Genomic DNA, 241005 nt, shown 5'->3' with positions numbered 1-241005 from the left:
AAAGTGGGAGGAGAACATTGCGTTCTCGGTGTTGTTTGTGGAGCGACCCTGATTAAGTGCTGTTGCACACGCTTTCCCGCTGTCTTGCTGGGAGACATCCCCAGAGCACATGCACGGTCCGCAAGTCAGGTAGGTAAGCCTCAACTGCCTCCGTTGCAATCTCGGCTCCAGTGTCCAGTGGAGGGGTGGAGGTCCACCTGGAGAGAAATGTGTGAGTGGGCCCACAGGATTCACGCAGCCTTTAGGTGCCAGGTGTGCCCATCGCAGTCCAGACTGTGAAAAGGAGCGGGCCTATAACAGGTAAGCACAGGTAATGTGAGAGGGTGGGGTGCAGCCGGTTTTCTATATAGTTGGGAAGGCCGCAGGCAGGTGGTGTGACTAGAATCAGTCTAGCAAACAAAACAGGTGATGGACCGAATGTGGATCAATGTCACACATTCATCCCAGTCAAAAGATCTGGGCCCAAATCCATCGTTTTTTTTCACTCCACACCACCCTGGGTTAGACAATGGCGATATGCAAATCAGCTCTGACCCTGTGCCCCATGGGAACAGTCCAGTCCGAACTACAAAAGCCATGTCCTTCCCAGAACAAAATCAAGCATCCGAGGACCGGACCGGTTTCGAGGTAACACCTCTCATCAGCCCGGCTAGCTTGACTCCAGTGGTGTGGAGTGCCTGGGACCCACGTCTGAGCATCCCCAGCGCACTTATGGCGGTATTGCAAACAAAACAGGTGATGGACCGAATGTGGATCAATGTCACACATTCATTCCAGTCAAAAGATCTGGGCCCAAATCCATCGTTTTTTTGCACTCCACACCACCCTGGGTTAGACAATGGCGATATGCAAATCAGCTCTGACCCTGTGCCCCATGGGAACAGTCCAGTCCGAACTACAAAAGCCATGTCCTTCCCAGAACGGAATCAAGCATCCGAGGACCGGACCGGTTTCGAGGTAACACCTCTCATCAGCCCGGCTAGCTTGACTCCAGTGGTGTGGAGTGCCTGGGACCCACGTCTGAGCATCCCCAGCGCACTTATGGCGGTATTGCAAACAAAACAGGTGATGGACCGAATGTGGATCAATGTCACACATTCATCCCAGTCCAAAGATCTGGGCCCAAATCTATTGTTTTTTTGCACTCCACACCACCCTGGGTTAGACATGTCAGGTTCCTGCATCACCGCGCCTGCCCAATCGTTAGGAAACTACATCTCCCATGATCCTTGTAGGGGGGAAGTATAAGGGTGGTGTTCACAGGAAAAGAGTTGCTCGTAATTTTGTGTCCTTTCTTTGTGTTTTTCGTGTTGCTGGGAGAAGACGGCATCTATCGAGCTGCTGCCGCGTTGGGAAGCGAGAGCGCTGATCAAGCTTCGCTCGGCGTTAAGGTACTGTAACAAAGGATCTGCTGGGAGCCCTGTTCACGGGCGCTTGCCGGCATTATAGGGATTGCAACTTTGTTTCCTTGTCGAAGTAACGCACCGCCTTGTGCGTGTCACTTTCAAACCCGGCTCCTCTGGGTTATCTGTTCCCGGAGCTTGGCGGCGGCTGCTGCAAGTTACCGCGGAAAGCTTAATTCGAATGGTATTTTCTTGTCCTGCATTCCGGAGTAGAGTGGAGTTACATTCTACCTACTGCCGGTTAGAAATATCTTCATTTCCTGCAATGTCCGGAGTAGAGTGGTAATCCACTACCTACTGCCGGCTAGTCGTTTTGTTTGTCTGATCAGATTCTAATAGCGGAGCGTGGTGGTGGTCGCAACCACACGTTGCCGTTATATGGTTTAAAGACTTTTGTTTATGCAGAAGTGTACACCAACGTATCGCATCTTTTTGGCTTAAAGATATTCTATGCGAATTTAAGGGACATTACAGTGCTTGATGGAGTGACAACGTGGGGGATTATACCACAAACTCTTTTAGAATAAATCCGGATGATAGACTTGTGAATTATCTCAAAGACTAATTTAGAGGAACAAGTCATTTTACCCGGGGCGTCTATTAATAAGGTTCACTGTTTCTAGATCTTAAACCTGTGTGTTATATGTTATGATAACCATTGTGTTTCCTTTCAGGAAGCTGAACCGATATATCATTTAAACTTGTTGGAGGAATGTGTACAGCCCCTCAAGGTATTCAGAAGTTTGAGAGAGTATTATTGAGAGTAGCCTTTACATTTGATTGGTGTTATAAAACGTATGCTCTGTCGTTTCAGATCCCTTGTCCCTGCTGACCCCTTCCCGTCCCCGGTCTCTTTTCATTATTTATCCCTCGCCTGATGGTTCGAACCCCCTGTGTACTCCTTCAGGGTGTTGGTAACATCAGGAGGTGGACCCCTTTGTTCATCGATCGGATCCCGTGGAGCAGGCCCTGACAGAATTACGAGCCCACGATATATGCTCCACCTGATACGATTGTTGAACAAACATGGCTACCCTAGAGGAAGTGTTGCAAGCGCTAGTATTAGTTCAACAAGAGTTGGTGGCCTCTAGAGCAGAGGCTACGGCTTCTAGAGCAGAGGCTACCGCCTTAAGAGAAAGAGTGGATAGGTTAGCTGGCAACCCTTTTGATGCTGCTACACTTAATCCCCGTATCCAAGTAACGGTACCTCCTCCTATACCGTTGGCAAGTCCTGAGAGGTACTCGGGGGATTCGTCCAAGACGCAGATATTTCTTACACAGATCATGATGCATTTTTCTTGCAAACCTGCGTCCTTTCCCAACCACCATTCAAGAGTAGCGTTCGCCATATCTTACATGATAGGGGATGCAGCAAGTTGGGCTGTCCCACTGGTAAGGAGAGATGATGCTATTCTTTCAGACTGGGGGGCCTTCAGGACCGAGTTTGAGAGGGTGTTTGATAGACGGGCCACCACATTCAGGGCTGACAGGGAATTGATGGAGTTAAGACAGGGACGTAATGAATTGATTACATACTTAACGTCCTTTAACAGATTGGTGGCAGAGTCTTCCTGGCCTGAAGAGAAACAGATGTCCATTTATTATCAAGGGCTGCGGGATGGGATGAAAGATGTCATAGCGCAAATAGATCCCCAACCTACTACCTGTGCCGGTATGATTAACCTTTCCTTACGACTCGATGGTAGAATGTCAGAGAGATCAGGGGACAGGAGAAAATGGGACAGAGGTTCCCCTAGGCCGGAGTATTTCAGCAAGAAGGGGCCATCATCAATAGGGGAAAGCCATGAACCTATGGAGATAGGAGCAGTGAGAGCACCTTTAACTAGAGAAGAAAAGGAAACCCGTAGAACCCAGGGGCTGTGCATGTATTGCGGAAGGAAAGGACATTACGTGAGAGAATGTCCCTCCAAGCCAAAGAATACAGGGAGTTGGGTTAAGAAAAGGTAAGCCATATCTAGCACCGAGTCATACGACAAAGATAATGAAGGAAGGGGTGATCAGACTCCCTTAAAGCTTCCTTCTCTGGTTTGTGAGGTTCTTCGGGATTCAGTATCCCACATCGTGTTGTCCATGTGTCTGGTGAGTCAGCTAGGGGGCCATCAAGTTCTGGTGATGATTGACTCTGGGGCCACGGGCAATTTCATAGACAGCGGACTGGTAACATCTTTGAACTTGAGACGCATACCCCGGATGCACCCAGAAGAAGTGTGGGCGGTGGATGGGAAACCCTTAAAATCTGGGATGATCACTGAACAAACAGAAGAAGTGTTGTTGGTGATAGACTTGCCCGAAGGGGAACATCAGGACAGGTTAACCCTCAACATAATCGAGGCTCCACAATATGAGGTGATTCTGGGTATGCCCTGGCTTTCCTATCATAACCCTGATATTGATTGGAAAGAGAAGAAATTGAGGTTTCCTTCACCTGTATGTCAGGAACATATGTCAGCACATCCGGTTACTCAGGCTAGAGAGCTGTCTATTCCTTTTCAGGTGGCTACTGCGGCCGAAAAGGAGGTATCATTACCTAGTGCATATCAGTCGTTTGCGGATGTATTTAGCGAACAGTTGGCTAATGAACTACCACCTCATCGTTCATACGACTGTTGCATTGATATGGTGGAAGGAGCCCTGATGCCCTCTTGTCGTGTGTATGCTTTATCTGTGCCCGAAACTACTCACCTCAAAGAGTATCTAACTCATTATCAAGCTATAGGCTTCATCCGCCCTTCCAAGTCCCCTGCAGCCTCTCCTTTATTTTTCATAGCGAAAGCTAATGGTGAATTGAGGGCTTGTGTTGATTACAGAATGCTGAACAAAAACACTGTCCGTAACAGGTACCCTCTTCCCCTTATTCCGGTGCTGCTAGATCAAGTAAGGAAGGCCTGCATTTACACAAAGTTAGATCTTCGGGGGGCTTATCACCTTGTGCGAATGAGGAAGGGCGATGAATGGAAGACGGCCTTTAAAACATGCTACGGGTTGTTTGAATATACTGTTATGCCTTTTGGATTGTGTAACGCCCCGGCCGCTTTCCAATACTTCCTGAATGATGTTTTGAGGGATCTGGTAGACATCAGTGTGGTTGTTTACATTGATGATATCTTGATATATTCTTGTAATGTAGGGATTCACCACGACCATGTGACACAGGTCTTACAGAGATTGAGAGAGAACAATCTGTTTTGCAAGCTTAGTATATGCGAGTTTGGAGTAACCACTGTGGAGTTCCTGGGGGTCATGCTATGTCCAGAGGGGTTGCAAATGGCAGAGAGAAAGGTGCAAGCAGTTCAATCCTGGCCCACACCGAAAACAGTGAAAGAAGTCCAATGTTTCCTGGGTTTTGCGAACTATTACAGGAGGCTTATTGATGGCTTTTCGCGCATTGCTGCACCTCTTTCTCGATTACTAAGAAAAGGGGTGGTGTACGGTTGGTCGCAAGAAGCAGAGCATGCTTTCACTCATCTCAAGAGGGCGTTTGTCACCGCGCCCATATTGGCACATCCACAACCTGAATTGCCGTATGTTGTAGAGGCTGATGCCTCGGATGAGGCAGTAGGGGCTATTTTGTCTCAGAGACATGTACAAACAGGTCAACTCCATCCGGTAGCGTACCTCTCCAAAAAACTGAGCCAAGCCGAGAAAAACTACACTATAGCAGAAAAAGAACTACTTGCTATTAAAAAGGCTTTCCAGGAATGGCGACAGTATCTATGGGGGGCCATACATCCAGTGACTGTGTTCTCGGACCACCGTAATCTGCAATTCATGCGAACGGCTAGACATCTGTCACAGAGACAGATGCGGTGGATGCTGTTTTTTGCGGAGTACAATTTTCTGATAACCTTCCGTCCAGGTGCCGAAAACAAGAAGGCGGATACTTTGTCACGCTTGGGTGATACTTTGGAGGTAAAGACCGATCCTCCAATGGATGCCATAATTGAACCTAGTAAAGTAATCTGTGTTCTCAATGCGGATGTCTTCCTAGAGACAATCAAGGGACAAAAGACCGGGGCTGCCTGGAGGTCATGGAGTAGCAAAGACACCAGACGATCCCTCGTCCGTGGTTTGCCCTTCGTAGAAAACAAATGATTCTTGCCTACCATGGAAAGCAGGAAAAAGGCTTTCGAGTGGTGTCACTCTTCGCCAATGTCAGGTCATCAAGGCATAAAGAAATCAGTGCTCTTGGTCCAAAGGCAGTTCTGGTGGGATACCTTGTCCAGAGATGTGACACTTTGGGTGGGTCAGTGTGAGGAGTGTGCACGGGCAAAGACATTGCAGAGTCAGAGCAAGGGGAAACTTATGCCATTACCCACTCCGAAGAAGCCATGGCAGAGTATCAGTATGGACTTTATCACAGGGTTGCCTTCTGATCATGGACATACAGCTGTGCTAGTGGTGGTAGACAGCCTTACGAAAATGGGACATTTTATACCATGCAGGAACCTCCCCACGGCGGGTCAAACAGCACAGCTGCTTTTGTCTAATGTCTTCCGTTTTCATGGGATTCCTGAAGTCATCATTTCAGACAGGGGACCTCAGTTCATCGCGAGCTTTTGGAAGTCATGGTGTTTGGCGTTGAAGATCAAAGCCTCTTTGTCAACCAGTTTCCATCCCCAGACGGATGGTCAGACTGAACGGCTCAATCAGACATTGAAAAAGTACCTACGATGCTATGCTACTGAGGCTCATGATTCTTGGGTGTCCCTGTTGTGGCTAGCTGAATTTGCATATAATAATGCGTGGCACAGTTCTTTGGGGGTGTCCCCTTTCTATGCCAACTACGGATTCGATGCCCGGGCATTGCCTATCACCATTCCTGGAGAAGTGGGTAATCAACCTTCGGTGTTGGGTTCGGTCCAACGTTTGCATGCGGTCCAAAAGAAAGTGTCCAGACATTTGGTTCAGGCCAAACAAGAGTACAAGAAATGGGCTGATAGGCATCGAGGTGTGGGTCCTGTTTACCAGGTGGGGGACAGGGTGTGGTTGTCCACCAAGAACATCAGGTTCAAACTCCGTTCGGTTTTCCATCCTAAATATATTGGTCCGTACGTTGTCTTGAAACAGGTGAACCCAGTGGCGTATAAACTGAAACTTCCAGCCTCGCTTCGAATCCACCTGGTATTTCACTGTAGTTTGTTGAAACCGGCTTTGTCTGCTCGACGGAGGGCTCCTCCTCCTGTGCTGTGCGACGATGGTCTGGAGTATGTTGTGCGCTGCATAAAAGACTCTAAACGTCGCAGAGGCACATTGTGGTACTTGGTGTCCTGGAAGGGATACTCGGCTGAGGACGACTCTTGGGAGCCATCTACGAATGTGCATGCTCCTGTTGCTGTCAGATCATTTCATCGAAGATATCCTGCCAAGCCTGGGCCTAGGAGGCGCTAGGAGAGAGGGCATACTGTCAGGTTCCTGCATCACCGCGCCTGCCCAATCGTTAGGAAACTACATCTCCCATGATCCTTGTAGGGGGGAAGTATAAGGGTGGTGTTCACAGGAAAAGAGTTGCTCGTAATTTTGTGTCCTTTCTTTGTGTTTTTCGTGTTGCTGGGAGAAGACGGCATCTATCGAGCTGCTGCCGCGTTGGGAAGCGAGAGCGCTGATCAAGCTTCGCTCGGCGTTAAGGTACTGTAACAAAGGATCCACTGGGAGCCCTGTTCACGGGCGCTTGCCGGCATTATAGGGATTGCAACTTTGTTTCCTTGTCGAAGTAACGCACCGCCTTGTGCGTGTCACTTTCAAACCCGGCTCCTCTGGGTTATCTGTTCCCGGAGCTTGGCGGCGGCTGCTGCAAGTTACCGCGGAAAGCTTAATTCGAATGGTATTTTCTTGTCCTGCATTCCGGAGTAGAGTGGAGTTACATTCTACCTACTGCCGGTTAGAAATATCTTCATTTCCTGCAATGTCCGGAGTAGAGTGGTAATCCACTACCTACTGCCGGCTAGTCGTTTTGTTTGTCTGATCAGATTCTAATAGCGGAGCGTGGTGGTGGTCGCAACCACATGTTGCCGTTATATGGTTTAAAGACTTTTGTTTATGCAGAAGTGTACACCAACGTATCACATCTTTTTGGCTTAAAGATATTCTATGCGAATTTAAGGGACATTACAGTGCTTGATGGAGTGACAACGTGGGGGATTATACCACAAACTCTTTTAGAATAAATCCGGATGATAGACTTTTGAATTATCTCAAAGACTAATTTAGAGGAACAAGTCATTTTACCCGGGGGGGTCTATTAATAAGGTTCACTGTTTCTAGATCTTAAACCTGTGTGTTATATGTTATGATAACCATTGTGTTTCCTTTCAGGAAGCTGAACCGATATATCATTTAAACTTGTTGGAGGAATGTGTACAGCCCCTCAAGGTATTCAGAAGTTTGAGAGAGTATTATTGAGAGTAGCCTTTACATTTGATTGGTGTTATAAAACGTATGCTCTGTCGTTTCAGATCACTTGTCCCTGCTGACCCCTTCCCGTCCCCGGCCTCTTTTCATTATTTATCCCTCGCCTGATGGTTCGAACCCCCTGTGTACTCATTCAGGGTGTTGGTAACATCAGGAGGTGGACCCCTTTGTTCATCGATCGGATCCCGTGGAGCAGGCCCTGACAAGACAATGACGATATGCAAATCAGCTCTGACCCTGTGCCCCATGGGAACAGTCCAGTCCGAACTACAAAAGCCATGTCCTTCCCAGAACGGAATCAAGCATCCGAGGACCGGACCGGTTTCGAGGTAACACCTCTCATCAGCCCGGCTAGCTTGACTCCAGTGGTGTGGAGTGCCTGGGACCCATGTCTGAGCATCCCCAGCGCACTCATGGCGGTATTGCAAACAAAACAGGTGATGGACCGAATGTGGATCAATGTCACACATTCATCCCAGTCAAAAGATCTGGGCCCAAATCCATAGTTTTTTTGCACTCCACACCACCATGGGTTAGACAATGGCGATATGCAAATCAGCTCTGACCCTGTGCCCCATGGGAACAGTCCAGTCCGAACTACAAAAGCCATGTCCTTCCCAGAACGGAATCAAGCATCCGAGGACCGGACCGGTTTCGAGGTAACACCTCTCATCAGCCCGGCTAGCTTGATTCCAGTGGTGTGGAGTGCCTGGGACCCACGTCTGAGCATCCCCAGCGCACTTATGGCGGTATTGCAAACAAAACAGGTGATGGACCGAATGTGGATCAATGTCACACATTCATCCCAGTCAAAAGATCTGGGCCCAAATCCATCGTTTTTTTGCACTCCACACCACCCTGGGTTAGACAATGGCGATATGCAAATCAGCTCTGACCCTGTGCCCCATGGGAACAGTCCAGTCCGAACTACAAAAGCCATGTCCTTCCCAGAACGGAATCAAGCATCCGAGGACCGGACCGGTTTCGAGGTTACACCTCTCATCAGCCCGGCTAGCTTGACTCCAGTGGTGTGGAGTGCCTGGGACCCACGTCTGAGCATCCCCAGCGCACTTATGGCGGTATTGCAAACAAAACAGGTGATGGACCGAATGTGGATCAATGTCACACATTCATCCCAGTCAAAAGATCTGGGCCCAAATCCATTGTTTTTTTGCACTCCACATCACCCTGGGTTAGACAATGGCGATATGCAAATCAGCTCTGACCCTGTGCCCCATGGGAACAGTCCAGTCCGAACTACAAAATCCATGTCCTTCCCAGAACGGAATCAAGCATCCGAGGACCGGACCGGCTTCAAGGTAACACCTCTCATCAGCCCGGCTAGCTTGACTCCAGTGGTGTGGAGTGCCTGGGACCCACGTCTGAGCATCCCCAGCACACTTATGGCGGTATTGCAAACAAAACAGGTGATGGACCGAATGTGGATCAATGTCACACATTCATCCCAGTCAAAAGATCTGGGCCCAAATCCATCGTTTTTTTGCACTCCACACCACCCTGGGTTAGACAATGGCGATATGCAAATCAGCTCTGACCCTGTGCCCCATGGGAACAGTCCAGTCCGAACTACAAAAGCCATGTCCTTCCCAGAACGGAATCAAGCATCCGAGGACCGGACCGGTTTCGAGGTAACACCTCTCATCAGCCCGGCTAGCTTGACTCCAGTGGTGTGGAGTGCCTGGGACCCACGTCTGAGCATCCCCAGCGCACTTATGGCGGTATTGCAAACAAAACATGTGATGGACCGAATGTGGATCAATGTCACACATTCATCCCAGTCAAAAGATCTGTGCCCAAATCCATCGTTTTTTTGCACTCCACACCACCCTGGGTTAGACAATGGCGATATGCAAATCAGCTCTGACCCTGTGCCCCATGGGAACAGTCCAGTCCGAACTACAAAAGCCATGTCCTTCCCAGAACGGAATCAAGCATCCGAGGACCGGACCGGTTTCGAGGTAACACCTCTCATCAGCCCGGCTAGCTTGACTCCAGTGGTGTGGAGTGCCTGGGACCCACGTCTGAGCATCCCCAGCGCACTTATGGCGGTATTGCAAACAAAACATGTGATGGACCGAATGTGGATCAATGTCACACATTCATCCCAGTCAAAAGATCTGGGCCCAAATCCATCGTTTTTTTGCACTCCACACCACCCTGGGTTAGACAATGGCGATATGCAAATCAGCTCTGACCCTGTGCCCCATGGGAACAGTCCAGTCCGAACTACAAAAGCCATGTCCTTCCCAGAACGGAATCAAGCATCCGAGGACCGGACCGGTTTCGAGGTAACACCTCTCATCAGCCCGGCTAGCTTGACTCCAGTGGTGTGGAGTGCCTGGGACCCACGTCTGAGCATCCCCAGCGCACTTATGGCGGTATTGCAAACAAAACATGTGATGGACCGAATGTGGATCAATGTCACACATTCATCCCAGTCAAAAGATCTGGGCCCAAATCCATCGTTTTTTTGCACTCCACCCCACCCTGGGTTAGACAATGGCGATATGCAAATCAGCTCTGACCCTGTGCCCCATGAGAACAGTCCAGTCCGAACTACAAAAGCCATGTCCTTCCCAGAACGGAATCAAGCATCCGAGGACCGGACCGGTTTCGAGGTAACACCTCTCATCAGCCCGGCTAGCTTGACTCCAGTGGTGTGGAGTGCCTGGGACCCACGTCTGAGCATCCCCAGCGCACTTATGGCGGTATTGCAAACAAAACAGGTGATGGACCGAATGTGGATCAATGTCACACATTCATCCCAGTCAAAAGATCCGGGCCGAAATCCATCGTTTTTTTGCACTCCTGCGCAATGTGATCAAGTCCAGAGTGCACTGAGATCTGGGGTGCGTTCCTGACCTGCTACCCTTCTGGTTGCTGCCTGCATAACGCTAAACTGCACAGAAATGCTCTACTCAGTACTTGATGTCAAACACTGCATGCAATCTATGTAAGTCACCCCTAGACCAGGCCTTATAGCCCAAAGGCAGAGTGCATTGTATTACCTGTGTGGGCATATCTCCATGATCAGATATTCCCTGTGATGTCTATGCCAATTCTTAGACATTGCAAGTGAACAGGGAAGCCATCCTAAGTATATGTATAGCACTGGCGATTACGATATCCCCAGCTACATGATGGCTTCACTGGAACCAACGGTGTTTGGAATCAAACATCTCATATTAATAACCCCACACTGAACCCAGTGATGGATTTATTAATACATGCACCAAAAGGATACTTTAGAGGTGCCCCCCTAAACCCTACTGGTCTTCTAGTGTGCTGGCTGACTAGTACAGCCTAGCCGGCCACCACAGATGTGCTTCTGACCCCCTCAGAGGTGACAATCTTGCTCTCAGAGGTCAGGAACAATGCCTGCTCTGGCAGAAGGTGTTTACACCTCTTCCAGCAGGATGGCTAGTAACTCCGCACACCACGGTCAGAGGCTTCAAAGCCTCTGCTGTCTTTGATATGGGACCCTGGCATCTCCCAGATCTGGGAGATGCCACACCCTCCCATGAGGCCCATTTGGAATCCAGACAGATGGGAAATTCGTTATGTGAGGAGGCGTGGAGCACACCCATGTCAGACACACTCCTAACCTAATGTGAGCTGCCTGATGTGCCCCATTGTCAGAAAATTCTCCCATATTAGTGATGGCAGAATTAGGAACATTGGGTAAGGGTTAAGCCCACATCCAACAGGAAGTGGTCATATAGGAGGTGTAGTGACCCCTAGGGTAAGTATCCCCTTCTCTACTACTCTACACTCCCCTAAAACCCCAAAATTTAGTATTTAGTAGGCCCTCTGACACCAGGACTTTAAATTCACCAGACTAAAGAAGGAGAGGACAACGAAGATCCGATCAACGCGGTAACTAAAGATTGCTGTGGACGTTTGGCACCAAACCATGCCTGCCCTTTCCAGACCAGTCGATTGCAAAGACACGACTCGTCCTGTAGCTGTGCATTCTCCAAAAGCCTCAGAGGGTTGCCAGTACTTCAAATAGTAGCCAGCATCTCCCTTGAAGTGTAGGAGCCACTCCCCTACACCCTGCAGGCGCAGACTGCAACATCTATTTCACAGAAGCTGCTGACCACCAGGTCCACTGATGCAGTCACTGCTGAGGAGAAGGTCAGCATACTCAAAGAGGTCAGATCCAACTCCCCACCAAGTTTGGAGATGCCAGTACCCCTAGGAGCCTCACTGCACCAATACCAGAGGTACAGGACCCTTGCCCTGACCAAAGCTTGTTTAGAGTCTAATCCGGATTTTAACAGCCAAAGACAGACCAGTCAATGAGGGACATGAGCACCGCAGAGGCCAGCACCAAGAGTGTACCAGCTGTCCTGTTTTATCCACCTTAGCAGGTCCAGACTAAGAACTGTGACCGCCTATGATGCAAAAAGGGCAAGCCGACGGAAACCTTCTGCATCTGAACTTCCAGGCCCAGGTTCACAAGCACCGACTGCTCCCCCTTGCTCCCAATTCCCTCACAAACCAAGCCCTCCATTGGGGGTTCTTGGGCTTGTCCCCAAGTCCCTCTTTGCAACCTATTTCTAGTGGGGCCCCCTCTTTGCCTTCAGTGTTTTGCTCGAGGCTACTGTTAGAACTGGGGATCTCTAGTTGGCAGAGGTAAGTACCTTTGTCCAAATAGGGACCCTTGCTTCTAGTCAGGGGTAGGGGGATACACTACTAAAATAACCCCTGCTCACCCTCTTGGTATCTTGGCATGAGCAGACAGGCTTATTTCAGAGGCAGTGTGTAAAGCATTAGTGAAAACATACAGTAATACAGTGACAACACTACAGATGGAAACCATACAGGTTGTATTATAAACATAAGTATTTTTATATAGACTACACCCAAGACCAAAACAACAAAAATCCACAATACCGAACTTAAACTATGCTGAAAAATAGGTTATTCACTTAAATGCAGTCTCTAGCAACAAATAACTCAACCTGGAGTTTTTACAACGTTGTGACAGAAGATATCCAAAAGTACGGCGCCGAACGCGAGAGGCGCGGCTTCAGGTCCAGAGTCAAACAGACCCCCAAAGAACAGTACTTTGGAAAAGTGATGAAAACAAAGACAGCTCACGGCAACGGGGAGGTGCAGCTTTGTTGCCGCAGCGTGGCCTCGGTTCCTTACGACCACAAGGGAGGTGTAGACTTGGTTCCTTACTGCAGCGCAGGGAAGGTGAGGCGACGGTTCCGTACTGCGTCCGGGAGCTGACGTCACGATGGCGCCCAGACCACGGTTCCTTACGATGTTGTGATGTTGATGGATTCTTGGTCACCAACGTCGAGGATTGGCTCGGCGATGTCGATGTCGGCTTCACAGGAGCAGGCGAAGGGCCAATGGCACAAGTCGGAACAGCGCTCACAGCTTCGGGCAGGTTACGGCTTCATTCGCTGGCATCGATGTGGCATGGCGGTCGACGTCAGGTCTACTTTGCAAGCCTGAAGCAGTGCTCATGGCTTTGGTACAGAATACGGCATCGCTCACCAGCTAAAACCGCAGTTCTAGATGTAGGCAAACAGAACGGGTGAAGTGTTATATCCCTGAGACTTCAGGCAGGAAGCAAGCTCAATTTCAAGCCCTTAAAGATCTTCCTAAAGATGATGAAAGCACACTCAGTCCATTTTTCCTTTCTTTGGTAATAAAGTAACCCCTGCAGGCCAACCCCAACAACACACAACCTAGGGGTAGTCTCCTCCTTCAGTTTCCTGGTTCTACTCCTCAGCAAAGGTTTGTATTAATTCCCTGAAGTGATCTAAGGTTATGGGGTCTGGGTCCCCCAATCACAGGCGGCGGAGTGGGCGGAACAGGCGGAGCGGGCGGAGGCTGTGCTGTAGGGAGCCGTAGCAGATTCGGAAGCGACGGAGCAGCCAGAGCGAAGCTCGTGGTCAGTATTAAGACGGTGATCACGGGCTGGGTAACCACAAGGCGGCGGCGGCGTGTAGCGGTGGAGAAGAGGCGGCAGTACAAGATGCCTCCAAAGCAGACCAACGTCGGGAAAACTACTAAGAAAAAGTAAAAGGCAATTGAGAATATCAGTCCCGGCCCCGGCCTCGATGAACAAAAAAGCCTTGGTAATGCTCAACCCGAAGTGTGTGTTAAAGGAAAGCAGAGAATGCAGGAATTAACAAGGGAAGTTCCGAAGGAAATCAGACTGCCGGCAGCAAGGACCTGGTTGGCTGCAGCTAATTTGAGCATTGTGGATATGTTCAGTCGTGTTGGTAAAGAGAAGGAGACTAAAACCCAAGGAGGGGAGCTGGATATCGATCTGGCTACTGAGTCTGAGCCGGAGAAGCGTGGTGAGGCTGAACGCCAGGAAACTGGGGTAAGATCTAATATGACTGATGACTCTGACTGTATGGCCGAAAGAATAACTCAGGACCAAAATTCCTCTCTAGTCTCGGGCACCCACTACATGATAGGGAGTAGTGAGCCAGTTCAGGGGCCGTGAAGACAGGAGGTGATGATGATGGTCTTCTAGCTAAAAAAGGTATGAGCGGCATGGGGTTTAATCATGAAAGAGTACAGCCAGGAACTGCGCAACCAAGCATTATCCCCCAGACCAATATTAATATGAGTCAGGGGCAAGAAAGGGAGGAGGAGAAGACACCAAGTGAGGTTTTCGTCTCAGTACCAGAAGAAGCAGACTGGTCGGAGGATGAAGAGGAACAAAGCTCTGATATCGATGGAAGTAACCCAGAGACAGAGAGTGACCCAGAGGGCAGTCAGGCTACTACTGCGGTTAAGACGTTGGTACCTTCAAAGAAACATTTGGAAATGGCCTGGGACCATTCGCCATCCACCCTGTTACAAGGTAACTCAATTCGAGAAAATAACTTTGAGGATTCTCAAGAAGGTACTCAGCGATCAATGCTGGAGGCAATCCATCAGGAGATTATCGCGCATCGGGAAGAGACCAGGCAGGATAGTCTGAAAGCACAAGCAGCCATGAGGAAAATGAAGAGTGTGGTTAGGAAGTTGTCCAAGGCCACCGTGAATGTCGGGATAAAGTCTCAAACTTAGAGGAAAGAGTGGTTGCCACCGAGAATGAGGTCACACAAGCCGTTGCCAAGGTGGAATCATTTGGAGCCCAAGCACAAGATGTCCAGTGGAAGCTGGAAGACCTGGAGAATAGGCTGAGGAGAAATATTCTTAGAGTCCTTGGCATCCCGGAAGGTAGGGAAGGTAACGGCGTCTAAGCCTATATAATAAACCTATTTGAGAAAGCTTTCCCGGAACTGGATAGTTGGAACTGGGCCCTAGAAATTCAGAGGGTACATCGGACACCATTTAAGGTACGCCAGAACAGGAAAGAAGGCGATAAGCCTAGAGCAATTTTGCGTTTTTTCGGGAACTTTATGCTGAGACAAGCGTTGGCTGAGAAAGCAAGACCAGATGCCAGGAGAACAGGAGAGGGGGTTACCTTTTTTGTTAGACCTGACTTCTGTCATTCCACGGTGGAGCGACGATGGAGGCTACAACAGTTAATTAGACCCTTCCAAGACAAAAAAATTCAGGTTTACCTCATAAATCCGGCTCAGCTGAAAGTAATCTATTTGGGCAAAACAATGTACTTTTCCTCAGAGGTTAAAGCCCAAGAGTTCCTTGATTCTGTATAACTGTATTACTAAGGGACTATAAGTGAAAGAGAGGCATTTCAATTATATGTTTCTGTAATTGGGGCGTTAGTGCGGTGGAGGAAGTGTTTGCAAGGAAGAAATCTCAGGTTAAGCATGGGTCTGAGAGGAGTGTTGAGCTTAGTTATGGTGAAATAAGTAGAAAATGGATATAAATCACGTAATTATTAGGGTTTTTTCTTCTATGGGCTTCTGTGGGTTTCTGAGTTATACACAAGTAAGCTGGTTTATTGAGTCTATTTGCTGTGTTGCACCCATCAAATGCACAGACTTTGTCTAGGCGCCTTGCCGGGGAGAGTGCGGGGGGGGGGGGCCAAGAAGGTGGGCGGGGAAGTGAAGGGGGGGAGGATGGGATGGAGGGTGGTGGGTGAGGGGGGAGAAAACAAAAAATTGAAGAGAGTTCGTACTGGTAACGCTATCATAAATGTAAGAGTACATTTGAAACAATGGTTATGTTTTCATCATGGATGTACTAGCTACATGGATAGGTTGATGAGCTGGCAATATTTAAAATTCAGGTATGCCTAAGTTAAGGATTGGATCTCTTAACATAGGAGGATTAAATGATTGGAAAAAGAGGGGGAAGTTTGAACCATATCTTAATGTGGTGAGCTCAGATATAATATGTCTACAAGAGACCCACCTACCCTGGAAGAAAAAACATTGGTTAAACTTTAAAGGTTATGAACTGTTGTCATGCTCATCCCAGACCTCCATGATAAGAGGGGTGGCCATTATTGGCAAAGTTGGGCTAGAGGGGGTCAAAAAGTGTGAGGCAGATCCATTAGGCAGATGGGCCATATGTGAAATGAATTCGGGTATAACTATCTGCTCGGTATATGGGTCTAACACAGATGAGCCTGAGGTATTTAGTTGCATTGAAAAAGAATTAATTGACTGTCCAACCCCCATAGTATTATGTGAGGATTTTAACATCTCAGCTAATTTCTCGGAGATAGCACCTACATAGGTAGGAAGCCGAGGGTGTTTAGAGCGATAACATCAATGATGCAATCACACGGTTTAGTGGATGTGTGGGGAAATTTAGTGATAGGTGACCCAGGGTTTACCTATTTTTCATATCCCTTCAATAAATACTCGAAATTGGATTATTTCATGATCTCGACCACTCAGTTGAACAGTGTTCAAATAAACAAGCTTCCTAAAATTCTGTCAGATCACAATCCTCTAGTCTTAACCATGGATATTAATAAAACATATAAGGCCCCTAGACCGTGGATATTTGATAAAAAACTATTGGCAGATATGGATTATATTAAACATATGAAAATATGGTCCCAGGCCTTTTTTGATGCCAATAGGTACAGTGCATCTAGGGGACTGGTTTGGGACAGCTTTAAGGCAGGACTAAGAGGAGAGACCACAAGTTATACTACTCGGGTTTGGAAAAAGATCAACATGGAAAAGGAAGTATTGATGGGAAAGTTGAGTGAGCAGAGACACAACACAGACAAGATATAATTCTAGGGGCTCAATCTACCGAGAGTCTAAAAAAGTAAATTCCGTAAAAGCAGAGATCCAGAAGCAGTTAGCTACAAAGGCGGTAGCAAATTACCAATCGCATAGATCAAGGCTCTATGGAACAGGGGAGCAAGCAGGAAGAGCACTGGCATTACGAATCAGGCAGGTGGCCTCTAAGAACACAGTGACACAAATTGAATATGAGGGCCAAACATTTGACAAATCAGGTGAAATTTTAGAGGCCTTCAGGAAATTTTATCAAGAACTGTATCAGGAGGAGGCGGGTGCAGAGGTTCCTAATACAAGTTGGCTAGACATGGGTAGCAAGCTAAAACAGGCTCACATTGATTTTTTGGAACAAGACATCACTATGTCGGAGTTATTGGAAGCCCTGCAGGATCTGGCAAGTGGAAAGGCTGCGGGCCCGGACGCTATACCGCTTGAGCTGTATAAAAGTTTAAGAGATGAAACAACACTGATGCTGTTAGATTTGTTCAAGGGGGTCATGAATACAGGCATAATACCCGAGTCCTGGCAAGAAACGAACAAAGTGATCTTTCACAGAAAAGGTAAACCAAAGACTAACCCTGGTTCCTACAGACCAATATCTTTGATTAATAGTGATAACAAGTTGTATGCAAAAATCATGGCCGTACGCATGGGGAGGATCATTGCGTCCTTGGTTTCCCCCTGGCAGCATGGGTTTATCCCAGGTAGGGGTACCACCGATCACATTAGGAGAGCTATTACCCTATTTGACATCGGCACTGCTAGGGGGGAGGGGGTCGCAATGATCCTCCTCGATGCTGAGAAGGCATTTGCCCGTGTCAGATGGGGCTTTCTCTGGAAGGTCCTGGAGGCAAGGGGGTTCGGTCCAAGATTTTGCCAAGCTATCAAGGCCTTGTATTCATCACCTATGGCAAGAATCCAATTAATGGGAGAAAGATCGGGTAAGATCAACATAACAAGGGGTACGAGACAGGGCTGTCCATGCTCACCAATCCTGTTTGCGCTTTATATAGACCCTTTAATTATACAAATAATGAATAGTGTGGCCATTAAACCAGTAGTTACTAATGGGTATCAGACCAAACTTCTCGCATACGCGGATGACTTAGCAGTTATCACCAAAGACCCAGAGTCAGCTTTGAGGGAAGTAGTTAATATAACCGGTCGGTTTGGAGATGTGTCGGGCTACCGATTAAATGTGGACAAAACACAAGTACTATGTTCCAAAAAAATAGCCAAGTTGGATGTCAGATATGTGGACTCTGTAGTTTATTTGGGAATAGTAATAAATGCAGAACCTGGTAAAATAATTAATGATAACTACACACCACTCATGCATTCAATGGAAACAAATTTAAAAAGAATGGACTCTCTCCAGCTGTCGTTAATTGGAAGGGCTAACGTCATAAAAATGACAATGTTTCCCAAGGTTCTTTATAAACTTAGGTCAATCCCATTCAAAATAGATGAGAAGATTATTAAGCAGATTGAGGCCATATTTATGAAATTCCTGTGGCAGTATGGCAAAACAAGGCAATCAAATAGATATATGTCATTACCACAAGGAAGAGGAGGGTTGGGACTCCCAGATTTAAAGAGCTATCATTTTGCATGTCTCCTTACAGATATGGCAATCCTATTCCATCCAGTGGGTCCAGGGGGCCCAACCCTCAGGCAGGCGGGGATACCATCAATTTTTCAGCTACTATTGGGTAGTGAAGCAGTAGGGGTCTTATTGAGGAGAACCCAGAGGAGCTATTATAAGAAATTTGGGTATAGGACGCTTGAAGATGTGTGGTTTACGTGGGTAGCTGTTAAAAAAAACCCTAGATATACCCAGTTTTCATCATAGCACACCACTCTGGAATTCAACACTTTTTCCAAACCTTAGTAGGGAAGGATCATGGCGTCACTGGGAGAGTCAGGGCATTGTCACTTTGGGGCAAATAATGATTAGGGATGAGTGTAGAACACTGGAAGAACTTACGCAGCAGTATTCACTACAAGGTTTTCAAGAGTTTAAATACCTGCAGCTTGTCAATAGAATTAAATCGATAAGGCCACGTATCATTTTGACAAGGAGATGTTATTGGAGTATTTGAAGCTGGGAGGTCACAGAATTAAGGATATATATAAAATATTTAGTGAAGCATCAATATGTGATATGGGTAAAATGGAATCTGTCTGGTCCGTAAAATTGGGGGATCCGGAAGTTGATCTTGATAAGGCTCTAGCTATGGATAAAAGATTTCTGCGTTCCTCGAATCTCAGGGCCCAACACTACAAAACTTTATTCAATCTATACTACACGCCGGCAAAACTATTCTCTTGGGGGAAAGCGGCAGATAGCAATTGTCCCAGATGTGAAAAAGGTCCAGCTGATATTATACACATGTTCTATGGCTGTGAAAAATTAAAAAGTATTAAAACTGAAATAGAGCGGTTTTTAGAGGGGCTGCTAGATGTCAAAATTAATCTATCCCCAACCTTGATAATAACTGGATGCGATGTTAAACTAAATATGCGCACGGAGGCCGAAGCTTTAGTTTTTATCTTTGTAGCAATTTTTAGGATTTTAATTAGTGCAGCCTGGAAGGATACAGAAGTAGCTACGTTTCAAATGTGGATGTGTAGAATGTTGGGTATTCATAATATCGAGGAAGCACTATATGAATTAAAGGGAGCCAAGACAAGGGAAATGGGTATGCGACTTTGGGCCCCAGTAGCTGCATGGAGAGCAGCAAGAGTTTAAAATGGTATTGTAGCTAATCAATCTGCCTATTAATTATTTTATGGATGGTATATTTGTATTTATGTATTTATGATGGGAAAGAATTGTTTTTTTTACTATGTATTTGTAATTTACTTGTATGAACTCTCAATAAAATATTTATGAAAAAAAAAAAGGGAAGGTGAGGCGACGGTTCCATACTGCAACGGGGAGCTGACATCACGATGGCGCCCAGACCACGGTTCCTTACGATGTTGTGATGTCGATGGATTCTTGGTCACCAACGTCGAGGATTGGCTCGGCGATGACGATGTCGGCTTCACAGGAGCAGGCGTAGGGCCAATGGCACAAGTCGGAACAGCGCTCACAGCTTCGGGCAGGTTACGGCTTCATTCGCTGGCATCGATGTGGCATGGCGGTCGACGTCAGGTCTATTTTGCAAGCCTGAAGCAGTGCTCATGGCTTTGGTACAGAATACGGCATCGCTCACCAGCTAAAACCGCAGTTCTAGATGTAGGCAAACAGAACGGGTGAAGTGTTATATCCCTGAGACTTCAGGCAGGAAGCAAGCTCGATTTCAAGCCCTTAAAGATCTTCCTAAAGATGATGAAAGCACACTCAGTCCATTTTTCCTTTCTTTGGCAATAAAGTAACCCCTGCAGGCCAACCCCAACAACACACAACCTAGGGGTAGTCTCCTCCTTCAGTTTCCTGGTTCTTCTCCTCAGCAAAGGTTTGTATTAATTCCCTGAAGTGATCTCAGGTTATGGGGTCTGGGTCCCCCTTTTTAGAGACACAAATCATTTGTCTCTGAAGGCAGAGAGTATCTGTACCTAGTCCAAACCAGTTCTGGGTGCGTTCTGCCAGTGCATAACTTCTTCCTTTCTCAGTGAGGGCCAGGGTCCACAGGAGGTGGAGCCAGCATTGTGGAAGGCAGGCACAGCCCTATTAAGGCCCAGGTGCTACTCCTTCCACCACTCCCAATGCAGATAGGTCTATTCAGCCTAGTGCTGACTCACCCTGTATCCTGGAGCCACCCCATCCCCTGTCACTCAAAAGCCAGACATGCAATCCACAACCTAGCAGAGGCAGGCTGGATGGTTAGGCAAGAAAATACCTACTTTCTAAAAGTGGTATTTTCAAACACAGAATGTCAAAACCAACTTAACTAATAGACGTATTTTAGCATTCTGAGTTCAGGTATCCTAAATTCGTTTTCTACCATGTTCCCTGGGTCAGTTAGGATTATAAGAAGTTATAATCAACCTGCCCATTCAGGCCTATGGGAGCAGGTAGCCTTGCAAAAGTGAAAAACGAAAATGGCTGTAATTCACTATCAGGACATGCCACACACATCTGGGCATATCCTACCTCTTAATAACAATGAATGAACCCTGCCCGCAGGCCTACTTTAGGGGTGACTAACATGCAGAAAAGGGAAGGTTTGGGGACTGGTAAATGGGTGCACTTACCAAGTCGACATGGCAGTACCAGACTGCACACAGGTTCTGCAATGGCAGGCCAGAGCCATAGTTTACAAACTGCTCTGGTGGGTGGCACAATCAGTGCTGCAAGCCCACCAGCAGCATTTGATTTACGGCCCCTATGAGCCAGTCGTGCAGTCACTAATCCATTACATCATTTTACAATGGAGAGCACTTGCACTTTGGCACTGATTAGCAGTGGCAACGTGCCCAAAGCATCTAGACCACCAAAACACATCAAAAACACAGGAGGCAACAGCAAAAAATGGGAAGGAGACCCACGCTAATGGTGCCAGGTCTAACAGCTACCAACCCATCCAGCACCTCTGCACTCTGCTGGTGGAATTTAGGACCTTGCCCCTCAGCACCTCATGACCCAAAGCAGATCCTTGTTATCCTATTGCGAATCCTGTATGCAGTAAATCTTTCTTTTCCCATAGGAAAGCATAACACACTATTTACTCACTTTGCTAAAATCATGTCTGTAGGAAATGTCACATAAGAGAGTGAGGATGACAAGTTGTAGGAATCGCAGGGTCTGAAGGAACACAGACTCAGGATTTAAAACATACCACAGGGGTTTGCTTTACTAAAAAGAAAGTATTTCTACCAAAACTAACCCTTTTACCAACATTAGGAACATGAAAGGCTGGGGGGGAAATAACGTTCTAATGTATACCGTGTACTTTCAATTCAGCTCCTCGTGGCAGTTCATATGTATATTATGATTGTAACTTATCAAATGCAAGCAACAAAAGGATCTCTGTGACAAAAGCAGAAACCCACTGAGCTAGCCACATAAAATGCAGTTTGGTGATCTATCTGGTACAAGTGCTTTGCAGCACACGCAATAACCCTCTGCGCTACCTCATGATGAGTGAAAGCTGCCACTGACGAGACAAAAGGCTGCTCTTGCTCCAGGATTGCTGTGCAGATGAATACATCTATCACACCAGAACCAAACTGATCAGAAAGAATTGTGTCTAGTTTTCCAGATCCATCCTGTGCTTATCCTGGTTTGCTCTCCCAATCGCTAGCAGCCACTGCTTGCTGTGTTACTGAAGGGCTGAGCTCCTATATAAGGCGTAGAAGAATGAATGAATAAATGATGAGCTTAGAATAGACGCTCTCATAGCAAAGTATTAAGACACCCTTGCGGCTTTACTTATGTGAACTGAATAATCCTGATCCCGTTCTTAGAGATATGGATGCGGTCGGAGCTTTGGAATGCCGCGTGGGTTTCTGAAATCTTCAAAGTGTTGAGTTTATAGGAACGTGGGGCTTCATTTACAAGCCCCGTGCACCACATGTCACTTTTAATGACGCTCCGGCGGTGCACATTGCAGAGCCATATCTACAAGGCCACGTAAAGTCACCCTGCATGGCTTTTCATGGCTGTGTAGATATGGAGTGAGGCAACGCAGCGCATGTTGTTATGTTGCCTCACTCTGTAATGGAGAGGCGTGCCATGGGCATTGGGGGGGTGTTCTCATTTAACACCCATGGCGTATGACACATTCACAGGTTTACAACATTCTGTAAACTGGGACTGCGTCAAATCCCTGCGTAAGGGTTGTTTTTGTGAAGGAAGTTGTCCCTTCCCCTAGAAAACAACTTGATTTCAATGCAGGCACCCGTGCGCCGTGGTGCAAGGGTGCTTATGTTGGCGCTGGCCACCATTTTGTGCACCAGCGCAGTGGAAGAGGTCAAGAATGCACCGTATGCCATAGGGATGACTCATTCCTGTCCTTTTATTCCGACGTAGGGTAGCACAGCAAGAAGGCTTGCAGCACTGTCCTACGCCAAACATTAGTAACTGAGCCGATTAGAGCTATATTTAGAGTTTTACGGACAAGTTATTCCATCAGAATTAGTTTGCCCTCTTTTTAGAGTCAGGTGGGCCAAGATGGCTCCGCCACAGCAAAGCTTACACCAACAGCCCAATGACGCAGGAGTAGTCGGATAGGGACATTGGGTCACCTGCCCTATTTAGTATAAACAACCTGATGTCTTTGGTGTCTGGTGTTTACAGCCAGAAAAGATATAATGGTGCCCAGATCCTGGAGTTAGTTTTTTGTTTTTCAGAAACAAACTCCCATCTGGGATGGCAGCTGGACACATATTTGTTGCACCTTCAGAGTTACAGATGTTCTTCTGGAGAGATAGAGTTGACTGTAGTCCATAAGGATGGCAGATGTAAGGCCCTCTGCCACCCTCACATACAGCGGCCGGCCTGTCATAATGTAAATCAGACAATCAGACTGTGCCAAGGTCCATGGATTGATTCTTCCAGGGTTTAACTTCCTACTGTTTGCATCTGATCTTTGCTGCTGATTTTAAGTTGTGCTTCATCTCAATTGGCTGAAAGGCCAACTGGACCCTAACTGTAAGAGTAGATCTGCACTTTGTGCACAAAGGTTAAGCCTGTCAATAAGGGTTTGACTAAATATATCTCTGTTTGGGATGAGAATCATGCTTTCCTCTGCCAGGCTTTTGATGCCCAGGCATGAGGTTGCACCTACTCTGAGAGAGGATCCGAAGGAGCCAAAGCCCAGGGGGTGATTTGTTTTTAATGCTCAGAGTTGTCCACAGACCTGCCCACAAGTCTGCCACAGATCCTCAAGAGGGCCTTTCCCTACCATCTCTGGTAATACCTAGGTAGTCATTTACTCCTGAATACTGGCCTTACCCTTCATTCTGGTCACAGTTATAAACACACTGGATGCCGCATGCCTGGTCCTCCATGTGCCACAGCTGAGTATTCGCCCAGACTGTGCTTACATTTGATCTACTGATTTTGTCCTTTTTTTTGTTTTAGCTGAACAGTTTCCTCCAGAAGGTGCATTTTTGGACTGCTGCTGGAGATGAAATCTATTTTGATGACAAAGGAGAAATACCAGCAAAGTATGACATTATGAACTGGATTTATAATAGCAGAGCACTTTATATGGAGCCCTATTTAATTGGACATTTGGATCTCTCTGCTCCATCAGGGCAACAACTTCTCCTCAACCAGAGCGCCATCCGGTGGCATTTCGACGGTCACCATGAGAACCAGGTCAGTGGAATATGATTGCGATCTTCATTTTGTGGCTTTCAGTGGCATCTTTATATGACCTGCTTTGGTGCCATATTAGCCAGAGCACCATGAGTAACACTATCACACTTTTAAACTTGCAAAGTGCGCAATAAGCGGAGGAGCACCTAAGCGTATTCCGCACCGGTGCAAAGTGTTTTGTAAGTGAGGGAGTCAACATCTGTGCACTTCTAGACACATTTCTGCAGGTGCTAAGTGAGACGCTGGTTAGCACACAATCCAAGTTAACTCTTGGTAGGCACCGAGGATGCTGGTTAATAAAGCTGAACATGAGGAGCACACACAGGTGGTTAAAGTGACGTTGAAACAAGGGAGCAGTCACAGTCACACACATCTAAGTGTATTCTGCACAGGTCTTAAGGATGTTGTTTAATTCAATGAAGCTGTAGAGATATTTTATCGCATTAGAGATAAACATTGCTAATAGCATGTTATCTCTGCAATAATATCCGGCGATAGGCAGCGATAAAAAAAAAATGCGCTAAGCATATTTAGCGATAAATATCGCTATTTGTTGCTAATATGCCCCATTGTCATTTACAATGCCAATGGCTCAAACTCGTGTAAATGTGAGACCTATTGCATTACAACTGCTTGTCCTTGTTGAAACCAGCTGACTGCATTACCAGCCCCAGACATATTTAAGGCCTTTCCACAGGATTTTGCAAATCTGAGGCGGGACAGACCTACTCAAAGGGCAGGGAGGATAGCGGTAATCTTTAAACGGCACATCCTGTGAATGTTTTCAGAAGTAGAGATTGTGGACTGTGAGGAGGCTTTCTTCTCATTTTCTTTATCTAGCAAGTGTACTTTAGCAGGATTTTTGAATTACCTCCTGTCCGGCTCAGCCTCACATTTCTCAACTGCATTAGCGGATATTTTACCGGCCTATGCACTACGCTATTCTAATTTTTTCAATTTTGGTGACATCCCGAGGATGCTGCATGGCAATTAGTTGTGTCTCTTATTGAAGACCTTGAAATATAGCAATTTACTCAGTTAGTCCAAGCCCCCACTCATAAACTCATCCATATTTTAGATCCCATTTTTGCTAATTCCACTAGTGAAAGTTTGGCCCCTCTTAAGCCGGTGGACTGGTCAGACCATTTCCCCTTCCTTTCCAGATTTCCATGTTTGTTTTGGCTCTCACTCCATCTGGAGACCGGTGCCATAAAACCCTGAAATAGTCTATGGTCTCTCATGCCGCATTTACGGCGGCTCTGAGCGCTAGTCGCCCTGCACCCAGAGATTGTGCTAACTTGAATGAATGAAAATGTACTTGGTATAGCGCATGGCTACCCTAAGGCATCCCAGCGCTTGACCCAGGTAACATCACCATCACTCATCGGAAAAGAAAGGTTTTTAGTTGTTTCCGGAACATGAGATGGTTCGGTAGGAGTCAGATGCTCTCAGGAAGATTATTCCAGAAATTGGCCGCTTGCAAAGAAAACCGCCGACCCCCCCATACGGGATCTTTTGATCCTAGAGACTGTCTGAAGATTGTGTTCACTAGACCTGAGAGTTCTGTAGGGTCGGTATGGACAGAAGAGAGGGTAAAGAATATCTGGACCGTTGTTTGTGATGGATTTGTGAATCATACACATGGCCTTGAAACCTATCCTCTCCTGAATCGGTAGCCAGTGAAGAGCACGCAGAGCAGGCTTAACCGAGCTGTGCCTAGGGACTTTGACCAGCAGTCGAGCAGCACAGTTCTGGACTGACTGCAGAATTTTGATAGTGCCTATCGGGGCGCCGAGATAGAGTGCATTGGAGTAATCCAATCGGGAGATGATCAAAGACTGGACCAGGAGCCGTCTGGAATCGGGAGGAAGGAGGTTAATAACCTTCCTTAATGTCCTAATCAGGCCAAAGCATGTTGCGGCTACCTTCTTTGCCTGCACTTGAAAGCCGAGGGAGGGGTCAAGCCAGACTCCCAAACTCTTGATTTGTTTCTTTGGGGTCAGAGGGGGACCCAGGCAACTCGGCCACCATGGATTAAGGTTCAGAGGAACCTTGTAACCCATGATCATGATCTCGGTTTTAGTCCCATTTAGTTTAAAAAATGAGGCTTCCATCCATTCACAGACCTTAGTGAGACAGGGGGACAGATTGTTTGGTCCAGAGGTACCGTCTTCAGACCTCGTAAGTGAGACCACCAGCTGGGTGTCATCGGCGTAGGTGACCAGTTTTATTCCCCAGGGAAGAACCACCTCGGCCAAGGGCCTCATATAGATATTAAATAAGGTGGGGCTTAATGAGGATCCCTGGGGAACACTGTAGTGAAGGGGGAACTGTCTTGAAGTGTGCTCCCCTTCAAAGACAGAGAATATTCTTTCTGCTAGGAAAGATTGAAGCCATTTAAGAGCAACACCGGAGATGCCAGCATCGCCGAGGCGGCTGATCAACAGGGAGTGGTTGACCGTATCGAAGGCTGCGCTGAGGTCCAAAAGGACCACGGCAGCGCAGCCTCCGGCATCTACAATCTTCCTCGCTTCCTCCACTACCACCAACAGGGCGGTCTCAGTGCCCTGTTTTGTTCTGAATCCAGTTTGAGTTGGGTGAAGTACTGCCTCGTTCTCAATAAAGGCGGATAAAGCAAGATTAACATTTTTTTCTGTGATTTTACTCATCCCTGGCAACAGGGAGATAGGGCGGTAATTTGACCAGTCCTCAGGATCAAGATTGGAATTTTTTAATAGAGCTTTGACTCTGGCCTGTTTCCACAGTGGGGGAACCACTCCAGTGGAAAGGGAGGAGTTGATTACGTCCCTCATAATTGGTACTACCACCTCAGAGCACAATTTCTATAATTGGTACTACCACCTCAGAGACTTGTTTTAGGGCAGAGGGCGGGGCAATGTCCGAAGGAGAGCCTGATTTCAAATTCTGCAGAAGTTTTTCTACTGTGGAATGTTCTATCAGGGGCAGAGCATCCAGAGTAGGTGAAGGGATCAATCGAGTAGTGGCCTCAATGGGGTGTCCAAGATCATTTGTATCTTCCTTCACAGTGAAGGAGGAGTAGATGGTAGCAACCTTTGAGCTAAAAAAATTGGCTTGCTCCTCGCACCGTTTTAGGGGATCGGCCACTTCATTCAGGGGACTAGGCGGAGTTACCAGAGACTTAGAGATTTTGTACATTTCCCTGGGGGAGTTAGCGGCTTTAGATATCTCAAGCTGATAAAAAGAGGCTTGGGCTGATTTAAGTTGGGTCTTGTAGGTTCTAAGAGTAGCTCTGTATCCCGCTTTATCCTCCAGCTGAAGTTCTTTCTCCACTGCCTCTCTAGCCTCTTACAGTTCCGTTTAAGACATTTCAGTTCTGCAGTATACCAGGGCATTTTATTGGAGCCTCCACGGTGCAATATTTGGCATTTAGGGAGGGTGAGATCAAGTCAACTCACAGGTTGAAACCTGGACTAGTGATGCTCTGGGTTGCAATGCGCCCATAAACAATTGCAGTGGCACCTACTCTACGCCTTCAGCAGGTTGGTTCAATGATGAACTGTTGGCTGTAAAGAAGTCCTGTAAACTCGTTGAATGCCTTTGGCACACTTGACAATGCTAAATATATCTCAAGTCCCTAAAACATGTCATAGAGCAATTAGGCATACGTGCAATTAGTACCACGCTCAGAAGATTGTGCTTGCTCAAGATTTCCTCACAAGAGCTTTTTCCCTATCTCTTTTGGAGCGTGTTTCTGCCTCCATTATTCCGTCTGCAGATAATGGCAACCAAATTGCGCAATATTTCTCATAGAAGGATTTATTCTTCCTTCCCGAAGAAGAATGGGGAGGTTCTGATTTGTAACACATGGTTTGTTCCATCTAATTCGATGGATGCCCTCCGTACTATAAATACTTTGTCACTGGAAGAGCTAGGTGCTCTGTTATTTAAGGTGAAATCTGGTTACATTGGATCCTGCCCCGCCTGCGATGTTGGAGCATGGTGTGGAGGCCGCTTTCCATTGGATCCTGCCCCGCCTGCGATGCTGGAGCGTGTCATGGAGGCCGCTCTCCATTGGATCCGGCCCGCCTACAATGCTGGAGTGTGTCTTGGAGGCCGCTCTCCATTGGATACTGCCTGCCTGCGATGCTGGAGGATGGTGTGGAGGCCGTTCTCCACTGGATCCTGCCCCGCCTGTGATGCTGGAGCGTGGTATGGAGGCCGTCCCCATTGGATCCTGCCCCGCCTGCAATGCTGGATTGTGTCATGGAGGCCATTTTCCCTTGGACCCTGCTCCACCTGTTATGCTGGTGCAGGTGTGGAGGCTGTTCTCCATTGGATCCTACCCCGCCTGCAGTGCTGTCGCGGGGTCTGGAGGCCGTTCTTCATTGGCTCCTGCCTCACCTGCGATGCTGGAGTGGGGTATGGAGGCCGTTCGCCATTGGATCCTGCCCCGCCTGCGATGCTGGAGCGGGGTCTGGAGGCCGTTCTTCATTGGCTCCTGCCTCGCCTGCGATGCTGGAGCGTGGTATGGAGGCCGTTCTCCATTGGATCCTGCCCCACCTGTGATGCTAGAACGGGGTGTGGAGGCCGTTCTCCATTGGATCCTGCCCCACCTGCAATGCTTGAGCTGGGTATGGAGGCTGTTCTCCATTGGATCCTGCCCCGCCTGCGATGCTGGAGCGGGGTGTGGAAGCCGTTCTCAATTGGATCCTGCCCTGCCTGCAATGCTGGAGCGGGGTATGGAGGCCATTCCCCGTTGGACTCTGCCCTACCTGCGATGCTGGAGCGTGGTGTGGAGGCTGTTCTCCATTGGATCCTGCCCCACCTGCAATGCTGGAGCGGGGTATGGAGTGTGGTACTGAAAATTCTGGACCCTGCTATTGTGTGGTACTGAAGCTCTGCACTCGTGTCATAAATATCATCGTACCATGACGATTTTGGTATTGGCAGACCGGTAATGATTGGGATACTATACATAAACATTTGCATCATGATCGAGTGACAAAATCACCCTTAAATCGTAATTTTCGACTTGAACCCTCAGGTTCCATTTTGTGAGCGGCAGCCCTTTTGTGGTTGCCCTTACATAGTCAATTGACTAAAGCCGAATTTGATCTGAAAGGACACGTACACCTCTGCTGACTCCTCTGTGACCTGGACGAGCTGATTCCACTGCCTCAAGCCGAACCTTTTCAGGCAGTTCCTTTCCCAGTGGCCGAATGAGATTAGTATCAAGGCACGACATGTCATAAACCGTTCATCGCATACAAGCCATGTTTAATCTCACACACACCTGTCCCTGTTTCTTCTTTATGACCTGTTTTACAAGGAGGAGGTGCCCGTTTTTATTAGGGGTCCGTCGATATCTGATGAAAGTTCTGGGCCTTGCCGGGTAATCTTTCATGAACTGGACAAACTGAAATGTGGGCTTGTCATCATGACTCTGCTTTTTCTTTATAGTAGAAATATTTGTATTACCAACTGTAAAACAAGGAATTCTTGCCTGAAGCCTATTATTTAGTATAAAAAGAGAAAGCTGGTTCTGTAAAAACGAGCAGTCTCCTGAGAACATACATGTCGTTGTACTTCTTGGATACCGGTTACTGGATGCAGCCAATAAACCCGATCTTTGACTTCACCTAGAAGACTCTGTGTTTCTGTGGTCCGAAACAGGAAGGACTCGAGGTCTTTGGGTGTTCTCCCTGGCACCGCTGGGTCCATAAAAACCTGGTACCTCAGTTGGCGCCCAACGTGGGGCGGTATCAAGCGGTACCGGTCCAAGCCAGAGGTTCGTGAGGAGCTTCGTGTGAAAATTCCAGAGGACGGCCAGCCACTTCAGCGACCCCTGTATGTCGACGTGGTTCTGAAGGTATTTGCTGCGAGGTTCCCCGCGTCCCGCCGGCTACGAAGGACTGCTGCCCTGACTATCGCCCTGTTTTGGACCCGTGATGATTTGGTAGAGCGAAACGATAGACGAGTCTTCTGGTGACGCCATCGATCATCGATACTTCAGTTAAGTACAAGTGGAGCGTCTCCCAGTCCTTAGTTTGGTTCTTAGTTTGGTATCCTTTGGGATATGCTTTGATTTGGAACTTGCAAGCGCCAAAGCCAAAGGACTCGAGTATTCACAAGACTATCATATTCGATAATCCTTTGAAGTTTGAAGCTAGACTAGAGAGCGAAGATGCCAGGTCTTAGCAGACTTGGAAATTTGTTTTGTCTTGGTTGTAGTAGGGACTCCCGATTGGAGGACTCGTGTCCGGTTCCTCCGATTAGAACCCTACATATGAGCTCTATGTGAAGCATGGCGTAGGCCCTATCACATATAACGAAGTATGGGTCCGATACACCAGAAAGGATGGTGTTCTAAAATATCCCCAATATGGTAGTTTCGACACAGAGATTTTAGATAATTTAGAAGTAAAACTTTTCAAGAAGAAAGCCCGGCCGGCGTTGTTTGACTCCTTTCACCTATGGTGCAAAGAAGCCAAACAGAAAGAAATGAAATTAGCAAAGAAAAATAAACAAGGTATGTCAATGGTGCAAGCTGCCGTTGCATTCAGGGATAATGAGGAAGAGCAAGAGAATGAACAAACGCTTAGAAGTAGGAAGTTAGCGTTAGACAAATGCTACCCAGTTTTGCCACGTAAAGGACAAGGATCAAAAGAGAAACTTGATAAAGATCCTTTGATGTCTCATTTACTGAGTTCACCACCTACTTATGTGCAGAGTGCTACAGCACCCCAACAACCTTCCATTGTTGGTCCACAGGTTCTCCCACAATCGCCAGCTCCTCTTCAGCTGGTTCCTACTCCTCCGGCACAGCCCTCTTAAGGGCCGCCGCCTTTGCTACCTACTCCTTCTGTTTTTCCTACGACTTCGCCTACTGCTCCAACTGCTTATCCTAATACTTCCTCTGCTACTGCCTCAACCTCTGCTTTACATCAGCCTGTCTTTCCTGGCGTATATGCCTTTCCGTCAGTTTCTCCTTCTGTTCGACAGAGAGTGGCAAACACTGTTACTGGCCTTTTCTCATCTTTCTTTGGGTCGCCTAATACGACCCCTAACACAGAACGAAGACAGTTGCGGAGTCAGCTGCCTGACTATCAGGAGAGAGAATTATTGGATGAGTTAGCACGTAAATGGGTTGTCAATACTGCAAGACATGATGAAGAATCTATCATAGAAGTCTTCCGTCAATAGGAAGCATCGAAACAGAGATATGTTTTTGAACAAATGTGTGTACTTCTCCGCGAAGATCTGAAGGGAAAATGATCCGGAACACGATCTGTCCGAGTTGTACCGTGTGCGGTTCAAGTTCGCGGAGGGCATGATCGTGGGCACCGATGTTGAACAAGCGGTTGCGACATTATTATCCTATAGGAGTAGAGGGGGCACTTCCCGATCACTATCTGAATGTGACGCACCAGGTAGGAAATAGGCGCAACAGTATCCCATGAGAGAGGTTCCTCCAGTTTGGGTAGAAGGTGCTGTTCCAGCCATTCCGCCGCATTTTCAGCGTGTGTGGGTACATGTTCCTTGGAAGAGATCTGAAGTTTTGGCTCTCAAACAGACATTGCCTGATCCCCGTAAAAATCCTGCAGGGTATTATAAGGAGTTATCACAGACTGCAAGCTCCTGCATCATGAATTTAGCCGATATAGACATGTTGTTTGGAAATGTTGTTCCACAGCCTTTATGGGGAAAGATTCGTCATGTGGATCATGATCAAGAGCTAGGCGACACATGGGTTAATATTGCTGCTGCTGATTCTAGACAAGTTGGTGGTGCTAAACCTGAGCCCTTAGTAGCAGAACTCCCTGGTAGGATTATTGCGTATATGAAGACTTTAATGCCCGAATCTCGTGTGAATTGGGACAAGTTGTCTGCATGCAAACAGAAGAAAGATGAGACTGTGTCTGACTTTTTCACGTGGTTTGAAGAGACCTTCATCGATCATAGTGGTCAGGATATGGCTACTGAGGGTGGCCAGAGGTTGTTTGTTGACAAATCTGTACATAATTTGCTGCCTGAATTATGTAATAAGTTGAAGGATTCTGAGAGTGCTTGGGCTGTTTCCACGTCAGCACAGATTTTAGCTACGGCCCATTACTATGAAAATAGGTGCAAAGATGAGCTAGAGAAAGCGGATAAAGGACTAAGGAATTGAAAACTAAAGTCCTTCTGCAGCAAGCTTATCCACCTCGTACTACTAGTCAGCGCGACTATCAGCAACCCCAGCAGTATTCGAGAAACTCGCAGAGAAACGAGTCTTCTCAAACACGTCTACCGTATGGACCGAATCAGTGTGCGTATTGCAAGGAAGACGGTCATTTCAAGAGTAGTTGTCCGGTTTTGTTACAGCGCATGAATGGTGCATCTGGTGCGAGAGGTCGAGGCGTTCAACAAGCTCCTAGAGGTAGGAGCCATGGAAATTTCCCCCAGAACGCTCGTTCCTTCCCGCCTCAGAATTCCATGAATAATTTTGACCAGCAGAATAACGCGTTTGTTTTCTAGGACAGCTCAGTACTATGCTGATGACTACTATGCGGAAAACGAGAATATGGAGGGTAATGATTGCTAGAACAGCCATGGACAAAGAGAGGGAGTTGTTTCAGTTCCATTAGATCAGAATGGACCTTATGTTGAGGTGATTACATCAGGTGTGTCAGAGCCTTTTCTGTTGGATACTGGTGCTACAAAGAGTTCTATAATGCACTCAAAACTCGCTGGCGCACCTTTGTCTGGCGAAATGAACGTTTCAGTAGGTTTTTCTGGCGCCCCGGTTAGGAACCCGATCTCTAGTCCTATGTCCCTTTCTGTTGGGCCATGTGAATTAGAAGCACCCCTCATTCTTACAACAGGTTGTGGTGAAAACTTGTTAGGATTGGATCTGTTGAAAAGATTATATGCAACTTTGTACTGTTCTCCTTCGGGAGTACAACTTACACTGGGTAAGAAAGTGGTTTCTCCAATGTACCTGTCAAGGGAAAAGTTTCCAACAGAATTGTCTTCTCTTCCAGATATACTTTGGGCTACTGGCTCTAATGATGTGGGTCTCTTGGAAATAGCGCCATATGTCATAACATTGAAAACTAATGTTAGAATGCCACGCATTCTCCAATACAAGATCTCTAGTGAAGGTGAAAAGGCTTTGTTAGCAATCATTTATGATCTCATTGAAAAAGATGTCATTGAAGAGACAACAGGCAACATTTGCAATAGTCCTGTTCTGCCGGTTCTGAAGCGTACTGATCCTTCCCAGCCACCTGTGTACAGATTTGTGATTGATCTTAGAGAGGTCAATAAGATTGTTGTGCCACAATTTCCAGTCGTTCCTGATATCACTGCCCTATTGACTATGATTCCAGCTTCAGCCACTTGGTTCTCAGTGATTGACTTGAAGAATGCTTTCTTCAGCATCCCGATTGCCGAGGAGAGCAGAGATATTTTTGGCTTCAGTTTAGGAGGCCGAAGTTTCCGCTTCAAACGCGCTCCTCAGGGCTACTGTGAAAGTCCATCTATATTCAGTCAGGCTTTGAAATCACAGCTTGACACGATTGTCTTACCCGATGGCGCTACTCTTATTCAGTACGTCGATGATTTGCTAATAGCTGCAGATACTGAGGACATTTGTAAGGAAGCCACATTGTCGTTGTTGCGTCATTTGTGTGAGTTGCACCACAAAGTCTCTATTTCAAAGTTGCAATATTGTTGACAGGAAGTGACCTACTTAGGTCACCTCCTATCGAAGGAGGGAAGGAAACTGACCCCAGAAAGAATTCAGGCAATTGCAAAATTGAGTGTCCCAAGGACACAGAGAGAAGTGCGTGCTTTCTTGGACATTACATCATATTGCAGGCAATGGATACCGAATTTTTCCTTGTTGGCCAAACCTTTGGTGGCATTAACTTGTAAAAATACACCGAAACCCATTCCGTAGTCTGAAGAGTGTCAGAAAAGTTTTTCCGAATTGCATGATGCATTGTGTTTGGCTCCTGTGTTGGGTACCCCCGACTACAGTAAGCCTTTTACATTATATGTCCATGAGAAAGATGGTTGTGCATTATCAGTTCTGACACAGTCTTTTGGGGACAAACAACGTCCATGCGCGTACTTTTCGGCGACTCTAGATCCGGTAGCTAAGGCGTTGCCAAGTTGCTTAAGAGCCACTGCAGCAGCAGCTGTTTGTATTCGACAGTCTGCTGGATTAGTAATGAATAATATGTTAATTGTCATGGTCCCACACGCAGTAGACATTTTGCTAAACAGAACAAGGACACAGCACTTAACTAGTGCTCGATTGTCAAGTTATGAGCTGACACTGTTAGCGAGTCATGTACACATAAAGAGGTGCGATACGCTGAACCCTGCCACGTTATTGCCCATTTCAGTAGAGACAGATGAGGTCGAAGAGCATGACTGCTGTTTTAGGACAGAAGAAGAGACAAAAGGGAGAATAGATCTTAGGGACACTCCTTTTCCTGAATGTGATGGTACTTTATGGGTTGATGGTTCGTGTTTCAAGTTGCCGGATGGTGATATGACTGCGGCGTATGCTGTGACAACTTTGCATACTATTGTCGAAGCTGCACGTATCCCCCACAATTCAGCGCAAGCAGCAGAGTTGATTGCACTTACAAGAGCATGTGTTTTGGCGAAAGGACAACAAGTGAATGTGTACACGGACAGCCAATACGCCTTTGGCGTGGCTCATAGTTTTGGACGAGTGTGGAAAGAACGTGGATTCCTGACGTCGCATGGTGCTAAGATCCAGCATGGTCAGTTAGTGAATGAGCTTCTCGAGTCACTGACCTTGCCATTACAGGTTGCGATTGTGAAATGCAGTGCACACAAAAAGGTGACGGATCATGTTGGTCGTGGAAATGCGTTTGCGGACGAAGTTGCAAAAGAAACTGCAAGGAATGTAATGAGCCGAATGTATGTTGCAGGCCCTGCAAGATGGATTGGTGACGTTGGTATGTGTGAAGATACGATTGAGAGTGTGAAGTCCATCCAAGCTGAAGCCACAGAGAAAGAGGTGAATGAATGGAGAGAAAGTAAGGGTAAACTGGATGCGAATGGTTGTTGGGTTGAATTGTCAGAGGACCAGAGATGGTTGTTAACCGACGCGTATGTGCTTGCAGTGGTGACGATGGCTCATGGAATGGCTCATATCAGCGTGAAAGGGTTTTGTAAGATGTTGGCTCCAGTATGGCAAAATGGTGGAATCCCTAAGTGTGCAGAGAATGTGGTCAAAAACTGTAAGGTGTGCCTGAAATACAATCCTGGTAGGGAAACCCCAACTTCAGCTGGTCATTTTGCGCCTCCAACGTATCCGTTCAAGGTTTTCCAGCTAGATTTCATCCACATGGAAAGGTGCAACTGTTGCGTGCTTATCTAGGATCCTGATCGATACTGTGACCTTATGCCCCTATTCGGCTATAAATCCATTTATTCCCTATATTGGCATAACCGTTCAAGTGCTATATTCAGAAAGTCATCTCTGGCCTCACATGAACAGAGCCACATTCCAGAATAGTTTTCTCTGCCACTTCCTTTGCAACCAATTAGTGCAATGACAGAGCAGAAGTCACTATCTGAAGATTCCTAGATTAACACTCCGAGTTCTTCAACAAGATAAAAACTCAGCAAACCTGGAAATCCCCGCTTGCTGTGTTTTGATTAGTAATGGAACTCTAATGAGCAACTGATAGCTATCACTTCCTAGTGACATCTTTAATTGACGTCTTATGTCCAGCAAACTTACGTCAAACCAGGCACCTGTCAGGTATAAATATTACCAACATTGCCTTAAGCAATTGCCTGTTCCTAGCTGTCTGCTGCTGCCGTTGTTAGCTGAAGCTAGCACCCTGTCGCTGCTAAAGCGCGAACGATGGTGTGGTGTAACTAGGAGCTGAACAGCCGTCCCTCTGCGAAGAAGCCCAGCAGATGCCAGCTGCCCGCGGACGCTGTCCCCCCTCCTCCTCCTCGACGCACTGAAGAGAGACGCTGCCTTTCTCCTGCAGAGAAATCCAGCTCCAGCGTTTCTGGTCTGCCCTCGTGGGTGACTGGGATACCGAGTTCCCCCTGAAGGAGATACCAGACCTCCATCATTCTATTCAGAGGTATGGTGTTGACTAAACCCTTAGTGAGAATTCTTGAAGCAAACCTTGGCAAAACCAACTTAAACTGAAGCTACTTACTTACTCCCCTCCCAAGTATTAGGCTTAGGTCAGGTACACTGGGGTAGGCGTAGTTGGAAGCACCAGTTGAGTATTTTAGCCTAATGTATATATGAATGTATATATGTTTTATTACTTTTAAACCATTGTATGGCTAAGAAACCATATCAATGCTTTTACAGTATTATTTCGCAATACTTATCTTACTGTACGTACTTTTTATCAAAACAAGTCTTGCAATTGTGGCAATACATTTTTCTTGTACGAGAAGAAAGTCTGTTCAATAAATGTTAACCCTTTATTGACAAACGCCCGTCTCTCTATTCTCTACAAATTGTGAAAGTAATCTGCACTAACCTGACTGAGTAAAATGACTGTCTATTGTTTCACACGACCCTAGAGATTGACTCTTGATCTGAGGAGCAAAGTTGTCATGTTGCATGGTTGTTGGAAAGCTGAATCCCTTCTTGTCTGTGCCAGGGGAGCTGATCACTTCCTATTCAGTCAAGAAAGTTTCCAGTGACCTCTGAGCTAGTTGGTAACAAACCCAATTAAGTTTAGCATAGTCAGTAGAGGCCTGGAAGATCCGCACTTCTACGTCGATACTACTGTTTATGTTATTCCAATGCGCAGGGCCTAGTGGGAAACTAGGAACTACACTACATGGCACCCAAACGTTTGGTAAGGTGATAAACTAACGCAAGACGTTAGAGTAACTCAGTTGTGCATATTTCACACAGACCCCTTTCTCCCGTAAATACTCCAATAGACGTCTGGAGTGGGTGAAAGGTTAAAATCCGCCCGAACTCAGTAGGAAGAGATTCTTATGTAAAACTCTGGTTTATTCAACGTTGAAGGATACAGTGTTCCAAAATATTGTGCACCTAATCTTTGTCTCCTTGGAGACCTACTCTGCAAACCTTGTATTTATACAATGCCAGGAGAAAACGGAACCACTGGGGCCGCAGCAGATGCGACTCAGCAGGGTCCCGAACACACAGACTCGGATGCAATTATCATCCCGGTCCACTTAAGAAAGTCTATAACGTTAAAACTTATAGAGAACGGACTGACACCACAAGGTGGTGCAGTAATTTTCGTGATAGAGGCTCACGAATATCGGCAGACAGAGGTATTCTATTCATGGATAAACTTTCCAGCGGCAAACGCTACAACAAAAGAGTTTCACTATTACAAAATAGAGGAACCTCCGGAAGAGTACGCTCCTTTCGAGGAGACTGAAATCCCACTAAAATTCCAAGAGCACCTGCTCTGGTTTAATGGCGCCCTAAAACATAATGATCATATTACCAGGCTCGGTCCACTGGGTAGACCAGGAGCAACGTGGCCGGTTCTGGCCAGCCACACACCACATCCTGACATTGCAAAAATGTCAAAGGAAGAGCTGTTAGTACAGCTAAAAACATTAATAAAAATACATAGGCAATTAGTCCAATATGTAATGCGGACTGCAACAGTCCAACCAGCTGTTAATGTACTACAGCTGACCCCTCATCAGGGGAACACTAATAAAATCACACCACAGAACATACAGTCATGACTCGGTAAAACACCCGTAAAACGGGAACAAATTCCTTTCTGGTTAGCACAGAAAATCACTCAAATAGAGGCAGTATTTCCTGATACTACCCCTATAGAGAAACACAGAATCTTGACCATCTGCCTTCCTATGGGAATCGCACCACACGTGGAGGACTGTGACACTTGGGGTACAGTCTTTGCTTCCATTTACACAAAAACACACAGTGTTCCGTCTATGGCGGTAATACCAGAAGTGCTAAAACAGATTCAAAATGAATACGGTCCAGAGCCCGCTTTAAATCTAGGTATGAAATTACTGAAAGACTTCAAGCAGGTCTCGGCTATATTATTAGCCAACATAAAGGGAGAAGCAGCATCTGTGGCGATCCGCCAGAAGTTGAAGGAAACAGATATAAAAGATCCAATTGAGCTTGCCAAAATCATAGAAAAATGCTATGAAGAATTAGGTAGAGACAGCTTGGGTGGAAAACCAGTATAGCCCCAACTGCTCGAAAATCCTGAAAAATTATTTATTAAAAATAATTCAAACACTCCTAAAAAGAGCTGGGATGGAAATAAACAATCCACTCCCAAGGAAAAAGTTTTCCAGTCGAGACGAAAGTCTCCTCGACGGAGGGAAAGAACTCCGACTCGAGAACACCAGTCTCCCCAGAGGGAGCCCTCTGAGAAAAGATATAACCTTAGAAATAGGGATAATCTGAAAAAACCTGATAGATATCAAAGTATTGATACACGTCCCTCTCGATCTTTTCCACAGAAATCGGAAAGAAGAGGACGGTCAGACCCAGGAGAGCACACCAAGTCCAAAGACAAGGAACCTGCTCAGAGTAAAAAATCTCAATTTCAAAAAAAGAAGGTAGCCAGTATTAGAGTAATCAACCATGCCGAGAATACTGAGGACACAGTTGAAAAACGGGGAGTGGGCATTGACAATGTTGGACAGTGCAGCAGAAATCAGTATAGCCCGCAAGATCCTGATGAGTCATCTGGAGACAGTGGACACAAATGAATACATTCAGGTTGAAACTGCCGACACCAGACTTAGCGAGCCCCATAAAATATACGAAATAACATTGCGTATAGAGGGTGATAAGACTAGGAAAATAAGAGTTCGATTTTGGGATAAGCTCTCAAAAGGCTACGATATTCTGTTAGCTGAAAAAGATTGGCCCTCAGAGTTTGTCAGGGAGTGCCCTCGTGGCGAAGAAGTGATTATGCCTGCCTTCTCGAATCACATTCCGATTCACAAAAAATATACATATGCAAGGAAATGGGCAGTAGCCCAGGCACAGGCATTGTATAAAAATCATGTAGGATGGGATGAGGACTCTCCTCCCCACAAAATCCAGTTAAAAAGTGAACCAACTGCCCAACGGCAGTATCCCATTAAGCAAGAAGCTAAAAAACAAGTCAGGGAGATCTTAGATCAACTTGAATACCAGGGGGTGATTGAAACATGCACCTCTCAAATGAACAATCCTTTGTTTCCTGTCTTCAAGCCAGACAATTCATATCGTCTAGTTTTGGACTACAGACACCTTAATACATGTTGTAAAACTTTTGCAGTACAAAACTTGCATAGTGCAGCCCTAATGAATAACATAGTTAGGAAAAAATATAAAACGACATTAGATATATCTAATGGTTTCTTTTGTCAAAACATTGCACCAGAAAGCAGATATTTGACTGCTTTCTCAGCATTTGGGTCGCAGAAAAATTCTGTCGACTCCCACAGGGGTTCAAGAACAGCCCAGGACTATTCTCAGCTAGGGTAACAGAGTTACTACAAATATATGATGATGAGGCATTATCTTACGTAGATGATATCTATCTCACAGACGACGACTTGGATACTCACTTGAAAAGAGTGAACACCATTATACTTGGGTTCGCAGCAGAGGGTTACAAATTCAACTTTAAAAAGTCTCGAATTGCCCATCTGACAGTACTATTTTTAGGGTACGAATTATCAAGTGAAGGAAAAAGCCTAGCGGACAACTTCTTAGAGAAGTGCGCTGTACTCCAAGCTCCAAAAACGCTGAAGAATTTACAATCCATTCTAGGTTTTCTGAATTTCGGAAGAACATACATTCTAAATTACGCAGAGAGGGTTAAACCTCTCTACGAACTAATTAAACCTGATTTTAAACAAATCAATTGGACTCAAAAACACACAGAAATTTTGAGATCACTGCAAACAGACATGTTAGCAAAAACAAAATTAGATACACGTGACAATACACGCGATCTTGTAATCCGAGTCATCCCAGGAAGATGCGGATTCACGTGCCTAACCTCTAATGAGGGAGAAAAGATACCTATTTCAATTAAATCTCACTTGTACACACAAGCAGAAAAAACATTCAGTCTCACAGAAAGAACTGTGAAAGCAGTGCAAATTGCATTAGCAAATGAAAGAGAACTAGCACATGGTAAAAGGATTAATATCCTCACAGCGGAATCCGCCTTCGAGGCGCTATTCAGCCCAGTAAACCTGCCTACAGTGTCACTGGAGCCGAAATGGATACAGTGTATAGATTCTCTAGGAGCGGAAGATGTGAAATACTATTTCGCCCCGCAATTCGAAGTGAGGTAATAGAAATTTTCAGGTAGCTAATGTGTCCCCCACTCGCACCCTATCCATGCACCCATGTTCCTTGTATGTTGTGTAACTTTTGTTCTGTACATGCTAGAAAGACGCAAATACATTTGCGTCCATCCTTAACATGTCAGCTATCCAGTCATGCAAGAAAATCCCGTTAATTAGGCTTCTAGGCCTATGGTGCCAACGTCTTTACATGGTACACTTCTGAATCTCGCACACGTTTTTCTCCATGTTTCCTGGCTCAGTCGAGCTAGGCCCTTAAACGAGGCCCCGAGTCTCATTTCTCCTGTCTCTGAAAACTGTATGCATCCCTGACCCCTGCCTTACTTCCTGCCAGCGAGCAGTGCACGGCTCGGCCTGGACTGCCTGCCAAAATCGTATTTTGCCTACAGTTATCTGCTCAGCCTCCTCGAAAACACATTCCAGTCTAGTGAAATAGGTAAACATATTCCCGGCTGCAGAGCAAAGGGCCCGGCCTTCCTGTCCTCCTTGCAAGTGATTTACTGAACCAGTTACCATGGTAGGCCCATAGCCCCGCGCATTGCACCAAGACACGTATGCACACACTAGCATTCAGTATTGAACGGCCTCTGCCCGAGAGACCTTTTACTTCAGACACTACATCCTCCAAACATGAGATACCAGATATGCTATAGGTACAGGTTGCCCTGACATCCCAGACACCAGTCTCCTCCACTAGTGCTAAAGTCAAAGCCCCCAGTTCTCCCAAGTTACACGTCATGCTCAGTTGCGCGCGCGCATCCAGGTCATAGGTTTCTGCTGATCCTGCAAACTTTCTCCAAGCATCCACCCACATGTGACGTTTCTTGTTACGTTTCTCTGACATGTACAGTGCACGCCCATGTGTACGCCTTTTTACACGCCTCCTGTTACGCACATGTGTACTTATCTCTCTCTTTTCACCTGTTAGGCCTACTGTATTGGTTTCAATCGTACTGTTTTACTATATATAATGTGTAATGCTAATAAAACGTTGAATGTCCCTTCCTGAACCTTAGCGGTGATGGAACATGATATCCTGCAACTCGAGTCGCATAATTAAAGCCTGTATGACTCAGATACCACGGACTCTGCCTCTCATTTGATTGAGCTGTCTTTTATTGATAATTAATTATATGGAAAAATGATACGGTAAATTTACTTACCACATAATTTGGCGCCCGAATAGGTACTCCCCCCTTCCCCACTCGCCGGCGATGTTATGCAGGCTTTGACCCCTTCTACAGCCGCGACGGAAACCGTGCACGTTTGCGGGTTTTCCTGCTATCTTCCCTCGGGCCCACGGGGGAGACGGAGACTGCGGTCCGGCGTCCAGACGAGGCGGTGAGGAATGCGGAGGATCCCGACCAGAGCCCAAGTCGAGAGAGCAAGGTCCGAGGTATCCGGAGGCCCACCTGTTCCGAAGCGCATGCGTGGTAGCGTGATGCGTAGCTGTCCGATGTCGTAGCAGTCCAGTCCAGTCTAGTCCAGTTTCCGAGGCCTTCAGTTTCTTGCTTCCCGGTGAGTACCGTTGTTGGGAACGCATCTAGACGGGTTCATTAATTTGTGCCCGGTCAAGACAGGTCTGGGTACACAGACCTGGTCCAGACGTGTTCACTTAGGTGGATACGGTCCGACGTGTCTCTTTATGGGACCGGTATTGTCTGTACTGTTTTAGCAGTGCATCTAGTTATCCAGTATTCTAGTATTGTATCTCGAGATTTTCAAAATTCGTGTTTTCTATGTACCAGGTAAAATCAGTCTGACATGTTTCAATGTGTTTTTAATGTCGTGGTGTGAATGATTGTTTGTTATTCATTACTGTGTTTATTGTGTTCACGTCCGAATCACTCCAATCATGCCACTGTTCTCGAAATTACGTCAGATAGGAACTAGGAAAGGGATACTCGAAGAAGCAGTTCCCGTCCCTCCTAGGGACACTCCAGGGTATTTTATGTACAATAAGCCTGGCTTAGATGCCATACTGTATCTAGATTTGTGGGTGGACTATACCAAGGGTCTGGACGAGAAGTATAGATGGCCTGTCTCAGGGACATGGGATGCTGAATGCATCATGAGAGTAGAAGAAGCATTATGGAAGAAGAAAGCCAGACAGTCCCAGAAGGATGCCATAGAATTGTGGCGTAAAGAATCGCATAGAAGAACGGAGAAAGAAATCAGGAAAGCAGAGAGAAGTAGAGAAGAATCTGAAAAAGCCAGAGAAAAAGAGTTACTAGAAGAAGGAGAACAAGTCAGATTAGAACAATTAGACCGTCAAAGAAACGCGCTCATTACAGGCATGTATCCAGTTCTTGCCGAGGGCCTGCCCAAGGCGACCCGGGAAGTACCCCGTAACTTGCCACCACCATTGGTTCCGACTAAACTTCGTCACAAACAGACCGCAGCAGACATTTTCCTTTCTTCCTATTTAGATGACGTAGCTCCAGCATATACTAATGTACCCGTACCACCCGTTAATAACGTACAGCAGCCTACTCAGCCCGTTCAGTCTGCTCATGACACGTCATCCCCACCCGTTCAAGACTCGACTTCCTCATCCGTTGTCACTTCCTATCCTGTCACCACTGTCCCTGTCACAACTATTCCCATCACTACTACTACTACTACTGCTGTTCTTCCTACTACTAGTCCTTACAATCCTTTCGCTATACCGACAACCCAGAGTCAGCCTGCTTTACCCGCACCTACTTTTCAATTTATGACACCAACAGCATCAACACATCTAGTTGATAGTCACGCTTCCGCTTCAGGAGGTGCAGTGGGAGGTCTGCCTCAAGTAACCACCCCGCCTCAAGTAAAACGAATAACTTACAGAGAAGCAGCATTGCAACGTACGCCGAAAGCGGCTACATACGAAAACCTTAGAAGGTACATAACAGATTGTAGATATGACCCGGTACCAGGTGAAGGAGACATGATGTTATTTTCGTTACGTTTACGACACGTTACAGATTGCTTGATTCTATTACCAGAAATGACTAACCATCTAGACAATATATATCATTTTATTAGAACAGGGGAGAGACCAGAATGTATTCGCGAGGCCATGGCACATCAGAAGGTTGAAACACAAAGTATGATCTTACGATTTTTGATAAATTGTTTGATAAGGGAACAAGATCGGCCAGGTGCTAGTAAGGAAGCGATGAGTGTACTGATAAATTGGAGTAATAATATAGCCGATGGTAAACATGATAAACAAAATTGCATAGATGTCATGTACAGAAAGATCCGTAAAGAAATCGTAATAATGCACGAAAGAAGCAAGGCTGAAAGGGAAGCAGAGTCCGACAAAAATGAATCTTCAGAGGAGGAGAATTTAGATGATACTGCAGGAAATCAAGGCACAATAGCGTACGTAGGGAGAGTGAAGCTTCCTAAACAGTATTCTTTTGATAGACCTTTTGACAGACCCATTCGTCTAGAAAACAAGAAACGTTTCCTTTCCCCCATACCAGAACAATGTTCTCTTGAACATGTATTTCAAGACACTGATAAAATACTGAAAGAAAGAATAGGTTACCATGAACTTAGTTCGATGCGTGATCAGGAACTAGCCCGGTCAGCAGTCCAATGGGCTGGGAATGATAGTATATATAAAGATGATTCAGTAGCACATACATTTTTGAGCCTCACTCCAGACGAACAGCGACTAGCTGGTATGTACATGATCCAACATCTCATTACACTATATGAAAGCCAGCATTCTGACCCAGGTCCCCTATATAATATATTGGACGAATTACTCCTGAAAAGATGGAGAGGCCTAGGTACCGATCTAATTAATCCAATTCTAGAACAACGTCACAAATACAGAACTTTCCTGACTCCACATTTTGTTCCTGTTCCACCCCCAGTAAGACAGCCATATCACCTAGACAGACAGAACCCCTTACGAGAAGTTCATCCCGTCCAGATTCCAGGGGGTACGCTTCAACGCGTATTTGTATACACTCCTTTGACCAAAATGGAATTATTGGAAATGAAGAAAATAGTGCCCAGTCATGATAAAGATCCAGCAGGGTTTCATCGTGAATTAAAAGACATGTTACTCATGGGAGACTATACGTATCCCGATATTCTTAAAATGTTAAAAGTATTGTTGCCAGCAGGTATATACGAAAAACTGAAAGAGAAAGAATGGGAGGTGGGAGATAAAAAGATTATTTGGACTGAATTAGAGGACGAAGAAAATACACGTATTCCAGGTACAGGTCTCGGGACCAAAACTAAAGCATTACCAGGATTATTAGTACAGGTTTTGCCTAGACTATTGACAGTTAAAAAGGAAGACTGGGATGCAATCTCAGCCTGCAAACAGAAACAAGACGAAGACACTAGTGATTTTTATTCTAGATTTGAGAAATGTTTCATTATTAATAGTGGCCTGAAAACAAGTAGCGAGTCGTATCCACATCTTTTTGTGACCAAATTAGTCGAGAATTCCTTACCCCAGGTTAAAAACAGAGTATTGAAAGGCGAAAGCACATGGCAAGCAAATACGACTTCCCAAATGTTACAAATGTTACAGTACCACCAGAACAGAATTAGAGAGGAACACGACCATGAACAGAGACGTATGAAAGATACGAAAATGAAAGTACTAGTTGCCCAGTCCGTCCCAGCAGACGGTCAGAAGAGGGGTAACACACAGACTAGTCATTCTGCAGCTCCTGTTAAAGGGAATTGCAATTATTGTAAACAGCCAGGTCACTTCATAAATGAATGTGCCGTTCTAAGACACAACATAGCCACAGGCAAAACGAAAGAAAGACCGCGTCCGCCTAGACCAGAACACGTTCCACAGAATATTCCACAGAATACGCAACCTCCACAGAATGTACAACAACAGACGGTAGCTGTACCACAGCCCCAACCCATTGCCGCAACACAACATGTCACACAGCAAATGTACCAGTATGCACAGTCCGATTACCCCGATTATCAGCAGTATACATGAAACAGCCTAGAGAGGGAGGTTGGCTTGCCCCTTATCGAGGTTCCTGTAGATCAAGAGGGTCCCTATGTACATAGTCAGGTATTAGGGAAAGACAGAAAATTTTTGATTGACACAGGGGCGAGCAGAACTACCATTAGTCACGACGAGGTTCCAGGGGCACCCCTCTCAGGCTCACAGAATGTTTCCCTTGGATTTTCAGGAAAGCCTATTGTTAACGAAGTATCGAAACCAGTTCCCCTTGCAGTTGGTCCATTGTCCCGTACTACTGATTTATTACTTACGAAATCATGTCCTGAAAACTTGCTTGGTATTAAAACGTTAAAGGCTCTAGGAGCAGTAATATGTTGTTCTCCGGAAGGAGTGAGATTATTTTTACGTGACTTTAAGGGTCATTATGTGTTGAGAGATTTTGATCCAAGATTGAAAAATGTTCCACAGCATTTATGGGCGCAAGGTCCAACTGATGTAGGTTGTATGCACATTACTCCCTATCGTGTCACACTCAAGCAAGGTGTTGTACTGCCCCGAATCCGACAATACAAATTGCCCCCTGAGGCTGTAGCAGCCTTACTGAAAATTATTGACAAACTCATTGTCCAAGGAGTAGTTGTAGAAACTGACTCCAATGTATGTAATTCTCCAATCATTCCGATTCTTAAAAGAACTGACCCAAATGCACCTCCAGTCTACCGATTGGTGATTGATCTTCGAGAACTCAATAAATGTATAATACCACAGTATCCAGTAGTCCCAGATATTTCGTCACTATTGACTGCCATCGATTCCAAAGCTGCGTTCTTTACTGTAATCGATCTCAAGAACGCCTTCTTTAGTGTCCCCATTCATCCCGATAGCCAATACCTTTTCGGGTTCTGTTTAAATGGCCGAAGCTTCAAATTTGCACGTGCACCTCAAGGGTTCACGGAAAGTCCTAGCATTTACAGCCAAGCACTGAAAAGACAACTAGACAGTATTCACATGCCTACTGACACTGCTCTGCTGCAATATGTTGATGATCTGTTAATCACAGCACGGACCGAACGTGACTGCGAACGCGCGTCACTGACAGTCTTGTATTTTCTGGCCAAAAAGGGGCATAAAGTGTCCCCTTTGAAGCTACAATTCTGTGCCCAGCAAGTGGTATACCTTGGACACTTGCTGTCCAAGAGGGGTAGACAGTTGACACCAGATCGTATCCAGTTAATTGCACATCTGCCACAACCCAAGACACAAAAGGAAGTACGGGCCTTCATTGGCCTCACTTCTTACTGCAGACAATGGATTCCCCAGTGTGCATATCTAGCCAAGCCACTCATACAGTTGACAACACAGGAGGCAGCGACTTCGACTGTCCTCCCTTGGACTCAGGAACATACACAAGCTTTTAATGACTTGAAGAAAGCTTTATGTCAAGCACCAGTTTTAGCGACACCATGTTACAGCAAACCTTTTACACTTTTTGTCACAGAACGCGATGGCACAGCATTATCTGTTCTCACACAAGATCAAGCAGGACACCACAAGCCTTGTGCTTACTTTTCTAGTACATTGGATCCAGTAGCCCAGGCTCTGCCTGCGTGCCTGAAATCAGTTGCAGCAACAGCTCTAGCTATTAGACAAAGCGATTCAATAGTGTTAGGACATCCCTTGACAGTACAGGTTCCACACTCCGTGGAAGTTCTTCTGAACCGAACCCAGACTCAACACTTGACCATAGCACGACTTACAGGTTATGAACTGACACTGTTCCAGCCACACATAGAAATCAGACGCTGCAACATACTCAATCCTGCCACGTTGCTACCCTCGAGTACAATTGATCCAGCACCACATGACTGTGTAGAAGTCATTAATACAGTGACAAAGCCCCGACAAGACTTGACAGACATTGCATTGTCCGATCCAGACCTGACACTTTACGTGGATGGTTCATGCATGAGAACAAGCACAGGAGAGTTAGTGGCCGCATATGCAGTGACCACTGAAACTGAAGTCATAGAAACACACCGTATTGACACACTATCTGCTCAAGCTGCAGAGCTCATTGCTCTGACTCAAGCCTGTATACTAGCCAAGAACAAGAAAGTAAACATATACACAGATTCACAGTATGCATTCGGAGTCGTTCACGACTTCGGTGTCCTTTGGGAAGAGAGAGGTTTTTTAACTTCTCACGGTACCAAGATTCAACACGGTCCCCTCATTCAAGCCCTGTTAGAAGCAATACACTTGCCTACAGCCATAGCCATTATGAAATGCAAAGCACATACTAAAGTCACCGACACTATTTCCCAGGGTAACGACCTGGCAGATCGCACAGCCAAACTCACAGCTCAGACAGACATTCCGACTGACATGACAAAGACTGAAGTAACTTCACTGACACATTGCCTGACAGTTAAGGATCCCACGCTAGAAGTACTCGACATACAGACACATGCCACGCCAGATGAAATCAAGAAATGGACTGAACAAGGAGGGATCCAGACAGATCAGGGATGGATGACGAAGGGAAGAGCCACATGGTTCCTCCCCGACTCTATGGTTCAAGTTATCATTAACACAGCACATAGTCCAGCACACTTAGGAGAGAAAGCCATGTTAGACAGTTTACAGAATCTTTGGTTCAACAAACATTTACGAGCAGCAGCAAAACAGAAAGTGCGTACCTGCATGATCTGTTGTCAGTTCAATCCAGGCAAAGGTATTCCCGTGGAACATGGTGGATTTCATCCTCCTGACCATCCTTTTGAAGTCCTCCAGATGGATTATATCCAGATGGACAGATGTCGAGGATTCAAGTATGTCCTCGTAGTCGTATGTGCTCTTTCCCGATGGACAGAAGCATATCCAGTCCCCGATTACACTGCTGTAACGACTGCCAAACAGCTGGTCCGTGAGTTTTTCCCACGATATGGTTTGCCCCGTGTCGTGTACTCTGATAATGGACAGCCATTCTCGTCCGAGCTTATGAAACAGGTATCAGTCCTGTTAGGTTACCAGTGGAAGTTCCACTGCGTACGACACCCAGAAGCCGCAGGTCTCGTCGAGAGACATAATCAAACCCTGAAAACACGCCTAGCAAAAGTCTGTGCAGAAAAGGGTGTAGATTGGATAGTTGCCTTGCCAGTTGCACTCTTTTACATGCGAATGGTAGCTCATTCTAGAACAGAATTGTCTCCGTATGAAATTGTTTTCGGTCGTCCCCCGAATATGTGGGGTACGCCTATGCCTAGGAAGATCACCGATGTTGAAAGTAACATGCTGACAGATTACTTGGCTTCCTTGATGTCTGCACTACAATCTTGTCATTCACAGGTCGCGGCTGCCTTTCCGGACAACACCCAAGTAAAACCGCATGAAGTCGTCCCCGGTGAATATGTCTACGTGAGAGATTTCGACAGGACAAGTCCGCTGGAACTCAGATGGAAACAGCCAAAATTGGTGTTGATAACAACGAGAACCGCCGTCAAGCTGGAAGGACGCAAGGGATGGCTGCACTCCAGCCATATTAAGAAATTTCACGGACTGTGTCCAGAGACTCCAATTAAGGACTGCCCACTTTTAGATACTGACTCTAAACTCCCCCTGCTAGAGAAAACTCCTCAACAAGAGTATCGTTCCAAGTTAAGGTCTAGTATGTCAGACAGCGTTTAATTGTTTAAGTCCCCCTCGGGTGAAGCGGTTAGACAGTCTTCTGACATGTATAAGATAGACCCAAGTAGTCAGAGAGATAGGCGTAGCGAAAAGAGAAAACAGTATTGTAAAAATTTGCACAGCAGATGCATTATCGCATTAATTTTTATGTTTCTTCTGAGTCTTACGATTGTATGCATAAGTCTAATGCTACATGTTTTCTTTCCTCTTGATTCTCATGTACATGCTTCCTCCAATGACACTGTAGCGCACACTTTTAGGGACCTGCCTCCCCACGAATTATCCTATCGTTTAGCAATGCGCAACAATACATTCATCCGTATGTTACATCATTCTCACCAGACCAGCAATGCCACCAATTGTTGGGTATGTGGCCGACTCCCTCCCTATCAGAAGTACAAGGGAGCTCTGCCCCTCTTTCCTTATCCGTTCACACATAATGGTTCGTGTGGTGCATGGTTTACTTTAATGTCTTCCCTAGATAGTAAGTCCAAGGTTTCCCAAGGCAATTGGATATGGGGGAACCTGAATACCGTCATGAATAGAATATGTTTCCCAGACAAAGAAGGTCTTCCCCAAAGGACAGGGACCGATCTAGAAAATGAAGTGTATGGATTAGGTAATTTTTCACTTAACCTCATGATCCTGAATGTGCAGTCTGAGACTAATTCGGACTTGCCGTTTATTACAGTTTTGCCAGTGAAAGGCGAATTATGCGTCAGAAAGAATGGTTCAGTACATCTAGGACACAGTGATTGTAATACTGTGGTCGAATTCAGTGATAAAGGAAAGTCTACTTTCAAAGCTTCCCGCCATTCTTATTTTATATGTGGTCAGACAGCCTATGTACATCTGCCATTAGACTGGGATGGAACGTGTTATATCACGTTCCTATTGCCACCTGTTTTCCTAGCCCCACCTGATTATCATCAAAATCCACATCTTGTGCATGTAAGCCATAGAAGGGAGATCAAGACCCCGATTGTCGACCAGACTGAAACAACATGGGAGCAATATACAGATTTCAATAAAGGATTCTTTTTCTTTGTGGGTCCTGTACAAAACAGTAAACTGATACGCAAATTAACCAGAACTTTGGAAGCAGTAGTGAATGAGACTACTTCTGCTTTAGGTAACCTGACTGAGGAGCAGTCTGCTATGAGACTTGTTGTTCTTCAAAATCGCCTTGTCCTTGACGTCATCCTGGCCGATAGGGGCGGGGCTTGTAGAGTCATCGGATCCAGTTGTTGCGTGTTTATTCCTAATAACGCGCCATCCGTGTATAAGGCCATAACTCGGCTTCATGAGATAGCCCATCAGATACACCAGAATCCAGGCACCTGGACTTGGTCCGGTTGGCTCTGGAGTGTAATATCCGCCTGGGGATGGAAACTGTTATCATTCCTTGGAATAATATTGGTCATAGTATTCAGTTGTTGTCTCTGTCTGCAATGTGGGCCAGCGATTTGCGGCTTGTGCGCCACTGCTTGTATTCCCCGTCCAAGTACACGTTCCCGTTCCCGAATTAAGAAAGATGAACAAATGATGCTTTACGAACAGATAGATGGTCTCATGAATATAGATATATCCTAAAGAGTGTAGTAGGGTCCAATGAGGGAATGAGGTAATAGAAATTTTCAGGTAGCTAATGTGTCCCCCACTCGCACCCTATCCATGCACCCATGTTCCTTGTATGTTGTGTAACTTTTGTTCTGTACATGCTAGAAAGACGCAAATACATTTGCGTCCATCCTTAACACGTCAGCTATCCAGTCATGCAAGGAAATCCCGTTAATTAGGCTTCTAGGCCTATGGTGCCAATGTCTTTACATGGTACACTTCTGAATCTCGCACACGTTTTTCTCCATGTTTCCTGGCTCAGTCGAGCTAGGCCCTTAAACGAGGCCCCGAGTCTCATTTCTCCTGTCTATGAAAACTGTATGCATCCCTGACCCCTGCCTTACTTCCTGCCAGCGAGCGGTGCCCGGCTCGGCCTGGACTGCCTGCCAAAATCGTATTTTGCCTACAGTTATCTGTTCAGCCTCCTCGAAAACACATTCCAGTCTAGTGAAATAGGTAAACATATTCCCGGCTGCAGAGCAAAGGGCCCGGCCTTCCTGTCCTCCTTGCAAGTGATTTACTGAACCAGTTACCATGGTAGGCCCATAGCCCCGCGCATTGCACCAAGACACGTATGCACACACTAGCATTCAGTATTGAACGGCCTCTGCCCGAGAGACCTTTTACTTCAGACACTACATCCTCCAAACATGAGATACCAGATATGCTATAGGTACAGGTTGCCCTGACATCCCAGACACCAGTCTCCTCCACTAGTGCTAAAGTCAAAGCCCCCAGTTCTCCCCAGTTACACGTCATGCTCAGTTGCGCGCGCGCATCCAGGTCATAGGTTTCTGCTGATCCTGCAAACTTTCTCCAAGCATCCACCCACATGTGACGTTTCTTGTTACGTTTCTCTGACATGTACAGTGCACGCCCATGTGTACGCCTTTTTACACGCCTCCTGTTATGCACATGTGTTCTTATCTCTCTCTTTTCACCTGTTACGCCTACTGTATTGGTTTCAATTGTACTGTTTTACTATATATAATGTGTAATGCTAATAAAACGTTGAATGTCCCTTCCTGAACCTTAGCGGTGATGGAACATGATATCCTGCAACTCGAGTCGCATAATTAAAGCCCGTATGACTCAGATACCACGGACTCTGCCTCTCATTTGATTGAGCTGTCTTTTATTGATAATTAATTATATGGAAAAATGATACGGTAAATTTATTTACCACAGAAGAACTGAATGATTTACAGTATGAAGAAGAATATCCTCTGCCAATCGAACTTCTGCCTCTCCCACAGTACGCCTGTATAATCTATACAGAAAGATTTGTACAGCATTTCAACGTAGAGAGCAAATCCTACGATGCAGCATGTGCGATTATTAAAGGTCGTTGGCTGTGCGGTAAATTCAGACCGAAAGTAACAAAAACTGAATCATTGAGAAACTGTTCGGCTCCGAGAGCTGAAATCAGATGTTTAAAGATGGCGCTCGAAAATGCAGAACGTGAATTCCCGACACTTATCGTGTGCGATTCTCATTTTTGCGTCAACTCTTACAACAATAAATTGCAGAGATGGATTGAAAACGATTACAAAGATGACACAGGTGCCACAATAAAGCATAAATTGCTCTGGAAACAGGTAGCTCTTTTACATAAAGAACTACAAAAGCCTCACGTGGTACACGCACAGAGTCTTCAACGTGATGGCGTTCACGTTGCAGGGAATTCATTGGCTAATACAACCACAGCGGAAGCAACTAACTTGGCTTCCGTAGCCACAAAAAAGCGTACAGAAAAATACATAGACGGGGAAACCATGCTGGCAGTAAAAACGACCGTAAAAGGCGACTTTGCAGCATTACCCGTAAACTATCCACTCAATTATGCATACGAAATCGATGCAAACTCCGTTCCTTTTGCTCGAATCCCTGTAGTGGGGGACAGAGTAATTCCAAACAGGAGCAGGAGGGGCTTCCTCTTACTGGAAGCACACATGGGGTTGGGTCTGAGACATCAAACAATTAAGGATTCTCTGAAAGAATTGCAATTAGAGTACTGGTGGCCAGGAATGAGCATAGATATTCAATGTTTTGCTCAAAATTGTGAAGACTGCAACAGAGATCGCAGTAATGAACAGGCCAGTGTAGTTTCAGGATCCCTGCTAGACAGCATAAGGCGGTCTATCTGCGCAATCAAAGAAGAGAAGCGCGTCCCATTGTACACAGTTAAGGCTAAACACACTTAAAAATGTGGCCTCCAGCGCTCGGCTGACGCCTAGAACTGTTATAAAAGATCTGCGAGTCCATATCGGTATATACGCAATTACCACGTTCCATTCTGACCAGGGTCCTGCTTTTAGCTCTCGAGCTTATAAGGAGGCCATGGCCGGCATGGGAATTGGGTTGCGGTATTCTTGTCCGTCGCACCCCGAAGGGAATAGTGTGGTTGAAAGAAAAAACCGGGACATAAAGCGATCTATAACAGCGAAGGTATTAGGTTCAGGCGCTGGGTGGGTCAAACATCTAATAAGTGTCCAGACCAGTCTTAATAACTTGCCAAGAAATTCTCTAAAAGGTTTCAGCCTATACGAACTATTGTTCAGAATTAGAATGAACATTCAGGACCTCGATAGTCAGATATCAGTGGTACAAGAAAAAACAACAGACTTTGACATCAAAGATCGTTTGGCTGTTTTACAGGAACTGGATGAAACAAGATGAGGCACCACAAGCAACAGCCCCAGCAAGGCCTGTCTGGATTCCAAATATTGGGGATCTAGTCTGAGAAAAATCGCGGTGAAGAAGGAATTTGGGCCTTCTTACAGAAAAGCAGTACCTGTCTTGGCAGTCACCGGAACAAGATCAGTAGTACTACCGCCCCTTGCTGGTAAAAAGGAGAACAGAGTCGTGTCTATCGACCTGGTAAAACCACAAGCATGTGGCCTATAATCAACAGTAGGCCCAGTGGACTCCCAAGAAACAACAGAATACCCAAACTTGCAACAATCCAAGAGGTTCAAACTGAAAGACTAATCACATTCGATCAGCCTGCAGTGCACAGAGAAGGACTATGCAATAATGCCATGGAACTCGTGCCTCTTGAGACACAGATTGAAACAGTTCGTCAAGAAACAACACCAGTCTACAATAATGTGGCATCAGAAAGTGTTACCGAAATACAGATTGAAAGTACAATCCCAACAATTGACAGAACTGCCTCTGGTTATTTCATCAACTTCGACAACTTCTCTGAAGATCAAAACGACCCCGAAGTGATGCCAGAAACAAAAAAGACTTTTAAAGAAAACGCAACAGAACTCTTTCATCAACTGAAGGAAATCTACCTTGTTTCCCCTTGGTTAGAGTTCTGGTTCGGTCTAGGTGTATTTTTCCTCCTACTTTGGCTCATCATTGTACTTTGGGAAAATTCATTGAGGGAAAATATAGTACAATGGACACAGCAAGTCAGAACATCAACCTAGTCCTCAAACCACACAGATCATCCCACGTGAAGAAAAGAGAACTGTCAACAGTAAATGTCACAGCAATTCCAATACCTGGTGGGGTAGTATGGGAGAAAACTGACTATGAGATCTATGGTCCGGTTGAAATCCTGAAGTATCCTCATCAACTGAAGGTTTCCTTAAGTGACTTTGTAAAACCTAGTACATTCTCTGATGATTGGGACTTTAACAGTATTAATGACATGATGTCTGATTTAGTAATGTCAGCTAGATTCACAGAACATGATTATTTACAAGGTTCATCTAGTTATGAGCAATTATTCTGCTACACACATTATGGTGATCATTACTTGCATAAATCTGCACAGCCTAGAAATGTTTTTATGTATAATCAATGGGAACATTGTGCTACACCACCTAAAAGCAGTTCTAAAGCATTTTTTGAGAAATTCAAATACTTCTCAGGGTTTAACACTAGTAATGCATAAACGTTTTATTACAAACTGTTAGATAAAACAGGAATGAAAACAATGCTGACAAATTCTAAATTGATATATTCAGAAGCATTTTATGACAAAATGATGACATTTGGTTTTGATTATTGGAAAAATAACATTGAAACGAAAACAATTTGGGCTATTCCGATAACAACTTTCCGATTTAAAAAGTGCCTTGAATACATACCTACTGGCCAGTATGAACGATTGGGTAAAGTATATGTAAAATCTGAATGGAAATTACCATACACACATTCTTGCTATAGTGACAGCGACAAAAATGTATTTCTTAGTGGTGAAAATTGTAAACATTCACTAAGCGGTATACTTTTGTGCCAGGGTATTAATTTACACGGAGCTTGTGATGAAAATTCTAACAACCTTTCATACCACCAGCTTGTCACACCTGCAACTCAGATAGAGCCCTTCTTTATGCAACTCGCAAACGGGAGTTACATTCTTAGAACGGATCACAGATGTTGTGGCCTTGTGCCAGGGAAAAGTTATCTAGTAAGAGTAACATCCATGGTCAAATGCTGTATGTAGGCATTGTTCCCGAGTGGGCCTGCAGACACAGTGACTCCCATCTGGCCTCGTCTGAATCTCTATTCTATAAGAATTGATACTTTAAGTAAAATGAAGTCTGTGCTTTTGCAGACAACAGTGCCCATAACGTCATCAAAAGAGACGTATGATCTTCTAGTTGCAAGGACAGCTACTGAAGTTCATGAACTTTTATCAACAAATTGCCCCGTGCATTTCCTAGAAATGATTAGTCAAGTCAAGTCAAGTCATAACATTTATATAGCGCACTACATACCCGGAGGGTTTCAAGGCGCTTAGGAAGGGGAGGAGGATTATTTGTCAAATATCTACGTTTTAAGCTGCTTTCTGAATGCTAGGTGATTCTGGGTGAGGCGAAGGTAAGCGGGGAGTGAGTTCCATGTTTTGGCAGCCAGGTATGAGAAGGATCTGCCTCCCATGGTGGTCTTGTTGATGCGAGGTATAGTGGCGTAGGCTTGGCTGGAAGAGCGAAGTTGGCGGGAGGGGGTGTAGAAGGACAGTCGAGAGTTGAGGCAATCTGGTCCGATGTCATAGAGTGATTTGTGTGCGTGGGTAAGCAGTCGGAAAGTGATTCTCTTATTGACGGGTAGCCAGTGGAGGTCTTTAAGGTGACCAGAGATGTGTTCGTTGCGTGGGATGTCTAATATGAGCCTGGCTGAGGCGTTTTGGATTCGTTGTAGTTTCTTCTGGAGTTTAGCGGTGGTACCTGCGTAGAGGGTGTTTCCGTAGTCCAGTCGGCTCGTGACTAGAGCGTGGGTGACTGTTTTCCTTGTTTCGGAGGGGATCCAGCGAAATGTTTTTCTGAGCATGCGAAGAATGTTAAAGCAGGAGGAGGATACGGCGCTGACTTGTCTGTTCATTGAGAGTGAAGAATCCAGGATGACGCCAAGGTTCCGTGCGTGGTCTGTCGGGATGGGTGCATTTCCGAGGGCTTCCGGCCACCAGGAGTCGTCCCATGCAGAGGGGGATTTACCTAAGATGAGGACTTCTGTTTTGTCTGAGTTCAGTTTCAGACGGCTTTGTTTCATCCATTCGGCGACTTCTTTCATTCCTTCGTGTAGGTTAGTTTTGGCGGTGCTGGGGTCCTTGGTGAGAGATAGGATCAGTTGAGTGTCATCCGCGTAAGAGATGATGTTGAGGTAGTGTTGGCGGGCGATGGCTGCGAGGGGGCTCATGTATACGTTGAAGAGGGTGGGACTGAGTGAGGATCCTTGTGGTACGCCGCAGATGATTTCAGAGGCCTCGGACTTGAATGGTGGGAGGCGGACTCTCTGGGTTCTTCCGGTGAGGAACGAGGTGATCCATTCCAGTGCCTTTTCTTGGATTCCGATGTTTCTGAGGCGTTGTAAAAGGGTGTTGTGGCAGACTGTGTCGAAGGCTGCAGAGAGGTCGAGGAGGATGAGGGCGACTGTGTCTCCATTGTCCAGTAGAGTTCGAATGTCGTCTGTTGCTGCGATGAGGGCGGTCTCAGTGCTGTGTTTGGCTCGGAAGCCAGATTGTGAGGGGTCGAGTGATTTGTTGGCTTCGAGGAAGGCGGCGAGCTGGTTGTTGACAGCTTTCTCGATGACTTTGGCCGGGAATGGAAGAAGCGAGATGGGGCGGTAGTTTTTGAGTGCGGTGGGGTCTGCTGTTGGTTTTTTCAGAAGGGCGGTGAGTTCAGCGTGTTTCCAGTCTTCTGGGAAGGTAGCGGAGTTGAAGGAGCAGTTGATGACGTCTCGGAGGTGCGGAGCTATGACGGAGTCTGCTTTGTTGAAGATGTGGTGAGGGCATGGGTCTGTGGGGGATCCAGAGTGGATGGAATTCATCAGGCGGATGGTGTCCTCAGTGGAGATTGGTTTCCAGGCGTCAAGGGTGTTGACGGGGGGAAGATGGTCAGCTGATGGTAGGGTGGGTTGGCTTCCGGGTTGGTTGTCAAAGCTGTTGTGGATGTCTGCAATCTTGTTGTGGAAAAAAGAGGCTAGGGAATCACAGAGGGTTTGAGAGGGGGTGATGTCGTTGGAGTTGGCCGAGGGGTTGGAAAATTCCTTGACGATGTTGAAAAGTTCCTTGCTGTTGTGGGCGTTGTTGTCAAGTCGATCCTTGAATGCTGTTTTCTTGGCTTTTCGGATCAGTTGGTGGTGAGTACGGATGGCGCTTTTGAAGGCGTTCTTGTTGCTGGTGGATGGGTCTTTTTTCCAGGCCTTCTCAAGGGAGCGGCACAGTTTCTTGGACTTCTTGAGGTCATCGTTGAACCATGAGGCCTTCTTGATGCCAAGTTTGTGTTGACGTTTTTTCAGTGGTGCTAAGGTGTCGGCGGTTTTGGATAACCAAAGGGTGAGGTTGGAGGCGGCTTCGTTGGCGTTAGAAGAGAGGGCTGGGGAGGTTTGAAGGAGTGATGTGGAGATCTGCTCTGTGGTGATTTTGTTCCAGTTTCTTTGTAGAGTTGGTTGGAGGTGGATGATGGGTTTCGGCTTGTTGTAGGTGAAGTGAACGCAGCTGTGGTCAGTCCAGAGGAGATCCGTAGTGTGGCTGAAGGAGACATGGTTGCTGGAGGTGAAGATGGGGTCGAGTGTGTGACCTGCGATGTGGGTGGGGGAAGTGACCAGTTGTTTAAGTCCGAGGTTGGCGAGGTTGTCCAAGAGGGTGGCGGTGTTGCGGTCGTTGATCTTTTCAAGGTGGAAGTTGAGGTCTCCCAGAAGGATGTAGTCTTTGGAGGGGAGCGCGTGTGGGGAATGAAGTCCATGATGTCTTCACTGAATTTTGCGCGTGGTCCTGGTGGTCTGTAGAGGAGGGTGCCTCTGAGTGTGGTCTTGGGGTCGATGTCTAGTGCCACAGGCACGATTTTTACGGGACTGCTAACACCTTTTCAAGCAATTTTGGGAATCGTTCCTAATTTTGTACACTCTGTTTTTGGCGGCATACCCTTATTTTTGGGACTTGTAGCAGGGATTTTATTTTTGACCGTCCTGCTTCGTTATGGCAAGCCGAAACTCAGACATCGCTCCCATGGGAATCGAAGAGACAATCCTAGCAATGCGCTACCGGGACAGGATAACTAACGTCCTTGGATTGGCCAGGCTGAGAGATCTAAACATGACCTGGTTCCTTTCATTCAGACCTATATGGCAGAACTGTATCTTACCGGTACTTCGATGTATGCTATGCGGAGATGAGTGCGTGTTGGACATCTGTCTTTCACTTCCATCAGCAGTACCAATGGACGTCGATACTTTGCTCAGTCCAATAACGGCTCACGCATTGTGTTGTCCTCAGCGGCTACCAATCCTGATGACGGCATTCGTTGAGACTCCTGTGCTACGACTAGGTGGTAACAGTGGAGCGAGTGACAAAAGCAGCATCACCCAGGTACGACCTTCTGTGAGCATTGCTGATCCCGACTATGATGACAGCAATCATTCTCACACCTGCCAAGTTACAGCACTATCGAATTTGGTTGAACTGTCGCCTGATTTTGTAGACCAATTCTTTGAGAGCCTGTCTGATATGATGTTCTCACCCGAACAGAAATAATACCTTTGGAGAAGCTTTCCGACACACAGCGTTCCCATGAACTATGAAATCGGCCTTCAGTTTTGATCAACAAAAACTGCTAAAAGCGTTGGAACTCTATTTCCCCGTTCAAGCATTAATTCTTTTGAATTGAACACTTTTTAATATTGACCCTTTTTTGGCACGAACAATTCTTTGCTTAAAGTAAAAACTATTCTTAGAGAACAGAAGCTTCACACTTCTATTTCTAAACACATCTAGAGACATAACAACCTTACACCAGCCTCTAGCACATTTATTGCAATGCATTTATCTGTGATGATTTATCTCGCCCTTCTTCTGTTTCAGAGATATTTCATGTGTAATTCTTTTTGCATAATCGTTCATTGATTTCATATGCAATAATTTTTGAATGATTTCTATGCTTCAAAAAACATACAGTACCTAAATTTCACGTATTATATTATACGCCTATTTCGAATGCATTTATGTATTTTGGGGTGGGCAATGTTACACATGCATCTTATTGCTCTAGTTTTAGTAATTTGATGGACATGAACCCGTGGAGTGGGTGTTGCGTGCTTATCTAGGATCCTGATCGATACTGTGACCTTATGCCCCTATTCGGCTATAAATCCATTTATTCCCTATATTGGCATAACCGTTCAAGTGCTAAATTCAGAAAGTCATCTCTGGCCTCACACGAACAGAGCCACATTCCAGAATAGTTTTCTCTGCCACTTCCTTTGCAACCAATTAGTGCAATGACAGAGCAGAAGTCACTATCTGAAGATTCCTAGATTAACACTCCGAGTTCTTCAACAAGATAAAAACTCAGCAAACCTGGAAATCCCCGCTTGCTGTGTTTTGATTAGTAATGGAACTCTAATGAGCAACTGATAGCTATCACTTCCTAGTGACATCTTTAATTGACGTCTTATGTCCAGCAAACTTACGTCAAACCAGGCACCTGTCAGGTATAAATATTACCAACGTTGCCTTAAGCAATTGCCTGTTGCTAGCTGTCTGCTGCTGCCGTTGTTAGCTGAAGCTAGCACCCTGTTGCTGCAGCCTGCTGCCCGTCGCCTGAAGCTGCTGATACCATTATCGCTGCTAAAGCGCGAACGATGGTGTGGTGTAACTAGGAGCTGAACAGCCGTCCCTCTGCGAAGAAGCCCAGCAGATGCCAGCTGCCCGCGGACGCTGTCCCCCCTCCTCCTCCTCGACGCGCTGAAGAGAGACGCTGCCTTTCTCCTGCAGAGAAATCCAGCTCCAGCGTTTCTGGTCTGCCCTCGCGGGTGACTGGGATACCGAGTTCCCCCTGAAGGAGATACCAGACCTCCATCATTCTATTCAGAGGTATGGTGTTGACTAAACCCTTAGTGAGAATTCTTGAAGCAAACCTTGGCAAAACCAACTTAAACTGAAGCTACTTACTTACTCCCCTCCCAAGTATTAGGCTTAGGTCAGGTACACTAGGGTAGGCGTAGTTAGAAGCACCAGTTGAGTATTTTAGCCTAATGTATATATGAATGTATATATGTTTTATTACTTTTAAACCATTGTATGGCTAAGAAACCATATCAATGCTTTTACAGTATTATTTCGCAATACTTATCTTACTGTACGTACTTTTTATCATAACAAGTCTTGCAATTGTGGCAATACATTTCTCTTGTACGAGAAGAAAGACTGTTCAATAAATGTTAACCCTTTATTGACAAACGCCCGTCTCTCTATTCTCTACATATTGTGAAAGTAATCTGCACTAACCTGACTGAGTAAAATAACTGTCTATTGTTTCACACGACCCTAGAGATTGACTCTTGATCTGAGGAGCAAAGTTGTCATGTTGCACGGTTGTTGGAAAGCTGAATCCCTTCTTGTCTGTGCCAGGGAAGCTGATCACTTCCTATTCAGTCAAGAAAGTTTCCAGTGACCTCTGAGCTAGTTGGTAACAAACCCAATTAAATTTAGCATAGTCAGTAGAGGCCTGGAAGATCCGCACTTCTGCGTCGATAGTACTGTTTATGTTATTCCAATGCGCAGGGCCTAGTGGGAAACTAGGAACTACACTACACAACAATCTGAAATACGTACTCGTTCTTGTCTGTGCCTTCTCCAGGTGGGTGGAAGCATATCCCCTTAAGGACAACACTGCCTTATCCACAGCTAAAGCCCTCGTCAAGGAATTCTTCCCTAGATTTGGAATGCCTAGAATGGTTTGGAGTGATAATGGGAGTGAATTCGTGGGTCGAGTGATGAAGAAAGTGTGTGAGGGGCTAGGCATACAACAGAAGTTCCACGCTGCAAATCACCCCCAATCAGCTGGACTAGTAGAGTGCTATAATGGCACGTTAAAACTGAAACTGGCCAAGATTCAAGCAAGCACAGGTCTTAAATGGCCTGACGCCCTGCCCTTGGCACTCCTATCTACAAGAATGACTGTTCACTCTAGAGTGGGACTTAGTCCACATGAAATTGTGTTCGGCACCCGACCAACATATGGGGAGTGCCAAGGCCCACCAGGTTTAGTGAAATAGAGCATCCTGTACTGCTTGACTATCTGTATGAATTGACGGCTTAATTGCGTGTTTTACACCAACAGGTCCACGACATTCTACCTCAGGCCTCTGAAGCTCCAGGACACCCTATCGATCCTGGAACCTACGTCCTCATGAAACATTTCCAGCGGACAAAGAATGATGAGCCCCGCTGGACCGGTCCCCACCTAGTTCTCCTCTCCACGAGATCGTCAGTTCGAGTGGAAGGAAAGAACCACTGGATCCACGGGGCCCATTGCAAGAGGGTCCCGGTACCTCTGCCTTACGACCAGCGGGTCCAGGAAGGGATTGCTGACTCTGAGACCGAGACTTTGCCTCACTTCTTGCGCTTTAGTGATGCACAAATAAAAGGAACAAACTCTGTACGCGAAAGTGACGACATTCTGCAAGGATCTGTGCCACCATCAATGCGATTAGTCACTACAGAGCCTGAACTTTTGTTTCAAGACCAAACGGCACCTGGTACAAATCGTTATAACTTGAGGCCGAGACCTATGACTATGGACAAATAAACTTCTTTTTACTTTTTATTGTGCAGCTCTCTCATCTAGGAAACTTGCTCATTTTTGTTTTTAAACCGCCATCCGGTTCTGCTGCTAGGGTCGCGGTTGCCACAGTCTTTGGAGTGCAGCTGGAGACGGTTAGGTCGACAGTTCTGGTCGGTCTAAGGGAGTTACCCTGGACTGACAGAAGCACTCCCTAGCAGAAACAACCTCCCACTGCGGGCAGCAAATTAGAGAGGATGGAGTTTCCCAAGATGGAGAAACCTGCCAGATCAACGAACTTTGAAACCAGAATATGCACCGTGATGGCAAAAAAACCATTTTTAATAATATGCATTTTTATGTTGTGTAGTATAATGATGTTTTTAATAGGCTATGCTTTATACACATTTCGAGTTTCATTTGCACCCTCTACACAGCCCATACCTCCTCCTACTGTTTCCTCGCACTCTTTTCACCCCCTGCCCGAACATGTGCTCTCTAGAAGATTAGAATTTATAAATAACTCATTCGTTCAGCTCCTACACCAACACCAGTTTGTAGTGAACACGACAAATTGTTGGCTGTGTGGACTTATGCCACACACGACAGATAAAGGTATCCCATATTTCGTCTTGCCATTCAGCTACCATTGCTCTTTGTGGGCATTTCAAACAATGTTCCTATTTGCCCTCGAACCATATCCCCCATGTTCCACGGGAAGCAACTCGAGCAACAAGGCGCTAGTGGCGGGAATCACAAATATGAGAAGAGATATCGACACATATAGAACGATTCCCAGAGACGAATTGAAGGCTTACATTAGATGGAATATAACAAAATATGGAACTTCCTTGAGTGAGAGCCAGCGAGCAAAGAAGTCCTCCCCAATCTGGATAGTACCCCATAAGGGTCACCTATGTCTACAGGGAAATGGCAAAAACCCCAGAGCGCAGTTAGGGAAGAGTATCTGTGCCGAAACATATGTCTTCTCGTCTCAGACCTCCCCTTCATTCTTAGCAGCTAAGGGTACATATTTCGTCTGCCATGATAGAGCATACACATGGCTGCCCCCTGACTTTTCGGGCACATGTTTTATCTCGTTCCTGTTGCCACCCACCTATACGGCCGCCGCAGATTACCATAGGACAAGGACAGTTAGGGGTGTTGTGAGTAAAGACAACACTGCGGAACAGGAGTTTGGGGATTTCACAAAAGGTTTTCTGCAGTTTTGGGGGCCTATAGTGAACAGCAGGAACATTCGCCAATTGACAAGGGTAGTTGAATCCGCCGTGATTGAAACGGCTGGTGCCCCTAGTAACTTGACTGCGGAGCTCCAGTCAGACCGCCTTATGACTCTTCAGAACAGGGTTGCCCTAGATGTCATACTTGCAGACCTTGGTGGGGTGTGTAATGTGATCCAGTCCAGTTGCTGCATCTTCATCCCAGATAACGCTCCGACAGTATACCAGGCCATCTCCAAACTGCATAAGATTTCTGAGTCCATTCACGTGGATGAAGGGCTCTGGTCCTTAATGGGGTGGTTCTGGAAACTGATATCTGCCTGGGGATGGAAGATTCTGATAGTCATTGGGATGGTCTTAGCCATCCTTTTCCTGTTCTGTCTGTGCGTGCAGTGTGCTCCTGCAATATGTGGCCTCTGTGCTACATCATGTGTAAAGAAACCTGTATCAAGAGACGAACTAAGTAACAGGATGATGTTACAGCAACATCTCAATGACTTCATGAATACAGACCTAGACTCAGATTAGCATGAGTATAGGTTATTGCCTATGCAAGGGCAAAAGGAGGGTCTGTGTTACTGAAAATTCTGGACCCTGCTATTGTGTGGTACCGAAGCTCTGCACTCGTGTCATAAATATCATCGTACCATGACAATTTTGTATTGGCAGACCTGTAATGATTGGGATACTATACATAAACATTTGCGTCATGATCGAGTGACGAAATCACCCTGAAATCGTAATTTTCGACTTGAACCCTTGGGATTCATTTTGTGAGCGGCAGCCATTTTGTGGTTGCCCTTACATAGTCAATTGACTAAGGCCGAATTCGATCTGAAAGGACACGTACACCTCTGCTGACTCCTCCGTGACCTGGGTGAGCTGATTCCACTGCCTCAAGCCAAACCTGTTCAGGCAGTTCCTTTCCCAGTGGCCGAATGGGATTAGTATCAAGGCACAACATGTCATAAACCGTTCATCGCATACAAGCCATGTTTAATCTCACACACATCTGTCCCTGTTTCTTCTTTATGACCTGTTTTACAAGGAGGAGGTGCCCGTTTTTATTAGGGGTCCGTCAATATCTGATGAAAGTTCTGGGCCTTGGCGGGTAATCTTTCATGAACTGGACAAACTGAAATGTGGGCTTGTCATCATGACATGAAGCTTTTTCTTTATAGTAGAAATATTTGTATTACCAACTGTAAAACAAGGAATTCTTGCCTGAAGCCTATTATTTAGTATAAAAAGAGAAGGCTGGTTCTGTAAAAACGAGCAGTCTCCTGAGAACATACATGTCGTTGTACTTCTAGGATACCTGTTACTGGTTGCAGCCAATAAACCCGATCTTTGACTTCACCTAGAAGACTCTGTGTTTCTGTGGTCCGAAACAGGAAGGACTCGAGGTCTTTGGGTGTTCTCCCTGGCAGTGCCGGGTCCATAAAAACCCGGTACCTCAGTAGGACGTTCTCCATTGGATCCTGCCCTACCTGTGATGAGCGGGGTATGGAGGCTGTTCTCCATTGCATCCTGCCCCGCCTGGGATGCTGGAGCAGGGTGTGGAGGCTGTTCTCTATTGCACCCTGCCCTGCCTGCGATGCTGGAGCAGGGTGTGAAGGCCATTCTCCATTGGATCCTGCCCTACCTGCAATGCTAGAGTGGGGTATTGAGGTCGTTCTCCATTGGATCCTTCCCCGTCAGAGGCTGGAGTGGGGTTTGGATGCCGTCCTCCATTGGATCCGGCCCGCCTATGTTGCTGGTGCGGGGTGTGGAGGCCACTCTCCATTGGATCTGGCCCCGCCTGCGATGCTGGAGCGTGGTGTGAAGGCCGTTCTTCCTGTGTTATGTGAATTGCTCAATATATCTTTTATGACAGCCAGACCCCTTTCAAGTGTAAACATGCCACTATTGTACCCCTTCTGACAAAACCTACACTGGATCCTGCTGAGCCTGAAAATCTATGGCCTATCTCCCTGCTTCTGCTTTTTGCCAACGTAGAGGTAAACTATGTTAACCAAGAGCTGTTAAGGTATATTGAGAATAGAGAGAAATTGCAGGTGCTCCAACCAGGGTTTCAACCTCAATACAGCACAGAATGTGCGCTACTGCTCGCAGCTGAGTCGCAGGGACTCCTGGCTGATGGGGGAAGGTGGCCAGGCTGGTAATGCTGGTCCTGATTGCGGCTTTCGACTCTCTGTCCCATGGTCTTCTGCTTGAATGGCTCTGAGGGTACGATTTAAGGGTCTTACAGCCCGATTCATCATCGGCATGTTTTGCGAGTCTGTAATAGCGAATAATAAGGAATCGCTATTACAGACTAGCAAAACGGGATTCATGTAGGAATCACTAAATAAATTGCGATTCCTACACATTCCTTATTTGCGATTAGCAAATTGCTAATTGCAAATAAGGAATAACTCCCCATTCATTCCTATGGGCCTAAAGGCCCATAGGAATGAATGGGGAATTATACCTTATTTGCGATTAGCAATTAGCTATTCGCAAATGAGATAGCAATTTCAAGGTTGCCAGGGGTGTCCAAAGGACACCCTGTAGCACCCCTGAAATGCAAATTTACACAGGTGTTGTGCACACACATGTCCAAAGGACATGTGTGTGTGTAACATGCAACAGAGAAAAATGCACTAAAGTGCATTTTTCTATTTTTTCGCTATTTACCACGAAGTCAGACTTCGTGGTAAATAGCGGCCAAATATTGCGAATTCGCAATTTAAAATTGTTTAATGAATTGCATTTAAGGAATCTCTAATAGAAATTCCTTAAATGCAATTCCTCGCAAATATGCGATTTCGCAAATAGCAATTTTTGCATTTGGGATGATAAATCCCAAATGCACAAATTGCGCTCGCAAAGGGCCAGATTCTCAGAATCTGGCCCTTTGCGAGCGCAATTTCCTTTCATGAATCTAGCTGTTAGTGCTGAGATGGCTGGAGTGATTTCTCCAGAATTGCCCCTTTCAGTTGTTTCAAAGACCATGTGTTTCTGATGTTTTACCACTGCAGCAGGGAGTGCTGCATGGCTCTACCCTGAGCCCACCCGTATTTAACTTTTATTTGCATCCCCTCACTGACGTGATTGAGTTTTATTGTACAATAGAAAATACTTCTTGGACCATCGATCATTTGTATTTATAGTACCGAGGGACAACGTTCTTTACCCTCATCTCTGTTCTAAATATGAAGTGAGATTCATTTGTACCTATTTAACCTGAGGTTGGACAAGCAAAAACCTTTTTCAAAACATGCAAGTGAAATCATGCACAAAATCCTGTATATAGTCATAAATACTTTGTTTTACTTCATTTTTTTCATAAGACTTTTCTTGATCTTTTGAAAATGTTACATACATATCATTAAGCAATCATATCTTCTCGTACATGTTAGAACTCATACATGATACCGAGAGAAACCTACAGTGCAAAAACTCAAAAAACACATAAGAACTGACAATTCATACAGTTCACAGGAAAGGGAACGTGTATTAGTGATGCATTCTCTCCTCTGACATTTGTGTAGCTTTTTACACACTTTATGGAGCAACATACCTGCAGGGAGGCAGTTGTTTTCTTAAACTATCGGAATGATTACATTTTGATATGTAGAGATCAGTGTCCACTTGTGTAGATCAGGGTCCACTCGTGTAGAGCTCCTATTCTCTGTGGGGGAGGATAAAGACAAGGACATGTGGATGCGTGAGACCTACTGGGAACATCTAGAGCTTGTTTTGCAGGTGGTCTTTAAAATTAAGTCTTGGCATCTCAGGGTGCACCCGTGTTTATCTGTACCCACGTGGGACCCCAAAACGGTACTCCATACTGTGACTTGAGGGACTCCTGCTCTCGAGTGTTGACAAATTAATATTCGTGTTCTTCGAGCCACCCTTCGTAAAGCCATGGTGATAAAGGTAACAAAGACTGGATTTACGGACGCGTTGTAGTTTTCTTCCAAACGTGACTCGTCCTTAAATTCTTCAAAAGCCAACAGCATCTCGGGCGCGTCTCTGCTGGGGTTCAAAATCGGTCACATGGACGCGAGTTCAATTGTTTAACTTCCGTCTTCCTGTCTTGGCGTCATTACGTGCAGACGTTTGTATACAGAAAAGAACGCGCCTGGCTTCCTCTTTGTCGGTATGGAAACACAGACGCTGCTGGTGCGAAGCTTTATGGAGCTGTCTTTACCTTGACAACAGTGGCATGATTCTCGGGTCTTATTGGGGTTAGTCCGATTGCCAGTCTTTCAAGTTCTGCTTGTCGATGTCGTCTGCCGCCCCTTTGTGTTGCTTGGTTGACATCCTTTGTCCCACGCCCCGGAGGATAAAGAGGATAGAGAAAGATCGAAGAAGAAAACAGAAAGGAGCGTTGCAGGTTACATTCCTGTTGTATCCACATAGACCGGCGAGGTGTACCGCTTCGCTGATTGACTAGCTTCGCCGCCTATGGGGGTTTATGCGATGATAGGTAGATGTCTAGGGAGCCCCACATATTCGACTGCCTGTGAGTTTTCGGTGAGTGTTTCGCTGTAATGTTGTCAGCCCACCGTAGGAAGGTGATCCAGTTAAGCCATGCCTGGGGCGCGGCTTTCGCTGTGTCTTTCCAGTTGCTTAGGACTGTTTTGACTGCAGCCGTCAACAGTAGGTCGATGAGGTCTCGGTCTTCTATAGTTGTGATTGATGGGGATGTGAAACCCAGAACCAGGCTTGGAAAATCTATGTGTATGGTTACCCCTGTGATATCGTTAATTAGTGTTCCAATTTTGTCCCAGAATTCCCTAACCTTAGAACAGCTGAAGAGTAGGTGTTCCAGGTCTCCCTCCCCATTGTCGCAGTTCAAGCAGGAATCGCTCTCTCGGATCCCCATGGATGCTAGGCGGGCTAGTGTCCAGTATGCCTTATGTACTAGCCAAAATTTGGTCTGCTTTAGAGTTGCTGTTACCTTTTTCCTAGAGGTGGATCTCCATAGCTCTGCTCTCTCGTCCTCACTTAGCACCCTACCCGCTATTGTTCCCCAAAAATTTGTGACTTTGTCGTTGAGTTTGGTTGATTTGGGGCATAGGGCTTTGTATAGGTGTGCCACTTGGTGTCCTAGTGTGTTGAGGTTAGCGGCGTGTTGTATGAGTGATGGTGTTAGACCGTTAAGGTTTGCCTTCCTGATTGCTACCTTGATCTTCAGAAAGTTGTACAGTTCTATGCTCTGTAGGTTGTGCTCTTCCTTGAGGGTGTCAAAAGTTAGGTGCATGCCTTGTTTCTGAAGGTCGTTGGCAGTGGAGATGCCATGTCTATACCATGAGTGCATGTTAAGAACCTTATCCCTGTACTTTATAGTGTGGTTGTGCCAAATGGACTCGAATTGACTTTTTCTGATGCTTGTTGCCATTAGTTTGTCAACACTTAGAAGTGCTGTTTTTGTGTTCTTTAGGACGGAGTTGTCCTTGATTGCTGGGTGTCGGGTGGCGGTGAGAAGGGTGATGGGGTTCATACCTTTTAGTAGTCCTCGCTCAAGTGTCAGCCATGCGGGGGTGTATTCCGGTCTCGGGTCGAGCCAGTGGAGCCCTTGTCTGGCTATACATGCTACCTGGAATCGTTTGAAATTGGTTAAGTTAAGGCCTCCCAGGTCTTTTGATAGTCTAAGCTTGTGTAGGCTTATTCTGGGTTTTTTCTCCCTCCACAGAAAGTTGTTCAGCATTTTGTCTAGTCTCTTGTGGAAGCCTTCTGTGTTTATTAGTGGAAGCATGCTCAGCATGTAATTAACCATTGGTGTGAGCATCATTTTAATCGCTTCCACTCTTCCCCACCACGTTGTGAATTTGGGCGACCACCCTTCTACTCTATCCTTAATTTCCTGGAGGGTGGCTTGCTCGTTGTGTTCCAGTGTGGCTCTTAGGTCCCTCTCAAAGAGGTGGCCTAAATATTTTATGGGCTTCTGTTGCCATGTTAGGCCGGACGTTCCTAATACCGTTTTTGTTGTGTGGACGTTCAGCGGTTTGCATTCAGATTTGTCCCTGTTCAGTTTGTACCCCGAGACCTGGGCATATTGTTCTATCGTATCCGTCAGTGCTTTGATGGATCTCTCTGGGTCTTCTGTGACTATTAGTACATCGTCCGCATATGCCGCTAACTTGAAGGTTTCTCCCCCTACAGGTATTCCTGCTATGTCTTTGTTGGTTCTGATCATGGTTAGGAGTGGTTCTATGGCTAGTAGGAATAGGGCTGGTGATAGCGGGCACCCTTGTCTGGTCCCCCGTCCTAGGTTAAGTATGTCTGATGTACCTCCGTTTACTACCACCCGTGCTTTAGGGTCGTTGTAGAGGGCCATCACCATCTTCCTATAGTTTGGTCCTAGCCCAAATTTTCCCATGCATTGTTCTAGGAAAGGCCATGACACCCTATTGAATGCTTTCTCCGTGTCTAAGGCTATCATGACTGCTGCGTTGCTAATTTTGGAGGAGTGGTTAATTATGTGGCATAGTAGCCTTGTGTTGTCGTGGGACATACGGTTTTTAAGGTAGCCTACTTGGGAGCTGTGTATAAGCTTAGGTAGGTATGCATTGAGTCTAGTTGCAAGTATTCTTGCGTAGATTTTACAATCTACGTTTATGAGTGAGATTGGTCTAAAATTCTTTGCCTGGTTTGTGTCCTTCCCTTCCTTTGGTATTACTATTATGTTTGCTTCCGCCATTGACTGTGTCATGCGTCCATTCTGGACACACTTCGTGAAGACCTCTTTCATGGTTGGTTTGAGAATGTGCAAGTACTGCTTGTAAAATACGGCCATGAAGCCGTCTGGCCCTGGTGCCTTGTTGTCTTTAAGGCTTGCCGTGGCTCTCCCTATCTCATCCTCCGTTATGGTTGGCTCGAGGATGTCTCGTTCCCTTTCTGATAGTGTCGGTGTAGATATGCTTCCTAATAGCTCTTTGCCCCCATCATCTTTTAGTGTTTCATCTTTCGTATATAGATCCTCGTAGAAGTCTCTGAAGACCTCCAGAATGTCTTTGTTTGCAGTCTGGGACTTGTTATGTCTGTCTTTAATGGCCCCTATTGAGTGCTGTTTCTGTTTCCCCCTTAGGTAGGATGCTAGGTTTTTTTCCCACTTTGTTTGCGGTGCACAGGTTAATAGATTTGTATTTATTAATCCAGGTCCCTGCTCTCTCACTCAGTATTCTGTTGAGTTCATACTTCCGTTTAGTTAGGCTAGTGAGGGTGTTCTTATCTTCTAGGTTGGCTATGTGGCCATTCTCCAGGTTTTTAATTTCTTTTTCTAGGTCTTCAATTTTTTTGTTTCTTTCTTTGTTCAGCCTGCCCTTGACTGTCATAACGATCCCCCTGATGGTGGCTTTTAAGGCATCCCATAGCAGTTCTCTGTCTGTCTCTGGGGTGTCGTTGATTGTCATGTACTCTTTTATTGCCACCTCTATCTCTGCTTTCGCTGAGATGTTGGTGAGCAGATTGTCATCAAACCGCCATCTTCGAGTTGGCTTTTCATTGTGCTTCCCTGATAGGGTTAGGCTTATATGCGAGTGATCTGAAATTGTCCTAGGCCCAATTTCCGTGTGGTCTATGAGGTGGGTGTGTGTTTCTGACATGAGGATGTAATCTATTCGGATGTAGGAGTTGTGTGGGTTGGAGTAAAAGGTATATTCTCTGGCGTCTGGGTTACTTAGGCGCCATGGGTCCTTCAGGCTGAGTTTGGAGCACAGGTTCTTCAGGATGTTGCCTCTGTTTGTCGCTTGGCTCGGTCTGTGTTGGTGCTTGTCGATCGCTGGATCGAGAACCTGGTTCATATCGCCAGCGACGACCAGAAGGTCGCCTAGTGGTAGGGTGTGTAGTTGTGCTCCTACCCCCTCCCAGAAGGGTTTGTCGTCAGTGTTTGGGCCGTATATGTTGGCCACGTGGATTGTTTCCCCCCCTCTTCTTAGGCTAGTCACAAGAGTTCTTCCCTGGGTGTCTGCCTGTGAGTCCACCACTGTTAGCTTGGAGTTTTTGCTAGTGATTGTAACCACCCCATTTTTCTTGTTCTGTGCTGGTGACCCTACAACCTCGCCTACCCAGTTGGCTCCGAGGCGCTTTATGTCCTCGGCTTCCAGTCTTGTCTCTTGGAGTACATATATATCGCTCTTAAGCTTCCTGAGGTGTTCGAGCACTTTCCTCCTTTTCACCGGACTATTGAGACCCTTGACGTTTATGGATACTATCTTAATGTCAGTTGCGAGGTTTGTCTGGTTGTTGTGTGTCATTTGTGTTGCTTTGCATTTTGCGGTCTGTGTGGCCTTGCTCTGTGTGTATTGCTGCGACCCCCTCTTCCTGGTCCTTGGGTTGTGTGCGGGTACCTGTGCCTACGCCTGCGCTTGCTGTTCCTAGATGTGGGTGTGGAAGTTGTAGAGAAAGAGTAGTAGAAAAGATAGTGAAAGAAAGTAACCCCATGTATGTGCTCCCTGCTCCCCCCAACCTCCCCTGTCTCCCCCGCCCTCCCCTCCCCTCCCCTCCCACCCCCCTCCCTTACATGCTGAGTGGGTGTGCGACGACAAAGTTCCTTTGCACCGCATCTTCCCTGAGGTAGAGTTTGTGTTCTTTATTTGGTAGAGCCTTGAAAGTGGAAAAAGGCACAGTCGGACTCTGTCACTTCCACTTGGTCGATTGTTCCTGTTGGTTTGACACTCTTTTTTCGCAGTCCTTCACAGTGCTGAGGTGGGTTAGAACGCGCTCATGAGCGCGGCTTAGCTTTCCAGTTCTGCACTTCGCCAGCCTGCTCGTTTTGTCTCAGATGAGGTAGATCCCCAGGCATGTGAGGCTGGCCCTTTCTCATTTTCATATGTCCCTTGGTTGCATGAGGTAGACATGTTGTCTTGTAGATGGTAGTGCACCCTACTCCGATTTTCCGGTCACGTCGGGTGAAGCGCTTCTTTTCGCTGCGCCGGGGCTTTTTGTTTCCTCAATCTCCTCAACCGGTGGTCCCTGCAGGTACCGTCTCAGGTCTCCTGGGCTTTCGAACACCATTGTTTTCCATTTGTCCGTTACTTTGAAACGGGCCGGGCCAACGAAGCTGAAACTGGCGCCTCTTTTCCGCAGGGTTTCTCTGAGGTCTAGAAATCCTTTCCTGGTCTCGACCGTTGGCTTAGAGTAATGCTGGGTCAGCACGATCTTGCAGCCTGCCCATGTCAGGTTCTGATTTTTCCTGGCGAAGGCAAAGATGGCGTCTGTTTGGCTCGCTCTCAGCGGATTGCATATTATTGGTCTTGGTCCTTTGCCTGTCATTGGTTTCCCTGCCGGCACTCTGCAGGCCTTTTGCACCTCGAACCGCCTTTCGTAGGTGATGCCTGTGAGTTTGGGGATCATCTCCTCAAGCATGGCTGCACACGAGCCTGCTTTGTCCTCTGCCCCCTCTGGCACGCCCAGGATCCTTACGTTGCCCCTCCTTGCCCTGCCGTCTTGCTCAGCTAGCTGTCTCTGTATGGCTTTCGTGGCCCTCTGACATTCTGCTATGGCCTTGGTATTCTCATTGGTTGCATCCTCCACAGAGCTGATTCGACCTTCTGCTGCTTCCATTCTTATGTTGGTTTTGTGAAGATCGGCTCTTATTGCCGCCAGCTCAAGTTGCATGTTCTCCACTTTTAGTTTTGTTTTCTTCGCCACCTCATTCCCTTTGTTGATTCTTCTTAGGATGGTCTCTAGGGTGGCTGTTTCGCCTTTAGTTTTCATTGGGGATCCTTGATTGTCTATTTTGGGCTACTTTTGGTCTCCTGCCGTTTTCCCCTCATTGTTAGCCATAGTTCCAATGCCTCTTCGCGACAGAATGTTGCCTAGGCGCCCTCCCTTCTGGACCGCTGATGGGGTACTTGCTGGAGTTGCTTTTGATGTTGGTGCATAAGATCCTTGAGATCTGTATCTGCTTGGCTCTCTAATGTGCCTTGTTATGGTCTTGGCTTTGGGACCTGCCAGTGTGTGCTTTGTCTCGTTCACGGCTATTGCGCCGCCTGCTTGCGAAGCTTGCGGAGCTTTGAGGCTTGAGTGGGTGTGTGGCGTGTGTTGTTCTTGTTGTTCTTATTAGACAACTACTTCTTGCAGGTATCGGGCCCGCGTAGTTTGCCTTAGCGGTCTTTATTCGCAAAGCTTCGTACCGTTTGAGGGCTTAGATTAAGCTGGGTAGCGCTTTGCCTCTTGTGCCCAGTGGTGTGTAGCTCTGCGCCTCTGCTTTGCCTCTGCTTCCCCCCGTGCAGTTGTCCGCTTCTGTTCCCCCGGCTTGTGCGCTTTTGCGTTCTCCTTTGCCTTCCTTTGCACCAGGGGGTGGCGGGGGTCACGGTTGCGGCGTTTAGTGCTCTTGTGCGTTCCTCCTTGCGTGCCACCTTTCGTTCTTGTCGCTATTCCAGCACCTGAGCGCTCCTGCGATTTAGCGCCTCCTCGCCTTCGTGCTCAGACTCTCTGTGCCCCCCTGCGTTGGCCAGCTGCCGCCTTCAGGTATTGTCGCGGTGAGCCCTGCTCACTCCTCACAGCTGCCGCTTCTTGTCTCGTAGCCTGAGTCCACTCGCTCCGCACCCCTGAGGCAAACTAAGGCCATAACTACCCGTCAAACAAGTTTGTGCAGTCCTAGTGAACCAGTTTCTTGCAGGGGAAGAGCAAGGCTATGAGTGAGTCGAAGTATTGCCAAACAGAATTGATGCAAAATGAAGATATCTGACCTCGAAGCTCCCGAGACCCAGCCGTGGTGCGACCCCCAAAATGGCGCCCACCGAGTAAGTAGGAGGTGAAGCCATTGCAGTTAGAAGGAGAAGCCACGGAAGAAGGAAAGGAGAAGAGCCGCACACGAACACCCCAGCGAGCTCCCAGGCACAGCGAACAGTGAGTGCGGAAGCAGAAGAGCCGGAGGTGAGCAGGGGAGTGGTGCGGTGTGGAGTGGAGCGGCTGCAGGGCACAAATAGGACGGGCGCGACAGCAGAAAGAATGGAGGGGTCCGCAGAAAGAGCCGACAAGCGGTAAAGCGGCTAACGGCGGCAAACGGCGGCGGCTTGTATCACTTACCAATAACAAGGAAACGGTAACGAAAACGAAACCACCACCTCACAAGGGGGCCGCCACCGCCGGAAGTAAAGCGGGGAGTAAACAAGGTACGCCGGAAGTGGTGCACACCCAGTAGGGCGCGCCGACAGCAAACACCGTGACCGAGACCATGTTCTTCTTATGTTTAAGATCACTCGGTACCACAAGTTCAGGGCATCTGGGCGGAGCGGGACATGAGGAGGCAGATTCATTTTTAACGGTGCGTTGTTGAAGCCAGAATTTCTGTGCGTGACTCGTTGCATGACAAGGACGCTGTTAGTGCACAACTTTGTTAGACTGTCTTTACCTTGACAATAGTGGCATTCTTGGGTATGTGTGGGTCATGAGATCTTTACAGTTCCTTTAAATGTGTTTTTCTTATATTCATGATCACTAGGTACCGCAGGTTTAGGGTGACTGAACTGGTCAGGACATGAGGAGGCAGATTCATTTTTTGCAGTGCGTTGTTGAAGCCAGGATATCTGTGTATAGCTAGTTGCATGACAACGCTGAGCCTGACTAGAAGCAGTGTAATATCTCTGAGAGTTCATTGGGGCCATTGTCAATAGTTCCCAATTTGAGAATGTATTTGGCTTCAAAACTTGACAGTAAACTTTCTATGTTTGGGCCTTTCACATGTTTCAACACTGTCCACTTTATATCTTGGGTCCATGATTCTTATCTAAACAATGTTTCACCATTGGTGCTGTCAGTACCTTGCATTTTATACTTGATCTATGTTGCGTCACTCGTGTTCTGCTTTGCTGAGTGGTTTTACCCACATATGCCAGATTGAATGGGCACAGTACACATCATTTCTGGACAACTTTTGTCATCTTCTATGTGGGCATGCCTTTATACCTTTATCACCTTTGACAATAGATGAGGGCTACAAACAGTCATTGATTGTGGGAAAAGGACACCACCTTCTCAAACTTGATACTTAATCCCTTTTTAATGCTTGTTCATTTACCCCGATCACAAACCCTCCACAAAGCGGTGTGGACTGGACTGGTGCTTCACACTGCTGTCCATAGACTCATGACCCGTTCACATCTGTCTGTACCAGCAAGCCTCCTACTAAGGAAAGCCCTGCAGTTTCATTGCCACATTCTGCTTGGGCAAGCCCTCCACGTAAAGTAGAACATCAGACTATGAGTGCCAATTAACTGCTCATAGAGCACATGCTTTCATCAGACTATGAGTGATGATTAACTGCTCAAAGAGCACATGTTTTCAACAGACTATGAGTGCTGATTAACTACTCAAAGAGCACATGTTTTCAACAGACTATGAGTGATGATTGATTACTCAAAGAGCACATGTTTTCATCAGACTATGATTGATGATTAACTACTCAAAGAGCACATGTTTTCAACAGACTATGAGTGCCGATTAAAAGCTCAAAGAGGATATGCTTTCATCAGACTATGAGTGATGATTAACTACTCAAAGAGCACATGTTTTCAACAGACTATGTGTGCCGATTAAAAGCTCAAAGAGGATATGCTTTCATCAGACTATGAGTGATGATTAACTACGCAAAGAGCACATGTTTTCAACAGACTATGAGTGCCGATTAAAAGCTCAAAGAGGATATGCTTTCATCAGACTATGAGTGATTATTAACTACTCAAAGAGCACATGTTTTCAACAGACTATGAGTGCCGATTAACAGCTCAAAGAGGATATGCTTTCTTCAAACTATGAGTGATGATTAACTACTCAAAGAGCACATGTTTTCAACAGACTATGAGTGCTGATTAACTACTCAAAGAGCACATGTTTTTAACAGCCTATGAGTGCTGATTAACTACGCAAAGAGCACATGTTTTCAACAGACTATGAGTGCTGATTAACTACTCAAAGAGCACATGTTTTTAACAGCCTATGAGTGCCGATTAACTGCTCATAGAAGATATGCTTTCATAAGACTATGAGTGATGATTAACTACTCAAAGAGCACATGTTTTCAACAGACTGGAACAGCTGATGGATAGAATGGATAGAATCAAATCTGGATCTCCAGCGGACCCGTGTCCACCGAAAGTCTTTCAGGCAGCCCGTCCCTTATTGGAGGAGCGCGTTATCTCCCTCCTAAACAGATCCTTGAAGACAGGGCAAATACCAGCAGAACTTAAAGAAGCGCGTGTAAGACCCCTACTGAAGAAGCCAGGCACAGATCCTGCAATACTAAAGAACTACAGGCCGATTTCTCAGCTACCATTCCTTTCAAAAGTACTGGAACAACATGTACTAAAATCCCTGTCCAAGTACTTGGAGTCTCACCATCTACTCCATGAACGACAGGCAGGGTTTCGAGCACATCACAGCACCGAGCTGGTGATGCTCGCGGTGCTGGATGAATTGAGAAGCCTGGCGGACGGCAAGAGACCGAGCGCCCTGATTTTGTTAGATCTTTCAGCGGCGTTCGATACCGTCAGCCATGCTCTGCTCCTAGAAAGAATGAGTGACTTTGGTATCAATGGCTTGGCCATCAGGTGGTTGCAATCCTTCCTGTCGGGTAGGACCCAAAGAATACAACTTGGGGAAGAAACATCTGTAGTGGGGACGCTAGAATGTGGGGTACCTCAGGGCTCGGCCCTATCCCCACTTCTATTTAACCTATACCTGCAGCCTCTGATTGCTTCCCTGGCGCGCATGGGCTGCACAGTATTTAAGTATGCGGACGACACTCAGCTGTTGCTGAGTGTCGATAACACAAGTGCCGCACAACTTCACACCCAGAACATCTTGAGGTACACGGTCCAATGGATGACTGAAAATCTTCTTAAAAATTAACCCAGATAAGACCGAGGTATTGGTGATCCCATCTGCCACCTCACCGTGGTGTGACCTCTACTGGCCCTCTGAGTTAGGCCCGGCCCCAAAACCAAGCCCAAATGTAAAGAGCCTGGGGATTAAACTTGATTGCGACCTATCAATGGTCAATCAGATTTCTTCCGTGGTGGGTAGCTGTACCAACATTATTCGACAGCTACGTAAGCTAGTACCTGTCATCTCCCAATCCATGCTACGTTCCATTGTCGCAGCTACCGTGATCTCGAGGATAGACTACGGTAACGCTCTTTACCTTGGCCTGCCAAAAACCCTGACTAATAGGTTACAGGTCATTATGAATGTCGCTGCTCGTCTCATCTTTAGACTGCCAAGACGATCCAAAGCATCTCCCCTGCTACAGAGCCTCCACTGGCTCCCTATTAAGGAGCGAGTGGAATTTAAAAATCTGTGTATAGCTCACAAAGCAATCCACGGGCTGGCGCCCGCCTACATCAAAGACCGCATGGAGGTGTATAGCCCAATGAGAACCCTTAGATCTTTAGATTCTCAATTATTGGTCTGCCCCTGGTACAAACTTGTTACCAAGGGAGGAAGAGCCTTCTCTGTGCTAGTTCCTCAGCTATGGAATACACTACCGGAGTCGCTGCGCAGGGAAGAGAACCTCCTACACTTTAGGAAAGGTTTAAAAACGCTATTGTTTAGGAGGTCCATGAATACTATCTAAACTAGTGGATGCCGCTCTCTGTACTGCCAAGTTGTTGTTTGTACCATTGATTTCCAAGCGCCTAGAGGCCTGTAGGTGATTGGGCGCGCTATAAATCAAAAAATAACAATAACAATAACAGACTATGATTGATGATTAATTACTCAAAGAGCACATGTTTTCAACAGACTATGAGTGTTGATTAACTACGCAAAGAGCATATGTTTTCAACAGACTATGAGTGCTGATTAACTGCTCATAGAGCACATGCTTTCATCAGACTATGAGTGCCGATTAACTGCTCAAAAAGGATATTCTTTCATCAGACTATGAGTGATGATTATCTACTCAAAGAGCACATGCTTTCAACAGACTATGAGTGATGATTAACTACTCAAAGAGCACATGTTTTCAACAGACTATGAGTGAGGATAAACTGCTCAAAGAGCACATGCTTTCATCAGACTATGAGTGATGATTAACTGCTCATAGAGCACATGTTTTCATCAGACTATGAGTGATGATTAGGCAAAGAGCACATGCTTTCAACAGACTATGAGTGCTGATTAACTGCTCATAGAGCACATGCTTTCATCAGACTATGAGTGATGATTAACTGCTCAAAGAGCACATGTTTTCATCAGACTATGAGTGCTGATAAACTACTCAAAGAGCACATGTTTCCAACAGACTATGAGTGCTGATTAACTATGCAAAGAGCACATGCTTTCATCAGACTATGAGTGATGATTAACTGCTCAAAGAGCACATGTTTTCATCAGACTATGAGTGCTGATAAACTACTCGAAGAGCACATGTTTCCAACAGACTATGAGTGCTGATTAACTATGCAAAGAGCACATGTTTTCATCAGACTATGAGTGATGATTAATTACTCAAAGAGCACATGTTTTCAACAGACTATGAGTGCTGATTAACAGCTCAACAAGGATATGTTTTCAACAGACTATGAGTGCCGATTAACTACTCAAAGAGCACATGTTTTCAACAAACTATGAGTGCTGATTAACTGCTCAAAGAGCACAAGTTTTCATCAGACTATGAGTGAAGATTAATTACTCAAAGAGCACATGTTTTCAACAGACTATGAGTGCTGATTAACAGCTCAACAAGGATATGTTTTCAACAGACTATGAGTGCCGATTAAAAGCTCAAAGAGCATATGCTTTCATCAGACTATTAGTGATGATTAACTACTCAAAGAGCACATGTTTTCAACAGACTATTAGTGATGATTAACTACTCAAAGAGCACATGTTTTCAATAGACTGAGTGATGAATACTTACTCCAAGAGCACATGTTTTCAACAGACTATGAGTGCCGATTAACTACTCAAATTACACATGTTTTCAACAGACTATGAGTGCCGATTAACAGCTCAAAGAGGATATGCTTTCTTCAGACTATGAGTGATGATTAACTACTCAAAGAGCACATGTTTTCAACAGACTATGAGGGCTGATTAACTACGCATAGAGCACATGTTTTCAACAGACCATGAGTAATGATTAATTACTCAAAGAGCACATGTTTTCAACAGACTGAGTGATGATTAATTACTCAAAGAGCACATGTTTTCAACAGACTATGAGTGGTGATTGATTACTCAAAGAGCACATGTTTTCAACAGAATATGAGTGCTGATTACCTACTCAAAGAGCACATGTTTTTAACAGCCTATGAGTGCCAATTAACTGCTCATAGAAGATATGCTTTCATAAGACTATGAGTGATGATTAACTAGTCAAAGAGTACGTGTTTTCAACAGACTATGAGAGATGATTAATTACTCAAAGAGCACACGTTTTCAACAGACTATGAGTGATGATTAATTACTCAAAGAGCACACGTTTTCAACAGACTATGAGTGTTGATTAACTACGCAAAGAGCATATGTTTTCAACAGACTATGAGTGCTGTTTAACTGCTCATAGAGCACATGCTTTCATCAGACTATGAGTGATGATTAACTGCTCATAGAGCACATGTTTTCATCAGACTATGAGTGATGATTAGGCAAAGAGCACATGTTTTCAACAGACTATGAGTGCTGATTAACTGCTCATAGAGCACATGCTTTCATCAGACTATGAGTGATGATTAACTGCTCATAGAGCACATGCTTTCATCAGACTATGAGTGATGATTAACTGCTCAAAGAGCACATGTTTTAAACAGACTATGAGTGCTGATTAACTACTCAAAGAGCACATGTTTCCAACAGACTATGAGTGCTGATTAACTATGCAAAGAGCACATGTTTTTATTCAGACTATGAGTGATGATTAACTGCTCAAAGAGCACATGTTTTCAACAGACTATGAGTGCTGATAAACTACTCAAAGAGCACATGTTTTCAACAAACTATGAGTGCTGATTAACTACTCAAAGAGCACATGTTTCCAACAGACTATGAGTGCCGATTAACAGCTCAACAAGGATATGTTTTCAACAGACTATGAGTGCCGATTAACTACTCAAAGAGCACATGTTTTCAACAGACTATGAGTGCCGATTAACTACTCAAAGAGCACATGTTTTCAACAGACTGAGTGATGATTAATTACTCAAAGAGCACATGTTTTCAACAGACTGAGTGATGAATACTTACTCCAAGAGCACATGTTTTCAACAGACTATGAGTGCCGATTAAAAGCTCAAAGAGCATATGCTTTCATCAGACTATTAGTGATGATTAACTACTCAAAGAGCACATGTTTTCAACAGACTATGAGTGCCGATTAACTACTCAAAGAGCACATGTTTTCAACAGACTATGAGTGCCGATTAAAAGCTCAAAGAGCATATGCTTTCATCAGACTATTAGTGATGATTAACTACTCAAAGAGCACATGTTTTCAACAGACTATTAGTGATGATTAACTACTCAAAGAGCACATGTTTTCAATAGACTGAGTGATGAATACTTACTCCAAGAGCACATGTTTTCAACAGACTATGAGTGCCGATTAACTACTCAAATTGCACATGTTTTCAACAGACTATGAGTGCCGATTAACAGCTCAAAGAGGATATGCTTTCTTCAGACTATGAGTGATGATTAACTACTCAAAGAGCACATGTTTTCAACAGACTATGAGGGCTGATTAACTACGCATAGAGCACATGTTTTCAACAGACCATGAGTAATGATTAATTACTCAAAGAGCACATGTTTTCAACAGACTGAGTGATGATTAATTACTCAAAGAGCACATGTTTTCAACAGACTATGAGTGGTGATTGATTACTCAAAGAGCACATGTTTTCAACAGAATATGAGTGCTGATTACCTACTCAAAGAGCACATGTTTTTAACAGCCTATGAGTGCCAATTAACTGCTCATAGAAGATATGCTTTCATAAGACTATGAGTGATGATTAACTAGTCAAAGAGTACGTGTTTTCAACAGACTATGAGAGATGATTAATTACTCAAAGAGCACACGTTTTCAACAGACTATGAGTGATGATTAATTACTCAAAGAGCACACGTTTTCAACAGACTATGAGTGTTGATTAACTACGCAAAGAGCATATGTTTTCAACAGACTATGAGTGCTGATTAACTGCTCATAGAGCACATGCTTTCATCAGACTATGAGTGATGATTAACTGCTCATAGAGCACATGTTTTCATCAGACTATGAGTGATGATTAGGCAAAGAGCACATGTTTTCAACAGACTATGAGTGCTGATTAACTGCTCATAGAGCACATGCTTTCATCAGACTATGAGTGATGATTAACTGCTCATAGAGCACATGCTTTCATCAGACTATGAGTGATGATTAACTGCTCAAAGAGCACATGTTTTAAACAGACTATGAGTGCTGATTAACTACTCAAAGAGCACATGTTTCCAACAGACTATGAGTGCTGATTAACTATGCAAAGAGCACATGTTTTTATTCAGACTATGAGTGATGATTAACTGCTCAAAGAGCACATGTTTTCAACAGACTATGAGTGCTGATAAACTACTCAAAGAGCACATGTTTTCAACAAACTATGAGTGCTGATTAACTACTCAAAGAGCACATGTTTCCAACAGACTATGAGTGCCGATTAACAGCTCAACAAGGATATGTTTTCAACAGACTATGAGTGCCGATTAACTACTCAAAGAGCACATGTTTTCAACAGACTATGAGTGCCGATTAACTACTCAAAGAGCACATGTTTTCAACAGACTGAGTGATGATTAATTACTCAAAGAGCACATGTTTTCAACAGACTGAGTGATGAATACTTACTCCAAGAGCACATGTTTTCAACAGACTATGAGTGCCGATTAAAAGCTCAAAGAGCATATGCTTTCATCAGACTATTAGTGATGATTAACTACTCAAAGAGCACATGTTTTCAACAGACTATGAGTGCCGATTAACTACTCAAAGAGCACATGTTTTCAACAGACTATGAGTGCCGATTAAAAGCTCAAAGAGCATATGCTTTCATCAGACTATTAGTGATGATTAACTACTCAAAGAGCACATGTTTTCAACAGACTATTAGTGATGATTAACTACTCAAAGAGCACATGTTTTCAATAGACTGAGTGATGAATACTTACTCCAAGAGCACATGTTTTCAACAGACTATGAGTGCCGATTAACTACTCAAATTGCACATGTTTTCAACAGACTATGAGTGCCGATTAACTGCTCAAAAAGGATATTCTTTCATCAGACTATGAGTGATGATTATCTACTCAAAGAGCACATGCTTTCAACAGACTATGAGTGATGATTAACTACTCAAAGAGCACATGTTTTCAACAGACTATGAGTGAGGATAAACTGCTCAAAGAGCACATGCTTTCATCAGACTATGAGTGATGATTAACTGCTCATAGAGCACATGTTTTCATCAGACTATGAGTGATGATTAGGCAAAGAGCACATGCTTTCAACAGACTATGAGTGCTGATTAACTGCTCATAGAGCACATGCTTTCATCAGACTATGAGTGATGATTAACTGCTCAAAGAGCACATGTTTTCATCAGACTATGAGTGCTGATAAACTACTCAAAGAGCACATGTTTCCAACAGACTATGAGTGCTGATTAACTATGCAAAGAGCACATGCTTTCATCAGACTATGAGTGATGATTAACTGCTCAAAGAGCACATGTTTTCATCAGACTATGAGTGCTGATAAACTACTCGAAGAGCACATGTTTCCAACAGACTATGAGTGCTGATTAACTATGCAAAGAGCACATGTTTTCATCAGACTATGAGTGATGATTAATTACTCAAAGAGCACATGTTTTCAACAGACTATGAGTGCTGATTAACAGCTCAACAAGGATATGTTTTCAACAGACTATGAGTGCCGATTAACTACTCAAAGAGCACATGTTTTCAACAAACTATGAGTGCTGATTAACTGCTCAAAGAGCACAAGTTTTCATCAGACTATGAGTGAAGATTAATTACTCAAAGAGCACATGTTTTCAACAGACTATGAGTGCTGATTAACAGCTCAACAAGGATATGTTTTCAACAGACTATGAGTGCCGATTAAAAGCTCAAAGAGCATATGCTTTCATCAGACTATTAGTGATGATTAACTACTCAAAGAGCACATGTTTTCAACAGACTATTAGTGATGATTAACTACTCAAAGAGCACATGTTTTCAATAGACTGAGTGATGAATACTTACTCCAAGAGCACATGTTTTCAACAGACTATGAGTGCCGATTAACTACTCAAATTACACATGTTTTCAACAGACTATGAGTGCCGATTAACAGCTCAAAGAGGATATGCTTTCTTCAGACTATGAGTGATGATTAACTACTCAAAGAGCACATGTTTTCAACAGACTATGAGGGCTGATTAACTACGCATAGAGCACATGTTTTCAACAGACCATGAGTAATGATTAATTACTCAAAGAGCACATGTTTTCAACAGACTGAGTGATGATTAATTACTCAAAGAGCACATGTTTTCAACAGACTATGAGTGGTGATTGATTACTCAAAGAGCACATGTTTTCAACAGAATATGAGTGCTGATTACCTACTCAAAGAGCACATGTTTTTAACAGCCTATGAGTGCCAATTAACTGCTCATAGAAGATATGCTTTCATAAGACTATGAGTGATGATTAACTAGTCAAAGAGTACGTGTTTTCAACAGACTATGAGAGATGATTAATTACTCAAAGAGCACACGTTTTCAACAGACTATGAGTGATGATTAATTACTCAAAGAGCACACGTTTTCAACAGACTATGAGTGTTGATTAACTACGCAAAGAGCATATGTTTTCAACAGACTATGAGTGCTGTTTAACTGCTCATAGAGCACATGCTTTCATCAGACTATGAGTGATGATTAACTGCTCATAGAGCACATGTTTTCATCAGACTATGAGTGATGATTAGGCAAAGAGCACATGTTTTCAACAGACTATGAGTGCTGATTAACTGCTCATAGAGCACATGCTTTCATCAGACTATGAGTGATGATTAACTGCTCATAGAGCACATGCTTTCATCAGACTATGAGTGATGATTAACTGCTCAAAGAGCACATGTTTTAAACAGACTATGAGTGCTGATTAACTACTCAAAGAGCACATGTTTCCAACAGACTATGAGTGCTGATTAACTATGCAAAGAGCACATGTTTTTATTCAGACTATGAGTGATGATTAACTGCTCAAAGAGCACATGTTTTCAACAGACTATGAGTGCTGATAAACTACTCAAAGAGCACATGTTTTCAACAAACTATGAGTGCTGATTAACTACTCAAAGAGCACATGTTTCCAACAGACTATGAGTGCCGATTAACAGCTCAACAAGGATATGTTTTCAACAGACTATGAGTGCCGATTAACTACTCAAAGAGCACATGTTTTCAACAGACTATGAGTGCCGATTAACTACTCAAAGAGCACATGTTTTCAACAGACTGAGTGATGATTAATTACTCAAAGAGCACATGTTTTCAACAGACTGAGTGATGAATACTTACTCCAAGAGCACATGTTTTCAACAGACTATGAGTGCCGATTAAAAGCTCAAAGAGCATATGCTTTCATCAGACTATTAGTGATGATTAACTACTCAAAGAGCACATGTTTTCAACAGACTATGAGTGCCGATTAACTACTCAAAGAGCACATGTTTTCAACAGACTATGAGTGCCGATTAAAAGCTCAAAGAGCATATGCTTTCATCAGACTATTAGTGATGATTAACTACTCAAAGAGCACATGTTTTCAACAGACTATTAGTGATGATTAACTACTCAAAGAGCACATGTTTTCAATAGACTGAGTGATGAATACTTACTCCAAGAGCACATGTTTTCAACAGACTATGAGTGCCGATTAACTACTCAAATTGCACATGTTTTCAACAGACTATGAGTGCCGATTAACAGCTCAAAGAGGATATGCTTTCTTCAGACTATGAGTGATGATTAACTACTCAAAGAGCACATGTTTTCAACAGACTATGAGGGCTGATTAACTACGCATAGAGCACATGTTTTCAACAGACCATGAGTAATGATTAATTACTCAAAGAGCACATGTTTTCAACAGACTGAGTGATGATTAATTACTCAAAGAGCACATGTTTTCAACAGACTATGAGTGGTGATTGATTACTCAAAGAGCACATGTTTTCAACAGAATATGAGTGCTGATTACCTACTCAAAGAGCACATGTTTTTAACAGCCTATGAGTGCCAATTAACTGCTCATAGAAGATATGCTTTCATAAGACTATGAGTGATGATTAACTAGTCAAAGAGTACGTGTTTTCAACAGACTATGAGAGATGATTAATTACTCAAAGAGCACACGTTTTCAACAGACTATGAGTGATGATTAATTACTCAAAGAGCACACGTTTTCAACAGACTATGAGTGTTGATTAACTACGCAAAGAGCATATGTTTTCAACAGACTATGAGTGCTGATTAACTGCTCATAGAGCACATGCTTTCATCAGACTATGAGTGATGATTAACTGCTCATAGAGCACATGTTTTCATCAGACTATGAGTGATGATTAGGCAAAGAGCACATGTTTTCAACAGACTATGAGTGCTGATTAACTGCTCATAGAGCACATGCTTTCATCAGACTATGAGTGATGATTAACTGCTCATAGAGCACATGCTTTCATCAGACTATGAGTGATGATTAACTGCTCAAAGAGCACATGTTTTAAACAGACTATGAGTGCTGATTAACTACTCAAAGAGCACATGTTTCCAACAGACTATGAGTGCTGATTAACTATGCAAAGAGCACATGTTTTTATTCAGACTATGAGTGATGATTAACTGCTCAAAGAGCACATGTTTTCAACAGACTATGAGTGCTGATAAACTACTCAAAGAGCACATGTTTTCAACAAACTATGAGTGCTGATTAACTACTCAAAGAGCACATGTTTCCAACAGACTATGAGTGCCGATTAACAGCTCAACAAGGATATGTTTTCAACAGACTATGAGTGCCGATTAACTACTCAAAGAGCACATGTTTTCAACAGACTATGAGTGCCGATTAACTACTCAAAGAGCACATGTTTTCAACAGACTGAGTGATGATTAATTACTCAAAGAGCACATGTTTTCAACAGACTGAGTGATGAATACTTACTCCAAGAGCACATGTTTTCAACAGACTATGAGTGCCGATTAAAAGCTCAAAGAGCATATGCTTTCATCAGACTATTAGTGATGATTAACTACTCAAAGAGCACATGTTTTCAACAGACTATGAGTGCCGATTAACTACTCAAAGAGCACATGTTTTCAACAGACTATGAGTGCCGATTAAAAGCTCAAAGAGCATATGCTTTCATCAGACTATTAGTGATGATTAACTACTCAAAGAGCACATGTTTTCAACAGACTATTAGTGATGATTAACTACTCAAAGAGCACATGTTTTCAATAGACTGAGTGATGAATACTTACTCCAAGAGCACATGTTTTCAACAGACTATGAGTGCCGATTAACTACTCAAATTGCACATGTTTTCAACAGACTATGAGTGCCGATTAACAGCTCAAAGAGGATATGCTTTCTTCAGACTATGAGTGATGATTAACTACTCAAAGAGCACATGTTTTCAACAGACTATGAGGGCTGATTAACTACGCATAGAGCACATGTTTTCAACAGACCATGAGTAATGATTAATTACTCAAAGAGCACATGTTTTCAACAGACTGAGTGATGATTAATTACTCAAAGAGCACATGTTTTCAACAGACTATGAGTGGTGATTGATTACTCAAAGAGCACATGTTTTCAACAGAATATGAGTGCTGATTACCTACTCAAAGAGCACATGTTTTTAACAGCCTATGAGTGCCAATTAACTGCTCATAGAAGATATGCTTTCATAAGACTATGAGTGATGATTAACTAGTCAAAGAGTACGTGTTTTCAACAGACTATGAGAGATGATTAATTACTCAAAGAGCACACGTTTTCAACAGACTATGAGTGATGATTAATTACTCAAAGAGCACACGTTTTCAACAGACTATGAGTGTTGATTAACTACGCAAAGAGCATATGTTTTCAACAGACTATGAGTGCTGATTAACTGCTCATAGAGCACATGCTTTCATCAGACTATGAGTGATGATTAACTGCTCATAGAGCACATGTTTTCATCAGACTATGAGTGATGATTAGGCAAAGAGCACATGTTTTCAACAGACTATGAGTGCTGATTAACTGCTCATAGAGCACATGCTTTCATCAGACTATGAGTGATGATTAACTGCTCATAGAGCACATGCTTTCATCAGACTATGAGTGATGATTAACTGCTCAAAGAGCACATGTTTTAAACAGACTATGAGTGCTGATTAACTACTCAAAGAGCACATGTTTCCAACAGACTATGAGTGCTGATTAACTATGCAAAGAGCACATGTTTTTATTCAGACTATGAGTGATGATTAACTGCTCAAAGAGCACATGTTTTCAACAGACTATGAGTGCTGATAAACTACTCAAAGAGCACATGTTTTCAACAAACTATGAGTGCTGATTAACTACTCAAAGAGCACATGTTTCCAACAGACTATGAGTGCCGATTAACAGCTCAACAAGGATATGTTTTCAACAGACTATGAGTGCCGATTAACTACTCAAAGAGCACATGTTTTCAACAGACTATGAGTGCCGATTAACTACTCAAAGAGCACATGTTTTCAACAGACTGAGTGATGATTAATTACTCAAAGAGCACATGTTTTCAACAGACTGAGTGATGAATACTTACTCCAAGAGCACATGTTTTCAACAGACTATGAGTGCCGATTAAAAGCTCAAAGAGCATATGCTTTCATCAGACTATTAGTGATGATTAACTACTCAAAGAGCACATGTTTTCAACAGACTGAGTGATGATTAATTACTCAAAGAGCACATGTTTTCAACAGACTATGAGTGGTGGTTGATTACTCAAAGAGCACATGTTTTCAACAGAATATGAGTGCTGATTACCTACTCAAAGAGCACATATTTTTAACAGCCTATGAGTGCCAATTAACTGTTCATAGAAGATATGCTTTCATAAGACTATGAGTGATGATTAACTACTCAAAGAGTACGTGTTTTCAACAGACTATGAGAGATGATTAATTACTCAAAGAGCATATGTTTTCAACAGACTATGATTGATGATTAATTACTCAAAGAGCACATGTTTTCAACAGACTGAGTGCTGATTAACTACTCAAAGAGCATATGTTTTCAACAGACTGAGTGATGATTAATTACTCAAAGAGCACATGTTTTCAAAAGACTATGAGTGCCGATTAACTATGCATAGAGCACATGTTTTCAACAGGCTATGAGTGATAATTAATTACTCAAAGAGCACATGTTTTCAACAGACTATGAGTGATGATTAATTACTCAAAGAATACATGTTTTCAACAGACTATGAGTGATCATTAATTATGCAAAGAGCATATGCATAAAACAGACTATGAGTGCTGATTAACTACTCAAAATACACATGTTTTCAACAGACTATGAGTGCTGATTACCTACTCAAAGAGCACATGTTTTCAACAGACTATGAGAGCCGATTAACTGCTCAAAGAGCACATGCTTTCATCAGACTAAGAGTGATGATTAACTACGCAAAGAGCACATGTTTTCAACAGACTATGAGTGCTGATTAACTACTCAAAGAGCACATATTTTCAACAAACTATGAGTGCTGATTAACTACTCAAAGAGCACATGCTTTCATTAGACTATGAGTGATGATAAACTGCTCAAAAAGCACATGTTTTTCATCAGACTATGATTGATAATTAACTGCTCAAAGAGCAAATGTTTTCAACAGACTATGAGTGCCGATTAACTGCTCAAAAGGATATTCTTTCATCAGACTATGAGTGATGATTATCTACTCAAAGAGCACATGTTTTCAACAGACTATGAGTGTTGATTAATTACGCAAAGAGCATATGTTTTCAACAGACTATGAGTGATGATTAACTACTCAAAGAGCACATGTTTTCAACAGACTATGAGTGAGGATAAACTGCTCAAAGAGCACATGCTTTCATCAATTTATGAGTGATGATTAACTGCTCAAAGAGCACATGTTTTCATCAGACTATGATTGATGATTAACTGCTCAAAGAGCACATGTTTTCATCAGACTATGAGTGATGATTAACTATGCAAAGAGCACATGTTTTCAAATCAAATCAAATGATCTTTATTCGGTTTTTCATAGTTATCGAAATACCATAATAGTTCATAAAATACGTTATTTACATAATTTGTTTAAAAACAGATAAAACCAATTTGCCAATATTGTCTGTTAAAATCTAGTTGTACATATATTTACAGTTTCATGGTGAGTTACCGGGTTTTTATGGACCCGGCGGTGCCAGGGGTAACACCCAAAGACCTCGAGTCCTTCCTGTTTTGGACCACAGAAACACAGAGTCTTCTAGGTGATGGCAAAGATCGTATTTATTGGCAGCAACCAGTAACAGGTATCCTAGAAGTACAACAGCATGAAGCACATGTATGTTCTCAGGAGACTGCTCGTTCTTACAGAACCAGCCTTCTCTTTTTATACAAAATATTGAGCTTCAGGCAAGAATTTCTTGTTTTACAGCTTGACCATATACATATTTTCACTACAAAGAAAAGCAGAGTCACGATGACAAGCCCACATTTCAGTCTGTCCAGTTCGTGATAGATTACCCGGCAAGGCCCAGAACTTTCATCAGATATCGACAAACCCCTAATAAAATCGGGCACCTCCTCCTTGAAAACAGGTCATAAAGAAGAAACAGGGACAGGTGTGTGTGAGATTACACATAGCTTGTATGCGATGAACTTTTTATGACATGTTATGCCTTGATATTAATCTTGTTCAGCCATTGGGAAAGGAACTGCCTGAACAGGTTTGGCTTGAGGCAGTGGAGTCAGCTCGCCCAGCTCACAGAGGAGTCAGCAAAGGTGTACGTGTCCTTTCAGATCGAATTCGGCCTTAGTCAATTGACTATGTAAGGGAAATCACAAAATGGATGCCGCTCACAAAATGGAACCCGAGGGTTCAAGACGAAAACTACGATTTCAGGGTGATTTCGTCACCCGATCATGACGCAAATGTTCATGTATAGTATCCCAATCATTACCGGTCTGCCAATACCAAAATCGTCATGGTACGATGATGTTTATGACACGAGTGCAGAGCTTCGGTACCACACAATAGCAGGGTCCAGAATTTTCAGTACCACAGACCCTCCTTTTGCCCTTATATAGGCAATAACCTATACTCACGCTAATCTGAGTCTAGGTCTGTATTCATAAAGTCATTGAGATGCTGCTGTAGCATCATCCTGTTACTTAGTTCATCTCTTGATACAGGCTTCCTTACACATGATGTAGCACAGAGGCCACATATTGCAGGAGCGCACTGTACACACAGGCAGAACATGAACAGAATGGCTAAGACCATCCCAATGACTATCAGAATCTTCCATCCCCAGGCAGATATCAGTTCTCAGAACCACCCCATTAAGGACCAGTCTCCTTTGTCCACATGAATGGACTCAGAGATCTTATGCAATTTGGAGATGGCCTGGTATACTGTCGGAGAGTTATCTGGGATGAAGATGCAAAAACTGGATTGGATCACCTTACATACCCCACCACGATCTGCAAGTATGACATCTAGGGCAACCCTGTTCTGAAGAGTCATAAGGCGGTCCGACTGGAGCTCCGCAGTCAAGTTACTAAGGGCACCAGCCGTTTCAATCACGGTGGATTCAACTACCCTCGTCAATTCGCGAATGTTCCTGCTGTTCACCATAGGCCCCCAAAACGGCAGAAAACCTTTTGCGAAATCCCCAAACTCCTGTTCCGCAGTGTCGTCTTTACTCACAACACCCCTAACTGTCCTTGTCCTATGGAAATCTGCCGCGGCCGTATAGGTGGATGGCAACAGGAACGCGATAAAACATGTGCCCGAACAGTCAGGGGGCAGCCATGTATATGCTCTATCATGGCAGACGAAGTAGGTACCCTTAGCTGCTAAGAATGAAGGGGAGGTCTGAGACGAGAAGACATACGTTTCGGTACAGATACTTTTCCCTAACTGAGCTCTGGGGTTTTTGCCTTTTCCCTGCTGGCATAGGTGACCATGATGGGGTACTATCCAGATTGGGGAGGACTTCTTTGCTCGCTGGCTCTCACTCAAGGAAATTCCATATTTTGTTATATTCCATCTACTGTAAGCCTGCAATTCGTCTCTGGGAATCGTTCTATACGTATCGATATCGCTACTCATATTTCTGATTCCCGCCACAAGTGCCTTGTTGCTCGAGTTGCTTCCTGGTTCGAGTTGCTATGGTTCGAGGGCAAATAGGAACATGGTTTGAAATGCCCACAAGGAGCCATAGTAGCTAAATGGCAAGACAAAATATGGGATACCTTTATCTGTCGTGTGTGGCATAAGTCCACACACCCAACAATTTGTCGTGTTCACTACAAACTGGTGTTGGTCTAGGAGCTGAACAAATGAGTTATTTATAAATTCTAATCTCCTAGAGGACTCATGTTCGGGCAGGGGATGAAAAGAGTGCGAGGAAACAGTAGGAGGAGGTATGGGCTGTGTAGAGGGTGCAAATGAACTCGAAATGTGTATAAAGCATAGCCTACTAAAAATACACAACTTAAAAATGCATATTATTAAAAATCGTGTTTTTGCCATCACAGTGCATATTCTGATTTCAAAGTTCGTTGATCTGGCAGGTCTCTCCATCTTTGGAAACTCCATCCTCTCTAATTTGCTGCCCACGGTGGGAGGTTGTTTCTGCTAAGGAGTGCTTCTGTCAGTCCAGGGTAACTCCCTTGAACCAACCAGAACTGTCAACCTAACCGTATCCAGCTGCACTCCAAAGACTGTGGCAACCACGACCCTAGCAGCAGAACCGGATGGCGGTTCAAAAAACAAAAATGAGCAAGTTTCCTAGATGAGAGAGCTGCACAATCAAAAAGAAAAAGTATTTATTTGTCCATAGTCATAGGTCTTGGCCTCAAATTATAACGATTTGTACCAGGTGCTGTTTGGTCTTGAAACAGGAGTTCAGGCTCTGTAGCTGGACCCGCTGGTCATAAGGCAGAGGTAACGGGACCCTCTTGCAATGGGTCCCGTGGATCTAGTTTTTCTTTCCTTCCACTCGAACTGATGATCTCGTGGAGAGGAGAACTAGGTGGGGACCGGTCCAGCGGGGCTCATCATTCTTTGTCCGCTGGAAGTTTTTCACGAGGACGTAGGTTCCAGGATCGATAGGGTGTCCTGGAGCTTCAGAGGCCTGAGGTAGAATGTCGTGGCCCTGTTGGTGTAAAACACGCAATTTAGCCGTCAATTCATACAGATAGTCAAGGAGTACAGGATGCTCTTTTTCAGCCTTGGCACTCCCCATATCTTGGCCGGGCGGCCGAACACAATTTCCTGTGGACTAAGTCCCACTCTACAGTGAACAGTCATTCTTGTGGGTAGGAGTGCCAAGGGCAGGGCGTCAGGCCATATAAGACCTGTGCTTGCTTGAATCTTGGCCAGTTTCAGTTATAACGTGCCATTATAGCACTCTACTAGTCCAGCTGATTGGGGGTGATTTGCAGCGTGGAACTTCTGTTGTATGCCTAGCCCCTCACACACTTTCTTCATCACTCGACCCACAAATTCACTCCAATTATCACTCCAAACCACTCTATGCATTCCGAACCTCGGAAAGAATTCCTTGACAAGGGCTTTAGCTGTGGATAAGGCAGTGCTGTCCTTAAGGGGATATGCTTCCACCCACCTGGAAAAGGCACAAACAACAACGAGTACGTATTTCAGATTGTTGCACCTTTCCATGTGGATGAAATCTAGCTGCAAAACCTCGAACGGATACGTTGGAGGCGCAAAATGACCAGCTGGAGTTGGGGTTCCCCTACCAGGGTTGTATTTCAGACACACCATACAATTCTTGACCACATTCTCTGCACACTTAGGGATCCCACCATTTTGCCATACTGGGGCTAGCAACTTACAGATCCCTTTCACACTGATGTGAGCCATTCCATGGGCCATTGTCACCACTGCAAGCACATACGCATCGGGTAACAACCATCTCTGATGTTCTGACAATTCGACCCAACAACCATTCGCATCCAATTTACCCTTACTTTCTCTCCATTCATTCAACTCTTTCTCTGTGGCTTCAGCTTGGATAGACTTCACACTCTCCATCATATCTTCACACATACCAACATCACCAATACATCTCGCAGGGTCTGCAACATACATTCGACTCATTACATTCCTTGCAGTTTCTTTCGCGACTTCATCCGCAAATGCGTTTCCACGACCAACATCATCCGTCACCTTTTTGTGTGCACTGCATTTCACAATCCCAACTTGTAATGGCAAGGTCAGTGACTCGAGAAGCTCATTTACTAACTGACCATGCTGGATCTTAGCACCATGCTAAGTCAGGAACCCACGTTCACGCCACAATCGTCCAAAACTGTGAGCCACGCCAAAGGCGTATTGGCTGTCCGTATACACATTCACTCGTTTCCCTTTTGCCAAAACACATGCTCTTGTAAGTGCAATCAACGCTGCTGCTTGCGCGGAATTGTGGGGGATACGTGCAGCTTCAACAATCGTATGCAACGTCGTTACAGCATATGCTGCGGTCGTATCACCATTTGGCAACTTGAAACATGAACCATCAACCCATAAAGCATCATTACATTCAGAAAGAGGAGTGTCCTGTAAATCTATTCTCCCTCTTGTCTCTTCTTCTGTCCTAAAACAGCAGTCATGTTCCTCGACTTCATCTGTCTCTACTGGAATGGGCAATAACATGGCTGGGTTTAGTGTGTCGCACCTCTTTATATGTACATGACTTGCTAACAGTGTCAGCTCATAACTTGACAATCGAGCACTAGTTAAGTGCTGTGTCCTTGTTCTGTTTAGCAAAATGTCTACTGCATGTGGGACCATGACAATTAACATATTATTCATTACCAACCCAGCAGACTGTCGAATACAGACAGCTGCTGCCGCAGTGGCTCTCAAGCAACTTGGCAACGCCTTAGCTACCGGATCCAGAGTCGCCGAAAAGTATGCGCATGGACGCTGTTTGCCCCCAAAAGATTGTGTCAGAACTGATAATGCACAACCTTCTTTCTCATGGACATACAATGTAAAAGGCTTACTGTAGTGGGGGTACCCAACACAGGAGCCGAACACAATGCATCACACAATTCGTAAAAGCTTTTCTGACACTCTTCAGACCACGGAATGGGTTTTGGTGTATCTTTACGAGGTAATGCTACCAAAGGTTTGGCCAATAAGGAAAAAATCGGTATCCATTGCCTGCAATATGATGTAATGCCCAAGAAAGCACGCACTTCTCTCTGTGTCCTTGGGACACTCAATTTTGCAATTGCCTGAATTCTTTCTGGGCTCAGTTTCCTTCCCTCCTTCGATAAGAGGTGACCTAGGTAGGTCACTTCTTGTCGACAATATTGCAACTTTGAAAGAGAGACTTTGTGGTGCAGATCACATAAATGACGCAACAATGACAAAGTAGCTTCTTTACAAATCTCCTCAGTATCTGCAGCGACCAGCGAATCATCAACGTACTGAATAAGGGTAGCGCCATCAGGAAAAACAATCGTATCAAGCTGTGATTTTAAAGCCTGACTGAATATTGATGGACTTTCACAGTAGCCCTGAGGAGCGCGTTTGAAGCGGAAACTTCGGCCTCCTAAATTGAAGCCTAAAATATCTCTGCTCTCCTCGGCAATCGGGATGCTGAAGAAAGCATTCTTCAAGTCAATCACTGAGAACCAAGTGGCTGAAGCTGGAATCATAGTCAATAGGGCAGTGATATCAGGAACGACTGGAAATTGTGGCACAACGATCTTATTGACCTCTCTAAGATCAATCACAAATCTGTACACAGGTGGCTGGGAAGGATCAGTACGCTTCAGAACCGGCAGAACAGGACTATTACAAATGTTGCCTGTTGTCTCTTCAATGACATCTTTTTCAATGAGATCATAAATGATTGCTAACAAAGCCTTTTCACCTTCACTAGAGATCTTGTATTGGGGAATGCGTGGCATTCTAACATTAGTTTTCAATGTTATGACATATGGCGCTATTTCCAAGAGACCCACATCATTAGAGCCAGTAGCCCAAAGTATATCTGGAAGAGAAGACAATTCTGTTGGAAACTTTTCCCTTGACAGGTACATTGGAGAAACCACTTTCTTACCCAGTGTAAGTTGTACTCCCGAAGGAGAACAGTACAAAGTCGCATATAATCTTTTCAACAGATCCAATCCTAAGAGGTTTTACCACAACCTGTTGTAAGAATGAGGGGTGCTTCTAATTCACATGGCCCAACAGAAAGGGACATAGGACTAGAGATCGGATTCCTAACCGGGGCGCCAGAAAAACCTACTGAAACGTTCATTTCGCCAGACAAAGGTGCGCCAGGGAGTTTTGAGTGCATAATAGAACTCTTTGTAGCACCAGTATCGAACAGAAAAGGCTCTGACACACCTGATGTAATCACCTCAACATAAGGTCCATTCTGATCTACTGGAACTGAAACAACTCCCTCTGTTTGTCCATGGCTGTCCTAGCAATCATTACCCTCCATATTCTCGTTTTCCGCATAGTAGTCATCAGCATAGTACTGAGCTGTCCTAGAAAACAAACGCGTTATTCTGCTGGTCAAAATTATTCATGGAATTCTGAGGCGGGAAGGAACGAGCGTTCTGGGGGAAATTTCCATGGCTCCTACCTCTAGGAGCTTGTTGAACGCCTCGACCTCTCGCACCAGATGCACCATTCATGCGCTGTAACAAAACCGGACAACTACTCTTGAAATGACCCTCTTCCTTACAATACGCCCACTGATTCGGTCCATACTGTAAACGTGGTTGAGAAGACTCGTTTCTTTGCAAGTTTCTCGAATACTGCTGAGGTTGCTGATAGTCGCGCTGACCATTATTACGAGGTGGATAAGCTTGCTGCAGACGGACTTTAGTTTTCAATTCCTTAGTCTTTTTATCCGCTTTCTCTAGCTCATCTTTGCGCCTATTTTCGTAGTACTGGGCCGTAGCTAAAATCTGTGCTGACGTGGAAACAGCCCAAGCACTCTCAGAATCCTTCAACTTATTACATAATTCAGGAAGCAAATTATGTACAAATTTGTCAACAAACAATCTCTGGCCACCCTCCGTAGCCATATCCTGACCACTATGATCGACGAAAGTCTCCTCGAACCGCGTGAAAAAGTCGGACACATTCTCATCTTTCTTCTGCTTGCATGCAGACAACTTGTCCCAATTCACACGCAATTCGGGCATTAAAGTCTTCATATACGCAATAATCCTGCCAGGAATTTCTGCTACTAAAGGCTCAGGTTTAGTGCCACCAACTTGTCTAGCATCAGCAGTATCAATATTAACCCATGTGTCACCTAACTCTTGATCATGATCTGTATGACGAATCTTTCCCCATAAAGGCTGTGGAACAACATTTCCAAACAACATGTCTATATCGGCTAATTTCATGATGCAGGAGCTGCAGTCTGTGATAATTCCTTATAATACCCTGCAGGATTTTTACGGGGATCAGGCAATGTCTGTTTAAGAGCCAAAACTTCAGATCTCTTCCAAGGAACATGTACCCACACACGCTGAAAATGCGGCGGAATGGCTGGAACAGCATTTGCGTTGCCTTACCTCCAAACTGGGGGAACCTCTCTCATGGGATACTGTCGCGCCTTTTTCCTACCTGGTGCATCACATTCAGATAGTGATCGGGAAGTGCCCCCTCTACTCCTATAGGATAATAATGTTGCAACCGCTTGTTCAACATCGGTGCCCACAATCATGCCCTCCGCGAACTTGAACCGCACACGGTACAACTCAGACAGATCGTGTTCCGGATCATTTCCCTTCAGATCTTCGCTGAGAAGTACACACATTTGTTCAAAAACATATCTCTGTTTCGATGCTTCCCATTGACGGAAGACTTCTATGATAGACTCTTCGTCATGCCTTGCAGTATCGACAACCCATTTACGGGCTAACTCATCCAATAATTCTCTCTCCTGATAGTCAGGCAGTTGACTCCGCAACTGTCTTCGTTCTGTGTTAGGGGTCGTATTAGGCGACCCAAAGAAAGGTGAGAAAAGGCCAGTAACAGTGTTTGCCACTCTCTGTCGAACAGAAGGAGAAACTGACGAAAATGTAGAAACGCCCAAAAAGGTAGTCTGATGTAAAGCAGAGGTGGAGGCAGTAGCAGAGGGAGTTTTAGGATAAGCAGTTGGAGCAGTAGGAGAAGTCGTAGGAAAAACAGAAGGAGTAGGTAGCAAACGCGGAGGCCCTTGAGAGGGCTGCGCCGGAGGAGTAGGAACCAGCTGAAGAGGAGCTGGTGATTGTGGTGGAACCTGTGGACCAACAATGGAAGGTTGTTGGGGTGCTGTAGCACTCTGCGCATAAGGCGGTGGTGAACTCAGTAGATGAGACATTAAATGATCCTTATCAAGTTTCTCTTTTAATCCTTGTTCTTTACGTGGCAAAACTGGGTAGCATTTGTCTACCGCTAACTTCCTACTTCTAAGCGTTTGTTCATTCTCTTGCTCTTCCTCATTATCCCTGAATGCAACGGCAGCTTGTACCATTGACATACCTCGTTTATTTTTCTTTGCTAATTTCATTTCTTTATGTTTTGCTTCTTTGCGCCATAGGCGAAAGGAGTCAAACATGGCCGGCCTGGCTTTCTTCTTAAAAAGTTTAACCTCCAGATTATCTAAGATTTCTGTGTCAAAACTACCATATTGGGGTCATTTTAGAACACCATCTTTTCTGGTGTATCGGACCCATACTTCATTATATGTGATAGGGCCTACGCCATGCTTCACATAGAGCTCAAATGTTGGAGTTCCAATCGGAGGAACAAGACACGAGTCCTCCAATCGGGAGTCCCTATTACAACCAAGACAAAACAAATTTCCAAGTCGGCTAAGACCAGGCATCTTCTCTCTCTAGTCCAGCTTCAAACTTCAAAGGATGATCGAATACGATAGTCTCATGAATACACGAGTCCTTCGGCTTTGGCGCTTGCAAGTTCCAAATCAAAGCGTATCCCAAAGGATACTAAACTAAGAACCAAACTAAGGACTGGGAGACGCTCCACTTATACTTAACTGAAGTATCGATGATCGATGACGTCACCAGAAGACTCGTCTATCGTTTCGCTCTACCAATCATCAAGGGTCCAAACAGGGCGATAGTCAGGGCAGCAGTCCTTCGTAGCCGTCGGGACGCGGGGAACCTCGCAGCAAAGACCTTCGGAACCACATCGACATACAGGGGTCGCCGAAGTGGCTGGCCGTCCTCTGGAATTTTCACACGAAGCTCCTCACGAACCTCTGGCTTGGACCGATACCGTTGATACCGCCCCAAATTGGGTGCCAACTGAGGTACCGGGTTTTTATGGACCCGGCGGTGCCAGGGGAAACACCCAAAGACCTTGAGTCCTTCCTGTTTTGGACCACAGAAACACAGAGTCTTCTAGGTGATGGAAAAAATCGTATTTATTGGCTGCAACCAGTAACAGGTATCCTAGAAGTACAACAGCATGAAGCGCATGTATGTTTTCAGGAGACTGCTCGTTCTTACAGAACCAGCCTTCTCTTTTTATACAAAATATTGAGCTTCAGGCAAGAATTCCTTGTTTTACAGCTTGACCATATACATATTTTCACTACAAAGAAAAGCAGAGTCACAATGACAAGCCCACATTTCAGTCTGTCCAGTTCGTGATAGATTACCCGGCAAGGCCCAGAACTTTCATCAGATATCGACAGACCCCTAATAAAATCGGGCACCTCCTCCTTTTCAAACAGGTCATAAAGAAGAAACAGGGACAGGTGTGTGTGAGATTAAACATAGCTTGTATGCGATGAACGGTTTATGACATGTTATGCCTTGATATTAATCTTGTTCGGCCATTGGGAAAGGAAATGTCCGAACAGGTTTGGCTTGAGGCAGTGGAGTCAGCTCGCCCAGGTCACAGAGGAGTCAGCAAAGGTGTACGTGTCCTTTCAGATCGAATTCGGCCTTAGTCAATTGACTATGTAAGGGCAATCACAAAATGGATGCACCTCACAAAATGGAACCCGAGGGTTCAAGACGAAAAGTACGATTTCAGGGTGATTTCGTCACTCGATCATGATGCAAATGTTCATGTATAGTATCCCAATCATTACCGGTCTGCCAATACCAAAATCGTCATGGTACGATGATGTTTATGACACGAGTGCAGAGCTTCGGTACCACACAATAGCAGGGTCCAGAATTTTCAGTACCACAATGGGTAGGTTATAAAACATCGTAGGAAGTACAGTGTCAATTACGCTTACGCTTATTAGTTGTATTACAACTACTCCAACCTAATCAGAGTCATCACAGTTCATAAAAGCTGTACATTTGTCAAAGATTGGTACGATGTCTGATACAGAATTTAAGAAAGTGGACTATAGATTTCGCTATAAGTTCATTTTCTAAGTACTGGAGCGCCAAAAAGGCTAGGCGACACTGGCGCATCCCCAGTTCTTTCAGAAGCAGAACTATCCATTGCCTGCGTGGTATTATATAAAACTTGCAAAAAAAGAGTACATGTATAGTAGATTGTGGGGAAATAGAATCACAGGGACAAGACGACAAATTTGAGGACCAATCATTTTGGGAGGGAAAAGAAATCATGCGATGGAACATATTAAACCTAAAACGGGTCAACAAAGGTTTTCCATACTGATTTATATTATACTGTAAGTATGGCTGAATAGTAAAAACTGTTTGCGGTAAGAAGATTTGTTGGACAGAGGATTTCCCTATCTCATTTAATAGATGCAGTTGTCCCAGATGTGTCAAACAGGTTGTTTTTAATTCTTTTCTTGAAAGGTCCAATATTGTTGTTGGGCCGGTAAAAAATCTTGTAAGACCTATATCTTTTAGAAAAGCCTTAACATATGCCAACCGTTTAATCTTCCCCAGGTTTTCGAGCTTCATACAGTCCTGCACAATCGATCTTGTCAAATGACATTGTTCCGTATCCCAAATAAGGCGCCACAGCATAACTGGTTGGATTTTTATGATGTCTGATATATAATCCAACCCCAATTCAAGATGACACCCATATGTTGTGGTGCTGTTTGGCACTGCCAGCAAGTATCTTTGGAATGAGTTTTCAATTTTCTAGAGCTGGTCAGCGTTTACACATCCCCAAACCCCTGCTCCATAGGTTGCAGCACTGACACATTCTGCGCTATATATCTTGAGCATTTCTGCTGGTGGTCTCTTTCCCAGTTTCTGCGCAAATGCTTTTAACGCAGTTGTGGCCCTTAGGAATACTAGTTTTCTTGAATTAATAGCTTCCCTCCACTTAAATGCCCTGTCAATTAAAATCCCTAAATTGGGGTATGTTGTTGTTCGATCAAGGGCAACATTATTCACATAAATATTCTTAACTTTTTTACGTTTTGGGCCAGCATGCATCACATAGGTTTTTCTTGAATTTACTTTAAGATTCAGACTTGCCATAAACAAACAATACTTGTCCAGAACCCGTTGGAGCTGGATGGGGTTCTGGCAAGAATGACCGCGTCGTCAGCGTATAATAAAGCTGGTATCTGCTGACGACCAAATGCGGGAAGATCTTCACTGCCCTCAAGCATGGCAACCTCAAGTCCGTTGGTATACATGGTAAATAGGAAGGGGGCCAGCACACACCCTTGTCTGACCCCCTTCTCCACCACAAAACTATCCGTTAGTTGGCCTTTGGTCCAAAATCTTACTCTTCCTGTAGCTCCTGTATATAATTCTCGCAGGAAGTTGACAACTGAAGGGTCTATTCCCATTTGTAAGATGATTGTCCACAGCCTTGAATGTATAACACAGTCAAATTCTGCGGACAAATCAACATATAACATGATAAGGGAGCCTCCCTTGGCCTGGACGTACTTTCCTGCCAACAATGTCAGGTTCAAGGCCTGGTTCACCATGCTTAATCCTTCCCTGAACCCATATTGTAAGTCTGAGATTACGTTCTGATTGTTAGTCCACTCATGGAGACGGTCGAGAAGAATGCGTCCAGCCATCTTCCCGAGTGATTCCAGGAGTGAAATGGGTCGGTAACAAGATGGACTATTTCTGTCTCCTTTTTGAAGATAGGAACCAGTGTTGAGGTTGACCAAGATTCGATTAAGCCAACCTCTTTAGCAGCATTTAACACGTTGGTAAGTATCGGGGACCATAGGTCTGAATTATATTTGAAGAGGTCCACTGGGGCCCCATCCGGTCCAGGAGCCTTTCCGGATTTAGAAGTTTTTATTGCGAATACTACTTCTTTATGCGAAAACTGCAGGCCTAGTGGGTATTGGACTTGGATCAAAGGTTCTAAGGGGTCTATTCCATGCCCTTTCTCCTGGCTAAATACTTGGGCAAAATACTTCACCCATTCTTTAGCATCAATTGCAACATCTAAAGATGGTGAGTCTACTTTCTCATGTAAAAAAGGGGACCTCACTATTTGCCAGAAGGCTGCACTATCCTTTAGTGTACTACTTTTCAGGAGTTGGCTCCATAGATCAGCTTGTACCTCCTTTTTTCGAATTTTTAAGGCTAATGCATAAGCCTTTCTTAATCTTTTGACCTCCTCCCTATCTCTCTTTTCTCTGGCTAGGGCCTTTTTTAGCTTCGTGTACGCTTTTGTACATGTTGAACTAAACCAACCCATTTTAACTTTCTTATTTTGTTTACAGTTTCGGGTTAGTTCTTTCTTTATATTTTCGACAATCCCATTGTAGCTAGCCAAAACTTGTTTCGGGGTGGCCAAAGGGTCGAGGCACTTTTCTATGGCTTGCTTGCTTTGTCTAACTATTTTAGTAGTTACAGATTCCTGGTCAAGTTTCCCCCATTTTACCGTAAATCCATTTAACTGGTCTAATGTTAGCTCCTGCTGATCTAACAGATTTAACTGAGAAATTTCTTCTCTACTTTGGACTTCCTGTAAGACAACACTTATGGGGAAATGATCACTGAGCACATTATTGACAGTCTCAAAGTTATCGATGTATAGGGCCTTACTAGACGAAACTAAAACATAGTCTATTAGGCTTTTCAGACCCCTTCCATTAAATGTTGGAAAGAATATAACTGGGGGGTCTTTAGTTCATTAGCAAACCCCATATCTGTTTCAACCATTATCTCATTCATTTTATTCCCCTCTACCGTATGTGTGAAATGTGTTAAACCATTTTCCTCATCGTCAAAGATCCCACAATTAAGGGTGTTACTCTTTTTGCATAGATGTAAGTTAAAATCACCACCCCAAACTAGTGTAGGGGAATCGTTTATATACTTTATTCGTAGATCCTGCAGCAAGAGAGATATCTCATTTATCAACAATGTTACTTCTCCTGATTTCAAGTTATTATAAAAGTTTACGAGAATATAAACAACTTGTCTATTTCTTCGCAGAATTATTAATTGGTAGTTTTGCTCTAGCTTTAGAGGAGTAATTTCCTCGCAGGTCAGGATATTTGAGACATATGTAATTAGATCATCCTTACTTCTACCAGCGGTCGATCTTTTTGCTGCTGAAAAATATGTCTTATAGCCCAATAGGTGGATCGGAGCGTTAAGCCACGTTTCTTGAAAGCAGATTATATTGCTCAAATTTACCAGATTCAAAAAACTATTATCAGTATGTTTTGGGGCTAGACCCGCTATATTCCAAAACATTATCCTTAATTGTGAGTCAGGTGTTTTGGAAAAAGAAGGCATGTGTTGAGTCTGCAAGTTATCTTGTGTCACTCTCGTGGTGGGATCTCTTGTTTTTGCTTTATTTACTGCTTTGGAGGGGGATCCCAAACTGTATAGGCTCTCTTGTTCAGTACTAAAAATTCTGTAAGTATTCTCGAATACTACTAGCTCTTCTTCTTGTACAGCTAATGTGTTTGGTTTAGTAAATGACTTATTGGATAAAATTGGTGTGTCAATTGGTGTGTCAATTGGTATAAAAGTTGTATCAGGAGATAGGTCTTTTATAGAACTTTCAGATGTTTGAGCAGGTTTGTCATCATGATTCCTTGGACCTATACAAACCTGCTCAGAACATACTGATGGTCAATCAACCATCTCTAAACAGTTGTATCTATTAGAAGTTGGTATACCACCCCAACCTTCCCTAAACACTAAATCGCTCCTGTCATTGCCTGACCAGTCTGCCCATTCACTTCTCCCATACCTATTGCCTTCTTGGTTCCAACCCCTATCCCAGTTACCTGCTTGATTCCAGGACCAATCCGGTGGTTGGTAGAAGAAAGATAGGTGTTTGGTACTTAATCCATCCTTTTTTTCCAAGGAGCCCCATGAGCAGATATGATCCACCACACGGGGATCCTCGAAGTTGACTATAATACAGTCACCCAAAGTTCTTTTCAGTTCGTGGCCAATCCAGGGAACCCTATGCACAGTGATAATCCTGCTGACACAATTTTTTGGCAGTGGTCTATTGATATTCAGCCAATGGCGAACCTTTTTTTTTAGGGACCAACTGGGTTCCTCTGTGTTATGACTCAGCTCAGGAACCCCCGTCATAATAACTACAAATGGACTCGCTTCGGGCGGAAGATTTATTGGAGGGTTTGTGGGCTGGCTCTCCCCTCCCTTAGCCCGTTCTCCCATGTGGTTATGTCTCGAAGGATGGTTACTTAAGACAGCATTTTTGGGAAGATCTTTAGTAGGGTTGTTTATTGGGGCTTGATTTTTTTGTGATTCAGGGACCTTTTTAGGCGAGTCTTGAGGAGGCTTTACTTTTGAAGCTGTAAGTCCGACAAGAATACTTTTGGTGCATTGCCCTGACGTGGTATTGGCAGTCTTATTTTTTGTGCCCCTGCAATAGCCGTCCCTAAACCCTTCTGGTTGTTCGGGTTCTTCATGGTTAGGGTCATTGCTGCTAGTTGTTTCTCGATAGTGGTGAGAGTCACTTGAATTGGCTGTAGTTGGATCTTAATTATTTCTTCTATCCTGGCCAATAATTGGTTGTTCACCTCACATACTTTGCATCCGCCATCCGTATCACCACAGTGTTATCAGCCTCAGTGTAGTTGTCAGTAGCATTAGGGTCCACAATACTTAAGAGGGGAATAGTTGTATCATTTTCAATGATCCGTTCATTCGGAGGGTTAGTCTGCTCCCTTAAATCTGGTGTTATTCTTCCCACCCCCTGAGTGTGAGTGTGAGACAATGTCTTAGCTGTATTTTTATGCGTTTTTTTTAGTTGTTTCTTTACTTGATCTCCTCCGCTTCGGGATTGCACCTTCCCTTTTCCCCCTTGGTTGAACCTGTATAGGATCCGCCTTAGCTGGGCTAGCAAAGATGTCGGGCGTTGTTTCAAGAGCCCGACTCAATTGCGAGTCCAGCAGCGATATGGACGCTGACAAATCCACCAAGTTGGGCATACCCTGGATGTCTACGCGTGTTTCCAATACAGCAACCTTCTCCCACTGATGAATAGGAGTTTGCGCTAGCGCCAAGGGACCTAACGAGGACCGTTTTGCTTGAGCTAGGTCTTGCGATACTCGTCGGTACAGAAGTATTATACCCTGGTCTATTGCTTCATTAGCCCTGATAATGAATTGGTCGATCGGGCCAGTAATCTGAGCCAAACTTTGTGCCGTTTTGCTCTTGCTACCTCTAGTTGACATATTTCACAATACACAGTAGGCCGGTTATTAAAAAAGCGAACAAACAGTTTTTGCTCCAGAAAGCAATGGGTAGTGCAAACAAACAGAAATGAAGTCGCAGTCAATAGATATAAGTTGAAACATTAGAGAGGTGGCACAGTCCAGTCTTAGCCGGTCTTTGACGGGCCCGCCCTTGGCCCGGGCTTCGCTCGCGTCCCGCGAGGCGGGCTTACGCTCTTTCTATGCACCTCCTGGCGCGGTTTGTTGAAGCGCGGAGCGCATGGGGTGATGGGAAATGTGGTCCCAGCCTGCACTCCGCTCGGCGGCCACACTAGGCAGATGACAAGCACTAGAGAGGCGGCGGGAGGCAGGCGGGCAGCTCCGGTGTCACACAGATGGTATAATGGGCGAAGCTGCACTATGTCCTGGTGGCAAGGCAAGGGTTTCTCCAAAATTAAGCAGCAAACAGGAGTTCCCCACTCGCCAGGGGCTTACGCTCTTTTTATGCGCCTCCTGGCGCGGTTTGTTGAAGCGCGGAGCGCATGGGGTGATGGGAAATGTAGTCCCAGCCCGCACTCCGCTCGGCGGCCACACTAGGCAGATGACAAGCACTAGAGAGGTGGCGGGAGGCAGTCGGGCAGCTCTGGTGTCACACAGATGGTTTAAAGGGTGAAGCTGCACTATGTCCTGGTGGCAAGGCAAGGGTTTCTCCAAAATTAAGCAGCAAACAGGAGTTTCATTAGACTATGAGTGCCGAATAACTACTCAAGAGCACATGTTTTCAACAGACTATGAGTCCTGATTAACTACTCAAAGAGCACATGTTTTCAACAGCCTGTGAGTAATGATTAATTACTAAAAGAGCACATGTTTTCAACAGACTATGAGTGCTGATTAACTACTCAAAGAGCACATGTTTTCAACAAACTATGAGTGCCGATTAACTGCTCAAAGAGCATATGCTTTCAACCGACTATGAGTGATCATTAACTACTCAAAGAGCACATGTTTTCAACAGACTATGAGTGATGAATATTTGCTCAAAGAGCACATGTTTTCAACCGACTATGAGTGCTGATTAACTGCTCAAAGAGCACATGTTTTCAACAGACTATGAGTGATGATTAATTACTCAAAGAGCACATGTTTTCAACAGACTATGAGTGATGATTAATTACTCAAAGAGCACATGTTTTCAACCGACTATGAGTGATGATTAACTACTCAAAGAGCACATGTTTTCAACCGACTATGAGTGATGATTAACTACTCAAAGAGCACATGTTTTCAACAGACTATGAGTGATGATTAATTGCTCAAAGAACACATGTTTTCAACCGACTATGAGTGATGATTAACTACTCAAAGAGCACATGTTTTCAACAGACTATGAGTGATGATTAATTACTCAAAGAGCACATGTTTTCAACAAACTCTGAGTGCTGATTAACTACTCAAAGAGCACATGTTTTCAACAGACTATGAGTGCTGATTAACTGCTCAAAGAGCACATGTTTTCAACAGACTATGAGTGCCGATTAAAAGCTCAAAGAGGAAATGCTTTCATCAGACTATGAGTGATGATTAACTACTCAAAGAGCACATGTTTTCAACAGACTATGAGTGATGATTAATTACTCAAAGAGCACATGTTTTCAACCGACTATGAGTGATGATTAATTACTCAAAGAGCACATGTTTTGAACAAACTCTGAGTGCTGATTAACTACTCAAAGAGCACATGTTTTCAACAGACTATGAGTGATGATTAATTACTCAAAGAGCACATGTTTTCAACCGACTATGAGTGATGATTAATTACTCAAAGAGCACATGTTTTCAACAAACTCTGAGTGCTGATTAACTACTCAAAGAGCACATGTTTTCAACAGACTATGAGTGCTGATTACCTGCTCAAAGAGCACATGTTTTCATCAGACTATGAGTGCTGATTAACTGCTCAAAGAGCACATGTTTTCAACAGACTATGAGTGCTGATTAACTGCTCAAAGAGCACATGTTTTCAACAGACTATGAGTGATGATTAATTACTCAAAGAGCACATGTTTTCAACAGACAATGAGTGATGATTAATTACTCAAAGAGCACATGTTTTCAACAGACTATGAGTGCTGATTAACTACTCAAAGAGCACATGTTTTCAACAGACTATGAGTGATGATTAATTACTCAAAGAGCACATGTTTTCAACCGACTATGAGTGATGATTAACTACTCAAAGAGCACATGTTTTCAACAGACTATGAGTGATGATTAATTACTCAAAGAGCACATGTTTTCAACAAACTTTGAGTGCTGAATAACTACTCAAAGAGCACATGTTTTCAACAGACTATGAGTGCTGATTAGCTGCTCAAAGAGCACATGTTTTCAACAAACTATGAGTGCTGATTAACTGCTCAAAGAGCACATGTTTTCAACAGACTGAGTGCTGATTAACTACTCAAAGAGCACATGTTTTCAACAGACTATGAGTGCTGATTAACTTCTCAAAGAGCACATGTTTTCAACAGACTGAGGGTATTTTAAGGGTTCACGGCTAGGTTTTGGTTTTGGGGTACAGGGCTATTTTAGGGTTCAGGGGTAGGTTTGGGTTTTGGGGTACAGGGGTATTTTTAGGGTTCAGGGCTAGGTTTGGGTTTTGGGGTGCAGGGGTATTTTTAGGGTTCAGGGGTAGGTTTGTGTTTTGAGGTACAGGGGTATTTATAGGGTTCAGGGCTAAGTTTGGGTTTTGGGGTACAGGGGTATTTTTAGGGTTTATGGATAGGTTTGGGTTTTGGGGTACAGGGTATATTTATAGGTTTAAGATGGGTTAGTGTTTAAGGGTGTTGGGGTATTTTATGGAGTACGGGTGGGTTATGATTATGGGGTGCAGGGGTATTTAAAGGGAGCAGGGTGGAAACCCGGAGCTGGAATGTACAGAACCTGGGAAGAAAAAACAATGAACTATTGGGCACAACGCTTGCTTTTTTTCTGTAATCCCGCGCCCCGCACACGCCCACGCCTCCAGCACACACCCACAGCACACGATATGAGACATGGCATGAAGAGCGGAATGTACCACACGCCCCCAGCATTTGTCACACCCCCAGCACACGCCCACAGCACAATGCAGACACGCCCACAAGGGACTACTTTACTGGCACGGTTCTTTTACCTTTTAAATGCATATGGTGGGCGTCTGCGTAGCCTATATCCTTCTACTGCAACTGCCCTTTCCAACGCTGTATTGGGTGTTGTGATTGGTGCTGTGGTTCCTGAGATTACCCGCCTTAAAGGCTTGGGCTCTCTCTTTATTATATTAGTATGGATAAAAGGCACAGTCTTCTGTTGTTATGATTAGATTTACCTTGGGAGGACTGAGAGTGCTCCTGAATATATTTCTTCTGTTGTTTCTCAGCATGTGCGGTTAACTACATATGTGAAAGGCAGTATATATGTGTGTTAGAGTATTTAAATGGCTATAAGTGAGAGTGTGTGATTGTAAGAGTTGCTGTATGGATGAGTGTTTGTTTGAATCAGTGATTGTATAAGAGCATAAGAGCATAATAATGTGCCAGTATGTGTATGAGTAAGTGAGTTGCTGTGTGTATAAATATATAGGTGAGTAAATGGGTACGTGATTAATTATTTGCATGACTGACTAGGTGTCTGAGTACCTCTATGGATGAGTGGCGGAGTGTGAGTGTCTAAATAGGTGTATGAGTGCATATGATAGTCCTGTACTGAGTGACCGTAAGTATGACTGACTGTACGGGTGAGTGACTGGATGTGTGTGTAGACCTAAGAATCGGTGAGCGGGTATGTAGTTATTGGTGTTGGAGTGTCTATGGTTTTGAGAATGGCAGTCTGTAATTTAGAGTGGGTGTATCAAAAGTTATATTCGGGTGTGGGAAGATGCATGACATTATCACATGGATGATGTCATCAGTGATGTCATTTGAGATGTCATCAGTGATGTTATCAGTTATGTCACTGACCATGTCATGAGTAATGCAATATGTGACGTATTCATTGCGGGCCGTGAGTTATAGTTAGCTGAACTAACTATAACTGGGGAATTTCACTTGTTTTGTACGAGTGAAATGTCCAACTAACTATAACGCTCCTGAAACCTATGGTTTTTTCAGTGACTTTCTAAGGTTTTTTGAATGCTAATTTCTAACTATAATGTGCCTGAAACCTATGTTTTTTTCAGTTAATTTCAAACGTTTTTAAAATGCTACGTTCTAATTATAACATGCCTGAAACCCATGGTTTTCTCAGTGAATTTCAAAGGTTTTTTAAATGCTAATTTCTAACTATAACGTGCCAGAAACCTATGTTTTTTAAGTGAATTTCTTTTTTTTAATTGTTTTATTTATACATGATAACAAACGTTATGACACATTTTACAGCATGCTTTACAATGGGATCTGGGATGGGCTCTGGCCTAGTCAGAGTTCCAACTCAGGCTGTCTTAGTCTGTGATGAAGGCATGGACATTACCACTTCTGTGAGTCCCAGTAACCTGGGCAAGTACAGACAAGGGCCTTTGATAAATGAAAAAGAGGCAGAAGCCTACAGGGACACCGGAGCAAGTGTCACAATGGTGACACCAGACTTTGTGAACCCTGTGTAGTATTGGGGTTCCCAAGGCCTACATGCTCCGTAGATAACCCACTTACATTCAAGAACTGTTGGCACAGAAACTGTAAAATTCAAAGAACAAGTTTATTAAGACCCCATGGGGTGGTGGTACATTCCTACAGCACCCTTCGGTAATGCAAGAAGTATCACACCGAACATCGGTGTGACTTGCTCTTTTATACAGTTTTACAGGTAATAAAAGATAGTCAGCACAAAGTTACAAAGCGTTATGTACATATAAGGTCATCTTTTGGAACACAGCCAGCTCATTGGAGGGTTACAACCCCGCTGGTCAGTTTGGAGGCACATTCCTGAGGGACGACTGGTCAGTTGGGACTGCGCATGTACGGGTTGACCAGTACTAAAAATAGCCTGTTGCTGGGCAAACTCGAGTGGTCAGTGGCACGGACAACGGACTAAAGGGCACGCTAGCCACGAGGTAGCTTATGATCTAAGATGGCCGCCGTAACCTACAAAATGGCGTTTTCATGTATAGCCAATTTAAGCGGGAAAACGTGTAGCACAGCTAAGCGCTAACTCGGCCATTGTCAAATTACGACAGACGACCCTTTTAGCGTTTAGCTGAAGCTACCTCATAGTGAACATAGTCAGGGTGTTCATCTTCGATGTCTATCAGCATTATTTGAGTTACTTCTTTATGAAGCATCATTCTGTCATGGGCAAGAGCTCGTCTTGATGGTACACAAGCCGCTAAACACATAGAACATAAGACTGGACCACATTGGATACATAAGCATACAAAGAACAGTATTCCAACAATGATACATAGAATCGTTAACAGTTTCCAACCCCACGTGGTTAGTATTGACCAGAACCATCCTGAAAGTGTCCAAGTTCCATTGTCCGGATGAATTTCAGCAGCTATTTTATGTAGCTTAGAAATGGCATCATAAACAGATGGGGAATTGTCAGGTACGTATACACAACAGCTGCTTCCGATAATTCTACATGCCCCCCCACGGTCAGCTAGGACAACATCTAGAACCATCCTATTCTGGAGCGTAACGATTCTAGAGATCTGAAGTTCTTCAGTGATATTTCCAAGTGCAATGGCAGTGTCATTTGCTACAGCCTCAACAACACGTGTCAATCGTCTTATTTTCCGACTGTTTAACGCAGCCCCCACAAAAGAAAACAGTCCCAAATTGAAATCCACATATTGCTGCAAGGCAGTATCAGTCTGGTCGATGTCGTCCAGAACAACAGTCCGTTTGACCCGATTTAAAACGAAATCATGATATAAGACATAGTCATTATGATACATTGGTGGGGCAATGAATACAGGGGGTAGTACAAAAGATACATAGCACGTGCCTAACCATCCCAACGGAAGCTGATGATAACCCTTCGTTCCACAGATAAAGTAGGTATTACGAGATGCTACAAATGATATACCAATTGGACTGTCAAATGTGAGTGTGGTGTTGCATTCACTTTTCCCCACTGAAATTGTACCTTTATTGCGTATACACAAATCCGCTTTTGTAGCAATAACATTAATGACGTGCGAACTGGATACGTTGATATTCCGCTGATTACTGTAAACACGTGGGGCAGACACATTATCGGGGCGGTACTCCTCCCATTCAAATCGAGTACCCTCAGCTCGTGGATACCCATCCCGGTCATGGTAGCAGATTTTATTCAAACGGAAAAGTACCCCCCCTTTCGTTGGCCATCTCAAAGTGAATAAAAGGGTGTACCAGGCATTGCAGGATCCATTATGTGAAAACAGGAGTGGAATGAGTGGTGTACCCCCCTTTTTCTGATGCCCAGGCAACATCCCACACACCCAATAGTTAGATGTATTTGTCATATTATGCGTATGATGTAGGATCTGAATAAAGCTATTGTTCAAATAAGTCTGTCGGTGCCGTTCTTCATGGTAGGGCAAAGTGAAGTGAAAATGTTCAGACGGAGCCGGGGTAGTCGGCAGCAAATGTTCACGTGCAGGTACCACAAGTTCAACTACCCAAGCTATCACCGCTATTACCACAATTGTCAAGACGAAAAGGATGGCACCAAGTATTCTTTTATCTCGTACTGCAGACGACGCCATAGTTCAAAAGTTCTCAAATAGTTCACAAAGTTCACAAAGTCTCAATACACATATGCATATGCATAAAAAAGAAAAATACGGTGCTGAGCTCCGAGGTAGCCGTTGTTTTCTTCTCCGGGCCAAGACGGGTGTCGCTACACTGGGCAGAACTGATCCCCCCCCTTGGAATTCCCGGTTTCCGTTTCACAAACCCCAGAGCGGTAACCAACCAGTCTTGAAAAAACCAAAAAAAAAAAATCTTCTTTATCGTGGGCGCAAATTGTAACGCTCTCGTCCAGAAACAGTATGGTCCGGGAAGGCTCCCTCAACTTCGGCCGATGTCACAGCTGGGCTCTTTTCTTTATCCAGAATCTCCTTATAGTCAGTCAGCACAGCAGGATTCACCAGATCAGGAGAGACACGTCGGCAGTGAGTTGAGTGCACCCACCGCTTCCTATTGGTCACTCGTACTGCTGTCCGGGTTGCCAGAAGGACCTTTCTCAGGGCCTCGCCACCTCGGTTCCAAGCTGCTCGCCCTCTCAAACGATCTGATCATAACATGATCACCAGGGCGAAGATCATGGCCCTCTCCAGTAGAGTTGTCAGGGAGCGCTTCTCGAACATGTTGATGAATAGAAAGCAAATCATTTGTTAATCGTGCCAAATAATCATTCATCATTATACAAGGCACATCATGTATCAATCGCGGCTTGGGCACTCCCCAAATGTTCATCGGCCTTCCGAACACCACCTCGTATGGTGTGAGGCCAGTTCGGGAGTGGGGTACTGATCTAAGAGAGAGTAATGCTAGCGGTAAGGCATCCGGCCACTTCAATGACGTGGATGCCACGATCTTAGCCAATTTAAGTTTCAACGTAGCGTTATACCGCTCAACCAGACCTGCCGACTGAGGGTGGAACACAGCATGGAACTTCTGCTGAATCCCTAACCCTTTCAGCACATACTCCACGATCTTCCCAACAAAATGGGGCCCATTATCGCTCCACAAAAATTTGCAAACTCCAAAGCGAGGAAAGAATTCCTTAAGCAACACCTTAGCCGTTGTTAGAGCTGTATTGTCTTTCGTGGGGAAGGCCTCAACCCATTTGCTAAAGGCACACACCACCACGAGGACGTACTTCATATTGTTGCAACGCTGAAGCTGGATATAATCCATTTGGAGTACCTCGAATGGTGCAGAAGGTGGAACGAACCCTCCTTTCGGAGTATGGGTCCCCTTTCCAGGATTGTGTTGCAAACATACTAGGCAGGTCTGCACTACTCTCTTGGCAGTATTAGCAATCTCGGGATGCTCCCAGACTCGTGTTAACAGTCGAGTGATTGCAAGGGCTCCCACATGCGCCAACCCATGTGTCATCTGGACCATCGCCTGTAAGTAAGCTGCAGGCAATTTCCACTTTTCCATATCCTTGCTTCTCCAACAACCTTCATCATCTAGCACCCCATCTGCTGCCCATGCCGCAAGTTCTGATTCAGTAGCTGATTTCTGAATATCTAAGATTTCTGCTCTAGCATCGCTCCATCGCTCAGCCTGTGATTGTGTCACATACATAGGGGAGTCAGTCCGAGACATAGCCGTTTGTCTCGCTATGCTATCTGCGAAGGCATTTCCCTGACCCACTTTATCAGTGATCTTTTTGTGGGCGCTACATTTTATTATCGCCACTTTCTTTGGGCAAAGCAACGCGTTTAAGAGGTCACGCACTAGTTCTCCGTGCATAATGTGAACTCCATGAGAAGTCAAAAACCCACGTTCTTTCCAGAGTAGCCCGAAGTCATGCGCTACTCCGAAGGCGTACCGGCTGTCTGTATAGATGTTCACACATAGGCCAGCACTCAATTCGCAGGCTCGTGTTAACGCTATCAGCTCTGCTGCCTGAGCCGATTTCTGTGGTATCCTAGCTGTTTCTACCACTGTCTTAAGTGTCGTGATCGCATATGCTGCGGAGGTCGTACCACCTGGCAGCCTCATACACGATCCATCAACCCACAGTTCCCCATCCACATCTGGAAGTGGCATATCCTGTAAGTTGACACGACCCTTTGTCTGTTCCTCAGTCAGGAAAACACAATCATGATGTTTTACTTCCTGACCCTCCTCGACCGGATAAGGCAATAAAGTGGCAGGGTTCAGGGTAGCGCACCTTTTCAGTGTGATATGTGGCGCCAAAAGTGTAAGCTCATATCTTGTCAAGCGTGCACTCGTGAGATATTGGGTCTTTGTTTGGTTTAACAGGGCATCTACTGCTTTGGGAACTAGCACCAACAATTTGTGCGATAACACTATCCCCTCACTCTGCCGTATAGCTACTGCTGTTGCTGCAACTGCTCGAAAACACCCAGGCAACCCTCGTGCTACAGGATCAAGAATGGCAGAGAAATACGCACATGGCCTCTGCTTATCCCTGTGTGTCTGCACTAACACTGACAATGCGCACCCATCTTTCTCGTGCACGTACAATGTGAAAACTTTCGTGTAATCTGGTGTACCTAATACGGGGGCAGAGCAGAGGGCCTGTCTCAATTGTTCAAAAGCGTTTTGACATTCATCTGTCCATTCAAGGGGCATTGGTGTAGTTTTGGACAGTAACGCTAACAAAGGTTTTATAATGTGTGAAAACCCCATAATCCATTGTCTACAAAAGGACGTTAATCCTATGAAGGCACGTACATCTCTCTGAGTGCGGGGGACTGGTGTGTCTAAAATCGCCTGAATTCGATCTGATGTTAATGCACGCCCCTCCTTAGACAAAAGATGACCGAGGTAGGTCACCTTGGGTCTACAGTATTGAAGCTTTTTCTTAGAAACCTTGTGATTATTCTGAGCCAGAAAAGAAAGCAACGCAATCGTACTCTCCTCACATTGTGCATAAGAATCTGCAGCAAGCAGAAGGTCATCCACGTACTGGATAAGGACAACCCCAGACTGTAACTCAAAGGAATCAAGCTGTCGTTTCAGAGCCTGGCTGTAGATACTCGGGCTCTCGGTGTAACCTTGGGGAACACGACAAAATCTATACGATTTATTATTTAACGTGAAGCCAAACAAATATCTGCTATCAGGATGAACAGGGATGGAAAAGAATGCATTTTTCAAATCAATTACACTAAAGGTCGTGGCCGTTGGTGGCACCAGTGTAAGCGAGGTCGTAATATCGGACACCACCGGGTATTGGGGAATGAGAATTTTGTTAATCTCTCTCAACTCAATAATAAACCGATAGACTTTGTCGTCAGTATCTCTTTTAAGGATCGGAAGAATAGGGCTGTTACAAACATTGTAAGGAACCTCCTCCACCACTCCTGCAGTGATCAAATCCTGAACAATATGTGTCAGGGCAATTTCACCTTCCCTCGAAATCTTATACTGTGGCACCCGTGGCAGAGGGGCCCCCTCCTTAACAGTAATGTGAATAGGTGGAATACGCATCTCTCCCACATCCGTATCTGAGGTCGCCCATAACGTGTGCGGGAGAGAGGCCAAAGCTGGAATGTCCAATATAGTGCAAAACCTATCCGGGTCAGGATAATTATCATTGAGGATAACCCGCACTCCCTCAGGAGCACACCGTATCGTCGCTCGGAAATACTTAAGCAAGTCAATACCCAGAATATTATCTGGGGTATGGGGTGATAACAAAAATTGACCAAAACTAAAAAATTTGTCAAGACAAAGTGCAAGGGGTTTTGACAATGGGCTAGGGGAGGGTGTGCCATCAAACCCTACGCATGTTATCATTTCGCCAGACAGGGGAGCCCTCGGAACCAAGTTTTTTGACAAAGCGCTACGAGTAGCCCCTGTGTCGACTAAGAATTGATCAGTAGAACCCAGAATACCCGCTGTTACATATGGACCCTTCTGATCTACTGGCACTTCAATTGATTCCGTACCCCATCCTACGCAGTCCTATGCATGCACATAATCCTGGTGCTCCACATTCTCACCCTCTGATATCTGATATTGGTTTCGTCTATCAAACGTATTACGTTCATCCTGGCCACGGCCCCTCTCTTCAAACCTGCTACGATCACCTCCACTACCCCTTGCTCCCGAATAACCTCCTCTCGACCTTCCACCTCCTCGACCACGCTGACTACGCTGTTCATGCAGTACCGGACAATCATCAGCCCAATGCCCAAACTCCTTACAGTAAGCACATTGATCCTCCGCTATATCCGTACGACCATACGACGTAGTGCCTCCACCCCGTCTACCTCTATCATACCCTCTACCCTGTGTTCCACGAACCTGTGCTAACATCACCTTCGTTTTCAATTCTTTCGCTTTTTTATCAATACTTTCTTTAGCCTCCAACTCCTGCCGCTCATAATACTGAGCCATAGTTAACAAAGACGCAGGGGTCGCCGTGGCCCAGGAACTTTCACTCGATTTCAATCGCTTTGCAATCTCCGGTAGGAGATTAGCTACATACTTATCGACAAACAAATGCCTACCCGTATCCTCTGTTAAAGATCGGCCACTGTAATCATGAAACGCCTCTTCAAAGCGTGTAAAGAAATCTGAAACCGTTTCATCTGGCTTTTGTTTGCACAAAGCTAACATAGTCCAATCGATCTTTTTAGAAGGCACGAGCGTTTTTAATTTAATCAAAATAGCCGCCGGGAGTTCTAAAATCAATTGACAGGGCTTACATGCCGGTTCCCTATCTAAATCGGCTGCCGTTATTTCTTTCCAAGTCCCCCCAAGTATCGTTTCATCATTATTTTTACGAATCTGTCTCCACATGTCAGGTGGAAGAATTAACCCAAAAAACAGATCTATGTCAACAAGAGTCATCACACAAGATGAAATAGCCCCTTCCACCCCTTCATAGAATGCCGCTGGATTTTTACGAAGGTCAGGTAAAGAATTTTTCAATGCCATAACATCTGCTCTGTTCCAAGGCGCATATATACCCAGTTATATATAAAATATCCCTTCGCATCCTTTGACAATTTATCATCATCTGTACCTGCTCCTTTTGGTGGAACATACAAAGGTGCGGCTTCACGCATAGGCATGACATGCAGCGCAGAACTCTTATCTGAACCCCGGAGAGAACACTCCTTAGACTGGACATTAAGCTCCGGCTCGGACTCCTTATTCTTTTTCCGCTCGTTCCGCAATCTGGTAGTCTCATCTCGCAGCCGGATTAGTTGCTTGTAAAAGGTATCAACATCACGCCCACGGGGGAGAACATGGGACGCCCACGGGGGAGAACATGGCGGCTAGCAGGCGTGGCTAGTCGGGAGATTCTGGAGCCTCGGGTGTCTGTGCTGTGCTGTGAGGAGCGGAGCGGAGTATGAGCAGGGCAGCGAACGGAAAAAAAATGCTGTTCTAACCTTCCTGGTATCTTCGGCACAAGCGGTGACTGCTGCAGCAACACAGCAATACAGGACCTAACAAACAACTCAGGCTGGCTGGAGGAGTGCGGAGATGAGCGGAGGTGAGCGGGCAGAGCTGTAGCCCGTGCTGCAGGGTGCTTGTACCGGCTCCGAGCTTCTGACGACGTTGACAGCAGGAGCAGTTTCCTTCGTGATGGTGCTTTGGCGTTTTTCTCTGTTCCCATCGGCTTTTTGAGCAGCCGTAAGGGTTAAAATTTAAATAATAAACAAACAAAACGACTCAGGCAGGCTGGCTGGCTGGCTGGCTGGGGGAAAGTGGAAAACGGAGCTCGGGGCATAAGGCGCTTGCACTGGTTTTTTCCTGAGCCTCCATAGCTTCCATAGCTTCCAGAGCACTGAATGGCGGTGGCAGCGAGAGCGACTTGGAAGACAGAGCCGGCTACTGAAAGCTACTGAAGGGGAACAGATTTGCTGATATTTGGTGTTTCTTTTGCCGTTTTCATCATTTTCTTCGTGTCAGAGCTAAAGAAAACAAACAGTCTGGAGAGGCTCACTTATACTGACACGGCAGGGGCCGTGACTCCTCTTCTGCAACGTTCTGCTACCTGCATCTTAGAGGTAGGAACTTATGATGCCTCAAAACAGGGTTTAATACGATGGTTCAAGGCTGCATACGAGCTTAAGAAGGGGAGAAGAGCTGGATATAGATATAGTTTCTACTACCCAGGGGGAAAAATTGAAACCATAAAGTGGAATTTAAAACCACCAAACCCACAATGCAACGGGTCGAGTGAGACTTTGAAGGATCTAGCTCTATTACCCTCAGACTTGCATATGTCAGAAAGGGAGACTCAAGGCTCCCAGGCTTCGGGATATACTCTTAGGAGCAAGGGGGGAAAGCAACCCAATTTAAAAGCCCCTCTAGACACTCCTCCTACTGCTATATCAAAATCCAAGATAAAATCTTTAAAAATAGCTGGAAAAAAAGGTGCTAAAGCTCAGAAAATATCTTAAAAGACGAAACCACCTCCTTCCTTGAAGGCATATTTTAAAGCTGTGCCTTCAGTATTAGAACTTAAATTGTCGGAAGAGGCTTTAGGTGGGGTAGATATAAGCAGCTTGGAAACTACTAACAAGTACCAAGTTTTGGAGGGGCTAGGGATGGACTTGGAGCTCGAGGAAGTCTCTGACCCTGTAGAAACCCCGAAACAAAACACTACACCCAGTTCTGAGGATAAGGATTTCGAATCTAGAGAAGAAGTTCTGACACATATAATGAATTCTAACAGCGAGAACAGCTTATCGGCAGTCCCCACAAATGTCTCAGATATGGATCAGTCAGTGATACTAATGTTAAAAGCCTTGAGTCATGAGGTTAAAAGTGGTTTCGAAGTAACATTAATCAATCAGCAGGAGATTAAGGAGAAATTCGATGCTTTAGCTGCTAGAACTACTGAGCTAGAATCCTCAGTAGCAGAGCTAAAAAAGTCTGCCACTCAACATACTAAAAAGCTTGAGGATTTCAGACTGAAGGAGCAAGGACTCCAAGAAAAAATGGAGTCCTTAGAAAACGCACAAAGGCGAAATAACCTACGCTTCTTAAAAGTTCCAGAAGGGGCAGAAGGGGGAAATATTAAAGCTTTTGTGGCCAGATTGATTAAACAAACAATAGACTTAGAGATATCTGAAGAAGAAATAATAAAAGATATCCAACGAGTTCACAGGGATCCATTCAGGCAGAACCCAAACAAGAGCAGGCCTAGGAAGATCCTGGTACATTTTCTGACATACACTCTAAAAGAAGAGATCCTCAATAGGGCATTAAGAACCAGCGAGCTTTTGATAGACGGCTTTTCTTATCAGATCAGATCAGATGTGTCTTCCATCACAGCATCTAGACAGTGGGAGCTTGGTAAGCTGCTAGAACCTTTTAAACAACTTGGTGCTACCGCTCAGCTAAAATTTCCGGCATCACTGAAAGTGATGTATAAAAATAAAATGAAAGTCCTAAAAAGGTTGGATGAGGCAGAAGAATACCTGCAATTACTCACAGATGACAATTTAAGAGAGCAAGAAAATGAACAGTTAAGGCACTGAGAATTTTAGCTTATGCATCACTACCATTAAAAGTTAGCTATACATTTTCAATGCTGTCCATGTATATAGAGTAGACACCCGGGAGAAAAGAGTCTCAATGGCCCAAGTAGGCCAGGAAAAGGAGGGGGGTTCTCCAGGGGAGCACGGGAGGGTCAGGATGGGGGGGGGAGGAGCGGAAGGCACTGGGTGTGGAGCATCCGGGGGGAAAAAAAAAACAAAAAAATGTCCAAATCGCCACATTCAAAGTTTGATTTTAACCACATTTACTATGAAAAATAATGCAGGATAGGGTAACTCATTCATCATACCTTAAGATTCTTTCATGGAACGTTAATGGGTTACAGGTTAAGCATAGAAGAGAGAGAATTCTTCAGTACTTAAAAGACGCACCTGAAAAAATTTTTATTTTACAAGAGACCCACTCTACAGAACAAGAATTAAGAGATATTTTCAAGGGGAAAAAGTGGATTCAGCAGGTGATAACCACCTCGCAACCAACTACTACCAAAGGGGTGGCTATACTGATTAAATCTAATTCAGAGATAACTTTGTTACAATCCAAGTGTGATAAAAAGGGAAGGTGGGTTATAGCAAAAATAAAGCAACAAGCATTTAAGTTTACGATTGCGGGTTATTATGGTCCTAATCTGGACGACACCCTTCCTCTTAAAGACCTCTTTGTTGAACTTTTAGATTATGAGGACCCGGTGATTCTTGCTGGAGATTTTAACCTAGTACTTGATCACATCTTGATAAATCTACCACTGTAAGGTTCACACATAATTCCAGAACTAGAGCTGTTCTATCCAATGCGATTGCCCAGTTTGGATGGAAAGATATCTGGCGACAAAAAAATGGTACAAAAAGAGAATTTACTTTCCACAATAAGAAACTTCGGAATAAGTCTAGATTAGATTTTTTTTTGATTGCGGAACACCTAGCTCAGCAAGTGGTGGAGATAAAACATCTTGGTGCCCACATCTCTGATCATTCAGCGGTTACTCTAACTTTAAAATTGTCAGGTCCACAGGTGGTTAAGAGATACACAATAGACAGAAGTATTCTCTTGGAAGATGAAATAATAGATAAGTTACTCAAGGAATCTAACGAGTTCTTTACTTTTAACTTAGGTACAGCTACACTCTCGGTTGTCTGGGACACATACAAAGCCTTTTTGAGAGGACGTTTATTAGCATTTCAGATCGCAAAACATTCAGCATACAAGGCACAAATTTCACAGATTGAAATAAGGATCAAAGCTCTTGAACAGGATGCACTAGATTCCAGCCTGACTGATCAAGAGAATAATAAGAAAGATTTACTAACATGTAAGTTACAGTTGGAACAGTTATTAGATGAAAGGCTGAGGAAACGTTGGCAGGCTAGCTCATTAGCACATTTTGAATATGGCGAGGCCAGCGGAAAACTTTTAGCCTGGAAAACAAAAAAAGAAATCAAGAAGAACTTTATTAAGGAAGTACAGTTATCAAACACGGATGTGATTTCAGATAAATGTACAGATATTGATCAGGCTTTCTACCACCATTTTGATGAGGTATATAGAGAAGATCTCTTACCACAACAGCAATTAATACAGTCATGGCTAGATCAATATCAGGTTAAAGCTTTAGATGATCAGGCCTCTAACAGTCTTAACAGAGATATTAGCTCCATTGAAAAAGCTTCGGCAATTGATTCCGCTAAAAAAGTAAGGCTCCAGGCCCTGACGGGCTACCTTCCGAGATATATAAGGTGCTAGCACCTGTAATAACACCAGTTTTGAAATTGCTTTTTACCTCTATATATGAGGAAGGAGGTAAAATTCCGGTCTCTTGGAATGATGCCATAGTGGTCCTTATTTTAAAACCAATGAAGAGACCATCTCAGTGTGATTCATATAGGCCGATTTCCCTCCTTAACACGGACTATAAGCTTATGGCAAAAATATTAGCAGAGAGACTAAATGGGGTAGCAGGCCAACTATTGCATCTAGACCAAAAGGTTTTGTCAGAGGCCGCTCTATACAAGATCTTACACAAGCTTTGGTGGGTGCAATAGATGTTGCCTCTCAATTTAAAGTTCCACTAGCGGTTATTACATTAGACGCCGCAAAGGCTTTCGACCGCGTTAACTGGGCATTTCTAGTCAAAGTATTAGAAAAAGTTAATCTAGGGAGAAATTTTTGTAGGGCAATAGCAGCATTTTACCAGGCTCCGACAGCTAGATTACTAATAAATGGAAGCTTATCTTCTCCTATAAAAATTCAGAGAGGAACAAGACAGGGGTGTCCGCTTTCCCCCCTGCTCTTTGACCTATATATAGAATCGTTCGCAGAAAAGATCAGACAAGATCAAGATATTATACCCTTTGAATATAACAACTGGGTGAAAAAAGTCGCCTTATATGCGGACGATCTCATGTTGTACACTATTGACCCTATCAAATCAATTCCTCTCATATATAAAGCAGCAGAGAACTTTGGTCAAGTGTCTGGTTACCTGATTAATCAATCCAAATCTGAATGTATGTGTTGGAACATAACCTATGCTAACTCCATTCCAATTTTGAAACATCAAATCAGATATTTGGGAATTCAAATCACGCAGGACATAAATCAACTTGCAGAAAAAAATCTATCTAAAATTCAGAAAGAAATTGAGGAATCCTTAAAAAGCTGGTCACTCTTGCCTCTGACTCTAATTGGAAGAATCAATGTAGTAAAAATGATGCTGCTACCTAAAATAATATACATATTCCAGAACATTCCACTTGCCTTCAATGAAGCCAAAATAAGTAAGATTCAAGCTAAATGGAACTCCTTTATTTGGGCCTCCAAAGGCATAAGGATTTCTTGGAAAAAGCTTCGCAGGAAGAAAGGCAAGGATGGATTATGCGCACCAGATTTGAGAGTATATGCCTGGACCCTATTATTGAAAGCGGGAATAAGGTTATTTGACACTCTAGGGGAGACAGAAACAGACTTTATGTTTCAAAACATGTTATCAGAGATCCAGGGAGGATCCAATGCATTTTTGTTTAAGTTTGGAGACATGTGGTACTTTAAAAAAGTGAGACTAAAGGTTTTTAGAGACATGGCATATGTGTGGGCCAGAGCTAGAAGAGCGCTGAATATTCCATATTATTCCGCTCTCGCCCCAATGTGGGACTCTCCTGGCTCTCCTGAATGGACTAAAGATCTACTATCTATTGCTTTGCAGAATGCAAATATCAGAACATGGGGTCAGTTATTGCCTGGAGGGAATCTTTTGAGCTGGGAAGACATTTTTGCTCTCACAGATAAGAATCTATCTAAATTCAAGTATTTCCAAATTAAAAGCTGGACCCAGGCTGTTACAGGGGATAAAGGTGTTAAGACTGTTTTCGATGAGCTCCTAATGAAAAAACCTAGAACTCTTAAAACATCAGTCCTTTATTGGACAATACTTGAGGAAGAAGATGGAGAGTTCGCCCTCCCAGATCAGCTATGGAGGGATCAAGTACAGGATACCGACTTGCAGAATTTATGGCAAGTATCCTTTGATTTATTACATCTCACGGTCTCACCTGCCAATTTAAAGCGGAACCACTTGTTTTCTCTTCATAGAGTATATTGGTCTCCAGCCAGGCTTGCCAAATTTTCGAAGGGGCCTACTCCCTGCTGTCCAAAGTGCAAATTGGAAAAAGCAGATGACCTGCACATGTTCATGACCTGTCCCGCACTTAGAGAATTTTGGTTTGATATACAAGAAGGTATGAAAGCCCTTTTTGGGTATGAAATACAGGTTAGTACGCAACAAGTTTTTTTTGGAATTCCTTCTAATTATGAAAATGTATCACGAGATAATAATAAGTTATTTCTTTATTTAATTGTCTTAGCCCGCAGGGAAATATGTAAACTATGGGTGAGCACCATTGTTCCGACGTATGTAAATTGGATTAGAGCAATTAGGCACACTCTCAGTTTGGATAGTATGGTATGGAAGAGAAGGAAGCTTTTTTGGACTCCCTGCATTATTTGGCTCGATGGTTTATAACAATTTTGTCCAATGATTAGCCCTTTCTGCAGAATGATCCACCCGAAGATCAGTCTATGGGTTCGGAAAAGAGAGAGACTGAACTGACTGTCCACATGGTGGCCCTGTGAGATTTTTTCTGGGTGTCTGCACAAAGAGCTCCCATAAAGATTCTTGGTACAATCAAATACTGAAAACATCTTTATTGGCGTATGAGGACAAAAAAAAAAAAAAGAAAAAAAAAAGGTATCAACATCTGCAAGATCAAACAAACCTTTATCCAGATTCTCACGGTGAACTGACACATCTTTATGTTCTAACGTATCTGAAAGTTGACGATATGCGGTAACAACTTCATCTGCCAAACTAGCTAGAAAATACAATAATTCATGATCCGTCCAACTACCCCTTTCCGTAACAACTTCAGACTGAGAAACAAAATTCGTATTCACTTTACGAGCCCAACTACGTAAATGTGCGGATCTCTCCGCAGAAAACCTGAGAGCAGATACACCCTTCTTTTCCGGCTTATCCTGTCCATCATCCTCCGAATCAGCAGCTGGAGCCGTAGGCAAAACGTACGGAGGCGGTGACCGATCTAGCAACGAAAAATCATCAATTTCATTATTAAGGACAGGATAAAGCGGTCGGCGAATAGGGTATTGACCAGTCGTTTGCAATTTACATTCCCGTTCCTCCCTCTCTTTCTTCTCCTGCGCCTCTTTTTCCTCAAGCTGTAAAGCCTTTTCCCGAGCAGCCTTGCGCTGCTCTTTGTCCGCCAAGGCAACTTCACGTTTCATTCGTTCACGCACCGCTTTCTCCCACATTCGTACACAATCAAACATATTTTGTCTAGACCTGCGTTGAAACAAACATTGCTCCACAAACTGTACTTTTCGTAAATCGAACGACCCATGTAGAGGCCATTGCAATTCAGGATCAGATTTCGTATACTTATGCCATAATTTACTGTACATTATAGGGGGAAGGCCAAATTTAATGTACATATCACGGTTTGGTGTTCCTTCTGGGGGAGCCGGCTGTGCTTCCGCTAACCTAATTGTGGTACCATTTCCGAGACAGCACATCCCTCGGAGTGTGCTTAAAACAGGCATGTTCAAAAGGTATCACGAAAGCGTGACACCGTATTAAATGGCACTTACAGTACTTCACACAAATGTGCTGCTCAAAGGAAAGAAACAAAGTTAGAGAAACATCTCTACATGCCTGCCTATGTGAAGTGCACTACACATATAGATTCAAAGGTCACAAATTCACAAACGTTAGCTAACTCAAATCAAATCATAGATCATAGAACTCCGGCAAGCGTCCGAAGACTACCTTACCGATCACAAATCATAGAACTTCAGTAAGCGTCCGAAGACTACCTTACCGATCACAAATCTTACCCAAAACTCTCAAATGTCCAGATTCCAACTGCCAAGGTCTTGTAATCGAATCAGCCAAACGGCACTTTCCCAGCAACGCAGACGATCGAAAACTCAGTCGGAGACCGGCGCCACCTGGAAGGTCAAATCGGAAGGAAAGGAAGAAACACCGCGGGTGCCAAGACTCGGGTCACTCGGTGGCAGTGTACGCATCCATGGCGAGTTTCCATTCCTTCGTCACGACCTCTCCTTCGGGCATCCGAGTCGCCGATGAGTCCCTTCGTGGTCGCCAATTTGTAGTATTGGGGTTCCCAAGGCCTACATGCTCCGTAGATAACCCACTTACATTCAAGAACTGTTGGCACGGAAACTGTAAAATTCAAAGAACAAGTTTATTAAGACCCCATGTCGTGGTGGTACATTCCTACAGCACCCTTCGGTAATGCAAGAAGTATCACACCGAACATCGGTGTGACTTGCTCTTTTATACAGTTTTACAGGTAATAAAAGATAGGCGGCACAAAGTTACAAAGCGTTATGTACATATAAGGTCATCTTTTGGAACACAGCCAGCTCATTGGAGGGTTACAACACCGCCGGTCAGTTTGGAGGCACATTCCTGAGGGACGACTGGTCAGTTGGGACTGCGCATGTACGGGTTGACCAGTACTAAAAATAGCCTGTTGCTGGGCAAACTCGAGTGGTCAGTGGCACGGACAAGGGACTAAAGGGCACGCTAGCCACGAGGTAGCTTATGATCTAAGATGGCCGCCGTAACCTACAAAATGGCGTTTTCATGTATAGCCAATTTAAGCGGGAAAACGTGTAGCACAGCTAAGCGCTAACTCGGCCATTGTCAAATTACGACACCTGGACAAGTCATACTTGGTGAGACTTACCAAGTGTTCAATGCTAGCAATGTCAGGACCAACCATGCCCTGGCAGTTGTTAATTTCTCCTGGGGAGGGATAACTGGCCTTAAGAAGGTTGTGATAAGTGCAGACCTCCCTGTAGAATGCTTGCTTGGAAATGACTTCGATACTTCAGCCTGGTCCGAAGTGGAGTTAAGGACCCATGCATAAATGTTAGGAGTCCCTGCACATGTGTTTGCTGTGACTAGGTCACAGGTCAGAAAGTCTAACACTGAACAGGCCCTGGATTCTGGAATAATGGACCAGGTGCCTTCCAAGAAAAGGAGAAGTAGGGTTAAGGCAGTGCCTTCCCCCCAGACTCAGAGTGATAATCAGTCTCTTGAGGGAGATGATTGTGAGCCTGAAGAAGTAACTGTCCCAGGGGAGCTTGAGCCTGATCAGGTTGAGTTCTTGGGAACAGGGGGCCCTTCCAGGGCAGATCTGAGTCAGGAGCAGCTGAGCTGCCCTTCTCTTGAACTCCTCAGACAGCAAGCTGCTGCTGAGGCTGCTGGGAATGCTAGTGGCACCCATAAGATTTATTGGGATGATGGACTCCTGTACTCAGAGAGTAGAGACCCCAAGCCTGGTTCAGTCAGGAGGTTGGCGATACCTCTCAAGTTCTGGGGCTTCGTATTGACACTTGCCCATGATAATCCTTTAGCAGGACACCTGGGCCAGAACAAGACTTGGGACAGAATTGTCCCTCACTTTCACTGGCCCCATATGTCTGAAGACACAATGGAGTTTTGTCACTCCTGTGTAACCTGTCAAGCCAGTGGTAAGGCAGGTGACACTACAAAGGCCCCCCTGATACCACTACCTGTGGTGGGGGTTCCCTTTGAGAGCGTGGGGATTGATATTGTTGGACCAATGGATCCTCAGACAGCATCTGGGCACAGGTTTATCCTAGTGGTGGTGGACCATGCCACTAGGTACCCAGAGGCAATTCACCTTAGGACCACTACAGCACCTGTTGTGGCAAGACCCCTCTTGTGAGTGTTCTCAAGAGTGAGTTTCCCTAAGGAGGGAGTATCTGACAGAGATGCAAACTTTATGTCAAGCTACTTGACTGCATTGTGGAAGGAGCGTGGAGTGACCTACAAATTCACCACACCCTATCACCCACAATGCAATGGTTTAGTTGAAAGGTTCAACAAAACCTTAAAGGGTATGATCAAGGGTCTCTCAGAAAAGCTCAGGCGGAGATGGGATATCCTGCTACACTGCCTTTTGTTTGCATACAGGGAGGTTTCTCAGAAGGGGGTTGGCTACAGCCCATTTGAACTCCTGTTTGGACACCCTGTCAGAGGACCACTATGTCTGGTGAAGGAGGGATGGGAGTTAACTCTCAAACCCCCTAAACAGGATATTGTGGACTATGTACTTGGTCTCTGCTCCAGGATGGCTGAGTACATGAAAAAGGCAACTAAAAACCTTGAGGCTAGCCAGGAATTACAAAAAGCCTGGCATGACTAAAAGGCTGTACTGACTGTTTACCAGCCAGGACAGTAAGTGTGGGTGTTGGAGCCTGTGGCCCCAGCAGCTCTACAGAACAAGTGGAGTGCCCCCCACACTGTTGTTGAACAAAAGGGAGAGGTAACTTATTTGGTAGATCTTGGAACTCCCAGGAGCCCACATGGGGTGGAGTGGATGAAGAACAGCCGCCTGAAACTGAACTCAGACAAGACGGAAGTCCTCATCCTGGGATCATCGCCCTCCGCCTGGGACGACTCCTGGTGGCCCCCTGCCCAGGGCACCACCCCCATGCCAACGGACCACGCAGAAAACCTGGGCTTTATCCTGGACTCCTCCCTCTCGATGACCAAAGTCAACGCCGTATCGTCATCGTGCTTCAACACCCTGCGCATGCTCCGTAAGATCTTCCGATGGATCCCCACAGAAACCAGGAAGACAGTCACCCAGGCACTCGTCACCAGCCGTCTGGACACCCTCTACGTGGGAACCACTGCCAAACTACAGAAAAGACTCCAGCGCAGACAGAACGCCTCCGCACGACTCATCCTGGACATCCTTTGCCGCAGCCATATCGCTACCCACCTGAGACACCTGCACTGGCTCCTTGTCAACAAGAAGATCACGTTCAGACTCCTCACCCACGCACACAAGGCTCTCCATGACATGGGCCCGAAGTACCTCAACAGCCGCCTCAGTTTCTACACACCCACCCGCCAGCTACGATCGGCCAGCCTCGCCCTCGCCGCCGTACCACGCATTCGCAGAGCCACCGCTGGAGGAAGAACCTTCTCCTACCTGGCGGCCAAGACATGGAACTCCCTCCCCATCCCCCTACGGCTGACCCAGGACCACCTCTCCTTCAGGAAACAACTCAAGACCTGGCTTTTCGAGCAGTAACGAACTCCTCCCCCAGCGCCTTGAGACCGTACCGGGTGAGTAGCACTCTATACAAATTGTTGATTGATTGATTGATGGGGTGCTTCTTGTCAACAGACTGAAACCATATGTTGACAGGGCAGACATGAGCTTGCTCATGGCTACTGATGAAGGACAGGAGGAAGAGAGTGACCCTCTCCCAGACCTGCTCTCTCAGAACCCTGATGATGGATCAGTATGTCGTAATTTGACAATGATCAGGTTTGCGTTTAGCTCAGCTACACGAACTTCTCCTTATCTTGACCACGTTTGCGGAGGCCATTTTGTATTGCTGGCCTCCATTTCCTATGAAAGTGCTGCCTCGTGGTCAGCATGCCCTTTTGTCCTTCCTCTGTACCAATGACCATCTGACTTGCCCAGCAACAGGCTATTTTTAGTACTGGTCAAGCTCGCACATGCGTAGTCAAACCCTTTGTATTAGTGGACGGTCATCGCTTAGGAATGTTCCCCAAACTGACCAGTGGCACTGAAACTCCTCCCACAAGTTGGCTGTGTTCCAGAAATGTCCTTATATGTACCTAAACTGAGCAAATGTGTTCCGCCTACTCTTTTTATTACTGTAAAATTGTATAAAAGAGGTCGCACACCGATGTTCAGTGTGAAACTTCTTACGTTGCCGAAGGGTGCTGTAGGAATGTACCACCACCCCATGGGGTCTTAATAAACTTGTCTTTTGCATTTCCAGTTTCTGTGCCAACTTCTATGTTACGGTGTCATGGAGTTTTTGCAGAGTATGTAGATCTGAGGAAACCCAATACCACAAATTGGCGACCACGAAGGGACTCATCGGCGACTCAGATGCCCGAAGGAGTGGTCATGACAAAGGATTGGAAACTCGCCATGGACGCGTACTCTGCCACTGAGTGACCCGAGTCTTGGCACCCACAGTGTTTTCTTCCTTTCCTTCTGATCTGACCTTCCAGGTGGCGCTGGTCCTCGACTGAGATCTTGATTGGTTGGGTTGTCGTACTGTGCCTGTTTGGCTGATTCCATTAAAGAACTTGGCAGCTGGAACCTGGATATTTGAGAACTTGGTAAGCTTTTGATTGGTAAAATAGTCTACTGACACTAACTGTGGCTTTTTGAATTTGTTTGAGTTAGCTAACATTTGGATCTATGATTTGAGTTATATGTGGAGTGCACCTCACATAGGCAGGCAGTGTAGAGATATTTCTCTGACTTTGTATTTGTTTGAACGGCACACCATGTGTAAAATATATTAATTGCGATTTTATGTAATATCGCGTTTTCGTGATATTTTGACATGCCTGTTTTAAGCACACTTCGAGGAATGTGCTGTCTTGGAAAAGGTACCAATTATCGATTAAATGAATCTCAGCCGGCTCCCCCAGAGGGGACACCTAATCGTGAAATGTATATCAAATTTGGCCTTCCCCCTATTATGTATAATACATTGTGGCACAAATATACGAAAGCTGATCATGAATTCCAATGGCCACTACATAGGTTGTTTGATTTACGAAAGGTTCAATATGTGGAGCAATGTTTGTTTCAGCGTAGGTCTAGACAGGATATGTTTGATTGTGTACGTATGTGGGAGAAAGCGGTGCGTGAGCGAATTAAGCGTGAACAAGCCTTGGCGTACAAGGAGCAGCGAAAGGCTGCTCGTGATAAAGCTTTACAGCTGGAGGAAAAAGAGTTGCGGGAAAAGAAAGAGAGGGAGACACGGGAACGTAATTTGCAAGTTAATGGTCAATTTCCTATTCGACGTCCTCTTTATCCTGTCCTTACTAATGAATCTGATGATTTTTCATTACTAGACCGTTGCCCGCCTCCGTATGTTTCACCTACGGCTCCGAATGAGGAAGTGGATGAAGATGATCAAGGGGATAGTCGCACCAGGCTAAGTGTTGATCGGGCTACAGAGTTGCGCGGGTTTGCTCGGAAACTTAATGTTAAATCTATAACTATTTCAGAGATTGATGACCATATGCGGAAGTGGTCCGAGAAAGAACGGTTGTATTTTCTGAGCCATTTTGGAGACGAAGTTGTAGAACGGTTTAGAAAATATTCATCTGAGTTGGAGCCAAAGGATGTATCGGTTGGTCGTGAGAATTTGCGTAAAGGTATTTTTGTTCTTACAGATGCGGACTTGTTTTTCCAATGGTTGGTCGAACTACGGGAGGAGGCGTTACGATTGCGGGCGGCGAGAAAGGCATCAGACTCGGCTGCGCCTGGATCGACAGAGACATCCAAAGAGTGTCCTATCTTTGGAGCAGATAAGAGTTCTACAGTTCATATTATGCCTATGCGAGAAGCTGCGCCTTTATATGTTCCTCCTAAAGGGCACAGTACAGATGATGATGAAACCTCTGTGAATGCAAAGGGTTATTTTATATATAATTGGGTTTACACGCCGTGGAATAGAACAGATGTTATGGCACTTAAGACTGCTCTGCCTGACCCTCGTAAAAACCCGGCAGCTTTCTATGAAGGAGTAGAAGGGGCTATTTCTTCGTGTGTTATGACATTAGTTGATATTGATCTTTTCTTTGGGTTAATATTGCCTCCTGATATGTGGAGGGCGATTCGTAAGTTTGATGATCGAGCGGTTCTGGGTGCAGATTGGAAAGACTTAGCTCGAGCTGATTTGGATAGGGAGCCAGCGTGTAAGCCATGCCAATTAATTTTAGATCTTCCAGGGGCTATTTTGAATAAATTGAAAACGCTTGTTTCCCCTAGAAGATTGATTGGACTATGTTAGCCTCTTGCAAGCAGAAACCGGATGAATCGGTTTCTGACTTCTTTTCGCGTTTTGAGGAAGCATTCCATGACTACAGTGGGCAATTATTAACAGAGGACACCAGCAGGCATTTGATCATTGACAAGTACGTGGCTAATCTCCTACCGGAGATTGCAAAACGTTTAAAGACTAGTGAAAGTTCATGGACCACGGTGACCCCTGCTTCTTTATTGACCATGGCTCAGTATTATGAACAACAGGAATTGGAGGCTAAGGAAAGTAGTGATAAGAAAGCGAAGGAGTTAAAGACGAAGGTGATTTTGGCTCAGGTTTACGCTACACAGCCAAGAGGGAATGATAGGGGTAGACGTGGATCGTATGGTACGTCTTCCGTTCGTTCTGATATTTCTGAGGACCAGTGTGCATACTGTAAACAGTTTGGACACTGAGCTTCAGACTGTCCGGTGCTTCGAGAACAGCGTAATCAGCGTGGTCGAGGAAATGGAAGGACGCAGAATAGTTATTCAGGGTCAAGGGGTGGAGCGAATGATCGTGGTAGGTTTAAAGCGAGGGGTCATGGTCAGGCTGATCATAATACTTTTGATCAACGGAATCAGTATCAGATAGCTGAGGGTGAGTTTACTGAGTCCCAGGATTATGTATATGCATAGGATTGCGTAGGATGGGGTGTGGAATTGGTTGAAGTACCAGTAGATCAAAGGGGTCCATATGTATCAGCGCATGTTTTGGGTTCTACTGATCAGTTTCTGGTGAATACAGGAGCTACTCGTAGTGCTCTGTCCAAACACTTGGTTCCAAGGGCTCCCCTGTCTGGCGAAATAATTACATCAATAGGGTTCGATGGAACACCCTCTCTTAGCCCATTGTCACAACCCCTTCCATTTCACATTGATAAATTTGCCGCCCCATGTCCGTTTTTGTTGTCACCAAATACTCCAGATAATATCATGGGACTGGATATGCTCAAATATTTTCGTGCAACCATACGTTGTGCTCCTGAAGGGGTGCGGGTTATTTTGAATGAGAATTACCCAGATGCAGTGAGATTGTGCCTCATGCAAGAGATCGAGGCGTTAGCCTCTCTTCCAATAACGTTATGGGCTACTTCGGATACAGATGTGGGACAGATGATTATCCCTCCTATACGCATCACTGTAAAGGAGGGAGCGTCTTTGCCTCGTGTACCACAGTACAATATTTCCAGGGAAGGTGAAATTGCTTTAATGCATATTGTATATGACTTGATTATTGCAGGAGTGGTGGAAGAAGTCTCCTATAATATCTGCAACAGCCCTATTTTTCCGGTCTTAAAGAAAGATACAGACACTAAAATCTATTGTTTCATTATTGATTTAAGGGAAATTAATAAGATAGTGGTGCCGCAGTACCCAGTGGTGTCTGATATTACCACCTTACTTACTTTGATTCCGCCCACAGCCACTACCTTCACTGTTATCGATCTGAAGAATGCTTTCTTTTCGATCCCCATCCATCCTGATAGCCGATATTTGTTCGGCTTCACATTAAATAGCAAATCATATAGATTTTGTCGAGTTCCTCAAGGTTACACTGAAAGCCCTAGCATTTATAGCCAGGCTTTAAAAAGACAGCTTGACTCTTTCGATTTACAGTCTGGAGTGGCTCTCATTCAATATGTTGATGACATTCTACTTGCAGCAGACACGCAGGAACAATGTGAGGAGAGTAGTCTTTCCCTGCTTTCTTTTCTTGCTCAGAATAATCACAAGGTCTCGAGAAAAAAGTTACAATATTGTAGACCAAAGGTGACCTACCTCGGTCATCTTTTGTCTAAGGAGGGACGTGCATTGACATCTGATCGAATCCAAGCAATCTTAGATACACCGGTCCCTCGCACTCAGAAAGATGTTCGTGCTTTCATAGGTTTAACGTCTTTTTGTAGACAGTGGATAATGGGGTTCTCACACATTATAAAACCTTTGTTAGCATTATTGTCCAAAACTACACCGATCCCCCTTGAATGGACAGATGAATGTCAGAATGCTTTTGAGCAATTGAGCCAAGCCCTTTGTTCTGCACCAGTGCTAGGTACACCAGATTATACAAAGATCTTTACATTATATGTACACGAGAAAGATGTTTGTGATTTGTCAGTTTTAGTGCAGACACACGGGGATAAACAGAGACCTTGTACGTACTTCTCAGCAGTACTTGATCCTGTAGCACGAGGATTACCTGGGTGTTTTAGAGCAGTTGCGGCAACAGCAGTGGCTATACGACAGAGTGAGGGAATAGTTTTGTCACACAAATTGTTGGTGTTAGTTCCCCATGCGGTAGACGCTCTGCTAAACCAAACAAAAGCCCAGTTTCTAACTAGTGCACGTTTAACAGGATATGAGTTAACACTGTTGGCACCACATATTACACTGAAGAGATGTGCCACTTTGAACCCTGCTACTTTATTGCCGTATCCAGTTGGTGAGACCCAGGAGGAAGAACACCATGATTGTGTTTTCCTGACTGAAGAACAAACAAAGGGTCGTATCGACTTACAGGATACGCCACTTCCAGATGTAGACGGGGAACTGTGGGTTGATGGATTGTGTTTAAGGTTGCCAGATGGTACAACTTCCGCAGCCTATGTGATCACGACACTTAGAACAGTGGTAGAAACAGCACGAATACCGCAGAAATCGGCCCAAGCAGCTGAATTGATAGCCTTAACAAGAGCATGTGAATTAAGTGCTGGTTTATGTGTGAATATCTACACTGATAGCCGGCATGCCTTTGGAGTAGTGCACGATTTCGGCCTACTCTGGAGGGAACGAGGGTTTTTGACTTCACATGGAGTGCACATTATGCATGGAGAATTAGTGCGTGATCTCCTGAATGCGCTATTATGTCCAAAGAAAGTGGCGATAATCAAATGCAGTGCACATAAGAAAGTTACAGACAAAGTAGGACAAGGAAACGCTTTTGCAGATCGCATAGCGAGGGAAACTGCCCTGTTACAAAATGTCTCGCCAATGTATGTGGTGAAATCACAGGCTGAGCGATGGCATGATGCCAGAGAGGAGATATTAGATATTCAGAAATCAGCGTCTGAAGCAGAACTCGCAACCTGGGCAACAGAGGGAGTGTTGGATGATGAGGGTTGTTGGAGGAGCAAAGATATGGAGAGATGGAAATTTCCTGCCGCTTACTTGCAAGCAATGGTTCAAATGACACATGGATTGGCACATGTTGGAGCTCTTGCAATTACTAAATTGCATACAGGAGTTTGGGAGCATTCTGAGATTGCCAATACGGCCAAAAGAGTAGTGCAGATCTGTCTGATATGCTTACAGTACAATCCTGCTAAAGGGACTTATACTCCAAAAGGAGGGTTTGTTCCACCTACTGCACCATTCGAAGTACTACAAATGGATTACATCCAGCTTGAGCGTTGCAATAATCTTAAGTATGTCTTGGTGGTGGTGTGTGCTTTCAGTAAATGGATTGAGGCCTTCCCCACGAAGGATAATACAGCATTGACAACAGCTAAGGTACTGCTCAAAGAGTACTTCCCACGCTACGGTGTTTGTAGATTTTTGTGGAATGATAATGGTCCTCATTTTGTCGGGAAAATAGTGGAGTACGTCCTGAAAGGATTGGGAATTCAGCAGAAGTTCCATGCTGTATTCCACCCGCAGTCAGCAGGTCTGGTGGAGAGGTATAATGCTACTCTGAAGTTGAAGCTAGCAAAGATCGTGGCATCCACGTCTTTGAAATGGCCGGATGCCCTGCCTCTAGCATTGTTATCTATTAGATCAGTACCACATTCCCGAACTGGCCTCACACCTTATGAAGTGGTGTTTGGAAGGCCTATGAATATATGGGGAGTTCCTAAGCCTCGTTTGCTACATGATGTGCCTTGTATAATGATGAACGATTATTTGGCACGTTTAACAAATGATTTACTCTCTATTCATCAACAGGTTCGAGAAGCGCTCCCTGACAATTCCATTGGAGAGGCTCACAATCTTCGCCCTGGGGACTAAGTCATTATCCGATCGTTTGAGAGGACCAGCAGCTTGGAGCCGTGGTGGCGTGGCCCCGAGCAAGTGTTGTTAGCAACTCGAACAGCTGTGCGAGTCACCAACAAGAAGCGGTGGGTGCATTCTACTCATTGTTGTCGTGTCTCTCCGGATCTGGTGAACCCCACTGTGCTGTCTGATTATCGAGACATCTTGGATGCAGAGAAAAGCCCAGCCACTACGTCTACCGAATCAGAGGGAGCCTTCCCGGACCACACTGTTTCTGGTGGAGAAAGATACAATCTACGGCCAAGGAGAGCAGCTGTTTTGTGCGAGACTGGTTGAGTTACAGCTCTGGGGTTTGTGAAAACGGAAGCCGAGAATATCAAGGGGGGGGATCAGTTCTGCCCAGTGTAGCGACACCCGTCTTGAATCTCGGAGAAGAAACCAGCGGCTACCTCGGAGCTCAGCACTCATATTTTTATTTTTTATTAGTTTTGTTCTGAGACTTTTGTGCTTTGAACAATGGCACCTACTATGATGAGAAACAAGAGAATTCTTGATGCCGTGCTTTTTGTTACGACCATAGTGGTAATAGCAGTAAAAGCTTGGGTTGTAGAACGATTGGTTCCGGCAAGACAATATTTATTGCCTACTACTCCAATCCCATCTGAACATTTTCATTTCACTTTGCCTTATCATGAAGAAAGATATAGACAGACTTATCTTAATAACAGTTTCATTCAAATCCTACATCACACCCATAATATGACGAACACTTCGAACTGTTGGGTATGTGGAATGTTGCCTGGACATCAAAAGAGAGGAGGCACCCCACTTATTCCTCTTCCGTTCTCTCATAATGGTTCTTGTAATGCTTGGTAGACACTTCTGTTTACTTTGAGATGGCCAACCAAAGGTGGACTGCTTTTCAGGCTTAACAAAGTTTGTTATAACGATAGAGATGGTTACCCGCAAGCAGAAGGAACTAAATTCGAGTAGGAAGAATATCAACCGGATAATGTGTCGTTGCCTCGTGTTTACACTAATCAAAGACTTACAAATATGTCTAGTTTACATGTGATCACAGTTATTGACACCAAAGCTGATTTATGTGTCCAAAATAAAGGTACTATCCCGGTAGGAAGAAGTGAATGTAATACTATTCTCACATTTGACACGCCAAATGGTATTGCCTTTGTAGCCTCACAAAATACTTACTTCATTTGTGGAAATAAAGGTTACCACCGTCTTCCTATTGGATGGTTAGGAACATGTTACATATCCTTTGTGCAACCCCCTGTATTTATTGCCCCACCCATGTATCATAATGACTTTGTATTATATCATGATTTTATATTAAACAGAGTGAAGAGAACATTAGCAATTGATGAGATCGATCAAACAAACACCTCCCTGCAGCAATATGTCGATTTTAATTTAGGCCTCTTTTCATTTGTTGGTGCTGCCCTAAATAGCAGAAAAATAAGACGGCTAACACGTGTTGTGGAAGCTGTTGCGAATGAAACAGTTTTTGCCCTAGGGAATTTGACTGAGGAACTCCAAATTACTAGAATTGTAACGCTCCAGAACCGTATGGTTCTAGATGTAGTGTTAGCTGATCGTGGTGGTGCTTGCCGCATCATCAGTAGTAGTTGCTGGGTATATGTCCCTGATCATTCACCTTCTGTGTATGATGCTATTTCTAAATTGCATAAAATAGCTGCTGAAATACATCCCGAAAATGGTACATGGACATTCTCAAATTGGTTCTGGACTTTGCTTAGCACTTGGGGTTGGAAATTGTTAACTATTCTATGTATAATAATTGGGATACTTTTCTTCCTTTGCCTATGTATTCAATGTGGCCCTATGTTATGTTCTATGTGTCTTACTGCTTGTATTCCATCCAAACGAGCAATTTCTAAGAATGAGCAAATGATTAATCGAGAGATAACGAATATTATGTTGATTAATACTGATGATGAGTGTCCTGATTACGTCCATTATGAGGTAGCTTCAGCTAAACGCTAAAAGGGTCGTCTGTCGTAATTTGACAATGATCGGGTTAGCGTTTAGCTCAGCTACACGAACTTCTCCTTATCTTGACCACGTTTGCGGAGTCCATTTTGCATTGCTGGCCTCCATTTCCTATGAACACGCTGCCTCGTGGTCAGCATGCCCTTTTGTCCTTCCTCTGTACCAATGACCATCTGACTTGCCCAGCAACAGGCTATTTTTAGTACTGGTCAAGCTCGCACATGCGTAGTCAAACCCTTTGTATTAGTGGATGGTCATCGCTTAGGAATGTTCCCCAAACTGACCAGTGGCACTAAAACTCCTCCCACAAGTTGGCTGTGTTCCAGAAATGTCCTTATATGTACCTAAACTGAGCAAATGTGTTCCGCCTACTCTTTTTATTACTGTAAAATTGTATAAAAGAGGTCGCACACCGATGTTCGGTGTGATACTTCTTACATTGCCGAAGGGTGCTGTAGGAATGTACCACCACCCCATGGGGTCTTAATAAACTTGTCTTTTGCATTTCCAGTTTCCGTGCCAACTTCTATGTTACGGTGTCATGGAGTTTTTGCAGAGTATGTAGATCTGAGGAAACCCAATACCACAAGTAGGTGGTGTAGCCTTGGCAGGGAGCCTCACTGATCAACTGCAAACTGACTGCAGACAAGTTCTCCAACAGTTCAAACATATGCTTTCCCTGACTCCAAGTCAGACCACCTGGTACACTCATGAAGTGGACACTAGCGACAGTCTACCTGTTAAAAATAAGAGTTACAGGCACCCTGATCATGTCAGGGACTGTATCAGGACTGTAGTCCAGAAAATGTTGGATTTGAGAGTAATTGAACCCTCAGATAGCCCTTGGGCTAGTCCAGTAGTCTCCTTTCCGATGAAGAATTGGCTTGGTAGTTTGGTTTGCCCTGTTCCCATGAGGCACTGGGTCAGACTAATTTGCATATAGCCAGGTTCTGAACTGGGGTGATGCAGTGAGCTAAATAACGGTGATGGATTCAGCCCTGATCTCTTGACTGGGTAAGAGTGGTCTGCTTAATTCAGACACTCTGTTCATCACCACCTTCTTTTTTGAATCGTTTTTGGCCACTACAGGTGTGGCAGGGTATACTCAGACATGAGTCCCTTGCTCACTGCACCACCAGGATTCAAGCAAGCCGAGCCGACAACGGCTGAAATGCCAGAAACCGGTCCCCGGAAGCTTGTCTCCTTTCCGGTGAAGAATTGGCTTGGTAGTTTGGTCTGCCCTGTTCCCATGAGGCACTGGGTCAGACTAATTTGCATATAGCCAGGGTCTGAACTGGGGTGATGCAGTGAGCTAAATAACGGTGATGGATTCAGCCCTGATCTCTTGACTGGGTAAGAGTGGTCTGCTTAGTTCAGACACTCTGTTCATCACCACCCCCTTTTTTGAATCGTTTTTGGCCACTACAGGTGTGGCAGGGTATACTCAGACATGAGTCCCTTGCTCACTGCACCACCAGGATTCAAGCAAGCCGGGCCGACGATGGCTGAAATGCCAGAAACCGGTCCCCGGAAGCTTGTCTCCTTTCCGGTGAAGAATTGGCTTGGTAGTTTGGTCTGCCCTGTTCCCATGAGGCACTGGGTCAGACTAATTTGCATATAGCCAGGTTCTGAACTGGGGTGATGCAGTGAGCTAAATAACGGTGATGGATTCAGCCCTGATCTCTTGACTGGGTAAGAGTGGTCTGCTTAATTCAGACACTCTGTTCATCACCACCCCCTTTTTTGAATCCCCAAACTGACCAGTGGCACTAAAACTCCTCCCACAAGTTGGCTGTGTTCCAGAAATGTCCTTATATGTACCTAAACTGAGCAAATGTGTTCCGCCTACTCTTTTTATTACTGTAAAATTGTATAAAAGAGGTCGCACACCGATGTTCGGTGTGATACTTCTTACATTGCCAAAGGGTGCTGTAGGAATGCACCACCATCCCATGTATATGTTAATGTAAATGTATAGGCATTTATATAGCGCACTACTTACCCGTAGGGTCCCAAGGCGCTTCGACCGCTGCGAAACCCTTCCTGGCTTCCCTGAGAGATGGTCCCTTAATGGGTATCTCCAGGGTGAGACCAGGCATCCCCGGCGGTCTGGTGGGGCCGTTAGTGAGGATGAGGCAAGCTAATGCCCAGAGTTGCCGAGTGTGATCGCTGATCAGAGTGGGCACAGAGGCGAGAGAATTGTCGAGTCCGCTGACCCTGGTCCAGAAACCTGCCGCGCCGGGAATCGAACCCTGGTCCCGGGCCGTCCTCTGCTCTCGGGTCTGCCGCCTCTAACCAGTGAGCCACACTACTTCATGGGGTCTTAATAAACTTGTCTTTTGCATTTCCAGTTTCCGTGCCAACTTCTATGTTACGGTGTCATGGAGTTTTTGCAGAGTATGTAGATCTGAGGAAACCCAATACCACAAGTAGGTGGTGTAGCCTTGGCAGGGAGCCTCACTGATCAACTGCAAACTGACTGCAGAAAAGTTCTCCAATAGTTCAGACATATGTTTTCCCTGACTCCAAGTCAGACCACCTGGTACACTCATGAAGTGGACACTAGCGACAGTCTACCTGTTAAAAATAAGAGTTACAGGCACCCTGATCATGTCAGGGACTGTATCAGGACTGAAGTCCAGAAAATGTTGGATTTGGGAGTAATTGAACCCTTAGATAGCCCTTGGGCTAGTCCAGTAGTCTTGGTACCAAAACCTTACACCCAGGGTGGTAAGAGAGAGATGAGATTTTGTGTTGACTACAGGGATCTCAATGCAGTCACCAGGACTGATGCCCATCAAATTCCCAGAGCACATGAGCTCATAGATATGTTGGCCTCAGCCAAATTTCTAAGCATATTTGATCTAACAGCTGGCTACTGGCAGATCGGTGAATGACCAAAATATAGAATCCAAAATATAGACAGGACAGAATATTGACTCCAAAATATAGATAGGCCAGAATATCCAATCCCCAAAATATAGTTAGTCAAAATATCGAAATTGGGGTAGGAAATATCGATTTCCATAATATTGAATTTAAAATATTGATTTCCATAATATCAATTTGTTTTTTAGTGTTTATGTATGGTAGTATATGTGTTAAAAAAGTATTAATTTTGTAATGTATGTTTCATTTTTTTAAAGTAGTGAATTTTATGTAATTTAATTTTTGCGTAATTTAATTCCGTAGTAGGTTGTGGGTTTATAGGGGAATAGGGTGGGAAGTAATTTAATTATAGTAAATTAAATATCAATTTTTATTTATATGTATTGGTATTTAATTGATTGATAATTAACAATTAATTTGTAGTTAATTTTTAATAATTGGTAATTTTTTTATTAATTTGTAATTAATTTTCATGAATTGGTAATTAATTTGTATTATTGATTAATTGATAATTATGTTAATTGTATTATTTATTATTTGGAGCAGGTTGTGGGTTTATAGGGGAATAGGGTGTGAAGTAATGTAATTGTAAAAAATGTGATATTTATTTTTATTTATATGTATTGATAATTAATTGTGTGATAATTAATTATTAATTGGAAATACATTTTTAATAATTGGTAATTATTTTTTATTAATTGGTAATTAATGTTTATTAATTGATTAATTAATAATTATGTTAATTGTATTATTTATTATCTGGAGCGGGTTGTGGGTTTATATGGGACTAGGGTGGGAAGTAATTTAATTGTAATAAAGTAAATATTTATTTTTATTTATATGTATTGACAATGAGTTGATAATTAATAATTAATTGGCAATTCATTTTTATTAATTAGTAATTATTATTTTTAAATTGGTAATTAATTATTATTAATTGGTAATTATGTTTTATTCATTTTTTGTTGGTATTGATAATTAATTTAATCTTATTTTAATATTAAATTATTACTTTCTTTACTGTTGCACTCTCTGGAGTGGGAATGGTAATTTTTACCCCTACAATATCCAACCCTTTTTCTACTGTTGCACTCACTGTAATGGGAATACTCATTTTTACCCCTACGCTATCCAACTCTTTCCCCACTGTTGCACTCACTGGAGTGGGAATAGTAATTTTTACCCTCTCACTTTTTTACATTATTTTAAGTATATTTTATTTAATTGTTTTTAGTATTTAATTACTTTTATATTATTTTTAATACATTTAAAACATTTGATAATTTAGTTAACCATAACTGTCTATATTTTGGATTCGATATTTGTGTTCTTACCTGTTTATAGATAGGGATTCTATATTTTGTACTTTGATATTTTGGAGTCGATATTTTGGGCATTCTATATTATGTCCCTCGATATTTAGTCACTGAACCGGGAGATCAGACTAGCTGATGATGCAAAGCAACAAACAGCATTCTCAACACCAATCTGACATTATCAATTTGTGGTAATGCCCTTTGGTCTGAAGAATGCACCTGCCAGATTTCAAAGGTTGGTGAACAAAGTATTAACAGACCTGGAAGTCTATAGTGCAGCTTATCTGGATGATATTGCTGTCTTTCGCTCGACTGGGAGGATCACCTGGTCCACCTAAGAAATGTTTTGGAGGCCCTGCAAAAGGCAGGCCTAACTATCAATGCTACTACGTGCCAGATAGGGCATAGTCAGGTTGTGTACCTGGGCCACCTTGTAGGTGGAGGCCAGTTCAACCATTGCAGAGCAAAATCCAGACCATAATGTAAAGGGTTGCTCCAATTACCCAGACTCAGGTCAGAGCTTTCTTGGGCCTTACTCTGTACTACAAAAGATTTGTCAAGGGGTATGGATCCATTGTGACACCCCTGAAGGACTTAACTTATAAAAGAATGCCTAAGAAAGTTCAGTGGACAGTAAGCTGTCAAAAGGCATTTGATGACCTGAAGCAGGCCATGTGCACTGCACCTAGTCTGCAAAGTCCAGACTACTCCAAGGAATTAATTGTTCAAACAGATGCTTCTGAGTTGGGTGTGGGAGCTGTTCTTTCACAACTGAATAAAGATGGTCAAGACCAGCCAATAGCTTTTATTAGCAGAAGGCTGACCCCTAGAGAGAAACGTTGGTCAGCTATTGAGAGGGAGGCCTTTGCTGTGGTTTGGGCCCTGCAGAAGCTGAGGCCATACTTGTTTGGTACTCACTTCAAAGTTCAGACAGACCACAAGCCCCTCTTGTGGCTAAATCAGATGAAGGGTGAAAATCCCAAACTGCTTAGGTGGTCCATTTCCCTACAGGGGTTGAACTATACAGTGGAACATAGACCTGGGACTGACCATGCCAATGCAGAGGGACTCTCCAGATATTTCCACTTATAACATGAAGACTCAACTGGTCAAGGTTAGTTTAATGTCCCTGCGTTTGGGGAGGTTGTGTAGGGGAGTAGGATCTGCGTACTATGGTTACCCCCACTTTTTGCTGTGTTTCACTGATTTGTTGACTTTAGTCTGGCTGGGGCCCTGATAACCAGGACCCCACCCCAGCTGCTTCCTCTCTATATTGATTGCATGTACATTAGGTACACTCCAGATTGGTTACTGGATTACCCTTGTGAGTCCCTAGTATATGGTACCAATGTCATAGGTACCCCAGAGGCCTACCAGGGGCTGAAGCATGTATTACGCCACCCCTGGGAAGCCTTCCAAAATGGCACCACAGGTCTGCTCCTGCAGCCTGGGTACGGTGGTTAAGCGCCCCTTACTAAGATATAGTATACCTATATCTACCTTTAAATGCAGACACATATAAACCTATAAGTCACTCCTATGGCAGGCCTTGATAATTCTAAATCAATAAACAGTGGTTCTTGTGGAAACATTGGTTGGGTACATGGATGATTAAAAAAAAAAGGCGCAATGGCAATAAGTTTGGGTCAAGTAGATTTCAGGCAAAGAGGTAGCCGAATACACTGTCCTTATTTTTGAAAGTTTAAATCAATTATTTGAGAAAAACTATTTCTTTGGTACAAAACAATAGGTGCATGGTGTCCCCAGTGGGAAATTGGAACCAAGAAAAGAAAAATGTAGTGACATTTGTGACAATTACAGCGTGGTTGCCATTATTTTTTGACAAACAATCATTAATATTTTCAGCAATTTCTTCCAGCACTGTAAACATTAATTAGTGCTAGTATAATGATTTGTTCTCTTCAGTGTCGAAGGCGTTTCGACCCTTCAAAACAATATAGGGTCTCTTCCAAGGCTCCTGCTGGATCCTGACGGATTTGTGACACAGCACATGGACTTCCAGACATCCCCGAGGCTGACATGAGATCACAGCAAAGCTGAGACCCGTAGCCATCACAAGAGCTGTGGGACCGGAACTCCTGGACATTGTGCATATGTGCAAGTGCAACTACTTTCAGAACTTTCCCGAAGTTGTGCATTGGGCTACTCGTAGTCCAAGCCCGGAGCACCATCTGCACCGAAGATTGTGGGCCTACACTCCACGAGTGTTCCGTGTGCCCGCTTCAGGCATTTCTGCTTGAGGCCCCTTCGGGATCCCTGGTCCGTTGACTGGTGGGTCGCTCTGAAGGTAACTCTTTTGATTCTTGGGCTACCCTGGTTGCTCCTGAGGCATCCTGACTCCCCTCCAAAGGGTGAGTCACTCAGACCTTGCTGGTCTACTCCAAAGCCAATCTTTGCATTGTGCGTTGGTTGCTGTTGCCAAGGCTTGTTGGGTCCAATCCGGATACCGACTCTACAGCACACGACATCCAATGTGGCACAACTTGAATACAGCTCCTGGTTGTTGTTGACGCCTCCTGGTCCTCGTGATTTACACCATTTAAAAAAAGGGCGCTTTCTGAACCAAGCACTACCTTTTAGCCAAATTTGGTGTAATTCCGATCAGCAGTTCGAGCAGTAGCCGTGTCTAAATTTCCCTACCAAAAATAACAGGGAGAAAACACGTTTTGGGACCCCCCTTTTTTCTCGGCCCCCGCTTACCGAATCACCCCGAAACCTTCAGGATAGGAGCTGACCGGAGCGCCCCACGAGTTTTGAAACTTTTGCGAAGATTCGGCATCCGGCGCCAAAGTTATTGGGAAAACAAAAAATGCTATTCCTATGGAAACTAGGTCCTAACTATAACTATCTACTGGCGACGGCTAGTAGATAATATAGATAATGTTTTTGTAAGGCAATTTATTAGTTATGAAGTTGTTGACATTTTTATTTTTAGTTCTATTAATGTTTATAAATAATGGTTTTATAATAATTTAGTTTCAGGATATTGGGCATTTCTTGATAAAGGTGGAAAGATTTTTAAAAAGTGGGTATTTTAAAGTCACTTTTATGTTAGTTATTTTAATCATATGCAAATTATTATTTTACAATTAGTAACATTTTGTATTAATTATTTTAAAAATTAATACTTTTTTTAATTAAGTTACATTGAGAATTAATTAAAATTTAATTTAATCATAAATCAAAAACAGAAATATGATTTCAATATTAAATTTATAAAAATATTCAAAAAGTATTATATATTTTTAAATAATGTAATTGTCCATTTTTTTCTTTAAAAGATTTATATTATTGTTTTGGGGAAAAATAATTTTCATTATTATCATATTTTACATGTTATTTTAATTAGATATTTGAAATATGTTTTACAAAAATTAGTTTTATGTTTTCAAAATTGTTGCTTTGTTTTTTTATGTCTAAATTTGAGGAATGGGAGTGAATATTTTTTTTTAAAATATTAAGAATTTATAGTAATAAACATTTTGTATATGTTAATGTTTAAATATGAATATATAGGTTTGTATTATTGTTTAGTGTGTTTATAGATTACATTTTAGTTTATTTTATAGTTAAAAATTATGTGTGAGTGTGGAGCATTTATTTAAATATCTTTATTAGCATTTTGTTGAAACATAGGACCTGTAAACAGCCCATACATACGTTTGGAACTACAGCAATTTTTCACACATGTTGATTATCTGAGTATGTTACATTTCAACATTTCAAATCTGTGTTCCGATGTCTAACCTAACCTAAAACTATAATAAGCATTAAGCATCTTACTATTCCTTACTTAGCTGCCCCCACCCTCCCACACATCTCAGCTTCTTCGACACTTCTGCGCTTCACAGCTAAGTTCCTTGTTTAAGTCATGTACTGTTATCTATATCCTAATTTCATTCTGTCTCATGTTTTTCATTCTTATTCATGGAAGGTGTTGTTATTGCTGTTTACATATGTTTAATGTCTGCTAGCATCACAGTCCACGCACTTTCAAGTTCAAGTTTGAGAATTTATATAGCGCACTACTCACCCAGAGGGTCTCAAGGTGCTTGAGGGAGGGAGGGTGAATTACTTATCGAAAAGCCAGGTTTTTAGTTGCTTTCTGAAGGAGAGGTGGTTTTGTGAAAGGCGGAGGTAAGTGGGGAGAGAATTCCAGGTCTTGGCCGCTAAGTAGGAGAAGGTTCTTCCTCCCATGGTGGATCTGTGGATGCGCGGAATTGCGGCGAGGGCTTGATTGGATGATCGTAGTTGGCGGGTGGGTGTGTAGAATGACAGTCTTGTGTGGAGGCATTCTGGTCCTAGGTCGTAGAGGGCCTTGTGTGCGTGGGTGAGGAGACGGAACATTATTCTCTTGTTGATGGGGAGCCAGTGGAGGTCTTTCAGGTGACTGGAAATGTGAGCTAGACGGGGGATGTCCAGTATGAGTCTGGCTGAGGCGTTTTGGATGCGTTGGAGTTTTTTTTGTAGTTTGGCAGTGGTTCCGGCGTAAAGGGTATTTCCATAATCCAGTCGGCTAGTGACCAGTGCGTGGGTGACTGTTTTTCTTGTTTCGGCGGGGATCCAATGGAAGATTTTTTTGAGCATGCGTAGGATGTTGAAGCATGAAGATGAGACGGAGTTGACTTGTCTGGCCATCGAGAGGGAGGAGTCCAGGATGAATCCCAGGTTACGTACATGATCTGTAGGTATGGGTGCTGTACCCAGGGCCGGTGGCCACCATGAGTCGTCCCAGGATGAGGGGGAGGATCCTAAGATGAGGACTTCCGTTTTGTCCGAGTTTAGTTTTAAACGGCTGTTTTTCATCCATTCGGCTACTTCTTTCATTCCTTCGTGTAGATTGGTTTTGGGGGTGTTTGGGTCTTTGGTAAGGGATAGGATCAGCTGGGTGTCGTCTGCATAGGAGATGATGTTGAGGTTGTGTTGTCGTGCTATGGAGGCGAGGGGACTCATGTAAACGTTGAAGAGGGAGGGACTAAGTGATGATCCTTGTGGTACGCCGCAGATGATTTCGGTGGCCTCTGATTTGAATGGGGGGAGGCGGACTCCCTGGGTTCTCCCGGAGAGGAACGAGATGATCCAGTCCAAAGCTTTTCCTTGTATACCGACGTTGTTGAGGCGTTGTATGAGGGTGCTATGACAGACTGTGTTGAAGGCGGCGGAGAGGTCGAGTAGGATGAGGGCGACTGTTTCTCCGTTGTCCAGTAGCGTTCGGATGTCATCTGTAGCTGCGATGAGGGCGGTTTTGGTGCTGTGTTTGGCTCGGAAGCCGGACTGTGAGGGGTCGAGCGAATTGTTGGATTCAAGGAAGGTGGCGAGCTGACTATTGACGGCTTTCTCAATGACTTTGGTAGGGAATGGGAGGAGTGAGATGGGGCGGTAGTTCTTAAGTTCTGAGGGGTCCGCTGTGGGTTTCTTCAGAAGTGCGCTGAGTTCGGCATGTTTCCAGCTTTCCGGGAATGTAGCGGAGTTGAAGGAACAGTTGATGACATCGCGGAGATGGGGTGCAATGATGGAGTCTGCTTTGTTGAAAATGTGGTGGGGACATGGGTCGGTTGGTGATCCTGAGTGGATGGAGTTCATCAGGCGGATGGTGTCTTAAGTAGTGTTTGGGTTCCAGGCGCAAAGGTCGGGAGAGTGCTGTTTTGGTTCGGAGGTGGGAGGAGTGGACTGTTCTTCGGATTGGTTTTCAAAGCTGTTATGTATGTCGGCGATTTTGTTGTGGAAGAAAGAGGATAATGAGTCGCAGAGGTCTTGAGAGGGAGTGATGTCGTTGGTGCTGGCGGTGGGGTTGGAAAATTCTTTGACGATGTTGAATAGTTCCTTACTGTTGTCGGCGTTGTTGTCGAGTCGATCCTTGAATGCTGATTTCTTGGTGGATCGGATCAATTGGTGGTGTTTGCGGGTGGCATCCTTGAAGGTGGTCAGGTTGTCAGTGCTTGGGTTTTTTTCTCCAGGTTTTCTCGAGAGTACGACATAATTTCTTGGATTTCTTAAGGTCATCGTTGAACCAGGGGGCCTTTTTGTTACCTTGTTTGGTTTGGTGGTTTTTCAAGGGTGCTAATTCGTCAGCGCTGTGGGTGATCCATTGTGTGAGTTTGGTGGCAGCATGGTTTTGGTCCGATGATATGGCAGGAGGGTTTTGGTTGAGCGATGTGAAGAGTTGGTCGGTGGTGATTTTGTTCCAGTTTCTTCGAGGAATAGGTTGTGGGGGGTTGTGGGTCGTGGTCTTTTTGTAGTTGAAGTGAACGCAGCTGTGGTCCGTCCAATGGAGAGCTGTGGTGTGGTCGAAGGAGATGTGTTTGCAGGAGGTGAAGATAGGGTCGAGCGTGTGTCCGGCATGGTGGGTGGGGGTGTCAACAAGTTGTTTGAGTCCGAGATTGGCCAGGTTGTCCAGAAGGGTGGTGGTGTTGCTGTCGTTATTCTTTTCCAGGTGGAAGTTGAGGTCTCCCAGTAGAATGTAGTTCTCGGAGGTGAGTGCATGTGGGCTGATGAAGTCAGTGATGTCTTCGTTGAATTGTGTGCGGGTTCCTGGTGGTCTGTAGATGAGGGTGCCTCTGAGTGTGGTCCTGGGGTCGGTGTGGATCTGGAAGTGAAGGTGTTCGGTGGTCGCGAGGTTATCGTCGGAGCTGGTCGTGATTCGGATGGTGTTCTTATGGATGATGGCAATGCCTCCTCCTGTTTGGTTGGTGCGGTCTTTTTGGATGATCTTGTAAGCGTCCGGGATGGCTATGGCAATGTCGGGGGCTGATGATGCATTCATCCAGGTTTCTGTAAGGAAGGCGATGTCCGGTGATGTGGTGTCGAGTAGGTCCCAGAGTTCAGTGGCGTGTCTGTGGACCGAGCGGGTGTTCAGCAGGATGCACTTCAGGTGGTTAGAGTGGGAGCTGTGTTTGGGGTTCGTGGATTTGGTGTGGGTCCTGACGCAGGCGAATTTGCAGGAGTGGCATGCGAAGGGTCCGTGGGTGTGTCCTGGGGCAGCTTCGCAGCATTGTGGTTTGCGGCCGAGGTTAAGGGCAAAGAGGGTAGCGGCGTCAAGCGTAATGTGGGAGGAGTGGGTTTTGCGAGGACCAGGGGGTCGGGCGTCTTCCAGTTTTTCGTCGTGTCTTACCCTTTTCATACATACTGCGTCTGCTCTTGTCCATTCACACCAATCTCTCAGCCACATCTTTAGATGGGGTGTAGTGGGACTCTTCCAGGATATTGAGATACTTCACTTTGCCAAAATAAGTGCCATCATTACCAATCTCCTACTTAACCGTTTATTTTTGGGGGTGGGTAGTAAGCCCAGTAACACTGTTTTCCTTTCTTGGGGAACTGTCCATCCCATGACCTTTCCTAATGTTTCCAAGGTTTTGGTCTAATAGGAGACTATGACCGTACAGTGCCACACTACATAAAGAAAGTCCTCCTCCTGGCTTCTACGGTGATTTTTTTTAGTTACAAGACTAGATCATGACACAGGAAGCACATTTCATATAGTAGGCTGTGAATAGAGATAATACAACATTCCTTTTCGTGAAAACATTTCCCAATAATGTCGATAAAACAGTTTCAAAAAATAAAATCACCCTTGTGTTTTGACTTGGTAGTGGTGCATTTTTATGTGAATCAAGGGGAGGAAAGCTAGCTGTCTATTGATCCAACAAGCCCATGATTGCTGACTTTCCTGGAGGTGCCTGTCTTATGCTGGCAAACGAAAGTGCTTAGAGCTTTTGCCTCAAAGTAAACAAGCATTGGCATAGCCAATAGGTCTCGCCTTTGGGACATTATAAGTGTTTAGTTATCCAGCACAATATCCTTCGTGCAACAACAGCAACTGTTGCATGGATAAACACTTATAAGGTCCCAAAGGCGAGACCTATTGGCTATGCCAATGCTTGTTTTTGCAATTATGATTTAACCCATGAGTGACAATGGTAGGCCCTGGCAGAAGCACCCTAGCTCCTCACTCCTTCCACTACACTTCCTATATTCATTTCAAGGTGACTCTCGGGTGAGCCTGCCAACCTGATTCCCAGATATATGGGGTCAGTTACCGGCCAAGGGAGTCCCACCGGCAGCTGTGATTGCCATGGTGCCTTGGCTAATCAGCCTAGTGGCAACAATGTTGATTTGTTAGGGATTGTTTGCAATCCAGACAGTTCACCAAACTTGCTCAATATATCTAATAATTTAGGGACCGCTTGGTTTGGTTTTTGAGTGTTTATTAGCGTATCATCCGCGTACATAGAGACCACGTTATTAGTGTCCCCTAGTTGAATCCCCCAGTTATCTAATTGTTTTTGTGGAGATTCCGCTAGTGATTCCATTGCCTCTGCAAAGAGAAGCGGCGACACAGCACACCTCTATCTGATGCCCCGTTGCAATGCGAAAGCCCGCAAAATCAATCCCCCCATACGCAGCTGGGCCTGAGGGGTTGCATATAATAATTGCAACCATCTAATAATTCCTTCTCCTATTCCCATTAGCCTTAGTGTTGCCCACAGAAATGACCAGTCCACCGAATCAAAGACTTGTTCTATGTCTAGTAGCGCCAGGGTACAATCTTCAGTTTCTATGGAAGGGGTGTGCCACACGTGTGCTAGTCGTTGCAAGTTCTGAGTATTATTATATTTGGGGATGAACCCAGATTGATTGTAATGTATCAGAGCCGGAATGCAGGGTAGGAGCCTATTCGCTACCACCCCACTCAGACTTTTAATATCCAAGTTTAAGAGAGAAATCGGCCTATAGGAGCTTGGTTTTCTCGGATTCCTATCTGGTTTAGAGAGCATAATCACCATAGCTACTCTCATCGAGGCCGAAAGAGTTTGCAGCTGCAACGCCTCACTGTACACTTCCAGTAAATGGTCAAACAATATTGGCGCAAATGCCTTATAAATCTCCGATGGAAACCCATCGCTAACTCGACTTTTGGCTGGTTTTAGCTTCTTAGTGGTTTCTAGTACCTCCTCTTTAGTAATCAGGGCATCCAGTCGGCTCTCTGTTTCCGCTCTCGAGCAGGTTCTCATGGGCCACCTAAGCCCGCTCACTATTTCAGGTACATAGGACCTATCTCTTCTCTCCGCTAGGCCCGTCAGACTGATGTAGGCTGCATGCGTTCTCTGCGCTCTCTTGTGACTCTAGATCTGGTATCCCCACATCTCTTTCCCAGCGGCTTCTCGTGAGTGTTAGCACCTGATGGGCCCCAGCGCCAGCGAAGTTTCTTCCCCACACACTGCGCAACTTTAATTTGTTTTGTTCTTACTCTATCGCGTGAGCAGCATGAGTTCAGATCCAGGCACTCGGGCTCTGTTAATGTGTCTGATGTTGTTCAGCCATGATTTCTCCGCCCAGGGTGTCTTCGTCCACTGGAGCCCCGGAAAGGTTTTTTCTACTTTCCACACTCGCCTCAGCGTCTTGTCCTGTTGAGACCCAGCGTACTCTGCCTCACCTGGTGAATCTCTTGGGAGTATGGCTGAGTTGTACTTGTTTATTTTTTGCACTCCGACTCTTCCAGGGGTTTTCCAGCTTTGGACCGCCGCTCTCGGCTGCCGCTCTCAGACAAGTTCCAGCAGGGCGCCTGCACCCACCCACTGTTTTACTTCCCTTCTCTCCTCTGGCTCCCTTAGACCAACGTAGGATATTTCTTCTGTGCCCGGGATCCCCACACCTCTTCTCTGGAAGGCCTCCAGTAAGTTTTTAATGTGCGATGAAGTCCCAGTGCATATGGAAGTTCTTGTCCTCCCTCCACTCTCTTTTGGTTTCCTCAGCACTTACTTCATTTGCGAGGTTGGCACGGGCTCAGGGCGCCATCCACAGCGCTGGCATCATCCAATGTCAGATACCGTTTGTTCTCTGGATCCCACACTGGATCGGGCAGGGCTGACGATCTCCAAGCCAGGTACCAAGGCTCCGTCACTTTTCCTAGAAGCGTTCAGCAGTGGTTTCTACATCCAAGATGGGGATGGCCCCCAGAGCCTCTGTATACTTTCCCCCATTCTCTCTGCTCAATGTCACAGGAGGTAGCTCCTTGGTTTCAATACTTCCGTTTGTGTTTCCCTGTTCATGTTCTCGTATTTGGGGATTAATGTGGGACACACATCGCAGGATTATGATGCATCTCCCTGCCACGAGCGGGAGGCCGAAGAGCACGTCTATTCAGCCATCTTGCTAGGCAATGCCCTCGAATATGGAACATTGATTGTGTATATACCATTATATAACATTTTGTTTACCTTGTATAAAATGTTTTATATTACAGTAGAAAGAATGTTTAGTGTCCAAAAATATATTTCAATAGGCTTAGATTAGAGTTGTATTGATTGGAGTGAGAGTAGTAAATGTTTCCCCTTTAGTGTCCAACACTGTCCCCAAATTGGTATACGTTGGAGTGGGAATAGTAAATGGCACCCTTTTAGTGTCCAACACTTTCCTAAAATTGGTTTAGATTGGAGTGGGAATAGTAAATGTTGCCTCATTAGTGTCCAACGCTATTCGCAAAGTGGTATAGATTGGAGTGGGAGTGGTAAATGTGACCCTTTTAGTGTCCAGCACCTTCACCAAATGCGTATGGGTTGGAGTAGAAGTCGTAAATGTCACCCTTTTAGTGTCTAACCATTTCCTCAAATTGGTTTAGATTGGAGTGGGAATAGTAAATGTTGCCTCATTAGTGTCCAACGCTATTCGCAAAGTGGTATAGATTGGAGTGGGAGTGGTAAATGTGACCCTTTTAGTGTCCAGCACCTTCACCAAATGCGTATGGGTTGGAGTAGAAGTCGTAAATGTCACCCTTTTAGTGTCTAACCATTTCCTCAAATTGGTTTAGATTGGAGTGAGACGAGTGCATTTGCCACTTTAGTGTCCAATACTGTCCTAAAATTAATTTCGATTGGCATGGGAATGGTAAATGTTGTCCCTTTTGTATCTAATACCTTCTTGAAATTGGTAAAGATTGGAGTAGAATAGTACCCTCTTAAGGCCAGATTCCGATCTCGTACAGAAAGCATTCCTACCGACTCTGCCCCGGAATGCTTTCCAAACGAGTCGACTGCAAGCTGTCCAAATGTCTGAGTACGATGCAATGGATGCAAACTCCAACAGACAGGTTTGGAGTCCGAATTGTCCGGAAACCAGTCCGATCGGACCAAATCGTATGTGAACGATCAAACAGCATTATAGGCATGAATGAGACACGGCTCAACCCCATAACAGAGGAAGCTGCATATAATGAGGAACAGATACTATCATGTGTGAAGGAGGGTCAAGAAGCTTTTTGCAATACAACATCCCCCAAGTCAGCGGACTGGTGGTGGCCCTCCTGCACCACCCGTGCAGTTCACTTCCTGGGAGGAGAAGGGCGTCTTAGGAATACCCGGAGTATCAGAGCCTGGTGAGTACCTACTCAACTGTCCACTAATGTTACCAATTACACATCCACACACATCACTGTCAAGGATACAGTGATACAAATCAATGTTAGCAAAGCCATAACAATAGGGAACAAATGAGCATGTGATGTGTATGCCAGTATGACAAACAAAATACCTGCAATGTCAGGGGTAAATTTAACTATTTCATAACATGGACCAACTTCCCAAAAACTCACAGCAAGGCTTTGTGCTTCAAACAACAGTCACCACTGTCCGCCATCTTGCCTGCACAGTTTCACTCACTTACAGGGAAGCTGAGTCACAGGAAGGAATGTTGGGATGGCCGAAAAGGTGTGTGTGGGCTCAAGCCTGATGGGAGTTGTAGACAGAGATAACAATACTCCTCCAACATAGCCCAACAAACCCACATGGAAGTATGCTTTCCTCCCAAGGAGTGGAAAAGTACTGGCAAGATGGCTGACACTGGGGACTAGTATGGGGAGCACCAAGGCCTGATGGGAGCTGTGTGCAAATCAAACAACAGGCCCCAGTGCCAGCCATATTGCCAGTACTTTTCCACTCACTATCAGGAACAGCACAGTCAACGGTGTATTGTTCGGGCTGGGTGGGAAGGAGTGTGGAGGACAGGGCATGATAGGAGTTGAAGTCAGTGCAAACACTCCTCCTCCCATCCAGCCCAACAAGCTCACCAGGAACCATGCTTATCTGATAGTGAGTGGAAAAGGACTGTCAAGATGGCTGACACTGGGGTCTGGTGTGGGGAGCACACATCCCTGATCGGAGTTGTGGTCAAAACAAACACCTGGCACCACTGTCAGACATCTTGAATGTAAAGTTGTACTCACTGTCAGGGAAGCATGGTTCATGGTGGCTTATTTGGTTTGGGTGGGAGGAGGAGTGTTAGCCCTGAGTACATCTTGCAGCAGACCCTGTCACACACACTCCTTACACACAGCCCAAACAGCAGCCCTGGGACTATTCTGTCCCTGAAACTGAATGAAAATGTACTACCAGGTACCGCCAGTAAGCTATTATAAACAAAATATGCCTTACCTACAGGAAAAACATCCACAAATAATGACTAGCAAGGATAATCTAATGGGTCGTCAAGATTCTCCGGGTGTGTTAAATAACACTACACTCATGGGTCAAGGATGTAGCTTGAAAGAGAAGATGGATACAGGTTCCAACAACCCAAAAATTGTGTGAAAACAGAGAGAGTGCTTCACGGACGTAACTCCCGAGGGGGTTCCTGGTTAGCAATGCCCTGTATACCCACTTCTCATCATCGGTCACTCTCTCTGTATGCGGTGTACAAAAATAACCAACAAGTGACAACAACCAAGTGTAGGTAATAACAGTGGTATGTAAAGAAGATAGCCAATACCAAAATGCACCTATGTAAATAGAATACCAGTGCGCATATGACCCCAATACAGACAAAATGTGTGAATATATATAAAGTGTAACCAAAAATATGTTAAAAAAGTTTATGGTAAGGGTTGCTAGCTCTCAATCTTTTATTCTGGTGCTGCAAGCCTTCCAAAGTAAAAATGGATTTCATATACCATGCAGTTTCAACGTGCCCACATGTTTCATTTCTCTTCTTTCAGCAATTTCATCAGGGCAATTTGGGGTTCCTGATTCGTTGTCATCACACTAACATAGGTAATGGACCTGTATCCAAAAATAAAACAGAACACAGATGTAAAATCTAGAATTCCCCGCGAGAGGGGGTTCATATTTGCAGTCACTCACACATAACCCATTGATGTAAGGGCCAGAGAATTACCTTATGATTGCCACATCCAAACGTACTGGCAACCATACAAGGGACCCCGTGTCATCCGATCATGTGTCCTTTGGTACCTTGATATCACAACTCAAGCCCGCTACGGAAAGTAAGTGTGTAACAAAGAGAAGAAAAGGAAAGAGCGATCAAATTATGAGCCACGTAATCCTAGTCATACTTCAATACGCACGCCTATGTTTAGCGTATAGGACACCCCGCAAATTACGGCGTGTTGACCCATTGCCATTCGTTTTGCGGAGTTCCTCATTTACAAACTGACCCGTACTCATAATAAAAATGTCTGAAAAAATGAATATCAGCTTTGAAAATAAAGTATGTCAGAATCGAAGAACACAAACTCAATCCTGCCCACCCTCCTGACCCAGGTGTACTTCAAACAGGGTTTGATGGCGTTCTTAAACTAACGGTACCCATTCAGGCAAGGTGACTTAGACAAGAAAACAGAGACGCATACCGCAACAGCATAAGGCCCTTAAATATCGTATACGATCTCTACTATTGCCACGTCCCTCCAGCGCTTCCGACGGTCCCACAGCCATCTTGCTGTGAAGACGCGGAAGTACCCGCTCCTACAAGCCACGCCCACCACATCGCGTGACGCGGTGCGTCAACAGTGACTATGGCGGCCATTTTGGGTCAGGTTCAGTTGTATTTAATAAAAAGACTGCCACATTGTTTCCATTAATAAAGGTACAGAAAAAGAGGGGTGATGTTATTCAAGGAACATGCAATGCTGTAAATGACCTGGTGTGATCCTATTGGGCCATTGAAATAAAAGTATAGCCACTATTACAAACCGCGTCCTCCACGTCGCATGAAGCAATGCGCCAGTGGCGACTGCGGCGGCCATTTTGAGTCGGGTAAAGTTTTTAGCTAATACAATGACCACCACATCATTTCCATCAATAAAACAAATTGCCGATACCAAAATGAAAGGGGGGTTGATGGTAATAAAAATACCAGTAGTTTTATAGATGACCTGTTGTGACCCTGTGGGGCCATAACAATCTGTATATAACCTCCAAATTGGGTCACAGGCACGAACATAAAACTCTCGCCCGAATCTTTAACAACACTGCAAAATCAGTTAAGTCAAGAATAGGATATATACCAAAATCATGCATCCTATATAGTGAGCTGTTATGGAAAATGAACGTACTGAAGGGTCCTCACAAAAATGGTAGATGTAATTACCTCCTACTCACTTTATTCCACTCGGTGTTTTCGTTCAGCCCTTCCCGATCAGCTCTTTCTGAAAAAATCCACTTTGCCTCTTTGCGTGCCAGAATGAGATCTAGATTGTGCGTGTCTCCCACTACTTTCTCTAGAACTATTCTGTCCCTGAAACTGAATGGAAATGTACTGCCAGGTACCGCCAGTAAACACCACTGGGCTGCGTTGCAGAGATGTTGTCCGAGGCCACACCGCTTTTTACAGCTCTCTGCAATGCAGCTCTGTGGCACTTACTGGAGATACCTGGTTGGCTATTTGGACCCCAGGGACCTTCATGACTTAAGGGGACTTAATCCCCCAACTTAAAACAAGCCACGTGGCGCGTTTGCACAGTGGTGAAGGCAGGGGCGGGGCCTGATATGACAAGTTTGCAGACGTGCTCCGTGGTGCATTTTAAGTTGGGGGATTAAGTCCCCTTGTATCCTGAGGGTCCCTGGGGGCCAACTAGCTCACCAGGTACCTTCAGTAAGCACCACAGAGTTGCGTTGCAGAGAGGTGAAAAAAGAGGCGTGGTCTCAGAGCACCCCAGGGACCCTCAGGATTCAAGGGGAATTAATGCCCCAACTTAAAACCCACCAAGGGGTGCGTTTGCAGAGTGGTGAAGGGAGGGGTGGGCCTGATGTGACATGTGTATACTTATACAATGACTCCACCAAAACCCAAGCACTTATGAATTCACCATAAACACTCCTTGCTGTACTCTAATCATCCAGTCGGTACCCATGCACTCATGCAATGACACATGCACTAACTCTTGCACTGCTACAATGCCCTGAGCACTACCCATGCAGTCCAGCGATCGCCTGTCACTACCCATGCACTCCTCCTATCACCCAGCGAGCACAATGTACTTATCCAATCACTCTGCCAAAACCCAAGCACTTATAAATTCACCATGCACTCTTCTTGCAGTACTCTAATCATCCAATCAGTACCCATGTACTCATGCAATGACCCAGGCACTAACACATCCACTGCTACAATCCCCTGAGCACTACTGATGTAGTCCAGCCATATCCTTGTAACTACCCATGCACTCTTCCAATCACCCAGCAAGTTCCATGTCCTTATCTAATCACTGCGCCAAAACACAACCACTTAGAAATTCACCATGCACTCTCCTTGCACTACTCTACTCATCAAGTCAATACCCATATACTCATTGAATGACCCAGGCACTAACACATGCACTGCTACAGTCCCCTGAGCACTACTGATGCAGTCCAGCCATCTCATCGTCAGTACCCATGCACTCCTCCAATCACCCAGCCAGCACCATGTACTTATCCAATCACTCTGCCAAAACCTAAGCACTTATAACATCACCATGCACTCTCCTTGCAGCACTCTAATCATCCAGTCACTACCCATGTACTCATGCAATGACCCAGGCACTAACTCATGGCAAATACAGAGGAGGTCATGCTAATCACAGGGGTACCCCAACTCATAGTGTTCCCTAGTGTATGCAGGTGTTTTCACTGTATTCTAAGTGTCTTTTAGCATAGCACTGGCTCTAGGCCTGGTTAGTCAGAGTGAGTTACCAGTAGTACCCGTCAGCAAAATGTTGGGGGCACAGGAGGCTCCTCTGTTGGTTCTTTCTGTACATCTCTTGCTACTTCCTGCACTTTTCTTTATCTTTCTGGGCTTCGGTTGCCTCTTTCTGCATTTGTCTTGCTTCTTTCTGTGCCTTTCTTCCTCTTTCTTCACATGTCCTACCTTTGTAGGCATAGTTTGAAATGGGCATTTAAAAAACCTTTGAAATTCACTGAAAAAACCATAGGTTTCAGGGACATTATAGTTAGAAATTAGCATTTAAAAAACCTTAGAAATTCACTGTAAAAAACACAGGTTTTCAGGGACGTTATCGTTAGTTGGACATTTCACTCGTACAAATACAGAGAAATTCGGCTGTTGTAGTTAATTCAGCTAACTATAACTCGCACCCCCAAAATGCACTGCTGATGACGTAACATATTACATCATCCATGACATGGTCAGTGACATCACTGATGACATCTCAAATTACATCACTGATAGCACACAATTAACATTAGGACGTTTATGTAAGTAGATATAATAGAAGACAGTGGCCCAATAATAACCTTGGGGCAGATTTACAAAAACTGGTTCATCCCTGCATATCAGCTGGGATGCCCCAGTTAATGTGCGCCAGTTATTGTGCGCCGCTTCTCCGCCACTATGGATGTGCCGCGTAAATGCGTGACGAATCTAAAGGCGGCGCATTTCTGGAGTTGCGTTGCAAGCGCGATGCAGCTTCAGCAATGCTCTGGTGGTCCTATCTGTACAATGCTGTGTCTATCATTACAACAGCTTCAAGCAGGTGCAGGGTTTTAATGCAGCATGGGCTCAAAAGTGACTGAGTGAAATCTTGTAGATTGCGCAAGAACACCCACTTCTGGCGCAGGGCTTTACAACGTGACGCATCTCCCAGATGCATCACGTAAATACTCCGCACCATGGCGCATCTTTTGTGCCGCCGCTGCGTCCCAAAAGAGACACAACGGTGGCGTAAATCTGCCCCTTATGTTTAGTTTCCTTCATTAGAACCAAATAAGACTGTAAGCGGTTACTCTTCAATAGAAAAAAATATAGAAGAGAATAACAGAAGAGGAGCTACGGCCAAAGGTTATATTGGTATGTTAGGATAATCAATAGAATTAAGTACTTATGTCAAGAGAGAGTAGAATGTAAGAGGTAAATACATGTTATTGTTTTAGTCAGTCAGTCAGTCAAATATCTTTTATTCGGTTACATAAATTTGAAACCATAAAAAGTACATATGACAAGTAAATAGTGCAATAAAAAACAGTTTAAGAACGACGGAGGAGAAAATCAATACATCAATACATGGTAAAGTTTTTTTTGTTTTTTTTTAAACAGATTAGATAAATAGTTCTTACATGATAAAATTCATTAGTGTGCTGAAAAAGATTAAAAGATTAAAAACTGCATTAATCAAAGTTACTGCGATATTTTATACATGATTTTAAAAAGCTTGCTACACTCTTTGCAATATATTCAGATTCCAAATATTGCAGCGCCAAGTAAGCAGGGCGGCAGGATCTCAATCCCATTCTGGGCAGCAGTGGAATAATCCAACGCTTGCGAGGGAACTCGTAATATTTGCAAAACAGCACTATGTGAATTGTCAACTGGGCAGATGTACCGTCACAGGTACACTTCATGATAGTAGGGGACCAGTCCTGCTGTTTTGGGAATGAGACTATACGATAGAAGGAATTAAAACCGAACCTTGTCAAGAGATATTTCTCGTAAGAACTTAGGGGAAAGGTTAGGTAAGGGTGGATACCAGGTGCATTTTGAACTGTTAAGATCTGGACATTCGAGGGTTTATGCTGTTCTTGGGATAGGCGCAGTTCCCTAAAGTGACTTAAACATAACTTTTTAAGTTCTTTCCTAGTAATGTCCATCAAAGCAGAGGGCTCTACAAAGTAGGAAATAAGGTCCAAGTCTCTGAAAAAGTTTCTCACATATGTAAGCCAGGGGATTTTTGACCAATTTGCCAGGCCCATCCAGTCCATTATTAGTGAGCGGGTTAGATGACACTGTGTCTTTGTCCAAATTCGGTGCCACAAAAGGATGGGTTGGGATCTGATGTTATCAATTAAGTAGTCCATACCCAACTCAATGTGGCATCGGTACGTAGGCACACTTTGGGGTACTGCCAATAGGTACCTGACGAATCCATTCTCAACCAGTTGCAGTGTGTCAATATCGGCATATCCCCAAACCCCTGCGCCATAGACTGCTACGCTATGGCACTTTGCGTAGTAGATTTTTAATAGTTCTGCTGGGGGTGGCTTTCCTAGTTTCCTCGAGAAGGAAACTAGCGCCGAAGTGGCTCTTTGGAAAAGTAATTTCTTACTGCTCATGGCCTGTTTACAACACAGTTTATCATCCACCAGGATGCCCAAATAAGGATACACCTTGGTACATTCCAACTTAGTTTTATCAATGTAAATTGATTTTGGTTTCTTTAACCCAGGACCTGTATACATGACATAGGTTGCGCTAAGGTCTACGTACACTAGGTACAAATTTCCATTTTTAGCTCCAGCGTATTTACCAATAGAGAGGGCATGGTTTAGTGCCTGTTCTCCCTCCTGGAACCCATATTGCAGGTCGGTCAAGATGTTATTTGTGGTCGCCCAATCTTGGAGGCGCTCTAGTATCAAGCGACCTGCAACTTTGCCTAGGGAATCCAGGAGGGAAATGGGCCTGTAACAGGCAGGGTCGTTTCGGTCGCCCTTCTTAAAAATGGGGAGCAGAATAGAGGTGGACCATGAATCGATTAGACCGGTAGATGTGGCTGCTCCTAGGACTCGGGTGATGAGAGAGGACCATTGTTCCTGATTATAGTTAAAAATAGCCAATGGGACCCCGTCCGGGCCAGGGGCCTTGCCAGATTTGGAGACTGAGAGGGCTTTAATGACATCATCATGGGCGAAAAAAAGCTGGATTGGGTAAATCTGGTCCCCGGGCCAACCACCGGCCACTTGGCCCTTGTTGCAGGTCTCAGCTGGGGTGCCACCAAATATCTTAGAGAAGTGAGATACCCAATCCTCGGCAGTTATTGCGACATCAATGTGTCGGGTGGTTGGTGCATCTACCAGGAAGGGAGATTTTACCACGCGCCAAAACATGGAACTATCCTTTAATTGGCAGCTCTCATGCAGTTGGGCCCACAGGTTTTTCTTTATTTCTTGTCTACATTTTGATTGAGCTAGGTTATATTCCTTTCTGAGTTTGTTACCCTCCTTTTTATCTCTAACAGGGTTTCGTAGTGCCGCCTTTAATTTAGAAAGGGCTTTGCGACAATGCGAGTTAAACCAGCCCTTTATAGGGGATTTTTTGCACTTTTGGTTACGAAACAGCTCCTCTCTAATAATTGTGGTAATTTCGGTAAAACTAGTTAAAATCAATTGTGGGGGGGCTCTCTATTGCTAAACAATTGTTTACCCATGGTAATGCTCTCTTTAACACTTTGCCAGTAAGTACTACACAGAAAAGCCATTTAACTTGTCCATACTCAAAAATTGTTGTTTAAGAAGGGTTGGCAAGTTGGGTTTAGGCAGAACATTCTTAACTTGCACTGTCACACTGTTAGGAAAGTGGTCACTGCTAGTGTCAGAACCTGTTTCACAATCTACCAAATATCCCTTCATGTTCTGAGAAGACAAGATATAATCAATAACGCTAGACAGGCCCCTACCATGGAATGTTGGCACAAAATCGACAGGAGGGTCGGTCAGGTCGTTAACAAAATCCAACTCTAGAGAGAAAAGACAATCGTTCAAGCAGTTGCCAGTATTCGTGTGTGAGAAGTGGGACAAAGAGAACCCATTTTCATCAGTAAGACCACAATTACCATTTTTATAGTAATTGCTCAATGTAATGTTAAAATCCCCACGCCATAGCACCCTCAGGGGGGAGGAAGGGTGTTGATTCCGCTGTTCGGTTAAAAAATGGGATATTTCATTTAGAGTTTTAACACAATCAAGTGAAGATAGGTTATTATATAAATTTACCAGGTAAAACATCATACATTTATTCAGTGTTATTTTTAGAATTTGATAGTTCTCCTCGGTCTTTAATTCAACTAGGTCCATAGTTGGTAAAATATTTGATACGTAAACTACTAAGCCTCCCTTAGATCTACCAGACGTGCTAGGGCTTGCAGGAACAAAAAAGGGTTTGTAACCTAGAAGGTGGATAGGCGTGGTCAGCCAGGTTTGCTGCAGGCAAACTATCTGGTGTACATTAATTGTTTCTAACCACGAGTGCTGGTTGGTTTTAGTGCGTAAGCCCGCCACATTCCAAAATAAAATAGAGAAACTTAAGCATATGGATGGTGAGCTTAGTGATTCTTGAGATGCCAATATGTCTGTTTGGGTGGGTATTTCAGGTGGCAAAGGGTTACGGGCTGTTCTGCTAGGGCCAACCGAATTATGGGGGTTAACTTGGTTCAAACCTGATGTTGGAAAATCGGCAACTGAGTTGGGTGTGCCTATTTGGTTGGTATGGACTGTAGGGAATTCCATGATCTTATTTAGCGTATTGGGAGTTGGAGCATCAGAACTGGGATTTGAATCAGTTAGTCATTCAATATCATCTAACCCCGACAGAATACTATATCTGTTCAAAGTGGGAATCAAAGGGGGATGAGTAGTTGGTCTTTGAATGAATCTACGTTTGTAAGTATAAGCAAATTTTCAAGATGGAATCAATCAATCAATCAATCAATCATGACATTTGTATAGCGCGCTACTCACCCGGGAGGGTCTCAAGGCGCTGGGGGAGGGGTAGGTCACTGCTCGAACAGCCAGGTCTTGAGCTGCTTCCTGAATGAAAGATGGTCTTGGGTTCGCCAAAGGTGGGTGGGGAGGGAGTTCCAAGTCTTGGCTGCCAGGTAGGAGAAGGATCTTCCTCCGGCGGTGGCTCTGTGGATGCGTGGTACGGTGGTGAGTGCGTGGCTGGTCGATCGTAGCTGGCGGGTGGGCGTGTAGAAGGTCATGCGGTCGTTGTGGTACTTGGGGCCAAGGTTGTGGAGAGCCTTGTGTGCATGGGTGAGGAGTCTGAATGTGATTCTCTTGCTGACGGGGATCCAGTGCAGGTCTCTCAGGTGTCTGGTTATGTGGCTGTGCCGGGGGATGTCGAGGATGAGTCGTGGGGAGGCGTTCTGGATGCGTTGGAGTCTTTTTTTCGAGTTTGGCGGTGGTTCCGGCGTAGAGGGTGTTCCCGTAGTCTAGTCGGCTGGTGACGAGAGCTTGGGTGACGGTCTTCCTGGTTTCTGTGGGGATCCATCTGAAGATCTTGCGCAGCATGCGCAGGGTGTTGAAGCACGAGGATGAGGCGGCGTTGACTTGTCTGGTCATTGACAGGGAGGAGTCCAGGATGAAGCCCAGGTTTCGTGCGTGGTCCGTTGGTTTGGGAGTGGTGCCCAGGGCCGGGGGCACCAGGAGTCGTCCCAGGGGGAGGGTGATGATCCCAGGATGAGGACTTCCGTCTTGTCTGAGTTCAGTTTAAGGCGGCTGTTTCTCATCCAGTCGGCGACGTCTTTCATCCCTTCGTGTAGGTTGGCTCTGGCGGTGGTGGGGTCGTTGGTGAGGGAGAGGATGAGCTGGGTGTCGTCGGCGTAGGAGATGATGTTGAAGTTGTGCTGGCGTGCGATGGCAGCGAGGGGGCTCATGTAGACGTTGAAGAGGGTTGGACTGAGTGAAGATCCTTGTGGTACACCGCAGATGACTTCGGTGGCCTCGGATCTGAACGGAGGGAGGCGGACTGTCTGGGTTCTTCCGGTGAGGAACAAGATGATCCACTCCAGCGCTTTCTCTCGGATTCCGACGTTGTTGAGGCGCTTCACTAGGGTGCGGTGGCAGACGGTGTCGAATGCTGCAGAGTGGTCCAGGAGGATGAGGGCTGCTGTTTCTCCGTTGTCGATCAGAGTTCTGATGTCGTCGGTGGCGGCGATGTGGGCGATCTCGGTGCTGTGGTTGGCCCGAAACCCGGACTGCGAGGGTGTAGCGACCGGATTTTCGGACTAGATGGAATCAGCTCCTAGGAGCCTCTCCAACCCAGTCAGAACGTAACCACCTCCCTCCTCAGGACCATCTATCCAGGCACCTGGGTACCTACCTGAGGATGGGGAACTCACAATATACAAGCTCATATCATCAGAAACACCACTAAATCTATAGGGATTACTAGGAATACTCACTGATTACTAAGGACATCAATGCCCTACACCACACTCATACCTCATAGTCTCGCGACCACATGGGTCCAGACTAATCTACCCTGGGGCAGTTCTGATTATCTACCATTACTCACTGACTACCATCAGTGCTCACACAACACGCAATCCGGCGTGTCTACACACGGGGCTGCAGTCCCAGTGCTCTCTTTTTTATCCGGTCCACAATCTGGCGGACCTACACACCGTGTCCTCCCGGTGCTCACTCACTTACAACATGGTCCACAATCCGGCGGACCTATACACCGTATCCCCCCGGTGCTCACTCACTTACAATATGATCCACAATCCGGCGGATCTACACACTGACTACCCTCAGTGCTCTCACTAACGCCACCTACCAATGACGACCACTTTCCTATGAATACCTTCAGCTCTCTGCCTCTATGTTGGGAAGTCTCTCTCACTATTCACTAAGGGTTCGCTACTACAATAATATTATGGGACGGCCGAATCACTTAGTGTCAATAATTCCCTAGCTCAAGGGCTCCTCTCTCTCCCTAATTATTCAAAGGTTACTTACCGGATCAGGGGCAGCATCTGTTCTGGCTGTAACCCCTGACTAGAAGGAAAGGTTACCTGTGCTTTAAGAATAGGAGACACTCACTGTATGATTACCTGATTAGAACGCTCTCTATCATAAGAACAACACATGCACACTAGTTCACTAAGAACTGGGGTATCTTTATTACAATAACAATAGAAAAGGATTCATATACAGATCTGCAGGTTCTCTATGACTAACAGGAACTTTAACACACCGCTGAAAGAAAAGGATTAGACATACAATATAACAGGGGCAATGTTATCTGCGGGGTCTCTGTAACTAACAGGAACTTTTAACACACCGCTGAAAGAAAAGGATTAGACATACAATAGAAAGCACTAATATAACAAAATCAATAGCACCTGATTAGTATGAAGTCTTGCTCTAGCTGTCATCTGGGCTCCTCTCTCGTCTGTGCCTTAGCTCGTCTTAGATTCTCTCCTGCACTCTTGGACACACATCTCCGCTGATCACTTTGCACTGGACTCCTCTCCCCCACGGACTCTCTCCACCTTCCGACTTCAATCTAATGGATTCTGCCGTTCTGATAACCGTTAGCTCCACTAGCTTTTTCACTCTGTTTAAATGTCTCTGTAGCTTGTTCTGCGCCCATGTCCAATTAACTCCAGCTGCTCCCACAGATTAATCCACGATATAACTTCAGTCTCTTCTAAAAAGCATTACTTCAGACTCCAGCTATTCACAACTCCTCCTGATAAGTAACTGCTTCTGACTGCTTCCTTCAGTTCCAGCTCAATGACTGTCTGTTTGTCTTCTCTCTGTTCCAAGCATCTTCTGTCTCTTCTCCTCCTGCAACTCCACTCCTCCAACTCTACCAACACTCTCCGCTCCTCCAACTCAACTCAACTAACTGACTCCGCCTCTGCACTTCACTATTATAGAATGCTGTTTCCTCATGGAAAGTTCCAGCCATCAGCCTGCCGCCCATCAGATCCCTGCATCACTCCGCGTCAAGGACACACACCCAGCTGGCCGGCCTTTTGTTGCGTCTTCCACACAGAGAATAATACAGCCTACCGATAAGGGCTGGCCCAGACCGGTTCTCTCCAAGTGAACAACAGCTTTAACTATAAACATTACCTTTCCCTTAAAGCATCTCATCTCTGCAGGGATAGAAAGCAAAATGGAGTCTCTCTAGTTTTGGGCCTTGTAGGCCTGAGAAGGATGAAATAACCCTTAGCTCTGTCAGAGTACCTACACAAACCATACCAATAGGTAATATAAAGTCAGGACCACAGGATCCACCCTCTACTATACGCAAAATAATGAAAGGCAAAGCCAATAGGCAATAGATGGATTAGAGTAAGGGATCTATCATCATATAAAGCAGCTATCCTGTTCTAGGTCTGGAAAAAATGGCTTAAAAGGGCCAACACATCTAAGAATACGGATCCTAGATGTGAGCAAGCTTAAAGTCTTTATCACTCCAAAATAGAGCCAAAAAACCTGTCAAGACAGAGGGGTCGAGGGATCCGTTCGTCTCAAGGAAGGCGGCAAGCTGTTTGTTGACAGTCTTCTCGATGACTTTGGCCGGAAAAGGAAGGAGTGAGATGGGACGGTAGTTCTTGAGGTCGGTGGGGTCCGCCGTTGGTTTCTTCAGGAGGGCGGTCAGTTCGGCGTGCTTCCAGCTCTCCGGGAAGGTGGCGGTGTGGAAGGAGGAGTTGATGGTGTCTCTGAGATGGGGTGCGATGGTGGCGTCGGCTTTGTTGAAGACGTGGTGTGGGCATGGGTCGGTTGGTGATCCGGTGTGGATGGTGTTCATCGTGCGGGTGGTGTCTTCGGTGCTGATCGGGGTCCAGTTGCGGAGGGTGGTGGTGGCGGGCTCTGGTTCGGTGGTAGGGTGCGTGGTCTGTGTGTCGAAGCTGTTGTGTATGTCGCGATCTTGCGGTGGAAGAACGAGGCAAGTGAGTTGCAGAGGTCTTGCGAAGGAGTGATGTCGTTGTTTCCGGCGCTGGGGTTGGAGAACTCTTTGACAATGCTGAAGAGTTCCTTGCTGTCGTGGGTGTTGTTGTCCAGTCGTTCTCTGAGTGCCGTCTTCTTGGTGGCGCGGATCAGCTGATGGTGTTTGTGGATGGCGTGCTTGGGGGCGGTCCTGTTGTCTGTGGTGTGGTCGAGCCACCAGGCTTTCTCAAGGGTGCGGCAGTTCTTCTTGGATTCCTTGGGATCGTTGGTGAACCAGGGGGTTTTCTTGCTGCCGTGCCTGCTGGGAGGGTTCTTTAGTGGTGCAAGGTCATCGGCGCAGGCGGTCAGCCACTTGGTGAGGTTGCTGGCTGCTTCGTTGGGGTCCGTTGTGCTGGTCGGAGTGTTCTGGCTGAGGGAGGCGGTGAGCTGCTCGGAGGTGATCTTGCTCCAGCTTCGTCGGGGAACCTGTTGCGGGTGGTGGTGGGTCGTAGTCCTTCTGAAGCTGAAGTGGACGCAGCTGTGGTCGGTCCAGTGGAGTCCGGTGGCGTGGCTGAAGGAGATATGCTTGCTGGATGAGAAGACGGGGTCAAGCGTGTGGCCGGCGTAGTGGGTGGGGGTGTTCACCAGTTGCTTGAGGCGGAGGTTGGCGAGGTTGTCCAGCAGGGCAGTGGTGTTTCTGTCGTTGTTGTTCTCCAGGTGAAAGTTGAGGTCCCCTAGGAGGATGTAGTCGGCGGAGGGAAGGGCGTGTGGGCTGATGAAGTCTGCGATGTCTTTGCTGAATTGTGTGCGTGGTACCGGTGGTCTGTAGATGAGGGTGCCTCTAAGGGTGGTCTTGGGGTCAGTGTGTATCTGGAAGTGCAGGTGTTCGGCGGCGGTGAAGGTTTCGTCGGAGTTAGTCGAGATGCAGATGGTGTTCTTGTGTACAATGGCGACGCCTCCTCCCGTCTGGTTGACGCTGTCCCTCCGGGTGATCTTGTAGCCGTCCGGGATGGCTATGGTGATGTCGGGCGCTGAGGAGGCGTTCATCCAGGTTTCGGTGAGGAAGGCGACGTCAGGTGCTGTTGCGTCGAGCAGGTCCCAGAGTTCCACGGCGTGCCTGTGGACGGAGCGGGTGTTGAGCATGATGCCTTTCAGGTGATTGCTGTTGGTATTGGACTCGGTGGGAGAGGTACAGGTCCGGTAGCAGGTGAAACGGCAGGCTCCGCAGGCGAATGGTCCGTGGGTGCACCTGGGGGTGGCGCGGTAGCAGGCAGGGTTCCGGCCGGAATTGAGTGCTTGAAGGGTTGCGGTGTCATAGGTCTGTCGTGTGGTCTTGCCTCGGCGGTGGGGTCCAGGGATCCTGGCGCTGGGCGCGGTCCAGGCGCGGACGGGCGCAGACGGGCTTGCCTTTGGCGTGCCTTTGGCGCACAATCGGCGCGCCCGCTGCGCGTGACCGCTGCGCGTGCGGGGAGGCATCATATGAAGGGAGCCTGTAGGGAGGGTCCGCTGGGTGGCGGGAGCGGGGTGCCCAATCGGTTGGTGGGGGCGGGGCCGCTGGGAAGGCAGTGGCGGGAAATGCGGGGACACGAGTGCGGGCGGCTCAGCGGCGGCTGGGTCGCCTGCAGCGGTAAAATGCAGGAGGCAGCGGCGGAAGGTCACAGGAGGCACAGGAGGCAGGAACGAGCAGCAGGAGGAGCGTGAGGGCGGCCTGGCCTGGGAAGGCACAATGGTCGCTCCCGAACGCAGAGCAGAGTCCCCTTAAGAAGGGAGCCGGTAGGCAGGGTCCGCTGGGTGGCGGGAGCGGGGTGCCCAATCGGCTGGTGGGGGGCGGGGCCGCAGGGAAGGCAGGGGCGGGAAATGCGGGGACACGAGTGCGGGCAGCTCAGCGGCGGCTAGGTCGCCTGCAGCGGTAGAAATGCAGGAGGCAGCGGCGGAAGGTCACAGGAAGCACAGGACGCAGGAACGAGCAGCAGGAGGAGCGTGGGGGCGGCCTGGCCTGGGAAGGCACAATGGTGCCAATCAGTTCTTGGATGGACCACAATTGTTTAAAGTTGAATTCGGAAAAGACTGAGGTCCTGATCTTTGGCCGGTTGACTTCATCTTGGTCTCCAACTTGGTGGCCATCAGATCTGGATTCTCCCCCAATCCCAGTAAAAAGGGTCAGAAATTTAGGGGTACTATTTGATGAGAAGCTGTCGTTTATGAGTCACGCAAACACAGTGGTCTCGTCATCCTTCTATACCCTCCGAATGATCAGGAAACTTCTGCCCTTTCTCCCGCTTTATGCAGGCAAGATCCTTATGTGCACGTTAGTACTATCTAAAATGGATTACTGCAAAGGACTATTGCTAAACGCTCAGGAGCGAGTCATGAGTAAGATGCAGTTAATCCAAAACGCCGCTGCTAGAATTCTGACCCGGACACCTAAATTTGCATCAATTTCCCCCATTGTTCGACAACTACACTGGCTTCCATTTCGAATCCGTACAAAATTTAAGGCTCTGTGCATTACCTATAAGGCTATGAATAATATAGGGCCGCAATACCTGAAAAAAGCCTTATGCACATACATGCCAACTAGAACTCTACGTTCTTCTTCAGCTCATCTACTGCCAGTCCCCCGTACGAAAAAGGCAAACTGGGGAGACAGACGCTTCACTGTCGCCGTCTCTAGACTGTGGAACACACTTCCTTTCCACATAAAAAAGACCCCTTTACTGTTGACATTTCGTAAGCATCTAAAGACTTGGCTTTTTGATCAAGCTTAGGCTACCTTTCTCTCAGCACGGATCTCTCCTCAATAGCGCCAAGACACCTTAGGGTAGTTGTGCGTTCAAAAATTGCAAAAATACATAAATAAATAAATTGGAATTATGCCATTGTGGAGGGTAGAAGAAACCCAGGGGCAGAATAATAATCCCATGGTAGTCTAAGAAATCATTTGCTCCTGCTCTCAGTATTTCCCTAACCAGGAGGGGAGACTCAAAGGAGAGAATAATATTGTCCCCGCCAAGTGCGGTGTCTCTACACCCTAGGCGTTTTACGCGCCTGACCATTTTGAATTCCTGGAAGAGGAACTTAGTTAATCCTACTCTGGATGCTAACCAGTGTAGGGATTTATTTTTTAACGAGATCTGGTTTTCCCCTTCAGGATTTAGCAGTTGAGGAACATTTGCCAATACTATCGTGAATAGCGTAGCTTCTGGGGGTAAATGTAAGTGGTCGTTGCTGGGAGCGGAAAAACACGCTCCAGTGGGACCTGCTACCATGTCTAGTTTATGAACAATGGGTTGGTTGCTGACAGGAATTTTAGGGCGCTCGGTTTGTTCGGACCTGACTGGTTCAAAGGAATGAGGGGGAGCGGAGTTGATTGCAGGTAGACCAGGGGGAGGTGCCTCACTAGTCGGATTTGATCTAGCACATGGGTTAGCAGCAGGGACGATGGAATTGGAAAAGGTTGTTGGAGCGGTGTCGCTGCTTAAAGCTGTGCCATCCCTTAAGTGTTTGGTATTATTGTCTTTTATAAGGGCTTCGATTTGGGTTAGTCTGCTAGTTAATTGATCAAATCTAACCCTTACAAAGAGATCCAAACGTTCTACGCAGGCAACCAATACCTGCAACTCCTGCTGGAGATTTGAGGAGGAATTTATTTGTGGTTTACGCTGTACACCAAAGGGGTCAGGTTCAGGTTTAGGGGATTGATTTACAGCTCATGTGGATTTTATATGAGGACGGACACGAACTGGAGTGGCATCTGGAGCTATAGTTGTGGCTGGATGTGGGGTCTTTGACCTTTTTGTGGGGGGTTGGGAGTCAGAATCATTTTCCAAACTTATTTCACCAGAATCGTGGGAGACATATCCATTCACTAGAGAAACTGAGGGTAATCCTAAATTTACATCGTTCTTATTGGTTAGGATTAGGGATGAATTATGGCTTAGTCTGGTGGTTGTGCCCTCTATTGATTCTTCAACCGAAAGAATTTGTTTATCTATCGCCCCAACTGCCCCTGTCAAGTATGTAAGTAGGGATTGATGTGATGAGGTAGCAGTTGCCTCCTGGCCTTTAACGCATTTTGGACTCAAATGTTTCCTTTTCCCCATATCTACAGATCAACCAAAAGGGGTCGTTGGTACAACGCTAGAGAATAACATTAGCGAATAGTCTCAGGCACACTCCCAGCAGAAACCATGCACGGCAGATTTAAACGGTACCACAAATACAGATAGCCAATAATAACTGATTTATATGGGAATTAAGCGGGCATTATGTCACCAGTTGACTGAAATTTTACCAGCGTCCCTGGCCCAGTCCAGTCTCTTCAGGCCTCTGAGGGCCACAGAGGGCCCGCCCTTTGCCCGGGCTTCGCTCGCGTCCCGCGACGCTGAAGAGGCGTGCTTTATGTAGCGCCTCCGGGACCGGAAGATGGCGGTGGCGGCTCCTGCCGCAATGCCCCACTGGATTTGTGGTTCTCCACTCGGCGACCGCTGATGGTTAGAGCGGCGGCGGAAGGGCTGGAGGCTGGAGTGTGGGCTGGCCAGAAAGCGGGTGATGCAGGAATCAGGTAGGGCACGAGTCACGTTTCCCCAGCAGTTTTGTAATGGGACACACCGGCTCCACCGGAGAGGTGCGCTTTATGTAGCGCCTCCGGGACCGGAAGATGGCGGTGGCGGCTCCTGCCGCAATGCCCCACGGGATTTGTGGTTCTCCACTCGGCGGCCGCTGATGGTTAGAGCGGTGGCGGGAGGGCTGCAGGCTGGAGTGTGGGCTGGCCAGAAAGCGGGTGATGCAGGAATCAGGTAGGGCTCGAGTCACGTTTCCCCAGCAGTTTTGTAATGGGACACACCGGCTCCACTGGAGAGGCGCGCTTTATGTAGCGCCTCCTGGACCGGAAGATGGCGGTGGCGGCTCCTGCCGCAATGCCCCACGGGATTTGTGGTTCTCCACTCGGCGGCCGGTGATGGTTAGAGCGGCGGCGGGAGGGCTGCAGGCTGGAGTGTGGGCTGGCCAGAAAGCGGGTGATGCAGGAATCAGGTAGGGCTCGAGTCACGTTTCCCCAGCAGTTTTGTGATGTCATTTCATTTCATTTCTTTATTCGATCAAGTTAAAATGATCATTAAAGTACAAATAAATACTTCATCATAAAATTGCACAGATTTTTGTTTGTAAAAAATTACGGATACTTCAACATAATTCTAGTATACAAACATAAATGCATTCAAATCTTTAAAACACAGAAACCATTTCATATACATGCAATCCTTTTCCTCTTCCTCATACAGGCCCATAAGAATGACGCTACTGAGTAGCAAACCAAAGGGTTAGGTAATGATTTTAAAAAGTGGAGTGCCACCCGACACTGCTTAAAATTTCCTTTCTTTAAAATTGGTTGTAAGTATTAATTTCTTTCATTCTTATATAGCCTGCAGAATAAAACTAAATGCAATTCGGTTTGGGACACCAGGTTATCACAAGGGCATGCACTAAGCTCGGAATGATTATATATTTTTCCGGATACCATAGCATAAGAGGGATCAAGTTAATAAGGAACCTGAGTAATATGAATCTATGTTGGGTCCTGTTTACGTTCGATAGATAGGAGAATCCCCCTTCTGTTAATGGTGGATTGAGGCTGTATATACGGACGGTGTATTTCTCTTTTTGCTGTTCTCTGCGCTTGTACTCAGACATTAGCAGGAACATGTTGGCAACCTTCTGCTTGGAGACCTTCTTACAGGTCAATGAACCTTTAAATAATTCATGGAGGCCAATCTCTCTTAGCACTGTCTCTAAACAACTAAGCCACCTAGACCTTTTCCACTTAGCCATAGTTAATCAACTCCTTATTATTGATTGAGTAAGTGGCACTGAATCTCTTCTCCATATTGAGTGCCAAAGGAGGAGTGGGGATAGTTGTATGTAATCTGAAATATAGGGCAAACCTAGTTCCATGTGGATGATACTATTTGCAATAGAGGAAGTGAGGCCCACTATGGATTTAAAACATTTATTTTCATTTGTTTGTAGTGGTGTTGATGCCACCACACCCCAAACTCCAGCTCCATAGGTCACTGCTGACTTTACTCTTGCCTGGTATATATTTTTTATTGGTAATGGGGGTTTAGCACCCAGTTTTCTAGCAAAGGATTTTACAGCATTTATACTCCTCTCCATAGCCATCTTTCTCCGTTCCATCAGTTTTGCCCATGTCAGATCTTCATCAAAAGGAATTCCCAGATATGGGAAAGAATCCAGTACCTCCATTTTTTCCGCTTCTGCATAGAATTGCAGGATTTTTTCTCTTTTTGTTGTCCCAGCTGCTATTATGAATGGCATTGTTTGAATCACTTTCAAACAGAGTGAGTCCTAAAATCTGACATACGCGGTTATCAGCCTTTGTAGGCCGAGGCCTGTTCTGGCAATTAGCACCGCGTCGTCCGCATTAACAAGTATTGGTAGCATATGGTTATCAAAAAGAGGGGCATCCCGCATGGCCATGGTGAGTGCTTCCTCAACTCCATTTGTGTATATGGAGGAGAGAAATGGGGCCAATACATATCCCTGCCTTACTCCTTTTGAGATTTTAAAAGAACATAAGAGGTTAATACATGTTGGTATTGTTTCAGTTTCCTGGAACAAAATAGTCCAAAGCAACACTACGCTGAGGAGAAGATAGGTGCAGGAAGCTGATGACCACTGGCAGTCTCTTCTACCTTTTATTATTTTATCCAATTTCCCCTTTCCCCTTGTGGAGATTCTTCAGGACACTTATCAGTTATGCCATGGGCGTTTCCCGGAGGGGGCATTTGGAATTGGCATCTCTATTCCTGCGCAAGTACAAGGAAATATCATTCTGACAGAGTGAAGTGACCATGTACTAAACTTGAGCCCGAACAGAATAGCTGAAGGACTAAATTTACAAAATTTAGGTGAAGCCCTAGACATAATACAAAAGGAGATAGCCGCAGTTAGTGAAAAAAATAGAGGATTGAGGTAAGAAGTAATAGACTCTAGGAGGGAAACAGTAGCATTAGCGTCAAGAATAACAAGTATGAATCCAGAGCCCAGTTTAAGATTCCCAGAGACTGAAGGAGTAAATGTGGGTCCCACTTCTAGAGTAGCAACACATGTAGTGCATTCCTTGTCCCCAGTAATTCCTTTAGCCCCTCCAGAACGATTTAGCAGAGATCCCCAGAAGGCTCAAATCTTCTTGACACAATGTTCTTTGCACTTTATGTGCCGTCCTTCGATTTTCCCAGACGCACAGTCCTGCGTGGCCTTCATTTTGTCATACCTCATTGGTGATGCCGCCAGTTGGTCCATGCCCCTGAGATGGCACTCTTCTCTATAACTTTCAGGGCTTTAAAAACTAATTCCTTAGGATTTTCGATCAGCTGTAAATTTCACAGGCCACAGACAACGAGCTTTTAGAATTAAAGCAGGGTAACAAGGACCTGGCCCAGTTTAATAAATTGGTTGTAGAGACAGACTGGCCAGAAAGCAAAAGGGCTTCAGTCTTTTATCGTGGGTTAAAGGACAAATTGAAAGACATCCTAGCCCAAATTCTGAATAGACCTACTGTAATTTCAGCCTTAGTAGACCTAGCCTTGGAAATCGACTTCAGTCAAAGTGAGAGAAAAGGTGAGAAAAGGAAAGAATTCAAATTTAGTACACCGAGATTCGACAGAATTAAAACCGATCTGTCAAGAGTACAGGATGGACAATCAGGAGTTGAGCTCATGCAAATTGGAGTAGTTCAGGGCCCCATAACCAAAGAAGAAAAAGAAAAAAGATGACAGAATAACTTGTGCATGTATTGTCTAGGAAGTGGAAACTTTGTGAGAATGTGTCCGAAGAGACCAAAGATGTTCTCTAAGGAGAAGGATAACTTCGAGCACCACCAGTAAGAGGGGTTGGGCTGGTGCATGCAGAGAAAAAGACAACTCCAGATGAACATCACTTAGCCAATACCCTACAGGCAATTTTGAAGTCGAAAAGTGAGCAGGTAAGAGCAGTGGACGGGACAAACCTTTCTTCTGGACCCATCACTAGTCACACAGAACAAGTAGAATTAACATTTCAAGAAGGACATCGAGAGACAATACAGTTAAATATAATTGACGCACTCCAATTCCAGATTATCCTTGGTTTACCGTGGCTCACAGAACACAATCTGAGCATAGATTAGGGTACGAGAACTGTGGAAATCAATTCTGATTTCTGCAGGGAGAATTGTTTTGATCACAAAGCAAGATCTAGAGAATCTGGGCCTCTGACTCTCCTGAGCAAACAAGAAGTCTCAGTGTGTGTGATTCACACCAGTGAAATTCCATCAGAATACAAAGAGTTTGAGGAGGTGTTTAATGAGACCGAGGCTGAAAGATTACTGCCACACAGACCATTTGATTGCAGTATCGATTTGGAGCCGGGTACTAATTTACAGTGTAGTAGGTCTATGCCTTGACAGAAAAAGAAAATGAACACCTGAAGGAGTATATCAGGAAATATTTAGCCAATGGCTTTATCCCTCCTTCTCAGTCCCCAGTGTCCTTGCTGTTATTCTTAGTCCCCAAGAAGGAAGGTGAGTTAAGATCATTTATAGATTATCGAGTCATCAACAAGGTTACCATCAAGAACAGGTACCCTCTTCCCCTCATCTCTGTACTTTTAGAACAGGTGAAAGACGTGCAAATTTATACTAAGCTTGATCTTCGAGGTGTGTATCACGTGAACAGAGTCAGGGAAGGCGATGAGTGGAAGACGGCCTTCCGGACCAACCTAGGATTGTACGAGTACCAGGTGATGCCCTATGGGCTATGTAATGCACCAGCTGCCTTTTAGTATTTCATAAATAGTGTATTAAGTGAATTTATTGATCAATCTGTTATTGTATACCTTGAAGATATCCTAATTTGCTCAAGATTGGAAGAAGTACACATCCAGATCAGGTGAAGAAAATTCTACAAAAAGTCAAAGAAAACCACTTGTATGTTAAATTGGAAAAGTGTGCGTTCAATGTGAAGGAGGTGGAATTTCTAGGATTCATACTCACTCCATCTGGAATGACCATGGACACCAAGAAGGTAATGCCCGTTCAGAAATGGAAATCTCCAAGCAGCGTGAAGGAATTGCAAACCTTCATCGCCTTTGACAATTTTTATCGGAGGTTCGTAATGGAATTTTCATACAAACTAGTTCCGCTTACTCAACTCCTTAAGAAAGGAGTTCCTTTTGAGTGGACTGAAGAAGCTGAAAGAGCCTTCAATAGTTGAAGAAAGAATTGACTACTGCGCCCACCTTATTACATGCAGTCCCTATAGAACCCTTCTGTTCGGTGGCAGATGCTTCAGATTTGGCTATTGGGGAAGTTATCTCTCAGAGACATAAAAGAACTGGGCAACTCTATCCAGTGGCTTATAGATCCAGGAAACTGACACCGCAGAAGTTAATTACACAATTACATAGAAAGAGTTACTGGCCATCAAGGATGCATTTAAGGAGTGGAGGCATTACTTGATGGGGACAAAACCTACGGTAACTGTGTTCACAGACCATCGGAACTTGAAATTTCTGAAATCCGCCAAAACCCTTGCTCCACGACAGCTTAGGTGGTTGTTATACTTTGTGGATTACGAATTGGTGATCACTTATAGGCCAGGGACCAAGAACGGAAAAGCTGACGCTCTGTCAAGAATTGATGTGGAGAAGACAGAAGGCAATCAAGAACCACAAGCAATCATCCCGGAATATAAGATAATGGGTGCAGTAGTCAGGAGACTATTGAGAAGATGGTAGCGAGGACAATGTCACAGGAAGGAATGTCAGAATGGGCCAAACAAGAATCATCCAGAGAAATCCTACATGGTTTGCCTTTGCGCAAAGGGAAACTGTATTTGACCAACCTAGAGTTATGACAGTTGATTCTTGAGGATAATCACGACAGTCGATTAGCTGGACACAAAGGAATCCTAAAAACTGAATATTTGATTAAAAGAAGCTGCTGGTGGCCACAAATGAGAAAGGACATCCATTCCTAGGTAGAAACCTGAGAGGTCTGTGCTCGGGGAAAATCGGACAGAAAATCTCCAAAAGGGTTACTCCAGCCTATGCCCACTCCTCCATACCCTTGGCATACAGTTACCGTAGACTTGATTGCAGACCTGCCTTCTAGTCAAGGGTACAACACCATATTGGTGTTTGTTGATGCATCCACCAACATGGTGCATTTCATTGCTTTGAAAGACATTCCAACAGCCACAGAGTTAGGTATTCATTTTAGCACACACATAGTGCAAGCTCATGGTATTCCTAAGGTGAAAATTACAGATCGGTGCTCCCAGTTCTTGTCCCACTTTTGGAAGGCATTAATGGAAGGTTTGGGCATAGAAACAAGATACTCCACTAGCTATCACCCAGAGACAGACGGGCAGACAGAGAGGGTCAACCAAGAATTACAACAGTATTTAAGGTTGTTTTTGCTTGACCAAGAAGGGCACTGGCCAGAGTTTTTATGTGCTGCAGAATTTGCATATAACAATTCAAAGAATGTCTCTACCGGTTTCTCCCCCTTCTATCTTAATTATGGTAGGCATCCAAACTCATCAGTAATTGGTAGAGAAATCTCAGTTCCAGCAGTTCAGGAGGTAGTAAAAAATATAACTCAAGTTCATCAAACAGCTACAAAGAACTTAGTTTGAGCCAAAGAGAATTATAAGAGATATGCAGATAAAAAGAGAAAAGAAGGTTCAAGATTGCAAATCGGGGATAAGGTTTGGTTGAATGCTAAGAACCTCAGGCTAAAGTGAGATCATACATTTCAACCTAGATTTGTAGGTCCTTACCAAACAGAAGGAGTAGTCATTCCACTAACTTACCATTTAACCTTACCAAAAGGAATGAAGATTCACCCAGTTTTCATGTTTCCCTATTAAAGAAGGCATCTCCCGACATGAGAGTCACCCTCCCTTCAAAACCAGTACAACTAGAGTCAGGAGAAGAATTTGAGGTAAGAAAAATATTAGATTCTAAGAAATCTAAAGGGATAATCTATTATCTAGTAGACTGGAAGGGCTGTAGTCCGGAGGAACGATCCTGCGAACAATGTTCTGATGTACATGCTCCCCGTTTAGTGGGGTTCTTCCATCAAAAGTTCCCTAAGAAGCTCAAAATGAAAGAACCTCCCTTGAGAGGGGGTACTGTCAGGATTACAAGGAACAAAGACCTTTCTCTCTGTTCAAAATGTACATAACAGTCACCAACAAGTATCCAAAAGAAGAAAGTTTTGACCTGGAGTGAGGCTTGGAGATTGAGGAACTTCAAGATGGTCAACGCTCCCAGAGAAGTAACATTCTAGTTTCCAGGTGCTTGTCTCAGAATTCTATTAGGAGCGCTCATCTTAAAATGTTGGTGCACTTCACCTCAATTCGAGGCAAGAGCACACCAGGGGGTATATTACCAAGGGGGGCGATAGGCAATGAACGCCAATTTAGCGGTCGTTTTTGGCCGCTAAGCGGCAATAATTCTATCGCCTATTAGCAAGCTGTTGCTAACTGATGTTAGCGACAGCTTTTAGCCGATTGCGAGTGGTTCGGGGCCCGCTTTGCATGTCAGCGATGTTTATCGCTAATGACATGCAAAGTGGGCGTACCCAACCAGTTAGCGACTGAAAGCAGTCGCTAACGTCGCTATCGCCTATTACCAAGGCAGGCGTAGCGTTGGAAATATTTGCGCTAAGCGCGAATATCTCCAAATACTAACACCAGCCCAGACCAGTTGTTAGCCATGTTATCCAATGGGAGGTGGATAACATGGCCAAGAGCATTTCGCCGCTAATGCTTATATATCGCTGTATTCTCAGCGATATTCACGCATTTCACCGCTATCGCTGGATATTTTAGCACAATGGAGAAAAATGTTGCTAATAGCATGTTTTCTACGCTAACATATCCAGCGATAGGCAGAGATAAAAAAAATGCGCTAAGCGCATTTTGCGATAAAAATCGCTATTCCTTGGTAATATGCCCCCGTGTTTTTCGAGGTCTCTTAGTCAGTCAGGGTTGCCATTTTGTCCTCGTTTTGTCGGTACTAACCAAGTTGTTTGGCAGAGGTGTATTTCCGTGCATGATGGACAGGATTCTGCACACTCGCTCCAGCGCTCGCTTTCCTTCGTCGAAGGAGGTATTCTGCTTGGTGCTGATGCGCAGTGAAAATTTTCCTGAAGACATCGGAGGAGGTTTGCAGTACGGCTTTCAAAGGAAGTACTGAATACGGCTGCAAGTAGGAATCGGAGCATCGGAGGAAGCTTCCGTGTGTTCCAGTTATCCGAGTGTGAAGGAAGCTCTAGAGTGTTCCTGGTCCTTAACTCTGTAGCTCTGGAGTCCGAGCTAGAGACTTCACCAGAATAAGCTAAGTCCCAAGAAATCATGCATGCTTATGATACTTAGGTTGTGTTAACATAGAGATAGTCAATTGTTATTAAGCAAATTAATGAAAAGTTACTATTGTTCAATACTTACCTAGGAGCAAAGGTTCTTCCTGGGTCCTTATTCCTGAAAATAGAAACAGAGAAAAATAGAAGATATAGAAGTGAAAAGAAACAGCCAATTACAGTTTATGGGTATGTGATAGCACACAATTAAAATTAGGAAGTTTATGTAAGAAGATATAATAAAAGACAGTGGTCCAATAATAACCTTATGTTTAGTTTCCTTCATTAGAACCAAATAAGACTGTAAGAGGTTACTCTTCAATAGAAAAAAATAGAAGAGAATAACAGAAGAGGAGCTAAGGCCAAAGGTTATATAGGTATGTTAAGATAATCAATAGAATTAAGTACTTATGTCAAGAGAGAGTAGAATGTAAGAGGTAAATACATGTTGTTATTGTTTTAGCCTCCTACAACCAAATATTCCAAAGCAACACTACTCTGAAGGGAGAAGATAGGTGCAGGAAGCTGATGACCACTGGCACTCTCTTCTACCTTTTATTGTTTTAGCCAACTCCTCCTTCCCCCTTGTGGAGATTCTTCAGGACACTTATCAGGGGTGTCCTGGGCTTTTCCTGGAGGGGGCATCGGGAATAGGCATCTCTGTTCCTGCACAAGTACAAGGAAATATCACTCTGACTCTACACACCCTGTTTCTCCTCTCACCCCTTGCAGCTACAAACTTCAGTCGCGGAACAGCGCACTCTGACATCCCGGTCTTTTAGAAGACTGTGCGTCCGTGCCTCTGGAAAGTCAGCCAGTTAAGCATCAATAAACAGTGGAATGTAGCGCTCAGCGCACAGAGAGTGGATCTGCACTCGCCCCATCCAGCTGTAGTTTCAGTGCTCTCTGAACACCGGCCGGTCCTGAAACCACCACACCCGCACGAGATGTAGCGCCCACAGAGATGTAGCGCAGAGATATATGATTTGAGACCGATTGAAAAGTGCTGAAGCATTGCACAGTGCCCACTCTCCCCACTACTAGGCTGCTGTAGGCTCTGAGGTCAGACCGTCTCCTACCTTTGGACTTGTCCATCTGTGTGAGGAATTATTATTATTATTATTATTGCATTTATTGAGCGCACAGCTACCCGGAGGTTTCCCGGCGCTTGCCTTGGGAACCCGTCCTGGATTTTCCCTGTGAGATAGCCCCTACAGGGCATCCCCAAGGTGAAAGCCAGGCATCCCTCCGCAGGGGGGGCGTTGTGGAGATTAAGCAAGCTTAATGCCCAGAGTTGCAGAGTGAGAACCCATGATTAGAGCAGGCACCGAAGCGAGAATTATCGAGTCCATGGACATTTGAGCTCAAGACCCTGCCGCGTCGGGAATTGAACCCTGGTCCCTGGTCTGACCTCAGCTTCCGGGTCTGCCTGCTCTACACCGTGAGCCACACTTCTCCAGAATCATTGGGCGCCTCGCCTCCATGTTCATGGCTCCTGGTCCTGTCACTGGGGGGTGTTGTTCGCTGGACTGCAGCTGGAGAGCCCAGGCCCGGGCTCCTGCTCTTAGTGTGTGAATGTTTATTTATTTATTTATTTTATGGTTTTATAGAGCGCGTAGTCACCCGGTGGGTATCCCAGCGCTGAACCTTTTTACTCGCAAAGGGGGTTGGTCAGGAGAAGTGACAGTTTAGGGGAAGAGTAGGGTTTTGAGGGCTTTTCTGAACCGAAGGAGGTTGGGCTCTGCTCTGAGGCTCAGGGGGAGAGCATTCCATTTGTTTCCTGTGTTGACCGAGAAACGGCGGCCACCTATCCGGGCCTTTTTCACCTTGGGGATCGTCATGAGGTTTCCGTGCTCCGAGCGAAGCGCTCTGGTGGGTCTATAGGGGGTGATCCAGTTGTTTAGTATGGGAGGGCCGGTGTTGTGAAGTACCTTGTGGGCGAGACAGAGGGCCTTGAAATGTATGTATAGGCATTTATATAGCGCACTACTTACCCGTAGGGTCCCAAGGCGCTTCGACCGCTGCGAAACCCTTCCTGGCTTCCCTGAGAGATGGTCCCTTAGTGGGCATCCCCGGCGGTCTGATGGGGCCGTTAGTGAAGATGAGGCAAGCTAATGCCCAGAGTTGCCGAGTGTGATCGCTGATCAGAGTGGGCACCGAAGCGAGAGAATTATCGAGTCCGCTGACCCTGGTCCAGAAACCTGCCGCGCCGGGAATCGAACCCTGGTCCCGGGCCGTCCTCTGCTCTCGGGTCTGCCGCCTCTAACCAGTGAGCCACACTGACCCTTTCCCTAATAGGGAGCCAGTGCAGCTTCCTAAGTGCGGGTTTGGCAGATGATCTAGCCGGGGTGTTCGATAGGAGCCGGGCTGCGGCATTTTGAACCTTTTGCAGAGTTTGAAGGGTGGATTCTGGAGAGTCCAGATAAATGGCATTGCTGTAGTCCAGTCTGGATAAAATTAGGCCCTGGATCAGCATGAGACGCGACTGGAAAGGTAGTAGTGGGAGTACCTTCCTGCAAGATTTAAGTAGACCGTAGCATATGCCGGCCGTCTTTCTTGCCTGTGTCCTGAAGGTAAGGTCGGTCTCCAGCCACACTCCGAGACTCTTGACCTCCTTTTTGGGAGTGGGGGGTTCGCCTATGCAGGCAGGCCAGATGTTAGAGGGGAGGTTCATGGTTTTATGTCCTAGGAGCAGGATCTCCGTTTTGGAGCCGTTTAGCTTCAAAGCAGAGTCACTCATCCACTGATGTACGTTGGAGAGACAGTCGTGGAGATTGGAGGGCTCTAGCTTGGGGTGGGAGAGTGTCACCACCAGTTGTGTATCGTCGGCATAGCTGACGATGGTGACTCCAAAGGGTGAGACGAGTTCCTCCAGTGGGGCCATGTAAACGTTAAACAACGTGGGGCTCAGGGATGATCCCTGAGGCACGCCGCACTGGAGGGGGATGGAGGGAGAGCGGCTTTCGCCTTCCCATACTTGGTAAGAACGTCGGGAGAGAAAGGACGATAGCCATTTCAGCGCTCTGTCTTTAACCCCAATATTCTCCAGACGTTGGGTTAAGACCTGGTGACTGACCGTGTCAAAGGCCGCGCTTAGGTCTAGGAGGACCACTGCCACTGATCCTCCTGTATCAATGATTTCCCTAGTTCTTTCTACTGCTACGAGGAGAGCAGTGTCCGTGCCCTGACCTGGTATAAAGCCTGTCTGTGAGTCGTTGAGGAGTTGGTTTGACTCTAGGTAGTGCGACAGTTTTTTATTTGCTAGTTTTTCGGCGACTTTACCTATCCAAGGGAGGAGTGAGATAGGTCTGTAGTTGGAAAGGTCTGCTGTGTCAAGCGACGGTTTCTTGAGAAGCGCTTTGACGACAGCCTCCTTCCAGTTTGAAGGGACCTCTGCCTGTTCCAGCGAAATGTTAATGAGGGCTGTCAATTGGGGAACTATGGTCGTCGGGATGTTTTTAGCGAATTGTATGGGGACTGGGTCGCTAGGGGCTCCGCTCTTGGTTGTGGTGAGTATGGCACTTACTTCCTCTTCTGTAACTGTGCCAAGTGACTCCAAAGAGGGCTTGTCGGGAGGGGGCAGCTGCTCCTTGGCTCTCTCCATGAGGTCTGAGTTGGCGGACGGGAGGGAGGTGAGGATTTTTTTAATTTTATCGTCAAAGAAGGTGGCCAGCTTGACGCATTTTTCCTCCGCTGCTTTAGGGTCCATGGGTTTCTGTGGGGGGTCAGGGACATGGAGGAGTTCTTTGAGAATGGAAAAAGTTTCCCTAGATGAGCAGGAGGAGCCTTTTATTTTTTCCTCATAGTAAGTCCTTTTGGCGTCTTGTAGGGCACGTTTATATGCTTTCATGGAGGATTGATAAGCGCTTTCCTCTTCTATTGACTTGTTTTTCCTCCAGGTGCGTTCAGTCTTTTTGCATTCTTTTTTGAGGGCAATGAGGGCAGGTGTGTACCAGGGGGCGGGGTTGATTCTTTTTACATGTTTAAGAGTGTTGGTCAGTGGGATGAAGCTATCTAAGGGTCGGACTAGCCAATCCGTGAATTCTCTGTCTGCGGTGTTTGAGTCCGTGGATAGGGGGGCGATGGTTTCACGTAGTTTGGCCTCCCATTCCTCTGGTACTAACTTGTGCCATCGTCTGGTTAGTATCCTTGTTTTTTGTTTGAGCGCTGGTGTCGTTTCGAGTGACCAGTGCATGAGGATCAACATATGGTCTGTCCAGGGTAGGGGAGTGGGGTCCTGGGCGTATAGATTTTTAATGTTGGAGAAGATGGGGTCCAGGAGTTGTCCTTTCTCATGGGTGGCTTTGGGGTTTTGCAGATGGAGGTCGGCTGTAGTGAGGTCAGCAAGCAAGTTTGCTGCGGCGTTGTCCGTGGGGTCCAGAAAGTGCATGTTAAGGTCCCCTAGGAGGAGAAAGTTAGAAACTGATATAGTCTTGAGTGAGATGTGGTCCATTAGAGTACTGGTGAATTCGCCTAGAGAGCCTGGTGGCCGGTACACTAATAGTCCCGAAAGGGAGGTAGATGGAGAGATCTGGATTGTGAAGTGGCAGTTCTCGCAGTCTTTAACGGTCCCACATTCAATTCTACATTTAAGATGGTCTTTGTAGAGTATGGCAAGACCGCCACCTCTACCGATTGGTCTATTCAGGCAACATATTTGGTAACCGGGGGTGTTGCATTGGCCACATCGAAGTCACTGTGCGGGGTCAGCCATGTTTCCGTCAGAAACAATAAATCTAACATCGCATCCTGGACGAGGATGTTAATTTCGTGGGCATGCTTTACTAAGGATCTGCAATTCAGAAGGCCAAGCCGGAGTCCTTGGTGGCGTTCCGTTTCCTCGGGTCTATTGCAGAGGATGCATCCTACATAGGGGGTGTCTTCCTTGAGGACGTCTTTGCACTGGGGATGTTTTTTCGGGTTCCAAGCGAGCAGTGATCCTCGGGAGTATGAGATGCGCTTTTGCAGATTGGGCATAGTGGCTAGGCCTAAGGCCGTCTGGGCCCGGACGGGCACAGACGGGCTCGCCTTTGGCGCGCCTTCGGCGCGCTGACGGCGCGCCCGCTGCGCCCGTCCGCTGCTCGTCCGGTGATTGCACATCTTTTGAGGGAGCGAAGAGGGGCGGATGGGCGTGGCCTAGGGTAGGCGTGGCCTCGATTCCTCGCCGTCAATGGCGGCAGGATAGTTAGCTTTTACAATGTTTGTTGCAGCGAAGATCGCTGTTTTAGGCGTTTCTGTAGCCCGTTTCTGGTGGAGCCAGGCAGGTGAGTGCAATTTAAAATCAGATATTCGGCGAAATAGTGACACAAGAAATACAGATTTTTAAAAGGGTGACCTCCCGGCTTCCGCCTCAGGAGTAAAGCAAGTTCTGAAATCGTAGCGCTGACAGCAGCGTTTTATACTGGTTTGGGCGGGTGGGCGTGGCCTAGGGTAGGCGTGGCCTTGATTCCTCGCCGTCAATGGCGGCAGGATAGTTAGCTTTTACAATGTTTGTTGCAGCGAAGATCGCTGTTTTAGGCGTTTCTGTAGCCCGTTTCTGGTGGAGCCAGGCAGGTGAGTGCAATTTAAAATCAGATATTCGGCGAAATAGTGACACAAGAAATACAGATTTTTAAAAGGGTGACCTCCCGGCTTCCGCCTCAGGAGTAAAGCAAGTTCTTTACTCCTGTCTGTCTGTCTCAGGGACCCTCCCTCGGCCACTTCCCTTGAGCTCACTTGGAGACTGGAGCCCAGTGCGGATTATTCGCCGCAGTCCTATCCCGGAATCCATCTCAAGCAACCCGTCAGGGACCCAAAGCTGCAGGATTAGAGCAGCTGCAACCCCAACTAAAACAAGCATTTGCAATGCAATAGGACTCGCATTTACGCAAGACCTATTGCATTGCAAACACGAGTGGGCAAGAAGGCACGAACAATGGGGGAAGGCACAGGAAGAAAATACTGCTCTCAATCTGGGGGTTAGCTCAGCGGTGGAGCAATCAGCATCTTGCTCCACTGTAAATAAACTAGCTGTATTATCTTGGAACATTGCATGGCTAATGTCCAAGGCCAATTCCCCCCGTTGGCTTACTCGTATCGAGGGGTTCAACATTTGTCTTTTCCAGGAAACGTGGCTGAGGGAACCCCTTTATTGCACTGGTTGTTTAAATGACTTTACTCCAGCTATTAGCGGGGGCAAAGGTCGGCCATCAAGGGGATTGACAATCTGGGTTCTGCAATCGATTGGTTATAACATTCAGGTGCTCCAAATACAGAGCAGGGACATCCTCACGATCAGGCTGAAAATGGGCATAAAGGGAAACACTGACATTTATAATGTCTATGCAAGAGATGTGAGAATAGGGAAGAAGTCAGAAGTTTTAGCAACTCTCGATGATCTTCTAGACATGCTGCCAAGGGATGCTCAAATCCTAATTGCTGGGGACCTTAACTTGACTTTTGAGCCCCTTGCTACATAAGAGTACGATCTCACATCTGAGGAAGATTCACAGGGGAGCATCCCAAAACTGGAACTAGTTCCAATAAATAAGTGGACGGATGTAACAATTCAGATAAATTCTATGCGCCTGGTAAAAGGCTTTTGGGCAGAAAATGGAAGATTTCCTTCAGTTAGACAGGGAATAAATACATTTTGCAAAGGATGCTGCTCTAGCTGCATTGATTATCTTCTAGTTAATCTGTGGCTATGGCATGCTTTTGGTGACATGACTGTGTTGGGGCGGGTAGAGAGTGATCATAACCCTTTATGTGCGACCTCTGACTTGTTATCATATAGGGTATTCTCCCAGCAGAACAGCAAGCTAACCACTCTTGAAGTGGTCCCCACTAACGACATGAGACGTTTGAAGTGGGGGGGGGGCGTGGCTAGCGAGCCATGATGGCGGACGGAGCCAGCTAGAGCTCCGGAGCCACCAGGGGGTTGAAACCCTGCCGAGTGCTTCTGGCGGGCCCTAAACCAGCTAAGTAGAGCGAATCCCAAGACGCTGGGTCCCTCGGAGGCTCCGGGCCGATTTTGACGTTACATCAAGCCGCGGCCAGCAGCCGACGGGCCCGGAGCTGGTGCGGCCTTCCCCCCCTGATGGCAGCCGGGGACTAAAGTTGAAAGTGAATCCGAGAGGCCCGGGGCGACTAACGCCGGAAGTGCCGGAGCCCGACTCCGGGGTACCACAGCGGAACCCTGATTCCTGGACCGCCTTCTGGGTGCGAAGAAGGCTGCGGATGTGCCCTGCAGACTGGCCGGCCCGCGCGCAGTGGGAGCCCAGAGGGAACGAGCCCGATAGCCGGCGGGAGACACGGACGACAGGCCTTGAAGGAGTGACGAGGTCGGGTGGCCCCAGGCGCTGGAGTGCGGATCCGGAGACACAGACCAGAAGGTAGGGGGGACGAAGCTGGCGACACCTGGGGAGACATTCAGTGGCCTTATCCCTTGCCCTCCCCCCTCTCCTTCCCCCCTGCCCAGACTGCCATAAATCCAATTAGGAGCGCCGATATCAGCCACCACCACTACATTTGGATTTCTACATAGCGAGGGCCCGGGATAATACGGAAACACCACCGACACCCCAAACCGAATTGGGGGCACCTGGTACTCACTTACACCACACCCTGAGGTGGCACGCTCTGCTAACTTGACGGCTTGAATGATAACCTTCCCTGGCCCACGGACGATGATCTGGAGGTACTAGAAGGTGTGGGTGTGAGACCCCCGGCCACATAAGTACATTGTGTGGGTGAACCAGAAGACCCCTATATAGCTCAGTGGGGCCTAATATAAAACGATTGGCGACGTGAAGTAGAACACGCAGCCAACACGGACCGCCCTGGGCCAAAGGGCATATCCTAGATAGTGCTCCCTCGCAGCATGCTAGACACCCAGTATTGCGCTGGACATGGTTCGGAAAGGGGCAAAACCACTGGATGGTCGGGACGGCCCTGCTGTTACGGTGCCCGCTCATGAGAATACACCAGGGGAGGCCCTGCCAGGGACATTCAAACTGAATACTACTGGTGGACAACATATGGACAAATTGGACTTGATCCTAAAAGAGATTAGGAACTCCAGATCAGCAATGGAATCGCAGTTGGGGGCCCTCACTACCAACCTTTCCTTACTAAAAGCAGATCATACTAAACTAGCCGACAAGGTTAAAGACCAGGGCATCATGATAGCGGATTTGACCCAGACGGGGGCGGATCATACTACCTCTGTCCAACACTTACAGCAGCAGGTGGCATCTCTAATGGACCGCGTGGAAGATGCGGAAGGCCGCAACCGGCGCAATAACATCCGAGTCATTGGCCTTCCGCAGTGCAGTTAGGGGACCCACACGACGAACTTCATGGAACAGTGGTTCCGGGACCACGTGACCGCGGAGGGCCTGTCACCACTCTTTTGTGTGGAAAGAGCACACCGCATCCCCACTGGACGGCCTTGACCTGGCCAACCGCTGCGCCCTTTAATCGTCCGGATACTTAACTACCGGGATAGAGATATCCTACTGCAAAAGGCCCAGGAAAAATCCCTTATAGAATACGAGAACCGACGCATCTCCCTGTACCCGGACTATACTAATGTGGTACAAAAACAACGATCCTCTTATTTTGAGGTCAAGAAGAAACTCCAGAAGGCAAAGCTACGATATGCTTTACTATTCCCAGCCCGCCTCAAGGTAGTGTATGACAAAAAAAACACACTTCTTCGAAAGCCCTACAGACGTGGAGGATTGGCTAGAGGTGATGGGCATCGAAGGTAGCCCAGAGACAACCCAAGGTGTGTCGGCCAGCGGCTTCCGGAAAGGCTCGGAACATAACGATGGAGCATCTCTCACCTCGGCGACAGGGCCGGGGCGGCGAAGACCCTCCCGGGAACAACAGAAGGATGATCAGCTAGGAGCTTTTGCCTTGGTGGGCAACTTCAGAGAGGATCGGGAAACGATCAATACGGACACGGACGAAAGCACGATACATTCGGACTCGGAACACAGCATGGTCTTATTTCCGACTGTAACGCCCAGAGCAGCAGATGAAATGCTGGACAATTGAAAGGAGAAACCTCCCCATGAGGTGTGAACTGCATACCCTAAGGGCCACCAATATCCTTTTTGTGTTACTTGTTTGATACTAGTACCTCCACAGTATGAGAGGGCAATCGGGTGGTTGGGAGGCTATCTCTACACTGTGATGTATGTGATGGACCCAAGAACAGAGTACACGTACTTCCCTAAAGAGTAAATTCGGAAGGTAGGCCTAATATGAATATGGGATTCTGCTGGATTCTGACATCCCTCGATTGGGATTCCCCAGAAGCTAACTAGGACTAACCTCCTGATAATGACACCCCTGGTGGCATTGTTGAGCCGGCAGAGCAAGAACGAATAGTTAAGATGACTAGAACAGTGCTTGGCCACCCCCCTATGGCGCATGCACCAGTACTTGGTTTGTTATGTTTACGGTTTTCTTGTTCGGCTCAGTAATGTTCTCAAGCAGCGCCAAAATAGTTCTGTTTTTGGGTGGGAAGAAGTACGTCTCCTGGCTGTTAGTGACACTATATGTATGGCATTATTTTACGCTTCATCTGGGACTGATTATGGTTGACACCTTAGGAAAGTATAGACTGGCTACCTGGAATGTGCGGGGACTTGGGGCCATACAGAAAAGACACAGGATCCATGCATTCTTATTACGCCATCATGCCCAAATAACATTCATACAGGAATCCAGGAATCCCACTTACAGTATCCGAAATACATACTTTGCGGAAGAGATGGAGGGGAACCATATTCTCTACTTCTTACTCTGCCTTCTCCAGAGGGGCTACCATTTGGGTGCGACATGGCATTCCCTTTGTAGAACTGGAGAAGAGGGTTGACGACCAGGGGAGATATGTCCTGGTGAAAGGCACATTAGATGGTACACTGCTTGTGCTTGGCAGTATTTACGCCCCGAATTTTGAGCACGATGCATTCCTTGCCAAGGAAGGATGGGCCTTGGCTGACTGAGTAGATATCCCCTGGAACCTGGGTGGGGACTGGAACATGGTATTAGATGTAGACCTAGATAGGTCGCACCCTCCCCTTCAGGTGACCAGAGTGCATAGACTGGCAGAGTCGTTCCAGACCTGGATTGCGGGATGGGGGCTAGTGGATGCGTGGCGCGCATTAAATCAGACCCATAAAGAGTACTCTTATTACTCCCTGGTACACAACCTACACACACGACTTGATAGGTTTTTGTGCTCTAGGTCTCTATTGTCCAAGTGTAATTTGTCGGAATACTTAGCTAAAACCTTCTCCGACCATAGACCTCTGACACTCGACTTGCAATGGGGTAGGGTGCCGTCCCCGGTGTCCACCTGGAGACTTAATCCACTGCTGCTAGAGGATGGTCCCTTTCGCGCATCACTGTCGGATACCCTAGACAACTACTTCCGGGAGAACTGGGACACGGCAACGTCCAATTTGATGGTGTGGGATGCCATGAAGGCTGTTATACAGGGGCAGCCATAGGACAGGTAGTAGGTGCCCGGCAGGAAATTCACAGGTCGAGGACCGCCTGAAAATCTTGGAGAGGGAGGCAAGTGCGGACCCCGGACGGAAAGGAGAGCTGCAGACTGGGAATATAGAACACATAGACCATAAAGAGTATTGGCGCCGTCAACAAGCCAAAACAGACATGTCAGGAGCCCTGCTGGCCCGTCTGGTACGGGATAGCCCTGAACCCCCGGTAATTATACAGATCCAAGATGGGTTGGGGAGGGTCGTGCATACGCAGTCTGAAATTAACAGTGCATTCCGAGATCACCTGAGAGCGTTATACGCCCCTTTCCCCACGGACGACCTGAGCGGGATCCTGGAATTCTTACAGGATTTACCTTTCCCAGTCCTGACTTGAGACGAGCAGGCAGGGATGGATGGGCAATTTACGCAGGGTCATTAATAGTCTCCGTAGCAGTGTGGGATTCTGGACGTCCTTGACCCTGTCCGTCATGGGTAGAATCGCCATCTCCAAGATGGTCATTCTCCTTCGCATGTTATACTACTTTGTAAATCTGCCGGTTCTCCTCCCACAACAAATCTTTAATACACTAAATACGATCCTGATTACTCTCATCTGGGGATCTGGACGGATGAAAATTAGTTTCTGAAAATTACAACTAAGCACTAGACTGGGAGGCCTTGGAGTACTGGACCTCCGTGGTTACTATTATGCCAGTCAGCTCCAGTGGCTAGCGCAATGGGTGGCGGGTAGGAATCTCCATGAGATTGACTTCACAACAGACCGATTAGCACGTGGTGAGCTGCATTCCCTATTATTGCCTAAGACCAAGATCCCTCGGGATTGCCATCCTCTACTATACACAGCCCTGATGTGCTGGTGGAAAGCACTATCATACACGTCTGAGACAAAGCCTTATGCAGACAATGCCCCTCTGTTAGGACCCACACCACAGGGACGACTGACACAACGTAGATTGCAGCCCTGGATGGAGGTGGGGGTGGACACAGTGGGTGCCCTTTTTGGAGATGACACGCTGTTAGACCATGACTCCTTTATGCAAATTACTGGGGCTCCCCCGCGGTACATTCTACATGCCACAATATCACACTACATAAGACATACATGGGCCCCACAGCGGATTAAACCTACACAGCACAAATTAGTACATCTACTCTATTATATGGGGACTGGAGGCCACTTAGTGCAATGGCTCTACACTGGGATCAGGGAGCACGACGCCATATCTCTTAACGCACTTAGAAACACCTGGACATTGGAAACGGGGGAGGCTCTGACAGATGGTACCTGGAAGATTATCCTTGAACATCCCAGGAAGGTGTCCAGGAATGTTAAGTTTAAATTCATACAGGCTATGGTACTACACAGGGCGTACCTCATCCCCCAAATGCTGCATAGAATGTTCCCAGACTCTCCCCACTGCTGCCCCCGTTGCAAGGCAGACGAGGCCGGCCTCCTTCACATGCTATACATGCGATTACGTGGATACTGGGGGGATATTTGTCATATATTACGTACAGTCACAGCCCTGCAGGTACCGGAGGAGGCGTTATATTGTTTGATAGGACACCGGAAACGCCCCAAACATCATTAAGCTCAGTTGAAGCTCTTCGATTTATCATTGCTGTTGGCAATCAGAGCTTTAACCATGAGGTGGAAGTCCGCTAGGCCTCCAGACCTAGCGGTGTGGCGGTACAACCTGCTAAGGTGGGGTAGAGCGGAGGGTGCAGTTTTGCGTAGGGAGGAAGAGAAAGGGCAACGAAAATACCCAATTGCGCAAGGCTGGGAACGGATGCTGCTTGATCTGGAGGAAACAGAGCTGATGCCATCACAGGCGGACGACTCATAAATACGAATCGTATGGAGGAGGGTTGTTGGGGTGTCAGGTAAGGAATAGACCCAGGGAACGTACAGGTTAGTCAGTAATGTGCTAGCACAATATCCCACGTGAGAATGTTTTCCATGCCAGGTAATGTTGCTCTTTACACTGAGGGACCAGGAGATGTACGAGACGGGGTGGGGGGAGTTGGGAGGGACGGGACAACCTTAAGACTTAGTTTTTCTAGGATCCATGCTACACAATGTAATATGCTGTAGTACAATGGAATGATCGCCTAATAGATAATTATTGCAACTCTTATATACTGATTATGACCAAGTGATCTCCGGTACGTTTCAGAAGCAGTATTGTGAAATTGTTGCCATCTAAGTCTGCTGGAATCTGGTGTGGGAGGAAAGTTAAAAGACTGTACCCTGTCAGGAATGTCTGATTGTATAATGTGATAAACCATGCAGCCGCAAATAAAGAGTTAAAAAAAAAAAGAAAAAGAATGAGACGTTTGAAGTGGGCACAGGTAATGGAGAAGCCCAATACCTTAGCTATTATTAATGATGGTATTGATGTTGCAATAGCTGAGCTAGAAGCGTGTTCAATTAGGCCCGAGGCTCCTGGTAAAATAACTGCTGTTCATAATAAATCCTTTGCCCAGTTACACTCCTATTTTGTGAGGCAACATAAGGTTAAGAGCTCACATCAAATGAAAAGAACCCACTGTTTTAATGATCAGGGCCAAAAGGCCCATGGGATCTTATGTGAGAAGCGTGGCTCAATGGTTGGAGCGGCAGACCGTGATGTAGAGGTCTGGCCCGGGACCAGGGTACAATTCCCGCCTCGGCGGGTCTTGGGCTCAATCTCCCCAGACCTGATCATTCTCGCCTCGGTGCCTAGTCTAAGCATGGGTCCCACTCTGTGACTCTAGGCAATAGCTTGCTTAATCTCCACAGCGGCCCCAGCAGCGTTTTGATGCCTGGCTTCACCTTGGGGTGCCCAGGAGTGGACATCTCACAGGAAAGCCAGGAAGGGTTGCACAGCGGTATGAATACAGCGCTACGAGACCTCTGGGTAGAAGGCGCTATATAAACACAATCACATTTACATTTATTGGATGCCATTAAGGCAGGGGACCCAGTTCAAGTACGATCATCTAGACTAACATATAGGAAGGCCCAGGAAAAAGCAAAGAAAATTTGGGGTTAAAGCAGATGGCAGGACCTCAGACTTACCTGCGCTAGTAATAGCTCTAAGCAGTTCTGGCATATAGTACAATGGGGTAGGGGAGGACAGCCAGCACCACCACAAAATTATGTAGCTCAAGACCAATGGGTTCCCCACTTCAAACCCCAATATGCCAGTAGAACACCTGAGGGTGGTCAGGCTGAGTTCCAACATTCCTTCTATCTAGATCCACCCTTTGGAGATCCGATGTTATTATCGCCCGAGGTGCTGGAAAGGGTGGAAGAGCTTCCGGCTTCAACGGTATTCCGTCCGATATATTCCTCCATGATGAATCAAGATTGTCCCGGTATATTACTTTGTTAGCAAATGCAATTCCTCTCAGGTGTTCACCAAAGGGATGAAGGTGGTCTCTGCCCATCTTCAAAGGTCCGGAGTTCCTGTGTTCCTGCACTATGATGACTAACTGTAGTAGGTGGACTTGCCACATTCAGTTGTGGACCACCCCAGACAATGGTTTTACTATAAACTAGTTGAAGTCCCACCTAATCCCCTTCCTGAGGCTTGCTTTCAATGGGACAATCTTGGATACAGTAGATGTCAATGTTGTTCTTCCACAGTAACAAATCCAGGACATTCAGTCTATGAATCCAAGTTTTCAGATTTGGTGTTGGATCCAGCTAGGGTGGTTATGAGGCTTCTCAGCCTTGTTCATCCACCTTATATACTATGCTAGGTGGCACATGCAAGCCCTGCAATGCAACATGAAGTTCTAGTGGGCCCAAAGTCAAGGCCACTTTTTCGACACCATCCAGGTCTCGGAGGACACTACTCAAGATCAGTTGTGGTGGCTGACCACCACTATTTCTCTTGTGGCAGGCCTATCTCTCTCTCCCCTCCCTGAGCTGACAATGGTGATGGACATGTCTCTTATGAGTTGTGGGGGGTAATCTTGGGGTGGTGGGCATCTGAGGGCTCTGTTCTTCAATTGAGTGACTGATCCACATCAATCTACTGGAGGTGCAAGTCAATAGTATTGCCATGAAGGCTTTCCAGCAGTCCATCAAGGGTACACTGGTGCAGGTCCTATTGTACAGCCCACCACCGTGTTTTACTGCAACAAACAGGGTAGGTGGGGTGCTGCGAATAGTGGAAGGATGGTTTATGTAGAAGGCTGAAGCGCTGGGGCATCTTTCTGGTCCCCAACAACCCAACAGGTTTCCTGAATGCCCGAGCCGAGGAGCTGAGCAGATGTTGGTCGATCATGAGTGCCGTCTACATCATGAGGTTGTGCCAGGTGTCTTCCACCTAGCTAGCTGTTTTCACCATCGAGGTTGTACAGTACAAACAGTTTTGCATGATGGAGTTTCCATGAAAACACATGTTAGGAGATCCATTCCATCTACAATGGAAACAAGCATTGGCATAGCCAATAGGTCTCACCTTTTGGACCTTATAAGTGTTTAGTCATGCAACAGTTGATGTTGTTGCACCAAGGATATTGAGCTGCATAACTAAATACTTCTAAGGTCCCAAAAGCGAGACCTATTGGCTATGCCAATGCTTGTTTCGATATGGGCTTGTGTGTCCGTTTGGTAAACATGTAGAAATCAAAAACCTTCTTAGGGGTCCCACTGATACTTGGTCCTTTTAAACCAACAAAGAAGAAATTGACACAGAAGCTGAAATATAAAAGAACATCTTTATTAACCTCAAATGAGTGAGATTACGTCACACAGAAGCCTTAGCAACTGAATGAGACAGTCTGAGGAGTGCAGAAAACAGAGGCTTTATATATGCTTTGGGTTACATAGTCATCATAAGACCAAGGGGCAGTCCTGGCTCATGTAAGCATGCAAAATGACTAAGATGGGCATACAAGATCAGCTTGCTCAACAAAGTGGGAGGAGAGTTACTTCTCCAAACAGCAGCAAAATTAACCTGACAGTTACACTAGAGAAGCAGGTGCATTCTACCAGCTAGGCCCTTATGGGCATGTGCGAAGGTGTAAGATGGTAAATATAGTTCGTTTCTAGGCAGATTACAAGAGCAGTCAACACTGAGGGAGGACAGAGCACATGGCGAGCACATGGCTAACTAAAATGGCTGCCAGAAATACAAAATGGCTTTCAGCTCATGCTAACAAATCCGTCCAATATTTAACAGATGGTCCTTTTTGCATGAGCTAAAGACATTCCCATGATCCAGTAGGAACATAGAAAATATTTGCATATTAATTTTCATAAATTTATCAATATCCTAATTCATTGCTAGCTGGGCATTTTCCATTCTAAACATTTCATTAAGCGGGTACATGTAAGGTATAAGCAGGAATACAAAGAGAATGAAGCATTGGGTCATAATTAACATTCAGATAGCAGGAGAAAGTAATGACCCCTATCACAAACAGAATTATAATTTTTCCTAGCCCTAAGCAAAAGCAAATCCTAAAACCATCTAGTAAACATTTTCAGGGCTCCTATGCATTTCAGTGACTATTCATTTTAATTTCAGAATAGCCAACAACACATATCTAATAAAAACATTTTCCAATTGACTGTTACATTTTCCTTTTATGAGGGCTAGAACATCAATCATATCTGGGACCAGGAGGACCACACAGGGCCATAAGAATTAGCACAAGGAGCTGCAAAGGGCTGCTCCTCCTCAAAAATTGGACGACTAAAAGGGTACATTATTTAAAAAAAGAAAAAGTCCTTGGGGAAATTGAAGCTGCTGTACAACCAAGCCAGAAGTGTCCGTTTGAGCCTCACAGGCAGGCTCTTGTTGTTTTCACGGTGGAGCTGCACAACTCGCAACTCAAGAATAACAGCCCAGTTTCAAGGGAAAAAGTCTCTTCTTTCAGGATAGGGCAGTCACCCACCAGGCAAATGTTCTTAGCCATCCTTTCCAGTGTCTTAGGCAGTACACCAGTTTTCTTCACTTCAATCTAACAGGCACCAGAGACACAGCACCTTTACCCTAATCTGAACTCCTGTATTGCTCTGCTGGCGCACTGCTCATTCGTTGGGGCCACACATTACATCCAGTGTACCCAGGTATCTCTTGACCAACAAACAAAAGAGCAAACTTGCATTCACTTTAGGACCAGGATTCAGAGGCCTGATGCTAGGATCTCTGAAGCAACCAGTGTTTCAAAAGGGGTCACCTCAAGCAAAGCCTCCTCGCCATTCTGGTCGGTCTGTGACTCTCAGCTGTGCATCAACCACAATTTCTCCTTTCTGATTTGTGACCCCGTCTTTCGCCCAAGGCAGTGGCAGGGGTACACACTTGTTCACAGGGCTTCCGCCTTCACTGAGGTCTTAGTTGCCAGCAACGCCTGTGCTGGTTACCTTCACTTTGGCTTCAAACTGAACTGATGCTGACACTGACTCCCCAGGCTGAATCTGATGTCCGGGCCCATCTGGCAATGGTTGTAAGGCAACAAATATCTATTGGTGGACAGAACAAAAGGTCTTTAGACAAGGCACAGAAACAGTCTATCAACAGAGAGGATAGTCTCAAAATATTTCCTAGTCTTGGGACGCCCCATATATTAGCAAGGCACCCAAGAACCATTTCCATCTATCTATGTGAGAGTAAAAAAACAGCAGCCTGGACCTATTGGCAAGTATAAAAGGAACATCACCCAATCACAAGCAGCCAAGGAAGTCTGTATTAATTTACTAAACTCAGAGGAAAATAGAAAAATAACACAGGCATACTCTAAATCCTTACATTGGTGTATTCCTGTGTGCTAATCTGAAAACCCTAAAAAAAAAAGAAATGTTCTACACTTTTGCTCGTAAACTTTACATTACTTGTACAGGACTGCAGACACTTCTAAAATGATTCTCCTTAATAAAAGCACCTACATTGTACATTTTAGGACCATGCTCTCATGTTATAGGAGCAGCAGGAAAATCTAAAACTGCTAATTTAACAGGAGTTTCTTATCTATAAAACAACATTTTCTTCAAAACATTTTTTGCTAAGGATCACATGGGCATCTTCCCCGCGTTCTACTTTTCATGATCCAGACTAGGCAACATCAGCTCTAATAAGGACTGTCAGTTTATTTACACGGACTAGCTAATAAAAAATGCCCTTGTAAAACTATGTAGCATGGAATAACATACAATAACAGTGTTATCACCTTAGAATTCTAGAACAAAAACTACCCACATCTAGCTCCCCTTAAAGGTCAAATAAGGGAACAACAATCTAGTCATAATTTGACAAACAAATATTCATTTTATTAATGCTAACAATGTTTCAAACAGTATTACTGAATAGCAATTTAAGTGTTTTCATTGCTATTTCACAGACAATTTAGACAGGCTAAAAAAATCTTGAGAAAAGGAGAGAGCAACATACATATTACCTAGCCTTAATTTGTACAGGACCTAGCCTCCTTCTCCCATTTTGACAGTAGGAAACCTGAAACAGGTTTCACTTCTGTCAACACTATCAACCCCTATTTGTAGCAACTGGGCATAAACAAAGTTATAGGAGGTACATAGCACTTTTGAGGAGGTAAAGAATATGAATACCCAAACCCTAAACCTGTTTGCAAATGGACAAGTGTAACATGAGGGCACATGAAGTCAAACTAAATTTCATTGCCTCAGCTTCTAAGCATTAGTGCTGTATAAATATGGCAAAGCCTATCTGTTAATCAAAGTTCACATATACCATTATATCGTTTTCTAACACATGAGTGCATAAAGTGCTTGTTTTTTTGCCAAAAAAAGTAAAACTTCGTTTTGCCAAAAAAAGTAAAATTTCTCCTTTTCTCCTCTGTCCTCTATCAAAAAAGTTTCAGAGGTCAAAATGGCAACGCAGACCTTGCTCTGGGAGCCCTGCCAAGCTTCTAAATATAGAACTGACATTTAACTCTTCACAACTGTCCTATTCTGTGTGCAAATTATTCAATGCAGCTTTCCCTAATTCAAAGTCACCCTTAAAACAGAAAGCTGACCCATTCCCCTGTTTGTCAGTTTAATAACTTCTGATGGTTTTTTATACATATTTTCAATTGTAAGCAGTGTACAATATATGTTTAAATAGTGAATGTTGCCCAATTTCAAGTTTGATATTGGGGGCACTTAAAAATGAATATCCTATAACTTTTTTGCATAATAGTCATCCTCAAAATGTTCTCTAGATAGCCTGCGCAGAGTGAAATTCCATATGCAAATATCCTCAGTATGCGGTACAACACAACTTAAATTTAATTTTAATGCTAGGAGGTCACAGTATGAGTATTAAGCGTTATAAATATTAAAAAACGAATTTAAAAGCACTTATTTTTTTTAAATACTATTTCATAATTGATAAAAAAATTAATAAAACCAATAATTTTGATAATTCCACATAGTAAAAGCAAGCTTCACTTCTTGCCTATCATATTTAGACACATTCATTCACAAGCCTAAGCACAGAAGCCTAACTTGAAACATGACAAATTTTTGCGCCACTTTTTAAAAGGACAATTATTTAACATCAGAACCACGAATATGCTTATAAAAAAAGGCTTTAAGAAAGGAAATCCTTACGTTAAATGTTTTCCTGTTTTCCAAAATAATTAACCTGATTTTTGTAACTTTTTAAAACAGCAGTCTGAAATGCAGGATTTTACCCTGGGTTTAACTGACAAAGTCCAGGCTGAGTCAACATTCCTGTCTCTCCGTGGCCTACAACAGCTGCTGCTAACCGGCAGTTAAAACACTGCTTTTGAAAAGCTTTCTTAGTGTTGAAATGGAAGCACGGTGACTATCTATTTAAAACTGAGGCATTTCAATGCATGTTCTATAATATGCGTTTTAGTTCAACAACATCCAATTTACTCAGATGATGTATTTGCCTATTAATATCTAATATAATATACCTAAGCAAAATGCTTTATAATTGTTTATTTATTACAAAACACACAATTTCGTTTTGAAGCCTATGTTATTCCTATTGAATGTGAATTCGAATTTTATCTTTTAAGCATTAGCAGCTTGTACATGTGCATAGTTGCTTACTCTATAATTTAAATAGTAACATATAATTATTTAGCATATCATATGGTTCATTTCTGGATTTTTTATTTAATTTTTATTTAATATTAATTAAATGACATTTGCATAACAGACTGATGACAGCAAGAAAACAAAAATACACAGTGAGCTCATTCCAGACATATACAGAAGGGGTTAAAACTCTCAGGACACACAATACAGCGCACTTAAGGCTAGCAATCCTTACACAAAGAGCGCAATCACTATTTACTCACAGAAGTTGTAATGTAAAACCACGAACCACATAGGAATTTAGTCACACATTTAACCCACAGATCAACACTTAGGACAGAAACAAAGGACAGCCCACAGACTGTACTTAAACCAAACCATTTGTAAATACTAGTTGTAAGTCATATTTACAAGAAGCGCTTCTCAATAGTATTCCAAAAGACTGCAAAAAAAAACAGCCAAACAGACTGTTTTATTTCCAAGAAGCCAAAATACACTCAATTCGCTAGCTTTGTCTGGCAGAACACCAACAAATCGCTCTGAATATCTTCATTCATAAACGTGCGTAGAAAAAGGATCCTTGTCTGTATTTTTGTCATATTTTAATTCCCTGGGGATGTCACCAAGGAAAAAATATGTTTTTATACCTAAACCTATCTAGCTATTCCCTCAGGGGAGCTGGCTAATTTAATTCACATCTCACTATGGTACCTCCAAAAAGCAACACATTCATCGATGTGTGCTTGAAACAGGCATGCCAAAAATGTTGCAGAATATGCAGTATTTATAATCAAAGTAGTGCTTAAGGTACTCTTCGTACGTTGCGCCATTCAAACAAAGTCAAACAGAGAAAAATCTCCTCATTACCTGCCTACACAAATTGAAATTCGTATATCTATCCCATACAAATCCAAAGTTGGCCAACACAAATTCCAGAATTCCAAAGCCACAGTAAGCGTTACTAAACTAACTTACCAATCCAAGGCATCACACCCACAGCTAGTGCCGCAGAATGACTCTTACCAAACAAATGGTTGTCCAAATTCTAACTGCCAAGTTCTGAATGACCTAACGGTCTTTTTTTTTTTTTATACTCACGCCAAAAAGGATCTCAGTCAGGGGTGACATCATGTGGAGGATCAAAATCAGGAAGACCAGAAATATACCGGGCTGCAGAGACAGAGAATCCCCAGAATCTCTGTGCACTGAGTACCTCCTTTGTAGAATCCTGTCCTGTCCTCCTCAGTAGATTTCTGTCTCCTGACAAGATCACTCCCTTAGATAGCCACTACTCTGATGAGGTCCACGTTGGAGCGCCATTTGTAGAAATCAAAAAACCTTCTTAGGGGTCCCACTGATACTTGGTCCTTTTAAACCAACTTAGAAGAAATTGGCACAGAAGCTGAAATATAAAAGAACATCTTTATTAGCCTCAAATGAGTGAGACTACATCACACAGAAGCCTTAGAAACTGAATGAGGCAGTCTGAGGAGTGCAGAAAACAGAGGGCTTATATAAGCTTATGGTTAGATAGTCATCATAAGACCAAGGGGCAGTCCTGGCTCATGTAAGCATGCAAAAATGACTAAGATGGGCATACAAGATCTGCTTGCTCAAAGTGGGAGGAGAGTTACTTCTTCATACAGCAGCAAAAATAGCCTGACAGTTATACTAGAGAAGCAGGTGCATTCTACTATGTAGGCCCTTCTGGGCATGTGCGAAGGTGGAAGATGCTAAATATAGTTCATTTCTAGGCAGATTACAAGAGCAGTCAACACTGAGGGAGGACAGAGCACATGGCAAGCACGTGGCAGCACATGGCTAACTAAAATGGCTGCCAGAAATACAAAATGGCTTTCATCTCATGCTAACAAATCCGTCCAATATTTAACAGACAGGTTGCTATTGAATTCAAAGAAAGTCCGACCGAACCAAGTCTGTAGAATGCGGACACATCGTAATCGATCGGTGGGACTCTCGGAGTGTGATTCGTATGGAAAGCTTTCCGGAACCGACTCATCCAGAAAACTTTCCTAACGCCATCGTAATCAGCCCCTTGGTGCAGATTGTTGGAGATGTCTTTATATGTGTTGATTGAAATGATAATAACAGCCTTTTAAGGCTGCATGGGAGTAAGTTTTTAAAATGCTTTGTATCATGGTTTTTTTCAAAGTTTATGATGACATTTTAGGGGTAGTAGTAATTTGTTTTATGGTTAATGTGTTTTAAGTGGTTGTAGTTAAAGGTGCTTGTCTTATTGGGTAGTAGGACATATATAAAAGAGATATTTGTGTTTTGATAGTCTCTGTGCATGGTGTATATCGGAGGGAATGGTTTGGGACACATTTGGAAGGTCCCAGCCATTATCCAGGTTTGACAGTGGCTTAGTTTTAGCAAATTATTAGCGGTAGAGAAGATTAGGATTGTTTAATCAATCAATCAGGGAGTTTATATAGCGCGCTACTCACCCGTGAGGGTCTGAAGGAGCTGGAGTGGGGGCGGTGGGGGCAGCTCTGGGTCCATGTGAAAGGAAATATTCCTCATTATGTGTAATAGTTAAATGTTCCAGTATTTCCATGCTTTGGTACCTTTTGGGAGCTGGCCACAAACACGGAGGATACAATCAATTTGTAAAATTGTTTATATAGTAAGTAGGTTAGGTAAACAATATATACATCGAGCTTGAGAGCAGAAATACTTTTGTACAACAAACAATCATTAAACAATAGTGAGAGGAGTCCCAGTCAGAAAATGTTTGGAACCTAAACTAGAGGTGAGGTATTATGTGACATATGTGCAAGGTTTCACTTTAGAACATTTAGGCGACCATTGGAAATTCAGAAATGTATTGAACAACACTCTGTACAATCATAAGTGCTGGGTAATGGTTCGCCTTTGTTAACTGTTGACGGCATTTCGACCCTGTGTGAAATGTAGGGTCTCCTAAGGACCTAGAAATATCGGGACACCTAAAAGAAATGGGAGGATACCATCAGTGTCTGGCCATAATGGGAAACTGCATACATGAGAGCACGGGATCTGTATGTAAGTATATCTAAAGGAAGGCCTGCACTGCCTAATGCGAGGAGCAGGGTCACCGTGAATATAGTGAAATCAACTCACAGGGGACCCAGCCGGCGCTGTGAATAAGTAAGGAAAAATTACATTGTGGTCAGACTAAGGCATAATAGAACTGCTGATATAACGAACGGTGGAGGATGAGCCAAAAGCACTTACCCCAGGTGAGGGTAGTGGTAAGCAGAAAGAGGAGATGGCAGAGCCGGGAAAACCTCAACGGTAATGGAGGCGCTGAGTATTCGGTTTTGTAAAGCGCTGTGTTAGAGAAATATGAAGGCAAAGCTGTCTGCATGTTGGTCTGTAGTACTGTGTGACAGAGTCCAGGCTTACACACAAGCATGTATCGAGGCTCCATGTGCGAGGGAGCAGAGCAGCATCCTGATTCTGAGATTGGCTCAGCGGGCTGTAGCTCCATCTTAACGATTAATCGGAAAGTTGACGTCCATGAGCTGAGCTCTGAAATGAATTACAAAATGCCGGGCGCTTAGTGAAAATAAATACACGTGTCTGTGGTAGTGTGACCAACCGTCCGTAAATTTAATGAACAGTCCGTAATTTCGGCCTTCTGTCCTTTGTCCGAGAAGAATTCTTTAACGGACGCCATTTGTCCATAATGTTAACCGGTCGCACCACCCTAAAGCCGGCACAGCTTCCACCCACCTCCCTTCTTGACTCCGGTGCTGCTGAGGTCAGGTGTAACAGACTCCGATGCTGCTGAGGTCTGGTGTAGCAGACTCCGATGCTGCTGAGGTCGGGTGTAGCAGACTCCGATGCTGCTGAAAGGTCGGGTGTAGCAGACTCCGATGCTGCTGAGGTCGGGTGTAACAGACTCCGATGCTGCTGAGGTTGGGTGTAACAGACTCCAATGCTGCTGAGGTCGGGTGTAACAGACTCCAATGCAGTACAAAAGCTCAGACACCAGCAGCATTGGAGAGGCACAGCGGGATGGCAACCCTCACACCTTCAGCCCTTGATGAGCTGTTAAGAGGTGCTTGAAGGTGACTGAGAGGGAGGGACTGCAGCTTCAGGAGCAGGGGCATCTATTCAGATGCACACAGCCCTGAATGCAGCATGTCTCTGCAATTTAGAGGGGCTTCACACATTACCTTTCTGCCCAGGGCCCCCAAACATCCTAGAACCAGCCCTGATTACACCGATGCAATTCAAAGACAATGTCCTGAAAGGTAACAGTTATTAGGCAGTTAATCATAGCATGCACATAGCATTACTTGGGTGGACAAGAAGGAGATAACTCATAATTTTGTTTTTGTGGGTTGGCCTTGCTCGTCCGGACGGTCACGCTAATTGATAGAGCGCGACTCAGCCGGCTAGAATGCAGTATCCATAACCAAGTAAATAACCGAGCAAGGCCAACCCACAAAGCCAGGAAATCTTGATTCTTCTGTCAAGAGCAAGGGACCAGCTACAATAGACATGTATTTTCGCCTGGCCCATTAGCGTTGACACCATTTCATCGGTGACTCACCCACCTACCTACCTCCTCTACTTAGTCTTCAGGATCCACATTCACTGGGATCCCTTAAAGCACTTCCCAATTCAGACAACCAGTCCTGATGATGATCCTAACTTCTCCGGATCGAAACGCCGCTGACCCAACAGCCTGAATAACAGGCGCACTTTTCTTCTAGTGGCTTTAAGACCTGAATCAAAACTAATTGTGCCCACTGTGATATCACAATGTCACATGCGCCGTTCTAGCCACCCACTGTAAATAGCTTGCACCACTTGCACAGTGCGCCGATTAAGCTGTTTTCTCTTTCACTTGCGTCGCCACCTGCACTATTTATTCACGTTTGTTGCACCAAGTCCCATGTGGTTGTCATTACATTCTATGCAGTGCTGTTTCCTCAACTGTATTCGACCATGAAATGATTTTTTCCACATAAAACTGAATAAGTTCTTTTTTGACAAAATTATGAGTTATCTCCTTCTTGTCCACCCAAGTAATGCTATGTGCATGCTATGGTTAACTGCCGAATAACTGTTACCTTTCAGGACATTGTCTTTGAATTGCACCTTATCTACCCAGTCCTGACTTGGTCTAAGGGTTATACTCCTGTCTTGTTTAAAAAACTGATTACACCAAGGCAGCACGCAGTTCTCTTCACAGAGCTTAATTACTGTCACTAAATTGTAAGCAAATCTCGGTTCTTCAAACATACAGTCTATAATGTAATAAAATAAAGAAATGGCACAATCGCACCCACACTGATTAACAAAGTATGGAGGACAATCAGTTAAATCAGTTCTCTTGGAGTATCTCCTTTAAGTGCTGTACATCACAGTGGGGGATGGTAAAACTAACATTTTGGAAAGAGAGCCTGTCTTCTCGTTGTCTTGTCCAGGATGGGTGAGGAGCCCTACCCCACCCTGGAAGAGACCAAGGTGATACTAGAATACTGCATGCCCACCCTGGTGGATCCTGTTCCCCCTTCTGTGATGGCTACTGCCCCCCTCCCCTGTCCCCCCATGAGGTGGCTCCTGCCCCTCCCGTCCCACTAGTGGTGGCTCCTGTCCCCCCCTGTGGTGGATCCTGTCTCCGCCCTGGGTGGCTTCTGTCCCAGTCCTTGAATGGCTCCTGCAGCGAGGGTGAAGCTCTTGATGGGCCTCTTCTCAAAATGGCTCAGCTCAAAATTAATATAAAAAGGTGGGCGAGTGAGTAAGTAAATGGATGGGTGGATGGCTGGATGAATGAGTATGTATGTATGTGTGTTCTTATATAGCGCTCGATTTTACCCTTGGGCACCTCAGCGCTTGCCTTGGGAACCCGTCCTAGTTTTTCCCTGTGAGATCACCCGTGCTGGGCATTTCCAAGGTGAAAGCCAGGCATCCCGCCGCGGGGGAGCCGTTGTGGAGATTAAGCAAGCTTGTTGCCCAGAGCTGCATAGTGTGAACTCGTGCTTAGAGTGGGCACCGAAGCGAGAATTATCGAGTCCGTGGACAATTGGGTTCAGGACCCTGCCGCGTCGGGAATCGAACCCTGGTCCTGGGTCTGACCTCAGCTTCAGGGTATGCCTCCTCTAACTAGTGAGCCACACTTCGCCAGGGTGAATGGATGAATGACAGATTTAATAAATGGATAATGAGAGAGGATGAATTGATGAGTGAGTGAAAGGATGGAAGAGAGAAACTGTAAATAGCTGGATGTATGGGTGGAAGGGTAGCTGGATGGGTAAAAGGGTTGATGGATGAGTGAAAGGATGGATGAGTGAAAAGGTGGATGGATTGATGAATTGATAAGTGCAAGGGTGAATGGATGGACGGATGAGTGAAAGGGTGGATGTAAGGATGCATGAGTGAATGAAAGGGAGGGTAGATGGACAAAAGGATGAATAGATGAGTGAAGGAGTGAAAGGATAAATGGATGAGAGAAAGAATGGATGAGCGATAGGGTCAATGGATAGATTCATGAGTTGATGAGTATATGGATAGGTGGGTGGATGGATAGAAGGATTGATAAGTGAAAGGGTCGATGGAGAGAGAAAGGGAGGATGGGTAGAAGGATGAGTGACTGGGTGGATGGATGAGTAAGTGAAAGGATGACTGGATGGGTGAAAGGGTAAATGGTTGGACGGATGGGGGAATGGATGGATGGGTAGAAGAGTGGATGGATAAGTGTACAGATGGATCGGGTGAAAGGGTGGATGGATGGATAATGGATGGATGAGTGAAATGATGGATGAAGGGATGGATGAGTGAAATGATAGATGGAAGGATACATGATCGCTAGGTTTACAAATGGTTGAATATGTTTGACTATGGCTGGGCTTACTTATATACTATTGCGCGACCTCTGATGTGTCTCTAAAACGTATCCAATTATCCTGAAGTTTTGTCCTGAATTTTTACACTCACCGTCATGAATTTGCACCAATGCCAGTTGGTCACTTTAGTCTGTTGGCAAAGAGGTGTTAACTCTCTGTGCCTTGATCTTGCTGTGATAGTGGGTTGTAAGGTCCCGAGTGCTGCAGGGAAAGAGGGGCGTCCGCCGCCCTGCTTGGTCCGGTGACAGCAGGTGATGGGTGGATGCCAGTGGGATCAAGAACCTGTTCCCGCCAATGGGCGGTGGAACAGACAGGGCTGCGCGCTTCACTGCGCCGGTCTAACCTGCTGCTCTGTGGGCCACAGTGGATGTGACCCACAGCCTGCTGGGCTGTTGTAGGGATGATGGTCCATGCGGCCACGAGCTTGCGTGGGATGCAGCCAGGGACGCTGATGGCGTCGCGATCTAGGCGGCCGAATAACAGGGTTGCTGCATGCGTGTGACGGATCTGAACTGAGGATGTCTAGGGTGTGACGATGGTGTCTTTTGTGGTAAATGTAACGGGTGCGCACGGGAAATGTTGGAATGTCTGCAAGGAGATGAAATGCAGAACGGGTGTGTTTATCGCGTTACAGTAAACAGTACACTTTAATGAGTGCACATTATGCCAATTAGCATGTACGAAGCCTCTTTCTAATGAATAAGCCCCTATATGAGGCGGCCCGTAATGAAGCAGCTCTGTGACTTCGTTGCTACGTAGAAACATATTAAGATACAAATGCAGTTGCCACATCTGAGGCTCTACTCGACATTAGCACTGTCTAGATGGATCACCGGCAGAACCACACAATCTCTCAGTTTTATGCGATACCGAGTCACCTGCTCTGCAAGACTCCACAGCCTATGGTATTAGTCACTGTTGCGTCAGAACATTAGATCCCAGTTATTGTCTTACAGGGAAATTAAGGAAAATTATTGTATGCATTGTGGTGGTCAATTATTAAGTATAGTAACGAACCCACGCCATTCCTCAGCAGAATTCAACCATTGGATGACAGAATTAGCGCGTTCTATCCAACGACATTCTAGTCATTGTAGAACTTGAGCAAGGTCTCCGCCTCCGGGTAGAATAGATACTTTGTCTATCACTTGCCATCTGATGTCATCTGCTGTGTGATTTTAATCGGAAAAATGGTTGATCAAGTGGGCATTGGGTACTGAATATAGCTTTATAGCCAGCCGTAGAGGGCTATACCGGCTATTAAAGGCCCTCTCCAGTGTTAAAGGCCCCGAGGGCCTTTAACAAGGGAGAGGGACTTTAATAGCAGTATAGCCCATCTATGAAGGGCTATAAGGCTATTAGAACATTCTGTCACTAGAGGACAGAATGTTCTAACAAAAAAAACAAAGCCTTTTGGGAGCGTGAGGGGATTGGAATCCCCTCAGGCTCCCTGAACCCTTTGTTCACAACCAGAGCTGTGAACAAAGAAACATTGGAAAGTTAGAGCTCCAGGCTTCTACCAGCCATTATAAGACCAGAGCACTCCATTGTTTTCAATGGAGCTCCCAACATTCCAATGTTTTAATTTCTTGATTCTACTGCGATGTTGTCCTATTCGTGCTTACACTGGTTGCTGGGTTTGCCCAATGTAGGGCAATCCACAAGGACATTTATACAGTACACATAATTTTTTGTGTTGCAATTGGCAAAAAATTCCAGCGTGTGTTTTACGTTTGCATGTTCAAACGTCTTGGTGTTCAGTGTGAAAGCACAGGCTACACAGTTACCACATTTGAAATGTCCTTTTACGTCTGGTAGGCCCCAGGTGTAATTTGTAGTGGGGTTTCTAGAAATGATCTGATGAGGTGGTCTTTCATATTTTTGCCCCTTTTGAATGCAAACATGGGAACTTCAATGTTGGAATCTATGCTTTTTGATGATATGCCGGTTTTTAGTTATCAATTCGTGGATTTTGTTAGTATGTATGCCGAACGTGTTAACACAGTTGAGTCTGTTTATTTTGGACTTTTCTTTGAGGGCAAGTAATGTTTCTCTGGGGCAAACCCAGGCCCTTGTCATGGAAGTTTTAACTAGCCTGTTTGGATACCCTCTTGCCTTCAATTTTTCTCTCAGTGTATTGGCTTCTTACATGTAGTCTTCTTTCTTTGCACATTTACTTAGCAATGTTGTAATTTAGCAGCAATTAGGTTAAGCATTAGCAGAAGACATCTTGTATTTGGAGACTATCTTGTCCGTTTTGCGGAATCCATTCTGTATTTCTGGCAGCCATTTTGTTTGCCATGTGCTCACCGTGTGCTTTGTCCTACCTTCCTGTTAACTGCTCTTGAAATCTGCCTAGAGACGAGATATATTTAGCCCCTTCTGCTACGCACATGCCCAGTTGAGCTTACAGCTGTTCCCAACTTGTAACTGTCAGGATGTGTCCACCAGAATTAGCTAACTGTCAGCCCCTCCCACTTGTTGCCAGCACACTCTCTGTATGACCTTATATGTATTTGAAACCAGCATTCTGTACTTTGTACCGCCTTCATTTGAGACCCTGTGTGGGTATAAAAGGACCAAGCTCCTTCAAGTCAGTGTGCTACCTCATACACTACCGAAGGGTGTTGTGTGAATGTAGTTCCACCTCATGAGGTTTAATAAACTCTGTCTTTTCTAATCCAGTTTCTGTGCCAACTTCTTTCTATTGGTCTGAGTACTCTGTGCAGAGAAGGGAGAACCCCTAGCACTGGTAGGCCTTGCTGAGACTAACCACCACAAATTGGTGCTTCCAACGTGGGGCTCATCGGCAACTCGGATGCCCGAAGGACTGGTCGAGACGAAGGATTGAAATCTCGCTTTTGGACGCGATCGCTGCCTGAGGAGACCCGAGTCTTGGCACCCACAGCGTTTTTCCTTTCTTTCCGTTCTGAACATCCAGGTGGCGCCGGTCCTCGATTGAGATCTCTTCTGTTGATTCGCCGTGCAGTGACCATTTGGACGATTTGAGAACTTGCCAGTTGGAACCTGAACACCATTTGATTGGTAAGAGCCATTTTGCGGCACTTGCTGTTGGTTTGATGCCTTTGACCGGTAAGGTTGTTTAGTAACACTTTCTGCGGCTTTGTTTGTATGATTGGCCAATATTGAATTTCTTTTGACAAATATATATGTGTTGCAATACATATATGCAGGTAATGAGGAGACTTTTCTCTATTTTTATTTGTTTGAACGGCGCAGCGTACAAAGAGTACCTTAAGCGCTACTTTTGATTATAATACTGCATATTTTGCACTATTTTTGGCATGCCTGTTTGCAGCACACTTCGTAGGATGTGTTTCTTTTGTAGTGGTACCAATTTGAGACTCGACGAAGCACACCCCACCCCGGAGGGGACGCCTAATAGGCACATGTATATTAAGTATGGTATTTCGTTCATAATGTGCAGCACGTTATGGAACAAATACACTTGTAAAGATCCTGAGTTGCGTTGGCCTATGTATGGGTCATTTGATTTGTGAAAGATTCAGTATGTGGAGCAACAAATGTTTAAGCGAAAGGCTAGGCAAGATATGTTTGATTGTGTGTGAATGTGGGAGAAAGAAGTGCGTGAGGGAATGAAGTGTGAGCAGGCCTTGATTGAGAAAGAACAATGTAAAAGTATTCATGCAAAAGCATTGGAAATGAAAAATAAAGAAATAAAATAAATTAAAGAGAGGGAAGATATGGAGCGTCAGTTACAGGTAAATGGCCAATATCTGGTGAGCTGCCAGATCGAGGTACTCGGACCCCCGGCTTGCCGCACCGACCTGCAACGAACTAATTTCAGGCGGACCCCTCTACATAAGCGACGAATACGCTGTCTGAAACCACAGTGATTTCTTTCAGATAAAAAATTACCCACCAGAGCGACGAATGCGCCTTGGCACCGATATTGACTATGTTTTAAACCTAATTGTCTCTCCAATAATTTCCCCAAATTGAAGCAAACAGCCACCACCTGAACCCCCAGTTAAAGCCTGGAATCTGACCGAATTTTATATCCAATGAAAAACTGCGACAGCCGCCCAGCTGGCTTGTGCGATTGAACATCCTTGCCCTCTCCATAGGCAAGTTTCAGGAGGCTCAACTGTCCTGATGAAGATCTAAAATAATATAGATCGAAACGCCGTCGACCTACCCAAGGAAATTCCACTTGTACCATTGTATATAATTGTTGTGTGTGTTTATCCTTGTTGTGTGTGACAGTTCGTTCACTTTGATCACATATGTCACGTCCTGCACCGTACTATTTCACTTGAGCACCTGAAATACAGTGTAAATATGTATATATATATTTAACTTTGTGTTTTGCTATGAGAAAAGAGTAACAAAATAAAAACCCAAAATTTTATCCTACTACCAATGCTCCCTAGCGACTTATTAAATACTCGCTAATAACCTTGTCTTCCTTGAAGGACCACATAAGGCCTACTCCGAACCATTGTTCTAGAAAATTATTAATATGCTGTTCGTAGGCCTCTTTATCCTATTCCTAATAAACTCCAAGATGATTCTCTCTTATTAGATCGTTTTCCACCTCCGTATACTCTTCCTTCTGCTCCTCATGAGTCAGATGAGGACTCTCCTACAGACCAGGATAAAGTCAGAGAAACTCGCTCGATGTTAACTACCGGACATTCGTCTGAGATTAGATCCGCGACGTGTAAAGCCGTTCGTAGTACTAACACTACTTCTGAACTTATAGATGGTATTAAAGATTGGTCGGAAAAGGAGCAAAAATATTTTATATTTTATGGTCCGTCTTTTCCTCCCTATACTGGTTAGAATTTGTCTGTTGATCAGTGTGCGTAGTGCAAGAAATTTGGACATTGGCTTTCTGACTGTCCAGTACTGCGTGCTCAGCAGCGTTCACGTGGTCGGGGACAAATGAGAAATCGTTCAGGATATTCAGGGCCTAGAGGAAGCACAAATGATTGTGCTACGTTTGATGCTAATACACGTGGACAAGATGGGTCTAACACTTTTGATAGACTGAACCAATATCAAATGTCCAACTATGTGCCGTCTGATTTGCAAGATTCTGCTTCTGCATAGGATTGCCTAGGATGGGGTAAGGAATCAGTTGAAGTTCCAGTAGATCAGAGGAGTCCCTATTTTACAGCACATGTTTTGGGTTCTACTGATTAGTGTCTGGTTGATACAGGAACTACTCGTAGCGCCTTGTCTAAACACTTGGTCCCTAGGGCTCCCCTGTCTGGCTTAACTATTACATCAATAGGTTTCGATGGAACACCTTCCCTTAGCCCATTTTCACAGCCACTTGCATCCATGTTGATAAGTTTACTGCTCCATGTCCATGTTTGCTTTCTCCAAATACATGAGACAATATTGTGGGTCTTGACATGCTCAAATATTTCAGGGCTACGATACGATGTTCTCCAGAAGGAGTACGCATTATTTTAAATGACAACTACCCAAAGATTGAGAGATCCTGTATTGTTAAAGAGGACATTGAATTAGCTTCACTCCCTAGTACCTTGTGGACTACTTCAGACACCGATGTAGGACAAATGGTTATTCTACCAGTACGTGTCAAGGAGTGTGCTTTATTGCCAAGACTGGCTCAGTATAAAATTTCTCGAGAAGGAGAAGAAGCACTTACACGTATTGTACAGGATTTGATTAAGCTGGGGGTTGTGGAAGAAGTTCCTTACAATGTTTGCAATAGTCCGATTCTTCCCATTTTGAAAAAAGATACTGACACTAGGATTTATAGATTTATCATCGATTTGAGAGAAGTCACAAAGTTTGTAGTATCGCAGTAGCCTGTAGTATCTGACATAACGACATTGCTTACCCTGGTCCCTCCAACAGCAACTACATTCTCTGTAATTGTTTTGAAGAATGCTTTCTTCTCGATTCCTATTCATCCTTATAGCCAATATTTGTTCGGTTTCACTTTAAATAATAATTCATACAGATTTTGTAGAGTTCCTCAAGGGTACACTGAGAGTCCGAGTATTTATAGTCGAGCCTTAACATTACAACTCGATTCCTTTACTTTGTCTGAAGGAGTGTCTCTTATACAATATGTCGATGATATCTTGTTGGCAGCTGATACACCTGAGCAGGGTGAAAAATGTACCTTGTCCATGCTTTCTTTTCTTGCTACACACCACCATAAAGTATCACGAAAGAAATTGCAATATTGTAGAGCGAAGGTGACCTATTTAGTACACCTTCTGTCTAAGGAGGGCTGTGCACTGACACCAGATCGTATTCAAGCAATTTTAGACACACCAGTACCTTCCACACAGAAAGATGTCCGTGCATTCATTGGTTTGACTTCGTTTTGTAGGCAATGGATATTGGGTTTTTCACACATTGTTAAACCTCTGCTAGCACTTTTGACTAAGAACACCCCGATTCCCCTTCCATGGACAGATGAATGTCAAAATGCTTTTCGTCAGTTAAGACAAGCTCTTTGCTCTGCACCAGTGTTAGGCTCACCAGACTACACGAAGGCCTTTACACTCTATGTACACGAGAAAGATGGATGTGCATTGTCAGTTTTAGTACAGACACACGGTGACAAGCAGCGTCCCTGTGCATATATTTCTGCAGTTCTTGATCCTGTTGCTCGTTACTTTGCCTGGATGTTTCCGTTCAGTCGCAGCGACAGCAGTGTCCACATGTCAGAGTGAAGGGATACTTTTGTCACTTAAACTGTTGGTGCTAGTACCCCATGCAGTAGATGCCCTTTTAAATCAGACCAAGACACAACATTTAACTAGTGCTCGCCTGACAGAATACAAATTGACACTGTTAGCACCTCATATTACATTGAAGAGATGCGCGACACTGAACCCAGCTACCTTGTTGCCATATCCTGCGACTCAGTCCCAGACAAAGGAGCCTCACAATTGCATATTCCTTACTGAGGAACAGACAAAGGACCGCATCGATTTGCAAGATACGTCCCTTTCAGATGTAGATGGGGAACTGTGGGTTGATGGGTCCTGTTTGAAGTTACCAGATGGCACGACCTCAGCTGCATGTGAAATCACAACACTTGAGACAGTAGTGGAGACAGCTCGCATACCACAGAAGTCGGCTCAAGCAGCTGAACTAATAGCTTTGACACGAGCATGTGAGCTTAGCACTGACTTGTGTGTGAACATTTACACGGATAGCCGCTATGCTTTTGGAGTGGTTCATGATTTTGGCCTACTCTGGAAAGATAGAGGCTTTCTTACATCCCAGGGGATGCAGATAATGCACGGAGAATTAGTGCATAATCTCTTGACTGCACTTACATACGCGAAGAAAGTTGCTATTATGAAGTGTAGCGCAGACAAGAAAATCATTGACAAAATAGGACAAGGCAATGCCTTCGCAGACCGCGTAGTCCGTGAGACTGCAATGCAGTGAAGCACTACATCCATGTACGTAGTAAAATCACAAGCTGAGCGTTGGCATGATGCTAGAGAGGAAGTATTGGATATACAGAGATCTGCCTCTGTGGAAGAACTTGAGCAATGGTCTAAAGAAGGAATGTTAGACGATGAGGGTTGTTGGCGTAACAAAGAAATGAATAAATGGAAATTGCCTGCAGCCTATTTACAACCTATGTTTCAAATGGCACATGGGCTGGCACATGTTGGCGCTCTAGCAATAACTAAATTTCTTACACAAGTCCGGGAGCATCCTGAAATTGCCAGCACAGCTAAAAGAATAGTACAGTCCTGTTTGATCTGTTGGCAGTATAATCCTGGAAAAGGGACACAAACTCCCACAGGAGGGTTTTCTACACCAACCACACCTTTTGAAGTCTTGCAGATGGATTATATCCAGCTTGAACGCTGCAATAATCTGAAATATGTCCTAGTGGTGGTATGTGCCTTCAGTAAATAGATAGAGGCATACCCTACAAAGGATAATACTGCTCTTACCACAGCAAAAGTGCTTCTGAAGGAGTTTTATTTTATTGGGCAAGTTGTTGAGCCTGTTCTGAAAGGGTTAGGGATTAAAGAGATTCTATACAGTCTTCCAACCGCAATCAGCAGGATTGGTGGAAAGGTATAACGCTACTTTAAAATTGAAGCTGGCAAAAATACTGGCTTCCACATCCCTAAAGTGGCCAGATGCACTACCTTTGGCATTATTATCCATAAGATCGGTGCCACACTCACGATCAGGCCTTACACCGTATGAGGTGGTATTTGGGAGACTGATGAACATTTGGGGAGTTCCTAAGCCACGCCCCAAACATGATATACCTTGTGTTCTGTTGAATGATTATTTGGCACAGATAACCAACAGTTTGATCTCTATTTATCAACAGGTTCAAGAAGCGCTTCTGGACAGATCTACAGGTAAGGCCCACGAACTCCATCCCAGCAACTACATGATGGTCAAGTTCTTCGACAGATCGTACAGCTTGGAGCCGAGGTGGCGAGGTCCGGAGCATGTGCTTTTGGCTACAAGGACAGCAGTTCGAGTGACAAACAAAAAGAACTGGGTCCACAGCACGCATTGCAAGCGTGTGTCGCCTGACTTGGTGGAACCTGCTGCCCTGATCGACCATCAAGTGATTCTGGAGACGGAGAAAGGTCAAGCTATCTCACCTGACGAATCTGCGGAAGTCTTCCCTGGCCACACGATTCCTGGAGCATCGCGATACCACTTGAGACCGAGGAAAGAATCTGCAGTGTTGAACGAGACTGGTTGAGATACCGCCCTGGGTTTGTGAAACGGAGAGCCGATGTAGCAAGCGGGGGTCAGTCCTGCGTTACTGTAGTGACACCCTTCTTGGCCCGTGGTAAAGAAATCAACGGCTGCCCAGGAAGATGAGCTTCAACAATTGTTTTCAACAACTTTTTAGAAAGATCAATCATCACTGTTGCTGAAATGAATAACAAAATAATAATTTGTGCTGTAGGGTTTGTTGCTGCCCTGGTGGTTATGGCAATAATCACCTGGTTTGGTGAGAAAGTGGCTCCTGCTCGACAGCTTTTTGTTGTCACTACTCCAGCTCCAGTGGAACACCATTACTATACACTTTGCTATCATGAGCAGAAGCATCGACAATCCTACCGAAATAACACATTCATCAGATGTTGCATCATACACACAATGCCACAAATACTACCAATTGTTGGGTGTGTGGGATGATAGCTGCACACCAAAAGAAAGGAGGAACGCCTTTTATTCCTCTGCAGTTTTCCCACAACGGTTCATGCCAAGCTTGGTATACCCTTTTGTTTGCTTCCGGAAAGCCCTCAGTAGGTGGAATAATTTTTCGGTTGAATAAAGAATGCTACCAAGATGAAGATGGTTATCCTCAAGCAAATGGGACTAAATGGGATGGGGAAGAGTACCAACCGGACAATATTTTGACACCATATGTCTTTACAAATATGAGGAATATGAAAAACATTGGACCCGTTGTCATTTCTGTAATTAGAGCTAAAGCAGACTTATGTATTGGCAGTGCTGGGAGAATTCCCGTAGGACGGAGTGAATGTATTTCAACATTAATTATTGGATGTGCTAATAACAGTAGCTTTACATTGCCGCACAATACATACTTCATGTGTGGTAATAAAGGATACTATCAATTGCCTGTTGGGTGGTCCAGGGTATGTTACATATCATTTTTGTTACCCCCTGTGTTTTTTGCACCTGCGCATATCACCTTGACCTAAAGTTATACAATGATATTTCCAAGAATAGATACAGACGAACAATAGGTACAGATGAAGTTGACCAGACAGATACCACTTTGCAACCATATGTCGATTTCAATTTGGGTTTGTTCTTCTTTGTGGGTGCTGCATTGAATAGCAGAAAGATCAGATGATTGACTCGTGTTGTGGAAGCTGTCACCAATCAGACAGCCATGGCACTTGGGACCATTACAGGAGAACTGCAAATTGCAAGAATTGTAGCACTCCAAAATAGGATGGGGCTTGACGTGATTTTGGCTGATCGAGGTGGTGCATGTAGCATCATCGGTAGCAGTTGTTGTGTTTTTATACCTGATCACTCACCTTCAGTTTATTATGCAATCTCTAAACTGCACAAGATTGCTGCAGAAATTCACCCAGAGACTGGTACATGGACATTTTCGAACTGGATATGGACACTCTTTGTTACTTGGGGTTGGAAGCTACTGACTATTCTATGTATACTACTGGTGATACTATTTACATGCTGCACTTGTATACAATGTGGTCCTATGCTTTGCTCCATATGCATCACTGCTTGTACACCTGCCAAAAGAAATATTGCAAACATAAAAGCACAACAAATGTTAAATGATGAAACTACTGAGATGATGAACATCAATGTACAGGATGCATATCTAGATTACCCCAGATAAACAAATGTCTTCAGCGAATGCTGAAAGGGTTGTCTGTTGTAATTTAGCAGCGATTAGGTTAGCATTAGCAGAAGACATTTTTTATTTACAGACTATCTTGTCCGTTTTGCGGAATCCATTTTGTATTTCTGGCAGCCATTTTGTTTGCCATGTGCTCACCATGTGCTCTGTCCTACCTTCCTGTTAACTGCCCTTGAAATCTGCCTAGAGACTAGATATATTTAACCCCTTCTGCTTCGCACATGCCCAGTTGAGCTTACAGCTGTCCCCAACTTGTAACTGTCAGGATGTGTCCACCAGAATTAGCTAACTGTCAGCCCCTCCCACTTGTTGCCAGCACACTCTCTGTATGGCCTTATATGTATTTGAAACCAGCATTCTGTACTTTGTACCGCCCTCATTTGAGCCCCTGTGTGGGTATAAAAGGACCAAGCTCCTTCCAGTCAATGTGCTACCTCATACACTACTGAAGGGTGTTGTGTGAATGTTGTTCCACCTCAAGAGGTTTAATAAACTCTGTCTTTTCTATTCAAGTTCCTGTGCGAACTTCTTTCTATTGGGCTGAGGACTCTTTGCAGAGAAGAGAAGGGAGAACCCCTAGCACTGGTAGGCCGTCCACTAGGTCCAAGACCAATAACATACAAGGGGAAAGATACAGGCTCAGTCATAGATTTTATTTTTGTTTCCTCACTTATTTTGACTTTTATTCTTAGCTATAGAGTAGTAGACTCTATTTTTAGCGATCACAATCCTGTGGTACTAGAGGTCTCACAGGACGGATTATTAGATTTTAAAGATCTTAAAGAATCTGGAATTCAAGCAGTGACAGATCTAATAACCAAAGACAAGGGGAGAAGGTTAAAATGGTCTAACGTAACACCGATTAGCTTTCTAAAAGAAGTTCTAGCAAAAGTTGAAGAGGAGGTAGGCATTTGTCTGGATCCCCTTTCCCCTAATGTTACTATGGTACAGGCCTTTAATCGAGTATGTCAACAAGTTAACAATGACCTAACCTTGAAAACAAAAACTGGGGGGCAGAAAGGTAAGCAGTGGTTCGATTCTAATTGCTCAAGGGCTCACTCTGCCCTTTTAAAGGCACTAAAAGAGTCACCAGGAAATAAATCCACCATAATACAACTTAGGAAGGCGTACAAACAGGCCATTTACATTAGGAAGAAGGACATCAAGGAACAGGCATGGATGGATCTCCAATCACCAGAGGTCCTCCGGGATAGCTCTAAATTTTGGGAAGTGATTAACCATCCATACTTCTCAGGAGCAGATAGTCATCCCGTGGAGTGTGTTTTATCTGACGATCCCACTTTGGCAACATTTACAGTCAGCCTTTATCTGAGCAAACACACGATTACCCGATTCATCTTAATGTCGATATAATTGAAGCCTTTGACCCAGAGGAAGTCAAAAAAGCTATACATGATACATCTAAAAACAAGGCGCCCGGCCCCGATGGGGTCCCGGCGGACTTATATAAGGCAGCACCTAAATTCTGGGCCAGGATTTTGACGAATGTGTTTAATTCCGCCAGGACAGGTACGATCCCACAGTCTTGGGCTACATCAATTATCGTACCGATTTTTAAAAAAGGCCTAAAGAGTGACCCTGCCTGCTACAGACCTATCTCACTCATCAACTCTGCAGTTAAAATCTTGGGCAGAGTGATTTTGGGGAGGTTAACATCTTGGTTGGAAGGCAGGGGAATCTTATCTAATGCACAATATGGTTTTAGGCCTAAAAGAAGCACACTGGATAAGTGCCTTAATTTGCATTTGATCATCAGCAAATACACAATAGTTAAAAAAGGGGCCTTATATATGGCATTTATGGATCTCTCCTCAGCCTTTGACCTGGTCAACAGGTCAAGGCTGTGGGGGGTCCTTTTGGAAATGGGCATAGAAAGATCACTAGTAGGCTTCCTGGCTGACCTGCATCAAGGTTTGGAGGCATCGGTTAGGGTAACCAAGGATGGTAGATGCACTAAACCATTTAACTCAGAGAGAGGAGTGAGGCAAGGGTGTATCCTTGCCCCTCTCCTCTTCACACTGTATATAAACACACTCGAGTCGGTGCTTTCTACCTTGGGGGCCGACGTTCCGCGTGCAGGAGAGATTAACATTCCGGTCCTCCTGTACGCGGACGATGCGGTCCTCTTGGCACGAACAGGTGTTGCCCTTAACAAGTTATTGGCCGCCTTTGGGGACTTTATGACCTACTTAGATTTAAAAATAAACACGCAAAAATTGCATGTTATGATTCTGGGACTCAATGGTAGAAAAAAGAAACCCATAACTCTTGTTTGTACAGGAAAGGAGGTACACAGGGTCCCTTCTTTTATTTACTTGGGGGTTTTATTTGATGATAAAGGTACTTGGGGTGCTCAACATAAGGCCAAATCAAATGCAGTGAGCAGATCTGCTGGAGCCCTCTTGAATTTTGCCAAGAAATTGGGGTCACGACCAACGGCTGCTATTCTTAAAGTGTATAACGCCAAAAGCATGGCAATCGCCACCTATGGGGCCTCAATATGGGGATATACAAATCCAGTCCTCATTCAGAGGGCAGAAAACAGGTTTTTTAGATCATTACTCTCTGTCCCCCAGTCTACCCCTACTTTTACTATCCATTTAGAGCTGGGTACTGGGTATTTCTCCGACATTATAAAATCCGCCCCTGTCATTTCTTGGCTAAAAACTTGGCTAAACGAGGAAATTTCACTAAATCATAAAATCCTCGAAGATTGTTTAAGTATGGATGGAGCCTTAAAGATCCCGTGGTTGACGTACGTAAAAACAATGTTAACCAAGGTGGGACGTATTGATCTTTTTAACGCCCCTGAGGGCATCCAAAAGGAGGATGTCAAGACGATAAAGACATCACTGATAAACTTCTTTACAGCAGAGCGGGAGGAATTAGAATTAAAAAAAGACAACGGTGAGAAGCAACTTTGCTCTCAAAACTGTCCCAGGCCCAGAACCATACCTGGTATTTGTTAATAAACCATTTCACCGCTTTCTTTTAATTAGATTTCGTTTGAACTTAATACATTTTCTGTTGGGCACATATTACAGATGGGATACACCTAATAACAATAAGCCATGCGACTGGGATCATTTCTCAACTCAGGATACACTACATTTTATTATGTTTTGTGATCCCTACGCTAAAATCAGAAGAAAATATCTTGTTCCCATCCTTAGAGAGGCTGGCTTTTTACAGGTTAGGCCAGCGCTCCTATTTTTGCAACTTTTGCACAATGCACAAATTACTTTCCATGTTGCTAACTTCTTAGTAGCAGGAGTTCGTATTAATAAAATGCGTAGTAAAGGTACTAATGGACTAATTATAAACAAAATATCTTAAATGCATCTATAATAGATACTATGATGTTTTAAAATGTTTTAATACTTCTTTTTAAATAATTGGAATGTATTCCTTAATATACTGTTTGTGTACATGTTATTCTAAAATACGTTTTTATGATTTGATATATGATTTATCATGTAGATATAATATGTAGATATTTTTATACTGTCTTTTTTTACCTTGTGTATTTCATGAACTGTATCCTGTGTCTTTTTATGATTCTCAAAAATCGAATAAAAGTGATTGACTGACTGACTGACTGACTGACTGGCACTGGTAGGCCTTGCAGAGGCTAACCACCACAGCAACCTCAGAATCTGCCCATAGGGTAGTCCATCTCTGAGTGTACGTGGATGGTGGCGAGTAGTGTACTGCGTTCAGTTGGTTTTCGACGGAGAGAGGTATAAAGTTTGTCATTTTCGTATTGTATGTTCAAGTCCAAGAAGGCAATGCTGGATTTGTGTATTATGGAAGTGAAAGTTAAGTGTTGCTGTTTTGTATTCAGATATGCAACAAAATCGTTAAACTCAGAGTTGGTGCCTGACCAGAGGAGAAAAATGTAATCTATGTAATGTAATCTATGTACTGCTTCCAGCATTTACTGGAGAGGTATTGATTGGAGTTGTTAAGGACAGAATTAAATGCGTTAAAAATCATCTGTTTAAGCGTCTTTAATTGTTTGTGGAATACTCGTTACCAGATCAACGAGTATTCCACAGCCTCTATTCACAAAGGAGACTACAGATCAAAACTGTTAAGTTTGAAGACTCTTCTGAAAACAATTAAAGACGCTTAACCGGATGATTTTTGAAATAGCGAAAGAGAAATGTTAAATGTTGTATACTTTTAAAGCGCACAGCTGCCCCAGCAAAGGGGCGTCCCGGCGCTGTATACCACTAGGGAACCCATCCTGGCTTTCCCTGTGAGATGGTCCCTCCTGGGTATCTCCAAGGTGAAGACAAGCATCCCCGGCACTGATGGGGCCGTTAGTAGAGATTAAGCAAGCTATTGCCCAGAGTTGCTGAGTGTGACACATGGTTAGAGTAGGCACCGAAGGTACTGCATACATTCTTGACTGAAAAGATGAGTTCAAATGGAAATAAGGGCCAGTGGCGAAGGGTGACTTTCAGGCTGACTTCCAGCAGCCACTGCACACATTAAGTATTGCACATGTAATGCTTCTTCTTTGTTCTCTTGTTCCCCACAGACTCCCCGCTCTGTCTGCAGTGAGAGCTGCCTTCCTGGGCACCGCAAGGTGCCAACACCAGAAAAACCCATTTGCTGCTATTACTGTGCGGTGTGTGCAGAAGGAGAGTTTTCAAATAGGACTGGTGAGTGAAAAATTCATACTCTAAAGTCTTAAATAAATGTCCAATACTAGGGGGAACTTATATTTAAGGTTCAGAAGGTGAGCAGTGCCTGCAACATAACACTTGCTAGGATAGTAAATAAGGGTGTTTATGTGGTATGTGATCAGCTACTCCCACCACCACCACTCTTTCTTCAACATGTACAATACCAAAGTACATCCTTCATAGTAGCAGGATAATGGTTTCAGCAATCTTTACAAATCCACAGAGTCACACTTAGAAATATGACCAGTTCCCCACCATGCAAGACACAAACTAAAAATATACACAGTTCTATGATGAATATTGAATAAACCATCAGCAAGCAGCTGTTCAAAGGACATTGACCTTTCACCCAAAATAAGTGGCATGCTTCATCTCTCTGTTCCCTTCTGATGGGAGGAGTGTGATGTATCAGGGTGGGTGATGTGGTGTGCTTGACATGAGGGTATGTCCTGAATGACAAGGCTAAGGGACACTCCTGCACTCGAGGACCCCCCTTGAATGTCTTATGGAAAGCATGATAGAAGCCTGTACTACTCCCGGTTGACATGGCCTACAGTATCCGAATTAAATGTGTGAGAGAAGAGGTATTTCCACTCCCTTGTGACATCCCTCCTAACCTGGAAGACAACAATAACTCTACTGATCTGAACGCAGTCCTAGCACCACACCTTGTGCCTTTACTGCAGCCAAAATCATGTAACTGATGCCATCAAGTGAGGCAGATATATCTAGGGGTAGCCTCCTGTTACTTCTCAGAACAGAGGGCACTGAAGGTTCCTCACAGCAGTCACCTGGCCATTGTTCTGTAGTGTAGTTCCTAGTTTCCCACTAGGCCCTGCGCATTGGAATAACATAAACAGTAGTATCGACGTGGAACTGCGGATATTCCAGGCCTCCACTGACTATGCTAAACTTAATTGGGTGTGTTACCAATTAGCTCAGAGGTCACTGGAAACTTTCTTCTCTGTATAGGAAGTGATCAGCTTCCCTGGCACAGACAAGAAGGGATTCAGCTTTCCAACAACCGTGCAACATGACAACTTTGCTCCTCAGATCAAGAGTCAATCTCTAGGGTCGTGTGAAACAATAGACATGTATTTCACTCAGTCAGGTTAGTGCAGTTTACTTTCACGATATGTAGAGAATAGAGAGACGGGCGTTTGTCAATAAAGGGTTAACATTTATTGAACAGTCTTTCTTCTCGTACAAGAGAAATGTATTGCCACAATTGCAAGACTTGGTATTATAAAAAGTACGTACAGTAAGATAAGAATTGCGAAATAGAACTGTAAAAGCATTGATATGGTTTCTTAGCCATACAATGGTTTAAAAGTAATAAAACATATATACATTCATATATACATTAGGCTAAAATACTCAACTGGTGCTTCTAACTACGCCTACCCCAGTGTGCCTGACCTAAGCCTAACACGTGGAAGGGGAGTAAGTAAGTAGCTTTAAGTTAAGTTGGTTTTGCCAAGGTTTGCTTCAAGAATTCTCATCTAAGGGTTTAGTCAACACCATACCTCTGAATAGAATGATGGAAGTCTGGTATTTCCTTCAGGGGGCACTCAATATCCCAGTCACCCGCGAGGGCAGACCGGAAACGCTGGAGCTGGATTTCTCTGCAGGAGAAAGGCAGCGGGTCTCTTCAGCGCGTCGGGAGGAGGAGGCGAGGGACAGCGTCCGCGGCAGCTGGAATCTGCTGGGCTCTTCGCAGAGGGACGGCTGTTCAGCTCCTAAGCATACCGCACCATCGTTCGCGCTTTAGCAGCGATAATGGTATCAGTAGCTTCACCACCAAGGGACAGCAGCAGCAGCGTACTGCCTGCAGCAGCAATGGGATGCACAACAGGGTGCACAACAGCATACAACAGCACGACAGCTTATTGCTTAAGGCAACGTTGGTAATATTTATACCTGACAGGTGCCGGGTTTGACGCAAGTTTGCTGGACATAAGACGTCAATAAAAGATGTCACTAGGAAGTGATAGCTGTCAGTTGCTCATTAGAGTTCCATTACTAATAATCAAAACACAGCAAGCGGGGATTTCCAGGTTTGCCGAGTTTTTATCTTGTTGAAGAACTCGGAGTGTTAATCTAGGAATATCAGATAGTGACTTCTGCTCTGTCATTGCACTAATTGGTTGCAAAGGAAGTGGCAGAGAACTATGCTGGAATGTGGCTCTGTTCGTGTGAGGCCAGAGATGACTTTTCTGAAATCGCACTTGAACGGTTATGCCAATATAGGGAATAAATGGATTTATAGCCGAATAGGGGCATAAGGTCGCAGTATCGATCAGGAACCTAGATAAACACGCAACACCCACTCCACGTATTCATGTCCATCAAATTACTAAAACTAGAGCAATTAGATGAATGTGTAACATTGCCCACCCCAAAATACATATATGCATTCGAAATAGGCGTATTTGTAATACATGAAATTTAGGTACTGTACGTTTTTTGAAGCATAGAATCATTCAAAAATTATTGCATATGAAATCAATGAACGATTATGCAAAAAGAATTACACATGAAGTATCTCTGACAGAAGAAGTGCGAGATAAATCATCACATATAAATGCATTGCAATAACATGTGCTAGAGGCTGATGTAATGTTGTTATGTCTCCAGATGTGTTTAGAAATAGAAGTGTGAAGCTTCTGTTCTCTAAGAATAGTTTTTACGTTAAGCAAAGAATTTTTCGTGCCAAAAAAAGGGTCAATATTAAAAAAAAATGTCCAATTCAAAAGAATTAATGCTTGAACGGGGAAATAGAGTTCCAAAGCTTTTTGCAGTTTTTGTTGATCAAAACTGAAGGCCGAATTCAGAGTTCATGGGAACGCTGTGTGTCGGAAAGCTTCTCCAAAGTTATTGTTTCTGTACGGGTGAGAACATCGTATGAGACAGGCTCTCAAAAAATTGGTCTACAAATTCAGGTGATAGTTCAACCAAATTAGATAGCGCTGTAACTTGGCAGGTGTGAGAATGATTGCTGTCATCAAGAGCAGGACCAGCAATGCTCACAGAACGTTGTACCTGGGTGATGCTGCTTTTGTCACTTGCTCCACTGTTACCACCTAGTCGTAGTACAGGAGTCTCAACGAATGCCGTCATCAGGATTGGTAGCCGCTGGGGACAACACAATGCGTGAGCCGTTATCGGACTGAGCAAAGTATCGACGTCCATTGGTACTGCTGATGGAAGTGAAAGACAGATGTCCAACACGCATTCATCGCTGCATAGCATACATCGAAGTACCGGTAAGATACAGTTCTGCCATATAGGTCTGAATGAAAGGAACCAGGTCATGTTTAGATCTCTCAGCCTGGCCAATCCAAGGACGTTAGTTATCCTGTCCCGGTAGCGCATTGCTAGGATTGTCTCTTCCATTCCCATGGGAGCTATGTCTGAGTTTCGGCTTGCCATAACGAAGCAGGAGGGTCAAAAATAAAATCCCTGCTACAAGTCCCAAAAATAATGGTATGCCGCCAAAAACAGAGTGAACAAAATTAGGAACGATTCCCAAAATTGCTTGAAAAGGTGTTAGCAGTCCCGTAAAGACTGTCTTAAATATGCCTGGGATGCTTGTGGCACTAGACATGTTAAGGAGTTGGCTCAACATTTCTACGAAATGCACGGGGCAATTTGTTGATAAAAGTTCATGAACTTCAGTAGCTGTCCTTGCAACTAGAAGATCATACGTCTCTTTTGATGACGTTATAGGCACTGTTGTCTGTAAAAGTACAGATTTCATTTTGCTTAAAGTATCAATTCGTATAGAATAGAGATTCAGACGAGGCCAGATGGGAGTCACTGTGTCTGCAGGCCCACTCTGGAACAATGCCTGCATACAGCATTTGACCATGGATGTTACTCTTACTAGATAACTTTTACCTGGCACTAGGCCACAACATCTGTGATCCGTTCTAAGAATGTAACTCCCGTTTGCAAGTTGCATAAAGAAGGGCTCTATCTGAGTTGCAGGTGTGACTAGCTGGTGGCATGAAAGGTTGTTAGAATTTCCATCACATGCTCCGTGTAAATTAATACCCTGACACAAAAGTATACCGCTTAGTGAATGTTTACAGTTGTCACCACTAAGAAATACATTTTTGTCGCTGTCACTATAGCAAGAATGTGTGTATGGTAATTTCCATTCTGATTTTACATATCCTTTACCCAATTGTTCATACTGGCCAGCAGGTATGTACTCAAGGCACTTTTTAAATCGGAAAGTTGTTATCGGAATGGTGATAATTCCGTGTATTATCCATTCAATGACAGGACTCTCTGACATTGTCAATGGTAATCTCTCGAGTTTTTCGATGCTCAGGATTGTATAGTCTGCTCCTTTCTGTGCCAAACTGATCTGTTTATCAGTAAGGTTAAAACTGAAAAATAATGACGTTGTGTTGATTAAACGCCAAGGCACATAGCCTGAACGAAGATTTTGCAGCGTCCAGCCTAATTCTATAATAGAGCGTAATTGAGACTGGCCATGTTGTAACATTAGCAAGTCTCTGTCTATCACATCAAAGGCAGAGGATACAATATTGTCCAACGAATATATTCTGGATGACAGAGTCAGTAACCCATTGTCTACTACAGAAGGTGATTTCTCCAAATTAATACGATCAATTTCTCGTATCTTTTCAGCTGCTTCAATTTGTTTGACTTTCCAAGCCTCGTTGTAAGCAGCATAGATACTGGTCGCTATGAAACGCTTTTGACGCTGTTTGCGTGGCCCAAGAATGAAATCTCGCAAATCAGCACCATCTTTTAGTAAAGACAAGTGTTGCTTAATTTCAGCCAGTGTGGATGATGTTAGCCATTCAAGGCAGAGTTTCCCTACACTGTATGTTGTTATAATCCCTGGATGTTGTCTCTGGGAGTATCTCGGGTCTAGTCTGGTCATTTTTAACCCCTGTGTTTTATTTAGGAATCTATCTTGACAGTTGTTTGTGTCAATAGGCCAGATTAACCACTTTTTCCAATCAGGATGTGTTCTGTTAAAATGTAAAATTTGTGACACGTCTAACTCAATATCTGCAGTTGCATTTTCAGGTATTGGCTTTGGAATAGACGGTGTCATTTAAAAACATCATTTGTTCTGGTATCATGCAGGTTCTGAATAGTGCTTCAAGGCCTTGCACCTGCCAATCTTTTGTACCCCAAATTGTTTTCGTTTCAATATTATTTTTCCAATAATCAAAACCAAATGTCATCATTTTGTCATAAAATGCTTCTGAATATATCAATTTAGAATTTGTCAGCATTGTTTTCATTCCTGTTTTATCTAACAGTTTGTAATAGAACGTTTCTGCATTACTGGTGTTAAACCCTGAGAAGTATTTGAATTTCTCAAAAAATACTTTAGAACTGCTTTTAGGTGGTGTAGCACAATGTTCCCATTGATTATACATAAAAACATTTCTAGGCTGTGCAGATTTATGCAAATAATGATCACCATAATGTGTGTTGCAGAATAATTGCTCATAACTAGATGAACCTTGTAAATAATCATGTTCTGTGAATCTAGCTGACATTACTAAATCAGACATCATGTCATTAATACTGTTAAAGTCCCAATCATCAGAGAATGTACTAGGTTTTACAAAGTCACTTAAGGAAACCTTCAGTTGATGAGGATACTTCAGGATTTCGACCGGACCATATATCTCATAGTCTGTTTTCTCCCATACCACCCCACCAGGTATTGGAATGGCTGTGACATTTACTGTTGACAGTTCTCTTTTCTTCACGTGGGATGATCTGTGTGGTATCAGGACTAGGTTGATGTTCTGACTTGCTGTGTCCATTCAATTGTAATAAACTTTCCTAAAATTAAAACTAAAATTAGGCATAGTAGGAGTATGAATACCCCTGAAATAATCCAATGCTCAATCAACGGTGAATCCAGATATAATTTTTTGATTTGTTGAAGGAGTCCTGTTGTGTTTTCTTTAGAATACTTTTTTGTTTCTGGCATCACTCCGGGGTCGTTTTGATCTTCAGAGAAGTTGTCGAAGTTGATGTAATAACCAGAGGCAGTTCTGTCAATTGATGGGATTGTTCTTTCAATCTGTCTCTCGGTAGCACTTTCTGATGCCACATCATTGTAGACTGGTGTTGTTTCTTGATGAACTGTTTCAATCTGTGTCTCAAGAGGCACGAGTTCCATGGCATTATTGCATAGTCCTTCATTGTGCACTGCAGGCTGATCGAATGTGATTAGTCTTTCAGTTTGAACCTCTTGGATTGTTGCAAGTTTGGGTATTCTGTTGTTTCTTGGGAGTCCACTGGGCCTACTGTTGATTATAGGCCACATGCTTGTGGTTTTACCAGGTCGATGGACACGACTCTGTTCTCCTTTTTACCAGCAAGGGGCGGTAGCACAACTGATCTTGTTCCGGTGACTGCCAAGACAGGTACTGCTTTTCTGTAAGAAGGCCCAAATTCCTTCTTCACCGCGATCTTTTCTCTGACTAGATCCCCAATCTTTGGAATCCAGACAGGCCTTGCTGGGGCTGTTGCTGGTGGTGCCTCGTCAGTGGTACCTGGCTGTTGCTTTAACTTTATGTTGCTTAAGGATTTTCTTGTTTCATTCAGTTCCTGTAAAACAGCCAAACGATCCTTGATGTCAAAGTTTGTTGTTTCTTCTTGTACCACTGACATCTGACTATCGAGGTCCTGAATGCGCATTCTAATTCCGAACAATAGTTCGTATGGGCTGAAACCTTTTAGAGAATTTCTTGGCATGTTATTAAGACTAGTATGGACACTTATTAAATGTTTGACCCACCCAGCGCCTGAACCTAATACCTTCGCTGTTATAGATTGCTTTATGTCACGTTTTTTTCTTTCTATCATACTATTCCCTTCCGGGGTATGACGGACAAGAATACTGCAACCCAATTCCCATGCTAGCCATGGCCTCCTTATAAGCTCGAGAGCTGAAAGCAGGATCCTGGTCAGAATGGAACGTGGTAATTGCGTATGTGCCGATAAAGACTCGCAAATCTTTTATAACCGTTCTAGCGTCAGCCGAGCGCCGGAGACCATATTTTTTAAGTGTGTTTAGCCTTAACTGTGTACAATGGGACGCGCTTCTCTTCTTTGATTGCGCAGATAGACCGCCTTATGCTGTCTAGAAGGGATCCTGAAACTACACTGGCCTGTTCATTACTGCGATCTCTGTTGCAGTCTTCACAATTTTGAGCAAAACATTGAATATCTATACTCATTCCTGGCCACCAGTACTCTGATTGTAATTATTTCAGAGAAACCTTAATTGTTTGGTGTCTCAGACCCAACCCCATGTGTGCTTCCAGTAAGAGGAAGCCCCTCCTGCTCCTGTTTGGAATTACTCAGTCCCCCACGCCAGGGATTCGAGCAAAAGGAACGGAGTTTGCATCTATTACGTATGCATAATTGAGTGGATAGTTCACGGGTAGTGCTGCCCAGTCGCCTTTTACGGTCGTTTTTACTGCCAGCATGGTTTCCCCATCTATGTATTTATCTGTATGCTTTTTTGTGGCTACGGAAGCCGGTTTAGTTGCTTCCGCTGTGGCTGTATTAGCCAATGAATTCCCTGCAACGTGAACGCCATCACGTTGAAGACTCTGTGCGTGAATCACGTGAGTCTTTTGTAGTTCTTTCTTTAAAAGAGCTACTTGGTTCCAGAGCAATTTATGCTTTATTGTGGCACCTGTGTCATCTTTGTAGTCCTTTTCAATCCAGCTCTGCAGTTTGTTATTGTAAGAGTTGACGCAAAAATGAGAATCGCACACGATTAGTGTCGGGAATTCACTTTCTGCATTTTCTAGCGTCATCTTTAAAGATCTGATTTCAGTTCTCTGAACCGAACAGTTTCTTACAGATTCAGTTTTTGTTACTTTCGGTCTGAATTTACCGCACAGCCAACGACCTTTAATGATCGCACATGCTGCATTGTAGGATTTGCTCTCTACATTAAAATGCTGTACAAAACTATCTGTATAGATTATACAGGCGTATTGTGGGAGAGGCAGAAGTTCGATTGGCAGAGGATATTCTTCTTCATATTCTAAATCATTCAGTTCTTCAAATTGCGGGGCGAAATAGTATTTCACATCTTCCGCTCCTCGAGAATCTATGCACTGAATCCATTTTGGATCCAGTGACACTGTAGGAAGGTTTACTGGGCTGAATAGCGCCTCGAAGGCGGATTCCTCTGTAAGGATATTAATCCGTTTGCCGTGTGCTAGTTCTCGTTCATTTGCTAATGCGATTTGCACTGTTTTCACAGTTCTTTCTGTGTGACTGAATGCTTTTTCTGCTTGTGTGTACAAGTGAGATTTAATTGAAATTGGTACCTTTTCACCCTCATTAGAGGTCAGGTACGTGAATCCGCATCTTCCTGGGATGACTCGGATTACAAGATCGATCGTGTTGTCACGTGTATCTAATTTTGTTTTTGCTAACATGTCTGTTTGCAGTGATCTCAAAATTTCTGTGTGTTTTTGAGTCCAATTGATTTGTTTAAAATCAGGTTTAATTAGTTCGTAGAGAGGTTTAACCCTCTCTGCGTAATTTAGAATGTAAGTTCTTCCGAAATTCAGAAAACCTAGAATGGATTGTAAATTCTTCAGCGTTTTAGGAGCTTGGAGTACAGCGAACTTCTCTAAGAAGTTGTCCGCTAGGCTTTTCCCTTCACTTGATAATTCGTACCCTAAAAATAGTACTGTCAGATGGGCAATTCGGGACTTTTTAAAGTTGAATTTGTAACCCTCTGCTGCGAACCCAAGTATAATGGTGTTCACTCTTTTCAAGTGAGTATCCAAGTCGTCGTCTGTGAGATAGATATCATCTACGTAAGATAATGCCTCATCATCATAGATTTGTAGTAACTCTGTTACCCTAGCTGAGAATAGTCCTGGGCTGTTCTTGAACCCATGTGGGAGTCGACAGAATTTTTTCCGCGACCCAAATGCTGAGAAAGCGGTCAAGTATCTGCTTTCTGGTGCAATGTTTTGACAAAAGAAACCATTAGATATGTCTAATGTCGTTTTATATTTTTTCCTAACTATGTTATTCATTAGGGCTGCACTATGCGAGTTTTGTACTGCAAAAGTTTTGCAACATGTATTAAGATGTCTGTAGTCCAAAACTAGACGATATGAATTGTCTGGCTTGGAGACAGGAAACAAAGGATTGTTCATTTGAGAGGTGCATGTTTCAATCACCCCCTGGTATTCAAGTTGATCTAAGATCTCCCTGACTTGTTTTCTAGCTTCTTGCTTTATGGGATACTGCCGTTGGGCAGTTGGTTCACTTTTTAGTTGGATTTTGTGAGGAGGTGAATCCTCATCCCATCCTACATGCTTTTTATATAATGCAGGTGCCTGGGCTACTGCCCATTTCCTTGCATATGTATATTTTTTGTGAATCGGAATGTGATTCGAGAAGGCAGGCATAATCACTTCTTCGCCGCGAGGGCACTCCCTGACAAACTCTGGGGGCCAATCTTTTTCAGCTAACAGAATATCATAGCCTTTGGAGAGCTTATCCCAAAATAGACCCCTTATTTTCCTAGTCTTATCACCCTCTATACGCAATGTTATTTCGTATATTTTATGGGGCTCGCTAAGTCTGGTGTCGGCAGTTTCAACCTGAATGTATTCATTCGTGTCCACTGTCTCCAGATGACTCATCAAGATCTTGCGCGCTATACTAATTTCTGCTGCACTGTCCAACATTGTCAATGCCCACTCCCCGTTTTTCAACTGTGTCCTCAGTATTCTCGGCATGGTTGATTACTCTAATACTGGCTACCTTCTTTTTCTGAAATTGAGATTTTTTACTCTGAGCAGGTTCCTTGTCTTTGGACTTGGTGTGCTCTCCTGGGTCTGACCGTCCTCTTCTTTCCGAATTCTGTGGAAAAGATCGAGAGGAACGTGTATCAATACTTTGATATCTATCAGGTTTTTTCAGATTATCCCTATTTATAAGGTTATATCTTTTCTCAGAGGGCTCCCTCTGGGGAGACTGGCGTTCTCGAGTCGGAGTTCTTTCCCTCCGTCGAGGAGACCTTCCTCTGGACTGGAAAACTTTTTCCTTGGGAGTGGATTGTTTATTTCCATCCCAGCTCTTTTTAGGAGTGTTTGAATTATTTTTAATAAATAATTTTACTAACTCTCTATATGCTTTTGTTAATTCTCCTATGTTAACTAAGAGTTAGACATTTTTGCAATGTCAGGATGTGGTGTGTAGCTGGCTAGAACCGGCCACGTTGCTCCTGGTCTACCTAGTGGACCGAGCCTGGTAATGTGATCATTGTGTTTTAGGGCGCCATTAAACCAGAGCAGGTGCTCTTGAAATTTAAGTGGAATTTCAATCTCCTCGAAAGGAGCGTACTCTTCCGGAGGTTTCTCTATTTTGTAATAGTGAAACTCTTTTGTTATAGCGTTTACCGCTGGAAAGTTTATCCATGAATAGAATACCTCTGTCTGCCGATACTCGTGAGCCTCTATCACGAAAATTACTGTACCACCTTGAGGTGTCAGTCCGTTTTCTATAAGTTTTAACGTTATAGATTTTCTTAAATGTACCGGGATGATTATTGCACCCGGTACTGTATCGTCGGAATCCTGCTGAGTTGCATTTACTGCGGCCCCAGTGGTTCCGTTATTTTCTCCTGGCATTGTTAAAATGCAAGGTTTGCAGAGTAGGTCTCCAAGGAGACAAAGATTAGGTGCACAATATTTTGGAACACTGTATCCTTCAACGTTGAATAAACCAGAGCTTTACATAGGAATCTCTTCCTACTGAGGTCGGGCTGATTTTAATCTTTCACCCACTCCAGACGTCTATTGGAGTATTTACGGGAGAAAGGGGTGTGAAATATGCATGACTGAGTTACTCTAACGTCTTGCGTTAGTTTATCGCCTTACCAAACGTTTGGGCGCCATGTAGTGTAGTTCCTAGTTTCCCACTAGGCCCTGCGCATTGGAATAACATAAACAGTAGTATCGACGTGGAACTGCGGATATTCCAGGCCTCCACTGACTATGCTAAACTTAATTGGGTGTGTTACCAACTAGCTCAGAGGTCACTGGAAACTTTCTTCTCTGTATAGGAAGTGATCAGCTTCCCTGGCACAGACAAGAAGGGATTCAGCTTTCCAACAACCGTGCAACATGACAACTTTGCTCCTCAGATCAAGAGTCAATCTCTAGGGTCGTGTGAAACAATAGACATGTATTTCACTCAGTCAGGTTAGTGCAGTTTACTTTCACGATATGTAGAGAATAGAGAGACGGGCGTTTGTCAATAAAGGGTTAACATTTATTGAACAGTCTTTCTTCTCGTACAAGAGAAATGTATTGCCACAATTGCAAGACTTGTTATTATAAAAAGTACGTACAGTAAGATAAGAATTGCGAAATAGAACTGTAAAAGCATTGATATGGTTTCTTAGCCATACAATGGTTTAAAAGTAATAAAACATATATACATTAATATATACATTAGGCTAAAATACTCAACTGGTGCTTCTAACTACGCCTACCCCAGTGTGCCTGACCTAAGCCTAACACGTGGAAGGGGAGTAAGTAAGTAGCTTTAAGTTAAGTTGGTTTTGCCAAGGTTTGCTTCAAGAATTCTCATCTAAGGGTTTAGTCAACACCATACCTCTGAATAGAATGATGGAAGTCTGGTATTTCCTTCAGGGGGCACTCAATATCCCAGTCACCCGCGAGGGCAGACCGGAAACGCTGGAGCTGGATTTCTCTGCAGTAGAAAGGCAGCGGGTCTCTTCAGCGCGTCGGGAGGAGGAGGCGGGGGACAGCGTCCGCGGCAGCTGGAATCTGCTGGGCTCTTCGCAGAGGGACGGCTGTTCAGCTCCTAAGCATACTGCACCATCGATCGCGCTTTAGCAGCGATAATGGTATCAGTAGCTTCACCACCAAGGGACAGCAGCAGCAGCGTACTGCCTGCAGCAGCAATGGGATGCACAACAGGGTGCACGACAGCATACAACAGCACGACAGCTTATTGCTTAAGGCAACGTTGGTAATATTTATACCTGACAGGTGCCGGGTTTGACGCAAGTTTGCTGGACATAAGACGTCAATAAAAGATGTCACTAGGAAGTGATAGCTATCAGTTGCTCATTAGAGTTCCATTACTAATCAAAACACAGCAAGCGGGGATTTCCAGGTTTGCTGAGTTTTTATCTTGTTGAAGAACTCGGAGTGTTAATCTAGGAATATCAGATAGTGACTTCTGCTCTGTAATTGCACTAATTGGTTGCAAAGGAAGTGGCAGAGAACTATGCTGGAATGTGGCTCTGTTCGTGTGAGGCCAGAGATGGCTTTTCTGAAATCGCACTTGAACGGTTATGCCAATATAGGGAAAAAATGGATTTATAGCCGAATAGGGGCATAAGGTCGCAGTATCGATCAGGAACCTTAGTAAACACGCAACAGTTCAAACCACCTTCGTAGAAGAGAACATTTGGTATTATGGCATTTCAGAGAGGACTCACATTAATTCCATCCACCCCACCTCAATCCGGTGATAGTATGGCTCTCAATGCAAAGTGGTGAGTCATCAGTTTCAGTATAACTAATGCCCAATCAAAATTGGTGAATAAATGATCAGATGCAAACTGAACCCTTACCCCACTCAGGTCCCTGTCATGAATGGACACAGAGTGTTATGATACTCAGAGAGACCAATGATAGAAGAGAGTGGACTCACCAGTGGCGGCTGCTCTCGGAAGCAGCGGTGTGGCGGGGAGTGGGAAAGAGAGGAAGGAGATGCAGACTGAACCCTTACCCCACGCTGGTCCCTGTCATGAATGGAAGCAGAGTGTCATGATACTCAGAGAGACCAATGGTAGAAGAGAGTGGGCTCACCAGTGGCGGCTGCTCTCGGAAGCAGCAGTGGGGCGGGGAGTGGGAAAGAGAGGGAGGAGATGCAGACTGAACCCTTACCCCACGCTGGTCCCTGTCATGAATGGACGCAGAGTGTCATGATACTCAGAGAGACCAATGGTAGAACAGGGTGGAGCCAAAGGCCCTCTATATATCTGTATGGAAATTGATTTAAATGTATGGAGGGATGTAATATTTAAGGATTTTTATTACATGATCCTGACAGATATCTAAGAGATCCTAACAAGAATTGCTACAGTGCAAATTTCCCTCTAGGGTTTGTCAGAGGCTGTACCCAACACCAATATCCTTCCCTACAAAGGTCATCCACCATTTCGTGTAACAAAATACCTATCTGTAGGCTTCAATATAGAGGGATAAAACCCACCCATAAACTAGTGCTGATTACAACACATGCTTTTCACAATCAATCTTCTGTACTCATGGCTAGTCAGAGGGGGTAACCAACACCAAAACCCTCGCCTACTAAAGTAATCTGTGAGATTCTATGAAACAAAAAAAAATCTTTAGACTTTAATTCAGAATAATATCAATCCACCCTCTAATGCCGAATGACTTTAAAATACGCTTTTCAATATCAATACGTCAGACCTCTTGCCTTTGTCGTAACCTTAAATAATAAACCAGGAGGCACAGAGCCTTTATCATCAGCTTGTCGCCATAAGGAACCTAAGCTCATTGAATTGAGTGTGAGCTTCCTACAAGGAGACCATCCGGAATACAGTCATCAAAGCCTGTTTTGGTGGAAGCGCACAGACTAGGCCCAATCAAATCCTGCACTCAGGGGGCCCAATGTGTGAGTGAAGCCTCAGGGCCCGACTCACAAAGGTAAAGATAGACCTGAAGTCTAACTTTAGATTAACAGTCGCAGGGCCTCATTTATGAAAAGTACCAGTGATGCAATACTTTTCAGTGCGCCCTCCTTGCGACACCATGGATGCTCGGGATTTACTGTACGGCACTTCATGTCTCAAGGATTTACAGATAGATCAGGAATCCTGACGGATATGTAGGTGCAAAAGTGACGCGTTGCTGGAGTGTGTCTGAAAACAGATGCAACTCCAGCACTATGGCCTTTCACATGGAGCAAGCCCCATGTGAAAGCACTTGCGTCACCCTTAGAACTGCTGTGAGGCAAGCGTAAGGTTTTGACGCAGTGGTGTCCTAGAAGTTGCGCAGTGAAATCTGATAGATTTCACTGCGTCACTTCTATGAGGTTTGAATGTGGGGGAACGCCCACCTTGCCTTCATTATACCTGATTCTTGTTACTGGAATATATATTACTTACAAATGTAAAATAAATGTCTTTTTGCTCCTTAAGCAGGTCTCCAGCAATCTTCAACCAATCCCTGGTATCAGTCATACCAAGTGTAGTGTTACTGCCAGTTTCCTGTCTGGGTTTGCAGGGTGGGAGGTGTGATCATGTTTGCATTAGAACAGCACAAGCCTAAACCAGCCACTGCTCCTTCTATCCAAAGGCGTCAAAAATGATCACTTTATTTTTCCTAATAAAATACTCTCAAAGTAATGTCAGAATATGTTTTATTACATTATCAAATTAATATTTGTAACAGCTTGAAAGAGTGGAAACGGCTGATATCATGTTTACTTTCTTGCAGACATGGAGAGCTGCATGCAGTGCCCCGAGGACCAGTGGCCGAATGACAGGAAGGATGGATGCCGCCTGAAGGTCATTGTCTTCCTCTCATACAGCGATAGCCTAGGTGTGACGTTGGCCACTGTGGCCCTTATCTTCTCTGTGGTTGCAGCCGGAGTGCTGGGAATCTTTATCAGACACCGGGACACCCCAATAGTGAAGGCCAATAACCGTGGTCTCAGCTACACACTCCTTGTCTCTCTAATGTTGGCCTTTCTCTGCTCTCTCTTATTTATTGGGCAGCCTGCAACATTCACCTGTCTGATCCAACAGGCTGCTTTTGGGATTATTTTTGCTGTTGCTGTGTCTTGTGTTTTATCAAAAACCATCACTGTAGTGATTGCCTTTAATGCCACCAGGCCTGGCAGCAAATTGAGTCGATGGCTGGGGCCCCGGATGTCTGGCTCTGTTGTCCTCCTGTGCACACTGGGAGAAGTGGCAATCTGTGTCTCTTGGCTGCTCACCTCTCCACCTCACCCTGGCACTGACATGCACTCTGAGACTGGTAAGATGATCCTGCTGTGTGACATGGGCTCTGTCACTGCCTTCTACACTGTGATTGGTTACATGGCCCTCTTGGCCTTTGCCAGCTTCACTGTGGCTTTCCTAGCCAGGAACCTCCCAGATAAATTCAACGAGGCCAAGCTCATCACATTCAGCATGCTGGTGTTCTGCAGCGTCTGGGTCTCCTTCATCCCGGCTTACGTCAGCTCGAAGGGCAGGTACATGGTGGCCGTGGAGGTCTTCGCCATCTTGACTTCTAGCGCTGGACTGCTGGGCTGCATATTCATTCCCAAATGTTACATCATTCTGTTCAGGCCAAATATTAACACCAGAGAACGTTTAACTTTATGTGGACATTCATAGTTTCAGACTGTGAGGTTTGTAAGTCACTATAATTATTTAAATTTAGCATTTTGTTTGTGTGGTGGGGGCAGAAAATTGAGTCCAAAATTGTATAATTGGATCATCCTTTTTTTCAACCATTGGGCCCTTTGCAGGAAAGCATTAAAAAAGTTTAAAGAAACAGGTGTTTTTTGAGGACACCCAATAGGGATGGGTTTGAATCCCTGCTGATACAGCTCAAAGAGTAGGCATGTTTGGTGGGTTGAATAAGAATAGAAGACTGGAATGTACCTGAGCAGCTCAAGCGGTGATTCCATTTGTTTTATTGTTGTTTGAGTCTAGTTCTAGTTTCTCACTCTGGAGAGACCAGTCTTGCAGCGCCTCATCTAGAGTCTATAAATATACACATTGTGTTCTTGAGTAGCCTGTTCGAGGTGTCCTGGGTATTTGGAGGAGTTGCTTTTGAGGCAGTGAGTTTGTAAATGCAGCTTCAAGTAACTTCCCAAGGATTTATGTGCAAAGAGCAGCATCTGTATGTGGTTCACGGCAGAGAAGACAATCTGGGAAGGGTTATTCATCCTGTAATGTGGTCTGTGTCCTGGGATGCAGTCATATGTTTACATGTGGCTGATTGTTGTGAAACATCACAGTTTACTTGCAATGCTTGTGTTTAAGGGCAGAGTCTGTGTTAATGAATTCATTCATTTTAATATTCTAATTAGTTGTTGCTGTAATATTTCTTCATTGATATGGATACTTCCAGATCAGAATGAACTGTATATGGTGAGTCAGAACAACTATTTCTTACAGTGTATTGCGTCCAAAATATATAGCATGTGTGTAACATACATTATCATCAATAGTAGACAATAAAGAAAAATAAAAGAAATCATAATATTTGTGGTATTTAGATAAAAAGGAAGGTATGTGAAATAGCAGAGATGACACTTCTATTTGTGGTAAGAGGTAGCAGATCAGAGATACCCTTTACTCATTCTGAGTAGTGTAACCGGGCGTCCCCTTATATAACATTGAACCCGGCAGCACAATCCGTGCACTATCGACCTCTGACACCATCATCAGTGCTACACGATTCCCAATGTCCTGTCTGCTTTCCTGTTATGCTTTAGTGACAGCTGGAATCCTACCTCTCCTACTATGGTATTGATGTGCTGTCCATTCTTCCTTCAGGATATGGGGGGTTGTGTCTGTGGGGTCACACTGCTGTGTGTGTGTCACATGATCCAGACGGCTGCCAGAAATCATTGCAAGAGTTAGAATGGCTCTCCCTCATTCGCATAAATCTCTCATCCCTGTGTCGATGAATGGCGACCAAGGGCGCGTTTATCTTACTTTCACTCAACGCAGCGAGACAACTTGCTGAGCTGTGTGACAGAGAAAGGGCAGGAATTCATCAGATCTATCAAGATATGGCTCATTCTCTGCCTACACTGGTGCACAATCTGCTGCAAGTGTGTCTGCATTACATGGATTGTTTTTTGCAGGATTCCTTCTGTCATCGCTGGGCACTCCGCTACTGGAAACGCTGTTCCTGACCGCTGTGTGCCGCCCCTGCTCGCCGGACCCGCTTCGCGGGTCCCGCTTCGCGGATACACAGCGGCTGTCAATTTACAAGGGGCTTAACTCAACCGGCAGGGCTGCGAGGGTAGAGCGGAGGACTCCATAGACCAGGAGTCCCCGCGCGCCCGTTACCAGCTGGGCTCCTCTCCCTGCCGGCCCCGCCCCCAACGCCGGGAAAGCAGAAAAGGCAGCTGAGCCTTCCCTCTTTGGCTGGAACATTGCTGGGTGGCGGCAAAAGGTTTCAGCACTGGGTTGGAGGGAACACATTGTGGATTTTGATATTTTATGTCTGCAGGAAACGTGGTCAGTGGAAGATATTGCTTTTGATGGTTTTGTTTCTTATAACTGTAATGCGGTGGAATCTGTAATGGGGAGGGCCAAAGGAGATTGTTGATTTTACTTTCTGTACACCTCCCTTTACGTGTAAGGAAAAGCCATATTGTGGGGTCCCATTCGCAAATTTTGGAAATATCGGTAGGTAGGGATAGAAATTTATTATTGATTAACCATTACAATAACACCTTTGACCCCTCCAGCACCACTGTAGTAGATGAACTTGAATCGGCCCTGGATTCTATTCTCTGCAATACAACTGTATATTATGATATCGTTTGGGGAGGAGATTTTAATATCAGAACTTGCCCTCTCTCATACTCAACTACTTGTGGTCATGATGGGGAAAATGGGGAAAATTTACTCCACTTTTTACACTCTCCATATGGCACTTCCCTTAACAATCTGATGTTAAAAATTGATATATCAATCCACCAACATGCCCCTGATAACGAGGGCAATCTGGCGCCTACCTTTAAGGGGAGAAACACCACCTCTGTTATTGATTTTTTGATTATTTCTAACCGGGTAGCTCCCCATTGTTCGGTCCCCCAGATCTTAGATCACGACCTGAGTGACCACAATGCACTTACCATGGTCCTATATTGTGAGCTCCATAGGGATGTATTCTCTGGTAGGGTTGTCGATCACATTACCCCATGTAGACCAAATGGGACTCGCATAAAGTGGAGTGGGGATAAAGCAGAGAATTTACATCGCAGGGTGGTGAAAGCTGGCCTAAACACGATACTTAGCTGCCTTGATACGGAAGTCCCCCCAGAACAATCTGTAAATAACTTTGAGAAGTTGGGTGTCACAATTAAGCAAACTCTCACCTCGAAGAAGGCTAAAACCAGACAGGCCACGCAGGGTTGGTTCAACCAAGCATGCACAAGGGCACTAAAATCCCTTAAACTTGCCCTCTCAACTACCCCGAGAGACAGGGAAGCGGTTAAATCCCTGAGGGCTAATTACAAAAATGAGCTCAAAATCAGGAAACTAGAACTTAGAGAAATAGCCTGGGAAGACCTGAGCAAAGCTGCAGCCCTCCGGGACAGTAAATTATTTTGGAGTACCATCAATAGCCCATTCCTGCAAAAAGAGGAATTCCCTGTTCTCACTGCCCAAGTTAATGAAGAGGCATGGGTGGCCCACTTCTCAGGGATCTTCGATCCAACTGGAGGGTCCTTTGCAAATTTTAACATCATTAGCAATACCCCAGTTGAATCCCCGAGAATCTCGATCCACGAGGTGGATTTGGCAATAAGGAATAGCAAAGGGGGGAAAGCCCCAGGCCCAGACGGGGTACCAATCGACCTATACAAATATGATCCAGCGCTCTGGAGCCCATTACTGACCATAGCCTTTAATGCTGCTATGGATAACAGGACCCCTTCTACCTGGGGTGAATCCATCATTATTCCAATCTACAAAAAGGGGGATAGAGGAGAGGCTAAGAACTACCGCCCTATCTCCCTGCTGGATTCCTCACTAAAAATTTTGAGCAGGGTCCTGTTAGCACGCTTGGAAGATTGGGCTTTAGATAATAACATTCTTGCCCCATCCCAATATGACTTTAGAAAGGGCCTTGGTACGATCGAACAATGTATTAATTTGAACCTTTTAATAGGGAAGTATACCAAGGCCAAGCCGGGATCATTATTTTTGTGCTTTGCAGATCTTTCAAGTGCATTTGATTTGGTCGACCATGCCCTGCTATGGACAACTCTGCTGGGTATGTGAGCCCCCTCCCGATATCATCTATCTCTTAGCCACACTCTATTCTAACTTATCCGCCCAAATTCGTTATGGTCCTGAGGGTGAGTGCACACGAAAGATTAGAGTAAGATCTGGCATTCGACAGGGCTGCGTATTAGCCCCGTTGCTTTTCTCACTCTTCATTAACTCGGTGGAACAAGAATTAAAGCAAATCCATGCCGATGCCCCCCAAGTAGGAGGCACCCCTATACCGGTATTGCTTTATGCCGATGATACAGTTCTTCTTTCCAGGACCCCTATAGGCCTACAAAAATTGATGGATGGTTTCTATGATTTTATATTGAAAAGGAAACTCAAAATTAATAACTCTAAAACGTTTGTCATGGTGTGTGGAAAAAAGCTGAAACTTTTTAAACCTTTTTCTTTTAATGAAAACCATATTGCAACTGTCACTAATTTCTGCTATTTGGGAGTTACATTTAACGACAGAGGATCATGGGCCCCTGAGGAAACAAATGTCAAAGCTAGAATGGGGAAAGCATCCTTAGGCGTCTTCCGCTTTGCTTCTAAAGTAGGAAGCCGCCGTATTGTTGATATGCTGACCATATACAAGCACAGATGTACCTCGATAGCATTGTATGGCTCGGGGGTATGGGGACATTGCAATGCCAAGGCCCTGCAAATTGAAGAAAACAAGTTTATTAAACCGCTACTTTGTCTACCCTCCTCGGCATCTACTGTTTTAACCCATTCGGAACTAGATCTGGATTACCTGTCCGACCTCATCGGATTGAGGCCATTGATGGTATGGAAATCCATTTTTACCAAGACGGAAACAGCATTTACCAAAGATATCATCAAAGACTGCTTACTCTTGGATAAAGTTTCAAGTATTCCATGGTTAAAATATGTAGTTTCGACTGTTAAAGACCTGTTTGACATGGACTTAGGAAATGACCCTACCAGTCTGAACACACTAGACAAACAGGAACTAAAAAATGTCTATCTTAGGGCGAAATCGGATGTGCGATGTTATGCTACTAGAGAATATTCTACTCACATTTTTCACCTGTCCTTGAATGATGATAGCCGGGGTATTCCTATGTACCTTAATGTTATCCACAGACAGTCCCATCAGTTTGTTCTTTCAAGGCTAAGATTAGGTATAGTACATAACTTGGTTGCTTTCCCGATTATGAAATCTCACCCAGTCACCCCATGTCCATGTGACGGTTCTACCAAACAAAGCACAATGCACTTTTTATTACTCTGTCCTTTGTATAAAGCGCAACGCACCTGTTTCCTCAAGCCTATGTTCCTTAAATACTCCATGTATACCACTGATAGCGCTTTGAGGCTTCTCTTTTCACTTTCAAGCCCAGATATATGTTTTTATACTGCCACTTTTATACTGAAATCTATCAGAGCTAGACTTAGCATGGTTTTCCCGTAATTTTATGTGCAGCAATCCCCACAGCATGCGACAAGGTTATCTTTGTTTCTGCATTTTTTGTACAATGTATATGTAATGTTTTAAATTGTATACTTTTATGATGTTTTTTAAACATTCGAATAAAGTTATAAAACTGAAACTGACACTAAATTGCAAGGAACACAGGCATTTTGTTTTGTAATCTATAAATAATTTGTTCATATGAGTCTTTTTTATTCATTTTAGTAATTCATTCTTTACTCATTGGCGGGTTAGTCAACTACCAATGTCTGAGTATGCACATCTTACCTCTAACGAGTGCAGGTGATAGCCGTCTCCTACAGTGAGAAGAAATTCCTTTTATATCAGTTGTCGTTGGCAGGATAGCCAAGTACCAATGTCTGAGTATGCACATCTTAGCTACAACTAGTGCAGGTGATAGCCGTCTCCTACAGTGAGAATAAATCCCTTAGATATCAGTTGACATTGGCAGGATAGTCAAGTACCAATGTCTGAGTATGCACATCTTAGCTACAACGAGTGCAGGTGATAGCCGTCTCCTACAGTGAGAATAAATCCCTTAGATATCAGTTGACATTGGCAGGATAGCCAAGTACCAATGACTGAGTATGCACATCTTAGCTACAACTAGTGCAGGTGATAGCCGTCTCCTACAGTGAGAAGAATTGCCTGAGATATCAGTTGTATCACGTTGGAGTAGTTGTTTGTTAGTTGGGGATATTTGCTCGACCACAGAGCAATTTGAAATGCATTTATGAACATACTGTGTGGTATACACAGGGAACAGATTTACCAACATTTTGTGCCATAGTTGTGCCACTTTTGTGTTGCAGCCACAGCGCATAATGCTAGTAGATATTTCCAAAGCCATGCCGGGGACAATCTGCGCTCCTTGCATGGCTTTATAACGGAATGAAATGCAACGCAGTGGC

At 44.8% G+C, this 241005-nt stretch overlaps 1 protein-coding gene across 1 annotated transcript; it reads left to right on the top strand.

Annotated features, from left to right (window-relative positions):
* Positions 1 to 24191: 24191 nt before the first annotated feature.
* Positions 24192 to 235008, top strand: LOC147725745 (vomeronasal type-2 receptor 26-like). The gene is made up of 3 exons (XM_086964583.1): positions 24192 to 24281; positions 219392 to 219515; positions 234104 to 235008. The coding sequence occupies exon 3, from the start codon at positions 234106 to 234108 to the stop codon at positions 235006 to 235008; it is 903 nt and encodes a 300-aa protein (XP_086820709.1). The 5' UTR covers positions 24192 to 24281; positions 219392 to 219515; positions 234104 to 234105.
* The last annotated feature ends 5997 nt before the right edge of the window (positions 235009 to 241005 follow it).

The sequence above is a fragment of the Lissotriton vulgaris genome, chromosome 3_2, assembly GCF_964263255.1.
Source record: "Lissotriton vulgaris chromosome 3_2, aLisVul1.2, whole genome shotgun sequence".
Classification (NCBI taxonomy): Eukaryota; Metazoa; Chordata; class Amphibia; order Caudata; family Salamandridae; genus Lissotriton; species Lissotriton vulgaris.
This window is presented reverse-complemented; position numbering and strand designations above follow the sequence as displayed.

What these genes read in the sequence shown, in the direction of transcription:
- LOC147725745 (XM_086964583.1), top strand. Translation starts at nt 234,106, where the DNA reads ATGGAGAGCTGCATGCAGTGCCCCGAGGACCAGTGGCCGAATGACAGG.